Source organism: Python bivittatus, unplaced genomic scaffold (genome assembly GCF_059951505.1).
Source record: "Python bivittatus isolate LINGU-HERP-01145 unplaced genomic scaffold, Pbiv_v1 ctg000940_np1212, whole genome shotgun sequence".
Taxonomy (NCBI): domain Eukaryota; kingdom Metazoa; phylum Chordata; class Lepidosauria; order Squamata; family Pythonidae; genus Python; species Python bivittatus.
This window is the reverse complement of record NW_028277123.1, coordinates 625,363-908,776: the sequence shown is the minus strand read 5'-3', so window position 1 is coordinate 908,776 and position 283,414 is coordinate 625,363. Positions and strand designations below refer to the sequence as shown.

Here is a 283,414-nt window from a genome sequence, read left to right as displayed (position 1 = left end):
TGCCAACTTTGGCTAGCTGAAAGGAGAGAAAGAACAGCTTAGGGATAGATTGTCATGCAGAAAAGTCTATCTATGTGGTGGCTAAGAGTCGAAAACGACTGGATGGCACTTAATCAATCCATCAAAGTTTTCCCAAAGCAGCTGGGAGATATGCAATGGGCAAATCTGGGGTGGCCAAAAGATGCTTCCGGGCTGGCAAAGCCAACATCAGAAGTGTGGAGCTGGACACAGAAACCCACAACGTTCGAGGCTGGGAGGAAAGAGGAATTCCAGGAGCTGGAGAAGTGGGTGGCTTTGACGGCAAAAAACTCCAAAAGAGGTTTCAAAAGCACGAAAGAGCCACGTAAAGGCTCGGCTTCCCGGGATCGCAGCTCAAGCCAGAGGAAAAGGGGGCTTACCTTTTCGCACTCTTGGCAAAGCACAGCAGTGCGACCCCGAAACCCCAGGTCTTCCCCGGAGAGAAGGCATTCAGACAAACCGCTGCCCACAACAATCTCCAGCCGCTCGACCGGCACCTGCAACGCAGAGGCTCCGTCAGAACAGACTCCGATCCCCGGGCTCCTATCGTAGTGCTGCAGAACTAACAGAAACCTTCAAACCTCCCTGGCTTTTACGCCAGGATTGCAACGACCCGCCGTTGAGCGGCTCGGCAAGCTACGGAGGGAAACGCCTGTCTTGGTCTCAAGTCAGAAGGGCTTTCCAGGGCAGATGAAAATGGTGGAGAACCCCGAACGTAGAGGCAGGAAGGATGCCATCTGGGGCAAAAATACCTGGACTCAGAGTTTTATATTTTGAAGGGTGAACTCAAGATAGCCAACGAAAACCTTTCCTGTTGAAGATTTCCATGAGCTCTAAAGGCGTGGGGGGGAGGGATTTATTTCTGTATTTATTAATCAAATTTCTACGGCCGCCCATCTTACAAAAAGTGACTCTGGGCGGCGCACCGTTATTACATAAAGCCAAGATGTAATAATTATGAAAAACATGAAAAACTATAAAAACAGAACTAAAGCAGCAGGAGGAAATAATAGGCTGAGGGATGTTCATAATACAGCCACCTCACTAGTGACCTCATGTGGGCCGTGACATGGCAAAAAGGACACAAATGTGCATTATTCGCACTGTGAGGTCACCGTGAAAGGTCTTTGGGGTGTGCACGAGGGACCTACGATTGCAAGGCACAAAATGGAGCCGAGTAGACAACTTGGTCAACCACACCTGGGTTTGTGCATTATCCTCAGCTACGTTTGTCTGGAGTTTATTGGCTGGAGTTTACAGCTCACGGCACCTACTAAGCCAAAACCAGACCAATCCCATTTATGGCCTAGGCCATTGTTTCTCAGCCTTGGCAACTTTAAGATGGGTGGACGTCAACTCCCAGAATTCCCCAGCCAGCATTGAGATGGGGAAATTTGGGGAGTTGAAGTCCGCCCACCCTAAAGTTAGAGGTTGAGAAACACTGGTGTAGAGAGAGCAAGCCAACTATAGTGTGCGTCTATTACAGATATAGTGTGTCTACACACACGCACAAATATATCCACGTACTATCTCTGCATCTATTATTCGCTGCCCCTTTTCCTCTTCCTTTCTTAGATCAAAGCGGTTATAACAAACGCCATAAGCCCCTGGCTCCTAGACCCCGGTCCTTGAACCGGGCCCGGCCTTCAGGGGCCGACTCCCTGTTGCCCCGTCTCTTTCCCCTGCCCAGCTCCTTTTCTTGGGGGGGGTCGCCCTTTCATTTCCAAAGGATACTTACGGAAGGAGGAACAGAGGAGACGTAGAGGCTCTCCCTGCCTTGGGAGAGGGAGGGAGGGGGACGGGAGAAGGAAGAGGGGGAGAGGGAGAGAAAGACAGGACAGGACAGGACAGGACAGGGTTAGTCTTCGTGTTCGTGTTAATGTTAGGGTTACGGTTAGTGTTAGGTCAGGACAGGACAGGGTTACGGTTAGAAAGGAAAGGAGAGGAGAGGAAAGACAGGAGGGAGGGAGGAAGAAAAAAGGAAGGAAAGAAGGAAAGGAAGGAAAGGGAGGGAGGGAGGGAGGGAGGGAGGGAGGGAGGGGAGAGAAAGGAAGGAAGGTCAGGAAGGAAGGAGAGGAGGGAGAGAGGGACAGAGACATGAAGGAAAGGAGGAGGAGGAAGAGTGGAAGGAAGTACAAGGAAGAAGGAAGAACAGACATGAAGGAAGGAGGGAAGGAGGGGGGATAGGAAGGAAGGAAGGAAGGAAGGAAGGAAGGAAGGAAGGAAGGAAGGAAGGAAGGAAGGAAGGACAGGAAAGAAGGAAGGAAGAAAGGACAGACAGGAAGGAAGGAAGGACAGGAAAGAAGGAAGGAAGGACAGACAGGAAGGAAGGAAGGACAGGAAAGAAGGAAGGAAGGACAGACAGGAAGGAAGGAAGGAAGGACAGGAAAGAAGGAAGGAGGGGGAGGAAAGGAGGGGAGGAAATGGCAACTGGAGAGCCTTGATGGGTCCACTCCAACCTCCAGGCCTGGTCTGGCTCCCACCTTGGCTCAGTGTGATTGTGCCAGTTAGGAAACCATGGCAACCGGGACAGACAGACAGAGAGCCCCTGGGTTGCTATGGCGAGGCAGCAACCATTGGGCAGGAAGTTGCATTGACACGGGGCAGAGAGGGAGACATCTGTTATGAACAGGACCGAGTTTTGCTTTTCAAAGACTAACTTGTCAATCATGCCCTACGTTTGCATAGCCCACGGTCCAGTCCCTTAAACTCATGGAGCCTTCCCTGAACATCATCAGGCAGACAGTGATCATCATCTATCATGATCTATAGGCAGTGGCACAACATTCACAAAGCTCTGGTTGGACTGGAAAAATATATCCCGGTCTGCATAATAAGTGATGATCGCCTGCATAAGCCCCCCAACCCTCCAACCCTACGTGAAAATGCCGGGATTGTCACGGGGTGTCTTCTGTGTGCAAAACGGGGGCTTTACCGTCGCTTTTTCTTGGTGAAGCAGACTCTGTGTGAGAATGAGAAAGAGAGAAACGAGACGAGAAAAGCAGCAGCACAGGGGACTGGATAGAGCGGGGTTTCTCACCCTCGGGCATTTTAAGATGGGTGGAGTCCAACTCCCAGAATTCCCCAGCCAGCCGTGAAGTCCACCCATCTTAAAACGCTCAAGGTTGAGAAACACGGGGATAGAGGGTGGGGTTAGGGTTAGGGTTAACCCTAATTCAAACCACTGTGCATTTAACTTGAATTTTGCTGCCATAGGCTCCGTTCTTCTCTATGGCTGGTCCGTAAACCGGGCGCTATTAACCCGGGGACTCCCTTTAAATGCCCGTTTCCCCTCTGGGGTTTTGTGGCTAAATATCCTCTCCACAAGCCGGTTCTTGTCCCCAACCCAGTTACTTCATCAACAAGCCAAGGTCGAGGCTTCCGGCCTCTTCTGCTCAACTAGGCCTAACCCTGCCAGTTGCCACGGCAACCGTCTTCCCTCACGCGGTCCCGTCCCGCCGCTAGCGAGAGCGATGGAGACGGAGGCCGCTGACTCCTCTCGTCCTCCTCGGGTAACCTCCTCAAACATCTGGGGGGGAGAAGACTTTTTTTGCCCCTTTTGCAATCTAAGAGGAAGAATTTTCTCTTTTGGTGGGCTTTTCTCCACCAAATTACTTTATGATCTGGTGCATTTCCAAAGTATGAAAGAGAACTTGGTGGCCGAAGTTCAAATCTAACAATCGCTTTACTTTTGCCTTCTTTGTTTTTTCTGATTTTAGTCTCACAAATAGCACAGAATAGAATAAGTTTATTGTCATTGCACTATTCGCTATACACCAGGTTCATAATGAACTGATTTCTTGCATCAGGAAAGTCCTCCGATGCAGACCCACGAAAGAGGAGGCTTGCGAGGGACCCTGGAGGTCGTCCAGTCCCACCACCGGTCCAGGGCCGGTAGAGACTGTCACGACATCCCCGAGAGAGGGCCGGCCGGCCAGCCTCTATTTCGGTGACGGCGAACCTGCGACACGCGTGTCAAGGGTGACACGCCACCATGTTTTGGGGGATGTGCCAGCGTTCACCAACCCCTGACAACAACTATCTCCCTGCGTTACCACAGAAACTGAGTTTGTTTTACTCGTATTTCGTTTTGGTAATTATTTGACGCCTCTTTCTATAAGACAAAGCGCCAGATTTTATAAAAATGCGTGAATATGGAAAGAATTGTTTCTCTGTTGTTCCGGGGGAAGGTGTGACACTCCAGCAGAGTCAAGATAGGCATTTTCTGAATTTTTGACACGCCGAGCCCAAAAGCTTCGCCTTCCCTGGTCTATTTAAATACTTCCAAAGGAGATGCCACCAGCTTGTGGCTGAACTTATAAATCTGTTCCTGAATCCCACCAGCATAGGCACTCCTGAAATTTAAAACCTGACTCCATCCGCTCCGATTCACACAGACCCCGTGCCCTTTTTTCACCGCTTAACCTCTTTCCTCTGGCTGCATAAACAGGGGGGTGTTTCTGGCCAAGAAGGGGTACCAGGAAGAGGATCCCTCGATCAGAGTTCGGTGATCCCCAAGGCGAAGGGGGTCGCCTTCACCAGCGCCTCGGAGATGGGCAAGAGGATCTGGGACGTGGTGGACTACGTCATGCCCCCGCAGGTACCGGGTTCGGACTTCCCGTGGTCCGACCCTTTTGCTTTCAGAACTGGGTTCACGTCCTCTGCGTTGTCTCCTCCAAACCTCCCGAAACGGGTAGGCCCTAGAAGGCTTGGGCTTCAGGGCCCATCATCCCCAGCCAGGAACTCAATGCTGGAGATGGGGGGGTAGTGGCCCAATCCATTTAAAAGGCCCAGGTTTGGGGAAGGGTGGTGTCCTTTGGACTGGCAGAGGTCCTCTGATAGTTCAGGTAGAGGAGAACAATTTCCAGACATCTCATGAAATCTCACAGATGCCCTCAAGACCACTCCTGGGGACCACTTGGCCACGATAGAGAATTGGTTTGCAGTAACCTTCTTCTGTAATGTCAGCTTCTGAGTCTAGCCTACAACCCTGGGATCCCCTGGTGGTCTCCCATCCCGCTAAATCCAACCCTGCTTAGCTTTTATGGAATCAGCAATGACTAGCCAGGATGTATTAAAACCAACTACTGTATTCCTATTAAAATCCTCCCACCCTCCCACACTGGACATCAGATTTGGGAATATTGGGATTTCAAGGAAAGGGGTGGAGGGATAAACTATGCCCATGGTTTAAATAGAGCTATAATCTCCTTCCTTCCTTCCTTCCTTCCTTCCTTCCTTCCTTCCTTCCTTCCTTCCTTCCTTCCTTCCTTCCTTCCTTCCTTCCTTCCTTCCTTCCTTCCTTCCTTCCTTCCTTCCTTCCTTCCTTCCTTCCTTCCTTCCTTCCTTCCTTCCTTCCTTCCTTCCTTCCTTCCTTCCTTCCTTCCTTCCTTCCTTCCTTCCTTCCTTCCTTCCTTCCTTCGACCCTCCTGTCTCCACTAAATCTCTGTCCTTTGTGCTGTTATCTTCCTTCCTTCCCTGATTCACAAATTCTTACTAACAAAAGGCAACACTTATTTCATTATCTTTCATTCCCAGGTCTCCCCTTGGTGTGACCCTTTCCTTTTTGTAAAGACATTCAAATTCCAAGCGTGACCACGTTACCGTTAAGTATCAGAAAGCCTTGATAGCAGGACGTTTTGTTAAAAGGTAGTTTCTACTCCTTACACAATGGCTCCTCGCTGCGAATTAGGATATTTTTTCTGCAGCTGGCCAACCTTGGCTGAACCTGGAAAGCCAGTCAGGATCAATCCTGGTTAGTGCTTAGATGGGGGACCACTAAGAGTTCCCAGGTCTGCAGAGGTGACGTGGAAATGAAAACCTCACTCCAAATGGCAATGGTAAATTGTGGCTGCGTAATTACCCAGAGAATCACCCTGAGGTGTCTGTGAAATTCAAGGAGCCAGGGGGATTTTCTACCCTTCGCTTCGCTTTCTCGGAGCCCCACCACAACCCTGTGAGGTAGGCTGGCCGAGAGAAAGTGTGTGGCCCAAAGTCACCCAGCGAGTTTCCACGTCGGACACTGGACTCGAACCTGGATCTCATCCAATGTTTTCTGCACTGGGTGACACCAACACAACGCAGCACCGTTATGACCAGCAGCACCGTTCTTTGGGAGCTCTCAAGGGCCTCCAAAACTGTATTGGGCGGGGGGGCTCTCCAGCATGCTGCCTGGGGAATTCTGGGAGTTGAAGTCCACCCATCTTAGAGTCCCTCAGGGCCATTCGTGGTCTCTGCCGCCCTCTAGCGGGCACCTGAGGAACAGCAGCACAGGCGGAACCTTCTCTTCCCTCTCGCGACCTGCCTTCGCCAGCTACCGATGCCGAAATGCGGCACTGGGGCACAGGGATGTCCACGGGCATGGTCAGAAAAGTCAAGATGGTGGCCAGGGCGGTGCGAGGGAAGCGCCACACATGTTTCTCAGTGCTGGGGGTCCCTGGGGAATTCTGGGAGTTGAAGTCCACCCATCTTGAAGTTGCCAAGTTTGAAAAACACTGCTGTAGGCTGACCAAACCCAGAAGGGCATCGAGTGCGTGCAGAGACCCCCAAGTGAAGATGTTTACCCCTCTCCCCATTTCAGCTGTCACTGGATGGACCCTGGTGCTCTCTCTCTTTGGGAGGGGCACTCTGGCTGCTTGCCCTGCTTTTCCCCCACCCATGCCCGCTCAAACATCAAAAGTTTTCCTATTTCCTTTCAGTTCCTTCCCCGGAGTGCCGGATTTTGCCGAACTTTCACATAGATTTTGAGGCTTCTGAGGTCATCCATTCCATCCCTTTGTGGGTTTGGCTCTTCCTTTTTAGCCAGAGCAGGGCCATCTGGGCCGGGGCCGCCTGGGGGCTAATGTGATCGGTTATGACTTGGGAAGCCTCTGGGCAGAATTTGGGGCCCAGATCTGAAGCACCTGTTTGTTCAAAGGGACTTGAGCCCATGCAATCATAGCCTTGCAAAACAGGTGTATTGAGACAGGACTTGCTTGGACCCCAGGCTCTCAATCCAAGCTTGCTCTTCTGAAGCCGCTTGGGGTCCAGGGACTTATTCCCTCGAAGCCTGTCTGAAAATTCGCCCTGAACTTCAGGGCCACCTGCCTGAGGACTGTTCTTGTTTTAATTGTTTCTTTCTCTGTCCTGAACAGCGTTCTTCAGCAGCGCCAATCCACCTTCCAGGCTGGAGCAACCCCATTTGGAGAGGGGTGCGCATGGAAGGAAGGAAGGGTGTTTCCCCCACGTCTCTTCCCCCCGCCTGACCTCCCCAGCTGCAGCCCTGCCTCCCTGCCCAGAGGCAGCAAGCAAGGATGCAGCCAGGAACTGCAGCCGCAACGTGCTAGCAGAGGCTGGTGTTCCCCGCTGGGCACGGCGGGCTGGCTTTTCCCTCTGCACAGCGTTTTCCAGTCCTCCTTCACTGCAGCAGCCTCATGCGCCGCTGATGCTCAGGAACCTGGAAAGATGGGCCAGATCGCTTGGAAAGCCTTATGCTTGTCGCTCTTTGATTATAAAACCGAGAAATACGTCATTGCCAAGAACAAGAAAGTGGGGATTCTCTACCGGGTGGTCCAGCTCTCCATCCTGGGATACATCGTGGGGTAAGAGCATCCCTGTGCTTTATCCTTGCGTGGCAGAACAACTCAGCTTTCAGAAAGATCTTCTCTAGGCTGGGATGGTCGTATCTTTGCAGCTTTACAAAAGAGCTGCTAGAGGGGAAGGAAGGAAAGTGGTGAGAATTTAGGAAAGATCACTATTCATGGAGCCTGGAAAGAGGGAGATTTTTTTCACATCTCCATCGCTTCCTTAGGTGGACTCATCTGCACGCAAACCCTGCTTTGGAAGGTGGGGGCTCTGTCTAGTCGCCATAACGAATAGCTCTGGACCAAGTCTTCGGGCGGTACCTTTCCCCTTTTAATTCAGGACAAACTCAGCCTCAAAAATCTGCATTTTCTGGCCGTGTGAATTAAAGGCGGCTGCTCTTTCTGCCTTTTGCTGCTTTTTGCTCTTCTCTTCACATTCCTCTGTGAATCATCTGCATTTCTCCTCTCGGGAGCCATAGGGTAAGATTGCCCCCATCAGGTTCTTTTGGTGTGCCTAACGCTGAAAAAGCCTCGAGCGACCCTGGAAGAGCTGTAATTTCCTCCTGGAATTGAGATTGGGGTTGTATTGTAAGCAGAGCTCCATAGCTAGGGCGGTTGCTGTTCAGTCTCGGTTTGGAAGAAAGCGTAGAGGTGATCTGGAGGTATTCAGAGGCTGAGGTACTCTGTATCTGCTCAGAAACACTATCCTCTATCTTGGAAATATAGCATCCAGTATTGAGGGATTTCATTAAAGAAGGGAGTTATTAAAGTAGCTTCCTTCTGGAATTGCTTTGTACATCATGTTGTGGATTTGCACTGAATACTGAGTTCATCTAGATCAGTGTTTTTCAAACTTGGCAACTTTAAGATGTGTGGACTTCGACTCCCAGAATTCCCCAGCCAGCATGGCTAAATATTGCCACCGTGCTGCATTTTCAATCTTTTGTATGGTTTCAGTAGTTTTTGTGCGCGATTCTCAAGGTCATACCTCCAACCCTGCGGTGAAGTAAACCGCCTAAAATAGCTGAACAAAGTGAGAGGAAAACATCAACAAAGACTTTAATAAGCTTTGGAGATCTCAGAATCATCTGTAAGGTTGGAGTGTGTGTCACAATGACAAAAGCAGAGTTGTGTTGTTGGAATGTGAGGTTTCGTATATTTGTGCAACGCACGGTGTGTGACCCGGTGCATCATGCTGTCATCCCACAGCTTTTCTCCCCTTGCCCCCAGGGACACCCCCAGGATTTCTTCCACCTGCTTATTCACTCACCTCCTCTGATAAGAATTGCTCAGCTCTGCATGACATCATCTTCGTCATCATCATCAGATTTTTTCTTCCTCCCCTGCATTTTTAAGAAATGTATATTTTGATATGGTTTTAGCTTATTTGTCCTTTCATTATATTTTAATAGTTAAAACCGCTTGGAGGTTGACAATACAGGGAAATTGCTTAGCCTTCTATGGGATAATCGTAATGGTAGTAACGTTTAATTCGCTTTTTAATTCATTAGCTTTCGTTTTGGCCTTCCGTATTTCTGGGGTGTGCTGTTTTCACTCGTAAGCTGCCTTCTGTGTGTACCTGGAAAGTGAGTCCTGCAAACGAGCGGAGAGATGCTACCGGCTTTTAGCCCCCGTGTTCTTGGAACAGAGGACGGCATTATTGAAACATCGGATCAATGAACTGCAACCATAAATGGGACGGGAAGGATCAAAATAGAAAAGCTGGGGTCCCAGTATAATGCAAGCACTTAAGATCAAGGATTAATGAGAGGCTGTCCTGATGCCAAATGCACACAACCTCTTCTCCATTTCATCCCTGCAACAAGGCACAGCAGCACATCTTCCCTTCTCTGTCTCCAACCAGACGAAGAGTGCAGTTGAGCCGGAAAGGTTGCTCACTTGGGAGGCTCCCCATCATTGTTCCTAATAAAGATGCCAGTAATTTAATTTAATGAAAGGGTGTAAAGTTTGGAACAGTGTTTCTCCACCTTGGCAGCTTGAAGATGTGTGGACTTCAAGTCCCAGAATTCCGTCCCAGCTGGCTGGGGAATTCTGGGAGTGGAAGTCCACACGTCGTAAAGTTCTCAAGGTTGAGAAAGGCTGGTTTGGAAGGAGCCATGGAGATAACTGCCCAGTGCAAATATTCTCCACTGTGTACTAGATAGAGACAGCTTTGAAGAAGGAACGCCAGGAGAGTTGAGCAACTATCAACGTAGCTGGGGAAAGAAGAGGAAGTGAGAAAGAAGCTCAGGAAACGCCTGACTTGATGTTATTGGCTCAAGAGGGGCACAGAGAAACTCTGTCAGGCGGTCAGATTTCAGATTTTACCCTTCTTAGTTTTTCTTTTTTTTTAATATGGTACAGAACACAGACCCAAAGACTGCCCTTGTTTTTCCTACACAAAACTGTTTTATCGTGCTAAATGAAACTCCTATCTTATTCTCCTATCTTGCTAATGCTATGAGTTGCCCACCAGGTCTATTATTTAATCTATCCATTTCAATCTCTGTGTTCTATTTCTATGTTAGCACTATGTTTTCTTCTCTGAACTATTCCGTAGCTCCATGTTTCTCAACCTTGGCAACTTGTTAAAGTTGGCCAGTCTCCTTTCCCAAACATCCTTTCCACTCCTTTAGAGACTTGCAAATGGGTTTTTCTCTCCCCCCCACCCCGCCCCGCACTCCCAGTCCTCTGTTTCTGGAGCTGGTTTGGGGAGCTCTGCACTTGCACTGTGCCATCGCGGGCTTCGTTCAGTTTGCAAGTTTTTGCAGGTTTGCAGACTCTAGTCAGGTTCCTTTCCTCCCCATCTCTCAGCGCTCTTGCAGGTCCCAGAACTGAGAGTTTCTCCTGCTGTCAGAAGACTAGCGCGGGTTAGAGTTTCTCTTTCCCGCCGTCTTCCTGGCATAACTCCTTTCTTTGACGTGTCCATGCGCAGGCTTGCTTTCAGCTCCCTTTTTATAAAACGAACTCTCCCACAAAGGAGAGGAGGGGGCTGCTTTAACCCCCTTTTCCAGGGAGTACCAAAACCCTAGATCCCAGGAAGAAAAACGGGCTGCTCACTCCAGGTGGTGAGTTCGCTCTTCCACAAGCCTAGTGCAATAAATGATTCTGCCCTAGTGCAAAAATAAAAGTGAAGTTCCAGGAGTTCTCGCTCCCTAAGCTGGCCTACGTCAAAGGCATCCCCAACAGATCACCATCCAGTCTTGCTTGAAACAGCTGCAGAAAGAGAGTCCGACCCCTGTTGAGCTCTCTGTTCCACCCCTGAAGAGCTGTTGTGTCAGGAAAGTCCTCCGATGCAGAACCACGAAATATGAGGCTTGCGAGGGACCCTGGAGGTCGTCCAGTCCCACCACCGGTCCAGGGCCGGTAGAGACTGTCACGACATCCCCGAGAGAGGGCCGGCCGGCCAGCCCCTATTTCGGGGACGGCGAACATGCGACACGCGTGTCAAGGGTGACACGCCACAATGTTTTGGGGGATGTGCCAGCGTTCACCAACCCCTGACAAGAACTATCTACCGGGGTTACCACAGAAACTGAGTTTGTTTTACTCGTATTTCGTTTTGGTAATTATTTGACGCCTCTTTCTATAAGACAAAGCGCCAGATTTTTTAAAAATATGTGAATATGGAAAGAATTGTTTCTCTGTTGTTCCGGGGGTAGGTGTGACATGCCAGCAGAGTCAAGATAGGCATTTTCTGAATTTTTGACATGCCAAGCCCAAAAGCTTCGCCGTCCCTGGTCTATTTAAGTACTTCCAAAGGAGATGCCACCAGCTTGCGGCTGAACTTATAAATCTGTTCCTGAATCCCACCAAAATAGGCACTCCTGAAATTTAAAACCTGACTAAATCCACTCCGATTCACACTGACCCCGTGCCCTTTTTTCACCACTTAACCTCTTTCCTCTGGCTGCATAAACAGGTGGGTCTTTCTGGTCAAGAAGGGGTACCAGGAAGTGGATCCCTCGATCCAGAGTTCGGTGATCACCAAGGTGAAGGGGGTCGCCTTCACCAACACCTCGGAGATGGGCAAGAGGATCTGGGACGTGGTGGACTACGTCATGCCCCCGCAGGTACCGGGCTGACTTCCGTGGTCCGACCCTTTTGCTGCCAGAACCCGATTCACCTGCTCTGCATTGTCTCCTCCAAACCTCCCGAAACGGGTAGGCCCTAGAAGGCTTGGGGTTCAGGGCCCATCATCCCCAGCCAGGAACTCAGTGCTGGAGATGGGGTGGTAGGGGCCCAATCCATTTAAAAGGCCCAGGTTTGGGGAAGGGTGGTGTCCTTTGGACTGGCAGAGCTTCTCTGATAGTTCAGGTAGAGGAGAACAATTTCCAGACTTCTCATGAAATGTCAGAGATGCCCTCAAGACCACTCCTGGTGACTTCTTGGCCACGATAGAGAATTGGTTTGCAGTAACCTTCTTCTGTAATGTCAGCTTCTGAGTCTAGCCTACAACCCTGGGATCCCCTGGTGGTCTCCCATCCAGCTAAATCCAACCTGCTTAGCTTTTATGGAATCAGCAATGACTAGCCAGGATGTATTAAAACCAACTGCTATATACCTATTCAAATCCCCCCACCCTCCCACATCGGACATCAGCTTTGGGAATATTGTGATTTCAAGGAAAGATCTCAGGGTGGAAGGATTTTTTTCACACACTGCTCATGGTTTAAAAAGAGCTATAATCCTTCCTTCCTTCCTTCCTTCCTTCCTTCCTTCCTTCCTTCCTTCCTTCCTTCCTTCCTTCCTTCCTTCCTTCCTTCCTCCCTCCCTCCCTCCCTCCCTCCCTCTTTGTCTAGCAAAATTCTGAAACTGTCTTTTTCTAATTCTTTCCCCCATCTTAGGGCGAAAGTGTTTTTTTTATCATGACCAATTTGATCATCACCCCCAACCAGCGGCAAGATACCTGCGCTGAGGTATGACGGGATTAAAATGGACAAGGGCAGCATGTGTGTAAGGACTGTGTGCAAGTAAAGGAGTGAGTGTGCAAGCAATCTTAAAGAAGATTCTGATACTCTCGTGCAGAGTTTCTCAAACTTAGCGACTCTAAGATGTGGGACTTCAACTCCCAGAATTCCCCACCCAACATGCTTTAAGACGTGGAACTTCAATTCCCAGGATTCCCCCCATCTTAAAGCATGCAGGCTGGGGGATTCTGGGAGTTGAAGTCCACCCACCTTACAGTGGCCAAGCTTGAGAAACACTGGGCTAAACAAACCCCGTTCCTTTAATGGTTTTTCATGGGAAGAAGGCCACATGGAGCGTCATGCTTCGACCGCCTTCTCTCTTGCATCTCGGTCAGTTTAAAGATTCTTCTGAAAGAAAGCCGGTTGGCTTCCAGTCTTGAATTCAGTTTTTGGGATGAAGACTCCGTCCTTTCCTTCTCTTCCAGAACCCAGGCATTCCAGATGCTTTGTGTTACCGTGACCAAGACTGCACTCCAGGAGAATCAGTGATATCCGGCAATGGTATAATTGCTGTTATTACTGTTGTCGCCCTTTATGGAACTAATGTGTCACCCACTGCATTCAGTCATGGCGGCTTAGATGTGCAAGATTAAAACATCAGTGTAAGCAATGCCACGTTCATGATGATTAGAGACGATAAAACCTTTCTAACGAGATTAAAAACTCCAAAGAAATGTCTAATAAAATCGAGCAACATCTCTAAATAATGTAACGATTTAAAATCAATCCCTTGAGGGTCCCCCACGTTCATATTATAAGGTAGAAGGATAATTAACAGCCAAGGCTTGGAGACCCTCCGGAATTCAGTGGGGCTTAAAAGTTTGCGAACGCTTTTGAATTTTCAGTATACTTTTGCCACACACAAATCTGTAGCTTTGGACCACTTTCCTCCACCAATAAAGGAACAAGCATAATGTTTTTGACTCATTTGTTTAACTGGGTTCTCTCCATCTGCTAGTAGGACTTGTGTGGAGAACAGAAGACATTTTAGGTCAAATTTCGGCAGAAATGCTGATAATTTAAAAGGGTTCACAAACTTTTAAGCACCGCTGAAATTCAGTGTTTCGTGCAGCATTTCCCAACCTCACCAACTTTAAGATGGGTGGAGTTCAACTCCCAGAATTCCCCAGCCAGTATAGGTATCTGCTCTTTTCTTTTTTTTTTTGGTAAATCTTTTCAAGGAATTGATTTTGAATTTGTATGCTGGGGGTGGGCATTCTAGAGTTTATTTTACTTTTATGGACCCCCACCCAAAGGTGTTGGGAATTTTTCCTTCTCTTTTTAAATGCACCTTCATCAAAATGAATGAACACAGCCAAGAGATTCCGTGCAGGATAATTTTTAAGGTACTCTTTTCATGATAGCCTCCGCCATTACATAGTGGCATCTGAAGAGGAGTCAAAAAAGTCAAAATGGGGGTTACAACTGTGTGACTGAAACCCTACCTGTTTGCTATATGCATCATGTTTGGTTGTGACTGCCATCTTGACCTTTTTGACCTCACCTCATCCACAGTCATGCCTGTCATTATCACTCTTCCGAAACCCACCTGAAAATGATTCCAGCGAGCCACAAAATTACCGTCTGGCTGACATTTTTCTCATCATCTTGTTTGCTCCTACAGGGATCAAGACCGGGCTGTGTATAAAAATCGGGAACAACATCAGCGGGACGTGTGAAATACTAGCTTGGTGTCCGGTGGAGAAGAAAGACAGACCAGAGTTGGTTGCCCTGAATTTTTTACAAAAAAAAATTGGGTAGAAGCTGAGCATTTGAATCCCAGAATTGGGAGGCTCCCTCGAGGTCATCTAGTCAACCCCTTCCCCAGGGCAGGAACTCGAATGAAAGACCCCTAAGAAAGGGGTCCCCAGTCTCCGCTTGAACCCCTGCGTCCCTCATTCCACTGTCACTTGGAAACGATAGATCCATACCGGATTCCCCCTTTTGGCAGATGTACCTAAAATACAGTTTGGTTCTACTCAAGGACGAAAGAATTCAGTTAACCAATGTACTTATTTCCTTTTAAGATCAGCTCTTCTGGCCAATGCTGAGAATTTCACGGTTTACATCAAGAACACCATTCGCTTCCCCAGGTTTAATTTTTCCAAGTAAGTCTTTTTTTTCTTCTTTGCTTCTTTTTGTCGTTTCCACCCCATTAGAGGAGAGGTTCTGCCTTGGAGGAGAGTCTTGGGAGAAAAAGGAGGACGATGCTCAGCGATATGTGGACCAAGAGTTATGACAGAGGGGAATAAGGAAAGGAGAGGAAAAAGGATTTCAGCTTTTGCAGGACGCTCCATTTCAGCGCTGCTGGGAGTGGAGTGTGCTGACCCAGGACTGAAATTCTCAGGGGTGTGTTCCATGGTTCAACTTACTTTTTAGTTAGATTTAGAAGGCCGCCCAACTCCCTAAGACTCTGGGCAGCATGCAAGATTAACATTATAAAAACAGTGAAAAAGTGAAAAAGAACAACGTGCCCCAGGACAAACATTCTTACTGACAGTTGAAGTCCTGTACGTGACGCAGCCCCCACCTAACCCAACGTCTGGGAAACAGACCAGCTTTCAAGGACTTCTTAAACATCACCAGGATGGGAACCGGACGGATCCCGCTTCTTTCACAGCCACAAGCTACCTTATTTTTAATGCTCCTTTAAATACCTATTTTGAATAGTCCTTTAAATGGCTAAATATCCTCAGGGGCACAGCAGTGATGTGCAGACATCTCCACGGCGTGGTGCCAGCCAGCAACTTTGAGCTTTCTGGATGTATTGTGTGCACCGTGTGTGACTGGTATCCTAAATCCGTTGCAGAATCGGCACACAATTCCTTTTCACTTACCGTATAGACTGACAGATCAGCCAAGCATTTTAGGTGCCAAAATGCACCCCAAAAATCAGGTTCCAAAATCAGGGTAACCAAAATACCATAAAAATGCGCCTTTTGTTTTCATGATCTGGCTGAAAATTCGAGGGTCTGCTTCTAAAAATCTATACAGTATTACTCTTTTTAAAGTACCCGTATTTCCAGGATATACTGGCGGATAAGTTGATCCGTGTATAAGGAGACCCTTGGATTTTTAACCAAAACAGCAGGATGTAATTGACTCATGTGCCTGTGAGTAGGTGTTATAACGGGATGTGATACTGTGGTCAGTTACGACAGTGAGGGAGCCTACGTTGCTCTCGGACACTGCATTTTTGCATGACCAGGTTTCTGAACTTCTCACTTCCCTGCCTCTCTGACGCAGAACCAACGTTCTTGACACCAAAGACGATGCCTATCTGAAAACATGTCGCTATGGAGCAGAGCAACCTTACTGCCCCATCTTCTCGCTGGGGAAGCTGGTCAGCTGGGCCGGGAGCAGCTTTCAGGAGATGGCATCAGAGGTATGAAAGAACTAGGGCCACTCCTTCCTTCAGGTGGTGGTCCCTCCTACAGTGATGAAGGATGAAGAGGTGCAGCAGGGTCTCCCTTCCCAGTGGAGGAGCCTCATGGACTTCCATTTTCTGGGAAGGACTATCTCCCCACTGTGGAGCTTTAATGGGACCTTCAGACGTGGCTTGGAGGGAGCTGAGATGGCAGAGGTGGGGTTTGGTTGAGGAGACTTGTGGTCATCAAGTGAAACCCTGCAGCAATTCTGATTCGCACCCTCTTCTTTTTGAACCAGGACCCTGCTCTGATTATTTTATTAATTCATGTCAATTGAGATGGCCACCCTGCGCCCTCTCTCAAGGTGACACTAGGTGGCGAAGAAAACAATAAAAATAATCGTAGACACTTCTGCCACGTTACCCTCTCTTTCCACCCCTCCTGTCTCCCGCTGTTGACGGAGTGGAGTGATCTGTGATCTGTGACCAGCTCTGGACTCTGCTTGAGGGAGGGGTTGGAGTGGAGGAGGGGGCTGGTTTGGAAGGGTAGTGAATGATGTGGATGGAAATGGATGGTTGATAAGTCACAGCAGTGGCCTATCCCAAGTGCTGAATGCCATATGCAGGAGCAGCTGGAGAAGTGACTATGGTTGTGGAGGAACAAGGACACAGATGCATGTGGCTGGTTGCCATGACTTGGGAAGAGGAAGGTGTGAGTTGGGGGGAATTTGAGGGGGAAATGAGGGCAGGAAGTTCCATCAAGATTATGATGGGCAGAAGGAAATATGGCAAGAAGCCTAGAGTGGGCCATTTGCTGAGATGGTGGGACCGAGCTTAGACCTGTCCTGCTCTCCAGTCTTCAAAACACATCCCCAGAGTCAGGTTATTGGGTCTTTGATAGTGGAACCAGTGACCCCCAAAGGGGATGGATCCCCCTCTGAACACTGGATACATTTGAGCAAAAGCTGGACAGCTCTTGCCCAGCAATATTTAATCAGAAATTCTGCATTGGAGCTGGAGGTCGCACTCCTTTACCCCTATTAACTCTAGGACTCTTTATTTCTAGAAAGCAAAGTGGGAAGGACCTTGGCAATATTTTGCTCCTCAGAAGCAAGATTGGCATTACTTGGAAAATATGCACTGCTTTGAGTGAAAGCCACATGCCTCCTCAAAACTTTGCCCTGTCCAGTGGTGCCCTTTGGCACCAAAATATTTAGGATAGGCCCTGGACACAGTGTGCCAACTCTGGTTAGTCTCCCAGGGCTTTTGAGGGAAAAGAGCTTCTTGATCTTCTGCTGAAGCTGAAGAAAACCTTTGTCTGTTTCTTTTATTCAGGGTGGCGTGATCGGAATTCAGATCGAATGGGACTGCAATTTAGATCAAGCACCGTCGGAATGCAACCCTCACTATTCTTTCAGTCGGCTAGATAACAAGTTTGCGGAGAAGTCCATCTCCTCTGGATACAATTTCAGGTAATGGAGAAGGAAGTGTTTGGCCGAAGCGTTCTCAGCCTGCAACTTCTGCAGTTCAGTCTCTCAGTAATTCCTTCAGTGGCCGAGTCTGGACGGGGTGATTGACCAGGTCAGCTACTAACCAAGTCAATTCGCTAAACCTTGTGAGTCAGCTGGGCCCAGTCACAGATTTTCTCCAGGACAACCTGTCCCCAACCTGGTCCTTCAGGTCTTCCAGTGGTGCACCCATTGCTGCTTTCGCTGGTCATCCTTTCGTGTCCTGGCTTCAGCAGTGGGAGAAAATGCCCTTGCAACTGGCAGACAAAATGTGGGCACAGTGTGGGCACTTGGGGGTGAGGCTTGCAGAGGTCCTGGGCGAGAGAACACGCACTGTGGAGGGAGCTTGGTCAAAAGGCAGCGAGGAGGGGAAAATGGTGGGAATCATGAGCAGAGTTGGAACAGAGCGATTGGAGCAGAGCATTTGCAACGAGGCTTGTGAAGGTGTCCAGAAGCTTGTGTAATGGTATGTGGGAAGGACCCTGGGAGAGGGGCAAAGAGATGCTGCTTAGGGAATCGTCAGATAAGAGACAGCTTATCCCTCAGCTGCATAAAGGGCAGAGAAAGAGGCTCAGGAGGGACCCTCCCTGGTTTCTCAGGCTGTAAAGGAGACGGTGGGAGATTTGCACTTTAGACTTGCAAGATTCTCTTAACATAGCCTCACAATAAAGTAGAATTAGCTCATCTGGCCATGTTTCCTGTCTGGTCTACCTGGAAGGCTAACACTTGTCAGGAGAGGTGGCAGCAAACAGGTGGGGGAGGCAACAGAAGAGGAGTTGGGAAGCAGGCAGAAGAGTGTGTGTGCACACGGCCTCTTACTAGAGGCGGAGGAAAAGATGTAATCCGGGTCAGATGGTTCGTAGTCAAATACCACACAATGTCTTGAAAAGTACTGAGGGGAGAGCCAGAGACTTGGTCAGGAACATGCTGAAGTCGAAAACGTAGCAGGGGTCAAGAGCAGGAGTACACAAAGCACAAAGCCACACACCGAAGTTGCTTCCAGTCCCTGCACCGCTGAAATCCTCTCCCTGCTGAGCGTGCACAGCCGAGGCTTTCCTGGATCAGCGATTGCCAAGGAGGCACCCGGCTCGCTTGCAGAGTCAGCATCTTGCCGCTTGCTCGCGAGGCACTTATTGGACAGGTGCAGGATGCTCAGGTGCGGGGGGCGGGGCTGTTGGCTAAAGAAGGATCAGCACTGGCTGAGGAGGGAGCTGAGAGGGTGTCAGTGTTGGAATCTGTGGCTAGTGGAGCCTGATCCGCCCTCGTCCTGGAGCCTGGCTCTGAGGTCACGACACGCCCTCTTCTTCTCTTTCCTCCCATCTTTCCCAGCATTGCAGATTTCTCAAGCACGCTGGGTCTTTACAGAAAGTGTCCAGCATATGATATTTGGAGCCTGGTCACTGGTGCTTCGAGGGAGAACTCTGGGTTGATTTCTTTGATGATCCATTGATTCATTTTCTTGGCTGTCCATGGTTTTCTCAGGAGTCTTCTCCAACCCCAAAGTTCAAAAGTGTCAATTCTGTTCCTCTCCTGCTTCTTCAGAGTCCAACTTTCGCTTCCATAAAGTGTCATAGGGTATATCATTGCTTGTACTTCTCTGATCTTTGTAGGTATAGACCAATGTTTCTCAATCTTGACAAGTTTAAGATGTGTGGACTTCAACTCCCAGAATTCCCCAGCCAGCATGGGGAATTCTTAAAGTTCTACATCTTAAAGTTGCCAAGATTGAGAAACCTGCATAAAGTGATCCTCCACCTCCAGCATCTTCCTATATCACTGCTGCCCAACATAGGTGCCTGCTTGGGGGGAATTTGAACTTGGCACCATCATAAAAAGAAAATCCTACCATTAACCTTAACCCTGAATTTGGCAAATATAAATACTGACGATGCATCCATCTGTAAAGGTTCTAGAGTAGTTTATTTATTTATTTATTAAATTTATATGCTTTATTTGCATCTTTAACATTTCCAAAATTTTTAATAATGGAAATTTCATGCAAGAGTGGGGCTCCTTCCTTATTAGACATTGTTAGTCCTAAGGTAGTATTTATATATATATATAAAACCAATGAATTAATTATTAATTGATAAGAAACGGGAAGGAAAAGGAAAGGGGCATAGAATCAAAATGCAGGACCCAAAGCAAATAATCCAGACTCACAGGAGCCGTCTTCACCATACCAAATGTATTTTATTTATTTATATATAAAATATATATATATAGCTGTCTATCTCCCAAGAAGTGACTCTGGGCCGTGTACAACAAAGATATAAAACAAGAAAACAAATCTAAAAAAATCATTATTCGAAAGCATTCTTAAAATGCTTCTTCCATAATCTTGGCAGCAATTACAAGGATGTCCGCAGGGTGTGGTTAAAAAAAAAAATTAAAGGTGGTGAACACTGAAGTAGATGGATGTAAAGTCAAATCTTACAGAAGTCTTAATCGTTGCACGAAAGGCAAATCACCTTCATGGCTTCAGTCAGAGGGTAAGTCTGCAATGATTCTGCTTGGAAAAAGAAATCACGCCACATTTTCTGGTTTTCAGATTTGCCAAGTATTACCGAAGCGCAACAGATGTCGATTTCCGAACGTTGATCAAGGCCTACGGGATCCGCTTTGATATTATGGTGAATGGCAAGGTGATGTCCGGCACAGCTAGGGAAAACGCAGATCCTCTTCTTGGCCTGAGACCTCAGCTGACTGCTCAGTGCTGGGCGGGGAATGAGATGCCCTAACAGTCCCTGGGAGAAACATGGCCTTGAGGATATGGTCAAAAAGACGGGTATCCAGAGGGTCTGGGCAACAAAGTCAAGTTGGCAGCCGCAACAGTGCAGTCAGAGTGCTGTGCATCCTGGGTGTGATGCACATAAAAAGGAACAAAGCTTCAGTCACACTGTTGTGGCCGCCATCTTGTTGACTTTTTTGACCATACCCTCTGGATGCTCTTGCTTGTGAGTAAAATACAGCTCGCAGAAAGTCTCAGAATGACCACAGACCCTTTATGAACTTCTTACCCTTCTCTCCAGAGGCCCATCAAGTAAAGGGAATAACATTCTGATCTTTGATCAGTGGCTCAGAAATTAGAGCAAGATTTTCAAAGAGCATCTATAGGTTGTCCTCAGTTAACAACCACTCGTTCAGCAACCCTTCAAAATTATGATGGTGCTGAACAAGGGGGACTTATGACTGGTCCTCGAAGTTCCAGCCGTCCCAGTGTCCATCCAATTGCGATCTGAGTGCTTGGCAACTGGCTCACACGTGCAACGGTTGCAGTGTCCCACGGTCACAGGATCACCATTTGCAGCCTTGCCTGCCAGCTTCCTGCAAGCAGAGTCAGTGGAGAAGCTAGCAGGGAAGGTCGCAAGTTGCTCCTGCTGCTTTTTCTCGCCACACTACCCTCTCCCCAGCCTGCACATGCTCACACAGCACTGCACCACCACCCCTGCCTCACTCCACAATACTCACCTGCCCTCCGGCCTACTTGTGAGCCACCAGGCCTTGCAACTTCCAGCCGGCTTTGCTTGTGGGAAGCTGGCAGAAAGTTGCAAGTCACTATCATGTGGGGTCCTCACTTAACGACCTGCAAATTTTGCTTAGCAACAGCAACTGGGGACTGCCAGGATTGCTGTCACTAAGCGGCACGGTCACATGACGTCACATTTAAGACCGCACTACTTAGCGACTGAAATTCCAGTCCCAATTATCATCGTTAAGCGAGGAATACTGTACCTGTAATTTTGAGTGAAGGCTGGATCTCAAACTCAGCAATGAACCCCCAAGACCCAAACATGTCAGGATGACTTAAAACAGAGACCTGCATTTAAAGAGTTGGGTGCCACATGGGACCTTGAGTAGTGTGCTGGGGGCCAGGACAAATATTAGAGATGATTTAGCCTTTCATTGTAATGCCAGTTACAATAAATGCAGCAACTTTGATTCAGCTTAGGCTGGTTAGGTGTGGTAGCCTAAGTGTGACTACTATTAAATATTATTGAACTATTGAAAATAAGATAGTAAAATACTATTAAATATTACTTTACTGTTACTAAAGAGTTGGGGCCACTTTTCTAAGAGTTTTGGAATCATCACCGGCCACCTTGTTTTGGCTTAAAAGGAAAAGGGCTTCAAAATAACACAAAGCTTGAAACCCAGAGCCGTGTTCCTCTGACCAAATTCACTCTTTTTGCATTTCCTTTCAGGCGGGGAAATTTAACATCATTCCAACGGTAATCAACGTGGGATCCAGTCTTGCTCTGATGGGAGTGGTAGGTCAATCGCTGGGGATGGAAGCAGGCAATTGCTGGATTATTTCTGTATTTCCAACACGGGTCACCCTTCAGCCCCCTCCGGACTCTGAGCAGGGCGCTTCTCGGTCAGAGCAAAAGAGTCACAGAGAATTGCAGGGGGGCGATCAATGCAACAGAGTCAAAAAGCGGTTAGAGCAGTGTTTCCCAACCTTGGGAACTTTAAGATGTGTGGACTTCAACTCCCAGAATTCCCCAGCCAGCCTTGCTGGCTGGGGAATTCTGGGTGTTGAAGTCCACACATCTTAAAGTTCCCAAGGTTGGGAAACCCTAAATTAGAGGAAATAGGGATGTTTAACCGGTAGAAGATTGTGGGGAGATAGGATAGCAGCCATCAGATATCTCAAGGGTGGTCATGTAGGGGAGGGAAGGGGCTGGTTCTCGATTGCCCTAGAGGGCAGGATCACAACCCATGAGCTGAAACTACAGCGAAGTAGATTCAGGTTAGATATTAGGTGGAATTACATGACACTAAGAACAGTCAGCTACTGAAATAGGTTGCCCAGTGCTGAGAAGTGAGTCTTGAACTTGTCTTAAGCCATGCCCTTAAGACTCTAGTCCTCAAGAGACTTAGGGATGTGGAGCGTCAGCCACTACAGAAGGGATGGTTCCAGCCTCTGCTCAAAGGCCCCCAAGGAAGGGAAACCGACCCCTTCGTGAGGCAGCTGGAGCCGGGATCTTCAGACAGAGGCTAGCTAGTCACTGGACTGAAACACTTTAGCAAAATTCTGCGCTGAGCAGGGGTTGGACGAGTTGACCTTGGTGGTCCCTTCCAAGATCATGATTCCAAGGAGGGAAGAAAGGGAAGGCCAGACCCTGAAGAGACATGGAGATTCATATTGTTTTAAACTACATGTGGCTGATCTACACAGTTTTGGTCTGTCACCTCTGGAATGTCTTTCCCACCTAGGCTTGGTGAACTCCAACTGTTGTCTCCTTCTCCTTCTCCTTCTCCTTCTCCTCCTTCTCCCTTCCTCCTCCTCTTCTTCTCCCCCCTCTCCCCCTCCCTCCCTCCCTTTTCCTCCCTCCTTTCCTTCTCCTCTCTGGGTAAGTCCCCTCCCCCTTATTTTAAGTATTCAGTGGAAAAAACATGTGCATTTTTACTTGGAAGTAACTCATTAGAGCTTCTTCCTACCTCGGCCTCATGCAGCCCTCTGAATGTGCTGGGATTTCAATTCCCAGCCAGAAGAGTTTTTTCTTACCGTGACCTACAATCATACCTTATCTTAAACTGCTCTGAGAGTTTGGGGCTTTAAAAGTATGTCAAACAAAAACTAAACAGAATAAGCATGCAACTGCAAATAAGAAACCTTTTTTTAAAAGTTATTGTTAACATGTGGAATTCCACGGTGCTCATATGGAATTGTTTATACCACTCCACCCCATCCAGGGTGCATTTCTCTGCGACTTGGTGCTGCTGTACCTTCTCCAAAAGAGCAATTTTTACAGAGGGAAAAAATATGAGGAAGTGAGGTATGTTGCATGCAGCTGCAAAGCATTCTGTATTGACCGAGATTTATTATTAATAGCTTCCAGCCTTGCAGGAAATCTTTCCACCTGGACTTTTCTATAATGCGGCTTCTAAATCTGTCTTCCCCAAACTAGCGCCCTCTTAGCAGGCAATGACGCGCTGCTGGATGGGTTATTGGGTTGAGTTCTACCATATCTGACAACCAAGGGCCTCAACTAAGCTTCTGTGAGCTCCCTTGCCCTCCGTGAACCCAAGGGCTTCCTCAAACACAGCCCATTATCAGTATTCCCCAGAGCTCCATATTACTGATATTGGGGGAGAAATGTTTTTCTGGCTTATAAAAATCCATTGTAAATGTATTGGGTCACCAAAAAGACCCCACCCAAAGTCCCTGGCTTTATTCGGACAAAATAGGGTGTACAAACCTATCGATGTGGTTGCTAAGAGTCGACACTGACTTGATGGCATATCATCAATCAAAGTGTGTAAACCTTCCAGATGTTGTGGAAAGCAGAGAACAGGGAAGGAAGTCCTCAAATTACAGATCTTTCAGTCTTGTGGCCGGCCTCAAGGTGGAGATGTGTCTCTCAAAACGACGGGATCTAGATCACAGGAGCCTTGGGTAATCTAAAAAACCCTGGGACGCTTACTAGTTTTCATGACTTTCTTTTTCCTCATGTAGGTCAAACACCAGGAAATCTTTACCAGAAAGTACTATCAATGGGAACCAGAGCGGGAACCAAAGTGTAGACTCTTTGTCACAGTTGAACCAGCTTGGACAGCTACAGACGGTTGAGACCTAAAGCTGATACCTTTTCTGGAGACCACCCTCCACAAAGGCATCAGCTGGGAGGGAAACCACCGATTACAGAAGCTGGAGGAAGGGATTATTTTCAGCTTCTTATGGCCTTGTTTTTTTGATACCTGAGCCAAGGTTATCTACACATCGCAGGATTTTAACTTTTTTTAGATCAAACCAAATGCCAGAGAAGCGTAAGTACCGTAGTTGCATGGCGGAGATCAAGGTCTCTACGTGGCATCTGCATCACCATTTTGAACACAGCGGTTCTTCTTAGCCTGTCAAATTTATGATTTGAGAGCACAGCTTGTCTGTGTTTTCTATGGAAGGAATAACCACACTCCAGGCATCTTGTTTGAAGTTATGTCAGTATTTCTTGAGGAACCCAACGAATCGGTAAGATTTTAATCACCTGCTTCCCATTCCACTATTCTTTTCGGATCCCTTCCTGCAAATTGACAAGCCTGTGGGATTATGAATTCTGAATGAATTCTTGCAAGGTGGGTAAACAACTCTCCACCATCCGCCCAACTAATGAAGTCTAGCTCACGACGGACACGTCTAGCACTTCGGATTGGTCATCTGCATGCTTCAAATGTCCACTTCATGGAAAGAAGAGACTGGATTTTATCTTTCTGCCTATTGTACGAAATGTACACAGAACCCACATCTTGTTTTATGACCTGTATACAGATGGAAATTGCAGGAATTAAATCAGAATGTTACACAGAGAACCCTAAGTCATATTCCTGATGGCTGCTTCCCCAGGAATCTCTGTGCATTAAAAAAAAAAGAGGAGGGGTTGGGAAAAAAATTATGATTTATAGTTTTGATGATTAGGAAAGATAAATAATAGAAAAAAGAGAGGGTTTTTCTGTAACCATAGAGTAAGAAATAATTTTGTATTTGTACTTATAATTGCTGTAAAGACAATCGGAAGCTACTTCTTTCATTCTTTCTTTTTGCACTTTTGGCTTTTTCTTTTTTCCTGTCTTTGTTTTCTTTATATTAGTTCTTGCTAGTTTTTATCTTTTAAAATTTCTTAATAAAAATTACATGAAAAAATTGGTTTTTTAACTGATGTCTCACACTGCTAGGGATTAATTTCACTAGCCTGTGATTTAACACCCATAAATGGAAACAGATTAGTCAGGTATCTTGCTGACACTAATAGACTAGTGTCAAAATCCCTAGCAGTGTGAGGCACCAGTTAAATGGAACTGGGATTTCCAAAGAGAGGGCCGCTCCCATCCTGCTGAGTGAGTCATGCAAACACACCCAACAGTTGATCAGGACAAGCTAGATTTGGACTATTTCAAGAGAGGATGTGCTCTTGGTTCAACTGATTTCCCAAAGGCAGCCTTTCAAGTGAAGTTCTACCCCTTCTGTTTTACAAAAACCAAGAAACTGTGGACTTTGGGGTTTGTAAGAGCCCAACATCCTATCTAGGACGTTTAAATATTTTAAATTCAGAATGCTACCAAATATTTGATCCTGATTGCTCTTGTTTCCTTTCCCTGACAATCTCTGTGGGCGATCTCACTCCGCTCAAGCATCAGCTTGTGAATAAGATGACACCTTGATGCTACGTGCAATGGAAGGATGTCCACAGAATCTGGTATACAAAAATCCTAACCAGTTTGAGCCTGCTAAGTAATACCGCCGAAGACAACGTGAAACAAATTGCCAGCATTTTTGCTGTGCCAAACAGAATTCCTGAGAAAGGGAGTACATTTCAGCCCTGCTGAAAACATTTACCAAAAAAAAAAAAGGCATTTTTGCTTAGCACTAATTGCACAAGACACTGAGAATTACTGCAAAATGCTATATATATATGTGTGTGTGTGTGTGTGCATGTATGCGCGCGCACACACACACCTGACAGGATACATTATGAAAAGAAAAAGCAAAAGAAAGCTTTCAATCTGAAGCTATTACCAGGGAAAGCTAGAACTCCGTCAGGGCCAAAGCTGTGACTCAAAGTTTTTGTAAGCTTTACCAAAAAAAAAAAAAAAAGCTGTTCAGGGACTGCTATGCTTTGTAGGTATAATTAGAAAAACAAGGAGCACACCAAGAGAATAAAGTAGGCCTCCAAGATTCAGGGAGCGACTGCCAACGCCAAACTAAAAGGATGTAGACCAGTGTTTCTCAACCTCAGCCGCCTTAAGATGGGTGGACCTCAACTCCCAGAATTCCCCAGCCAGCCATGCTGGCTGGGGAATTCTGGGAGTTGAAGTCCACCCATCTTAAGGCGGCTGAGGTTGAGAAACATTGATGCAGACCAAAGCCTGCACTCTCTTTGCCAAGACACAGGAGCAATAAATGCAAACAGGAGATTGTGACAAAAGCGGATTTTACAGGGAGAGAATATCTTCCCTTGATTTATTTTACAAAGGTAGGGGTGAAGAAGCATTGGATCCAGCAGCTGCTTCTGCCCGAAAGACAGACTTTGATTTTTTAAAGATCACAGACGCTACCTCCGTTTGTCTCCAGAGTGGACTTTGTAAAACCGAGCACAAAAAAGCACTTGCTGTGTATTTAGGACAGCTGGACTACAGTATGTTGTCTTTGCCAATGTGAAGGACTGCTGTGATTCAAGACAAATGGCTTGGACGCAACTGACACTGATGCAACTTGAACACAGAACTATTGTGAAATAAAAGTGTCTGAAACGTTGTGGTTGTTTCTGTGTCACATTGCCGTCCCCTAAAAAGGAGCTTGATCTGTTGAAAGATCAGTTTAACAGCCTATTTGTCACCATGGCCAGCCAGAATCCTCCATTAAGCCTGGTGCAAGAATGCAACATCTTCGTCTGTTGTTTACCTGATTCTTCTGGACAAATAATCCTTAAGTCTGTTTCATGTCACTGTGGTGACTAGCAGCCATTCATTGAACTCGGGCTGCAAAGATTCATCTGCTCCTCTTTTAAGGGTAAAAAATCTGGAATCTGGTAGCACCTTTTCCAACTAACATTTTTAATTAAAAAGCGTAAGTTTTTGTTTAGGCCTTTTAATAAAATTCGTTAGGAAAAAAGCAAACAGACCAAAAAACCAAATAAAAACAAAAAAACCCCAACCCACTTCTCCATCCTGCTTTAGGTGCCCAGGAAAAACAGCTTTGCACTACACATTTTCCCCGCATGAGAGTCTGAACTCCGTGCATTTCCCACTGCCTTGGTACCTTCATCCAGAAATCCCCGCATGGAGGAGAAAGCTGCATACAGAGAAATAGATGGGGGTTAATTTAGAAGCCCTCCTCCCCAAATTTCAAAAAAAGAACAAAAAGAAACATTGTGACACATCAAGCATGACTGAGATGTAACTATAGCCAGAGGACTGCTGAGAAGCGAAAAAATCTGGAATGACTTTTTTTAGTTGAGACAGAACATGTAAATAGGGGAAGAGGGACTCATGGGACAAGTAAGAACACTTAACCAAGTTTGAGCTCTTCTGTGAGGGGGAAAAATGTAGGATGATAGTAAAGAACAACACACCTAAGAGCTGGTTTGTCTTTCTGGCCTCAGTTACAGGATATCTGTTACTGATCTAACCTAGCACCTTGTTTCCAACAGAAGACAGCATTTGAGGGGCTCACAAAGTCAATAAAGCAACTCTCTCACCCCCCAACGCCCAGTTTCAAGTCCAAGAAGAGGACCAGATGTTATAGTCTGCTTCCTGGGGCTTACCAAGACAGAGCAGCTGGAAGGGCAATTCAGCTCCTGCTTGAGTTCAGAGGAGAGACACTCAGAGCCATAACTTCAGAGCTATCATGGCATGAAGGTTAAAAGGGCAGGCCGTGAGCCGCCGTCTTTCAGAGCTCTTATTTCATTCCTGAATTTGCTAAGGCTGCAATCCTACATGTACTACCTTGAGCAGGGATGAGAAATCTGGGTCTCCACGGGCGTTAGGGTTAGGGTTCCCTTGGACTCACTGCAAATGTTTACTTGGAAATAAGTAACTTCAGGCCAAGCAGCCCTCCCCACCTTAAGCCTGTCTGCAACGAGGACGCGAATACTGTTTTTTCCTTCTGAAGTCTTTCAATGGGAGTGCATATGAAACTGTTCAAGCACTGAACATTTACCGAGAATCTTTCAAAATAGTACTTCTTGTTACATGGCAATCGAGGCCTCCAAAGGCCAGCTAAGGACATTGGAACAGAATTCTAGCCGCCTTGGGAAAGGCAGCAATCGCATAAAGATGAGGCCGAGGGATAAAACAGGAAGAAGGGAACGTCCTCTGGAGGGTGGGCTATTTACATGTCATTTTAAAGGCTCTTGGGGTTTCACATTCTGTTTAATTAGCAGGATTCTACAGGCTCGCTTTCTGACATAAGTTAGGGAGCGTGTGAGCAGCGCAAGCAGTGGGCCAGCATCCCCAGTTCTATGGCATCGGGGAGGAGGTGCCCGTGTGGGCCACCCTCCTCAGAACCGTTCTGGCTGGAGGTTCTCTTCCTCCTAGTAAACGTGCACCATGCCATAGAGGAAAGTCCAGAAGAGGATGTATGTGAATAACCCCCCAATCAGTCCCCCAGTAAAGAGAGGCCTTCGGGATTTAAAGTACTTGTTCCACCGCCGTCCAGCTTTTAACACCAAAAGCACCGAGAGTAAGATGGAGGCCAGGAAGTAGAAGATGAAGCCGTGCAGGCCGTTCAGGCCAAGAATGCCAGCGGTCGCTCCTGAGAGGGCAGAGACTGACGTCCTGCAATAATCCAGGATGGCCGCGTTCCCACGGACGGCTGCTTCGCTGATGAACTGGGGGCCTTCCCGTTTGGCCACCACTGCGGCCATGGCTCCAACCGTGGCTGGTGGGGCAGCTGTCCTTCAGCCCTGCGCTTTCTGGGAAGAGAACCAGGAATCATTCACTGATGCAGGTTTGCTTCTAGGAAACCCAAGAGACCGTCCTTCCACAGAGCCAGATAACAAATGAGAAACAGATTTATGCTAAACACAGCCCAGCAGCGATTAGCAAGCATCTTAAAAGAACTCACCCATAAAAGTAACACGTGCAGTTGTTTCTGAAGTAGAAGAGGCCCTCTTGTGTTTTTAAAGAAATGACAATTATAAATAAAACGGGGGGGGGGAGAAGTACGAAGTATGCAAGCTGCTTCAAGCTCAGTGAAAGACAAATTATAAATACAATCAACAAGCAGATTTAAATCTTGATTTCTTTCTTATCAAGAGACAAACATCTTTATAGGTTTCTAAGTCCCCTATTGTGGGGGAGATGGGCGGCAGAGAAATCCAATAAAATGAATGAATGAATGAATGAATGAATGAATGAATGAATGAATGAATCTGGATTTTTTTTTAATAGCATTGAACAGCTTGCAAAGTTCTGTCTCATGGCATCCTGAATAATTGTTTGGTGCCAGGTTTCTATCTGAAAGCCATTTTTAGAACTTCATGGCTGAACTATTCTTTACAGCTTAGAGTTGTTACAGGTAGTCTTCCCTTAATGACTGTTCATTTAATGACCGTTCAAAGTTACAACGGCGTGAAAAAGTGACTTATGACCAGTACTTGAAGTAATGACTATCACAATGCTCCTGCAGTCAATGATTGTGATCTGGGTGCTTAGCAACCAGATTGTATTTATGATGGTTGCAGAATCCCAGGGTCACATGATTGCCATTTTCAACCTTTCCAGCCAACTTCTGGCAAGCAAAATCAACAGGGAACTGCATGATTCACTTAATGACCACACAATACACTTAATGAGCACTTGATTCACTTAATGACTGCAGTGATTCACTTCGCGACTGCTGCAAAAAAGGTCGTAAAATCAGGTCCAGTCATGTGATGATTTACTTAATGTCCATATCACTTAGTGACCTAAATTCTGGTCCCCATTGTGGTCATTAAGTGAGGACTACCTGTATGTCTATTCTCTCTATTATACCTACCAAATCCTTTTCCTCTTAAAAAAAAAAAACTGCTATAGGAAACCAGGGCCTATTCACATATCTATGAACAGATTAGGCTGTGGACCAAGAAAAGAAAGTAGTTCTGTGAGGTAATGCTGAGAATTGTTCCCTCCTCTTCAAAGCAATATTCTACATGCAAACATTACAGAAACTCAATATCCTTTCCCCATACCACAGTGAAAATGCTACACGTTTTGTACAATTAAGTAACTCTGACACCTATACAAAGGAAACCATCCTGACATTGGGCAGTTAGTGAAAACATCATACAGTGGTACCTCGGGTCACGAACGCTTCTGTTCACAAACAATTCGGTTCACGAACAGCACCGTTCGCAAAATTTTGCTTCCATTTGCGAACTCCGCATTGGGTGACGAACAGGACCTGCGGCCATTTTCCCTGCTATGACACATGGTCGTGGCTTCCTGTAGGGAGGGGGACTCTCCCTCCAAACAATAACTGCCTCCCCACCCACCTTCCTGTCCTCCATGCCAGAAGTCGCCTCAAGCAAGGTTAGCGTTCTCTCTCTTCATACTGTATTGTACTGTACTTTGTTTCATATTTTTGTGGTTTAAAAAAAAAATACATACGGTTCAGAACGGATTAACCATATTTACATTGAACCTTATTGGGAAATTTGATTCGGGTCACGACCAATTCAGGTCGCGACCAGTCGTGGAACAAATTAAATTTGTGACCCGAGCTACCACTGTACTTCCAGCTGAAAAGTTATAGCTGCAATTGAAAAGCCACTGGTTCAATCTATGTCAGCTTCAGCTCCTGATATTAGGGTTCTGTTTGCTTCCTTAACAGCTCAATACCATGGCAGAAAAGATTGGTAGAGGCTGAAGCCACGTAAGGTGTCAGAGTGGGACTTTATGTCAACCTTTCACTACTGCAGAGAAGAGATGAAGCGACGTCTTCCACTTCCCTTAAGTCACCCATGTGGTGCAATATAATGGGGCATAACATCCAGTGAACCTGCAAACTTCTGCCTCCTTGCAATTCATGCAGTTGTCCTCTATTTTGACTTAGCTGCAAGACAGCCTCAAGATCTTCTAAGCCAGGGTTCTTCCACCTCAGCAACTTTAAGAGGGAATTCTGGGAGTTGAAGTCCACCCCTCTTAAAGTTGCTGAGGTGGAGGAACCCTGTTCTAAGCGACCATTACTTCCATTAACAAACGAAATGAAGACTGATAAATCCATAGATAACAAGGGGATGCTGACCAATTTATTAGGGCCTCTGGTTCCACAATGAGGAAGCTGTTCAGTCTTTGGGAGGCCACAAGACTCACCTTCAGGCTGGAACAGGGGGATGTGAAGGGGCGGCGCCTCCAACTTTACAGCAGCAACCTAGAAAAATGAAATGGTTTTTCAGATTAGCCATGCCCACTGAATAACCGGAGAATGCTGGGCGAACTGAATTCTCAAAAGCGGAGTCACTTTCAGCTGAGCAAATCCAAGGCTGCAGAGGCGATGGACAGACTGAAAACCAGTCGCAAAGCCGCGAGGGAGAAAAATGTCAAGAGGAGGAGAGGAACCCATGGAGAGGCAAGAAGGTCCCGGCTTGGGGCAGGGGAAGCTGGGCCTGACACACCGGAAAGACCCGATGGGGGGAAGGGCGCCTCCCCGACTGATTCCAGCAGCACTGTGGGCAGGCAGAAGTTCAACAGGGCTGCTTCACGTCAACTTAATGCCCGCTCTCAGGCCTTTCTTATAAAGCACCAGGAAACACGAAGGCTGCATTAAATATAATAAATTAATAAATAATAATAAATAATAATAAATATAATAAATAAAATACATTTCTTTATCCAGTATTTAAATAAAAGTATGGCACCATCACCTCAGTGTGACTGAGGGGCTGCACGTCAAACTATAAGTCACACTGTGACCAGCTGTGAGCTGAGGGCATATAATGGCCCAATATCTGATTTTTTTTATATAAATGATGCTGCGCTTCAATGGTTAGATGGCCCAGACGTTGGTATTTGAATTTAGATCTTTTTAATATTCATATTTTAAGGTGCTTTTAACTTAGGCTAAATGTTAGTATTTAGTATAAGTCCACGTATGAGATGCCATACGCTAAATATATAAATAAATATCCGGCTTTTAGCCCCCTGAAATGACGTCAGACCCGTGAGAAACTTCTCCGTAATGACGGCAACGGCCGCCACTCTTTTAAAAAAAAAAGACATTGAAAATCCAGGCAAGTTAGGCGACTATAAAGCTCCTCCTCCGCGTTAAACCAGGAATTCGTCTTACCTTTTTGTGTATTTTCTCCTGCCAGCTCCCGGCCAAGCAGCTCCCTCTCCCCCGGCCTTACCGGAAATAGGCAGCGGCCACCATCTTGAAACAGAAAGGATTCTGGGCGTGACGGCATCCCACGCTTGTGACGTAGCCGCCAGACCTTCCTCTTCGCATGTCTTCCATAGAGTCTCGCACCCTCCTAGACCACTTCCGCCCTCCGGGCAATCTTCCCTTTATTTTCAGCGAGGCTGTAGAGATGAGAGGCCTAGAGCGCCTAGCCACCGACCTGAGCGAGCCCGCCTCCCTCCGCACGCCGGATTTCCTTCCTTTGAAGTACTGACACGTCCTGAACGAAAGGGCTTAGCCCCGCCCACTCGGCACCCCCCTCAGCGGCGTCTGAAGGAGGACGCCAGGAGCTAAATGCTACGAAGGGGGCGTGGCGCCGGGGCCAGGGGAAGGCACGCGAGGGGGCGGGGTCTGACAGGGCGGGGGGCGGGGCCGCGAGGGCGGGGACCCGCCGCCCGCTCCCTCGGCTTTTGTTCCGCCTGAGGCGACGCGAGCGGAGCAGCGGCGGCGGCGGCGACGGAGACTCCCGGGTCCCGGTCGGCGCCATGTCCTACATACCGGGCCAGCCCGTCACGGCCGTGGTGGTGAGCCAGCCAGCCAGCCAGCCAACGAGCGAGCGCCCTTTCCCGCCCGGCCCCCGGAGCCCCGCGAGGGCGAGGCCCCCTCGCGGAAGGGCGACCCCGACCGCCCTGGAGCCCCCGTCGGGATACGAGGCCCATCCTCCGCGGCAGCCCTTCCTTCCCGGCGCGGCTGCGGGGACGATGGGCGTCGGAGTCCAAGCCCCTGCGGGGCGGGGCGGGCGAGACCCGGGCTGCGGAGAGGGGCGGCGCCCCTTCGGCCCCTTCCCAAGGCCCGCGGGCCAGCTCGGCCTCCGGGCGGGGTCCCGGGGCGCCTGGCGGGCCCCAGTCCTTGCGTTCGCCGTCGGGGCGGCTTCGGGGGCCCCCAGCCCGAGGAGGTGGGCCGGGGCTGGAAGGGGGAGCCCAGCCGGGATGGGGACCCCGCAGCCCGCGCGGATTGCCGGCGGGGCATCCTCCTCCCTCGAGGCGGCCGCAGCTTCCGCCCCTTCTCAGGGCCCCGCCGGCTGAGGAGGGGCGCTGGCCAGCCTGCCCCTCCGCGGACCGGAGCGGGTCCCTCGCCTCCCCGCGTCGTCGCTTCTCCCACCGAGCCCCTTAGCCTGTGCCCGCCCTCGAGACCCGGCGCCGCCTTTGCTCCTGCGCCCCCCACGCGACGCGCTCGGCCCCAGCGTCTTCTGCAGCTCCGGGTCCCCGGAACGGCGGGTGGGAAGGCACCCTCCGCCCCGGGCCGAAAAAGCAACTCAGCCGCCCCTACTCGAAAGCCCCCCATTTCTGCAGTCTGGCCGTCCCAGGGCTGCAGAGGTCGAGGGCTGCAGTTTGCTTCTGGCCAGTGTCCGCACTCGCTTCTTCTGTCCTCCTCTGTTCTGAAGTCTCTGGGGGGAAGCGGCGCTTTCTCCTCGCAAGTACGTGCAGGGGGAGTCCAAAAAGTCGAGGTGGTGGCCGCACAGTCACAGTCTGCCCCTTCTTTACATGCAGTTGCTTGCATGCTCATTTTTTTTTTTTTATTTTACACCACCACCACCACCACCCTGTTTCTTCGCAGGGAAAGAACATTGGCTCTTTCTTACATTAAGATTGTTCTGGTCTTTGGTGCCTCTCTTTGAGTTTTGCGTTTCACCTTGCAGATTCACTACATGTTTCTTCCCTTGGCCAGTGTTCCTGAAGTGGGAAGAGATTTCCATGTCTGCTCCTAAGTCCTACTTAGCATGACTACCCTTATGTTTTGTAGAGGGGTTGGTGGTATTCCTTCCTTGGCTTTGGCGGGGTAGGGGTGCGGCAGCTGTCCCCTCTTTTCCCTCTGAAATCTGCCTCCGTCCATATCTCCTCCTTTGCCTGCTTGATTTTGTTTTTAAATCCTGAGTTTTAATCTTGAGTTTGCCTGCCCCACAATCCAGTCATTAGCCTTATTCTATTCATCTCATGTGAATTAGATCACTTTGAACTCAACTCCCCTTTTAACCCCCTCTGGGGACGTCTGGTTTGCTTCATGTAGTAGCTCTGAGGAATGAAAATGCTTTTGCAATCATGGGACTGAGGGAGTTTATCATGTGTGAGTTATGTCTAGCGCAGGCAGAGTTGCTGGGGTTGCTTTTCTGCATGCAGCATATTAACATTTTTTTTTCCGTTCTGAAGGAGTGAATCATGCTCTGGGTTAGCTCACAGGTCTAATGTTGCTCCTTACTCCGAGTCCTTGTGCATGAATAGGCACTGATTTCTTACCACTGTGATTAAAACAAACAAAGATTATTTGGCAGGTGTACTTGAGAGAATAGGCATAAAAAATCCAGGCAGTAAAAACCAGCTTGGCTGCAAAGTTCAGGGAACAGCTGTTTGGGAGAGACTCAGCCCAAATTGGTTTCTTTGGTAGATGAGTGGTCATATACATTTGTTTAATAAATAAATACTTAGAATGCAAGGAGAGAACTCCTTTGCAGATTGCCCAAGACCATAAAAATCAGGGTTCATGAAAAAGTTTAAAAAACCCATCACCTCCAGGGAAGAAGGGAAGTGAAAGTTTTAAATTATCTGGTTAAAGATTTCCTTATGTGTCCCTTATCTTGCCACAAAAGTAGGGGAAACAGAAAGAAGGATCTTGACCCCACCACAAAGTGGAATCACTAGAGAGGAGTATTAAGGGCCTCACAGCCATGTTTTTCAGACTTGGCCACCTTAAGATGTGTGGACTTCGACTCGCAGAATTCCCCAGCCAGCATTCAATTCTGGGAGCTGAAGTCCACGCGTCTTAAAGTGGCCAAGTTTGAAAAACACCGCATTACAGGCAAGGGGAAGAGCTGGTTCACAGAGATCTAAACTTCTCCTTTGCTCGATTTAACCTTTTGCAGCTTCCCAATGTTTGATAATGGTTGCTATAGATAGAAAGGGATTATCTTATCCCACAGGGTGAACCACTGCAGTCCTAGACAGACCTTTGCTGCACAGATTTCTTTAGAACTGTGTTTTTCCCACAACATTCGATTGCATCTTAAGCCTTGTACCTTGGAACAAGGAGCTTTAGGGTTTTTTACATCCCCAGCTTCAGAGTTTCTTCATTCTTTAAGGCAGATTCCTCTACTCAAAGGCACACGTTGTATGGACTTCAACTCCACAAGCATTCTTATGGGTTCCAACACATCCAACTTTTTTCTTTCTTAAAAAAAGAAAGCGAATCTTTTCCAAAATGGCAGGAAAATTAGCATCCTGGAAGCTGTCATTTGCCAGGCCTTCTGGCAGCCATCTGCCTGCAGAACCCCGCAGGATTCCTCATCCTTTCAGATGCTTCCAATTTGCGAGGCAGCAGTCCACGCTGGCGAGAAGCTTGTTCTCCTCCTTGTCTCCTTTTATCTCTTTTTTATTTCCAGTGAGCTCATAATTCACTTGAGCCTTGGGTGGAAAATAAATACAAATGGCTCCTTGTTTACAAGAACCAAGGCCCCTGCTTCTTCTCACTAGAGACTGGGCCTCCATGACCTGGGGGAAAATGATCTTCTAAAGAGAAGACAGAAAAAAGGACATGCTTCAAAAAAAACCAACCAGTCCTGATCACTGGGATACCATACGCTGCCCACAGTCTTCGTAGCAGCCTGTTGCCTGACCCAGATGAACTTGGGACAAAGCATCTCTGTTAAGAGTAGCAGTTGGTCTGCCCCACTGTCCTGTAGAAGGCTCATCTGCTTGCAGCTGGATGCTTCTCCTCACTCCCACATCCTTTTGGAAGTCTGAGCTCAAGCGGAGCTGGTGGGAGCTGGACTTAGAGGCTCATAGAGTTGAGGGAGTTCATGTTGTCCAACTATCATATCTTCCCTTAGTCTTCTCTTCTGCAGACTTAAGTATACCCAGATCCTTCAACCTCCTCCCAGGCTTGGTTTCCAGACTCTTCACCGTTTCGGGAGGCCTCCTCTGAAATTGCTCCAATTTGTCATTCTCCTTTTTGAACTGTGGTACCCAGAACTGGACCCAGGGCTCTAAATGGGGACTGCCCAGTTACTTCTCATGAACTTCATAGTTCTGTTAATAAGTCCCCAGAGAGCAAGCTTAATGGTTCAAGTCTGCTTGTGGCATACAAGTCCCTAAAATGTGGGACCAGAATACCTGATAGCCTTCCACAGCTATCAGATAAAGTTCTGCTCACGCTGTAGCTTGCACTCTAGCCCCTTGAAGATCTTGGCAAGGCCTTCTCCTCTTCTTTGGTCCTACCGTCTGTCAGGCAGCCTTTCAGGACCCACCTCTTTCCACAGGCCTTCATTTGGGAACGTCATGGAAGATTTTTACAACATCTGACATTTCTCATAGTACGATTATATCATGTACCTCTTTGGAACGAGTATGTTTCATAGCAACTGCTTCCCGTTCTTTGAAATTACTACAAAGATTTTTAATTTAAAAAAAAAAAACTTCTGCTCTTTACACCACTTTCAAATGTTGACTCAGAAAGAGTTTTAAAATACGTTAAATATTTCTTGAGAACAGAGGGAGCAGCTTTCAAGAGCAGCTATTCCATGAGGCAAAGTCATGGTTGGTTGCCAAACTGACAAGGATTCACAAAACGGTTTTACTACCAGCCACCTGCAAATTCCTTTCTTATCACTGAAAAGACTCCCCTATTTTCAAAATGGCTGTACAAAGGAAATGAGAAAGACTCCACCAATTGTCCTTTGGGGATATATCAGCTGTCTGTCTGGAATTCCATTGCCAGAATTCTTGTAGCCTCGTCCTTCATAAAGGGTTTCCATGAGAACTGTGATTGGAAAATGGATTTGCTCTGGTTTTTAGGCAGGAGCCATGAGTCTGATGGGTGGATCAGGACAAGCTTGATTATATCTAGACCAGTGGTTCTCAACCCCTGGGGGCCCTAAGGTATTTCAAAGGGGCCACAGGTGAAAAACATATAATGGGTGGCCACGGCATGTGCCGAGGGGGGCACAGAAAAGCAAAGTCTATTATAGTACAAATGCTGTCTTTATTCTAAAACATATATTCTATTTACAAGCCAAGTGTGTAAGTGGCAATCTTTTTCACCAGTAATGGGATCTGGACAGAGGGCCCACAGGGGAAAAACAAGGTTGGAAGGTCAGAACAAACACAAGCGAAGAAAGGTTGAGAAACACTGGCCTAGGCTATCCCCAAATGAGCTTCCAGATGTTGGGATTACAATTCCAGCTGGAATACTGGGAGCTGTGGTCTCAGAGGTGACCAGCTTGGGTCAAGTTGTACAATTCTGTTGATCACTTCCTTGGTTGCTGAATCAGGCAGGATGTTACCGTTGGTGTAATTCAGTGTTTCTCAACCTCAGTAACTTTTAAGACGTGTGGACTTCAACTTCCAGAATTCCTCAGCCAGCATGCTGGCTGGGGAATTCTGGGAGTTGAAGTCCACACGTCTTAAAAGTTGCTGAGGTTGAGAAACACTGAATTATATGCTTGTGCCAGAAAGTTTATAGCACCCAAGATGATCTTGGTTGTGTTTTGAGCTGGGATGGGGCCAGACATGAGCGCTCAAGTTGGACTCTCCTTTCTCTTCTTAGCAAAGGGTTGAAATCCACAAACTCCGCCAAGGCGAGAACCTCATTCTGGGCTTCAGCATCGGAGGTGGCATCGACCAGGACCCTGCTCAGAATCCCTTCTCAGAGGACAAGACTGACAAGGTTTGCACAGAGGGGGCTTCAGTCTTCTGGAAAGAGATTCAGGCCTATTGATGGGTTTCTTAGATTTATATTCCAGCTTTCATTTAGGAGATCCAGGTGGTGTGCATAATATCTCCCCACAACAACAGCCCTGTGAAGTACGTTGGCGTGAGAGGGAGGGACTGCCCCAGGTTTCCCCAAGGAGCTTCTGTGGCTCAAGGAAGAACAGAACCTGGATCTCCCCACTCTCAGTCTAGCAACAACCTGAGTTAGTGTAGAAAGACAGGGAGGCGGCCTTGAAGCAAATGCTCAGAATCTGCTATGTCAACAAAGAAGACAGACTGATTCCCTAAGTCCTGGGAAGGGAGATAGTACTGAAAAGAGGCTGACTCCTGGGGGGTAGAAGAGGGAGGGGAGGGGAGGGGAAGCCCAGTCAGATTTGCAAGATTCTGTTATTACAGCCAATCTCAATAAAAGTAGTTTTTCGCCTTCCCATGGAGTTGATTTCCTAGTCCAGTCTAACCTCGTGGGGCTGGCAGTTGGGCTGTTTCTTTAAAAGGAGCAACAGTATTGTAACAACTGAATTCATTTTTGGCAAATTATTTCTAATATATGGATAGTGTTTGGGAGATTATATTTGCATGTTTGTAAGCCGCCGAGTCAAGAGGCAGAAGCGACATAACGGCATTTGTAATAAATAATTTTTTAACAATCCCACCCAGCTCATCCCTGATCTTCCCAGTGCCTTTATTCCTTCCCCCCCACAACCATCTATGCCCCAAACGACCTTGTATCTGCAACCAAACCGTTCTTTCATTCCATCTGCAGACCCAAACACCCAAAATGTGTTTTTGTTCAGGTGCAGACCACCAGAACCAGCTGTTCTGAGTGCAAAGAGTTTGGAGGTTGAGGTCCTTTCCAGCTGTAGGATTCCAGGATAAAGTCAGTGGGAGTTGGGTGGCATCAAAACCGAATAAATAGAATGAATAAGTGAGCTTTGGACGAAGCAGGCAGAAGCTGGCTAAAACAAAACCACCCACATCCCCCTCCTGTTTACATGGCTAACAACAGCTGGAGCAAGAGGACAACAGACTCTAAGTGAGTGACTCGGGCTTCACGAGAGCTCATCCGGGCAGATGACCCACCCCCTCCTGTTCTTTCTCCCCAGGGCATTTACGTCACTCGAGTGACAGAAGGCGGACCTGCAGAAATGGCTGGGCTTCAGGTTGGAGACAAAATCATGCAGGTAAACTCCCACGCTGTTTAAGGAGCAGCTGGACGGTTCGCCTTGCAGTCCCCGCCCTCTGTGCCTTTCGAGCCAAGCTGATGGAGATTTATTATTATTCCAAAGTAAGCTGTATAAAGTTCAAAGATCAGGAGAAGTCTGATATCACCTTTTCGAACTAACACATTTTATTAAAAGGCATTGACTTTTGTGTGCAGCAGCTCACTTCACCAGATGCAGTGAAGGGGCTAGGCTGATGCAGGATTTAAATTACATTTTGTTATTATATTTTGTTCATCTTATTGTCCTTTTGGAAGAAGTGTTCCTAATAGTTTTGCAAAAATCAGGAGGAGCCTGGTAGCTCCTTTTCTGACTCACACATTTTATTAAATATATCTGCTTTCATGAGCTGCAGTGTGGTGGCTAGACTAATGTTGGATTTAAATTATATTTTGTTATTACGTTTTGTTCACCTTACTGTCCTTTGGGAAGGAGGGTTCCTGATAGTCTTGCAAAAAATCAAAAATCAGAAAGGATCTGGTAGCCCCTTTTCCAACTAACACATTTTATTTGAAGGCATCAACTTTTGTGAGCTACTTAAAGTTTTTTTTAGAAAAGGCACCACCAGACTTCTCCTGATTTTCAGCTACTATAGACCAAACCAGTGTTTCTCAACCTTGGCCACTTTAAGATGTGTGGACTTCAACTCCCAGAATCCCCCAGCCAGAATGTTGAGTTGAAGTCCACACATCTTAAAGTGGCCAAAGTTGAGAAACACTGGACTAAACTAACATGACTCTTCTCCTACAATGTTCATAAAGCCCAGAGATACTTATTCCCCCCGATTTATCTATTAGGACTCCATGTCTTTTCCCACTTATGTGAAAGAAAATCCAGTGTTCTTAATGGATGTTGACGCTTACCATCCTTCTGTAAAATCACTCCAAACTGTTGCAGGTTAACGGATGGGATATGACCATGGTGACTCACGACCAAGCCCGCAAGAGGCTGACGAAGCGGAATGAGGAGGTGGTCCGGCTCCTGGTGACAAGACACTCTCTGCAGAAGGCTGTGCAGCAGTCAATGATGTCCCAGCCGTGCCACTGAGTTGGGGCCAATGATGGTCTTCAGAACAGGGTGGAGAGATGTTGAACGTGGACCGCAGATCTATCCTCTGGCGATCTGATGCAGAGAAGCTTTCAGCAAAGGACACCCCCACCCCACCACACCTATGCAAAGATGGCTCTGTCCCCACCGAATTCATGGAGGGCACCTCTAGGTGCAGTTTGATGCCCATCCGGATCAAAGACCTTGGGCATCAAACTGCAACTAGGGGATACAGAAACGTATGGGTAAGAGCCAGCTTCTGATCCACTGTGACCACCTTTTGCCTAAGAGCTTGTGGAGAGAGACCGGGCTCAGCTTTTGTCCCAGAGATGCTCCGGTGGATTCAGTTCTTAAATTCCTTTTTCATAAGAAAGCCACATCGAGTTTGCTAAAAAAGATGGCCCCGTAATTAACTGTTTCAGTCTTGTTACCCAGACCAAAGTTTTTATTGCTGGTATCTGGAACCCTGCACCAGGCTGTGTTCAGAGGTACCCAACCGTTGCCTTTCCGAGGGTTCCACAGAGGAAGACCAAGAAGCCATGACCGATGGGCATTTGAAATTGGCTCCCTTCTCCAGCAGCGTATAGCAAGCGAAGGTGAATGTAGCTTTGGTGGCCTTAAGTCTTCATTTGCCTGGGACTCTGCTCAGCCAGAATTCCTGTTAACCATAATCTGTCTGGAGGGAGAGAGGCCGATGTTAGGGACTTCTATTACACCAATAAGCGGTCTTAGACGTTCTCGAGTCACGTTCTGCCTGACGGCCACGGTTTTTGACTCTTGAGTTTGTGTCCTGACTTTCCAAAGTTAGCTTCTAATCACGACTTTTGTGCCAATTTCTCCAAATTCTTCCTGAAGATCTTTTATACGTCTTGTAAATAATACCCCCCTCCCAACCTTTGTATCACTAACTTATTTCAGTATATTACTGCTCTTTTACTTGTGCACTGATTTGGCTTCAGTGCCCTTAAATCTCAGCCTGTCGTGATGAAAGAAGGTTGCATTCAAACAGTTCTACCCGTTTCTCATGACTGTGGCTTGTCCTTCTGTCGCAGAAATTGCTGTGGGACAGTATCTTTTGACAAGATTGAAACTTCCAAAGCCTTGTGTTTTTGTAGTACCCAATCACATCAGATTAGTTGGGAGGTAAAGATACCAACTGCTGCTGCATATCATTTTACACAAAATAAACTTAGCTGGCCTTTGGATCTCAAGTGTCTGTTCCTTTTTTTATTTTAAACTAGAAGCCAGGAGCCGCTAGAAAAGTTAAGATTCAAGAGAGATGTCTTATTCTGTTATAGGCCAAGAATTGTCAACCTTTTTCAGGCTGCAGACCTTTTTTTAAACTTTAACTTAAAAAAAAAAAAAAATGCCCGGAAGCCCCTATCAAGAAGCAAAGTTCTAGTGATGGAAAATGGGCTGCATTCTTGTGAATTTTTTCCCCTCCTGCCTTTAGTCTCTCCAGACAGTTTGAAAAACCCTCATCTGGGCAACCAATACATTTGCAGTAGAGCTCAGGTTATTTTCTGTGTAGAGATGCCATATGACTACTTGACAGAACTGGATCCTCTATCGTTAAAGGTTCTTGAACCAGTCTGCTGTGGCTTTTTCCCCACTTGGAAAAAAGTTCCAAAAAACTTTGGAAAAGGTTCCAAAAAATTCCCTAATCCAGGGTTTCTCAACCTTGGCCGCTTTCAGATGGGTGGACAACGCTGGCTGGGGAATTCTGGGAGTTGAAGTCCACCCATCTGAAAGCAGCCAAGGTTGAGAAACACTGCACTAACCTATTCAGGAGAAGGTACATCTGCTATTCAAATCCAAGTGAAGTTTCCTTAGGAAGTTTACAGCTTTCAGGAGGCTGAATTTAGGAGCAAAGGAAGTGGTCCAGGAGGGGAACCACTCTTGTAGTCTTTCCAGCTGAATGTGACGTGGGCTGTGTCTGCACAGCTGGACAACCCATTTGAATGCTGAGCAGGCTGTAAGACCCAGCAGCTCTCCGAGAGGTTTCACGGAGGGGTTTCCAGAATCTACCCGCAAATACTCGACTTTGAGCTGAGGGTTCTGCAAACTGGGCACCCAGTCGAGCAGGGACCCACCGTGGCACTCTCAGCAATCCACACAGGAAGTGGTTTCCTTTGTCACTCTTGCAAGTGTGAAAAGCTCCCTTAAAGCGTCCTTTCCCCAGGAATACAGTTAACTGCTAGCACATATCGGATAAAAGCAACGTAGTCCTTGCCGCAGTAAGAGAAATGAGCAGGAAGACCAGCTTGGTCGGTTGGTTACGTGCTGTCAAGTTGTTGTCAACTCTTAGCAGCCACCTAGATAGATTTTTCTCCAGGATTTGCCCCCAACGTGGTCCTTCAGGTCTTCCAATGGTATGGAGACCAACTTAGCAGCAGAAGAAAAAGAAGTTGATATCCCCATGAGATCAAACACCTTCATTTTTGGTCTGTGGACCCACAGTGGGTAAATAACACCAAATCCCATCTGAAACCCTAGTCAGTCATGCCCTAGTCACCACCTGCTTGGACTACTGTGATGTGCTCTACATCCGGCTGCCCTTGAAGAGTATCCAGAAGCTTCAGCTGGTGCAGAATGCAGCAGATCAGGCTTGTGTGTCTCTAGTAGAACACGTTACAGCTCTGCTTCGAGAGCTGCATTGGTTACTGGTCTGTTTCTGGGTCCAATTCAAGGTGCCAGTTTTGACCTTTAAAGCCCTACCTGGCATGGGACCGGGTTATCTGAGGGACCATGTCTCCCTGATTACATCTGCCTGTCCCACCATATCCTGGAGAGAGGGCATGCTGAGGGTCCTGTTGGCTAGGGAGCTTCATTTGGCAGGTCTAGGTGGTGGGCCTTCTCTGCTGTGGCCCCCACTTTATGGAACATCCTTCCCCCAAAGTGAGGCTGGCCTCATTCCTTTTAACTTTCTGGAGGTCCCTCAAGACCTGGTTGTGTCAGCAGGCCTGGGGACCCCAGGGGACTGGCGAAATATTGAGGTGGCTCCCATGTAATTAACACCTGCTCTTCGCCTGATCTTTTTTATTCTGTTTTGTGCTTTTAATAATTTTTAAGTTTTTAATAATATTAATTTGTATATTTTGTTTTTAACTTTGTTGTACGCCGCCCAGAGTCACTTGACTGTGAGATGGGCAGCTATATAAATATGACAAATCAACCAACCAACCAACCCTGGAGACCCTTGGCAAGGGAGGCGCCTTCTATCCTTGCAGGACCAGGCATAGAATAACACACCCCACCCCTCCTTTACCTGGGGCTGCAGCCAGGTGGGTATTTGGTATGATCCGGGAAGAAAGATATGTAGTTTAATTGGCTTGAGATTCTAGCAAGAGGCAGACTGTTTTCTCCCCTTTTCACTTTATTTTTTGGTACAGAAGGTTCCACCCTAAACTGAAGGCCTTTCAAGTTGAAAGATCTTGAGTAGCATTTCACGCTAGAGAACGTTTGCTGGAAAATATTTAGTATTTGCGGAAAGCTGTATTTGTCTATAGCAGTGTTTCTCAACACTCTGCACTTCAGCTCCCAGAATTCCCCAGCCAGCATGCTGGCTAGGCAATTCTGGAAGTTGCAGTCCACATCTCTTAAAATGGCCAAGGTTGAGAAACACTGGTCTATAGTGGCAAAATATCAGGAGTCTGGTAGCACCTTTTCCAACAAACACATTAAGATGCAGCAGCATTCATGAGCCGTAGCTCATGGAAGCTTACGTCCTTGGATAAAAATTACGTCTTTGGATAAAAAATTGTGAGTTGGAAAAGACTCCTCTTGATTTTATCCCAAAGGAAGTCAACTAAGGCTTTATCCCAGCAACTCTGGGATTTATCCTGTACAAGCTCTTCCCCACAGCCTGTTAGGGCCCATCTGTCCTAGGATGGGCTTAGTGTCCCGGCTGACTTCCTGGAATGGGAAGAAAAAGAGTCCCCCCCCACCCCCACCCAGGCTGGGCTGCAATTGAGCCCAGATGGCTTTTCCATGTTCCCTCCTTCCTGATTAAATTGCAACACCTTACTTCCAAAAGCAGTCCCCCTCAGCTCAATTGACACGGGGAGCTGACTCCCAGCTTTTCAGTCCCCAGTGAGGTAAACGGGGTCTTACTGAAATCCAACAACAGGACTGGCAAGGTTGCAGGGACCTACAATCTTGCTCGTGCCCTGAGCCCTTCCAGCCTCTGGCACCCACAACAGGAACGCCTCTTCCTTCGAAAGGAGCCTTCATCAAGCAACCACAGTGCATCAACAACCTGTTACAGCAGCTTTAATAATACCGACCCCTGCATTCAGCAGTTTCACACAAAGGTTCTTACAGGAGCTTCTTCAGTACGTTTAGCTTATTCCTTGGTGCCAACGTAAAGCTTTTAGTGTTAGTCTGACATCCTCCATGCATTTCTCCCCTTGCTGCAAGAGGAAAGGTGACACCTGTGGCCCTGAAGTCACACGATCTGTCCTTCAGGTTTAACGGATTTATAGCAGAGCAGATCCTTCAATGATAACCATTTTTCCATTGCTTGTAACCAACCTTCTCCTAAAACAGGTTCTTGCCAGCAAAGCTGCATTAGATGTACGGGTCCCATCACAGCTCCGTTCTTTAGTGGTAAGAAATTGGAGGGCAAAGCACGAGCACCTTTTCTTCCTTTACGGAGGCTGATCTCTCCAGAAGCTTTTGAGAACTTCACATCTAAGAAGTTCAGGAGAGGATGACTTTGGCAAGGCTGCACTGCCGGATTGGAAGACGTTAAGGCACACGAGGGCAAAGGAGGTTTGGTGCAATTAAGGTGGAGCAGAAACCAGAGTTGCAGCAGTTCTGCCAGTCGTAGGTTCTCTGGAGTCAGCCTTCCCAATGCAACTGGCACATCTGGACAGGCGTCTACTCAAACTGCTCATATTCTCGAGGGCGATACAAGCAGTAATGTTGGATCATAAAGACAATATCAAAGAAGATAGAGAAGAGGCCAAGACCGAACTTGGTGGGGTCTCCAAATATCAGCTTCCATGCATCTGAAGAAGAAAAAGATGGGGTTTACAAGAACCTGTAGGGTTGACCAACAGCAGCTTACCAAGACTTGGAAAAGCATAAATCATTTTTTCCCATTTATAAATCACAATGCCATGAAAGTTGATTGACATTTTGCGGAACAGCCTGTACAGATTTCCGCTGCTTCCCTGAGGAATTTGCAAGCAAGATTAATCCACCACCACCTTTCCCCCACCAAAGGTACATGGTGGTTTAAGAACCAATAATCCAGCAATTCAACCTTCAAAGCAACGCAGGCAGAGAAAACTCTGCCTCAAACTGCAGCCTCACCCAACCTCATTCCCTCTACGTTATTGGCGGGGGCAGCAGGTCAAGCTGTCTTCAGAGAATGCCCTCAAAAAGATTCTCAGCGAAGTACAGAATTCATTGCTACGCCATACAGTGATACAGGTCTGATCTACACATGCAGAGTGTGGTGAGTGGTTAAAAGTAGATCGACTTATTTGGGACCGTAGACAGAAAATGCCCTAAACGGTTGCCCACTAGATAACTCAAATCCAGCCCATTCCGAAGCACGACTTGCTTTGCCAGTCTGGAAATACTGAATCACCGGCCCACGTCTTACTCTACTGTAATCTCTGTAAAGATACAGGCGTGGAGCTTTTAACACCTCTCATGAGGCCAATGCCCTGGACATCCAGTTGAATTTTATGTAAAATGACTTCTGGGAGATAAGGGCTCTAAAATAACACAAGCTGTTGGAAAGTCTTTGACAGAACCTGCGCGTTAGTAACAGCCATTCAGTTTGGAGCTATGGTATGTCCTTGGCTGGACTGTGAATAGTGCATAAAGCTGTAGAGCAGTGTTTCTCAACCTTGGCAACTCTAAGATGGGTGGACTGGGGGATTCTGGGAATTCTGGGAGTTGAAGTCCACCCATCTTAGAGTTGCCAAGGTTGAGAAACACTGCTGTAGAACATGATGGTTTAATCCCCGTTTATTATATAGTATTTTTTCTTTTATTTACCCTTGTCCCTATCTTATTTTATTGTCCAATAGAAGAGGATCTCTGTAGCTCAGGGTTGAACTGTGGAGCCCTTAGTGCTCTCTGAGCTGGGTTGCTTGCTTGCAGATTGCTGGAACCCCTATAAAGAATGCCCCTATAACTGCTGCACCCTGTTCTGAAGACCATCGCTCGCCCCAACTCAGAGGCATGGCTGGGACATCATTGATTGCTGCTTTATTAGACTCCTTGCAGTTGCCCTCTGCACTCGCAGGAATAAAGATCACTGGGCACTCTACTATCCCAGGGAATGAATTTGCTGGTGCAGCCTCCAAGTGCGCTGCTGTGGCAGGCCTTAAGGGACTGTTCGTTGTTTGGTTGGCGCCTCCCCGACATTTCAACAGCTCCTGGAGTTACCAGCAGGCAACCAGCCCACAGGAACGAGTGGGATGGACAAGAAATCGGTGTTTATGTACAGAAGATGGGCTATGGGTAGCCCGATGGGCACCCAGAAGCCCCTCCAAGTATTTTACCTTGTCTGACCCAGCGGGACACCCTTACCGTTGTTGTAGGACTGCAGAAACATCTGCATGAGACTGAAGGCACCTCCAGTGAAGTCAAGCAGGACGTTCCCGATGCTCCAACCCTCAGTACTCTTCCGGCGGAAATTCATGTAAGCCTAAGACCAGACAGGTGTGATGGAATGGAATTATGAAGGCCAGGCTCAGGGAGATAAGCATTTTCTTAGCTCGCCGGAGGAGCGTGGGAGCAACAAGAGGATGAGACTGGCACCTCCCTGAGGAATTCACACTGTTGTGGCTGGCTGGCTTGGGAGCTGGGGTTTCAGTCTGGGAAGATTCTTGCTAGAGGTTGTAGCTAATAAACATAGCTGAAGTGAATCTGCATGGTCTCTTGGAGTTCCTTGGGCTAGGCCTGACAACAGGGATGCCGGGCAATTGGAAAAGAGCATCTCTCCCACAACCAAGACCTCAAACAAGTTAACATTTGGTCCTCCCCAATGTCGCACGTGCTCTTTGCGCAATGGGTCCACAAAGAAAAGAGCCGCTGGATTGGCCCCGAACAATCACCTAAGAGAGACTAACTCACCCCAGGTGACGAGGCAAATGCAGCTTACAAGCCGAGCTAGCCACTTAAGAAAGCAGGTGAGAAATTGGGAAAATGGTATTATTCCAGATTTTAAGGAATGGCGGTTGGAAATGGGCGATCTATCTGTTTTGAAAAGGCAATATTGTCTACTAATCAAAGGATGCAGCGATAGGTGTTACTATGGCAGAGATGTTGTGATTTTTCCTAATAATATTTTGTATTGATTATATTATAGTAGTGTATTTATTAGTAAACCAGTGATTATTAATAAGTATTTTCCCCGTTTCTTAGTTTGTTTGCGATTCTTTGTTTCTATTGTTTTTTCTTTTCATTTGGTTTCTATTATTTAAGTTTAGATTGTTTTGTTAATTGTGTGTGTGTGTGTGTGTAAAAAATATAAATTAAAAGAAAAAAGAAAAAAGCAGGTTAGGCCCTGTAACACTAAGAGAAACGCAAATCTCCTTGGAATCGCAGTGGGTGGCCTGTGAAAATGGGGTGGCAATGGGGAGAGGGCTTCTCGGAAGCACCCGCAGCATCGCCTTGGCAGACGGGGCTTTTAGTCGGACTCCTGATTCTTTCACGAGTCTCACCCTCCCTTATGGACTTCCAATATTTCAGCAGCCCAAACTGGGCCAGAGAAAGAGAGAGAGAGAGAAAAAAATGAATGGGACATGCAGCTCAATGAGCCTTCAACAAATGTGCGGGTGCCCTGGAATACGGACCGTCTGTGGGCGACTCTGGCAAGGGAGAAAGTGGAAAGGGGAGGTGGCCATAGCCAGCTCTCTGTGTTAAGAGATGGGAAGGAGTCAAGCCTCCTTCGAATCAAGCTTGGCTCCTGGTCACATCATCTGTGGTGCCTTCTTGGTACCATATGAGAATGCTTTGCCATCGGTATGATTTTTCATCTTCCTAGCCTAATTTACCCCCTTTGGATCTCCTGGTGGTCTTCCATCCCAGCACTGTTTGAATCCACCCACTTAGGATTGTTGAACACAGCCCAGGTTGGACGAGTGCCACCGGACCCTGAAACTGGGTGGTTCTCCAAGAGGAGGCACCTTGATGGCTGTCAGAAGTAACACAGCATTAAAAAAGCTTTGCAACACGATGCCTTTGTGGTCCACGATCCAAGGCTCACTTCAGCGGATGTAAAAGCGCTACAGCCTTTGAAAATGCAGCTGCTTTTGTACAGCTGTCAGCAATGTGATTTCCCCCACCCCCCAGAAACGGTTCCTCTTTCAACCGGGTTTTCGGTGATGCCCCGTTTTATCACTTTTCTTCTTAGCTGCTGCTAAGAGTCAAATACCAATTAATTTTCAGAGCAATCCCAGGGGCTGCCAAGTGCTCTGAGTGATTTAAGGTTCACATGCGTGCGTGCGTGTGTGGGGGTGCATTTGTCTCCCTCGGGCGAGAAAAAAGTGTGGGTCCCGGGGTCCTTGGGGGAAGAGAGTCGAGCAACCCAGAACCCATTCCTACTTCACGCACCTGGGGAAAGTATTTGATGAGCGTGATTCCCAGCTTGATGTAGGAGAAATAAAACAAGAATTGGAGCCACGTGATTTCTCCGGCGATGGTCACACTCAAAGTGGCAAAGACAAACACCCACGCAGCGACCAGAAACCCGATGGCGACTATAGAAACCTTCTGGTTCCCTTTCTGCAGGGGAAGCAAAGAGACAAAGTTTTCCAGTGAGAATCTGGCACCCGAAATCACTAAGCTGGAGAGAAAAGAGTTCCCTGGGGGCTTGAATGGAAGGAATTCAGGGGTGAACTCGGGTGGCAAAGGAATTTGCCATTGGGGGGCCTGTAGGCAGAGGAATGTTTTCAGTCTGCAAACATTCCTGCTGAATTTGGATAACATCTTGCATAATCCAAAATCCTCAGTTTCCTTCTAAAAATCTCTAAGCAGTATATTTATTTATTAATCAAATTTATATCCCACTGCAATCACAGGGACTCTCAGTGGCTCACAGAAATATGCATGCATAAGAACATAATACAGTTAAAAACCCCAAAGGCTACAATTTTCCCTAGCAATTGGCTGACTGCCTCTGAAAATGAAGGTTTCGTCACAACCGGTGACGCTCCCTTGCTCATCAAGCTACTCTTGGTTTAATGCCATCTAATCAATAACAAGAAATGAAAAATAAAACCTGGGTGCAGCAAATCACACAAACTGATTGCAGAAAAGAGTTGGGAAGATATTACATGAGACTGGTCTAGTGGTTAAGGCTCCAGGCTAGAAAGCAGGAGACGGTGAGTTCTGGCCCGCCTTAGGCATGAAAGCCGGCTGGGGGACTTTGGGCCTCTCTCTCAGCCCACGACGTCAGGCTCGGGTGACAAGCCGGCCGGTCAATTCCTGTCGAAACCAATGGATCAACATTGGGTTGATCTGGAAAAAAAAAAGCAGACCCTGCACCTCTGGGAAAATGCTAGGAAGAAAAAAAAGTATGTAAAATGTATGCATTCAGAGTGAATTAGAATGATCAGAGAAACAAAATCAGAGATCAAGTCACTGAACACAACAGAGCAGAAACTGAATGGGATTTTTACGTTCAGATTGACAGACACCCAGAACATAACCAGAAGATTTGACTGTCATTGAAAAGGACCATGGTTGGTTTATTGATGTAGCCATTCCAAGAGACTGTAATGTTGAAGACAAGGACTTGGAGAAGATTACAAAACACTGAGATTTGCAAAGAGAGATTGCAAAAATCTGGAAGATCTTGATGGTAGTACCAATTATTAGGGCATCGGGTGCAGCACCACAAGGACTTAAACAGAATTTGGACTGCTTCAGTTTGGAACAACTTACAACAGCCCAGCTGCAAACAGCAGCACCATTAGGCTCTTTGTGCATCATTAGGCACGACCTTCACAATTCCCAAAACCTCATGTCGCGCTTGAATCACAGAGAAGGAAACCAGCCAGTCTTGGCTCTGACTCATGATTAGTGAAACTGAATAAATAAAACGACTGGGTACTACTAATTTTTTTTGTCGGGCTTTGAAGGAGGAGAGGTGTGTTAATCTACGGTAGCCAAAAATCAAGAGTCTGGTAGCACCTTTACCTCACTAAGATGATGCCTTTGAATAAAACATTAGTCGGAAAAGGTGCTCCCAGACTCCTCCTGATTTTTGCAAAAGCATTAGGCACCGTTGTTCCGAAAGGACAAAAACGCGAACAACATATAACAATAAAATCTAAATCCTACTTCAGTCTACCCACTTCACTGAAGGGAGCTGAAGTTCCCCAAAGCTGATACCTTTGAATAAAACGTGTTAGTCAGAAACGTTGCTACCAACTCCTCCTGATTTTAAGTCCTGAGGGCATCACTGGCTTTGTGGCAGCGATTCCCTAAACCCATTCTGTCCTGCATGAAGGAAAACCTTCAGTTTCTCTTCCCACTCAGCATCATTGGGAAGTCCCCACATTCTATTATGAGAAAGAAAAAAAAAATCCTACAGCTTCCTAAACATCATGTTCTCTTTGGGGTCTATCTCCAATGCTTGATCTTTAACACCGATCAGGAAAAATGGGCCCAATTCACAGACTCACAACATTGTTGGCTAACTCTTCCTCACTCTGCATTACGTTGGTTGACCTGGTTTGATCGTGAGGACTCAGCTGGCTGTCAGGCTATTTATCCCAAGCCCTTCACTGTCAAAGTCCCATTTCCTTAGGGACAGAAATGAAAGGAGGTGAGAGCGACCGTCTCTTTCACAAACATTTGGATAGGCTTCCCTTCTCCCTCATCCACACAGGGAGGGGAGAGATGCTTGTACTTCTTGCAGAGTCTTTATAAAACCAGGCTGCCCAGCCTTGCTGTGGAGGGTGCCACAAAACTAAAGGCCCTGATTATCAGTTTACAGTCTCAAAATCTAGCAATGATTTTAGCAACGTCTTAGAACCCAACTGGGGCTACCTCGTAGATTAAGCACTGGAAGATGATGAATAAAGTGAGGGCAACCGCATGGAGGCTGAAAAACACATCGTTGCTGTCTACGGGGTTCACACCTTCGGGATACCTGCGCAGGAACTGCTCCTGTGTAGGAAGACAAAGCAGTTAGGTCAAAACTGGTGGCTTAAGGTGGGAGATGACGCCCAGCAAGGGAAGACGGGACCTGGGTACCTTCACGGGGATGATCCAAAAGAGTCCGATGTTGAAGACGCTGTAGGCAATGAAGCCGGTGAGGTTCAAAGCAATGTAATCGAAACTGAGTCCCACAACACTGGCGAAGGAACCGGTAAGTGTTAGGATGAACAATTGGGGGAGCAACCTGGCTAGATTTCAGGAACTTTACAACTGCACTGAACTCAGAATCTTGCGATCTCAGTTGTCAGTTAACTAGAAAAATCCAGTTTCTAGACCAGTGTTTTCCCAACTTGGCAACTTGAAGAGGTGTGGACTTCAACTCCCAGAATTCTGGCTGGGGAATTCTGGGAGTTGAGATCCACACCTCTTCAAGTTGCCAAGTTGGGAAAACATTGGTCTAGACCTTTGTGATCATAAAGAAAAAATGAAAATTTGTAGGAATTATTTCTGGGTGATGCAGTTGAAGGATGACACTTAAACTGGACCACATCCAGGTGAGTGAGTGTAGTGAGAAGAGGGAATGGCCTTGAGTGATAGGAGGAAGAGCCGCTACCAAGACAACAGTCAGATAAAAGAGGGCTGAGTCCGGGGCAGGAATGTAACCCAAGTAAGCATCTCAGATTTGACTCTCCCCAGTTCTCACGAAGACAAAGCGGGGGGAGCACATTCAAACTTGCAAAATTCTGTTACTATATCTTTATAATAAAATTAGTATTAGATTGCATGTCTTTGGTTTCCTAGTCTGGTCTACTGTGAAGGACTGATAGTGAGGAGTCTGGAAATCAAGTCGTGGGAAGAACAGTTGACAGAACTGGTGAATCAAAACCTAGAGATCATGGAGGGAAGACGTGAGAGTCATCTTTAGCCTTCTCAAGGGATGTCAAGCAGAAGATGGGCTGTGTTGCTCTCTGCTCCTTCAGAGCAAAAGGGCTGCTCCAGAGGACAGGATCAGACCCGAAGGGCCCATTAGGGGAAACCTTTTACTATAGAAGAACATATTATATTGAGAGGGGTCAGGTTGGCTGCTGAATCAGCTGATCAGCCACCTCTCAGGATGTTACAGAGCTACATAATGCAGCCCTGGAGGGCAGATTCCTAAAACTCTGCAGTCACAAAGCTTATGCTCATGTGGTTCAGATCACAATGAATCAACAAAACACGTTTCTCTACGTTTTATTCCAGTCAGAGGCAAAGGGTTCTTCAGCTGCTTCTACAAAATTTGCTCTGTGGAACAGAGACATTTTATATTAATGACCTGAGAGCAGACAACAACCCCAAAGGGACAGTGTTTCTCTTTGCCATCTGACTGAGTCTGATAAAGCTTTTCTTGATATGTTGTTAGTGCCTGCACAGAGCTGGGCATTGGGTAAGATGACTTCCAAAATCCCGTTCAGCTCTTATGATTTAAAGGGTTTGGTGAGGAAACCGAAACACAGCAGAACTTGGGAAGGATAAGGGGAGACGTCCTAGCAGAAGACTTGCCGTCCAGCAGCTCTGTGGGCCTCTTTAAGTAGCTGCCAAGGAAACACAGGGAACTGCTGAATGCCTGGGACAGAAGACTTTAATCTAGCCATGACCTCTCTCCAGTGATGCCTGGGAGAAAAAATATTTCTACCTGGGGAAACAAAGGAGCAACACATTTCAATAGAAGGGAAACAGGAGCTGCCCAATTTTTACTCGGCTTCAGTGCAACTTCTGGGAGGAACCAAAGTGCTGATCTGGAGGGCCTTGCCAGCCGCTGCTGGGCCTCTCAATGCCATCTTACGGGCTAACGCTGGCAACTTCAAGAGGATGGCAGCTGAGGATCGCTGGGTCTTTACCTTTTGCGTCTCCAGTTCTCAAACACCTGAGGATAGAAGGAAACCGACCAGGCCAGGAAATAGATCCACCCAATCACCTGGTCCACAATCCTCACGGCCTTGCTGTGGATGACAAAGAACTGGATTCTGGGCCTGCAAAAGAAAGATTGTGCCTCAGAGGGTCCTCTCCAAGAAGATCCAGGCTCCTGGACCTCAGGACTGCAGCTTAGAGGGGGTGGGGAGGAGACCTCAGAAGGCAGGCGAAACACCAAGGAGCCGGAAGTGGTCCCTGGCAATGGAAGAGCTCGTGTCCACTTAAAAGAGTATACCCACTCCTATGAAGCTGGGCTTCTTCTGGACTCCACCACTGGCATCCACAGGTGCAAAGCAGCCTCAGTCTGAGGTGGCCAGTCAGGAAGGTTTTTGTTAGAGTGGGGAAATTTGAAGAATGGCCAGTGAGTGAAATTACGCCTCGATTAATGGAATTGCCAGCTGAACTGGGTCAGCGCTGACACTTACCCCGTTTTGCGGGAGGTGTTCGTCTGCAGATATACCGTCACCTGCCCGACATTTTTAGCTCTCACAGGGAAATGTGCCTCCCTTTGGCCTGCAGTTATTATTACCTGTCAGGTATGGAGACATAAAATATATGAACTGCCTACAAGACTCAAGGGGTGGCCTTATGGCTAGATGAATGTCAGTCCATCCTTTTCTGCTGATCCTGATGGACACTGACGCCACATTGTCTTAGGGCAGTGTTTTTCAAACTTGGTCACTCTAAGATGTGTGGGCTTCGACTCCCAGAATTCCTCAGCCAGCATGCTGGCTGGGGAATTCTGGGAGTCAAAGTCCACACATCTTAAAGTGGCCAAGTTTGAAAAACACTGCCTTAAAGGAATCATGCCATAGGAACAATAATTTGGCCAATCTTGAGGAGCGCCAAGACTTGTGTTGCTTTGCTGCAAATAAATAAATAAATAAACAAACAAACAAACGTTGCTTTTTTCTGGAGGATGTTTGCCCAAAGAAGAACTATAAAAACGGTGGAAGGGAAGGACTACTTAAAACAGTCTTCCCTCTCCAGCTGAGCTGGTCTACATCAATGGTTTACAAACGTGGCCACTTAAAGATGCGTGGACTTCAACTTCAAAGCATGCTGGCTGGGGAATTGTTGAGAAACACTGACTTAGGGTTTTCCCATCCCAACCTGGAGGTTCTAGAATTATACCAGAGATATACTGCAAAACATATATGATCTAACACACCTCTGACCTCATCCAATGCAACCAGGCTAAAATGTACATCTAAACTCTACTCTACAACCAGGCTAAAATCTACATCTAAAACTTACTTGGTCAGGCAATTCAACAATGGTGCCATTCTTCTTGGATGAATAGGTCACATGGAATATTACCACCAAAGTCTCATTGGGTGGGGCACTGCAGAGACAGCATAAAAAGAAAGCCACGCTGATCTGCAGTGAATTTCCAGCTGGCAGAAGAAGCCAGTCTGGCTTATCCCAGAATTCTCACCCTCATCTTACTCTGGTGCCATCTAGCTGTGCTGATGGGCATAGTCCTCTATCACGGGCCAGGATGACATCAAAATTATGATGCACGCATGACAATGTCATCGTGCAAATAACGTCCAGTCCATAAGTCATCTCAAGGTAACAAAGAAAACTGAATTATTGCCTCTGGGCAGGACTGCAGCACAAATGACTTCCCTGAGCAACACTTCCTGGTTTTTTCCCAGGTTTGTTTACCTCGAGATTGAAGGCCAAAAGCCTCAGAGGCGGCTCTCCTAAGCTTACCTGAAGGTCACTGGGATGCTTTGCTGGCTACCCTTTTCCAGGGAAACTTCTTCAGGAACAAAGAGAACAAGGGCTCTGTCTTCAAGTGGAAAAAACGGAGGGAGAGTTTGAAGTTCGCTTTTCATCCCACATTCCCGGCTTCAGACAAGCACATTCCGATTTGGAAGAGGGAACCCCCATCATCCAGTTTATTCAAGTAACTGGGACATGAGTCCCCCACCCCACCCCAGTTTTTACAAGCCCAAGGCCTGGGGCAGACTGCCCTCTGGACGTAACATCTCCCACTTTCCATGCCTTTTAAATAGGGACTCGAGCCCATCTGGACATAAAAGTTGAGTATCTCAACACATACATGCATAAATACGGGCACGGATTGGAAAGGGAAAAAGAGATGAACCGAGCCAGCTAGTTTATTTAAAGCAGTGTTTTTCAAACTTGGTAACTTTAAGATGTGGAGACTTCAACTCCCAGATTTCTCCATCCAGCAATGGGTGGACTTCAACTCCCAGAATTCCCCACCAGCATGGGTGGAGTTCAACTCTCAGAATGGCTAGGGAATTCTGGGAGTTGGTCCACCCATCTTAAAGTTGCCAAGTTTGAAAAACACTGCTCTAAAGTTTCTTTTTAAAAAATGGGAAGCAGAGAACGGATTCAAGAGGTAAACCGAAGTCTTGCCTGCCTCTGAAGGAGAAGAATCCTTCAACTGCCGGCAGAATCACTTACCACAGGCTGCAAACGAGGCAAAGGATAAAAACAGCAGATGGAAGAGGGTGAGTCTATTCGCCATCATGCCAAAACAGCTGACAGCTGCAAAGAAGAACATTAAAGAGGAAGCTCTTAGTTTTAGTTAGGAAAAAAAAGTCCAGTCTCAAAATACCAGACTCTTGTAGAGAATAAGATTCTTTCCAAGGCGACTCGTGATTATAGCTCAGGGACACTTCGCAGACTATCACAAGAGTTGCTGAAAAGCCTATCTGCTTCCCTAAGCTTTTTGTCGGAAGGGTGGTGCCACGCTGAAGAAACTGTTCTCTTGCCCTGCCTCAGATCAGTGGGGAAATTTTCCAACTCCCCAGGACAGATCAGTCCCTATCTGAAGACAGTCAACCCTGAGAAATGGGATCACAAATATCAAGGTGGTCCCAAAACTGCTCAACTAGAATTTGTCCTGCTGTTTTCCCCATCACACATCCAACTATATACGCTAACACAGTATTCCTCAACCTTGGCGACTTGAAGATGGGTGGACTTCAACTCCCAGAATTCCCCAGCCAGCATGCTGGCTGGGGAATTCTGGGAGTTGAAGTCCACCCATCTTCAAGTCGCCAAGGTTGAGGAACACTGTGCTAACAACTCATCAACATAAGGACATCAACATATGGCCATTATCTATGAGTCCTTCTTCCTGCCCCCCCAGCAGGCTCTTTGTATGTACACAGTAATGCTCTTTTTCCAGATTATATATTCCATCAATCTGATACACTCTTGTGATTCTCCAATGCCAGGGGCCACAAGCTGCTATTTGGGGGGGCAGCAAACAATCTCCCCTTTTAAAAATGCTTCCTTGCATGAAACAATTCTTTTACAAATCCAATATAACACCAACCTGATACCGTAAGAGCCAATGCCCCCTTTATGTCCAAAACAGGACTGTTTATCCATAAACCTCCGTGGCTAATGCCAAACATTTAAATTTACATTGCAATCCCATATCCCGGTTACAATCTTCACTTTTAAGATATTGAAAAGCAGGACATTCTACCTGGATGTGAATGTTTACCTTTTTAATGTGATTTATACCTCACCCGCCCAGCAAAAAGATATTCAAAACAGAAGTCCAACCAAATTCAAGCAGAACTGGCCCCCTTATATATCACACAGCCAGGCACTTGGAATATGGTTTTTGAAGGAAAAAGAGAACATGTTTGAAAATAATTAAAACGATCTAAACAGAAATGAGTAATAATTGTAGAAGTTTAAAGCATGGTATAAAAATTAGTGGTTGGGGGAAAAAAGAAAAGAGGGAGACTGCTTAAAATAGACAAGAACTAAACAAAAGAGGTTTCTTGCTATTTTTCTTAATCAGTAAATTAAATTTCATCTTCTGAATTCTGGCTTCAACCCTCATCTACTGTAAAGCTTCTACAACAGTAATAATATCTTTTTAAAAAAGGATAAATAACAACATAGATGAGTTAGGGATTATACCATTGTGTATCTACTTATATGCATCTATTCTATTCCTTTTCCCCTTTTTTCTTTGTTGTTTTTTTTCTGTTGCTTTTTATTTAAGTAATAAAAATAGGAATTGTTTTTAAAAATACCGTAAACAGAAACTAGATCGTCTGCCAAGCAGGAAACATGTTGCCCATTTATAAATAATTGCTTGGAAAGCATTTTCACTGTTATTGGTCCACCCTTACGCTAATGAACTATTCCTAGTTTTTTAAAAGAGGCATAGGAGATCATTTTTTATTTAATAAACAAACAAATAAATATAAATAAGAGATAAAGCATACAAAAGGGTTAAGCTTTGCTATTATCATCATCATCATCACCATCATCATTCGTTCTGGCAGAGGCTCCCCAGCTTGGTGCCCCGAGCTAACAATTCCCACCGTCCACACCAGAGGATGGGAACTGTAGTCCAAAAGCATATGGGTCGCTTTTAGGCTCCATTCCCTCAAACACACCCAGGAATCTGGGTCTCCCAGCGGCCAGGAACTCTGTCCATGGTCAGAGGCGTCACCGCCTCAGGAGGGGGAGGGGAACCCTGGTGGTTGGGGAGGGGCTTCCTAACAGTAAGGGGCACAAATATCATGTTCCCAATCTGCAATTAATGGGGGGGGGTCGTCATTTCTCGCCCTTGCTATCATCCTGGTGGGCTGGACTATAACTCCCATCGACCAGCACGCGCGTATAGGAGGGCGCCCAGTTGGAGAAGGTTGTAGTAGAAAGGGCCAAGGGGGCTACTCTCTCCCAAACCACAAGCCCCGTCATGCAACGCGGCGACCTAAGCCGCCGAAACCACTGCCACGCTCCGCGGAGCATGCTGGGAGCCGTAGTCCTCCTCACCCGTTCCGACCGGTCATTCCGTCTCGTTCAAATTAGGCCCCGGAGGCACGTCTCCTTCTCCGGTGCCACTAGAGCGGCGGCCACTTACCCGGAAAAGCAGCACCGCTGCCCATCCTGCGAGCATTACACTCCGCCCAACTCCCTTCACCCCGTTCCTGCCGTTCCTCATGAGACCGGCGCTATATAGTGACTTGCGGCGCCTCCCCTTCCCTTTCGCTTGCCGTAGCGGCCATCTTGAGAGTGTCAAAGGTGGGCTTTCCCGTAGCAACGCGCCCTGCCTGCACACCCGTGGAGGCGTTCAGGTCTTCCCAGGTTAACTGAACCTTTATTGTGTAAAACCCAGGCGGTGGTATGACTTTGAAAAGGACAATGAGGAAATTAAGAGGGGGAGGGGCGGGGAGGGGGAGGAGGCGGGGAGGACACGCCCAACGTGGCTACCGCGGCCTGGCCCGCCATATTGGGTGTGGCGCGCGAGCTTTATGCCGTCCCACCACGATTTGACCCCTTCAACATGGCTGTCGCGCCCAGGCAGCCTCCACATTGAGTGTGGCAGGTTTCCTCTGCTCCAAAGTTCATTTACGAGCGGATTTTCTGCCTTCGGACCTGCCTTACAAGTCTAGGCCTTCTCAGCGCTGCCCGCCCAACTCTACCCATCTCAAGGTGAAAGATCTGTTGGAGAACGAGGACCGAAACGTGTTTCGGATTGGCTGGTGTGGGTCTTCCGGGCTGTGTGGCCGTGTTCTTGAAGTTTTGTTTCCTAACGTTTCGCCAGCACCTGTGACCGGCATCTTCAGAGTGCAGGAGCACCGACAGGAGCAGTTCTCTGTTTTTTCGGATTGCTCCAGCTGCCTGCCCGCTTTCAATTTCATTCCTAGTCATTTTGGTTTCATCATGGTATTGCACGCAGCTGTGCAGCTGCACAGGAAGAAAAAGTCGTGGAACCTCCTTTCTTTGCTTATCTTTGAGGCTGCGTTCCTCTCCGCCAGCCTTTCCTGGCCCTTCCTTCTCCAGATGTGTGGGACTCTAGTACCCATCATGCATGGCTTGGGATGATGGAAATCTGGCACATCTGGAGAGCGATGCATTAGCCAAGCCTGCCTGCCTGCCTGCTTGCTTGCTTGCTTACCCAGGAGCAAGGCCCACCCAACCCTCCAAAGGCAGGCCGCACCGGAGCATAAATAAAATATACGATATATGGGCTGATTAAACCCTCGGCCCTGATCCGGCCTGCATTCCCCCAGAAGGACCAAACGCTGGATTTCGCCGCAGCAGCTGCTCCCACTCTGCAGTGCACCTGAAAGGCGGGCCTTCCGGAATGGCAGACTACAGCTCCCATCGTCCCCAACCTTTGCAGCTGGGAGGTTGGGCCTTGTAGTCCTTGGGAAGAGGCAAGACCGCTGAGCCCCCGGGCTGAGGGCTGCTCTGCACCGTCCCTCGGCAGCGGTGGGGTGGTTGCCCTCCTGTCGGCTGGGCAGGCACGGGACTAACCCTGTTTCTTCTCCCGCCAGCGGTCCAGGCAGCAAGGCAGGGAGCCCTGATGGCGCAGGAGGGATGGAAGCCCGCCCCGCTGCCCACGCCGTGCATCCTGGGCATCGATCTGGGCACCACCTCAGTGAAAGCCGTGCTGGTGGAGGAAACCAGCAAGGGACCGGCCGTGGTCGCCAGCTGCACCAAGGCGATGCAGGCCAACGTGCAGGCGAACGACGCTCATCTGCGGGTGAGGAGAATTCAGTCGCCTCGCACAGTGCTCTGTGCAGGGGATGCTCCAGATGGGATCTCTCCGTTCAGAGAGCGGCCGGTGGCTGGTGACACACTTTGCCCCCTCATCCTGGGAGGTTTCCCTGACCCACCTCAGTGGCTTTGGTCCGCTCCTGCCCAGCCCTCCTTTTCACCAATTCGTCAAGAGAAAATGTCTGCAGATTTTGATTTTTCAATTACAATTTCCGGAAAGTTTTAATAACCGATAGAAGAAGACACCCGGCCAGTAGAGACTCTTTCTGTTGTCTTTCTCATGAGTAAAACCAGATGACTGCTTTCGTGCCTCCGTCCTCCCTGCTAATTTACTTTCCCCCCACGTATTCTTTCTCTTGCAGGAGAATGAGCAAGACGTCCACAAAATCATTGCTGCCCTGAACAATTGTCTTGTGACCTTTTCTCCAGCTTCCGTTCAACGAGTTCGCTCCATTGGTGTTTCTGGGCAAATGCATGGGGTTATGTTTTGGGAAATTGGGAAAGGTAAGATTTAGTATTCAGGTCTCCCTTTGCCTTCCTTTCCTTAAGAATCACAGTAAGTATTTGAAAAGACACTTCCACTAATGACATTTTTTTAAATGATCTCTAACATCACTCTCTACACCAGTGTTTCCCAACCTGGGCAACTTTAAGATGGGTGGATTTCAACTCCCAGAATTCCCCAGCCAGCCATGCTGGCTGGGGAATTCTGGGAGTTGAAGTCCACCCATCTTAAAGGTGTCCAGGTTGAGAAACACTGCTGTACACACAAGGTGCCAGACTCACGATTGAAGGCCCCCCCCTTTTTTGTGTGCAGCATTTTGTACAGGCACAGTTACCACCTTTCTGTTTTACCCCCATCCCACCTCTGCAGATGCCTCTGACAATTTTGTCCTGTTTCCATGTACCACGGGCAACAATGTGGTAGTTTCTGGATTAGAGATCCTAAACTTGCACAGGATATTGTGAGCGGTACACTTGGGGTAAAAAATGCCAGATGTTGGAAGACACGGCTATAAAGTGCTTTTGCAGTCCTGCCTTGCTCTTAAATATAGTCTGGATGTACTAAAATTTAGACCAAAGGCAGATAAGCTTTCGGGGGGTCACCCTTAATGCTGGGGGAACACTGGAGGCTACAAAGCGGATTTTTCCCTGGTTTTCTACAGAACTTTGGGTGATGGAACAGGCCAAGAACACTATTTGTCTCCAGTGTGTTTTCAGGATCTAAGTAAACCCGCCGGGGATGGTCAGCAGGGGTTCGGGGCTGGGCCTCATCTGAATGGGACCCAGATTCCAACTCTGATAAGCTTTCAGGTTTTGATGCATAGCTGCTGCTGGAAAGTCCCATTTTCAGTTTTATGCGATGAATCCTGTAACGATGCTAAATGAGCATTAATTTGATAGGCCCTCTGCTTTGGCTTCCCATGAATAACCGGCAGCTGATTTTTTTAAAAAAAGAATGGCGTTCATTACGTGCATTCATTTTCAGCTAGAAGTTCCTAATTGTTGTATTTCTAAAGCCTTATCTTGATTCTTTCTATGTTGCTTATTGGCTGTCTTGATGAGTGGGTTTGCTAAAAATTAAAACCAGAACTCTAGCAATCTTCACATTTGAAGACTTTTATTTGTACTCTGAATGAGCTCTCTCTCTTTTTGCTTTTTGGCCTTTTAACGCCATTAATGTTCAATTTTGTGTTGCGCAGAGATAACAGGATGGTGGCAGAGTGGAAAGATAATTGAAAGCTTTATAGGGGAGAAGAAATCCACCTGGATTATTTATTCATTTGAAAAACCCTTTTCTATTTTTTGAAAAATGCATATTTACATTTTCAGAGCTATCTCTTCCCAAATTTGAGGCAATGAATTTTTTGCAATCTGTCAAAGAGAAGAAGTTGGTTCCTTTTTTTATTTTTTTGGAAGCCTTAATTGCTGAGATGGAACAGCTGGGCCTGCAAGGAGATTCACACAGCCAAGCTAAGCATAGTTTAGTGGTAACTGTGGACTGTAATTAAGGGACTCATCCAAACTGGGGCATCTGCGGGAGAGGGGTCAAAAAAGTCAAGACGGTGCTTGTGACTGCATGATTGAAACCATAACCCTTTTTGCACATAAAAAATGGGCCGGGTTTCACATTTGCAACCATTCTGACTCCCCCCCCCAGATGCCCCTACACTCAAGTGAATTATTTTCCAATAACACAGCAAACCACACTCAGCCATGGTCTATTACCCCCCTCCTTTGTGTTTAGTTTTCCAATAAATGTTTGTACTGGCCGACATTACAGGGAGGGTTAATAAAATAACCATGAAGAAAATCTTGCTAGGACCTGATTGGCATTGAAGCTCCTCTGTGTAGGAAGGTGAGTTCCTCCCCAGCTTCTAAATTTTCAAAAGAAGCCCCCGTGAAGGTGAAAATTAAAGCAGAGAGCTCAGAGTCAGCTACAGAAGAAACTTTATTATTTTATTAAGTGTATATGTTGCCCAACTCCGAGTAATTCTGGGTGGCTCACTTCACTCCGCACTCGGTCCTACTCCTAGTGGCATCTGCAGTATTGCCAGTGAAGTCAATTGCCGTAACTTAATTAAAAAAAAAAAATCCAAGCTGGTGGGTAGAGATGGGGGCAGAAGCAATAATAAAAACGGTGCTTTAATTATTTCTTGCTGGCAAAAAACGGGCCGGCAGCAGCAGGCTCTTGGCTGGTAGTTGGTGCTTACAGGCAGAAAAGAAGCCAGATGGGGTGACTGGCCCGTTTCTTGCCAGCAAGCAAGGAACAAGATATGTGTTTATGTCATCTGAGCATTGCAGTGCAAGCACGTAAAGGAGGGTGTTGCAGGGAAGTCCCTGCAGGGTGGGGCTCACCATATCTTGTCCCACTTTTCTTGCCTGCTTCTCAGATAACTGTCATTCTTCGTTGTCAGTTAACTATTCACCCAGCTTCAGAAACCCTCTGGATGCAGGTGAAATAACCTACCAATGGTTACGGTCTGTGACTCAAGAGAGTCCTTACTGTAATCACAGCCTGACTCGCAATGAGGTTGGACACCGTAGTAGGCCATAAAACAGGGTGACCCAGCATATCATGTAGACGTGCTCTGCCTTTTCCCCTCCTGTGATAAATTCAAGTACCTGTGTGGGTGTGTGTCTGTGTTTAGTTCTAAACTTGGCTTCGTTAACCATAGTGACTTTGATTTGATATATTTAACTTAACCTAAAAGGGCAATACTGATAGCACCAATAACTAGGTTAAGAAGCAAAGAGAAAAACCAAGGAGGATAACGCGAAAATGGTAATAATTGTTTTAGAATTAATAACAGTATCAAGGGCTTCATAACCCAGTGTAGGAATTATGGATTCAACTAACTGGACTTCCATGTGATTTCTACTACGCAAAATTTTGCTGTTTTCATAGGGATTTCTCTAGACTGGTTTCTTAATAGGAAAAGTACAATTTCTGATTGGGACCTGCCCGAGCATCTATTAATAATCAGGGAGATGATCAGCCCTACTGTTAGATGCAGAGCTCAGAAGAACGGGTGTGAGGGAGCCAAGCTCTGCATCTGAAAATATTCAGAGGCCTTCTTAATGAGGGACGTTGTGAAGTGTTGTCCATGACTTTTAAGGGAAGGACGTCAAGTCTTGCCAGAGTAAGTGCCCTTCTGTATGACCCTAACCTTGAGTGAACATCACAGGATTGCATTGTGACTTTATAGACTAGTCCAGTGTTTCTCAAGCTTGGCGACTTTCAGATGTGTGGACTTCAGTTCCCAGAATTCCCCAGCCAGCAAGGCTGGTTGGGGAATTCTGGGAGCTGAAGTCCACACATCTGAAAGTCGCCAAGCTTGAGAAACACTGGATTAGGCAATCAGCCTTTCTTAAGTCACTGGAAGTTTCTTGTAACAATATTTGTGGAATATTGCACGGCATTTACTTACTTTACTCTTTGGATGTGTGTATGTAGAAGAGGGCAGAGATAATCTTGAGGAAGGAACACAAGAATCGCTAAGCAAATGTCAACTTAGCCCTGGAAAGGAAGACAGGGTGAGAAAGGAACTCAAGAAAATCCCACCTTGATTCTCTTTGGTATAAGAGGGGGCATTTGTTACAATGTTACAATAAAGAAGCATTCCTGCAGTCTTTTGTAACGATCTGCCACCCGCTGATCCCAAATCCAGTAACTTTCCTTGCAACCAGTATTGATTCAGAAGAAAGTTCATTTATTGAGAACAAGTGTACAGTTCCAAAGCGTTGCTGAGACTGGGCCTGAGTGCGCCAAAAGCTGTTTTTCTTACTTTTCCCTGCTTCACCCCCCTTAGCTCCTGGTCTCCTGATTCCCTTGCTGGTACGACCTTGAGCATGCCAGCGCCTGTGATAAGGAGCCATCTGCTTCTAACGGTTTCCCATTCCTTCCCCCCCCCCTTTTACAATGGCAGAACCCCAACATGGAAAAAGCAATTGCTAAACTAGCCAACATAACAATCTACTATTAAATCTTGCGAGGATTCTGACATCTTTGCATTGTCTGTTTTCTGACCTGACCTACCTTGAAGGGCTGTCCAAGCTTCTCTTTGTAACCCTAGCAAAATCTAGGCGGAATTATCTTGAGTTTCTTTCTCACCCTCACTTCAATCTCTGGAGCCTGTAATCATTTCTCCAAGTCCCTTCTTAATGGCTCTTTCATTCTTCCCAAGCTCAGCTCTAAATTCCTTTCCAAGCATCGTTGAGACTGGGGAAGCTTTGTATCTCCCCAGGTAAGCCTGTGCTACTGGAATAGCACAGAGCTCATGAGTCTAACTTAGTATCTCAAGCTACAGGTCTGTTTTGTTTCATTTAAATAACATGGGTTATCCAGGAGCATTTGTGTGTCAAAGACAACAGATGCAACCGAAGGGCAGGGCTGTGATCACACTGCCATGGTGGTTCCTGGTGGTCCTCGACCTGAGCTGTAACATGCCTCTTCCAGGTTGCAAATGGACCAAGAGTGGAGGCAGGTGGACCTTTCAACCTGACAAAGTCAGTTGCCTGATCACCTGGCAAGATGGCCGCTGCAGCCAGGAATTCCTGTCTTCCCTCCCTCTGCCTCAGTCGCATCTCAGCGTGGCCTCCGGGTATGGCTGTGCCACCATCTTCTGGTTCTTAAAGAACAGGTACAGCAGCCCTTCGGGCATTGCTCTGATGTTCTTTTGATGGTTTTTTCCCCTGATTTTTGAATGGGCGTTAGGGCCATATTCAGAGTCCCTTCCCTTCCCTTCCCTTCCCTTCCCTTCCCTTCCCTTCCCTTCCCTTCCCTTCCCTTCCCTTCCCTTCCCTTCCCTTCCCTTCCCTTCCCATGATTAAAATGAATTAGAACTTCAAAAAAGAAAATAAAAGGAAGGATCCATACAGTGTTAATATAGTCCTAAGGTAGAAATAGCTCAACCCATTAATACAGTGTTTCTGAACCTTGGCCACTTTAAGATGGGTGGACTTCAACTCCCACAATTCCCCAGCCAACATTCATCTGGGTGATGATTGCTGGTGATTGGTTGCTGGTGAGGCGATCTTCTGGTCTTTTGTCTCTTTTGAATGGTATGTAGATGCTGTTTATCTCTATGTGTCTGTTAGTTGCTGCCTTGTCTGAATACGAGGCTTCCAAGAATTCTCTTGCATTTTTGGATTTGGCTTGGTCTAAAATGTGACAGTTTCCCAGTTGAAACAGACTCAACGATAGTTTTAACCCATATAAGCAAAGTTTACCACCAGGCACACAATCAAGCAGTCAACAGATGCTAATCAAGGAATTACCAGAGGAGCAAAGCAAAACCCCCACCAGCACTGGCCAAGCAGGCCACAGTATATAAATAGAGAGCAAACCCCGTCCCATTCTAGCACTGAAGATGTTACCTAGCCGGGTAATGAAACGTTTGCAAGAAAAGAACCAAGCTCAGAGAACCCCAAGGACTCCACAGTATTATTGAACCTTGAATCCAAGGCAAGATACAGGATAGGCGCCTGCAACATTCAGGACTGAGAAATGGGTGGCAAAGAGTCTTTTGCAGGCAAAGGAGATGTGGGTTTAAAGCCAGGATCTGATAGGGGAAGATAGCTTGATTCTTAGACTTGGCAGAAGCTGGTCTTCATTGTTCCAAGAGCTTTTCTTGCATCTGTAAGAAAGGCTACTGACCTGCCTGGGTCTCATCCCTGAGGTTCTCACTGCTAAGTTCAAGAGTGTGTGTTTGCATTCCGCAATGGAGATGTATTGTTCTACCCAGGGAGAAGCTCTGACATGGGGATCCCCAACTTTTTTGGGTCATGGACACACTTGGGATTTGGTTGTGGCCATGCCCATGAAATACCAACCTTGGGTAGGGTTGGGTGATCAGAGAGTGGCTTCTGCAACTGGGTTGCCATTCCCCCAATACCCATTTCTGGAAGGGCTAATAATGTCTAATTTCTCCATCGCTTGGTGCCCTCAGGCGCATTGCTGGAGAAGCAGGAAGAGCAATCTTCCCCTTGTTTAGGGACAGCTTCAGCATACCCCAAGAGCTCCTGGGTTTTTTCACTGGAAGTATATTAATTAAATTCATTCATTGATTCTGTCTCAACTGTTTTCTTGCTGCACAGGCCAGATTTCCTGAAGCCCTACAGCGCTGCTGGAACCATCCAGGACTACGTGGTGGCCATGCTGTGTGGCCAAGAGAAGCCACAGATGTCCGTGCAGAATGCCACTAGCTGGGGATACTTCAGTACCATAAGTAAATCCTGGAACACAGACATGTAAGTTTGAGCATGGGCTCAAGCGGAGCCTTCCCAGCCTGTAAACCATTTACACTACAGGTAATCCTCGACTTACAACCACAATTGGGACCAGAACTTCTATCACTAAGCAGTGCAGTCATTAAGTGAGTTGCGCCTGATTTTACGACTTTTTTGCCGCAGCTGTTAAGCAAATCACGCAGTCGTTAAACGAATCCTGCTTTACCCATTGACTTTGCTTATCGGAACCCCCTTGGGAAGATCACAAATGGTGATCATGTGACCCTGAGATGCTGCAACCATTGTAAAGATGTGGTTGCCAAGTGCCTGAATTTTGATCACGTGACCATGGGGACCCTGCAATGGTCATAAGTGTGAGGACTGATGATAAGTCACTTTTTTTCAGTGCTGTCTGAAAAATGCTGGAAGTGTGCAAAGCCTAAAGGTTTTAGTTAATGAGGTATAGAATAAGAAACAAATAATAAAATTCCAGGGAATTTGGGACTGGAAGCTCTGATTTCGTCTAGACATTCTCTCTTTTTTTCCCTCATTTGAACCAGTAACACGATGCAGCTGTCATGAAGTTGGCCTGAATGCATTTTTTCTTCCCTCCCTTCCCTCCCCACCTCAGATCTATATCAAGGAGCTAGTCCTTGTTGTTCAGCCTTGACAGACCCCTGTTGATTTCTGCTTCTCTTTTTAGCTTGAGCGCGGCTGGATTCCCTGTCGATTTGCTTCCTGAAGTGGTCGAATCCGGAGCCCTTGCTGGGGAAACCTGCCTCTCATGGCACCGGATACCCAAGGGCAGAAAAGTAGGGATAGCCCTGGGGGACTTCCAGTGTTCAGTATATTCTTGCATGACTGAACACAGCGATGCAGGTATGAGCCCCTGAAACCAAGAGTTTTATCGTGGCGCTGCCTGGAATGGAAATGTTGAACCTGACCAAGGGGAAATGGTCCTGCCTTGCAGATGCTAAAAACGTAACTTTAGGCTTGTAGAAAAACTTAGCTCTGGCCTCGAGAAGGAGCTGGGAGAGGGGAAACAGAAGGGACCCAGAATGGCCCCACCTTGACCTTGCGGTTCTTCGAAAGGGGCCATCAGGGTCTGAGAGGGGCCTTCAAGATTGATATCAGCCCTTTGAGGGAGGCCAACTCAAGAAACAGGCCCCACAGGGCTTCCAGGTATGCTGTCTTCTTGTTAGCAAAGAATAGTTAACAGAATCGTGAAAACCTCTCCAAAGCCTTGATGGACCCCTTCGAAGGGCCACAAGATCCAGGGGGGCTGATCTGAGTCTCTTTTTCACACTTTCCCGGGGCTCAGCAGCCTTTTCTCCTCTCCCGCCTCCTCTTCGAGGCCAGAGCTAACTTCCCCTACAAGGCTGTTGATTCCAGTCTTCTGAAATAGCCTTTGGGGCCAATCACTGTGTGGCCGCAGAGCTCCAGATGTTCTGTGCCTTACGGTTAAAATTCTGCACCAAGGCGACGCAGGTACGTCTACGAATTGCTCCACTTTGTATATAAACTGGAGGAGGCTTTTTTCTTCCAGCTCATGGGAAATTCCCATGTCTCAGGCAGTTCCCCGTTGTAACTGGAAAGACCAGAATTTGAAGCAAGAAATATCAGATGGGTTTGGCCATGGAATTCAGGACCAGAGCACTTTTGGCATGCGCTGTGCATTGAACTGAAAGCAAATTACATTTGAAAGCTACCTGACCAACAACTGGGAGAAATTAAAGGCACTTTCCAGCAGACACAAACGCGTGCCAGACATCTTCATAGAATAGGTTGCTTATTAGCAATACACTTTTTCACTTATCTTGTTGAGGAAGGGTGGGGAAAGCAGATGGGGGAAGTCTCATTTTTAAATGGAGTCTTGCTTTCCGTTAATTCTTCTCTCCCCCCCCCCCAGTTCTCAACATCAGTACTTCTGCTCAGTTGACCATCACCATGCCTCCTGAGTTTCAGCCTGTGGAGTCTCCACGTCCAAATTCACCTCTGGCATATTTCCCGTATTTTGACAACCAGTATCTGGCAGTGGCTGCCTCACTTAATGGCGGAAATGTGATGGCAACGTTCGTGAACATGCTCGTTGAATGGATGGCTGAACTGGGTAAAGTATTCCAAGAAAGTGACGGGCTTAGCATAGCTCAGGTCGTGCAATAAGGCGGTTTTTCCACAAGGAGCGTCACAAGCAATTGAGAATGACTTCGTTTTTCCAAAAGTGGTTGTACATCTGCAAATTTTAGGTATCAGATTCTTTGGCGCTTGCCAAAGTGAGACTTTTCCCAGCATGAAAATCACAGAGTTCTCTTCAGCAAGATTTATTGAGAAGAAAGGGATGCGATTACAAGAATTCCAGCAACTAAACAACTTCCTTCTAACAGCAATTCACAAGTAGTCCTTGTTTAACAACTGTCTTGGACATTGACCATTCGCAGTTACAACAATGATGAAAAAGTAACTTTGCGGACAATGCCCACATTTAAAACCTTCCTAGAATCTCTGTCTCAGTCACGTGTTCACCATTACTGTCAGGACATGCTGTCCTGCGCCTGACCAGTTTTTTTCTTCTTGCCCCCCTACCCCCCACCCCGAGCAGAGAGATTGCCTAAGCAAGTGATCTCTTCCTGAGCTGCTTTTCTGGGCAGCACAGGGTCCCTAAAAAGTGCTAACCCCCAGTTAACAAGCCCAGCTCTGTGATCTAATTAGTTAATCAGAAGCTGGGCCAGCTGCTATCTGAAACTGACAAGACCCTAATCAGTTTCACACTAAAGGCTTTTGTTTGCCACCTAAGCAGCCCCCAGGGGGCTAGGCAAATAGCTGGTGCTAGTGCATTCCCCATGGCGTGCCTGCTTACTCTCTTGTAATCCTTTCCTCTCCAACGAATGGAAATACAAACATTAATTCTCTTCTTGCTAATTATCCCAACGCCAAGGTGAGCATTCCCAAGGGCGGGGGAGTGGGGAAAAAGGGCTATAAGATTTGCCCTTTTACCCGACTTCCTCGTGAGTTGAGTTTGGGTTCACCCAGCTGTTTGGGGCCATATCCTTCTGATGCTGTAAAGCAAAGGAAAGCTGAAGTAAAATCGTATGCACAGTTGCAGTCACATGATTCTTCACTTAGAGACAGTTTCACTTAAGAACCAAGTTGCCGGTTCCAGGTGTGGTTGAATTATAGAATAATGGAGTTGGAAGGGACCTCAGAGGTCCCCAAGGCCAGCCCCCTGCACACTACGTGATCTGGCCTCTATTTGAAAATCTCCAGTGAAGAGGAAGGAACCACTCCATGCAGGCCTTCCTGTTTGAATGTATTATGCAGAACGATGGTATACTTGACCCTGTCACAGTCCGGTGTTCCCTCTCTAACCCCTTGGTAGAAACGTTCTCCTCTTGGGAAGCGATTGTAGATATTCTGTTTGGAAAATGTTGCTTCTCCATCAGCTGTAACAGCACATTCTCCTCCTTGTTGGAAGAGACATGTGGTACTGGAAACACACTGGCAATGCCAAGCCTCACCCAGTGGGCAGGTTTGAACAAAGTAGAGAAACTAAGAACCCAACATGCCCTGATAAGTAACTTTTATTTAAAAAAAGTTAGGGAGCCATCATGGAAGAATTCTATTCTGTGTATCTCTGGGGGAAGCCCTATATAGGAGCAATGACTCAAAGCCTTTCTCATCCCCTGTGATTAAACCATGGCTTCGCATGATTGTGAGGCTACTTGCTGGCTCTCTGCTCCCTTTTCTAGCCCGTGTACAGCAAACATGAGGACACCCCCCGCCCCCCCCCAAAAGGTCAGACTGCTCCCTGCCCTTCTGGTATTCATTAAGTCATTGAGGTTTGAAAAATGAGATTGTTTCTTCAGTTGATTATGGAATCTTCCATGGGAAGTTTTTTCCTTTTTGCTGGAAGAATTATTACTGTGGTTGTTCCTGTTATTACCTTGTTTGGTCTTTTTAATCCTGATCCCTGGATGAGCCACTTAGAGTCGCTGGCAATTAGAGTGATATCTAAACCTACGAAAGAAAGAAATACAGGTAGTCCTCACTTAACAACCACAATTGGGACCGAAATTTAGGTCGTTAAGCAAATCATCAGACCCAATTTTACGACCTTTTTTGCGGGGGTTGTTAAGCACATCGCACAGTTCCCCATTGATTTTGCTCCCAGAATTCCCCAGCATGCCTGGCTGGGGAATTCTGGGAGTTGAAGTCCATCCATCTTAAAGTGGCCAAGGTTGAAAAACACTGACTTGGAATAGGGCAGGAGGGGGCAGCTGGGAAGAGGCACCATTTTTGAGATATCACAGAAAGTTGGGGTACTGTTAAAAATTCCCCATTCTTCACCAAAGCCTTTCCCAGGGAATCGAATAGGAATGGGGAGAAAAATCCTTTCTGAGAGACGAAACTCTCTGAAGATCCTCCTGTACCGTCTCTAGCCTATGATTCAAGCCGCAGAAGAGCTTCTTAATGGGGATTTTGGTTTCATTTACATCCCTGCTTTCTCTGTTTTCTTAGGGTTTCAAGAGCTTAATAGCTCAAGTGCCATTAAGTCATTGGTTTAGTCTCTGCCCCCTCCCCCTCCCCCCACACTTAGCATGTTCTGGGCCATCTTCAGCCTGGAAAGGAAGAGGACGAAAGCCATTACCCTTCCCCACAGTTCATATTGGCATCCCATCCACAAGACGCTTCAGGCTATGGATAGAAGAGGCAAAGTTTGGGTTTATATCTCTGGTGGGACCCAGGACTTCCCTGCTTTCTTTGTCCAGCTGACATTCAGTATTCCCTGGATGGTGATTTATCAATCTGTGCCTCTGTGCGTCTCATGAGTCTGCGTGAGTTAAATTATTTGCGCAAACTGCAGGGTTCCTTCCCAAAGAACCCCCATCCTCTCCTCTCTGCATTTTCCCTTCCAATGGGACGGAAATACCCTTGTTCTGCGTCCCTCAGCACCTGACAGCCCCCCCCCCAGGTAGTCCAGACCGGGAAATCCACTCCACCAGAAGGCTAACTCCTTTGATGGAGACTGGCCCTAATAACAGACTCTTGCAAGTCGGATTCTGTTGGATCTCCTTCCCCTTCTTATACTCCTGCGAATCAGGGAGGTGTCTGTCTGAGCCACTTCCAAATGTTATCTGGATGTTCTGGACTTAAAAAACGTCTCAGCCCCTTTTCCTTAAGTGCAGTTCCTGCATATTTCCATCAAGGTTATCTTTCTCATTCTCTACAGCAGTGATTCTCAACCTTGGCCATTTGAAGATGGGTGGACTTCAACTCCCAGAATTCCCCAGCCAGCCATGCTGGCTGGGGAATTCTGGGAGTTGAAGTCCACCCATCTTCAAGTGGCCAAGGTTGGGAAACATTGCTCTACAGTCTTCAAGACTCTAGTTTTGAAGCCAGAATCTCTTCTTCCTTTGGATCCCTAATGCTTCCAAATGTTATCTGGATGTTCTGGACTTAAAAAATATTTCAGCCCCTTTTGCCTAGGTAGCGGATCCTGCGTAACCCCATCAAGGTTGTCTTCCTTACTCTCCACAGCACCCGAGTTTGCGGTTAGAGGCAGTGATTTTAAGAACCTGCTGCCTAAACTACACGTTGACTCCTGCTTCACTTTTTCCCCTTCTTTTGCAGGGCTCCAAGTCTCAGAATCGGATCTCTACTGGCCAATGATCCAGGCCGCGCTGGCCAAGACCGATACCCGCCTTCACATTTCCCCCACCATCTTCGGAGAAAGGCACGCGCCTACAGACTTGGCTTCGGTGACGGGAATCGCAGCCTCCGAACTTTCCTTGGGCCACGTGGTCCGAGCCTTGTGCCGTGGGGTGATCCAAAACCTGCACTCCTTGCTCTCCTCAGAGAGCTTGAAGGAGGCGGGTGCGGAGCGGATCGTGGCCAGTGGGAGTGGGCTCTGCCGGAACGAAGTGATGAGGCAGGAACTGGAAAAGGCTTTTGCGCTTCCGGTGGTCTACGGAAAAGTCGCCGATGCAGCCCTGGGGGTGGCTTCCCTGTTGCTGAAGAGGAAGTGAAGGCCTGCGATCCTCGTGGCCGTGGAGCGTGTGTTCCTCTGTCCAGACCTGCTGGGGGGAGACCCCAGTGGAAATGCTCTGGGGAGGGTGGGAAGGGACAGGAGAAGCCCCCTAACCTTTTAGAAGAAGATGACATCCGAGTTGACAAAGGGAACGGGCTGCCTCCTGCTGCAAGGGCAAAACATGGATTCTGCCAGTGGGGACGTGGGCATTTGGGAAGTCACTCCTTTAGGTCTCACCTGGGAGGAATTAAAGAAAAAAAAATGCTCTGGAGAAATTAGCAGCCCCCATCACTTTTTGCAGCGTTGCGAGGGACTCCAATTACCTGCTGAATGTCTGGATAAAGAAAGCAGCTTGCTCATATCTCCCACCCAAATGATTTCCCCATACAGGTAGTTCTTGCTTAATGATCACATTAGGGATCAAAAATTTTGTTATTAAGCAGGGCGGTTGTTAAGTGAGATGCGACCACACCCAATTTTATGACTTTTTTTGCAGCGGTTAAGCAAATCGTGGTTGTCAAGCAAATCACATGGTTCCCCATTGATTTTGCTTGCCAGAAGCTGGCTGGGAAGGTCACAAATGGCAATCACATGACCCTGGGATGCTGCAACCGGCGTAAATGTGAGCTGATTGCCAAGTGCCTGGATTGTGACTGCAGGGGTGCTGTGATGGTCATAAGTGTGAGGACCGGTCATAAGTAGCTTTTTAGTGCCATCATAACTTTGAATGGTTGCTAAATGAATGGTCATTAAGCGAGGACTACCTGTAATTCTACATGTTTGCAACTCAGAGGGATCAAAGATGTCTTCCTTATTCCCATGGTTGACTGTATTTGTTTCTGGGTCACTCTGAGCTGTTCACACAGACCAGGGGTTAGCAAAGCAATCCCTTTGGGAGACCCCAACCCTTCTGAGCAGCATTTGCAGACCCTGGATGGCAGGAAAGTGTTACAGAAACTCTTTGCTAACATCTATGGCCATCTGGCTTTTGGTAGCCCAAATCCTGTAAGCCTGCCCTAAATCAAAACAACAACAGTGGGCAAACTCTTGAGAGAAGTGGCCCACTTTCAGGGGTATAAGATGTCACAGGAAATGCGGTGAGATCTCTGGGTTCTCATGGAAATCTCATACAAACTGAGCCATGTTTAAAAAATCCTGGACCAACATGCCTTCTCACAGTCACCCACACCCCAATTGCCTCCCGTTTGGACTGTTGTAATGCGCTCTACGTGGGGCTGCCCTTGAGTATCTGGAAGCCCTTTATCCGGGGGGTTTACTGATTTTTGTATTACAGGTTTTAATTCTGTAAGCCGCCCAGAGTCACCGCGTGAGAGTTGGGCGCCCATATCAATTTGTTTAATAAATAAATAAATAAATAAATAAAATACCTTTGCTTCCAGGCCGTTGTGTGAGATTTCGATGAAAGCCACCACAAGGCTTGTGGACCTCTTCCGTCGGTTGTTTTCGTCCCTCTAGGGTGGCAGGGGTGCAGTCGCAATGGGGGAATCCTTAATGAGCAGCTCACGCCTGCCCCAAGCACCTTGCTCAGGGCTGGCTAGAGGAGTGTAGAGCCAAGGGCATCATGCCCTTGGCTCTCCTTAGGAGAAGAACCCAATTCAGGGTAAGAGGCAAGCCTGGAATGTGAATAGTTGATGAGACCAGACCCTGGACTTAGGCTGGGAGGTTTGAGGTGAAGAGTGCCCTGGATTCATTGGCCATTGGCAATTCAACCATCCAGGCCAGCCTGAGCACCTCCAGCCCTCCATCTTCCTCTCGCACACCTCTGCTTTAAAAGTTTCCTTCCTCTCTTGCTAGGGGAGGGTTTATAGGTAGTCCTTGCTTAACGACCGTTCATTTAATGATGGTTCGAAGTTGTGGCCTCAGAAAAAGTGCTTTGTGACCTGTACTTGTACTTACAACCATCTCAGACCATTCCACCACCCCCTGCAATCACGTGATCGCAATTTGTGCCTTTTTTACCATGGTCGTTAAGTGAATCGCTGCAGTTGTTAAGCCAATTCTGGCAATAAACATCCATTGGGGAAGCTGGATTCACTTAAGGACTGTTGTAAAAATGGTTGTCAAATCGGGTCCAGTCATGTGACTCACTTAACCACCGCCCACTTAACGACCAGTTTTCCAGTCCCTATTGTGGTTGCTAAGTGAGGACTACCTGTATTTATTGATTTTTTGGGTGGCATTCAAATGCATGGTTTAGGCTTCCCTGGCAAAACGAGACCGCGAAACGAGGTTCTGCTTCACATGCAGCAGCGCGTAGAGCCAGCTCTTTACGTTTGAACATGGCAGGAGATGCGTTTAATAAACAAGCCGATCGCTTCTGAAACTCAGCGTGCGAAGGTAGGAAGCAGAAAGGACGTGACTGACTTGGTGGCTCATCCATTTTCCAATAAACTTTGATGACTTAAGAAAAATTGCATGGCTTTTGAACCGCTCTGCGCAATTAGCCTGCTCACTGAAAGCTACTCATCTTCTTTCTCTGACTTATTATGGGAAATTTAGCGAACAAAAAACAATTTAAAAACAATTTCATTTAAGCCAGGAATTGATTGGCTTTTTGAGCCAATGGGCGTATTTGAAGCACTTTTGTGGGCAATTTCCCAAAATGGCTGCCATGGGGAAACCCGGGGAGGGTCAAAAAAGTCACAATGGCAGCTGCAACAGCATGATTAAAGCCCTGCTCCCTTTTAACTCCCCCTCCTGGGGGGGGTGCTTTCAGGCCAAAAAGCAGTAACTCTGTTAGAGGTGGTCAGCTCAAATGCACCCATTGCTCAGAAGGTAAAACTGATCAGGTCGCCATCACAAGCTGTCCGCTTGTCTGGGGGCATCCTTGGGGGAAAAGATGACACTTGGGAGCAAAAGAAGGTTGACGTCCTTTTTTTTTTTTTTCCAGAAGAAATTTAAAATAATTGGGGTCCTCTAGGAAGGTGGAAGCTCTCTTGCTAATCTGTCTGCATGCACCCAAACCTGAAGCAAAGCTAAATGAAGCTCGAGGAGTTCAACATAAATTTTAAAGGCTGCCTGTCCCTGAAAGAAGAGCCTTCAAATCAGGGTTTCTCAACCTTGGCCACTTGAAGACGGGTGGACTTCAACTCCCAGAATTCCCCAGCCAGCATGGCTGGCTGGGGAATTCTGGGAGTTGAAGTCCACCCGTCTTCAAGTGGCCAAGGTTGAGAAACACCGCTCCAAATGATGCGGCTGTTCCATCTTTGAGTCCTCCTTATTTCTGATTGCTTAAGCAGACTCCAAAGGCTGTGGCCCTGCTTGCTTTCTGAACCCTGCAGCTGGCCTTTGGCTCAGGGGGAAGGAGCATGGAATCGACTGACGTTGCGTCAATGCATTGTGCAATCTGGCCCAGGACTTTGGCACCACCTCTGAGTCGCAGCGCACGGGAGAGGGATTTTGGGAGATGAAGATCAGGCTCCCCTATTTTGCAATAATCTGCGCCTTGGGTTTTTTGGGCTTCCGTATGTGGGGGAACGTTCAAGGGCACAGAGGGTTGGGGAGAAGGGCGTGCATTTGGCGATGGCGACGTCTTACTCCGAGGATCCTTTGCTGCTCTAGGATTTCGGTCTCCAATCCAACATCTCTCGGTCCTATCCAGGAATGGAATGATTGAAAACAGATCAGAAAACACTGATTTGCCTCTTAGTTGGTCATGCCAGCTGGGGATTACAAGAGTTGTCCGCTGGGTCCGGAAGACATCTGTTGAGTGAAGGTTGCTCCCGTTCCAATCCAGATGGAAGATTTTGGAAAATCCCGTTTCAACTCCCAGCTTTAACCTCAAATCTCCCTGGATGATCTGGAGCCACTCTGGAGCAATTGGGAGCCCGTCTGCTTTGTGAGTGGTGGTGATTAACCCAGGAGAAACCCTAAGGGGCGTCCACAGGGTAGGGTCCCAAGCACCAAGATGGTGGCTGTGACAGTGTAGTTGAAACTCTGTCTGGTGTTTAGGTGCATCGCATCTGCGCACAGACCACACCATCCCAGTCACCATCTTGACATTTTCCACCACACCTGGTGGGCACCTGCCCTTTACCACCTTTGCTCCTCCAAGAAAGGCGAGGTTTTCATTTTAACTGCATTTAAATAACAACGACAACATCTGGAGCACCGCTTGAAGACCATCAGCTCTGACAAAAATCACCACCAGCCCATTGCAAAAGGCACCTTTACTCGGAACAGCTTCCATCCTGCGACGATATCTTTAACACCCTCGAACAACAACATCTGCCTTTCCCAAGTGCTTGGGAAGGACTCGATGGGGGGATAAAAAGGCCAGATCCAGTCTGAACATCTGGCTGACCGTGTGACCAGCTATAATAATAAAGATAATATACAGTTTTAAAAAGTAAGAACTACCTGGAATATGATACCCTGAAAGAGACTAATGAGAAAAGATGCCTACACAAGCAGACCAATCCAGAGCAACGTCAGGTTCTCTGGTGATATTTTCAGCTCATTTCTCAAATATAAGAAATGGATTTTCAGGATATTTGTCAGCGGTCCCATTAGCCCTAAACATATTTCGCGCTCCAATTTCCGATCAAAACTCATGCTGCTTTTCCACCATGTGTTCTGTTTTCAAAAGACATCTGTTTGTGTTGTCTTGTTCATTGTGGGATTGTGTGTGTGTGTGTGTGTGTTTTTTTGGAAAAACTTATTCCTTGGAGAGTTTTTATGGGTATGGTTTACTTTCGAGCAGCATTTTGGACCGAAATCTGAGGGCGGCAGCGAGGCCTCGCCTTTGCAGATATAGCAACTTCCTAGATAGGCTGTGTGAGCGGGAGGTGAGATCACCATCCAGAGAGGGCCCTGGTTTTCCCTACATAAAAAAACCCAAACTGTAAAACCAGCCAAGCTGAACAAAATTTTCTGGACATCTGGAAAGCAGTTGCCAGAAGCCAAATTGGCATTCATTATCATTCTCTTCCTGGAATTAAGTTCCAGGCTGCAAAGATCCAATTTTGAATTTCCTACTTAATGAGACTATGTCCACAAAAGAGCCTTGGAAAATGTGTCGCGTGCAAAAACTATTTCGGAATATAAACACTTCAGGGCTGGTGCAAAAAGGTTTATTTTCCACAGTTTCACCCAGCCTCCCTAGCCGACTCTGGGCATCTTATATCAAGGATCCGTAGTCCAACTACAACCTCACAGAAAAAGAAATAAAGCCTAAATTAAAAAATAGAAGCAGCTGCCTCTTGGGCACATAGCGCCCATCCCTCGAATGCTGAAGCTTATTCTTAATGGTGGGGAAGAAAAACGAGAGGAAAACCTGTGGATTGGGGATTCTTGGAGAGGAAAACAGCCAGCTGGCATTTCTGAGATTTATCTGCCAACAAACTCCAAGCGCTATACAGATAACTAATAAAACACAATAATGAGTACAAAAGTAATCCAGTTTGGTCTAGTGGTGAAGGCACCAGGCTAGAAAGCAGGAGACGGTGAGTTCTAGTCCTGCCTTAGGTATGGAAGCCGGCTGGGTGACTTTGGGATGGTCCCTCTCTCTCAGCCCGACCTGCCTCACAGGGTTGTTGTTGTGGGGAAAAGAGGAGGAGGAAGGCGTAGGTGTTTGGGGAGAGCCAATTTCTCCCAAAGGCTGTGAGTGTAGAGCAGTGTTTCTCAACCTTGGGAACTTTAAGAAGTGTGGACTTCCACTCCCAGAATTCCCCAGCCAGCCATGCTGGCTGGGGAATTCTGGGAGTGGAAGTCCACACTTCTTAAAGTTCCCAAGGTTGAGAAACACTGGTGTAGAGGTTCTCCTTGCCTTGGGGGAGGCTGTTCCATAGGCAAGGACCCCCACCCAAGAATGGTCGATGTCAGTCCCCGTCCCTCAGCCCCTCCTGAAAGATGGGGCCCCTTAGCAGGCATTCTCTGGCCATCCAGACTGGGCTGGGAGAATCCCTCTGGGAAAGGGGTCTCCTCTGGCCCCAGGCCCCAAGCCACTGGGGGCTTTAAAAGTGTTGACCCCCACCCTGAATTGCACCTGGAAGCAAACTGGGAATGAATGCAGGACCACAGCTGTAATGGTTGTGTGGGAAAGACCTTGAGAGATGGGGCGAAGGGGTGCAGATAAGAGGGAGCAGAGCCCTCAGCTGCATAATGGGCGGAGAAAGAGGCTCAGGAGGGACCCTCCCTAGTTTCTCAGGCTGTAAAGGGGACGGCGGGAGATTTGCACTTTCAGACTTGCAAGATTCTGTTAACGTAGCTTTACAGTAAAGTAAAATTAGTTCATCTTAGTTCCTGACTAGTCTACCTGGGGAGGCTGACAACAACTGAGCCCCCGAAGCACGTGGGCTGCTGACCCGCTGAAGTTTCCTGGTGGTCTCCAAGGGCAGTCCCATGCAGAGCAAGTTACAGGAATCTAGAGAGATGACAAGGGATCCAGGTGGTTGGCCCCTTCCAAGCCCACTGGGATGGCCCCCATCAGAAGCGTCTGCAGAATCTGAAGTTTTGGTCAAAATGACAAAATACCTGCAGCGACACAACAATACAGGGACCAGCCCTTGCCTGGGTGTACGCAACGTTGCAATGCACGCACCAAAGGGGCGGAGTCTGCATCAGCAGGTTGTGATGCAGGCTTTGTTATTTGCCTCTGCAGGCCCCATCCTGTGCCCCTCTGACCATCCACAGAGTGATCTTCCGCGCTGTTGCAAACCGTCTAGAATAACACAGGCAGCTGAGTTTTGGAGAGCACATGGTGCCAAGGGATACCTCCATGTTAAGGGGCAGTCTACCTTAGGACATCCACATTGCCAGGAACCCGCGGCACAGGAGGGCTTCACAGCCAGCTCCTATAAGAGAAGAACATCAACGTCAGTCATCCGATACGGCATGCCTGCAAGGCCTGGGGAGAATGGATGAGATAAGCCCCCATCAACTGCCACCCCCATCAATGATCAATAAAAGGTTGGTGTGGAATTGTGGGTATGTTTGCAAAACAGGCCTGGGGAGATTTAGGGGCAAAACCCACTTGACATGGAAGCTTCCTGGCTCTGCCACCTTCTCTGAGCTTAGCCCACCTCACAGGGCTGCTGTGAAGGGTGGGGAAGGTATGAATAACCATCCAGGCTGTCGTATCCAGTCACTGTAACAGCTGTCTGAACCCCCCAAACCCGCAGGCATTTCAGTGGATTTCCACCCTCGCCTCGGCAAAGAAATTCAGAATATCCGAAAAGATACGAAACTCCCAATGTTGCACTGTGGTTGTTTTTTTCCCTTTGCAAAAAGCTTTGCTGGACTCCTGGGAATATATATCCTTTCTGCAGTGAGGGTTTGCTTTCTCCATTATTGTATTAGTACTCAAATCCAGGGTTTCTTCGGCATTACCGCTTGCCAATCAACGCTCCCTCGACGTGGACCACTCCGGCGGTAAACGAGGCAGGAAGAGAAACAGACCGACTCTCCTCCAGCCAACGCCTCAGACAGGACCGTTTGGGCCGGCCGGACCTCACCGAAAATGTCCAAGGCCAGCTGGGATGAGGCGATGTGAGCAGAAGACGGGCCCTTGCCCTACCTGTAAGTCCTGGGGATTTTTTAACGCAAACTTTGGCTCGCCGTGCATGAAACGTTCAGCTGGGATTTGACTGCCGGCCGCTGATTCCCGTTGCTCCCTTGTCTGAGCGGTGCCGTTTGAGCCTATGTCATTCTGACCTATGGGGTAAAGCTCAAAGCTTTAAGGCTCCCCTTTAACAAGTCAGAAATGGAAATTAATCCAGCCAGGCTGAGGGCTCGCTTTTTAAAGAATTCGAATTGGAACCTGCTGTCGCTTGGCAGTAAGTTAGAGAAACATCCTGGAGTTCAGACGAGCCAAAGTCATCATCCGGCTGAAAGCCAGCGAGGCCGGCTGTTTGGGGAGCGGAGGGGAGTTTATCTTCCGAGATCAAAAAGGGACCTCAAAACCCCTGAATTTTGCTGGGCTCACCACATTCAGAAAAAGAAACCGCTTCGGTCATGAAACCAACCAGCCTCCTTTCTAGCTTAGCACCTCTAGAATCCCCAGTTTCATTGCATAAGAGTGGCTCAGGGTGACAGCAAAGCTGGATATCGGTTTTTTGGAAGGGGGGGAAATCTGACATTGATCAAAAGATGTTATTTACAAAGAGAACCAACACCCCACAGTTAGAGAAAAGCCATGGAGGATTATTTCAGTAGGTAATTACTGCGGTGAGATTGCTACATGCACAGAGGTGGAAGGATTCGACGCCACCCACTATGGAGGAATCGTTGGTGAAATTGATAGATTTTGCTGAAATGGATAAATGGACTTATCTGATTAGAGAAAAGACACCATTTATTGGTGACTGGAAGCCTCTTATGGACTTTTTGCATAACATTGAAAAAAATAAGCTTGTGATTGATGGTTTTGATGATTACAGGGAGTGGATTATAGAAAGAAGAGAGGGATGTTGTAACTTTAGAGAGGTTAAAATAGATTTGTACTTAGAACTGCTGTGAAGAATATTGGAAGCCACTTTTTAATGTTTTTCTTTCTTCTCTATTTTTCCCCAACTTTTTTTCTTTTCTTGCACTTGTTGCTTTTTCCTTGATTTCTTTCTTTTTCTTCTTCTTTCTTACTTTATATTAGTTTTTAGCTTCTTGCTTAAAAGCTTAAATCCAAATTATATTTTTAAAAAGCTCCCCCTCCACAAAAAAGAGAACTGGCACCCCAAAAGGCTAAGTTTTGCTTTTCTGGTGTACCCAAAAAGATGAGAGGCTGTGTAAGAATCTACCAGAAATTTCTCTTGGAGACTCACCATTTCCAGAGGAACAACGCAAATCTGTTGCAGCAAAGTGGGGGTGGTCAAAAAAGTCAAGAGGGTGGCTTCGATCCACAGTTGTAGCCACCCTCTTGACTTGTTTTTAACCCCTCCAACGGTTAACAAATCCACCAAGAAGTCTTGTGTCAGTATAAAGCAGGAATGAACAGGCAGCTCGTGGCTATAACCCCCTTCTTCCTTCCCTCCCTCCCTCCTCTGGTTGCCCCCCCCCGCCCCCAAATAGCTGGAATGCAGATTTTGGCCCAATGTTGGTGTCAAATCCTTGGACACCATCTCTTTGTGAAGACTATGGATGAGATAGTCTGATTTTTTTTTTTAGAAGCATGTTTTTGGCCCTTGCTGGAGCATATCTGATTTAATTATTCAGCAATTGGATTTACAGTATTCTTTTCTTGCATTTCTTTTTGGAGGGCTCACTTTTCCTGCCTTAGACTTTTGTGCTGCCAGATACCCCCTCCCGGCCGCATGTGGCTTTTCTCCAAGGGAGAGTCGCCCCTCCCTGGCTCTGACACAGCTTTCGGTCCTCAAGTTTCGGTCCTGGATTAGAGTCTATTCCTCAGATGTGGCCTTGCGCACGGACACGCACAGGTGCAGGGAGGAAAACGTGGTAGACCTTCCATTTCACTTCTCCTAGATCTGCTGGTGGGCCACGTTCTTCCTCACTCTCCCCACCCATCGCTCTCCGAGCACGCCCTACCCTGATTTCTGTTTTCAATCCACGAAACTGCCAGTGTTAAGAACTATGCAAAGACGGTAGCTCCGTACTGCATTCTTCAAAATTGGGGTGCTGTGGCCGGAGGCCATTTGTGGCCCCCTTGCCCCCACCCACAATAGAAACTTGGAGTCAGCACGCCTTGCGGTACTATGGCATCTCCGCCCAGGTTTTGAGTCACCCCTGGTCTTTCTGGGGAAAAAAATCGTTCAGAAGGATGTTTCATTTTTTTGCTTCCAGGCGGACGTTGATCCTTCTTGGTCAGCAGCCATGTCGGGCATCCTGGGGAAGATGAGGAAGCTCGGCAGCTCGGATCTGGAGGAATCCGAAACCACGGATGACCACACGGACGGAGAAGACTCTGCAGGGGGTACGCCCAACAGCACCTACAAGGCGACCAAGCATGGCATCTTTGCAAGACGGGCGCGGTTCGGGATTGGGGACTGCGACAAAGATATGGCTCCCATGGATTCCTTCTACCACATGGAGCACCTGGGCTCCAATCCCATCATCAAGTTCAGCCTGAGCTTGGAGAGAGGACGCTGCGAGGACCACTGCCCCAAGTAAGCAGACCCCGCTCGGGTGGGGCCGTGCTCACAGTCAGGAGGCGTGTTTTGAGTTTAAGGTGGAGGGGATCTTGGGCCACGGTAGGGAGAATGCTGCCTCTTGTTTATTATTCTGGGCAATTCCTTTCTCCAGGCTGGAACTAATTCCAGGGATACGATACCGGAAAAGAAGATTTGAGGCATTTTACAGTTTTATTTGCAAATAAGGGGATTGAGGCTAGCCCCCTGTGCTCTGCTAATTTTACTTTTCTAGGGAGAGAGCACCTTTAGTTGCCTGCACTTGCAATACAGGTAATCCTCACTTAACAACCGTTCATTTAACGATGGTTCAAAGTTACAACAGCCTCAGAAAAAGTGCTTTACAACCTGTACTCACACTTACGACTGCCGCAAACCATCAAACCACCCCCGCGGTCATGTGATCACAATTTGCAACCTTTTTTACGATGGTCATTAAGCAAGTCACCATGGTCGTTAAGCGAATCGCATGGTTGTTAAGTGAATTCCAGCAAAAAAATCCATTGCAGAAGCTGGATTTGTTTAACAACCATGTGATTCGCTTAATGACTGTCGTAAAAATGGTTGTAAAATCTGATCACTTGATGACTCGCTTAATGACCAATTTTCCAGTTCCTATTGTGGCTGTTAAGTAAGGACTATCTGTACATAATGGGGAAGGAGGAAAATCATTTGCTAAAATCATCTTGCATCAAGAAGCTTGTAGATTACCTACAAACAGATGTCCCTGTGAAGATTTTGACAGTTAGGTTTCTACTAATCCCTCATATATCCAGATAGATATATTGATATAGATACAATCCAGATATCATCATCATCATCCTGACTCCACCCACTGCAGGATGTCCTCTTAATTCAAGATTATGAGCCATACATTTCTGCACAGGTTCCAAGTTCCCAAGGAGCTTCTGTGGTTGAAGGGGGACTTATATATGGGCCTCACTGGGGGTGGCCAGAAGTGCCCAGAAGGAATTTTAAATTATTTGTACTGCTGTAAAATTCAGGGTTCTCCTGAATCTGTAACGATCCCATTTCTCTCTCCACGGTTCTTCTTGTCTTTGGTATTCAAGGGAAGGATGGATTTACGTCTGACACTTGCCATACCATCTTTAAATAATAAATTATGCCTCAGAGACAAATCTCCGATTGCAAGGACCAGCCTCCACAAGCAGGCTATGATACTGAAAGGCAGACTGAAAAATGATGTGCCCAATAAATGTGTCAGCCCCTCTGGGAGGACCAGAGCAGGAAATCAACCCCACCGGAAGCCTAAAACTCCTTTATTGAAGTTGGCTGTAATAACAGACTCTGGCAAGTCGGATTGTGCTGGACTTCCTCCCCCTTCTTATACTCCTGTGAATCAGGGAGGTCTCTGTCTGAGCCCCTTCTGAATGTTATCTGGATGCTCTGGACATGATCTGGGGAATTCTGGGCATTGAAGTCCACCCATCTTAAAGCAAGCTGGCTGGGGAATTCTGGGAGTTAACGGCCACCCATCTTAAAGGAGGCTGACTAGGGGATTCTGGGAGTTGAAATCCACCCATCTTAAAGTTGCCAAGTTTGAGAAACACTGCTCTAGCCACTCTATGCATCTGATGAAGCTTACATTTTAATAAAATAGATTAGTCTGAAAAGGGGCTACCACACTCCTGATTGTGGCAACCGTGAACTAACACGACCCCCCTCCTATGGGAGAGGTGGGGAAAAGGGGTTTCCAGCTACCGTTGTCACTCAGCAACCCCAGCCCCTTTCCTTCTCTCCGGCAGGCTTCTCTCCACGGCATCCATCGGGGTACGGGCTGGGAAGGCCTTCAAGATATACGACCGAAGGGCTCTCTTTGACGCCGTGGCCCAGGGGGATCCGAGCAAGCTGGATGATTTGCTGGTCTACCTTCTGGAGTCGGTGAAAAGCCTGACCGATGAGGAGTTTAAAGGTGAGCAAGAGAACCGTCGGTCCGCCCGTGTGACGACGTGCAAGGGGGTGCGCCATGGAGGGCACGTTGCCCAGAAAGACCCAGGCTGGAATCGGCAATGACGTTTTCAGCAAGAGGTTTTTTCCCCTTCCCAGATCGCTGCCCTGCTCTCTCGGGAGCCAGCCGAAGAAAAGCGGGCAGCTGGACAGGGGCTGTTGCTGTCATTTTAATCCGGCTGGCGGTTGGCTCATTTTGCAGAATCTTTTCACTGGCTTCGCACTGTTTGCTCCCATTTGCGCTCCCCGTTTTGCTCTCCCTGTTTATTTATTGAAAACATGTCTCTGCTGCCGCCGCCGTAAAAGACCTCAAAGGGCTTTCGCAACCAAATGTCAAAACAGTTGGAAAACAGCCGTGAGTGGAAAGCAGCGAAGATGAAACCTGTCCGTTGCAAACGGGAGGAAGCAAATCATAATATCCACAACCACAACATTTAAAAATCTTAAAACTGGGGCTCTTCACCCTGGAAATGAAGCTGTCGATTCAGTTTCCAGACGGCGAGCAAGGGCGAGGCCGCCGTCCCCCCAGGCAAGCCTTAGCGGTTCTTGCCGTCAGGAAACCCCGACCAAAATTCAGCCTGAAAGAGAACAAAATCTCGTCGTTTTTCACGGCAAGCCTTTTGTTCTCCCTCCATTTTAGCAGAGAACAAATTTGTCTCCTTCTGCACGTAGCAGCTGTTTAGGCATCTGTAGGCTGCGGTCATCTCTCGCCTGCGTTTTTGCTTCTGCAAGCTTGAGAGAGGATTGTGCAAAGCATGGCTTATCAAGGGACCTCGGGGGTCATCTAGCCCACCCCTGCTCAGGGCAGGAATCTTTTATTATGCCAGCCTCAACAGACGGCCCCCGGGCTCTCTTGCAACGCCTCCAGTGAAGGACAGCCTGAGGCTGTTTCATTGGTGGACAGTTCTTACCTTTAGGAAATTCTGGGTGATATCTGACGAACATCTGCTTCCTTGTGATTTAATTTCATTTAATAGTTTAATTTAATTTATCATAGTCTGTAAGGGTTGGAAGGACTTGGAGATCAGTGTTTCTCAACCTTGGCAACTTTAAGAGGTGTGGACCTCAACTCCCAGAATTCCCCAGCCAGCAAGCTGGCTGGGGAATTCTGGGGGTTGAAGTCCATACCTCTTAAAGTTGAGGTGTGGCATTCTGGGAGTTCAAGTGCACACCTCTCAAAGTGAGAATTCTGGGAGTTGAAGTCCATACCTCTTAAAGATTGGACTAGTCCAGCCCCTGCCCGGTGCAGGCATCCACCAGTACGGGGTCCCCACAGGTGGCCCTCCAGAGAAGAAGTCCATCCCGCAGTCTCCCGGGGCTTTGAGCCCAGTCCCCTTCTGTCCTGACAGTCTCCTCTGCGCCCGCCCCGGCCCTTCCGTGTCCCCTTGGAAGTGGTGCCCAGAATTGGGCGCGGTCTTCCAAGGGGAGACTCCCCAGGGCAAACTGCAGTCGTAAGGCAGAGCTTGCGGAAAACATCAGAAGCGACGGGGCCGTTCCAGTTGGCGCTCGTGACAGCGCAACGTATAAAGCACACTTCAAAACATAAAAAATGACATAGAGGCATAAAAACGCACGTCAAGGCATGGAAACGTACATAAAAGCTTGGAAATGCAGAGAGAAGCAGGACAACACAGAAGAAGCAGGAAAAAAGCACATAAAACCACACTCAGAAGCATAAAAATACATATCAAGGCATAAAAAATGCACCTAAAAGCTTAAAAGCTCACACAAATACACATAGAAGCATAAAGACTCGCCTAAAGGCAACACGTGCACATCGAAGCGTTAAAATCATACATAAAGGGACGAAAACTCACATAAAGGCATAAAATTGGCACATAGAAAACAGGGTGGAACCTGGATTGTACCGCCATGTCCGCCATCTTGACTTTTTTGACCTTAGCCCGTGGAACCTCCCTCGCCCCGTTGCTCCCATTCCATTTCTCGGTTTGCAGAACCAGATACCGGGAAGACCTGCTTGCTGAAGGCCATGCTCAACCTTCACAACGGCCGGAACGACACCATTCCCCTCTTGCTGGAGATCGCAGAGAAAACAAAGAACCTGAAGGAGTTTGTGAATGCTGGCTACACAGACAGCTATTACAAGGGTAAGGACGGGCAAAGAACAGCGGTTCCTCAAGGCCTCTGAAGCTCCAGGAGGCATGGAGAGGCAGGGTGGGAAGGGACCTCAAAGATCATCTAGTCCAACCCCGGATCGGTGCAGTTATCCACTACCGCAGTGGCCCCGACTGACCCATGGCCACCCAGACTCTACCTGACACATTTCCGTAGAGATCTCAAATCAGGAAGCAAGTTCTGAGAGGCCCCCAGATAAAGCAAGAGCCACCTTGGTGCCTCCCTTCCTTGATGCGCCTTCCCGAAGTGCCACCATCCCTGCTGGGTTTCCAAAACGGGCCTTAACAACGGGCCTTTTTGGACACCTTTTCCCCTGAAACCTCAGCTGGGGTGGGAACCTTAGCCTGCCCCCCCTCTGCCAAGGTGAAAGGAGAGGACAGAATCACAGACTGTAAGGGTGGTAGGGACCTCGGAGGTCATCTAGACCAGTGTTTCTCAACCTCAGCAACTTTAAGACGCGTGGACTTCAACTCCCAGAATGCCCCAGCCAGCATGGGTGGCTGGGGCATTCTGGGAGTTGAAGTCCACGCGTCTTAAAGCTGCTGAGGTTGAGAAACACTGGTCTAGACCAGCCCCATGCCCCCTCATAGTCCTTCCCTCTAAAGCCACACCACTCTCTTTTTTCTTAAATTTATATCCTGCCTTTCCTTCGGGGCTTGAGGCACTCTACACAGTGGTCTCTTCTATTTTTCCCCACAACAACCTGTAAGGTAGGTCTGGCTGGGAGAAAGGGACTGCTATAGAGTCCCTGGGGGAGCTTCCATGGGCGGGGCTGGACTTGAATGTGGGTCTCCCCACTGCCCATCCGGCCTCTTGACCACAACCCCACACCGGCTCTCCGTTTGGCCTCGTTGCCTCCCACCCCTTGCCCTCGGGCTGCCAGAAAATATGGAAGATGGCCACTGCAACCCCCAAGTTGCCCCGCTGGGTTCTTGCCCTCCCCTCAGAAATGTCTCGGTGGTGAGTTTTCCCCCGTCCTCGAACGGACGCCTCCGCAGGTCAGACGGCCCTCCACATCGCCATTGAGAGACGCAACATGTATCTGGTGAACCTCTTGGTCAAGAACGGGGCGGACGTCCACGTGAGAGCCCACGGGGAATTCTTCCAGAAGATCAAGGGGAAGACTGGATTCTATTTCGGTAAAATCGGGTGCCAACTTTGGAGTTCTTGTGCCCGTCCGAAAAAGCCCTCGTCTGCCGTGCTCTGTAAGAGGCTGTGATTGATCCCTCTGTTCTGGGATCAGCCTGTCCTTGATGGAGCGTGGTGAGCCCCATGCTGCTCCCCGAAACTCTTGGGGGGCACCCCTGAACTTTCCCCGAAGTTGCCCCAGAATTATCACTTTGAACATGTCGGAAAGGGAAATGGCTATAATTACCAGAGGTCCTCTGTTTATCCGCCTCGTATTGGGCATATTCGTTTTCACCCCACCTAAACCAAGCAAGAGGGGCGTTCGTGTTCTCCGCCCCTGCCCAGCCCTCAGCGGTGTCTTTCCCTGTGGGTTTCGGCCTGCAGGAGAGCTTCCTCTCTCTCTAGCCGCCTGCACCAACCAGCTCAACATTGTCAAGTACCTCCTGGAGAACGCCTACCACTCCGCCAACATCGCCGAGCAGGATTCGATGGGCAACACCATTCTCCACGCCCTGGTGGAGATTGCCGACAACACCGAGGATAACACCAAGTTTGTCACCAAGATGTACAACGAGGTGCTCATCCTGGGGGCCAGCATCAACCCCACGCTCAGGCTGGAAGAAATCGCCAACCGCAGAGGGCTGACCCCGCTCACCTTGGCCGCCAAGACGGGGAAGATACAGGTAAAGACAGCTAGCGGTGGGACCTGCTCTGCACCGAATCCTAGAAGGACAGGGTGGAAGGGGTTGGGGAGACCATCTAGTCCAACCCCCGAAATCCACATCTATTGGTCGCGCAAGGAAACTCAGGGTATACCTGTAATAATAGCCTGTCCTATGGTTTCCCCTCTGTGAGACTCCCTTGTACGCTCTCGCCATCTTTTAAAACCCCTCCGTCTTTCGATTGGCCTTCTCCAGCCCCTAATTAATTAATTCCTCCTCCATTTTTCCCCCCGTGGCTTGCTTTTAATGTCTCCGGACAGTATGAATTGGACTTGGAAACCACTTCAGGATTCATCGCCATGAGAAGTGGCATTCAAAATACTTTTAATAAATGAAAGGAATGCTGAAATTTGGAGCACGTGGGCCAGCTGTAGATCTAGATCAGTATTTCTCAACCTTGGGAACTTTAAGCTGTGTGGACTTCAACTCCCAGAATTCCCCAGCCAGCACAGCTGGCTGGGGAATTCTGGGAGTTGAAGTCCACACAGCTTAAAGTCCCCAAGGTTGAGAAACACTGATCTAAAATCATTTTTGTGATTGATTTGGGTCAACAGAGCACATCTTCAATCTCCTGCAGTTCAGCTCAGCGACTCTATTTTTCCAGCCTCATCTGCAGCCCTGCTCTGATCATCCTGTCCTGCCTGGTAGGGCTGGGGCTAGACCACCGCCCCCCATAGCAAGACACATGGGTTTCTGAAGGATCAGAGAAGGAATGTCTGGTTCTAGCAAGAGCTCCAGATGTAGCCGGGTGCTTTCTCTGCCTTGGGGTGAGGCCCCTGGCGTGCTTTGAAGAAGATGCTGAACGACAAGCCGAGCCAAAAATGGGATTTCCCCAGAGGGGGTGTGGGGGTGACTCACAAGAGGCTGGATAATTCCTGCACAACAGAGAGAACATCTGAATGACACATTGTTGATGCTGATGGGGAGGGCTGCAGCAAGACACGGATATGATGATGATGATGATGATGATGATGATGATGATGATGATGATGGTCAGTCATGCAGTCAGCCAGATGTTTAGCCTGGATTTGGGATTTTGATCCACCTATCGAGTCCTTCCCAAGGACCTGGGATACACTCCATAGGTGGATAAAATGCCAAATCCAGTCTAAACATTAAATTAAAATAAAATAAAATAAAATAAAATAAAAAAATAAAAAAATAAAATAAAATAAAATAAAATAAAATAAAATAAAATAAAATAAAATAAAATAAACAAAAAGTATCACTATTATTAATAGTCACACGCCCCAGAAGACTCTGAGAAAGGGCACCAAACAGGCCCGTTAGATTCGCAGGAAGCCTTGCTAAGGGGTTTCTCGATTAGGATCCTCCACAGGGGGTCATAAAAGTCAAGATGGCCACAACTGTGCAATCAAAGCCCCATCCCATTTTTATGTGCATCATCCCAGGGGAGGTCAAGACAGCCGCAACCACGCCATTGTGATGCACATAATGGGCCATGACTATTCTTAGGGTAGCAACCCAGAAAATTACCTTCCTGGGGGGGGCAATGCAGCCACCTGCAAATATCTTAAAGGGCGTGGCGTACAAAGAAGTCAAGCCCCCTCGTTGCAGACATCAAATAATTGTGATGGAATGGAATTATGAAGGCCAGGCTCAGGGAGATAAGCATTTCTTAGCTCACCGCAGGAGCGTGGGAGCTACAAGAGGATGAGACTGGCACCTCCCTGAGGAATTCACACTGTTGTGGCTGGCTGGCTTGGGAGCTGGGGTTTCAGTTGAGGAAGATTCTTGCTAGAGGTTGTAGCTAATAAACATAGCTGGACTGATTTTGCATTGTCTCTTGGAGTTCCTTGGGCTAGGCCTGACAATAATGGAATTAAGGGACAGCAAAGTCATTGAACTACCGGACTTTGAGGATGACCACCCACAATTTATTCCCTTTATCCTCCATTTTCGTTGGGGCGTCTTGTAAAAACTTCCTTGACTTCCAAGATGTTTTTGCAGAGGCATCTGCAACGGCTGGGGGTGGACGGACACGATGCGGTCAAAGTTCTGCCTCTTTCTAATGTGCGAGTCATGTGCAATGCATCCTGACTTTTTTGCCCCCTCCTTCATCCCACCGATGCCCCTGTCTTTTAGGGTTTTAAGGTTCCAGTTCATGATTTCAGATTCTTCTCAGTGGTGGGTTCTATCTTTGTCCTCTCTACAAAACGAAGTCTTTCCTGAGATCTTGGGGGGGATCAGCGCAAACTCTTCGGAACCAGTTAGGATAAGAGCCACTTCCAGTGAGCCTTGCAAGGTGTGAGGTTCTATCATGGCCAGGCCATCACAAAAAAGTCCCTGATCGTGGCAGATCTTCAAGGACATCCCTGCAGAAAGACTTCGGCTGGAGGTCTTCTCCTCTGAGAAGTTCCACGTTCTCTGCCCAGAGCTCCAACTCAGCTGCTTGTCCATCAAAGCATTGGCACCCCACATCTCTCCCTCTTGGCATCAGGTCTTCGCTTACATCCTCCGGCGGGAGATGAAGGAACCGGAATGTCGTCACCTGTCCCGCAAGTTCACCGAGTGGGCCTACGGACCCGTCCACTCGTCGCTCTATGACCTCTCCAGCATCGACACCTGCGAGAAGAACTCCGTCTTGGAGATCATCGCTTACAGCAGTGAGACACCGGTGGGTCTGGGCTGAGGCAGCCTTCCCCAATCCCAGAATTCTCCAGCCATGGAATTCTGGGAATTGCCGTTCCAGCTTCTGGGGAATGTCCAGTTGGAAAGCTTGGTTGGGGGATATCCTGATTAGTGGCTGATTCAGGATGTTAACCTTTTTCGTAACTCCCATGCACGATTTCTCTCTTTGTTCCTTCCTCATCTAGTTTCCTCCTCCCTTTATGCCATCACAATCTGGATTTATTATTAGATATTGATTTTGGTTCTGGTTCTGATTTTGATTTTGATTTTGATTTTGATTTTGATTTTTCTGCTGGAAGAAGGGAGAGGAACGCTTGGATTTAAAAATGCAAGTCTGGGTGCAAAAGAATAGCTGGTATTTGCAAATGGGGGAATTATTGATTTTAGTAGCGGGCCGCCTTATTCATCTATTTATTAAAGCTGTAGCCTGCTCTAATCTCAGCAGATGTATTTGATAAGGAGTTAACATGAATTATAGTAATACATTAATCTCTCTCTCTCTCTCTTTGTGCTATACAAACTTACACATATACATATTTGCACATACAAGTCAATCCATACAATTGTTTGTTTGTTTATTTATTTATTTATTTGTTAAATTTTTCAACCGCCCATCTCTCCCCAATGGGGAACTCTGGGCGATTTACAACAAACATTAGAACATAAAATATCTAAACACATAAAACCTTAAATTAAAGGTTTAGAGGTGGATAGAGAAGAAAATAAGTAGCCTTTGTTTAAGATGGATCCTGGCAGACTCTAGACTGACAAAGTGGGGATGCTAAGCATTGCTCAGGATTTGTGTGTGTGTGTGTGTGTGTGTATTTGTCTGTTTACTTTTTTGGTGGGGGGAGGGAAAATTGCTTTAAATTCAGGGTTGTCTTCCTTTCAGGTAAACATAACAGACTCCTGGGCGTGTTTCTATGCAATTGTTTATTTTCCGGTTTCCTTATTTATAAAAAGACAGCGTCCATCCGTCATCCTGATGAATTGCAGGGCACGGTAATAAAAGTACAATAAAAGGAAAGCCGTTCCGCACAGCCCACCAGCTTTCATGTAACACCGGCATTCAGAGGCAGCAAATTCATAACTCTTCCAGAGAGAGGAAGGGCAATAACAGTCAGGCTTAAAATTCTGGACAAACTAACATGTTTTGTCCTGGGGGCCAAAGAGATCCTGGTGTGATCTCTTGTCCAGTTTCCATGTTCCAAGTCAGGATTCCATCAAAGACAATCCTGGTGCTTTGCGTGGGTGGACGGCACCTCCCCAGCTGATCTTTTTTGGGGGAAATGGCATACTGTGTTTGCAGAGTGACAATCCTTTCTTGCCAGCTGGGGGAAGAAGACTTCAAACAGAAATTAAGAAGGAAAGGTATGATGGAATTGGAATGTATGGCTTGGGAGGGACTTGGAGATCATTTAATCCAGCGTTTCTCAACCTTGGCAACTTCAAGAGATGTGGACTTCAACTCCCAGAGTTGAAGTCCACATCTCTTGAAGTTGCCAAGGTTGAGAAACGCTGATCTAATCCAACCCTCTGCCCTGTACAGAAATCCACTTCTGCAACCTCCCACCAGATGGCCACCCAGCCTCTGTTTATACACCTCCCTTGAAGGAGAGTCCATCATCTTCTGAGAACATCTGTTCAGTTGCTGAGCAGCTGTTCTCATTAGGATGTCTTCCTGATGTCCAGCCAACATCTCCTTCCTGGTGACTTAAACCCTGTTTCTTGCCTTTGGCAACAACTCTGGACATTTCTGTCCCATCTTCCCCATGATGGCCCTCCAGATACTGGAAGGTGGCTGTCATGTCTTCTGTCCTCCAGCTTAAACGCACCCAACTGTTCCTCGTGAGCTTTTCCTTCCAGACAGTTTGGGTTGCTCTCCCCCCTGGATGCGTTCCAGTTTCTTGGCAGTTTGCATCGAGACCAAGAGTCATCTCGCCCAGCTTTTTGGCCCTACAATGGCCAACAGATGCCTCCAGGAAGCCCACCTACAAGGATATCCCTGTGCATCTCCCCCCAACCCTTCCATATAACTGTCCCGTTTTCCCCGCCAGTTTTCAAACTATGTAATCCATGGGAAAATTCACCAGATTTGGACCTTGGGATAGCGACTCGGGGTTTTCTCAACTTGAAGTATGCTTGAGGGTTTTCTCTGTCTCTAAGCTCTTCCGTGACCCCAGCAGATGCTGCACTTCATGAGCACGAGTGACTTCTTACATGGCCCTTCTTGGAAGAGCCACGTCACTTGGAGCGCCCCATGAATTTGCCTGGTCCCCCTTAAAGCTCACCAGGGTTTGTTCAAAAAAAGAGCCAGCTGGGTCTAGCGGTGGAGGCACCAGGCTAGAGACCAGGAGACGGTCAATGCTAGACCCGTCTTAGGCATGGGTGACTTTGTGCCAGTCCCTCTCTCTCAGCCCAACTCACCTCACAGGGTTGTTGTTGCGGGCAAATAGGAGGAGGAAGGAGTATGAGGTATGTTCACCACCTTGAGTTATTTATAAAAAAATCTAAAACCTAAATCTAAAAAAAGGCCAGCTTCAATCACACTGTCTCAGCTGCCATCTTGACTTTTTTGATCACACCCAGCAGACACCCCTGAAGCCCCGATAAGCTGGCGAGCATCGCCACGTCTTGTGGCAGTGAGTTCCGCTAGGTGTGCGTGGAAAGGCCCTTCCTCGCTCTGGGACCTCAACCTGCCCCTGCCAGCTTCGCCAAGTTTGAGCCAACTGCTGAAGCTCCTCGGCTCCCAACTCACCCTCGGGGCCTTTTTTTCCTAGAACCGCCACGAAATGCTGCTGGTGGAGCCGCTCAACCAGCTCCTCCAGGACAAGTGGGACCGGTTCGTCAAGCACCTCTTCTACTTCAACTTCTTCATCTACACGGTGCACATTCTCATCCTCACCGTAGCTGCCTACTACAGGCCCACCAAGAAACAAGGAAAGGTGATCCCCTCTCTCATCCTGGGGTGTTGTTTTTTTCCCTCCCCCCCTTCTTGCTTCCAACATTTTTTTTTTAAGCCAAGCCAAGGACGATGAGGAAAGAAAATGACAATGGCACTTTAATTGTTCGTGGCTGGCAAAAAAAGGAAAAGCCTGCTGAGCGGGTGGCCTGTTTTTTGCCGGCAAACAAGGAACTAGATCTACTTTCAGGGTTCCTGAACGTGGGCCAGGATGTCACTAGGGGAGCCCAGCCCACTTTGCTGCAGATACCCCAGATTGTAAACTATAGGTAATCCTTGCTTAATGACCACAATAGGGACCAGAAACTTGGTTGTTAAATAGGGTGGTTGTTAAGCGAATTGGACCCAATGTTATGACTTTTTTGCAGTGGTTGTTAAGTGAATCATGTGGTCATTAAGTGAATCCAGCTTCCCCCATTGATTTTGCTTGTCAGAAGCCCCCGGGAAGGTTGCAAGTGATGATCATGTGACCCCAGGGTGCTGCAATCGTTGTAAATGTGAGGACTGGTCATAAGTCGCTTTTTTTTTTAGCACCATTGTAACTGTGAATGGTCACTAAAAAAATGGTTATTAAGCAAGGACTATCTCTAGTTGCTCAGAGTTCCTATTGTGCCCTTGCAAGGCGTCCCATGCAGGGCTCCTACCAACCAAATGCAAACCACCACCCAGAATCCTTTGGGCGTCAGATGGTGCCAAAATCAAGTGAAATCAAATGAATAAAATAATACGGTAAAGTCAGAGCTCAGCTGCTAGGGATTGCATGGAGACAGCCACATAGTTTTCTCCGCAGGAATTCAGAGATGGGTTGCCCTTCCCTTCTCCCAAGATATTTCGCCACCCTCCCTAGTCTGGCCATCGCCTGGGATCGTCTGTGGGTCTCCCATCCAAGTTCTTTCTCCCCTGACCTGCTTAGCTGCTTGGAGGTCAGACAAGGACAGCTGCTCCCTGCTGCAACAGATGATTCAAAAATAAATTGTGCTTGTTTAAAAACATCTTCAGAATTTAAGCTTTTAGGAAAAGCATACCTGGGTGGGGATGGTGTGGAAAAGAGAGAAAGAAAAAAATGCAGCTTGACAACAAACATTGTCCGTCTTGGTAGAGCGCTGGTGTGCCTTTCTTCCAGATGGGGCCTCCATGGGGAAGGGGTCAAAAAAGTCAAGATGGCTGCAGCAACTGCATAATTGAAGCTCTGCCTGTCAAGGCACATTAAAAAGGGGTGAGCCTTTTATCACCCTATTGTGGTGGCCATCTTGACTTTTTTGACCTCCCTGCAGTTGCCCCTATTTCCAGGATATTCTCTTCTCATCCTTCAAAATACATTTTTCCCTTTAAAACGATCTATGGCCGATTAAGCCTTGGGGAGGAGAAGTGGCCCGCTTAATTTCCCTTTTGGTTTTGTTTTATTTGTTCGACTTCTGCTGTCCTGCTGATTTTTGATTCTATAAGGACCAGTCCTCAAAAAATAACAGAGTTTGACTCAATCTGCTGGCTACATGCACAAGTACCCTCCTTTCTGAGGTTCTGTTTGTTTTCTTTTTAATTTCTTCAAGCGGGGTGCAATTCATTTTAGCTTTGCTTTCCTCTCGAAACTTTTGAGGGCCACAGAGAGACTATTTGAAAATAATAATACGAAGAACAACAACAGTAATTCATCAGGGCTTATTTCCAGCTAAGCAAACGTAGCGATCATATCTTTACTTTCGATGCTCCTGATGCGCTTGAGTTTTCCTGATGCAACTCTGTGTGCTTCCCGTTCACAGCCCCCGTTTACCTTTCATTACACGAGCAGTGAGTATTTGCGAGTCACCGGGGAAATCCTGAGCGTGATGGGAGGTGCCTATTTCTTCTTCAGAGGGGTAAGAGTTTGGACTCAATAAGGCCCAAAGACCCCTCCCCACCCCACCCCACCCCCCCAAAAAAATGGGAGCAAGAAAGTGCAAAAGGAGCTCAAATTCCTGGGACCAGCTCTGGAGCTCATCCATTCATGCCTATGGGAGCAAAAGCTTGCAAGTAACTGCAAGCCCTGGACTGCTTCATCTGCGGCTCTGACCCCCCCCCCCCCGTAGCAGTCAAGGCCAGCAGCAGGGGTGGCCAAGTCTAAAGGGGGTGGGGAGACCCTCTTTTCTTCTCTCTAGCCGTTTTCCCTTCCCCTCGTCTTCTTTCCAACCCGCCCCCTTCTCGCTTCCCCGGCTGCTGGCCAAAAGATCTGAATGAACCCCTTGTAGGTCTGGACCATGGGGATGGGCACAGCAAGTGGCCTACCCCATCGACAGGCGTGGGCATCCATGGGGGCGGGTAAGCGGGGGCAAATGACGAAACCAGCGGAGTGGGGTTGTCATGCAAGCTCAGTGCCAGGATGTGGCCCGCAGGTACAGTGGCCGTGACGTCCCATGCACAGGCACACACAAGGGGCCAAGCCTGCGGTGCAACATTGCAACGCTCCTTCTTGTACTTTTCCCCAAACAGACAGATCCCACCCACCCCTCTGCCTACAAGGATGCGGGGTATTTTCTGCCAGAATCCAGGGTCACTGGAGGGGAAGGACGTGGCTGCGGTCCAGGGGTTGGCAACGACAACAGCGGATAATACTCTCCTTGCCTACTGAACGCAGCCGGGGGTTTCGGGCTGAGCATGCTTTCCCTCCATTCTAGCAGGAGGGACCCCCAACCTCTGGGAAGGCTTTTCATCCCACCTTCCTTCCGTATCTCCTTCTTTTGCAGATCAAGTATTTCCAGCAGCGGCGTCCGTCTTTGAAAGCCATCTTTACCAACAGCTACAGCGAGCTGCTTTTGTACGCAAGTCAGAGATGTACTTTGCTTTTTTGCGGGGGGGGGGAGGACTCTTAATTTAGCTAGTGTTTTCATTTGGTTCTGTGGCATCCTTGGTGCTCTCTGAGCTTGGCGGTTGGCTTGCAGACGTTTCATGACCCTGCTAGGGAACATCATCAGTGCTGGTGAGTCTGGGGTCTGCTCCCTGTTTATATACAGTAGCTTGCCCTGCCAGTGTTGTGGGAGGGGGGGATTGATACCTTGACTAGAGTAGCCAATGTGGGTGGGGGTGGTTTTCTCCTTGGTAGTGCCTTGATCAGAGTATTGTTCTCTGCTTGATTGTTTGTCTGGTGTTAATCCCTGCTTATCTATGTGTTGGCTGCTGGAGAGGATGTGTTCTGGTCTTTTTGTTTCTTTCTTAGCCTTTTTATTGTCTCTTGAATGGTGTGTAAATGTGGTTTATCTCTGTGTGCCTATTGATGGCTGACTTGTCTGAGTGCCAAGCTTCCAGGAACTCCCTCGTGTTTTTGGATTTAGCTTGGTCTAGGATGTTCAGTTTCCCAGCTGCAACTGTGGTTGAGTCTTCCATGTGTTGTGAGATTAAGGAGTTTTCATCGTGTCTTCTGACTGCTAGTTGGTGCTCATGAATGCGCTCTGCCAGCCTTCTGCCTGTCTGTCCTACTTAGTCACTGTGACAGACCTTACACTGTATGTTGTAGATGACCCCTGTTTTTTCTTCTTGGGCTATTGGGTCTTTTGTTTAGTTGATGTTTAGGAGGGTTCCCTGAGTTTATTAACACCTAATTAACATCAGCCTCTTGGAAGTATTATATAAGAAGTTTGTTATTGTAGTATATTTAATTAATTAATTAATATTTATCTATTTTAATTAATGTTTATTCTGTTTTTGCTGTAAACTGCCCAGAGTCACTCTGTAATGAGATGGGCAGTGACAAATTTGAAATAGAAATTATTACTACTACTACTACTACTACTACTACTATTATTATTATTATTATTATTACTATTACTATTACTATTTTATTATTATTTCATTCTCAAGTTTGGCCAATGGAGCTTGATGCATGTGCAAAAATGGCACCAAGATTTCAGGGCTGCCTCCTTCAAATAGAGTAGACCCATCTGTTGTGAACAACTTGGGAACAATTGCTATTAATTCCCAGGGTTGTGAAATCAGAAGACTAGAAGGCTGGAAGGAAGTCCCTTTCTGTTGTAGTTTCTGTTGTGGAATAGTTATCCACGGAAAGTTTAAGACGTGCCTTCTCCTGTTGGCTTCCCAATAGCAGGTTAAAACGGTGCTTTTCGGAAGGGCTTTTTTACTGTGATTAGTTAGGATAGAGCATTAGGAATTGCTCCTACAGCACTCCGGTTTTAAATTAATGATGAGTGTTGCTTTTGTGGCTAAACTGTCAGATTCTGGGTGTTCTCTGTGCTTGGTTCTGTTTTAAATATTTCATCTGCCACATCACCGGTGCTTTGATGTGTGGAAGCAAGGTTTCTTGGCTGTTGATGTATCACAGTTTGTCCTACTAGCCCTGGATAAGTTCGGACAGGACGAAACATCTGCTAGAAGAAAACCAGGCTCACAGCAAACCAAGAACCCCACCCTTTGCACTGCGTTGTGTAGTGTCTTCTGCGTATGATCGTGTTTTCATTGGGGGAAGCAGCCCAGAATCATTTGGGGGTGGCCAGCCTAGCAATGGGGCTAATAAATAATAAACGAATAAATAAAATCAACCCTGACCCACATAAATTACCCATGAGGGTCTTAACTAAATGATTGGTCCCAGGAAGGTGTGACTGCTGGGTAAGTGTGATGGAGGACTTGGATGAGGAGGTTCAAGGCCATGGGGAGAAGCATCTCCTCAGCCCACAGACTGAGCGTGTGAAAGCAAAGAGGATGAGACTGGCACCACCCTAAGGAATTCGTAGTGTTTAGTTGCAGACTTTGGGAGTTAGAGTTAGTCTGGCGAGATTCTGTCTAGCAGGTACAAGCTAATAAAGTAACTGAGCAATCCCAGAACCGTCTCATGGAGTTTCTTGGGCTGAACCTGACAGTAAGCCCCTGAGATCTTGGCAACTGAGGATCGCAGGGGGTCTCAAATGCCAAGCGATCGATCAGAGAGCCGAGACTTTCGCCCATGGAGAAAAACGAGGTTTGATCTCCCTCCTCGCCCCATTGGATTGAAGCTGCACAAGATGCAGTCTGTGACTCTAACTCGTTCTCCCCGGTTCTTTTCTTAGTTTCATCCATTCAGTCCTCCTGCTGGGCTCCGCTGTGCTTTATATCAGCAAGCAGGAACACTACGTGGTGCTCATGGTTTTCGCCCTGGCGCTGGGGTGGTCCAACTTGTTATATTACACCCGTGGTTTTCAGCAAATGGGCATTTATTCTGTCATGCTCGAAAAGGTGGGTCTGGACCTGAAAGGGCTGTGCAAGGGGTGGGGGTGTGCAGTGCTTCAGATTAGAAGGGCAGAAAGGGCGTTGGAAGGACCCGCACACCCGGGGATTAGAGGGACCCGTGTGCCCGGCCGCAGCACCCGTCTGCAGCTCCTTAAACCAAATGCAAATGCGTTTGGTTTAAGGAGCTGCAGACCGGTGCTACGGCTGGGCACGTGGGTCTTTCCACCCCCCTTTCTGCCCGCATATCTGTCACACCTAAAAGAGACCCAGGACCCTTTCTTCCTCTCCTCACAGATGATGCTACGAGACCTGGGTCGCTTCATCGTGGTTTACCTGCTCTTCCACTTCGGCTTTTCAACCGGTAAGGCTCTGCCTGACACGGTGGGGGGGAGGGGGGAGAGAAGAGGAAGGAGGAAGATGCTAAAGCCATGCCACGGCTGTGCGGGGTATCGGTTGTGGTGTTGGAGCGTTCCTGCAGCTGGGGGGGAACTCTGTCCATGTTTTTCCCAGTGGAGAAAGGAAGGAAGCCAAGGTGAAATGCTGATGCTTGCGGTCAAGTGGGTGGGAGCAGAGCCTGTGGATGTCAAGAGGAACGTCAAGTGGCTGTGTGGATCCTTAACCAAGGGAACAGGCCTTGAAGGGGTGAGGTCACTGAAGGAGTTCAAAGAGGGCTTGGATGGTTATTGGTCAGAGGGGCTGTAGTAGAGAGACAGGGGGGTGCAGTGGTTAATGGGTAAGGCTAAATGCGGGGAGACTCGGGTTCTAATTCCCCCACATGGCTGTGGAAACTCCGTAGGGGACACTGAGTCAGTCCCTCCCTCTCCATCCAGCCTCCTCTCAGGTTTGTTGGGAAGAAAAAAAATCCAAGGAGAGAGACCTTTGTGAGCTGCCTTGGGTAGACTGGATAAAAATAAGCTATTAATCAAATAATAAAGCAGAGGGCTGACCTAGATGACCTCAAGGTCCCTCCCAATTCCCCCTTGCACAGCTGTTGTGGAAGCACCCTCTTTTCCACCCCAACAATGCTTCCGTTCATGACAGCTGTGGTGACCCTCATCGAGGAGGACAACGAGGGGAGGCCAGAGATCAGCCAGGTGCACGACATGTGCCCCTGTCCCGTGAAGCCCCGCCCGTCCTACAACAACCTCTACACCACCTGTCTGGAGCTCTTCAAGTTCACCATTGGGATGGGTGACTTGGAGTTCACAGAGAACTACCACTTCAAGTCCATCTTCATCATCCTCTTGTTGACCTACGTTGTCCTCACCTACATCCTGCTGCTGAACATGCTCATCGCCCTCATGGGCGAAACGGTCAACAAGATTGCGCAGGAGAGCAAAAGCATCTGGAAACTCCAGGTGGGTTACCCCAGGGCTCGGTTTCAGGTTTTGGGGTGCAGTTGTGGGTCAAGGGTTTTCAGTGAGGGGGAGGATGACTCAAGGATGTTCTTGCTTTGAACATAGTCACGCACATCTCCAGTGTCTGGGGATTTCTAGGAAGACTGGAAAACACTCCTTTTGGACACTGGTGCCAACCAGTGGAGGCCTGGTGAGATAGATGGGTGGGTGGCCCAGCCTGGCAGCCTCCTAATTCTATTTCATGTTCCTTTACAAGCAGGAGGACTAGAATCTTTATTTTTAAGGCAAGAATCATCACTTAGGGTATACAATAGTGTCTGTCTAGTTTGCATCAGATTCCAGGATCAGCCACTGGCTTTCCAGGGAGAGTTAGAAATCTTTTGGATCCAGTTTCTTCCACAAGGTTGGCACCTTGCCCCCTCCCAGATTCCAAGGGCCCCAATCTTGGTACATGGTCCCCTCCATGCCGAAGGGTCATAGTGGAACAGAACCTTCTGCAAAGCATTTTGTTCTTGTCTTCTTTTAACTCTTGGCGATAGTGCCTTCTTTTTGATCCTGATGTAGAATGGCTTTGAGGGACAGGAGGAAGAGCTGCTACTGAGACAATGGTCAGATAAGAGAAATCTGAGTCCAGGGCAGGAATGTAACCTGAGAAAGCATCTCAGACTTGATCCTCCCTAGTTCTCACAAAGACAAAGGAAGGGGGGAAGAGCATTCAGACATGCAAAATTCTGTTACTGGAACCTTATAATAAAAGTAGCACTAGCCTGCATGACTTTGGTTTCCAAGTTTGGCCTACCTCGAAGGGCTGACCTCTTGCCTCTTGTTTCTGCACACAGCGAGCCATCACCATTTTAAACATTGAGAACAGCTACTGGAACTGCGTTGTCAACTCTTTCCGGTCTGGGAAGCGGGTTTTGGTGGGGACAACCCCAGACGGCAAGGATGATTACCGCTGGTGCTTCCGGTAATTGCAGTTCTAATTTTTGGAGGTGGGCATCCTTGGGGGAGAACTTCAAGTGGGTGCCACGACCTCACCATCTAAGCCCTGCACATTTGGTATGCCTGTTGAGGGTGCCCATGGGTAAAAAAAGAGGTGGGGCTGAAATTACATGGTGACAGCCACCGTCTTGACTTTTTGCCCCCCTTGTGGAGGCCCCTAATAAGGCCAAGTTAAAATCAGTCCCCCTCAATTGGTGGTTCTGTCCGTACATCATAAAATGGAAGAGTGGTATTTTGGGGGATTCTCATGAATTCTGGAAGTACAGGTAGTCCTCGCTTAACAACCATTCATTTAGTGACTGTTTGAAGTTACAACAGTGCTAAAAAAGGTGACTTATGACTGGTGCCTGAAGTTACAACTGTCCCAGCACCCCCGTAGTCATGTGTTCGCAATCCAGGTGCTTGGCAACCAACTCGCATTTATGATGGTTGCAGCATCCTGGGGTCATGTGATTGCCATTTGTGACCTTCCCAGCTGGCTTCCAGCAAGAAAAATCAGTGGGGAACCGTGTTTTTCACTTAACGACCTCCGCAAAAAAGGTCATAAAATCGGGTCCGAATCACTTAACAAGCACCCCGTTTAACAACCAACTTTCCAGTCCCTATTGTGGTCATTAAGCAAGGACTACCTGTAACATTTCAGAGATAAGATGTGATATTTTTATCTTATGATTATTATTTATTTAAAATTGTTGGCCGCCCAGCTCCAATGAGCCCTAAACGGAAATTGTAATCTTTCCATTGATGCTTCTGGCGTGGCTGAACAGAGTGGACGAGGTGAATTGGTCCACCTGGAATACCAACCTGAGCATCATCAACGAAGACCCGGGAGGATCCGCAGAAGAGCTGAAGCGAAACCTCAGCTTTTCTTTCAAATCTGGCAGAGGTGAGGAGGGGACTAGTTCGCATTGGCCTCACGGCAGGTGGGGATTCCTGTCTGAGCAAGGGGCTGCGATAAAGGCTAGTCAGCATAAAGACTAGCCTTCCAGAAGACCCTTCCGGGAAGCGGTCTGAGGCTGACGGCGACCACGATTTTTATATTTTTATATTGCTCTGTTACTTTCTCAAGTTGGTTCAAACCAGAAGCACCTGCGGGGGGTCCAAAGAGTCAGGAGGGCAGCCATGCCTGCAGGATCAGGGCCCTGCCCCTGTTCTACCTGCGCGGTAAAAGAGCTGAGCCTTCAATTGCACATTTGCAGCCACCGCCTTGACTTTTCGGACCCCCCAGCAGATGTCCTGGCTTCGAGCAATACCATGATAATCGAATCAGTTGATAATTGTTTTCTTTTCAAGACACCAACCAAACTCTTTAATGTATTGTGTTTTGATTCTCTTTGCCGCCCAGAATTCCTTCTGGCAGACGGGCAGCTATATAAGTTTGTTTAAAAATAATATAGTAAGAATAATGTTGCATACTGTAAAATAAAGGAATCAGTGTGAGAGCTTCCAAAACCAAAGTGAAAAATATAAGTGGTAACAGCAACAGCAGCAATAAAATATAAAGAGATATAAATATATTTATGTACTCATTAGATCTGAGGCCAGCTGACTCCAGAGTAACTCTAGGAGGCTAATATTTTAAAAAAGCAAATAAAAAAGGAGACGAAAAGATCATGTGCGTCTGGAAAAAGACACTTGAAGTGACTTCCAATTTTCTTTTACAGCAGTTATAAGCAGAAATGTAAATTAATCTCTTACTCTATGATTACAGCATTACTTACATTTTTTCTATAATCTATTTTTTTCTAATCATCAGAACCACATACTGTAATTTCCATTTTTTCTGTTTCATGCAAAAAGTCAGTAAGGGGCTTCCAGTCATCTTAGACCAGTGTTGTCCAAACTTGGTCACTTTAAGATGAGTGGACTTCAACTCCCAGAATTCCCCAGCCAGCATGGCTGGCTGGGGAATTCTGGGAGTTGAAGTCCACTCATCTGAAAGTGGCCAAGTTTGGACAACACTGCCTTAGACCATGTCTTTCCCCCCCCCCCCCGCACTTTCAGCTTTGTCTTTTTCTTATCTATTTCTTCTCTCTAAATATTAGTTGTTGTTAGTTTTTCTCTTTTGGCTTAAAAACTTGAATAAAGTTATATATAAAGAAAAAGACCCTTGACAGGGACTCAACATCTACCCTGTTCCATGATCTGGGAGAACAGTCAATTTTTCCGGGACTTTCTAAACATCAGCAGGGTGGGAGCCATCTGGATTTCGGGGGGGGGGCAGGGAGGGAGATCATTCCAGAGGGCAGGGTCTCCATGACAGGGAATGCATCCTCGTGGGGTCCTGATAGATGACCCTATTTAATTGAAGAACCCAAAGATTTGCCTGATCTTGGTGGACAGGCAGAAACTGTTGGAGACAGGAGGTCCCTCAGATACCAACGCCATGCAGGTCTTTATAGGTGATCACCAGCACCTTGAGTTGGACCCAGAAGCCAACTGGTAACCAGTGCAGCTCACAGAGCAGTGGCGTCACATGGCACACTAAGGCAGGCCCACCGCTGCCAATGCCATTACATTTGGGTCCTGCTAGGTCTTCTGAGTGATCTTCATGGGCCGCCCCAGGAAGAGCACATTGTAGTACTAAATGAATCCATCGAATCATTTTCCTTGGGCCACCACCAAAAGACCACCTCCAAAGGAGATTGCCTCTCATGGATGGTTTAATGCACTTTCCTGCACACCACAGAGGGTTGGACTACATGGCCCTTGGGGACCCTTCCAACTGAATAATTTCATGGTTCCCCTTCTTGAAATGATGAGTCTGAAGAATTGTGTGGGATGACAGTAGCCCAGGTTCGTTGTGCGTCCTTTCAGTTGGGATTGTCCAGCTTCAGGAGATCAACCCCCAAGGAGAGATCAAGATTTTTGCAGACTTTTGTCTGGGGGTTGATCTCCTGAAGCTGGACAATCCCAACTAAAGGATGGATGAAGGGTCTTGCTGAGCCTCACTGGGGAAACAGGCTTGGGGACAAAGGAACAGAAATGGGACACAACATTAAATCTTAATTATTGTGTCAGTTTCTGGAAAGAACTGGAAGACCTTGGTCCCGATTCTGAGAGACGGAAAACGAGAAGGATCGCTTAAACCCATTTCGGAGGACTATGCTGATTCGGAGGAACAAGATGCCCGGAAAAAGTCCCTCCCCAAGTTGGTCTGATTTTGGGTTTTTTTCTCTGTCTGTCTCTCTTCTGTGGTCCTGATTTAGTCATTACTTATGTCCCATTAAAGTGTGGGGAGAGGAAGGGCCCGTTAACTAGAACAAGATTCACACAGACTTTCTCAGGGGTGGTAAAAAAAGTCAAGAGGGTAGCCTCAATAATCTGATTGAAGCTCTGCTTTTTTTTTATGTAAATCATTACATAATGATTTAATATTGGCCAGAGAGAAGAAAGGAAAAGATATTTTAGAGCTATTCAGCTACAGGTAGTCCTCAACTTACAACCACAATTGGGACTGGAACAACTTTTGTCACCGAGCAATGTGGTTGTTAAGTGAGTCGCGCCCAATTTTGTGACCTTTTTTGTTGCAGTTATTAAGCAAGTCTGGCTTCCCCCATTGACTTTGTTTGTCAGAAGCCCCCTGGGAAGATTGCCAATGGAGATCACGTGACCCCAGGATGTTGCAACCGTCATAAATACATGGCCGTTGCTAAGTGCCCAAACGTTGATCACATGACTGCGGGGATGCTGCAATGGTCGTAAGCGTGAAGACCGGTCATAAATCACTTTTTCCAGCACAGTTGTAACTTTGAATGGTCACTAAATGAATGGTCGTAAGTTGAGGACTACCTGTATGGAGCAGAGGTTTTTGAAAGATGGTGGGCTGTCCTTTGCAGGAGATAGAGACTAGATGGCCATCAGTTGGGGAAGCAGTAGTAGTGGATTCCTGCCCCAGCAGGGGGTTGTTGTAGATGATCTCCAAGTTCCCTTTCCAACTTTCCATTCTGCGACTCTGTGATACAAATCTAATTATGGATTTATTTGTCATTGTTTACTTGCAGCTCTGCCTTATGATCGTTGGTGGAAGACGGGTGGTGCAATGCACACGAGCAGGAGGTCTCTCTTCTTCCTGCAGGGTCTGGTCCCCTCCCTATCCAATGCCTCGATGATCAAGCTCCTAGCATCTTGTCCAAAGGCCACAGTGTGTTTCTTGAGTTCATTTCAGTTCCTTCCAAGGACACGGAGGGAGGTGGATGAGTTGCATGGAGCCATAAACAAGCAGTATGAAGAAACATCCCTTCCACACGAATCATAATAATTGTCGAAAACGATTATTGGTTGAGAACATCACACCGTGCATGCTTAGAGCCACAAGCCCCTTTGCGCTGAGTGGAGCTTACTAGGGCTTTCCTCAGGGATAAGCAGGGGAAAAGAGAAGGTCAAAGGCGTGTTAGTTTCATACCTATATCAGCTGCTTTCAGAGGCTGCGAGGGGACCGAGAGGCATTTCTTATTTTCATTCAAACGTAACGCCATCCTGGAACGCCTTCGGTGGCATGGGGGTGTCACAGGTTCTTTTTTCAACTGTCCCCAGTGAGATTGACCCAGACTCAAGAGAGACGCAAAAGCACTGGACCCGGGACCGGTGGTTTCTTTATAAAGGCTGGGGGGATGTTTTCTTTTGCACAAACAAATGTGTAAAAGTGATATGTGAGGGCTTCCTCCTGTTCCTATCCTATCTGATCCGATCCTATCCTATCACTATGATAATTACTATTACAATATACTATGACAATGTTTATACTATACTCTATTCCAGTGTTTCTCAACCTTGGCAACTTTAAGACCTGTGGACTTCAACTCCCAGAATTCCCCAGCCAGCAAGGGTGGCTGGGGAATTCTGGGAGTTGAAGTCCACAGGTCTTAAAGTTGCCAAGGTTGAGAAACACTGGGATGGATGGATGGATGGATGGATGGATGGATGGATGGATGGATGGATAGATAGATAGATAGATAGATAGATAGATAGATAGATAGATAGATAGATAGATAGATAGATAGATAGATAGATGAGATAGATAATAGATAGATAGAAGATATATGTATGTATGATTTAGAGGCTATGCGACTCCAGGCATTCCCACACAGCCTATCCTTTAAAAGCCAGACACAGTAAACATTAAGATACAGATCTTGGATGTCCAGAAGAGAAAATCATAGATACGACCATTTAGGAAAGCTTTTCTAAACATCCGTTTCACAGAATCCTGGAGTCAGTTTCGTCTTATTTATTTACCTAATATTTGCGGAGTCTGGGCAGCCTTCCAAAAATCAAAACCAAAATGACAAAATGCAATTGGGGGGGGGGGTATTTTTTTGTACCTGTTACATCTCACAGTCCATCAGTTATCCTTACACCATCCATTGAGGCACACCTAACCCTGATATGCTATGATGGGGAATGGCATGGCCGTCTTGAGATTGCTGGCGATGGGTAGCGCTCAGGAGCCCGTGCAAGGAACACCCTCACACCCCCTGCAGCGAGGTAGTGACACTTCTGCGATCGTGGATGAGCTGGAGACCCGCCCTAGATGACCCCCAGCAATCCAGGATTCTATGAAACGGATGCTTAGAAAAGCTTTCCTAAACGATTGTATCTATGATCTTCTCTTCTGGACATCCAAGATCTGTATCTTAATGTTTATTGTGTCTGGCTTTTAAAGGTTAGGCTGTTTGGGAATGCTTGGAGTCGCATAGCCTCTAAATCATACATCTATCTATCTATCTATCTATCTATCTATCTATCTATCTATCTATCTATCTATCTATCAATCTATCAATCAATCTATCAATCTATCAATCTATCAATCTATCAATCTATCAATCTATCTATCTATCTATCTATCAATCTATCAATCTATCTATCTATCTATTTATCTATCTATTATTTATCTCATATATACATCTATCTATTTTTTGTTCCCCTCCGAGCTTTCTCGGCTGCACGGGAGCACGGCTTGGCTTAAGCATGCACGCGCACCCCTTTCCTTTTCACGTGCTCAGCAAACTCTGCCAAAGTAACCGATCAAGAAACCGGAAGTGTCAGGATCTGCGCAAGCTAGAACCTTCGATTGCTTTTAATTTAGTTTTCACAATGAATATTAAATGGTTAATAGTAAAATGCTAATTGCAACCCGCCGCTTGCTTGACCTGCCATTGAAGTTAGAAGGAAGGGGGGGAGAGAATGCCAGGTGCTGTTATCTTTACACGGGCATCTCCAAGGCCAAGCGCTGTGAGAACCGGAGCAAGGCGGGAAGAATTTCAAGCGGGAAAAGAGAAGAACAAGGGGGGGAGTTTGGGCTTAAAAAGGAAGGGTTTTGCTTTGTAGAATTAGACTCAACAAACTATAGCTGCTGTGCATTTCTCCCAATAAAGAAATCTTTGACGGAACTGTTTGGTCTCCAGAGGATTTACTGAACTTTGGGAATGAGTGTGCAGACTCTGACAGGAGGGGAGGGGAGAAGACGGGTCCCGATCCAGATGGTTGCATGTACAAGGGGTGTCTTCCAACCAAGCCCCTGCCCGGCTCCCCTTTCGATATCCGCCTTTTCCTCTGCCCCAGCCATGCCCTCTGGTTGCTGCTGCGGCTGAGCTGGGCAGTTTCCACGGTGTGCCCACCTTCCGGTCTGGTTTAGTTCCAGCTGGTCACTCTCTGATCTCCTCACGTCCAAGGCCCTGTTCCTTGGATTGCTTCCTTTGCCCTTTTTCTCAAGCCGTTGCTTATGCGCCATGCTGCTAAATCCAGAGGGAGCCCATGCATTTTACTCTCCCCCTTGCCAAAGCAAAGTAACTAACATGATCCGCTTCACCCTTTCATTCCCGCCCATGGGGCTTCATAATCATGTGGACGTTCTTTTTTTCTCGTTTAATCTTTTCTCGTATCATTTTAAGACGCAGGCAGTACGTTATCACTTTAGTACCGTTGTGTTTGTACAGTATTGTCTAGAGATGATGAATGTTTGGATAGCTGAAGGCTTTAAAGATAAAGAAGACATTTATATCAGTGTGAACTCTGATTTTTGAGATGTCAGTTTTAATCATGCAAGGCCTACGGAAGTTCTTTACACACGCGGTGATACTCCCATAAGGCCAATCATCTTGTAAGAAGGGAAACAGAATAAGAAAGTGAAGCGTGCACACTAATCAAAATCGCTCCACGATAATACAGAACTGAACAAAAGATCAGTTGGAGAGCCACGCGGTCACCCTGTGGCGAGAATAATTTTATTGCCCAGCACCAACTTGTTGCGTGAAAAACTCTGGCTTTTTTAATTTGCTTCCCTCCTATTATGATCTCTTTGACCGTGTTCGTGAAGCTGAAAGCAACAAGAAGAATCAACTAACAGACGCTTTCCCCCTTGAGAGGCAAACAGCAGATCTAACGCTAAATGGTTTTGATAATTTTTCCCAACTGTTCCACTTTGCTCTGTAGCAGCTTCGTACAGAGGCTGTCGAACCCAGAGAGCTTTCTGTATAGGTAGATTTGTGTGCCAGATAATAACCGCTTCAGGATGGAGGGTGAGCGAGCGGTTCACACTCAGGGCCAAGGCAGTGCAAAGAATTGGTTGTGAACCGTCTTGTTTGATTGATTACAATCTAATAAGGTTTTGCTCAAGGATACATACACATCCGTTTCTAGTGATCTGTCTGGGTGGATCTCACTTAAACATTACCATAGACCAGGATTTCTCAACCTGGGCAACTTTAAGATGTGTGGACTTCAACTCCCAGAATTCCCCAGCCAGCATGTCTCCAGATGCTGAGAGAGGACCTCCAAAGCATCCCTTGGTCAGCCCAGGGCAGAGGTGTAGATCTGGGCATCGTTGGTATGGCATCAAATGACGATGCTCAGCCCTTCATGGAGATGTTGAACAAGAGTGGAGAGAGCTTGGAGCCCTGAGGAACCCCACAAAACAGGGGCTGTGGGCTGGACCTCTCCCCCTCAACACTGACTAGAACCAACCCCGGAAGCAGGGAGAGAACCTCTGCCAGTCTATGTCCCCCACTCCCAACCCTTGACTGATGTTTCCATGACCAGGGAGAACAAGGATGGATCCACCAGCTCCATCCCACTCCCACCAGAGGTCATCCACAAGCATGACTGACGCTCTTACTGTCCCATCCTAGGCCTGACACCACACCAGAAGGGGTTCCTCCTTGGTTCCGTGACCAGGTCTTCTCTCCCACTGGTTTCCTTTGCTGTGAGCTCTGATTCCAGTCCCACGAGAAAGCAAAAAAAAGTCCTGGCGGGTTTCCACCGGACCTGTATCATTTTATAAACCTCCATCCTGGCCCACCTCGGATTCCTGACGGCTTAGGCAACTGCCAGAGAAGGCTGCTGACACCACTCCACCACAGCCATTGTCCAGCTGCTGCTCCTTCCCTGACGTTCACAGGAAAGAAAACATGAGATGTGAAAAGACCGGAAGGTTGCAAGGGGAAGATCTCCCCCTGACCCCACGTAAAATTTCTTGACTGAGAGAGATTGCCCCGTCAAAAAGCCGACTGGATTTGGGCTGCAAAATCTATGACCACTAGATGGGAATAAAAGCTTAGAAGTAGGTCTCCCTTTGCTGACATCTAGTGACACTGGGATATTTCTAAGGCAGACATGGATTGCCTACAGAACAGGTTTGCTTCATCGGTCTCCTCCTTCTGCACAACCTGCCTTCTGCTCTAGTTCCACCATGTAAGGACGGCACGTGCGCTTCCCGCATCTAAGGCTGGCTTAACGTTAGCAGGAGAGGGCAGCTCTGGGCGTGTGACCACGTAGGTGTGTGCAATGATGCTCAGGCAAAAGCACCGAGCAAAACTTAGCTCAGTGCTCCCGCTCTGTATAGCCAAATGATTTGCTACACAGGATTCACACTTCAGAGATGCATTTTTTTTCTTGCAGAAGAGAAGAAGAAAACCACCCACATTTTTAAGTCAAAGAAATACATCTAGGAAAGCGAATCCCATAAGGTTACATTCGGCACATCTTCAAGCTCTTTTTAAGGCAGCTGCTTCAACAGAAGATACGGGGAGTCCCCGGGTTAAGAACGCCCAGTTTAAGGACGACCCCTAGTTAAGAACGGAGGCCATTGTAGCAAAATTGGAGTTAAATACACAATGGTTTGAGTTCATTATGCAATACTACTGATACAGTATTACACAATAATCCTGTTGTGGCTTATACACAAATTCGACTTAAGGACAGACCGTGGAAACAGAACTCGTTCTTAAACTGAGGACTTCCTGCATTGTAGATTTGCTGCAATGTAAACTCTTTGCTGGTACACCTGTAAACTTCAGCCTGCAAATGTGTGTGCTTTTTTAAATTGCCTACCTGTTGATCATTTGTATCATGCAATGCAGGGGGGTCCAAGGGGGGTCAAAACAGCAAGAGGGCAGCCACCACTGGGCAATCAAACCCCCACCCCCTTTTTTTTAATGTGCAGGCCTTCAGTGGCAGAGTTTCGGCTGTCCTCTTGACCATTTTTGACTCTTGCCCCGGCGACCCCTTTGTGCAATGGTATCAAGGCATAAAAAAAAAAACACCACATCTTAAAGCATGCTGGCTGGGGAATTCTGGGAGTTTATTTATTCATTTACATACACAATTCAATAGCTGCCCATCTCACTTTTTCCCAGCAACTCTGGGTGGTGTCCAACAGGGCTAAAAACGATCCATAATTGTTGAAGTCTACCCATCTTAAGGTGCTAAGGCTGAGTAACACTGCTCTAAGACACTGAAAAGAGTTAACGCCTCATCAAGATTAGCCACCCTTAATACCCTCACCCTCCATGAATTTCTCCAGTCCTCCTTTTAAAACCAGCTAAATTCATGCCCATCATGATATCTGGTGGCAAAGAGTTCCACAGGGCAGCCCTGGGTCACCAAGAGGTCCTTTCTTTAGCGGCCCCTAAATCTCCCCGTATTAAATTCCCACGGAAGGCCCTTTGGAGTCCACCAGCAGCTTTTGCTCAACTAAAACATGAAAAAAGCATTGGCCCCTAGTCCTCACATGGCGATTTTTATCTAAGGTAGGCGATGAGGTTATTGAACAGGCTCTCCTAAAGGATCAGACCCTCCCCCAACTTGTAGTGCAGGAATTTAACTTTTTGAAAGACGGGCATGCAGGTTTCCAGGGGGAGTCAAGAAATAGCCGGCGTGCAAAGCATGTGGCCCGAAATGTGGAACCGTGGGAGGCAGCCTCCATTGGTCAAGAAAAGTGGGGAGGAGAGCTTCCCCAGCCTAGCCCAGCGACATTTAAGCCTGGCTCTGGGATGACCCCGGAAAAAAGCGAGGATGGACTTGTCGCGGTGTGGCATGTTGTGCATTAACCCTGTCGCACACACTTCTGCATTCTGATCTGTGGAAGAGGATCTTTCCACCCGTCTTTTCCAAGCCGTCTTCTCCTGCAGACGGACTGGAACATACGGCTGGCAGACTGGTGCTGTACAAGTGCCAGCGACCACCAGAGGGAGCAAAGAGGCGCTGAAAATGCCCACCCGTTGATGCCACCTAGGGCTTGTCTCCGTTTCTGCAGCTTGGAGCCAGTCCCCCAGCCTCAAAGGCAGCTGTATCGCGCACGCTGTGCTCTAGGGCAGGGTTCCTCAACCTCAGCAACTTGAAGATGGGTGGACTTCAACTCCCAGAATTCCCCAGCCAGCCTGGGGTGACCGGAAGCCTCTTATGGACTTCTTGCGTAAAAATGAAAAAAGTGATTTATGGTTTTGAGGATCAGATAGGATAGATTATAGAAAGAAGAGAGGTAGGGTGTAACTCGAGAGAGAGAGGTTAAAATATATTTGTACTTATACCTGCTGTGAAGAATATCTGAAGCCGCTGCTTTATATCTTTTTTCTTTCTTTTCTATTTTTCTCCAACTTTTGTTCTTTTCTTGCACTTTTTGCTTTCTCTTTGCTTTCTTTCTTTTTCCTTTCCTTATTTTGTATTAGTTTGTGTTAGTTTTTATCTTCTTGTTTAAAAGCTTCAATAAAAATTATATATTAAAAAAAAGAAAGGAGGAATCAGAAAGCAGTCCTGTTCCACATTTTCTAGTCTGCATTTAACCTCACCTGAAACACAAATATTTCTTCTCCATCTTACTTCTCTATTGTGTCTGTCTTCTTCTTCTTCTTCTTCTTCTTCTTCTTCTTCTTCTTCTTCTTCTTCTTCTTCTTCTTCTTCTTCTTCTTCTTCTTCTTCTTCTTCTTCTTCCTCCTCCTCCTCCTCCTCCTCCTCCTCCTCCTCCTCCTCCTCTTCTTCTTCTTCTTCTTCTTCTTCTTCTTCTTCTGCTTCTTCTTCTTCTTCTTCTTCTTCTCCTCCTCCTCCTCCTCCTCCTCTTCTTCTTCTTCTTCTTCTTCTTCTTCTTCTTCTTCTTCTTCTTCTTCTTCTTCGTCCTCCTCCTCCTCCTCCCCCCTTCCCCTTCTTCCCCTTCTTCCCCTCCTCCTCCTCCTTCTTCTACCAATAACAAGAACAACAAGAACTTATTAAACCTCATTTTGCAATTCTGCTAATAACCCAAACCATGGAATTCCTTGTGACTTGTTTCTCTTGCAACGTTTGGGGTTTAAGAGACATGCCCCATTTTCTCAACATTGAGTTTGGCTAGATTAATATTAGGAACCTTGAAAACTGCCTTATTGCAAGGAAAAGACTTGGTCCCAAGTATTTTCTGGCCTCATTAGAGCTGCCTGTCCAGGATCCGACGCTGAGAGAATAGCTTCCCCGTCTTATAGAAACACAGATTCCTAGAATCGTGGAAGAAACTGCCATAAAGATCATCTGCTCTAACCTTCCACCGAGTGCAGGAAAACCAGCTCAACCATTCTCAAGAAGCAGCCCTTGAGTCTCGTCTTTAAAAACCTCCAGAGAGGTTACTTTCTCACTTCCCCAAGTCATACCAGCTCCCCCAAATCTTTCTAAAAGATTTTTTAAAAATTGCAGGATTTTTTCAAAATAAATTAAAACTCCAGGGGTCAAAAAAGAGGTCATAGATGAACAGGGCCAAAGATTCTGTCTTCATGGTGGGGTTAAAATGCCACCAAAATGTAAGCGCAGAGTAGATCCTCTTGGGATGGGGGGGTTCCAGAGTCTAGGCATAATTATAGGAAAAACCTCTCTTAGATCAACAGGAGATAAAAATACTCTCCCATTGATGAGAATGGGCAGGTTATTGTTTCTAGACACTCTTATCTATCAAATGTACACTCTGTTGTTTTGTGAAATGCCCGTTTCGTTGGGTTCCACCTTCTCGGCCAGTTTCACTTCCTTCCAGTCTGCAGTGAGGGTTGTGAGCAGATTTTAGGGGGCGTGGGGGAAATCGCAGGCACAAAGCTGGATTGCTCTCCAAACTCGCTCCCGCTCTGCCTGGACAAGCTGACAGTAAAATCAGAGCAGATGCTGCGAAGAGCAAATATTAATGCAAGTTAAATGTGGAGTGAGATATAGGAGTGGCTGTCTTGAAAATGACAGCCACATTTTGGGAATTTCATAAAACTGACCAGCTCATCCTTCCTTTAAAAAGAAAATGACTTTGTGATTGTGAAAACAATTTGTGATTGTTTATTTCCAATGAAAGGGTTTTATGATAGAACCTTGCAACTTATAAAATAAAAAGTCACAATGTTCTATTAAGGGTTTTATTTGATAGGTAGATTAAGATGTCATCCTTAAAAGCAAGTAGTGCCCTTATTTCTTGCCCACCCCTAACCCTAAGCAAATCATTCAATTTATTCAGGAAGGGAGTTTCACTCAAATTCATTTATCTTTTTAGCAAGGCCCAAGCACTGCTAAGTTTGAGAACTCCTGTCCTTTGATGATAACGATATGGTTCTACCTTACAGGGCTATTGTAAAGACAAGCAAGTTAGCATACAGGTAGTCCTCGGGTTACAATGGCAGTTGGGGCTGGAATTGCCATTGCTAAGCAATGTTGTGATGGAATGGAATTATGAAGGCCAGGCTCAGGGAGATAAGCATTTCTTAGCTCACCGCAGGAGCGTGGGAGCTACAAGAGGATGAGACTGGCACCTCCCTGAGGAATTCACGCTGTTGTGGCTGGCTGGCTTGGGAGCTGGGGTTTCAGTCGAGGAAGATTCTTGCTAGAGGTTGTAGCTAATAAACATAGCTGGACTGATTTTGCATTGTTTCTTGGAGTTCCTTGGGCTAGGCCTGACAATGTGGTCGTAAAGCACGATGTCACGTGACTGCATCACTTAGTGACAGCAATTCTGGTAATCCCAGCTGCCGTTGTTAGGCGAGGACCACATGGGCTGTTAAGTGAGGTTCTCACATGACTGCAACTTCCAACTTCCTCCCGTCTTCCCCATTGACTTTGCTTATGAGAAGCCAGCAGGGAAGGTTGGAAATCATGATCACATGACAGGGATGCTGTGACGGTCAGAACTTCAAGGACCGGTCATAAGTCCCCCTTGTTCAGTGCTGTCACAAGTCTGAATGGTCACTGAATGAGTGCTCGTGTCCCGAGGACCATCCGTACATGAAACACATCCACGCCATGCTATTATTCAGACAGAAAATGAATTGACCCTTGCTTCTGACAAACGCAACCAGCAGTTAAACAAGGACTTTTTAAAAAAATTGTAATTGTCCTCATCTGCCAATTAAAAAGCAAAAAGAAATCAGAATGATGAACGCTTTTGCTGGAGTGACACTCGTGGATCCTGAACTGATCACTCCCATGACTCAGCCTCATTTCCACGCCTAATTGTCGGCGGAAACATCTTCCCGGCTGTGAGTGGCTCAGAAATTTGTGGTCTAACAAGTTTGCTTCTCCGCCTTGTGGATCAGGTGAAGTCGAAAGCCTCGCAAAGCTATACTTAGCTAGGGAAACTGCACCCAGGTCGGCCGAGGAACACCGGCTCCCCACATTTCAGGGAACCCTTTGCCTGGCAAGATCTCCGCTGGAGAGGTTCGCCCCTTTGCTCAAGTCAGCCCCGGATCAGCCGGGCGAGGGATTTTCTCCTTCTCCCGGGATCACCTTCTCGGCAGATGGAGATTCCATAAGGAAGGTAAATTGGCCTCCATCTCTTTTCCTTCTGGGCTTTGGGGATTTGTAGAGGCTGGGTTTTTCCCCCTTTTCTCCCTCTTTTTTTAACCTCCCCTCTTTGTCTTCTGCTCTTCATTTTTAAATTTGGGGGAACGCAAAGGGGTTAGTCATGTACTCCTTGTTTTTTTCACTTTATATTAGCAATGGTTGGAGTATGGTTTGAATATTTTTCAACCTGTTGTACCTGACTGGGTGTCAACAGCTCAGCAGTTTGCGTTTAGATGAGAGGTTCTCAAACAGGTAGCCAAGCTCAGAAATAGAAATAGAAGTAGAGGTGTATGTGTGTATATCTGGGTGTACCTGCATGGATGCCTGCAGGGAGGGGGTCAAAAAAGTCAAGATGGCAGCCACAGCCTTGTGATCAAAGCTCCAAATCTTTCTGACATGTGTTGTGACATGCTACAACCGCCATCTTGACTTTTTTGACCCCTGTGAATACAGGTGTGTGTGTGTGTGTGTGTGTGTGTGTGTATTTCTCCAAAACATTGTGTGTGTGTGTGTGTATTTGGAGGACAGGAAATGGACATTAGGTCTTGGAAGAATATTAGCTCAACTTCCCCAACCGGGAATCTTCCAGGTATTGGGACTCCAATACCCATAGTCCTCAACCTTTGGTCCTGATGGTTGGGACATTGGTGACTAGAAGGCTAAAAGGATCACCATCAAAGCTGTGTCAGATTCCAAAGAGGAAGCGGTGAAAAATTTGGAAATTAATGATGAAATCCTTTGTGATCTGTGTAAGAGCGCTTGATTGGGATGTAAACTCAGGATGTGCATTAGAGGATGTCTCTTTTCCTATTTTAATTGCATCCTCTCCCAAAATAAAGCGCGTTTGTCGGCCACAGACAGGGATAAAATAGCTTTGTCCATTTTGTGGTACGGCTGAGGTTATTATAATGCTCCGTGGTTGTTTATTTTAAGCTGCCCTGTAGAATTCTTAGGGTAGGTAAATCTGATTTTAAACATCAACTAATAAATGCATAAATATTATACAGTAAACCCCTGGTTTAATGAACTATTTGGAGGGGAGGGGAGGTATAGTAATCCCAAAGGTCTGTTAAACCCACATTTACATCATTTGCGAAATCATGTCATTGTTGCAGAAACGACACGTTTGAGTCATTTCGCTGTTACACAAGTGACATACATCAATACCAATGCCGTCATTTATGAGACTCATCCGGACACCTTGGATACAATGGGCTTTGTTCTTTAGGAGGGTGTTCAGAAAATGCATTTTTTCCTATTTTAGACACATCGTGTCTTGTGTGAATGCAGCCAGTTTGGCTTGTAAACCCCAGTTTATGGTACAAATAGGCACCGTTGGTGCCCTGCTGATATTCTGGTTTTCACTTCCCACAATCTCTTATCATTGCCCATCCTGGCTGAGGATGTTGGGAACTAAAACGCATTCCATGGTTTAGGGTTTAGGGTTATGTGCAAACCTGCCCATGATGGCTTATTCAGCAAATCATAGTGAAGCAAAGAGCAGCTAACCCTAACCCTGCTTGAACCCAGCCGCTGTGATGCAATGCTGGGAACTCTGCTCCAAGAACAAGCTGGGGAGGGTGTCAAGAAAGGCCACGCAAGTGATCTGAGGTTCAGGCAATTCACGTGGGAGGCAACAGGGATCAGGGCAGCCGTGCCCTTGGTGATCTTCTGAAGGTGTGGAAACTGAATCGGGAGTGGAGGCAACCTTTTCATTTTCTTTCCATGGTCCCAGACGTTAAGACAGAGCTGAAGAAAAATTAGGAGGACAAGTCAGACAGGTAGAAAGATTTCTTGATTTATTTCATAATTAGAATCACCCAGTCACAGAGCCCTGGATCTGGAAGAGATTTCAGAAGGCATCTAGTCCAACCCTGTTCAGTTCAAGATTCATTACAGTCTACAGGATATGGTCAAGCGAGTCAAGATGGCAGCCCTAATGCTGTGATCAAAGTTCTGCCTGCTTTTTATGTGTGCCACATCTGCACACAGGACGCATCTCGGACACATGGCCACCCAGCCTCTGGTTGAAGCCCTCCTACGAAGGAGAGCTCACCACTTCATGTGGCAGACTGTTCCGCAGGCTGACAGCTCGTCCAGCCAGGAAGTTCTTCCTTATGTCTAGCCCGAAGTTCCTTTCTTAAAGTTTTTACCCACTGAATCCAGTCCTTGAGGGCCATGGAGAATAACTCCTCTCCCTCTTCTGTGTAACAACTCTTCAGACATTTGAGGCTGAAGAGGCTCAAGGCTATCATATCACCCCTGTAAGTGAAGCGTACCCTGATCATTTAACCCTTCCTCGCGGAAAGAAGTTGAGCGTGGTTTTAAAATTGGAGGAAGAAACATCAATGCCCTGTGCTATGCTGATGATAGCTGAACATGCAACGGATCTGCAAGCCCCAGTGCTAAAAGTCAAAGAGCACAGTGAAAAAATGGCACTAAAATTAAATATAAAGAAGACCACACTAATGACAACAGGTAGAGCAACCAGTCTTAGAATGACAATGAAGATACCGAAGTGGTGGACGGCTTCTGCCTTTTAGGATCAACCATCAACAGCAAAGGGACCAGCAGTCAAGAAATACGCTGCAGACCAGCATTTGGTAGAGCAGCCATGAAGGCCTTGGAGAAGAGATTCAGATGCTGGGATGTGTCTCTGCCTACAAAGATCAGAAGGGTATTTCCTGTGTCACGCTATGAAATGAAAGTTGGACCTTGAAGAAGCAGAATAGGGAGAGTATTGTCATTTTTGAACTCCGGTGTTGGAGAAGACTCCTGAGAAGGCCGTGGACAGCCAAGAAAACAAAGTGATGGATCATCGAACAAATCAATTCAGAGTTCTCATGCAAGGCCCAAAGGACCAGGCTCCAGAGATCCTACTTTGGACACATTATGGGAAGACCCAGCTCTCTGGAGAAGGCCGTGATGCTGGGAAAGGTGGAAGGGAAGAGAAGAGGATGACCAGCAGCAAGGGTATGGACTCAGTTACAGTGGTGACGAGGACACCATTGCAAAACCTGAAGGACCAGGCTGGGGACAGATCATCATGGAGAAAATCTATCTGTGTGGCCACTAAGAGTTGACAATGTCTTGATGGCATGTAATCAATCAATCAATCAATCAATCAATCAATCAATCAATCAATCAATCATTGGGCTTGGTTTCCAGACCCTTCTCCGTCTTGGTAGTGTTCATATGAAACATACACCAATTTGTCATGATCCTTTTGGAACTGGGATGCCCAGGCCTGGACCCAGGACCCCAAATGGGGACTGACCGGGGCAAAGTTGAGGGGAACAGTTACTTGTTACTTCCTGTGACTTGGACTCTGTGCTCCTGTTCACGCATCCTGAGATAGCATCGGCCCTTTTAGCAGCCGCATCACACTGCTGGCTCATGGTTAACTTGGGGTCAACAAGGACGCCCAGATCCCTTTCACATTTCTCCCCAACCCTACAACTGTGCTTTTCATGTTTCTTCTCAAGATACAGAACCTGACATTTCTCCTTGTTCAGTTCATCCTATTCATTTCAGTCCACTGCTCAAGCCTGTCTCTCTCTCTCTCCTCTAAAGAATTAGCTTTTTTTTTTTTTTTAAATTACTTTAAACAAAATCACTGTACTCCTGGTTTTGATTGCATGGAATGTTCAGTTGCATGGATGGGTTTTTTTTCCCCAAGGTTTAGATCACTTTATGGAGAAGGAAGAGCCAGTCATGAGCTTAGGAATAAGAGCGAGATGGAATTTCCATGTTCAGAAATTGTTTATCCTAAGCACCAAATGCTGAAGATACATGGCAGAAACAGACATGCCCACATGCTGAGTTTGTAAGCCGCCAGATGCTCGCAGTCAGAGGTGGGTGAGCTTGGCCAGAACTCATGAAGCCCAACCCCCGGGATCCTGCCCAGGGAGGTAACAAGGGGATCCAGCAAAGCAATTTTTTTCTGCTCAGAGATCTGCTCATGCAAAAGACTTCACTAACCTGAGTGTTAGGAAGTCTAGTCTGGATGGGATCCCCCTTTGGTCAAAGAGAATGAGGAGACCCATTGAGTCACCTTTCCTTTCCTTTCCTTTCCTTTCCTTTCCTTTCCTTTCCTTTCCTTTCCTTTCCTTTCCTTTCCTTTCCTTTCCTTTCCTTTCCTTTCCTTTCCTTTCCTTTCCCTTATAATTTCAAGAAAAAAGAAAAAGAAATAACACTGATACAAATACATTCGTAAAAGAGTATAGAAAATACAGTAAGGGAGGAAACTTGGCCAGGCTTCAGGGCATCCGCAGGACAGATCAAAAGTCAAGATGGTGGTAGTGACTCTGTGATCAAAGAGTAGTAGTAATAATGATAGCCAGCTGCAGAGTCCACCAGGAGGCATCTACAGAGAAGGTCAAAAAAGTCAAGATGGCAGCACACCCATGAGATCAAAAACCCCTCCTTTTACCTTCAATTATCTTCAATAGTGCAGCTGTGAATGTCATCTTGACTTTAACTTGCCTTTAACCTGCTTGAAGCAAATTGAGCAACTGACAAAGAATTCTCTTTGCAAAACTCTTACTAACTTTTTTCTTGCAGTATTCCATTTATCCATCCCAGGGGCTCTCCCACCCAGCAGCACTAAAGCGTTGGGATCCAGTGTCCCAGTCAGGAGGAAAGAAGGCCAACTTAAGAAAAGTTGCTGACTTCACTTTCCGCCCCTTCTCTGGGCCAGCAACAAAGCAGAATGGGGGGTTGTCCCAGAATTGGGGGTAGGAGAGGGGCGAGGTGGGTGCCCAGGGGCCTTCTGCAGTCAGTGACCACTGCATGGAATCACAGGACTGGCACCAAAGGAGATGTTCTCCCGTCTTCTCTCTCCACCCATTTCTTTGCTGGAGGGGGAAGGGGGAAGGGGGAAGGGGGTCTGCTGCTGGCAATTCTCCAGCTGGCAGCAGGGAGAGATGTGCCACAGAAGACCTGCTTCCTGCTGCGGGTAGGCATTTTTAACATGGGTCCAAAGGTCTTCTGGAAGCCCACGGGCATGCACCAAAGTGACACAAGTCTTCTGGGAGAACCCTAGTACATGTATTGACTGCTCTTCCAGGCTTCAGCACTGGAGGGCCAAAACCACGGAGGGCCTCTTAAACACATCTAGTGGTCTTCCAAAGACCACTGGACACATCCCACTTTGATGTACATCGGTGGTCTTCTGGAAGACAGCCTGGCAAGGATTTCAAACGCCTGCCTGTGGTGGGGAACGGCCTTTCCGTGGAACCACTGCCCCTCCCACTGCCAAAGCTGCAGGAGTGGGTTTGTGACACATGACTAGTGGTCTTCCAGAAGACTGCTGGGCACCCATATAAGATACTCCTTGAAGTTTAGATGTTGAAGCACCCAAGATGCAGACTGGGGTGAGCCATTTCCCCCTGGGCATGCCAGCTGCTGAGCTGATTCCACCCCATGGTGGGGGCACTGTGAGGCTGCCACTTCTGCAGTAAAGCTCCACAGCCTCTACACTGGGATGGAGATTGCAGGAAATCAAGCAGGCTCTTCTTTCTGGGCAAAGGGCTCCCCCAAAGGCCCTCTTCCCCTCCTTTTTGTCCGCTTCCATCATCCCTTGCACGGCAAGGGGTGTGTCAGAGAGAGCTTTCAGCCCACTGGGAGAGTCCTGATGCTCCTGCAATCAAACCCTAAATAGCTCTGAAAATCAGCGATGGGAGGCTGGGGGGCTTGCCCTCAGGAACATCAGGGAGCTAGGAGGGAAACAGCAAACTTATTTTGGAATACGTTCATTGCCAACTGATCCCTCTGCACACCTTATACTATCAGACATGGGAAAACATGACTTATGAAGGAGAGATGGGCAAAGGCTGCCTTCGCATTGGGCTGGGGCAGGTGTGTTGAGGACAATGGGGTGTATTCGTGTTCTCAAAAGATTAGCAGTGGGGTCCCTTCTTGCTGGAACCAGCAGGTCATGCAGATGAACCCCAAGTCTTCCTGTAGTTCCCAGTTCCTCTATTTCTCCAACTTTTGCATTCCAATCACCCACCGCTAGTTCTCCATCCTTTCTAGAAGTTGCATTTAGCACCTCTTGTAACTGGCCATCAACATCCTCACAGTCTTCCAAGAGGGGCCTAGACTTGCATAAAGATTCCAGCCCCCCTGGATTCCCTTCTTCCTAAATTATTCAGCTCTGTGAGCTACAATTTGAAGCTGACCATTTCAGGTTCTTCTTGGTTTGAGTTTCTCCCATGCGACATTGGACTTGTCGGTGTCCTTGTAAAATGAGGAGCCCCTCTTTTTGACCTGGCACCACCAATGGCCATCCTTCCGTCATATCTCCAGATCTATTTGTGAAAACTTTGATGCTGTTCTCCAGGAAATAGGGGAGCTTCTTCTGGCTCAGAGGCCCCTAATCTACCGCCTAAATGTTTCAGTCAAGACAGGTCTCTTGAAGCAGCACAGAAATGTTTGCCACTGTTTTTTTTTTTGGGGGGGGGGGCGGCATTGATTTTAGCATACTTCCTTGGTGGGCATTGGTGGAGAAGTCTCTTGAGAATACCATGGATCGCCAAGAAAACAAATGGATCATTGAACCTATCAACCCAGAGTTCTCCCTCGAGGCACAAATGACCAGGCTCAAATGACCTCTCCTGCTGCAAACGCTTAACCCCATTTCCCTCTGCCATTTCTTGCTTCCCCCATCCCCACTTGCACCTGTGAAACAGGACCAGACCCAGGTTAGGGCATGACCCAAGAATGACCATGCTTCTGCTGCTGAAATAGCCCTCTTAACGCGTCATGCTAAAACAGTGAAAGGGCCATCTCCTGTCTACTTAAGCAGGGTTTCCCAACCTTGGCCACTTGAAGACGGTTGGACTTCAACTCCCAGAATTCCCCAGCCAGCATGGCTGGCTGGGGAATTCTGGGAGTTGAAGTCCACCCGTCTTCAAGTGGCCAAGGTTGAGAAACACTCTGTTAGATAACCTTGTTCATTTGTTTCTCTTTTAAATGGGTTTAATAGGTTTATTAGGTTTAATTGTTGTTAGCCTGGATGGTACATATGCATCAGGCAGGACGAAATATAAATGTTTATATAAAGTAATGCATGCATAGCTTTTATTAAAGACAAATTCTTTCTGCCTCGATATGAGGTTGTGTGAACTGAGGTCAGCTTACTGTAAAAATAAATAAATGGCATGAAATTTCATCTAATTTCTCTGGATCGGCCAAATCCCTGTTCCCAGCTGAGGATGTAATTTGCATCAGTCAAGAAAATGGATTTCATGGCCTCTCTTGCGGCCGTACATTCACCCAGCCCTCAGATCCCTGGGGGGGAAATGGAGGATAATTCTGGAAAAATGAGACGATGGGAAGGGCTTGAGAGGTAACTGAATTTGTAGAGGAAGTACAACCTGAAATTTGCAGGTGTATTGAGACAGAAAGGTACAGCGCGGTGCAGTGGTTACAGTGAGGGATAAATGCTATAGAGAACTTAATTCAAATCCTCATTTAGCTTATCCATGGCTCGTGCTGGATGACTTTGGTCCTGATGCTGCTGCTCAGCATCACCTACCTCACAGGGTTGTTGTGAAAATAACAAGGGAGGAGAGAAATTTAAAAGAAACACCACTATTCTGACTTCATTCTGTGCCTGATGTCTCCTGCCCGTTAAGGTCGCCAGCACAGGCCTGTATTCAGGGACTTCTCTCAGAAGCATCCTTGGGAGGGTCAAAAAAGTCAAGATGGTGGCCATGACCATGCAATCGAAACCCTGCTCTTTTGCACACATTGCACATTAAAACAGACCATTGCCCACCATCTTGACTTTTCTTCCATGGATGCCCCGCTTCTCAGTTGTCCCAGAGTTGTGGAACATTGTCTCTGGGGTTGCTCCTTAGAGAAGGCCTTTGAGAGAGCCTCAGAGGCCCATGATTTTTAACCTGGCTTTTGATAATGAATCGTTTGTTTTGATTTTTAGTCATTTTATTTTAAGTAAAATAAATAAATAAATGTGATTATTGTCCCCAGGAGCTGCATGTTGCTTCTAACTTTTATTGGTTCCTTTGCTCTAATGCACCAAAAAGGTATTTATTTTAATGCAATTAAATGATTTCAATTTTAATAGAAAGGGCCCTGAGCCATTTAGGAAGGGCAGGGTAGACATGGAATAGAATCAGTGACGACTGGCATAATAAATCAGGGTGGCTGCTTTTCCCTACCTATTGAGTTTCTTTATTTTGGTTCAGTCATGTTATTGGGGGGTCTGTCCACACAGTATGGTCAAAAAAGTCAAGATGGTGTCCATGGTGAGGCAACTGAAGTTTCGCCTGCTTTTTATGTGCATTTTATGTGCATTATTATTATGTGCATTTTAATGAGCATTTATGGCAAGTTACAATGGGCAGAGCTTCGCTTGCAGCACCGTGGGTCCCATCTTGACTTTTTTGACCATGCTCTGAGAACAGATCATGCAATAAGGTGGGTGAATTTTATTTGTGGGAGCCTGAGGGTAGGAATGAGCAGAAGACCTAAAGACAACGGGGACTGACGGAGTTTGATTCCACCTAGGACGATGATCAAAGACATCAAGGAGATGGTCCCTCTGATGGGGAACAAGAAGCCGGGTCCTCGGGAGACTCCGCCAGCGGCCGACCAGGACAAGAGGGCTGCTGAAGGTGCCCCCGCCAAGAAGAGGTGGGTTGTCCATTTCCTTGCACAGACCTGGAGGGAAAGTTGGCAGGTGGACCTGGCCCACCTCAAAGCTGCCAAGAGACGCTGGGGACTCCCAAAACCATCTTGGTTGAAGACAGCACTGGACAATCCTTGCTGATCCCTGGGACCCGTTTCCCGTGTCACTGGCTCAGTGAAGGGGTTCCTGGGTGGTGGGGACATCCAACACATTTCATGGGCTGAGTCGGTGTGGTCTACAATGGCAAAAGCCCATGTCTATCTTAGTTTATGGTGGCAAACAAATCAGGAGTCTGGTAGACCCTTTTCCAACGAACCAGTTTTATTGGGGGGTTTTGCTACCAGGCTCCTGGTTTTTCAACCTGGTCAGCTAGCGATAGAGATTTCACTGGAGCGGTTTTGCATCAAGTTAATCTAATTCCACCCCCCAAGTCAGTCTTGTCAGAGGGATACCAAAAACTTATCCATTGACTAGTTTTGCTTTCCTGCCTCCAGGAAAAAGAGATGGAGAGAAGGAGAGGCTATATAAAAAAAAGGGAGCCGCTCCATCAGTGTTTCTCAACCTTGGCCGCTTGAAGATGTGTGGACTTCATCTCCCAGAATTCCCCAGCCAGCATGGCTGGCTGGGGAATTCTGGGAGTTGAAGTCCACACATTTTCAAGCGGCCAAGGTTGAGAAACATTGCTGTACATTAAAGAGCTGCCAAGGCTTAGCAACCCAGGAACTCTGCCCAGTCATCGATTAGTCCATTTCTGGGTAGGATCCACTAATCATCTGAGATCTGGTTTCATTGTTTGGGATTCAGGGGGCCAGAATAAAAATGACCATCCCACTGGGGGCAGAGAGGTGGGATAGCAGCAGCAGAATAATGACATGAATGATAATAATAATACCCCTGGAAGACCTTCGGCATTGACAAAATCACCACCAGCCCATTGCCAAAGGCAGCTTTGCTTGGAACAGCTGTGACGACACCTCGAACACCATCAGACCACCACATCTGCCTATCCCAGGTCCTTGGGAAGGGCTCGATGGGGGGATAAAAAGGCCAGATCCAGTCTGAACATCTGGCTGACTGTGCGACCAGCCGTCACCGTCGCCATCATCAAGCTGAGCTGCGTGACCACAATACGGTTAGAGTTTTCTGTAGCCCTAATCAGGAGGATCTTCCTGGGGGAAACCTATCTAGGTGGTTGCTAAAATTCGACACCAACTTGATGGCACATCAACCAATATCAAAAGAAGGAGGAAGAAAAGGCGGGGGAATCCTCAGCATCAGCATCATCGTTGTTGCTGTCGTCAACATCATCAAAATCCTAGAGAATTATCACACAGTCTAGCCTGCTTACAATCAAATAACCTTTATTTCTGAAACGTGCATCTGGAAAACTTTTTTTTAAAGGGATGCTTGTCGTGTACAAAGCAAAAGGCATCGAGAGGAAATGCTACAGTTAGAATCTTCTGGCGTTTTCTTTCCAACCCCCTCTTTCACTCTGTTTTTTTTAAATTGTTTTTAATATATTTTGGTTAACATCCAGCCCCATCCAGCCAGGCTACTTTGCCAGTAAGCTTCCAGCATTGGCACAGACGTCGAGTCGCCGGGGGCACGCTTCCCATCTTGGGTGTGTCGTCCAACATTCCTTCAGCGTAAGCAGCACCGAGCCCATTAAATTGCAAAAATGCTCCATGGCCTGAATTGCTGCTGATGCTTCAACGTCTCCAGAAGAATTCTGAAATGGGAATTTGCTTCCGTTTTGCTGTTTAAAGAACTATTAAGATTGCTCACCTGCCCCCATCGCTTTGAAATGTGCAATGCCCAGAAGCAGAAAACCCCATTTTTCAAAGGCGGGAGAGACCCGGGTGTGTCGTCAGAAGGTGACGAGGCAGGGATTCGTTGCCAGACACGGGCTGATGGCACGCCAGAGGTTGCCCGTTCCGTCATTCCTCATGTGCCCGGACCACGCTGAGTCAGTTCAGAAGCCAGCCTGGGTGAAAACGCTGAATGTCCCTCTCTCTGGCTGTAGAGAAAAGAAACGTATTGCTAGCAAGGCCATGCGACTTCTCAAAAAAATAACATCATGATTTAGAATATGATTTTATCGCATTTTTTCAACCCCACACAAATCAATCCATCAATCAATATTTAGAATTAATATGAATCGCTCTAGCTCACGTCCCCCAATTTCAGATGTATTGGGGTTCGCTCTCTTCTCCGTTGAGTTAATCCTGTAGCTTCTATAACCATATAGAAAACTATACGGTTATATCCATGTAGTTTTCTTAGAAATAAAATAGAAGGGACTTTGCTCAGCTTTTCACCGTAACCAAGATTGTCCAGGTATTGTCTTTTAGGTAGACTTAACGGTCTGTGGTGTAGATCAGTGTTTTCCAACCTCAGCAACTTTAAGATGGGTGGACTTCAACTTCAATTCTGGGAGTTGAAGTCCACCCATCTTAAAGCAGGCTGGCTGGGGAATTCTGGGAATTGAAGGCTACCCAGCTTAAAATTGCTGAGGTTGAGAAACATTGGTGTAGAGAGTTGAAGAGATGACCTCGGAGAAGGATTGCGATGGTCAGCAAAACATGATTTCAGCTTGGGAAAGGAAGAAGACATGAGCAAGAAACTTAAACCGATTCTCCACGGTGTAAGAGGGAGGGAAGAGAAAACGCAATCAGATTTCCAAGACTCTGCTATGATATCCTAGATCAGCAAAGTCAGGCTCCCGCATTTCTTGTGAAGTCTCGTTCCTGACCTAGCCTACCTCGAAGGGCTGACATGTAAAAGGAAATAAAAACTCTGGGGCCAAGCTCAACCCCTCTTGGGAATTTATTTCCCTGTTGTTTTTCTGGCAGAAATACGGAACTGGTTTGTCAGGGTCTTCTTGTATTATTTTTGCCTGCCAGCCTGGATATCCTGGTGGTGCCCCATCTACCAGGCACTAACTAGCCCTAACCCTGATTAGCTTTTGAAGATCAGCCGAGGCCAGCCTGCCGCTGCCAGCTGCGGCAATGAAGAGGGTGCCAACTCCTGCTTTGCGGTTCCTCCCACCAGCCTCCACCTCCTTCCAGCTCTCAGGTTCTCCTACTCAGCAAACTACACATACATTTGTACGACTCGGTTATATAATTTACCTAGTTATTTTTTACACAACTGGAGAAGGTCCTGTCAGAGCATGAGTCACTTTGGAGCATTGCTCCATTGAATAATTAAGCATCCCTCCCAGGAATACACGAATACCGCCTTCTCCCCACCCAGTGGCCTCCAGGTGCCCTGGACTGCAGTTCCCATAATCCTTATGCTGACTGGCGATGATGGGTTGGTCGTCACCTCAGCCTGGACTGGACTTTTCCCCCCCCAGCATTCTCCATCCTCAACTGTCTCCACCTTGAGGACTAGAAACCCGACAAGTGTGATTTTAAAAGAAGCTGATGCGGTGGATCCTGGATTTCGTTGTCTGTTCCATACTCCTGATGGGCTTTGAGAGAAAAGTCTGCTCTGTTTCCGTGATCAGGTTGGCCTCTGGCTCTCCCGGAGGCTTCGTGCCTTTTAAGAGCAGAGCCAGCAAAACCCAAGGACCTTTTTGCTGCTAAAAGCTTCCGCTGCGCATATCGCTTTCGTTCCTGGTGCGGCAACATGGGACCGGGCAGGCTTTTCTTTCGGCTTTGGCCCCATCTGCATGCTTGAAAGAGCTGAACTTCTGCCTTGGTGGCCCAAGCTGAGAGAAATGCCTGCGAGATTGATTTATTTTATTAGGGCTTTTACAGGCTGCTCCGGTGATGTGGCTCTGAGCGGCAGGCAAGCAATCGTTCAGCGGAAATACAAGATCAAAATGCACGTTGCATTAAAACCAGCGGAAGCCATGAAAAGGACGTCTGGACTAGCATAGGCTGTGCGCCCCCGATGGGGAATGCTACCCGTCCTCACTCAAGCGCCTGTGGAATGGGTACATGGAGGCCTGGAGCATACCTAAAGAAGGCAGCATGAGCCACCCTCCTGTGGCCGGGTCTGGGCCAAAGAAAGGAGGAAAAGCATTCCCATTTCACCCATCCTTTCGGTTCACCCTTTTTTAAATTCTTAAATTTAAATTTTATTTTCTTAATTTGTTAATTTTATTTTAGTTTTTTGTCCTTTGGCCCCTGTGAAATGAGCCTCCGGGCACCCACAAGAGAACAGAACTCAGATCATTTGAAGCTTCGGGTAACGTAGCCCTCCCTGGCAAGCTCTGCACTGCGCAGATTGATTTCTTCTGGCTGATAAACCATTATTGATTCCGTTTCATCTCCCCCGTTGTCGCCGCTGTGCTTTTTAGTGGAACGTGCAGTTTCGTGGTGGTGGCTGCCCTGTCGTTGATGCCATCAACAGCCCTTAAGTATCCTCAGAAAATGCAATGGGGTATAATTCTTAAGGATTTCTTGGGAGAAGGCTTGAGGATGGATAGATAGATAGATAGATAGATGATAGACAAACAGACAGACAGAGTAACCTGGAGCTCAAATCAACATGTTTACCATTCCCTCCTGTCCTGTTTACCCACACAACAACCCTGCGAGGTCGTTTAGGCTAAGAAAGAACAATTGGCACAAGGTGTCCCAGCAGGGTTGATCTTGGTATGTGTAATTACCATGATAGCCCGAATACTATCATTATGCTATCTTGTGCCAGTAACCACAGAATAATCCCTCTCTGCCATGTCATTCAGACTCTCTTGCGTGAGTTCAGACAACAAGTATCCAGGCTGTGTTTGCACCACCTTAAAGAGCAAACGGCTGCATTCACACAACCCGCTAACCCTGGTTTGTTTTAATCTAGGTCTGTTTTTTGTGGCTTGGTTGGAAGGGTGAACCTCACCCGACTGGGATGAGGTATGATTCAATGTATTAGGTGCCACCAGAAAATGGATTAATTCAAAGCCAGCATGTTGTGAGAAGGAGACCACTATGAGTGTGTTCGCATTTAACCTAGTCAGCAGCTAACTCCAAAATGGGTTGCTCCGGCAGCACAGAATCGCCTAACCAGGTCAAAAAATCACCACTGGTGAGCACTGAGACCCCCACCCACTTTCTTAAGCAAGGGCCCAAGAGGCCCTATTAGCAAGACTTCAGGACATTGCTAGGCCGTTCCTCATTGGCCAGACAGGTGGCAGGGGGTGTGGCTTGGTTGCTACAGCCAATCAGGGTTTGGGAAGTGGACTCTGCATGGCCAGCTGATCCCAGAGAGTTCTATAATAGAGAGGCTTGCAGCTGGGCTGGGCTGTCTCTTCAACTCTGTTGCGTGGAGGACCTGGTAGGCAGAAGGGGACAGCTGGCCGGGTTTACATGTTCACATGATACAAGCAATGGGGGAAAGGGGTTTAATCCTTAATGGGATTGGGTCTGTTTGGGAGCTGAATTTAACACTCTGTCCGGGTGTGAGCTTGCTGGTCATGGAGCTCTTTTTGGAACTGGCAAACTCACTGGCCCCTTTTGCTGACCCAGTTAATTTTGGGGGGAATGGAGTATTTTGGGGTTCTTTATGACTGCCTGGTTAGTCCAGGGCTGTAAAATGGACTAGGACGGTGTTTCTCAACCTTGGCCACCTGAAGATGGATGGACTTCAACTCCCAGAATTCCCTGGCTGGGAAGTCCACCCATCTTCAGGTGGCCAAGGTTGGGAAACACTGGACTAGGAACTTGAGAAGGCAAATCCAAAGAATGCAATCTGTCCCTGGTGTCACCAGGAATTTTGCTCTGCTTGGAGCGTTTCGTTTACTTTTAACTGAAAGATGGGCAGGAGGAGGGCCAGAAAAGTCAAGATGGTGGCCCGGACTGCACAAGCCCCCCCTTTGTGGCTGCCATCTTGACTTTCTTGACTCCCTGCAGCGAGGGGCGAGCAGGAAGCCTCCTGCTCCCCTGTTGAAGCCCCTTGCTGCCCCTGGCTGCGGAGTGCTTGATATTTAGACGTGTTTTTCCTTTGCAACCAGGCTCAATCCTGCTTCTCTTCTTTTTCCCTCCACCCTCTCCTGGCGCGTCCAACACAGGCAGATCCCAAATGTCACACCCCACCTGGGCAGGTAAGTGACCCGCTGCAGCATGACTGGACTTCCCTCGTGTTTACTCGGTCATGATGCTCTTTCCTCCCTGCTCCTTTTGGGGCGTTTTATCTGCAGGCTTATTTCCTAGGATCCTCGGATTCCAAGGGGTCCTGGAGGTCTTTTTCCACCTGGGTGGACTTCAACTCCCAGAATTCCCCAGCCAGTATGGCCACTCCCACTGCTGAGAATTCTGGGAGTTGGGGGCCACACAATTGAAGTGGCCCCGGTTGGGAAGTGTTATTCTAGTCCAGAGTTTTTCAACTTCAGCAATTTTAAGTTGTGTGGACTTCAACTCCCAGAATTCCCCAGCCAGCATGGGGAATTCTGGGAGCTGAAGTCCACATACCATAAAGTGGCCAAGATTGAGAAACACTGTTCTAGTCCAACCCAGGGGTGGCTGTGAAGGGAGAGTCAAAAAGGTCAAGATGATGGCCGTGACCACACAATTGTTCTGCCTCTTTTTAATGTGTGACATGTAGTTGTGGTCTCCATCTTGACTTTTTTGACCCCTTTGGCACAACCCCATCCCAACTTCTGCCCTCTTTCAACAGGCAGACTAAACAGGCAGTGAGTTTATTATCACGATTACACAGCCTTCCCTCCCACCTTCCCTGGGGCGCATTAAACTACATTTCCCATCGTTTTCCACCAGTAGCTTGGGGGAATGGGGACTAGAGTCCAGCAGATTTGGAGGGAAGGTAGGCAGATTCACAGACAGACAGTGCTAAGTCCTTGAAAAGAGAATCCTGGCCCCAAATCCTACCCTGAGAAGATAGGATATTTCTGGGCAGTGCAGCGGCAGGATTCCATGTTGATGTCCTCAAGAAGTCCTAGTGACAGATAAACTGTGCTTGTCCAGGGAGGCTCTACAGATATATATATCTTGCTTCTTGTTCCACAAATCCCGCTAATCCAGCTTTTTATCAAATGTATTCAACAGTTCGCACTTTTTTCTTGAGATCGAAGCATTTGAGAGCAACGTATCACCAAGCCGGACGTCTCCCCCCATCTTCTCCAAGCCGATGGACTCCAACATCCGCCCGTGGTGGGTACTGTGTAGTGATGTGTTTATCGGATTGGTGAACCGCCCGATCACCAAAGCGACGTGGGAGGAATACAGGGAGGGTTAAAAGAGCAGGTATCTCACGTGCGTCCAGAAGTTATCCTGCTCCAGATTTGGTGATTAGAGAAAAACAGTTTATAGAAAAATTGAGTTATGTTGTAATCCTAGAGTAAGAGGTAAATTTATACTTACAACTGCTGTAAAGAAAATTGGAAGCTGCTTTTTTATATTTTCTTTTTTCTGCACTTTCGGCTTTATCTTTTCTTTTTTTCTCTTTCTTTATTCTATATTCGTTTCTATATTAAAAAAAAACATTAAATTAAATTATACAAAAAAAAAAAAGAAATCCTGTTTCAGGGAGGGATGGAAAAGCCAAGAGTCTGCTGGAGGGCAGGGGCAAAAAAGTCAAGAAGGTGGCCACAACCATGTGATGAAAGCTGTTTTTTAACCTCTGTTGCCATCTTGACTTTTTTGACCCCCCTCCCACGCACATCCTAGAATTCCACACAAATGAACTACACCCTGTCTGTCTCTCGCAACGGGGACCCAAGGCATGTCCAGGGTTCGTCCTATCATGACCATAAACAAAAAGTTTCTTCCCCTTCCTCAAACTTTGAAATCTCCCAGCATTCCCTCAAGAGCTTTGAATCGCAGGACTCTAGCATTGGATGGGTCCCGCGAGGCCATCTAGTCCAGCCCTCTCTCTGGGCAGGAATCCGAGTGAAAGCGCCGCCGACAGCAAAGGGCGGCTGACTTCCCCTGCGGGTCATGGATCCCCCCTCCAACTGCCCTTGCTCTTTCAGACGTTGCTTTTGCCATTCAGTTGGAATCTGCATTCGGGTCGCTTTAATCCAGTGTTTCTCGACCTTGGCAACTTTAAGCAGGGTGGACTTCAACTCCCAGAATTCCCCAGCCAGCATGGCTGGCTGGGGAATTCTGGGAGTTGAAGTCCACCCTGCTTAAAGTTGCCAAGGTCGAGAAACACTGCTCTAACTAATGCAGAATATCGTGGAAGAATGACTTACAGGTAATGGAAACTCTTCGTCTATTTACTGGGGCATCCACGAGGGAAGTGTCCACCCTTCGGGATGTCAGTGCACGTCGAAAAGAGCTGGGGCTCTTAGCTTTGGTTAGGGGCATCAGATTTAACCACACCAGGATTTTAGAACTGTTCCTATTATTTATTTTATTCATTGATAGGTCACATTTACATAGCCGCCCACCTCCCACAAAGTGACTCTGGGCGCCGTACCATAATTAAATAAAGTAATAAAATAATGACAGAATAACATGCTTATAGTTACTCCTTTGCTGCTGAGAATTCCCGAAGGAAATTGCACTTGCCAAGGGTCGGTTTCTGGCATTTAGCTTTTGCACAGCCCTTGGGAATGGTCGGAAAGTTGCATCTTAATTCGCGGTCCCGGGAAGGAGGAAGGACTAACCCGGTAACGGGTTCAGATGTTCTCCTGACCTCTGCATTTATTTTTCGTTCCTTTTTCGCGCAGCGCCTCTGCCAATTGTGAAGATATGGATTCTCCGCAGTCAATCCAGGATGATATGACTGAATATACCCCCAATGCGGAGAGTTCTTGGTAAGGCAGGGCACGGGGTGGGGGGGCCAAGTTCTGCGTGGTGGGGGCCTATTGATTAACCGCTAGGCCAGATTAGAGTTATTGATTGTGTCTTTTCCCCCTGACATAGCCTGAGCGGATGGTTTTCAAAAATTGATCGGAAAGCATCTTGAGGAAGCGTTGCCAATGCGCGGCGTTTGCAGAACATGCATGTCAGGCAACTTTGTAGAAAATTTAAATTGTGTTGTGTGCCCAGCCAAGGTTATTGCTTAACCCTGGTTATGGTCGCAGCGGGGAAGGGGGCATGTCATGGTAAGCCTTGGTTTGTTGAATAAGCCATAATCGTGATTTTCTAAATCACAGAGGCGCCCTGTGCCATTCACACATTGCACTAAACCACAGTTTGCTGCCCAACCGGCAGTCCTACTCAACTATGGGTGTGCATTAACCATGATTTGTTGAATAAGCCACAGTTCTGGGGGTTCATGTGTCACAACGAAACCAAACCGACCGCATTGTGGCTTAGCATAACGGGTCAGCCCATTCATCAAAACTCGGGTTGAGCTTCCTCAATGAAGCCCTGGTCACAGTCATCTGCCATTGTTGCAGAGAGCTGGTGTCAGCAGAGAGGGTCAAAGAGTCAGGATGGCACCTGTGACAGTGTCACTGAAGCTCCGCCCTTTTTCACACATGCCATATGTGCAAAGCATGTGAAAAGGAGCCGAGTTCCAATTACGCAATCGCAGACATCGTCTGGATTCCTCCTGCCGACGCTGCTGAGTTCAGCGCGAACGGTGGAACCCGCAGCCGGAACACAGAGCCAGGGCCACTGAGGGGGATCATTTTAAACCTGGGATTCTGTGCATGAACAGAATTACTTCTTTTCTATTGTTATTTATATTTTTAAAGAATTTTTCGTAGAGTAAAAGACAAAAAGAAAAAAAGAGAAAAGGGCAAGAAACGAAAAAAGAGAAGGAAAAAAACCTGAAGTTAAGAAATATAATGACTCCCAACCTTCTCCTCAGCAGAGAATTACCGGCTTATTGTCCCCCCTCCCTCTTAGGTCTCATGCAAGTCCCTTCAGCCCCTGGGAGCAGAAGGATTTCTGATAGTGGAGGCAGAGGGTCTTAAGTACGGGCTGCAAGAGGGCATCAACTAGAAGAATTGATTAGGATCGCGCCCTGCTTGTTTGCCTCAGCAGACCTGACTTTTGCTCTAGTTGGATGGGAGACCAACAGGAGTTCCCGGAGCTGTAGGGCAGGCTGGGAAGTAAAAAGGAAAGGCCAGCTATTTCTGTAGGGTCACAAGCCCTCCAGGGCTGTGTTCACAAAGTCAGCGAGACTTCAGATCTTCTTGAAGGAGACGTGAGCTGCTTGTGGGTTGACCGTGGGGACATCTCCTTGGCCATTCTGAGAATAGGATGCAGGACGAATGCAACGGATCAGTTGGGTTCCTATGTATATGTGTGATTATCAAGAGATCCTTTCCTGCCAGAAAAGTCAAGAGGGTGGCTGTGACAGTGCAACCGAAGCCCTGTCCCTTTTACATGCGTTGCGTTCCCTCATGTTTGCGGGTTATTGTCAGGGGCAGCCTTGGCTTTTTTTACCACACCCTGGAGACACCCCTGCACAGCTGCCATCTTGATTTTTTTTACCCCCCTGTTACAGATACCTCCGGTTGCCAATCTGAGTACTAAAATGTGTCCAGTTTTAAAATATGTATACAGGTAGTCCTTGACTTATGACCATTCGTTTAATGACTGTTTGAAGTTACGATGGGGCTGGAAAAAGTGACTTATGACTGGCCCTTGCACTTATGACTGTTGCAGCATCCCCACGGTCCTCTGATCAAAATTTGGGCACTTGGCAACCAGCATGCATCTATGATAGTTGCAGTGTCCCAGGGTCACATGATTGCCATTTGTGACCTTCCCAGATGGCTTCCGACAAGCAAAGTCAATGGGGGATGCCAGCTTCGCTTAACAACCATGGCAAAAAAGGTTGTAAAATCGGCACGACTCACTTAATGACCGTATCACTTAGCAATGGAAGTTCCGGTCCCAATTGTGGTTATAAGTCGAGGACTACCGGTATATATATATTTAATGATAGCCTCTCCCAAGCTTCTTAGCGTTTGTACAGGGCCTTCTGAGCACTTTTGCTGTTCGTTTCACAACATGCTGCTTAGGTAGGCCAGTCTGATAAGCTCCTCTTGCCAAAAGAGGGTTGCCTTCCCCAAAAGGAAAGAGATTTGCCTTGGCCCCTGCTTGTCTTAGCCCTGAACAACCTCCTCATGTTTTCCCTTTCGTGCAGCACCAATTCAACGCACAATGCTCAGCAGAACAATTATCGCAAGAAGCTGAAAAAATACCTCTTCCGGGCGGTTTCGGAAGGAAACCTGGAGGACCTTCAGAGGCTCCTGGTGGAAATGAAGGATCGGTCCCAGAGGTGCCAAAACCTGACAGTCCAAGGTTGGTGGCAGTTTGCCCTCTCTCTGCAGGGAGGAAAAGGTGAATTCTGTGGCTGGAATCAATTTAGGCAGCTTGGATGCCAAGCACCGAAGGAGGCACCCCCTTCCTGGAGGCCACAAGGGTTGCACTCAGGGATGTCCCCGGGAGGGTGTCAAAAATATCAAGAGGGTGCCCCCCTGTGCCATGGAAGCCCTACCCCACTTTTACCTGGGCCAGAGGGGATGTTAAAAAGGGTCAGGTCTTCAACTGCACAACCTGTAGGGAGTAAGGAAGAAGACCTTGATGGAGTTACGCAGGAACTGTTATCTACCCAAAAGGGGCTGAAACATTCTTTAAGTCCAGAACATCCAGATAACATCTGGAAGCATCAGGGATCCAAGGGAACAAGAGATTCTGGCTTCAAAACCAGAGTCTGGAAGACTGTAGAGCAGTGTTTCTCAACCTTGGCCACTTGAAGATGGGTGGACTTCAACTCCCAGAATTCCCCAGCCAGGAAGCTGGCTGGGGAATTCTGGGAGTTGAAGTCCACCCATCTTCAAGTGGCCGAGGTTGAGAAACACTGCTGTGGAGAGTAAGAAAGATAACCTTGATGGAAATATGCAGGAACTGCACTTAAGGAAAAGGGGCTGAAACATTTTTTGAGTCCAGAACGTGCAGATAACATTTGGAAGGGGCTCAGACAGACCCCTCCCTGATTCTCATAAGTATAAGAAGGGGGAGGAAGTCCAGTACAATCCGACTTGCAAGAGCCTGTTATTAGAGACAATCTCAATGAAAGTAGTTCTAGCCTTCCGGTGGAGTGGATTTCCTGCTCTGGACTACCTGGTGGGGCTGACAAAAGTACATTTGCCCCCTTGATTTTTTTTTTTTTACCCTCCCCACCAGGACCCTGGCGCAATATGGTTCATGGGGTCACGAAGAGTCGGACACGACTTAACGACTAAACAACAACAACAACCAGGACCCTGCTAAGTAGGGTCAAAAGCAGACAAGGCTAAGGCAAAAACTCAAATGGATTCTCATCTTTTTTTTAACTTTAAAGCTCATTCAATGATGCACGTAGGATTATTCCCCAAGGAACTAATTGTTTTCCCTCTCAATGTCACCCTTGGAAAAGTTCTGGCGCCATCGCCAAAACTTTGGGCCAAAGATATGCATCCCTATAGGGAGAATGGGTTTCAATTTAATTTAGGGGGTTGGCTTTCTCGCTTTGGCGTGGCTTTTGAAAGCAAGAAGACTAACATTAGCAATGAGAAAAGGCAAACTGGGTATTGAGTTACATATTAAGAAAGGGGTGGGGAAAATGAAATAATAATATTAATAACTGTCCAATTTGCTTAAAAAAAACTGAATTTCAGGTCTGATTGGGGACGTAGTAGGAACGTGCCCATGTAGACATTCTGGGAGGGGATCCGGTAGTTTTTGGAAGTAAGTCTTTGAAAGCAGGAAAGGGTTTCTGGTGGTCTAAGATGTGGTGAATGGACACATTCCAGAAGAAGAAACAGAACGGTCCAGGATTCCCCAGAATGTTCCAGAGTTCTCTGGAATATTCTGGAATTCTCCAGAATGTTCTGGCTTTCTCCAGAACATTCCAGGATTCTGTGAATGCTCTGTCCCCAGAATGGCAAGTTTTATCCATCCCTAGGAAAAAGAATGAACTTTTTGCGCCCTGCCCTATGAACAACAGCTTGGATCCAGATCACTGCATCACTGAATACCTGTAATTGCTTTATTCGTTTCTTTAAACAGGCCTTTGGTACAATTGTGGATTCTTATTTGCCTCTGAGTAATTTTCTCCTAGTTTACGTGGTAGCATTCCCTATCAGCCCTAATTAACCTGGTGGAACGTCAGGGATAATTTATTATTATTTTCCAGAATATCTGATGAATAAAATGACCTCTTCAGACACCGGGAAGACCTGTCTAATGAAAGCCTTGTTAAACATCAACCAGCATACGAAAGAAATTGTGAATATGCTTCTCTCGTTCGCAGAAGAGAACCAAATCCTTGAAAAGCTTATTAATGCATCCTACACAGAGGAAGCCTATAGAGGTATCTGAGCCTGTCCCAGGTTTGAAAATTTACGTAAAGTGTCACGGGACTCCTTCACTAGTGAGCCCTGGGAAGTTGCTGAGAGACTTACTCCAGCTTGGAAGAGGAGGAAAAAATTCCATAGGTAGCATTCGCACAACACCCTCAATCTAGTTAGAGGTTTAACCCAGAATATAAATTGAAAAATATATTTTTCATTATATATTGAAGAAGAGGATCTTGAATCATCAAGTAACTGCATGGGAGAACGTATTGGATAATATACTGAATACATTGGAGCAACATTCTCAACCTCAGCGATGTTAAGATGGGTGGGCTTCAGCTGGGGCCTTCTGGGAGTTGAAGTCCACCCATGTTAACATCGCTGAGGTTGAGAAACACTGCGTTGGAGAATATATTAAGTCATAGACCAGTGTTTCTCAACCTTGGCAATTCTGAGATGGGTGGACTTCAACTCCCAGAATTCCCCAGCCAGCCAGCCATGGTTGTCATTGTTACTTAAGGCACAACTTCCCAGGCCAAGATCTGTTATTAATGCCCTTTGGAAGGGGACTGTCTTCACTAGGGGCATCCGTGGGAGGGGTCAGAACAGCCAAGATGGCAGCCACGATTGTGCAGTGACTTCATTGCATGATCACGGCCATCATCTTGACTGTTTTGACCCCCTCCAGCCCCATGGACATTCCTGGCCTTCATCATTTTTCTAAAGGAGGGGAGGCACATCTGACCTCCGAGGATAGGTGGGTCCAGAGAAGGGGCTGCTCCTGAGTTTTCCTGGGTCCTCAGTCCCCCCATCTCTTGTAGACACTCCTGAAGGTGCCAAGGACCAAAGTTGGATGGGTGGACCATGTTTGTATAAAAGGTTAACCATGTTTAGGAACACCCACAGTGTGTCATAGCCACAACATTAAATGTCATGGGGCAGATCTCCAGGGTAGACAGGCAACAATATACTGCAGGTGACCCAAAGGAAGTGAATTATAAGCATAAACGCCTTTCATGAAAGGTAATTTTGAACGAGAAGCTTGTTGAAAGTTTGAAGTGGAAGGAACCATGATTAGGTGAGTGACCCTGCCTGTTGCTCACAGGGTGTCCAAAAGCAAAGGAGGTTGATCATCTAAATTAATTTTTTTCTTTTTTTCATATGGAAACCCGCAGACAAACGCGGTGATTCTCGTTTTGTTTTTCAATCCCAGGACAGACAGCCCTAAATATTGCGATCGAGAGACGGCAGTACGACATCACTCAGACCTTGATTGAGAAAGGGGCGGACGTCAACGCCCGGGCGCAGGGCGTGTTCTTTAATCCCAAACGCAAGCATGAAGGGTTTTATTTTGGTAAGGGTCTGGCAGATGCTGAGGCACGTTGGAAAGGGGCAGTTGAACAGGTCGGGCCAGGGTGGTCAACAACCACAGGTGTTCCCCCAGCGTCCCCATTTGTCACACTCCAGCATCCTCACAGGGCAACATCTGGATAGCGATGACCCAAAATTGCATAACAGTCTTTGCTGCTCTTTTTAAAAAATGTTGGCAGCCTTCACCTGGTGGTTCAAGGTGTGTTGAGTTCATACCTTCCCCAGCCAGGTAGGTGGATGGAGAAATGGTCGCCCTCTACCTGAGTGGTATGGCTGTGAGAGAAACCCACCTGAGTTGGAAACCACCAGGTAGGATCTGCAGTAAAATGTGCAATATAATATTCAGAACCCTAGTTCATCCTTTCCTTCAAAGAGAGCATTTTCATCCCCAACTTTCCTGTTTCTCTTTCTCAACTAACAGCTCCTTTTCCCTAACTTCCAAGACCAAAGAGTGGGTCATTTGTGAGTTTCTATTTTCCTTTGCTCCAGTAAGGATTTTGCAAAGGTTGGGATATGTGTTGATTTCTTCTCCTCTTCTTTCCTCAGCTGGTCTGAATTTTTTTCAACACGCTCTGTCTCTGTTCTCTGGGGCTTTCTGATGGAGGAGACCACAGTGTGGCTGTGGTGTCCCTCCGTTGTCTCATGCTCAATAATTGTGATGTTCTCCTGGGAGGTGTTCTCAGTTTTTCCCTCCGGCCCCTGATCTGGGAGAGATTTTGGAGAGGCTGGGAGAGAAATGGAAAGAAGGCTAGACATAAACAGTGAAGAGACGGGAGAGGAATCTGTTGGGGGCTTATCTCACCAACACAGCCCAGGTGCTGAGAAACCTGGGGAGAAGCATTTCAAGGAGACCACCTGAATGAATTCCCTCATCCAGGAAGGTTGGAAATTCCTCTTGGGGTTTCCAAGATTCTGTGTTTACCCTTCTTGAGATCTGCTGTGATTCTTCCTTCCTTGACCTTGCACAGCTGGACAGGATCTCAGTCCAAAAAACCCCCAAACAAACACCAGTGCCATTTAGGCTATTATGAACCTTCCATGTTTCTCTCACATTCAAATTTTTAAAAGTTTCGGATGATGTAGTATTTTAGTAATCACGTTTTTATCTTTCGTAATGATGGCTTTTAATCGATTTGTTATTTGATTGAATTGTTGTAGGCCACCCAGTCTCGCTTTCTGTGAGAGGGGCGGTTGTATACATGTGATATATACATTAAATAAAGAAAGAATCAGGACATAAGAGGGCCACAGCCCAGTTTAAACCACTAGTTCTTGTCTACTAGGTGGCCTCTAGTGACCAGCCCCCCAAGACCTACTGGTTCTCTAGATTACACTGAATCTTCTTTCCTTTCCTTGTTCCAGAGGTTGGGATCTCTGGTCACCAAGCTTTTAGAGACCTTCCACAACTCTGGAGTCAGCTCTCTTTTGCCCTTCCACGTAGTTGAAAAGGGGTTTAAAGAACATTTTTGTTCTCTTCTCTGAGTAGGCATTGCTTTGGGCAGACCGTTCACAGACCTTTCGGCTCGGTCCTAAAATGTTTGCAAGCAGAAAAGCCGGCTTGGAGAACCTCAAGAACCCAACCATTCAACCCTATGCAGATTCTTCATTACAGAACTTTTTATTAGACTACTGTAGTACAGTAGGTTAGGGTAAGGCAGTGTTTCTCAACCTTGGGAACTTTAAGATGCGTGGACTTCAACTCCCAGAATTCCCCAGCCAGCATGGCTGGCTGGGGAATTCTGGGAGTTGAAGTCCACGCATCTTAAAGTTCCCAAGGTTGAGAAACACTGGTGTAAGGTCTCCCCTCACCCTCCAGGGGCATCCATGGAGGGGAGGGGGAGGGCAAGATGGCGGGCGCATCGTTGTGATCCAAACCTCGTCCCTTTTTAAGGCATGTGCCAACCTGTTTTAAAGTATTACACCTGTATATTGCCTCGGCCCTATTCCAGGGCATTGTTTTCAATGTATAGTTATTGTGTCGGTTGTTTTAATGTTAGTATTGATTTACTGGGTCCTGAGTTATTGGATTGAATTCCAATGAGTTGTGTTCTCTTTGTTTTGCTTTGTTGGTGCCACAGAGGCACATATTATTGTGCCAAAGGCATAATAATAATATAATAATAAATAACCCACAGTTCAATCAGAATGGTTGCTTATGTGCCTTTATCAAGGTGTGGAGCAAACAAAACAAGATGAAGAAATTATTATTTTAGCAGTCGGCCCTCCATCTTAGCTCTGCCATCTCTGGTGAAATAAATGTGTGATTCTTGGCTTCATATCATCTATCTATCTATCTATCTATCTATCTGTCTGTCTGTCTGTCTGTCTGTCTGTCTGTCTGTCTGTCTACCTACCTACCTACCTACCTACCTACCTACCCAGTGTTTCTCAACCTTGCCAGCCTGAAGATATGTGAACCTCAACTCCCAGAATTCCCCAGCCAGCATGAATTGAATTCTGGGAGTTGAAGTCCACACTTCTCCAAGTTGTCAAGGTTGAGAAACACTGATCTATTCTATTCTATTCTATTCTATTCTATTCTATTCTATTCTATTCTATTCTATTCTATTCTATTCTATTCTATTCTATTCTATTCTATTCTATTCTATTCTATTCTATTCTAGCCTAGCCTAGCCTAGCCTAGCCTAGCCTAGCCTAGCCTAGCCTAGCCTAGCCTAGCCTAGCGAATTACTGTATCTATTTTTATTTTTAGGGTTAGGGTAATATTCTTGCAAGTTCCTTTGAATCTTGTGACATTTTTGGAGTTCTTGCTGAAACTTTTCTGAAACTTCCAGTGAGAACACTCCTCTTTGAAGAGTTTAAGCAAGAAGGCTGACATCTCCTGAGTTTTCAAGGATGTGCACAAAAAAAGGAAAAGAAATTAGAAAGATTTCGGCCCCTCAACTTTTTTTTTTTTTTTTGAATTGGTGGCCTAGAAGCTACAAATTGTGAATGTTTGCTCTCCCCCTCCTGCAATTTGGCCCTCTTTTTCCAGGTGAAACACCCTTGGCATTAGCAGCGTGCACCAACCAGCCAGATATAGTGCAGCTCTTGATGGAGAACAGCAAGACGGACATCATGTCCCAGGATGCGCGCGGGAACAATATCCTCCATGCGTTGGTGACTGTGGCGGAAGACTTTAAGACGCAAAATGACTTTGTTCGGCGGATGTACGACACCATCCTTTTGAAAAGTAGAAGCCGGGATTTGGAGACAATGAAGAACAAAGCTGGTTTAACGCCTCTGCAGCTAGCAGCAAAAACCGGGAAGTTGGAGGTACGCCCAACTCAATTGAAATCTTTGTGCCTTATATGAAATTTTTAAAAAGTAGAGAAGGTTTAGGGTTAGACTGAGGGTTCCATGTGCTATGTCCTTTGCAAGTAGGAAGAAGTCAAAGAATAATCTTCAGTACTAACTGAAGCCTCGTTGTGCAAAGAACAATTCCAGTAAATGTTTGATAGTCGCTGCAGATCTTGAGATCCAGGATACCGCAAGGATCAGACAGAGGTTAACAGCTGGGCCAGATATGGGTGTAAGGGTGCAAATTCCACAACCTACCTCATACACATTCCCAATTTCCTGAAACCCAAAAGTCTACTTTGGTGACCCTGAGGGTGACTGATTTTGAAAAGGTAACGTAAGACGTTAAACAAGGAGCTATCAAAAAGATCCTTATTGATTCATTGCCCAAAGGCAATGATGTAATCATGACAAAACGTGATCAGTTTAACAGATTAAAGTTTTATATATTAGCTTCCTGGCCAGGGAAGGGGGGATGAAAAAGTCAAGATGGTGGCCAGAACTTTCATCGCATCGTTGTGGCCCCCATCTTGACTCTTCTGACCCCTTCCCTGGGAAACCCCTGGCCCTTAACATAACCTCCTAGTGCTTTTCTTTGGAGAAGGGGGCTGAAGTTTTTGAGCAGTGCTGATGGCTGGGAGGCCCCATTTTAACTTCCCCAGGGCCTATGTGTAACCCTAAATGGTGACTTGGCCGGTGTGCAAAATTGGAACGGGTGCAAGGCTCCGCTCTCAGTGTTGTTCAGAGCAGCAGGTGAGATGCCTTCTAAGGAGCAGGGTGGCCAGGACGGTGGTCCTGGCCAGCTCACCGGGGCTTCACGACTCCCTGTTCCTTGTCTTTGTCCAGTCTGGACTCTCAACTGGTTCGCTTCTTGACTTGGGTCGTTCTAGATTCTGAAGTACATTCTCAGCCGAGAGATCAAGGAGAAACCCATCCGGAGTCTCTCCAGAAAGTTCACCGACTGGGCTTACGGCCCCGTCCAGTCGTCCCTTTATGACCTCACAGAATTGGACACCACTTCAGAGAACTCACTCCTGGACATCATTGTCTATAATACAAATATCGGGGTAAGTCCTTGTGGGTCAGAGCATTCCCAAAGCAGCTGGACTTCAATTTTTCAAGTTCTTTGTTTTTCTCCTTTTTTTGGATTGGGGGCTCTGGAGGGTTGAAATGGATACTTTTGGCACAGGAAAAGCTGTTTACTCAGTGCTTATTGTTAGTGGCAAAATTAATTGCTGAATTCATTGACTAACGAAATAACAATTAGTGGAGGACTACTTGAATGTCAACCCTTAATTAGGACCCCCCCCCAAAATCTTTAAAAATAAATTTTCCTTATGTAATGCATAAACTCTGGCTCTAAGCCCCCCTTAATCATAAAGTTTACTGGCTGACCTTGTGCCAAAAAAACTATTTTCAGCCTAGCCTACCTCCCAGGGGTGTTGGGAACAAAGTAAAAGTAAGGTCTCAAGTCGAGCTTGGTTACTTTAGGAACATACAGGTAGTCCCCAAGTTACAAACATTCGTTTAGTGACTGTTTGAAGTTCCAACAGTGCTGAAGAAAGTGACTTACGACCAGTCCTCATATATACAACAGTCGCAGGGTCCCTATGGTCACAAATTCAGGTACTTGGCAACCAGCATGTATTTACAATGGTTGCAGTGTCCCAGGATCATGTGATCGCCGTTGGCAACCTTCCCAGGGGGCTTCCGACAAGCAAAGTCAATGGGGGAAGCCAGATTCACTTAACAACTGTAGTAAAACAAGGTTGTAAAATCGGTTGAGATTCACTTAACAACTACATCGCTTAGCGATGGAAGTTCCGGTCCCTATTGTGGTCATAAGTCGAGGACTACCTGTACTAATGTGATTTTTTTGACAACAGCATTTAGTTTTGCCACTGCCTCCTTTCAGGAAGATTTTTTTGGCTGCTCAGAATAGCCTCGTGGTCTCCCATCCAAGAATTAACCTCTTTGGGCCTTGCTTAGCTTTCTGTGATTAGCCAAGGTCAAGTTAGGAGCGACATCTGCTGTAGTTAAGCTATAAATGAAATGGCTAAGGCACTCTTTCTCACCCTCAGCAACTTTAAGTTGTGTGGACCAACTCCCAGAATCCCCCAGCTGGCTGGGGAATTCTGGGAATTGAAGTCCATACAACTTAAAGTTGCTGAGGATGAGAAAGACAGGGCTAAGGAGATTGAAATACTGTGCAGTCCTCACTGCTTATTCACCAGCTGGACTATTGGTTGATTAATTGATCCATTCAAGCTTGGGGCCCCGCTTAATTAACCTATCATTTCGCCTGGATTAACCTCTGCTACAAACGCCCTCTCCTCCTTTTCATGCCCGAAGAGACAGATCCCTTTTTTCCCCCCCTTTCCCAATGCAGAATCGGCATGAAATGCTGGCTCTGGAACCTCTTCACTCCTTGCTCCGGATGAAGTGGAAACGATTCGCCCGGCACGTCTTCTTCCTGTCATGCTGCCTTTACTTCTTCTACAACCTGATATTGACATTGATCTCCTATTACAGGCCTCACACGACGCAGGTAGGGAGGGCACCATCATTCCCCCTTCTTCTTGTCGCGGGCAGGGTCGACCGCTTCCACGGCACCTTTGATGAATGATCTTTCTCTTTTCCGCTGCAAAGTTTCCCAACGGCGTTCGCCTTCCTCTCTCTGGCGCTTGCAAACCGTTTGCCACCTCGGGAATTCCTCCAGATGTTTTAAGCTCCTCTTCCTTGGGGCGTGACCCGGTGGATTCATTCCTCTACTCCCAAACAGCATTTCTTCTCCTTCCCATGACCACAATCCGCTTAACCTGATTTTTATGTATTTATTTATTCAATTTATATAGCCGCCCATCTCAGACCAGTGACTCTGGGCAGCTAAGAACAACAAAAACAGTCCACACTTAAAACAGTACCGAAAATTAAATATAAATACAGCCAAGAGATCTTTAAAAGCCGTCAGTATTAGCACAACCATGACACGGGGCCCTTCACACGCTCGGGGCCCCAAGCCTGGGCATAAGGCCAGATCTTTAAAGGGTCGGGGCCACCCTAATATCGGGAGGGAGGATGTTCCAGAGGGCAGGGGCCACAGCAGAAAAGGCATGTCTCCGATATTCCTTGGCTGACAGGACCCAGAGCGTGCCCGTCCTGCCGGACCGGATTGGACAAGTAGAAACAACTGGGAGAAGACAGCCCCTCGGGTAACCCGGTCCCAAGCCATGCAGGGCTTTAAAGGTGCCAACCAGCACCTTGAATTGCACCCGGAAGCACACTGGCAACCGGTGCAGCTCCAGAAGCAGGGTTTTTTTGCCTTGACTTGAGTCCCCCACGGGTGGCATCCACGGGGGGCAGCTGAGCTGGCGACCCTGACATGCAACCCACAGGCCAGAGATGGCAAAAAAGTAAAGATGGTGGCCGCCGTCATGTCAGCCAGCCCCTGCCCTTTTTTATTGCCACGCATAAAATAGGACAGGGCTCCAGTTGCATAGTCACGGGCACCATTTTGACTTTTTGGACCAGCCCTGCACAGGGGTGGGAGCATCCTCAGTCCATACTCTCTATGACCTTCGCTGCTTTTAAACAGGAGGTCTCAGAGAGGCTCCCTCTAGCCCAAAGTGCAAAACAAATAACCCACCCCTGGGGGCTGGCGAAGCAAAAGCCGAGCCTTCATTTCGAACCCTCGGTTTGGACGCTGTTTTGACTTCGCTGTTCATCTTGCTTGAATGCGGCGTGACCTCATGCCCCGGGCAGGGCTGCAGTGATGAGACACAGCCTTGAAATGCTTTGCAATGAACGAATGACTGAACGGCTTGAAAAGTAAGGTGTTAATAAAACCGGGCTCCCGATTAAGAAATAAAGCGTCCTTCCAATCAGGCGGATTTCTTGGTGATGATCTGCACTGCTCCATCGTTACCACTTTCTTACTGACAATGAGGACGTGATTTATCACTGTATCTTATCTCCAGAAGCTTTTTTAGCCCCCCAGTTTGGCTTCCCGCGCAGAGTGGCCTCTCCTGGTGGTCTCCAATCCTTGCCTAGCTCTGCCAGCCAGATTTGCCTAGAGGCTGCCAGCTGCTCTGGGGAACTTATTCTTATTTTCTTCTTCTTCTTTTTCGTCTTCAGCCCCCACCATACCCTTTAGCACTGATTGGAGACCTGAACTGGTTGCAGTTGGCAGGACAAGCCGCCGTCATTTTGGGAGCTGTGTTCATTGCCATTAAAGAAGTAAGTGCTGCTGGAAATATTCCCGGTATAGAACGGGGACTTTGGGGCATGGAGGAGAATTTCTGCCTTTCCTTGTCCCCTTGCCTGAACGGATCACTGCTCTTAAGATGTCCAAGTTGGGCTCACACAACCCTAGAAACCTGATGTCGGAATAAACCCTTTCCTAGACTGGCCCCACCCAAACTAGCCAGCTTTAGCCTTTCCAGCACTAATAGCTAAAATGACGACAGTAATCTTCTTCCCAAAAGTGGTTTTTTTCCTTTAAAAACGGTTTTTCTTACAAGTCTACCCAGGGGTGTCCTTGGGGGAGGCAGGGTCCAGAAAGGCGAAGAGGCCGCCCCCCACCTCTTTTCGATCTGTATTGCAATGCAGGTAAAAAGAAACAGGGCTTCCATTGCGCAACTGCACTGCCTTCTTGACTTTTTCAGCCTCTTCCCCCCACCCCTCCCAGGGCACCCCTGGTTTATTCGTAGTTGTCGAGAGCAAGAATTGTGTTCTTTTTCAAAGCGAAGCTGGACTGAGGCCGATGAGTTTTGTTCCAGTCCTGGCACAGAATCCCAGACACGATGCAGTGGGTGATTAGGACGGGCTGGCATTTGCTTAATGCGTCTGTTGAATCTGTTCTCTCCCGTGTGTATTTCCGCCTGCAGAGCGTCGCCCTCTTCTTGCTACGGCCTTCTGACCTGCAGACGATTCTGTCGGACGCCTGGTTCCATTTTGCCTTGTAAGTGACGCCGCCGTAGCCGGGTGGTTGAACGGCTCGGAAGCCACCCCGGTTCTTCCGCACACTCACTTCCAAAAACGCTTTTCTGCAGTGCTCTTCTCACACCTGGCGCTCACGCTCAGTCATCTGCAGGCTTTCCCGGGGAAGTAGATGTAATTTATAGCCAGGTAGGATTCTAACCTAGAGAGCCAGTTTGGGATAGGGGTGAAGGCACCAGGCTAGAAAGCGGGAGGCCACGAGTTCTAATCCTGCCTTGGGCATGAAGCCAGCTGGGGCACCTCGGGCCAGTCGCTCTCTCTCAGCCCCAGGAAGGAGGCAAGGGCAAACCCACTTCTGAAAAACCTTGCCCAGAAAACTGCAGGGACTGGTCCAGGCGGTCTCCGAGAATCGGACACGACTGAACGGATTAAAAAAAAGAAAAGATGCTTACCTACCTCCGAAAAAGCGAGAAAGAGGTTCTAAGAGCCAGCTTTGCCTCCCGAGCACTTTCCAGGAGCCAGGTTGGTTGGGGATGATGGGAGTTGTAGTCCAGGCCTTCTGGAAGGTGGCCTAGTGGAGAACGGTTGCTGTAAAGGATATACGCATGCTCCTTTGGGGATATTTCATGGGCCTTTTTTTTTAAACCGCTATAATCACTATTAGTATCCTTGCTATCCATTTTTCTATATTCTTTTAGTTACCATATTCATTCAATTATTTACCATATTCATTCCATTTATTTACCATATTTGTTCAATGTATTATTTACTATTTATAGCTTTTCTTCCTTCTGCTATTGATTTTAATTGGGTTAACTGGATATTTTTACAGTTCAATAGAGGCATCTCTTGACCAGAAATTAGGTATGAATTGTCTTACAAGGGTGGGCCTTTGATCACACAGTTGTGGCCCCCATCTTGACTTTTTTGACCTTCCTTGCAGTCCACCCTGCCATGTCAAGAAAGCCCAACTTCCCTCCGAGAAATCTAATTTTGTTACTGTGGAAGGGGGCCTGAATGTCCGCAAATATTGCAAATTAGCAAATGTATAAAAAAGGGGGAGTCAGAAACCAGTAGTTTTTTTTTTTATTATTAGCCTTTTGCTTTTGTTTTTTTCTTTTTTTTTTACTTTTTAGGCATTTTAACTTTTGTTAAATTTGCTTTGTCAATCTTTTTTTTTCCTTTTATTTATCTAGTAACAATACAATGGAGATTTTAATATTGTAATTACCTTAAGAGCAAAACCATTATCATATAATCAGTACTTTGGTGTGAGTTGCAGTGGTTCTTTTTCTAATGTTATATTTAACTTTGGATGAAGAAGCCAAATAATTTTATGCTTGTAGTAGTGACACCTAAATTGTAATCAATACTGACAGAATTTTTTCTTTCCTTTCTCTATTTTTAATACTTTAAACTATCTAAATAATAGAACGTTACTAATATCTATTCATGTGATATAAATATCACTGTATTGAAGCAATACGATGTAAAAGATTTATAACATTATAATAAAAAGGCAGAATAGAAATTTAAAAAAAATAATGTTGTTATTGTGGCCTTTCAGTTTCATTCAAGCTGTGCTGGTGATCTTCTCGGTCTTCCTGTACCTTTTCTCCTACAAAGGGCACCTCCCCTGCCTCGTCCTGGCGATGTCCTTAGGCTGGGCCAACATGCTGTACTTCACGCGGGGGTTGCAGTCCATGGGGATCTACAGCGTCATGATTCAGCAGGTAAGGCAACCGTTGCATACACTGTTTGATATTCGCACGCAGCTTTGTGTCTCTCAGACCAGGTGCAGCAATTCAGTTCTCTTAAGAGGGCAGTTGCATGTAGCCAGATCTATCTATCTATCTATCTATCTATCTATCTATCTATCTATCTATCTATCTATCTATCTACCTACCTACCTACCTACTATCCATCCATCCATCCATCCATATTATCTTCTATCTATCTATCTATCTATCTATCTATCTATCTATCTATCTATCTACCTACCTACCTACCTACCTACCTACTATCCATCCATCCATCCATCCATCCATCCACCCAGCCATCCACCCAGCCATATCTATCTATCTATCTATCTATCTATCTATCTATCTATCTATCTATCTATCTATCTATCTTCTATCTATTCATCTCTATCCACCTCTACCGTCTGCCCACCCATCCCTATCAACCTTTCTATCCATCCTTAGCTGTAGAATCATACAATGAGGCCAGAAGCCACCCATCGCTTCATCTTCCACAAACTTGTCCAATCCCCTTTTAAAACGGTCTAAAACGGACGGCTGTCACCACATCTCGTAGCAAGATGTGCAGTCCAGATGTATCCGGAAGACCTAGACCACTGCCAGTTTTTCCCCCCTGTGCTTTAAATTCATCATTAACTGTTTGGTTTTGCCTTTTAGGTCATCTTGCATGACGTGATCAAGTTTATAGTCGTGTATCTCGTGTTTTTGTTTGGATTTGGCGTAGGTAAACAGAACTTGATGCTTATTTGCAGGGGCATCCATGGGGGGGGCGGTCCAAAAAAGGCACAATGGCCCTGCCCCTTTCTATGCGCATCACACATGCAAGGCTTTGCTTGCTCTGCTGTGGCCATCATTTTGACTTTTTTGACCCCTTTCCTGGGGATACCCTTGATTATTTGGGAGGGAATCAGTTGCAATTCAACTAAAATGCAATTGGGTAGTTTGTAGTTCAGTGTCCTATGTGAGCACACTAGTCCAGTGTTTCTCAACCTTGGCAGCTTGAAGGCGTGTGGACTTCAACTCCCAGAATTCCCCAGCCTTGTCCACACGCCTTCAAGCTGCCAAGGTTGAGAAACACTGGACTAGGCTCATTCACTTGTGAATTTCAGCAGCAGAAGGGGGATTTGAACGGACATGTTCTCACATTCTACCCCAAAATCTCCACCACCCACGGTGTCCACCGCACCAGCTCTTTATGGTGGGATCCACAAACCTCCTTGAAGGACAGGCCCTTTTCAGCCACAGAATTAAAACTCAATCCTCGGCAGAGAGCTAATGCCATCAAAGTCAACAGATCAGAGAGCCTGTTTAAGATGGAAGTACTGAAGGAAAATATAGTATTCTTTTTCCTCCGAAAAGCTCATAGCAATAAACTTCTCCACCTTTCCATAACCTTCTTCCAATATTCTTTCTGGGGCTGGTTCAGGAGTCAAGACAGACTCACAGGCACAAATATTGGGGATGGTTCACAGAACCTGTTAAGCCGGACATCCTGCTTGTTTCTGCCTTAACAGCTTGGGTGAACACCCAGGCTCCATTATGGTTTGCACAATAAACCGTGTGCTATCCTATCCTAGCTTAATGAGCTACATGAATGAAGCCTGGCAAAGGGTGTCTGCTATAATTTATATCTTGGAGCAGGGGTGTCTGCAGGGAGGGGATCGAAAAATCAAGATGTGCACATCAAAATTGCACAGTCGACGTTTTTGACCCCCTTCCTGCGGATGCCCTGCTTTGGACTTCTGATGCATTTGGGGGGAGCGCTGGGTCATCGGGAGGATATTCTCATCTTAGATAGGAAAGACTCTAATCTTATCCCCCTTTCTGTTTCCAACCCAGCTCTTGCGGCCTTGGTCGACTCCTGCCCCGAAGACAGCAAGTGCAACGAGTACAGCGTCTTGGGGAGCATCGAGATTGACCTGTTCATGCTCACCTTAGGTCTTGGTGAGCTGGATGTCCCCAAGAACGCCAAATACCCCATCCTCTTCCTGCTGCTTCTCATCTCCTTCGTGATCCTGACCTTCGTCTTGCTCCTCAACATGCTCATTGCGCTGATGGGAGAAACGGTGGAAGACATCTCCAAAGAGAGCGAGCACATCTGGCGGCTGCAGGTTGGCTCGGGGCGGGCGGGTGGTTCATTCCTTGCAGGAAAACGGGGTTGAATTAAGTGCAGATTTTCAGGGGATGGAAACGTTTGGAAATCTCTTTGTAACGTCACCTGTTGGTTATCACTGTGGCCCCCAGAGAGCGAGGACAATCGTGGAAATCGAAAAACTTCTCCCCCAATTCCTGAGGAGGAGATTCCAGCTCGGGGAATGGTGCAAAGTGGCCGACAGTGACAGCCGGTTATGTTTAAGGTAATTTGTATGCAAAGTGTGAGGAAGTTTGCTCCGGATGGGTGAAGAGCGGAAAACCGAATGCAATGACAGATGCATTCAACTGTTGTCCCCCAGTCCCCAAATCATCTCATTTGTGTGACTCTGAAATATCAAGACGAAGCAATACCTCCTGTGGAGGGGAAGGGGGTCAAAAAAGTCAACATGGCAGCTGTGACCACTTGATTAAAGCTCTGCCCCTTTTTTACAGGCATTGATTGCATGGCCACCGCCTCTTTGACTTCTGTGAACCCCATGGACTCTCCCCAAACTCCTCTTATAAAGCCAATTTCCATTTCCAAACATGCTCCTTCTTGAACTTCCTTTTATGCACATTAAAGTAAAATCAACGGGCAACGTTTTGCATCAAGGCTTCATTTGCAGGGGAAAAAAACTCAGATCTTTCCATCTCTAAAATGTGACGGTCAGGATGCTTGAGACAGGTGGCCCTTGACCCTAATAAATCGTTGTGCTTCTACTGAAAGCGCTGAGCAGAATCACAGCTAAGATCAGAGGATATCATGAATTGTGTTTGGACATGGCCTCAGCAGTGCCTCCATGCAATCTTTGGCCTGCTAAAAGGGTATGATTTTAATAAGGCCCATTGACTTAGTAGCAACAAGATCAAAGAACCTCAGATTTCAGTAAAGGATCTTTAACACTCATCTTAGGATAAATACAGGATCTTAGAAACTGCATTTCCCAGCCTTGTTTTCGTGAGTTCGTTAAAACAGAGTTGCTTTGAATGATCTGAAACGCTCCTTCCAGGGTTTCTCCCCACCTGAGCTGAGCTGCTGTTTGTGAGATAAGCGACCCACAGACCCCCCTTCTTTCTCTCAATTATGTATGTCAGCTTTCCTTTCCCTTCCCTTCCTTTCCAGGCACCCCATAATTTCTCACTTCTATCCTCTTTCATTCAGGTTTACTTCAGTTTATTTTAAAACATGTCTTAGGTCAAACTAAATTTATGGCTGTATGTTCAAAAACGTAAAGATAGTGCTGTATCGGTAATGCCATACGATTACTTTAAAATATACTGGGCTTTTGGGCAAAGACCTCAAAATCGCTTTTTAACAGGTCCAAATCATTTTTGATGGAGGCCAGTTGCTCAAACACTGAAATAACAGTTTGCGCTGTAAGCAAACGTGGCTTTGCCGTGAATTCGATCGAGCCATCTCGCGTCAGCAGCTTTTCCCAGTCCTTGCTCTGTTCAATCTTCTCCTCAGAGGAAACTGGAGAGCTAGTGAAATGGATGGGGAAGGGCTGACACAGAGTCCGACCTGTCTATTAAATCATCTCTAAGAGATGCAGAAAGCTCCAATAATTGCTCTCCTTCTATTTCTTTGGTAAATCCCATTCAAGAGCCTCAGATTTATTAGAGATGGGAGTTGGGGAATGTTGACTTACTGTTTCTTTTTGCAGAAAAAGTTGGTCAATTTTCGGCTGTCTTGGAAGAGTGTTGGGAGCCAGGACTGGCTCCAGGACACATCAGAAACCTTTTCTCTTCTCTTTCTCTTTCCTTCTTGCTGCCTGACTTCTCTCTCTTCCTCCCTGTGAGTTAAGATAATAAGATAATAAATAAGATAATAATATAAAATAATAAGAGATAAGAGAGACTTTAATAGGTCTTGACCGGCTCTAACTTGAAGGGCAGGAACGTAAACCAGGAGCTCGCAAAAGACATCCTCTCCCATCAGGCACCCATCATCCCCCAACCTCTAAAATATTCTGGAGTATTGCATAATGCTATATCCAAATGATATTTTTAAGGGACAAGGTCATTTAGTCAATGTCAGTGGTGAAAGAGTGTGGCTTCTCCATGAAAGAATGAACGGTCCATCCCCTTTCAGTGTGCTGATAAATCATGGATTGATTAATCCATGAACTCTGAGATATGGGAAGTGCTTCTGTAATAATGAGGATGAAGCAGAAGAATTAATTGATTTGTGTGCTCTGTAACTAGGATCAATGAAGTCAAATGGACAGAATGGAAAACCCACGTGGCCTTTATCAATGAAGATCCCGGCTCGACAGGTAACTGAACACAGCCACGCAAGGAATGGTCTATTTTTGAAAACGAAGCCTAGATATTTTTTCCTTAGAAATGTTTGCAGATAATACAGGTGCATATAATCAGTCCCAGGCAATAGGAATACATATATGAATTTTTATTTTGGGCTGGGTATGTGATTTGCAGAGAGACGCAACCTGAAATAAATAGAGTTCCGCACAAATTAAGCGCCTCCCTATCCAGTGTGGAAGATGATCAGAAAGTATTCTTACATCTCTACATAAATGTGAAGGGGAGACTGTCTATAAACTTCGTCCATAAAAAAACCCACATTGCTGTCTATGTTGTTATTATTATTATTATTATTACTGAAATCTGTATGCTGCCTAATCACTTAAATTCTTGGCAGCTTGCAACAAAATCAAATACAAAAGCAATTGACAGTAAGAAGCCAGAAACATATACAGATAGCCTTTGCTTAACAACCGTTTGAAGTTATGAAGGTGCTGAAAAAAGTGACTTGCGACCGGTCCTCACACTTACAACCATTGCAGCATCCCCACAGTCGCGTGAACAAAATTCGGACTCTTGGCAACCGGCATGCATCTACGATGGTTGCAGCGTCCCGGGGTCACGTGATCGCCATGGCTGTATGTTTAACCTTCCCAACCAGCTTCCGACATGTGAAATCAATGGGGAACCATGTGATTTGCTTAACGACCACTGCAAAAAAGGTTGTAAAATCAGGTCCAGTCATGTGATGATTCACTTAATGACCTAGTCGCTTAGTGACCTAAATTCCAGTCCCAACTGTGGTCGTTAAGTGAGGACTACCAGTAATAAAACTTCTGTGATAAGAAAAGGGGGGAAACTTAATAAACAATTACAGTTTTTTTCCGCAACCTTCATAACCTCAGAGCCCAAAACCACTAAACCGCCCCCCCAGAACCAACATTGCAAGTAACAATAAAACCGTTTAAAAATGTTATGTAAGTTTCCATAGTGAAGAATGATGATAGCTGTGAGAGGAACAAAACGATGAACCATTCAAAAGGAGGGGAAGGCCCATGGCTTAGTAATTTCATCTTTTAAAGGTGTGTCTTTATATAGTGCATAGTCAAATTAGAGAATTTATTGCCATTAGAAGTGGTAATGGGCCAACAGCTCGTTTATTTATTTATTTTTTTAAAGGCATGAGTCAGTTTTACGGAATGATTGGACAATGACTGGCTGGTATTCTTGAATTCTTGTGCATCTGTCAAATTCAGTTCATACAACTGGAGATCTTTTTACAGCTTACATTAGGAATGTGTGTGTGTGTGTGTATGTGTATGTATGTATGTATGTGTATGTGTGTGTGTGTGTGTGTGTATATGTGTATGTATGTGTGTGTGTGTGTATGTGTATGTATGTGTGTGTGTGTGTGTGTGTGTGTATATATATCAGTGTTTCTCAACTTTGGCAACTTGAAGACGTGTGGCAACGTCTTCAAGTTGCCAAAGTTGAGAAACACTGATAAAGAGAGAGAGAGATTTTTTCAAAGTTTACATTAGGAATACACACACACACACACACACACACACACGTTTCTTCAAGCATCTATTTGTTTGTGATGTTGCTTACTGTACAACATTTACAAACATTTCCCCTTAAAGTACTGCATTTGGAACATTTTGTCCCTGAATCTGGGCATTTCCCCTATTTTTTTAGCTGGGGGAGTGAATTTCAACCATCGGAAAAGCGGAAATTTCAGACGATACATGCTCATGTGTAATAAGGAACAGATTCACTTATAATGGGATAAGGTGTCATTTGAATATGAAGTACATTAGTTCGTCCCTAACCCTAAGGAGGTTAAATAGTGATTGCTGGGGGACCCTAGCAGAAGATGGTTATTACTCTTCCTTTCACTGGCATAGCTGTTGTATGACTGAGCAGCTAAACCTTTGGTATGATCCAGCCCCAAGTCTTTCATGCATCTTGAGTGCTTTCTGTGTAGAAGGTCCAACATTTTTGACAACTCTGGGGGGGCATGGATGGGAAATATCTGAAGAGATTCTATCATTGAGTGCCAGAGCGACTCTTGATTTTCCCCAGTGTGTGACAGTTCCTATTTCTTCTGCCACACACCTTACAGATGGGCAATCAATAGGTGAGGTGCCTATGAAATCACTGTATTTAGAAAATACAGGACTGCTGGTAGAGTGTGGTCAAAAAAGTCAAGATGGTAACCATGGTGGGGCAATCGAAGTCCACCTGTTTTTTGTGTATCACAAAAATGGGCAGAGCTTCAATCACACTATTGGGGCGACCATCTTGACATTTTTGACCATACTCTATGGATACCTGTCAGGCCCAGCCCAAGAACCACAGGGAACTGGTCCAGCTGAGTTCAGTTCCTTGATTGCCTACACCATATAGACAAAATCTTGCCAGACTCAATCTGTACTATTGCAACTAGTGGATGTACCCTGGGGGATTCTAGGGAGCGGCTATTCTGAACCTCTTACACTTCCTGTGCTGCTGCTCCGGACTGTGTTGTCTCTTGTCTCTCTGCCCTTCCTGGAATGCACCTCCTCCTTCCTGAGAACCTCTTCTGCAGTCCACCGCCTCTTTGTAGATACATTCCATCACAAAACCCCTGAAAAACCCATGACATGTTGTGCAATCTTCTCCATGCATCTGTCGAAGTATATTCCATTCCTTACCCCAAGGTGAATGGGGATGACCATCTTAATCAACTGTTTCCTGTTTTCCATTTTAGATTGCAGCAGGATGCAGGACACATCAAGGAGTAACAGCAAAACCACCCTGAATGCATTCGAAGAAATTTATGACTTGCCAGAGACTACCGTTTAGCTGCGCATGGGGCAATGTTAGAATGTGAAGACTTGGCTTCAGGAAAGCCGCGCGAGAGGCAGGATCCGCCCCAGCACTGTTCCTGAGCACGGACAGACTAGCATTCAGATGAAGAGGTGTGACACTGCGACACTACAAAAGGGTTGAGAAAGAGATGTCAGGAGGGAGAACAAGGGTCATAACCCATTTTCTCAACTTCGTGGGAAGCTGTTGACTTCTGTATTAGGGAATGAGGACATCACCCAAAGGGAATACATTTCAGATTTCAAGTGAAACCACAGTAGAAAATCTCCAGCCCTGACCATGTTGGGAATGATTTTTCCTCCTGCATTGGGCCTCTTTGCTCTGGCAGATGTGCCCAGACTAGAGGAAGCGAAGGAGCCATGGCAGGCATTAATAGGAGAGGGCTCTGCCTGGAGGCGACATCAAGCCAATTTTGGCTGATCTTGAAAACCAAGTGAGCTAGGGCTGGTTAGTCCTTGGATGGAAGGAAACCTCATAGAAAAACATCTGGAAGGCAGACCTTTTCTACATCATTGCTAAGAACAACACCTGGATGTGTGTACCAGGAATTCGTATTTGATTTGAAAGAAACATCACCTTTTCATGGGATATTTGTGGAGGTAGCACCCAATTTGGGGCATTTTTGTACATTGTGTGTGTGTATGTGTGTGTGTGTGTGTGATGTATAGATCTCCAAAGAAAGTTCTTGCCTTCCAAGTATGTACAGTATTTATTCAAATATTTGTGCCTTGATCCTCATGATCTTGATTGAATGGATTTTTTTTTAATGAAGTTTTGGAATGATGGTATGTTGGAGAGTTGCCAGAACAAATCTCTGCTTTTGGATCAGCACTTTAGAGCCAGATGGCTATTTGGGAAACGTCTTCCTGCAGAAAAGCTAGAGAAATGGCAATATGCAGTCATCATTTTTCTGAACTTTATGACTTTGTCCAGGGATTTATCAGACCTGTAACTGTGTTTTTAAAAAAATATTTATTGCAAATAAGAGAAATAAAGTCAATTGTTTTATAAACATGTATATCTCACTAGTGTGCAGTTCTGTGACTTCAGAAAAGCACCATCATTCTCACTCTGAAAAGATATTTTAACTCTTCCCTTATACCTGGTTTTCTGATCTAAAAATGTCCTCTTGACTCAGCTGTTAGTGCTTTGAGTGAAACTAGAATTGCTTACAAGTTAAAAGTTCAGAAATGTTGGGAGATTTGGCCATAAAACTCCCTTATCACAGCTCTTCTTCCAGACGTGCCTCCCTTGTTTTCCCCAAATAGTTGCTCTTCTCTTAATTAATCCCCCACATTAATTCTGAATTACTCCAGTTCCCGATAAAGATGTTCTTGAGAACTCATTTATCCTGTGACTCAGAGTGCTATCTTAATAGTTGGCCACACTTCATTAAGTTAACTACAGGAATGTAATACCCTTTCACAGCACTGTTCTTGCAAATTAACGTGACAGTATTTTCTGTCAGGGGCATGTGCTAGGAGCATGATAGAGGCCCTCATTGGTCCAAAACTATGTTGTGATAACACCTTCATAGGTTTCATGAGATGCTCTCTCTTCTCCCTCTTCCAGCATCTCATTTTTCACCACTTTTCTTCAGGGCACATGAAACATGAAATAGACTTGCTCTCTGATTTAAAGAATAACTTCATGCTGATGGGTGTCTCCAGGGTAGGGTCAGAAAAGTCAAGAGGGTGACCACGACACACATAAAAACTGGTGGATTGTCCATTGCGCTATTGCAGTCACGATCTGGACTTTTTTGACCATAGCCTCAAGACCACCCCTAAAAAAGCATTTATAAAAACAGCAACTGGAAAGCACATATTAATCCGTTTATAATTGTTTGCAGGGCACATTGTTTTCCAAGTGCTCTATTTCTTACAATAAAAAAATTGACTTTTGGTCTAGGATCTACAATGCCTTCAGGCCATCTTGCATGAGAAATGCCAACTATACGTAGGCACTTAAGAGGAACTGAAGAAGGAAATCCAGGTTTAAGAGACTTTGAGCCCTTTTGCGCTCAATTTTTCTTTCACGGTTGTGACAAAAGCTTGCTGCTTTTCGTAATACGCGGCCTCGTTCACAAAGGTTGGGTAGACTGTGGTTTCTCCTTCGTATGGAATCGTCTTCCCTTCCAAAGTCAAGAACATGGGATCACCCGGATTGAGTGGCTGCCAGTCTCGATCCTATGGGACAGGAACAAGATAATCTTGCAGACAAATGTACAACGGATTGGATAAAGCTGTTTAAAGGAAGTCTAGACCAGGGTTGACAACCTTTTGGGCTCCGCGTGTCAAAAATTCGGAAAGTGCCTAATTTGACTCTGCTGGTGTGTCCCCCCCCAACAAAAGAGAAACAGTTCTTTACATATTCATTTATTTAAAAAAATAATGCAGTCCTGTCATGTGTGATGCTATGTATTATATAAAGAAACGTCAAGTAATTACAAAAATGAAATATGAGTAAAACAAACTCAGTTTCTTTGGTAACTCAAACAGGGAGAATTGTGGTTGGGTGTTGGTGAACACTAGCAGGTCACCCAAAACGTCGTGGCGTATCACCTTTGGCACGCGCGTCATAGGTTCGCCATCCCTGATCTAGACTCAAGTTCGTCTCAAGGGCTATCATTTAAACATAATAAACAGCCCCATTATAACAAGCGAAGCTAAGATGACTTTGGACTGGTCAAAGCTGAACTGCACCTTTTTTAGGGAGCCCGGTTTGATTCAAGGATGGGAACAGCACACCAGCTTTGGCGGGTTCCCCTGGATTTAACGTGTTGGAAATTAATTTAGGATGGTCCTTGGTCCTGTGCTAGCTAGCACTGTCTCTCATCTGGAGGAGATCTGGGCATGGTTTAATTTGACTCCCTTCTTGCTGCCTTTAGCACTTTTCTGAATTAAGACAACCCTATTTATCTGCTTGTAAGCCCATGTTTTTATTACCGCCTATCTGGATAATGTTATATACACAATTCTTTATTACATTAGTACAGTGTTTCTCAACCTTGGCCATGTTAAGACGGGTGGACTTCAACTCCCAGAATTCCCCAGCCAGCATGTTGGGGAGTTGAAGTCCACCCGTCTTAACGTGGCCAAGGTTGAGAAACACTGCATTGGTATATCCACAGGAGAAGAATTTGCAGTGGGGATTAAAGGATGTGGTACTAGAACTCTTATAAGGGTTTCAAGAATTATATTCAGAAGAAGCAACGTCTTGAATATAGGCAAGAAACAATTTCTGTTAGAAAGCAAATTTGGAGAAGCCCTTTCAAAATAGGAACATTTTCTAGATCCCCCACCACTGCTGTTAAAAAGAGAAGGGAAACCACATGTGTTTACCTGTAAATTAGGGTGAATGACAGCCGTAATCTCATTTTTTTTGTCCCTGGGATAATCCACTTTCTCCATTATTTTATAAATCTCAATGGTACATGGAGGGAATTCTTGTCCTACAGAGAAAACAATGCAGATCTTCAACTGTTCAGGTCAAGCAACTGACATTGTGGATAATGTTTGAAGTCACTGAGATGGATTATTTGTGAAACAAACTGTAGTTGTAAATTACAATTAGATCTTCTGACTGGAACATTCTCAATCAACTGCCCTTCTAAAGGTTGGGTTGTTCAAAGGTGAACTTTTCATGCCACCCCTTATAAAATATAATTGATATTGTGGATACAATAGAATTTATTAAAAACCTCTTCCTTGTATCCACATCTTCTGAACTTTAGGAATTGTATTTTAAGTTCTCATCTAGTCATATAGGACAAGGTTAGAAGTTATTGTCAAGAAGCTAAAAAGCCATAAGAAGTATTTATCTTTAATAATAGTTGTAAACACATTTTCCAGAAAGAAACATCTTAGATTGTGTGAGACAATTCAACTGATATTTAATGGGTAGATTAAAAACCCTGCAAAAATGCGTATCAATTCATTTATACCCTGACCCAAATATGCAGAGAAGAAAGCATGGAGTTTATTCTTTAATAATCTAGAGATTCTCTCTCTTTAAAAAAAAAATCACCCTTTAGTAGCAAAGTCTGACAGTGGTATTGACAAAATTGCAAGAAAAATTTAAAAAATGAAATATTAAGAAACAAGAGGTGAACATCAGCACAGAGGAGAGGACCTCAAACTTTGCAGAAGGAGAAGACACATTTTGTAACTAAAGAAAAAACAACTAGAGTTGAAAATCCACCTTAAAATTTAGCCGAGGAAGAAGTGAACAGGTAACTCTGATACCCATTAAAGTTGGGAAGATGTTGAGAATATCCTACAAAATGGTTTGCTTGGATCCCAAACTGGAAAACTGCAGTTAAGAGATGGGGATTCAGAGCAAAATTCGGTTGTGTTTAGGATTACATCTCCACCAGCAGATGGTATGACCATCAACTACCTTATAATGCTGTACCTGCATTGAACTTTTGCACAAAATCCAGGCCATGTTGGACGATCTTCCTCATTTTACCCAAAATGTCAGCCCTCAGAACTCCTTGGGGCTGAGGACCAACTTCAATGCCTGGAGAAGAAACAAAGGAAGTATCACGTCTTCTTCCTTGGGGACACCAAAGAAGACACTGTCCTCCTCTGTGTGACGGCCCTTGAGGGACTTGTTCAGTGTCCACTTCCACCCTCCAGACCATTCTAGCCTTCTTTTCTTACTTATACCCAGTTTCTTCCCCACTTCCTTCCAGGACATGTTTTCAAACTCTTCACCACCTTCATTGGTGGTGATGCCCAGAACTGGCAACATTGAATTTTGGTCCTCAACAGGGGGATCGATGGGGTGGAAAGCAGTTCATTCCATCACTAATACTGGATGATGGAAAAGGATCTAGAAACCCAAGCACATTTGCTAAAAGTGGAACGGTGCTAATCCTAGAGTCATATTTACCCACTGGATGTTTTGCTACAGACCGGGTCGTGGCATATTTCAGGCTGGGATGTTCAAGGAGGAAGACAGGACAGCTGTCTGGCCACAGAGCATCCTGTGAAAAATATTGGTTTAACGTTCTTGTAATACAAACATTGATGCTGAGCTGGCAAAGACTGGATACAAAGACGGTGTTACTGTATGGTGACTGCCTTGTATTCAGATAAATAGGACACTGTTGGAAAATGTGCAAGGCTACATTGGCTAATGTTCTATCTGTTAGATCACAAAAGCAAAGCCCGCTCCAATTAACTTTCCTGCGTGCCAGGATTAATGAACGCTGTAGCAGTGCTAATTCATCAACCCGAGAAAATTATAGCTGCCACGTTCTCTTTTAAATAAACTGTAAATGTTGCGAACGAGTTGAGCAAAAGTCACACAATGTCAATTATTTTCAGGGGCATCTGCCGAGGGGGTCAAAATCTTCAGAAGGGCAAGTGCAACGTTGCAATCAAAACCTCACCCTTTTGCACATGCATTTTGCACACACATAAAAAGGGGGGGAATCTGATGTGAGCACACAACTGCCATCTTGTGAGTTTGCACCCCCCCCCCTCCATCCCCGCTGCGGACACCTCTGGCTTTTAAAATCAGATTTATAGGAGCTTTTTCGTTTTTATTACTTCTTCTTATTTACAACCTATTTTTTCCCACTTGGTTGCCCATTTGTCTTACGAGTTTCTAATTAATGCTCTTATAGATTAGATCGGCTCGCTACAAAAGGCTGCACGGTCCTCCTTCAGAGGCTGAACCCACTTTGGAGAATCTTCTCTGATCCTAAGCTACCCGCTGTGCCATCCCGATGAGCAAACGCCCTAACAAAATACACACACTGAACAGGCAGAATCTTTTCCCAGCCGCGTTTATACAACGCCCTCCACCTAGATAGTGAACCAACTGATTTTCTGGCTTTGCACAATACACTGAACCACAAGCTAATCAAACTGGCTGAGTTCCTGCAAGAGATGAACAAATCAAGGTTAGCATGATGTGAGGATTGAGACCCCGGATCGTTCACGGACCTGATGCCGGATATTGCGTGAACAGAGGCTCTTGGTTTAAGGTTCACAATAGCTGGATCCAAGACTTTTTCTACCTGGGCAAAATGTGCAGGTTAAGATACCTGAGGCAAGTCAAGAGACAGGAATAAAACTTCCTCATTGCACTTGCACTTAACAAGATGAGTCTCCTGGGTAATCCGATGGAGCAGTCCCAGGATTAGTTGGAGCAGAAACCATGGCTGATTCCGGGTGTCTGCAAGGTGGGGGGTTGTGATGCCCATAAAGTGGGCAAAGCTTGGATTGCAAGGTTGCCCTGCCATCTCAACCTCCTTTACACACGCCCACACCCGCAGACTTCCCTAGACCCGCATGATGGCACTGAGCTGAAGTGGGTCTTCCGCTACAGGTAGCAGCAATAAAATTCAAGCAGGCACATCAAGATTGATTTTGAGGGGGAACCTTTGGCAGCCAATTTAAAATGCTGGCTTTTGTGCACACAGAGATTTACATTTTTGGTAATTCGCCGTGAAGATTCCCAAAGGAAGCCAAGCCAACAATATTAAAATGCATTGGCCGGTTTTAAAAGGCATTATTCCTAGCCTGTAAATCCTGCCTGTTCAACTAGCGAGCTTGCAACCAAACATTAAAACAATTGTTTGTTCAAAACAATAGCAAGGCTTAATGTGCTTTTCTGCTCTGATGGCTATCCTGCGTTTCGCCACGTAAGCCAGTGGCCCAGTCATAGCCCGAGATGGTAAAGTGCATCATGAAAGTTTTAGGACAGTGTTTCTCAAACTTGGTAACTTTAAGATGGGTGGACCTCGACTCCCAGAATCCCCCAGCCACCAAGTCCACCCATCCTAAAATTGCCAAGTTTGAGAAACATTGCTTTTGGAGATGGAACATATAATGCCAAATAGTATCAGATTAAGAGAATTATCTTGAATATTAAAGAGGAACCATGCAAGAGGGCTAAAAAATACTGACGTGCCAAGTGGGAGTGTTGGGGGGCGAGGGGAGAGTTTTTAAAACTTCATTTTGATTGTAAATTACGGTGACCATACACCCTTTATTATAAAGGACCATCCTTTATTTCAGAAAGTTGTCCTTTAGATTTATTTATTTTTCAAAAACTCACTTTTCTCCTTTAATTTGGTCATTTGACTTTTACTGTACAAATGTACTTTTACTGTACTGCTTCGTACACCGTCTTTCACATTCAGGTGGAAAATACGGAAATTGAATGGTCTTTTTAAAAGAAATCAACATATACCATTTGATTTTAGATCTTTTTATTAGGATATGCATTTTTGTAAGGTTTTTCTTGGTTTTGCTCTTGAATTTTCCTTTCTAAACCAAAGTTGCAAACATAAAGAATTAATTTTTTTTAATCTTTATGAACCTCTTTCAGATTTGCCCCTTTTTCAGGCTGGTCCTTTACTTTTCAAGAAAATATGGTCACCATATATATATAAAACACATGTAAACACAAGGGTTGTGGCTGACATCTTGATTTTTTGCTTCAGATTTTGCTCCAGATTTGGAGATGATGATGATGATGATTTATTAAACTTGCATGCTTCCCAACTCCTCTTCAGATGCCTTAAAGAGAACCTCAAAGAGGCTTTTTTTTCCAGCCTGGCTTTTAATACTTAGCCACTTGTTTTGATTTTTAGTAATCTGATTACTTTAATACGAGCTGCATGTTGCTTCTAACATTTATTCGTGTCTTTGCTTTCGTGTTTCAAAAATGCACTTTCGTGCCCTTAAACCGTGCAATCAAAGCCCCGCCCCCTTTTTATGGGCATCACCCGCACCACCACCTTAAAAAGGGGGCGGGGCTTGGATCACACGGTCGAGGCTGCCATCTTGACTTTTTTGACCCTCCACCATGGAACTGCTGTGACCAAACAACGGTCATGATTGCTTTGGTTCAGGGGATGGAAACAGGACCGCATTTGGCTCATGGGAGAACATTAATTTTTGCCAACCCCAGGAATACACCGTTGATTTTATAAAACCCCTCTTTGGCGCCACACCAAATAAGGTTTTCAACTATTTTTACCTGTATATAATGGCACATCTGAAGGGTAAAGCAGTCCCTGGAGGTTTCGAGGATAAGGGTACCACCCATGTTAGCGGTGGTGTTGTGGAGGTCCAAAATAAGGTCGTAAGCCTCAGGCTGGCCTTTGGGGCCAAACAAGCTGTTTATTTCTTGGGCCCTTCTTACTTCATAGGGGACGTGGCCCGTCAGTTCCTTGCTGTGGGTTAGAAAAACCAAAGAAATATTACTTATCTGCAGCATTAAAAAAAAAAAGGACACAAACTGATCCTTCTCCCTTTGCAATGGCAAGACGTAGGTTTATTACACTCAACCAGGATGTTCAGCATACTATCTCCCTCTCTGTGCTTAGTATTTGATCTTTAACTGACAAACAGATCATTTGCAAGGCTCGACAAGGCGACACATTTCCCCTCTGCCCTGTCTCCCTAACTGCCCATCGTTCTCAGCCATTAGGACAGTCTTGCTCAGTTCTTAGGGACGGGGAACGCTCCTCCCTTCACGCAGGGCTTAAGTTTCTTCAGACTTGCCTTTGGACGTTGACGTTCTCGCCCACTTCAGAAGGTCCTGCTGAGGGTTGGAGTTGCAATTACTCCTTTCGTCCGAGTTGCTCCTCAAGCTCAGTCTTGATCAGTTTATAGCAGTGTTTCTCAACCTCAGCAACTTTAAGATGGGTGGACTTCGACTCCCAGAATTCCCCAGCCAGCCATGTTGAAGTCCACCCATCTTGAAGTTGATGAGGTTGAGAAACACTGGCTTATAGGGCTGGGGGGCAGTGGCAGGGGACAACTATTAGCTGCTGGCTGACTGTAATTGGTTTGTATCTTTGGAGAGCTTGTGAGTCTGCCGTGGTTCAGCTTCGGAGCCTCCACCAAACTGTTGATGTTCAGCTGCACCTCCTCTGCGCACAACCGGCTCCAGGGCTCCAACTCAGCTTCCACCGACACCCATCCTGTGCCTTCAGCCATTCTCTTTTATCTCTCTGCTGGGGTCCTCTACTGGCTTAAAATCCCAGGGGACACCAAACCATCAGGAAGGAAAAGTCACATGGGCCACTTCAAGTTTTCTTTCCACAATCCCATAAACTTCCATAGCACAGTCTACTTTTCCTGGTGCACAGGTGTCAAGAAAAGGTATTTCAGCTTGTCCTTGTTTAGTGACTGCTTCATTTAATGACCATTCACAGTTACGACAGCGATGAAAAAGTCACTTTGCAACCGATCCTCACCCTTGCAGGTCTGTAAAGCCAAGCCAAGCTCAAGTAAGATCATAAAAACAGTCATGGGTTCACTTAGCCACCGCTTTGCTTAATGACTGCATTGCTGGTCCCAATTGTGGTCACTGAATGAGGACGACCTGGTTATATACTCAAACTGTTCTTTGGGAGGGAAGGGGGAGTAAAACAAGAGGTGAGAGAAGTGAGAATTATTTTAGCGACAAATTTAAATTTACTCAAAGCGGTCATTAGTGATACAGACCTTTCTGCGCTGAATTTCTAGTTAACATACATACTGAGAAGAAAACTTGCCTTTGATCTATCAGAAAATGCCATTAAAATGGACTCTAGCTTTGTTGTTGAGCAAATCTTGCAGATCTTTTTCTCAAGGTCAGTGACAAGAGAATTGTGGAGAACGGAAATGTTTCCCCATAGATTTCTGGATATTCCTGTTTCTGGGAGCAGATTTGCGCCCATTGATTAGTTGGCTTTGATACTAGACGGTTTGTCCGTAGAAGTGAGCCGCTGGCAGGTGGCCACATCTCGGATCTGTGACTGAACCAGATCTGATCCCCGGAGATTGCAAGTGACTTGAGGTCCTTTAATAACGTTGTCAACACAGTAACACGACAACATCTATCAGCTACCAAGATCAGTTATTCTAAGACAGTGTTTCTCAACCTCAGCAGCTTTAAGATGAGTGGACTTCAACTCCCAGAATTCCCCAGCCAGCCATGCTGGCTGGGGAATTCTGGGAGTTGAAATCCACTCATCTTAAAGCTGCTGAGGTTGCAAAATGCTGCTCTAAGAGTTTATGCTTTGTGTACATGAAGCATGTGGAAAGGATTAACAATCTGGAAAGGTTTAGTATGGTCTTAAATTGTAACCCAAAAACATTTCAAAGAAAAACATGTCTTTATTGGGGCATCATTCTTTCCCTGGCTGGAATACTGAACAACCTGGCTATCATAACACGCTTGAAGAAAGTTGTTTGTTTTTGCGAGGCGGAGGAAACCAAGATGAACTAAGATTAAATAGGCTGATTAAAGGAAAAGATTCCAAGAAGGTTTCACTCCTTAACATTAATTAAGAGGAGATGGCATTCCTGGCCAACTGCTGGTAAGGAATAGGTTTGGGGTTCATTTTTTCTTCAGTTAGGCGGAAAATCGTTTTCCCCAGTTATAATTTGCAGAAAGATACAGAGCCAAACTATACACAAGTGGATTTTTCTCCCCCTTTTTGATGTGCTTTTTTTTTTTTTTAACGAAAAGCAGCTGCTGGAAGCTGAAATGGGATACTGAAGGCTTTTCAGCTCATGGTGTGGGAAGCAGAGGATGTGACCAGCAACGGCCGTTAAAGGAATTCCGTAAAACGAATTGATTTCAAAGTTTCTTCTGTTACCGCGCTTCGGCTTGCGGAAGACGTTAAGAAAAGCAGTTTTTTGGCTCTCAGTCCATACCTTACGTGCTGATCAGCAAGAGATCCCATTAAACAGCTGTTTGGGGGTCGGGGAAGAACATTCAACCAACTTCTCTTCCCAACTATAGCAGAGCAATTTTTATTTTGGAGAACAGCTTGTCCTCTTATGCGACTTCTGCCACCCCCTTTCTGATTCCTCACCCATTTCTCTTATTTCTTCATAATTTTTCATACCTTTTTTCCAGAATACGGACACTGGTGGACCTGCTAATGCCTCTCTGTGCCACCTGACTTGATTTTATTATTATTTTTAGATGCTTTCCATTAAAAAATAAATAAAATAAGAAGAAGCTGGCATGGAGCAAAGTGCCAGGAAGACATCTCACTACTCAGAGGATTGGGGTAACAAAATACTTTTAGAGCAAGTCAAGCAGTAAGATATCTGCCGTAACTATAAATTGTTGATTTTATCGTTTTTTTTAAAGCTATAGGCCTACTTATTTATTAGGTTCCCGTTGAATGTGGCTGGAGGTACGGTTTATTTATTTTTTATTTTAATGTATTTCTATCCCACCACAATCAAGAAGACCTGTGGGATCTTACATAGGATATTTTAAAAAAAATAAATAAAACATCCAGGGTACAGATGTCACAATAGGAACAATACAAGCCACACACCCCAATGTAAGAATGAAAACTGGCTGGGGAATTCTGGGAGTGGAAGTCCACCCATCTTCAAGCATGCTGGCTGGGGAATTCTGGGAGTGGAAGTCCACCCATCTTCAAGCATGCTGGCTGGGGAATTCTGGGAGTGGAAGTCCACCCATCTTCAAGCATGCTGGCTGGGGAATTCTGGGAGTGGAAGTCCACCCAACTTCAAGCATGCTGGCTGGGGAATTCTGGGAGTGGAAGTCCACCCATCTTCAAGCATGCTGGCTGGGGAATTCTGGGAGTGGAAGTCCACCCATCTTCAAGCATGCTGGCTGGGGAATTCTGGGAGTGGAAGTCCACCCATCTTCAAGTTGCTGAGATTGATGAACCCTGTACTAGTAGGATATGCAAGAAAATGATGGCGTGCCAGGACTTCTCCTACCAAGACCTCAGCAATTCTCCAATCTACCTGGTTCCTTTTTTTACCTGTATAAGTGGCACTAAACAATTGCACAGCCAAAGAAAACAGATTTCATGGGGTCTGTTCCTGTTTGGGCAGCGAAAGGATTCATGGCCTCAGAATAAGTTTGCTGTCCGTATCACAGCTGCTCAATATTTATCAAGTATTTTTTTGGGAAGAGATATCTGATTTAGTGATTTATTGATCCAACATAGATGGTTACTCAAGTCTCCAAAGCCACTTAGGGGAGCTTCCATAAAATGGCAACAATAAAAACAGCAATAATAGCAAGGACCAAGTAAAAAATACATTCAGAATCATTCCTTCCGACAAGCACCATCCAAGAGGGGAACATCTCACAATCTGGCCCAAATGCCTAGAGGGAAAGCCAAGTTTTTAATGCTTTCCGAAAGACTAACCTGGTTTTGGCCAGTCGAATCTCGGGGTGGGAGGAGATCATTCCAGAGAGTGGGAGCTGCCACAGAGAAGACGGGCTTCCCTGGTCCCACCAAACGGCACTGGAAGGACACGTGAGACGGGTAGAGATCGTTGGAGACAGGAGGTCCCACAAGTAGCCTGACTGTACCATGTAGGGCTTTATAGGTGATACCCAGCATCTTGAATTGCACCTGGAAGCCTGCTGGGAACCAGCCCAGCGTGCAAAGTGTTACATGGACCTGATATGCCCGTATCACGTGTGATATGACCATATCTACCTGTGCTGCTGCATTCTGGACCAACGGCAGCTTCTGGACTCAGCCCAAGTCCCATCTTATTGTGCCAGGGCTGAGAATATTTCGGGGGGGGAGAGCCCCAGACACCCCCATATTGGATCAGAAGAAATATCTTGCACCTTATCGATCTAGGATTGTCCTGGATGAGGGCGCCTATGTGAAATAATAAGATACCAAGAAAGAAAAATATCTTAAGATGTAACTGGAGATGTTTTTCATTATCTTTTGCACCGAGCAAAGCCAGTGACTGCTGGCTGTCCCAGTCAGTATATCAAAGCTACTTGTTCTTATACCGAAGTCCAAATTAATAGTTGACTACCTGGAAGTTCAACTGCTTGTTTTATGCATTAACAGCACATTCCTAAGCATTATCAGTGGTTCCCCCTTCATTACAAGTACATCAATGAAACTTATAAATTAGTCGGTTGTTTTGCATGTCGCATTACACCATACACTCTTTCTTAAAAACTTTCATAAAATCGACTGGTAATACCTATTTAAAATCCTCCTATTTATATTTTAATAGATTGATCTTCCTATATTTGAGAGTTTGCTGCTGCTAATGCTGTCCGCGCATACCATTCTCAATGTCCCACAACGCTAAATGCCTCTTCGAGTTCATTTCAGGACGCAGGTGAAAAATGACACCGAGATCTCAGATTAATCACAGGAGTTTAATTTTATACACAAACTGCAGAACAGTATTGATTCCCATTCAACTTTCAGGCTGGCAAGCAGTTCATTTCCTATGCATTTTTAAAGGAATGAGAAATCTAATTGCACCCGTTGAATTTGGTGTGCGTGCGTTTATTTCCTGTGATGTATTGTGCTATGAACTACAAGGATCCCTTTTCGTGTGTTTGTTCTGCTTGCAATGGAGTGAAATAGACAACTTTTGCTATAAGATCTATGTTAGGCGTTCAAGGGCAATGAAATGCAACTAGCAAGCTGTTTTGGAAAAATCTTCTTTTTAAAAACTAATCTAACGTATATCTTGGCATGCATTCCAAATCCAAATAATCCTCAGTTGCACGGAATTGGTTGCTCCCATTCTTGGAATTTAACAGGAGGCTGCAAGCCAAGGAAAGCATTTTCAAGGGCTGTAAAAACAGGATTTTCCCCTCCAAGGGTTATGACTTTGGAGGAGGAAATTCAGTGCTGGAATCCTCACATTGCCGTCCCTACCAGCTCCGAGAGTGCATATTTCTAATGCTGGAAACATCGATCAGGATAAAGAGGAAAACAGAGCATGTCAGGGGTTAAAGAAGAGTAGCTTTGATTCCCAATTTTTCCCAATCCTTTGGAGCATGCAACAGTGGCAGGAAAGATTGCACAGCCTGTATGACATTCTTGCAGGCATACACATTTACTGGAACAGAAGACTATGTTTCTCCCCACCTAGACTAGCATTAAATGGCCGAGTTGGTTCCAGTTCCCTGGGAATGCAGTAATGGAGCATTTGGTGAGAATGCTGAAATGGAGGAGGATTCATTCTTCTGCCTAGGATTCAGGATTGCCCCCTTTGGGGTGAATTGCAATTTAATCGGGAGAACTCCGTATGTGCAAACAAATGTTCACACCCTTTTCCTTCTGCACTGCAGTTCTGCCACACCCATCCATCTGAAAGCACATATGGGAATTCTGGAGCTTAATCTAAAACTCCCCGAGACCCGTGCGCCACTGCTCTGAGTTTCAGCTAGATCAGGGCAAGACTTAGAGAACGAAGAGGTGCCCCGTTGGCTACGCTCACCCAAATGCACCATAGAGCTCTGCCCGCGTGCACTCACGCACCAGCACGGTTCGGCTTACCCAAGATTTTCAGAATCGAAAACCCGGTTCAGGTCACAGTCTACGTATCTGCAGCATTTTTCCACCGCTCTTGGGTTGGCGAGGAAAGGCCGTGCCTCCAACCCGGGTCTTTGGATCTCGGCTCCATCTTCCTGCCAGTGCTTGACCAGGAACACCCCCGACAGCTCATTCCCATGGGTGCCTCCAAAGAGGGCAACTTTTCGGACGGGGGCGTCTCGCAGAACTTGGCAGGAATTCATTCTGCAGATCAGCCGCGGGCGGATGCCAGGAGCCCGAGCCAAAGACGGGAGAAATTACCAAGCCAAATAAAGTTTAATGCCCACAGTACTTTGGTCTGCCTGGAATGGCTGAGAAGAGGAAACTAACCCTGCTCTAACAAGTCTTTTCAGTTTACATGGGTGTTCCTCACTCAATTCTCCTCCTCCTCCTCCAGGTCCACTCCTTCCTTCTTGCTATATTTGGAGAGTTATATGTTGAAGTAAACTTGAAGAGAAGTTCAAGTTGTAACTCCAGCACCTAAGCAACAGGAGGTTTCTTCCCTTAGATTCTGGGAGGAAAAATATCTGCTCTATTTTATTTCAGGAGATCAGGACAAATAACATCAGAGATATTAAGAATGCTGCCCGGCTCAAAGAATAGTTTAAAAGAGTCAGTGTTCTGAAATAGGCTTTCCCGTAGCCCTCCTTCTGCACCTCAGTTATTAAGGATAATATGTATAGCATCCCCTTTCACCGATATGTTTCTGCTCATCACCCATAAACGTAATTTTTTTAATTCTGCAATAAATAGCAGTAGAGTAAAGGCCCTGAAGACGGGGCTCTGCGCTCAAGCCTGGGTGTGGGACAAAGCCCGTTTCTTCGTTATATTGAAAGTTTGATGGTGGCTTTATCATTGTTTTTCCCGGCTGCTATGGGTTTTATATTCTTTGTTTCTTTTAATCGTTTTTAATATCGTTAGCCGCCCAGAGTCACGTATTTGAGGGGGGCGGCAATATAAATCCACTAAATAAATAAATAAAAATAAAACCCAGACATGCTTCCATGAGAAGAAACTCATGGAAGTGGCCCCAACTTAGTTTTTTTTTTTTCTGCCTTTGGAGAAAATCTGTTCCTTGTAATTCCAGACAATATGCCAAGTTAATTTCCTCCCTGTTTGCTTGGCCTTCTTTAAGAATGCAAATTGCATAATGTGATTAATAAGGAATGGGCCAATTAACACATAGCACAGCCTTCCTAGCATTGGCTCCCTCCCTAACTTTATCAGCCAGGCAAGGATGTCTGCAGAGCATGGTCAAAAAAGTCAAGATGGTGACTGTGGCAGTGCCGTTCCGGCTGCCACAGGAGGCGAGAAAGGGTCTGTGCAGAATCTCTCCATCCTCGACTTAATTTCGTTTCCTTTGTTCCAATTTCCACTGAAAGCGTTCGCCATCATGCAGCAGGTCCAAAAAGCAAAGAAGTGAGAAATGAAATAAAGGGACAAAACGTTCAATAAACAAGCACCAGAAGTGGAGTTGCAGGTCACTGTCAACGGCTTGAATGTATTTGCCTTAATGACAAGAGCGATATCGTTCATCGACGCACAGTTTGACCCAAGCAGCTGGAAACAGCTGGAACCTGGATCGGTGACCTGGCTTTGAGGTTTGCATAAAGATTTAATCCTGGGGGGTGGGGGAGAGGAAAAGAGAGGATATTCTGAAGTTTGCAAGGGAGAAACATGCTGCAAAGACATTAAAACCAAGTAGGTAGGTTGGAACGAGACGTTCAACAACGTAGGGTGCCTTGATATCGACTTAGAGAATGTTTCCAACCTGGCTGTATGGAGAAAGAGGGAAATGTATAGTCAAAAGGGAGGGAAGGTAATAAAAAACACCGTCCAGATGTGTGGATAGTATTAAAACACACATTTAAAAAAGGACAGGCCATGATTACAGCAACCATCTTGACTTTTTTGACCCCCCGGAGCGACCCTGCTCACCTCTTTCTCTACAGTCCATTTTTCAAAGATCAAAACTGTTCTTTCTCCCTTCTGACTGAGATTTGCCCTACCAGAGACTAAAATGTTGGGGGGGGCGGGGTGGCACCAAAAATTGGACATTATCTGTTTAGGGTTTTTTTTTTTAATGTAATAAAAAGTAAGGAGGAGAGACCACTAACATTTCCCTGGCTGCAGGCCTGTGAGGAGGAGAAGACCTTTAATTATCCTCCTCCTCCTCATTGTTCTCATTATCATTACCATTATTAAGAGATTACTTATTATTCCTTTTATTTATTTTATTTATTTTATAACATGCACAGCCCATCCTAATCCTAACAGGCTGTGGGCAGGGTACAACCAAGCCCAAAAATGCATTAGAACAGTGTTTCTCAACCTTAGCACCTTCAAGATATGTGGACTTCAACTCCCAGAATTCCCCAGCCAGCCATGCTGGCTGGGGAATTCTGGGAGTTGAAGTCCACATATCTTAAAGGTGCTAAGGTTGAGAAGTGCTGCATTAGAAACAGAAACAGATATCTGTCATCTCTCTCTCTCTCTCTCTCTCTCTCTCTCTCTCTCTCACAAGTGCCTCACCGCGAAAAGCAGCAAAAGAGGGCCACCGGATAAGTAAAAGAGAAACCGTGGGCTTCTTTGCCCACACCCATTATTAGGGCCAAGCGTGCCAGTGGTGGCGAAGATGAGCAAGAAACAGTTTTCGCTCGCTTTGCAATTTTGCTTTGCACAATCACGCGTGAGCTGATTGGGTCCAGAGGTCTGGAGAAATATGTGACCAGCACTAACAAAGAGATGTGTGTGGAAGGCAAGGGAGGGGGGAGACTGAAGACTGTGTGCCAAAGCCACCCTCTTCAAAATGAAGCCGGACAGCACCAGCACAAGCTTCCAGGTAATGGCTTCCCCCCTCCGGCTTTGGGGATGGAAACCAAGCCCCCCAACCCTAAACCTTGGGCGAAAGATTCCTGCTGTTCTCCCCAAACGAATGCAGATTGCTAGGAGGAATGGGCCCGATTGTAAAGCTCACTTTTTGTGCCGGAGTCAGACTCCGTTGCTTCCCGTGCCCTCTGGCGCCAAGGGCAAGAAACACACAGCCCAGCCAAAGGAGAGCGGAAACACTTCCTTCTTTGTTTGCCCGATCGCCCGGAGATCGTGCAAATAACTTGCATATTTTCAGGGCTGGTGGAAGAGTGACTCTTTGAAAGTTTTGCTTCCCCCCTTTTCGGAGCATGGAGGGGTGACTTTAAAAAAATGAGCATGCTCTGTGTGGCGCTGAATGTGCTGGAATGCATAAAACAAAAAAGCTCGGCCAAGCATTGCCCCCCTCCCGAAATCTCTTTTAGAAAGATAAAAAGTCCCTTCATTTGAGCTTGACCACTGGTGGCTTCAAGGTCACAAGCCCGTGGTTTCCTTGGCAAAGTTTTAGAAGTCGGTTGTTCTTGCTTTCCTCCAGGAATGTAAAACATTGCAGGTTTTAAAAGATCTTAAATCTTACAGGATTTAAAAATCTAGCCTATAGCTTGCCGCTTGCCTTCTGCTCTCCCACGCCATTCAGGGAATAACCAGGCCTAAGCCTTAGATTTTTACAAACCTGAAATTCCTGTAAACGGAACAGTGAAAGACAAGAGCAAGGATGTGCTGAACCTGCCAGCTGATTACCCAAGATAGATGCTGTTTATTCCAGGTACATTCCCTCTCTTTTTAAGTTTGTAGAAAACCTCCTCAATAATTTATGAAACAAGACAGGAGTAGCTGTGTTTGATGCTCAGGAACTGTTGCTGCCTTCTTTTGACCTCGTTTCCCAAGGCTATTAATTAACAAGCCCCCAGCAGCAGTGAATCAGAGCAGCTGTAAAGAGCTGGAATAATGCAGTGCCTCTGGAATTATAGCACATTTTATACGAGCTGAGAGTGTTCATATGGTGCCATAAATATACCCACCATTTTCCACTTTTCTCCCTAAATCCTCCTCCCCAAAAGACTGAGATTATTTTTTCCAAAAGCTGGACAAATTGTTTCGATTCCTTATTTCGTTCAAAGCCAGCAGCTTTGTCTCAAGAAAAGAGCAACTCTAAACAGATTAAAACCATGGAAACTTCTTTTCACTTTTAAAATGGGTTGGCTGCTTCCAAAGGATGTTTAATTCCCACTAGTGCAGCCAATCCAGCGGAAGAGAGAAGGCTCCATAAAGACCTGGAGTTGGCTAAGAATTAGACAAACAATGCCCAATTAATTAGGAAAATGACCTAGTTTTAAGTTACCAACAATTCTCTTCAGTATGGAATTTGTGTAAGGTTCTTTTTTCCTAGTGTGTCCACTTCTGGTCTACTTTACATGGGTTCTGTTCCTTTTAATTTCTGAATCTGCAACTTAAAAGGAAAAAAACACAGTTTGAAAGTTGACATTTGGGACGTCCTCAGTTCGCTGAGTATATGCATTAATATGCCTATCAAACACTAAAATGCAGATTTTTAATGCACCCGGGTTATGTTTTTGAACTGAATCCCAACATTCGGATTCGTGTGAAACAGCCGGAACAACAAAGTGCATTCCAATTCACGCTTTAAATCAAGATATATGGATCAAGGCAGTTTGTCTTGAAATGCGGAGAAAAATTGTCTGCTTCAACTCCTGGCTTCTGCTCGAAGAACAGGGGGCAGCCGTGGATAAGAGGGCCTTTGCACAGGTTCACCTTGTGTGCCAGTTGCACCCGTTTCTGGACCAGGAAGAGTACTCGTGCCAACTCATGCCATATTTGCTTTCCATTTGGATTACTGTAATGTGCTTTACGAGGGGCTGTCTTGGAAGAGCATTGAGAACAGTGTTTCTGAACCTTGGCAACTTGAAGACGGGTGGACTTCAACTCCCAGAATTCCCCAGCCAGCCATGCTGGCTGGGGAATTCTGGGAGTTGAAGTCCACCCGTCTTCAAGTTGCCAAGGTTCAGAAACACTGATTTAGAAGGAGCAACTGGTCCACAATGCAGTGGTGGATGTTCCACATCACGCACACATAACACCTCTGCTCTGTGAGCTACTGTGGCTCAAAGTGCTGGTTATCACATATACATAGCATAGAACCAGGGTACTTGTGGGACCGCCCGTCTCCAATGGTTTCTGCTCGCCCCACCAGAACCGACAGAGAAGGCATGATCCAGGTCCCTTCCATCAAGCCATGGCAGCTTGCGGGACCCAGCGCTGCACCTTCTCTGTTGCAGTGCCTGCCCAGTGGAACAGTACCCCCCAAATCTGTTTGCCTTCTGTGGGGCATTAAAGACATGTGTGCATTTGGGCCAGGAACTTAGGTGAGCCCTGGTGGTTAGTTTTTTAATGGTTGTGGGGGTTTTTTAGGGTTAGGGTTAGGGTAAGATGGAATGATTTGCTAAGACGGAATGATCTGGACCTCTGGCCCATGATATATTGATTGATTGTGGTTGTAATTTCTTTTTTTAATAAGTCCAGTTGTTCTGTTTTGTTTTTCTGGTTTCAAGTCCTTGTGTGGGGCCCAAAGTCACAGTAGTACAAGGGGTGGCCGTATCAATTCTTCAAACAAACAGATAATTAAAGATTCCCCAGCATTGCTGCTGGAAGTTGAGTTGACCTATAACGATGCTATCCTTGAGTGTGGACTTCAGACAATAAAGACAATTTTGGTTAGAGGCCTGTTTTGTTTAGCGGTATCAACAGGCATGGAGCTTTGGAAAATACCAGAAGCCAGATCTCTGCCCCCAGAAGGTTACAATCTAAAATGCAATAACATAAGAAGGCTCACGGTAAAAAGCAAGGGTAGAAAGGTAGCCTTTCTCACAGATGTTTTGGCGTACTGAAAAATTGTGCTAGGCAGCTTTCCTCAACCAGGCCCCCTCCAGATGTGGCTTGGAACTAAAATCCTCATAATTTCCATCCAGAGGAGCTGTTGCTGGCTGGGAGCGACAGGCAGTTGGAGAGTACTGGGTTGGGGACTTCACCAGCCCCTAGGAACTGAGTGAGGGTCTATTTTTCAAAATAGCTTTGTTCATATAACACATCTGATTATCAGTTAAAAGCTTAGCAACTGCGCAGGCATAACTTGCCAAGTTTGGTTAGCGCTCATCTTTTCTGATTTTTTGGACCGTCGTTAAGTTGCACAAACCAGTCCTGACAGTTTCAGGTTCCCTGGATGGCACAGATCCAGAAAGCGGATTAATTCAATAGACAAGCTGGGCATAACTGCATGAATGCAGCAATTGTTTCAGACTTCCCACAACCTGCTTTGCATTTTAAGGGGGGGGAAAGGGAGAACAAGGCAATAAGGAGAGTAATACAAATAATCAGCAAGGTTTGCGTGCAAAATGCCAGGTTCTCTCCTAATAACCTTTGCAGGGTGATGGTGAGGATAAAAAGCAGCGGGAGGGAGGGAGGGAAGGAGGGAGAGAAGCATCTGTTCCGGTCCAGAATGCTTAAAGAAAAGAGCTAAAATGAACCAAGAAGGAAGTGTAGGTTTTACGGCCTGCCTCCTAAAGATGCACAGTGGGGTATATTTAGGGCTGTCTCAAAAAATAAAATAAAATAAAATCCAGATTGTATGGACTGGAGTCCAGTCAGCACTTACCAGATTTTCAAACAAACCAGTGTTTCTTAACCTTGGCAAATTTAAGCATGCTGGCTGGAGAATTCTGAGTTCCACCCATCTTAAAGCACACTGGCTAGGGAATTCTGGGAGTTGAAGTCCACACGACTTAAAGTTGCTAAGGCTATGAAACACTGAAATAAACAGATCACAGAGACATCCTTCCCCAAAGATGCTGGAACTACAACTCCCAGCCTGCCTTTGGAGCTCCAGCTCCAGGAAAAGCTGCAGTATTGTACAGGAAAGGGATTTTGGCTCCTGGTTTGTTTGGTTTTTTTTGCCCAACCCTGGAGATAAAATCTCACATCCAAAAAGCTTTTGCCCGATGGGGGATAAATTCAGACAGACAGGTCTTGCAAACTTTTAGGAGTTGACAGCTCAGCTGCCAAATATTGCAGAGATGCATCATGCAGAATGAGCTCAAAGATATCCTTGGCGTTGTTGCAGAACTCATTGGCGGGCAAAAATGTTAGGTGGGCAAAAAAGGCACAAGAGCCGTGTTTTGTTCTGTTTTTTAGCACTTGTAGAAAAATTCTTCGCATCTCGTGTTGAGGTATGGTTTGTTTAATGCTACCCGAGAGAGCAAATGACATCACCCGCACCGTCACATCATTGGGCGCCTGACACGAATTAACTGCAGAGCAAAGTGAACGTGAGATGAATCACTAGAGAGCAGATGACGTCACCTGCATTGTGACATCACTGGGCACCGGCGTGAGCTGTGCAGTTTGACACACAAACCACGCCACTCATGAGGTGTGCTATGACCTCGCCCACATGACATCATCATGGCTTGTCACCAGGCTTCAACCAGCTTGTCAAGCATAAGCCACGGTTTGCAAACCACAATGCCTGGATTCAAACCCAAATAAGCACCTTCTGGACAGTCCCCACCATCTTCCTTGGCAAATCCTCTCTGGGGGCATAAAGCAAACAAGCTGACATTATGGTGCCACCTTTGGCCCACATTGACACCATTTTTTTCTCCCTTTGCAGTTTCTCCTTCCTTCCTTCCTTCCTTCCTCTCCTCTCCTCTCCTCTCCTCCTCCTGCCATTTTGCTCCTCAGCAGCTTCTTCCTCCCAGAGGGAGCCATGTGAGGAAAGGAGAGCCCTTTCTCCTCCTCCTCCTCCTCCTCACCAATCTGGCCATTCCTGCCTTGAGGCCCTTTGTGTCCCCAGCCCCATTTTATCATTACTATTATCATCGTCATCAACATCATCATCATTTATTTGTTTAAATTTATTGGCCACCCCACTCCAGTGGACTCCGGGGGGTGCACAAACCTAAAAAAGACCTAAAACCCGCCAGAGATATTTGCGCGTCTTTCCCCTCAGCCAGAGAGGCCCTTTTCCCGCCTCCCCGACGTCCATTTTGGCTCCGTCCCTCCCGGACGGCCTTCGCCTTCCTCCGGTGGACGCGCATCGAGGCTTTCTTCTCAGAAAGGGGAGCGAAGCCGGAGTCCTGCTCAAACGTTTCTCTCTTCGGCCCCAAAGACGCAAGGCAGAAAGATTATTGGGATTATTTTATACAAGCCCGTGTGAGGAGAGCTCGGCAGGGTCTGAAGCAGCAGACGGGCCGTCAAGAAAGCTAAATTTGCCATTAAATTGATCAAGGGCCAGGTTTTTCTTGGCATCCCCCCTCCAAACTCTAAGCCGTGATGATTTGTAGCTCTTTCCCCCGTTTTTACACATAGTCACAGAACCGAGAGCTTCCATCGCTCTGAGCCACGGTGTTTAACTATGGTTGGAAAAGGAAACCAGAATTGTGTTTGGGCTGCAAAGCCATAAATCATGGCTTGCAAATAATCATGTCCAGGTTTACAGCTTTGCTAGGCTGAAGCCAAAAAAAACGTGTTAGGTCTTTGTTGGGCTGTTTATAAAATACAGTTGTGTGTGTGTGTGTCTATCTACAGCATCTATCTATCATATCTCAATCTATCATCTATCAATGATCTATATCTATCTGTCTTTCTTTCTGTCTGTCTGTCTATCTATCTTTCTATCATTATCAATCTCTCACCTCTCATTTCTCGTCTCTCAATCATTATCTTGATCATTATCTATCATCTATCATTATCAATTATCTTGATCATTGTCTATCATCTATCATTATCTTTTATCTATATATCATCTACCATTATTTTTATCTATATATTTCTATCAATCATTATCTTTTATTTTTCATCTATCAATTATCTATTCGTCATTACTATCATCTATCTATCATTATTATCTATCCTTATCATCTATCTAACATCTATCTGTGTAACTTTAGTTTCTTCTGAGTAGCTCGCACAGTCATGTATGTGAGATGGGCAGCTATAAAAATTTACCAAATAAATAAATAAATGCATAAATTGCAATATAAAATTAAAGTATTCAAAAATTATATGAAATATAACTTCGTTCTGTAATAACAACTCTTTAAAATAAATAGGTAATAGCTTAATCCCACGTCCTTCAGCACTGTTTAAGGTGGTAACACCACTCATTTAAAGAAATGTTTTAATTTTAAAGTCTCTAAATAGAAACTGTCTGGCCTCTTCCCAGAAGAGCATCTACTGTATAGTATTTTAGGCTCTAGAGATCTGCAGATTACTTTATTCCCCCTCCCATTTCTTTTAAGAGGAGAAAACTTTAATATTGAAGTTATTGATCACATAAAATCCCCACTACTATTATGAAAATATCATTTTGTTAAAAAAGCATTATGCTTAAGTTATGAGTAGACAAAAATGTAGCTATGTACAACAGTATTAACAAAACTATAATATAACCACTAAATTATTAATGAAGCTAACAAAAAGGCAAAACAACTAAAAGTCAAGGCATTTATGGGGTGTGAGCTTTTCTTATGCTGAAGATGGTGTACAGCTGAATATTTTCACGTCCTTGGCGCTCCAAAAGTTGACAAGTTGGTGCAGATTGGAAGAAATCAAAAGAAACAAATCCAAAACACCTATTTTGGTGGCAGCTGGCATTAGTTTCCCGCTGAAATATCTAGAATCAGCTTTTTTTCAGTACTTTCTAGAGGAGAATAGGATTGCAGGGTTAAATAATCACAGATTATGTATTTATAGACAATGGTAGCTCAACTTTTTCCTGTTTATGTGTGGGTGTGGGTGTCTGTAGCAGGAACTTAAAATGCTTTGCTGATCTATTGCAACTATCTTCCAACCTATTTCCTCTAGAAGAACAGGATACTAAGTAAATTATTTTTTTTTTCAGGTGCAGTTATCTAGAAATAAAGAGATGAAGAGGAATTTCACTGACAGTTCTTTGATGCGTAGTACAGCAGGTATCCATCTCAACTGGCGTGGAATCGGGGGGGAGCTATTACAATTTCCGACCCGATGACCAGCAAGATGAGTGGAGTGAGCAATATTATTTAGGGCGTTAGGTTGCAGTCCGTGCAAAAGGTGATCAAACATCTCCCATGTTACCTCCTATTAAGTCAGGGGGCATTTCTGTAATTTTCTTCCCATTCTTCCCTTCCCAGACTTTATTTTCCTTTTTATGAGAAGACTGCAACCATCCAGAAAGATGGGAGAAGAAGTCCTAATTAAGACATTGCACATGTTTTTTTAATTGTGTGAACCCATCATTAAAGTCAAGATGGTGGCTGTCATTGAAGCCCTGCCTCTTTTTACAAGTTTGCAACACACATAAAGGGGGGGGGGGCTTCAATCACCATCTTACCTTTTTTGAGACACACACACCTCTCAGTGGATGCCCCTGCCAGAATTCACTCCCCTTCGATGGGTGACTCTGTAATTCAGAAAAGTGATGTGCTCATTTATTTTATCCTATTTTTTATTGGTGGAATAACAAGTGTTCGCTGAGTAGATTTCCTGCATTAATCAATATTAGCTACAAACTGCAAACAATCATAATTCCTTGGCTATTAAAATATGCTGGAAAGCAGGAGGGAAGGTCCTAAAAAATGGAGAGCCTTAACTATTATAAACCTTTATGAAAAATTCACAGGGAAATCTGTTCTGTCTCTTCCAACCCTCCACTCAATTTTCTCTTGTACAATGTTGTTGTTGTTCAGTCGTTAAGTCGTGTCTGACTCTTCGTGACCCCATGAGCCATATCACGCCAGGCCTTCCTGTCCTTCGCTGCTTCCCTGAGTTTGCTCAGTTTCATGCTCATTGCTTCAGTGATGCCATCTAACCATCTTATCCTCTGCCGTCCCCTTCTCCTTCTGCCTTCCATCTTTCCCAGCATCAGGGTCTTCTCCAAAGAGTCCTCTCTTCTCATTAGGTGGCCAGAGTATCTGAGCTTGAGCTTCAGGATCAATCCTTCCAGTCAGCAGTCAGGGTTGATTTCCTTTAGGATTGACTGGTTTGATGACTGTTAGACAAACATGCAGGCAGGGATCACGCTCTTGTTTATTCTTTGTGCAATCCCTAAAAAACTCACTTCGTATTGGTTGATTGATGGAAGAAGGGAATTTTCAGCATGACGTCCCAGGATAACTTGAAGGGAATAACAACAACAACAAGAAAAACAATATCAGCAATAAAACAATGTAATAAACAGGAATGGCTAATTAACCAATAAAACCAAACCATAAATCAGCAGTGAGAGTAATGATGTAGGGTGTTGAAAATGCCTGGACAGATAAGAGATTTTTGCCTGGTGCCAAAAGAGATACCAGAACGGGTACCTTCTCAATAAACATTAATAATACTGATAATATTGGGTTGGTAGTATGGGAGGGCTAGAATTCTAGTGAGCAGGGATGCGTTAGCCATTGCTGGTCAAGGTCGGACAGAAATGATAGCTTGGGCAGATACATGCAAGCAAATTAACTTGTTCTGATACCAAAGGTATTAATGAGACCAGAGTCACTTGGACTGAGATGGGCAGCTATAGAAATTGCATAAATAAATAAAATAGAGCTATTAATGAGATACTGTGGAGAGCTCTGTTTGGATCCTTCGCATCTCCTGCCTGGAGAAGGTTCCAGAGATGGAGCGATGCTCTGTGCAGGGATGCAAACCTTTCCGACGAGTGAGCTCCAGTGAGTCACACCACTGCCACATTAAAGCAAATCACTTATTAGGATGAAGGGGTGTGCATTTCTGGATGTATATATTATTGCACCAAAGGAGTTCACAATTTCTTAATTGTACCTTATATTGCAACTTCAAATGTTAGGCTGTCTTCCGGTCCCACTCTTCAATCAGAAAAAAAGGACCAAACAGCCACTCACATCAAACCCGCTTCAAAATGAGCCAACTGGTAACAATTCAGCTGATAATTTCAATTTCTCTGCCATGCTAGCAGGTGAGTGGTAGACCACACATTTTAGGAAATGCATTTTCATAGCAAAGAAATATTTTTCTAGCCTAGGGTTGAAATTTCTGGGCATAGCAAAAAACTCCTTTATCCTTATGAATTACATAGAAGATTGGCATTTAAATGATAGCTCTTGTAACCGCCTTTTTTTTTTTAATGGTTAAGATTCCAGGTCCATGTGTTACAGGAAGGAATATTCTTTAATGTGCTTTTGTATTAATGCAAAAAGAGATATTTATCATCTTCTCTATACCTGAAAAGCTGTCTATGCACATTTCTGCCAGAATTAATTATTGGAATAATAATTAGTCGTATTCTTGTTGATATGAAGGGAACGGGAAAAGTGAAAAGCTTCCAGCTTGCATTTGCCTTGTGCCTCTACAAAGGCATATTTGAAAAATGAAAATGTATAATAGGACAACCATAAATATGACTGCTTACCCAGCTTTTTCAAACAGTACATTCACTCATACCACATCCATGCCTTGTATAAAAATAGGAACTCAGAGATTATACTGGTAACATTTTATAAAACTGATTATTAAGAGTGTTGGGTCTATCATGAGCTATTAGCCATGTTTACAGGCAGTTTTTTTTTCCAATTTCCAGAAGCTGGGGGTAAGCAATATGAAATGATCGGCATTGTATTATTGTTGTGATATAGAACTGAACTGAATGGCCAGCACTGGAGAGTACTGAATTATCTAGATCTTTAAATTTGATCCAGTGAAACATTTCAGTATGGTGTCCTGTCGTATCCAACTCCATAGGCAGCCTTTAAAAGTTAGACCATCCTTCCCAGATGCCCTCCAGATGGCTTATCTCTTTGGGCTGGGAATTCTCACAGTCAGAGTCCCACCTCCACTGGATCTCATCAGATTGGAGACGGCTGTATTAAAGGAGGCACTTATGAATAAATCTGCCAAAACATGGATGGCAGATAAGCCTTTCTTGGGATAGAATCACAAATCAGAGGCACCACCAGGGAAAAGGTCCATTAGTACCCAATTTTTATGTTGGCTGAGGAATTCTGGGAGTTGAAGTCCACTCATCTTAAAGTTGATGAGGTTGAGAAACACTGGCTTAAAGGTTAGGGGATTAGGAATTCTGGAATGGAGCATTCTAAAATGAGAGCAAATAGCCCCAGTGAGGAAGTTAACAATATACATATAACACAGTTCACATTTTCTTTCTTAATATCACAAATTGATGTTACCAAGATCAGGAACTTGATTCAAATCAATCATTCCGTGTCTTTTGATTTTTTAAAGATTTTGGATGGGAAACTGAGAAGCCAGAACCAATTCAACTGCAGAAAACAGTAGGCACTGAGTATGTGGTTCCAATATCTTTTATAGCTTTATATTCCTGAAATCAAATTTATTTCAGGGTTATGGAAATCAATACTATATGACTGTACTGTATCTAAGGTTTTAATCTTCATTGTTCATGGTAATGACTAAACCTTTTCTCTGAAGCCCAGCAGAGCTTCCTATTCCATCTTCTTTGTTAAGGCAGCAACACACATCAAAACCTACAATGCCTCATGCAGGAAGCAACTTGAATAACCGGAGGTGGGTGACATTCTCCAGAATGAATGTTGATGCATGGTTGAGGTCATAATTTGTTAGTTCTCGGAACTGGATCCTTTTACGTCCGATCTGCCTGCATAGCTCTTCGTGTTGCTTGTAATTCTCAGGTCAACCCTTTTGCCAGAAGTGATGGGGAGAAAAATCCTCCCCCCAAAAGTGGGGGAGTAGGGGAGCTGTCGGTATAGACAGAGTGCATTTGAACAACAGTGCAAATATCGCCATCCTACCCTGAACAATTCTACCCTACTGCCTCTTTGATTCTATTTCCACGCCAAGTTGTCCACTGTGCTACCACTAGCTCCCCCAGCCCTCCCCCCATTTTAATAAAGACAGAGGATTGTAATATAGTTGGGGATTCAGCAAAGACAGAGGGAATATCCACAGAATCCCTGGAGCCCTTTTGCAAACCTGTAGTATAATGTTTATATTGAGCGTCTTTGACAGTGAGTATTTAAGGAAGCTCCTGCTGTTGGGTGGGCAGGGCAAACAGTCATCAAAACATTCTATCATTCAAGCCTATTCACTTTGTTGTGGGCTTTCTCTGAACCAACACATGTACAGAAAGCTTTCTCACATCCATATGTTTCTCAGTGACCTGCAGCAGAGCAGAAATCTGGTCCAGATATCTCCTGACAGGACCTCCCTGCACTTTCCAAATTGTGCTGGTTGTCACCTCTGGTGCATTATCAATCAGAATCCTACTGAAAACTTCCCTAGACACTTAACAAACTAATACCCTATAAATAGATCCTTTATTATGGTCAGTGGCCAGTCCATAAAACACATTGCATACATAATATGGATATTGATTGATTAATTAATTAGGTAAGCTTGTCCATCAAACTCCTGTACATAAAACTGATATTGATCAATTAATTAGGTAAGCATGAGCATCAAGCTGCTTGCATCTTACACGACAGAATTTGGCCGCACTCAAAGAAGTAGAGTCTCTTGAGTCTGAAATAAGAGTTGTAAACAAAACTGATCAGAATTCTTCTAAGTGTCAGGGCCAGAAATACAAAAATATGCACTGTAAGCCCCTGGCTGAAAGCCCGTTTGGTGTAGTGTTTTAGGCACCAGGCTAGGAACTGGAAGACTCTGAGTTCTAGTCTCACCTTGGGCACAAAGCCAGCTGGGTGACCTTGGGCCAGCCCCTCTCTCTCAGGCAAACCGCTTCTGAACAGCCTTGCCAAGAAAACTGCAGGGACTTGTCCAGGCAGTCGCCAGGAGTCAACGCTGACTTGAAGGCGCACACACACAAAAGCCCTGGCAGGTCTTCTCATGGCTCAGAAGTTAAGCAGGATTGGCCCAGGTTAATCCTTGGATGATAGGCCACCAAGAAACCCTGGGGTTATAAACCAGATTGGGAAACGGGGGGAAAAAAACTCCCAGAAAGTGGCAATGGCAAAACCCTTCCATATTATTCGATGAAAATGACATGGCTGTCCCAATGAAGTCACAAAGAGACAAGCTTGACTAAAACAGACTTTTCTTTTACCTTGATCGAGAGAAACAGGATGGCAGCTTGAGGAAAGGCTTAATGCACTTTTGCATTAAGCATGAACGCAGAGAACACTGTTATCAGCCATTTCTTTTGAAGTCCTCAACAACTGTCCAGTCTCCCACCTCCCCTTTTTAGGGAAGGTGGTAGAAAAGGTGGTCGCGCGGCAGCTTCAGAGGATCCTGGAGGAAACGGATTATCTGGACCCCTATCAGTCAGGATTCAGGCCTGGTTATGGGACAGAAACAGCATTGGTCGCACTTTTAGATGATCTCTGGCGAGAGCGGGATGGGGGTAGTGCATCCATCCTTGCTCTTCTTGACCTCTCGGCGGCTTTCGATACCATCGACCATGGTATCCTTTTGGGTCGGCTGCAGCAGTTGGGGTTGGATGGCACAATGTTGTGCTGGTTCAGCTCCTTTCTCCAAGGCCGAACCCAATCGGTGTTGATAGGGAGCGAGAGGTCCAGCCCCCGGCCCCTACTGTGTGGGGTGCCACAGGGGTCAGTGCTTTCACCGCTATTTAATATCTACATGAAGCCGCTGGGTGAGATCATCTGGCACCATGGAGTGAGGTATCATCAGTATGCTGATGATACCCAACTATACATCTCCATCCCAGGTGCCTTAAGTGATGCTGTGACTACCCTTTCGCGGTGCCTGGAGGCTGTGGGGGCCTGGATGGGGGACAACAGGCTTCAGCTGAACCCTGGTAAGACGGAGTGGCTGTGGATACGGGGAGCCTCAAGATCTGGGACTTTGTCATCTTTGGTTCTTGACGGGGTTGCACTGCCCCAGACAGACCCGGTGCGTAATTTGGGGGTTCTCCTGGACTCACGACTCCTGCTCGAAGAGCAGGTGGCAGTCATGGCCAGGAGGGCCTTTGCATGACTTCGTGTCGTGCGGCAGTTACGCCCCTTCCTGGATCAGGGGGACCTCCGCACGGTCACTCATGCCCTGGTCACCTCTGGGTTGGACTACTGTAATGCGCTCTACATGGGGCTACCCTTGAAGAGTATCCAGAAGCTACAGCTGGTGCAGAATGCGGCGGCGCGGACAGTTCTTAATGCCCCTAGGAGGGCACATATAACACCGTGGTTGCGTGAGCTGCATTGGTTACCAGCTTGTTTCCGGGTCCAATTCAAGGTGTTGGTCATCACCTTTAAAGCCCTTCATGGCACGGGACCAGGCTATCTGAGGAACTGCCTCGCCCTGGTCACTTCAGCCCGTCCCACTCGGTCCAGCAGAGGGGGCAGGTTGCAGACCCCACCGGTCAGGGAATTTCGATTGGTGGGGTCTAGGCAGAGGGCCTTTTCTGCTGCAGCGCCCGCCCTATGGAACATCCTGCCTCCTGAGGTCCGGTGTGCCCCCTCCCTCGTGGCCTTCAGGAAAGGGATCAAATCCTGGCTCTGCCAGAAGGCCTGGGGGGCAGAGGGGGGCCCGCACCTGTGGAGATGGCTGGGGGGGTGATGGGTTGCCCCCCCCCCAGCATCTTACAGGTTTTTATAGGGCCAAAATTAGAGGAGGTTTTTAAGGGTATTTTTAATATGTTTTTTGATTATTTATAGTTTTTAGCCATCTTGGAGAGAATTGTATTTCTTCTTTTTTATTGTGAGCCGCCCAGAGTCACCCGTGGGGGAGATGGGCGGCATACAAGCCGAATAAATAAATAAATAAATAAATAAATAAATAAATAAATAAATAAATTGCCTAAAATGGAGTACTATGGCCATTGATATAATGGAATGAGTGGGAAGAGGAGAAAGGGGCTTAGAATACAAGCTGCTGTGTATATTTTAAATATGTGTAGATAGCTGGGCGGATGAACGGGTAGGTAGGTAGGTAGGTAGGTAGGTAGGTAGACAAATAGATAATAATGCTTAATTTCACTCCAGGCCAGAGGAAAGAAACACCTGCACTAATGTTTGGAAAAGAAATGACTTTCCAGCTTCCGGCAGTAGAACAGGGCACAGAAAGCTTTCACAGCCTGGAGACAGTCCTGACTGTTTGATGAACCCTGGATCCGTGTACCAGAAATCAGCTGGCCTGCCAAAGGTGTCAGAGAGAAGCCAAAAAGAAGCAGAGGACGAATGGGATTCGGCTGTTTCCCAGTGGCCTGCAGTACCAACTGCCATGTTGAGAAATCCGCAGTCTCAGGGTACCTCATATACATTTAAACACAGCCTTTGCCCACAAGACATGAACAAGGAAAAAACTGACCATTTCCAAAGCAACAGAATGATTCAGGTAAGATATACATGCGTGCATATATTTGCCTCTTAATAGGATGTTTTTGAATCTCCTTCCAAACCTACTTACTTACTTTCCAGACTGAAAATATTTCTTGAAGTGCCCGGTGACTTATAAGGAGTAGAGAATGTTCTCACCTAAACTCAAACATTATGTTTATCTTTCTTTTTTTCGTCCCTGTGTCAAAGAAAAAGCCAGCATACCACTCTAAAGTGAAGGAAAAAGAGAATTCTCTCAGAATTTTATCTGCTGTCATTGAAAGCATGAAGCACTGGAGTCAGTATACTAATAAAACTGCTCTCTTATTTGAGGTACTGGGTGAGTACATTAAGATGCTTGTGGCAGTTTTCCTTACAGGAATATTGGTCTTATCATCCCAAAGGAATCAATTACTTTTAAAACATTTCAGCCAACCTCTTCAGCTCTTTGAATAAAAGGCATTTCCAAGTAATTTGGGTTGTCCTTTCCCATATCAGCACACCCGCTCGGAAACAATCCGAAATGTTGAATTTTCTAGAGTCAAAATGGAGGTGGGGGGGGGGGACTGAGAATGTGTGGAAAAGATAGATTATTCCCAATGCTTCTTCAGTTAGATCAATCCACAACTATTGGAAGATAAGCTGGCCCCCTGCCTGTCCCAGTTTCCATTGTTACAAACCCTAGTGAAATAAATGTAGAACCCCACTTTACAATGCTGGATTGTAAGATGCAAAATCTTTTGCCACCAATTGTGAGTTACGCACGATGATTCAAGAGTGTAAAAGTATATAATCAATCTCTGCTCAACGGCCAAATGATTTAGGTGTTCTTTCATCAACCATTTTGATGAAAGTCCCCCACGTTATTAACATCACCTCTTGAGCTCTTTTGAGTTATTAACATCACCTCTTGCACCCAAAAATTCTTCTCCATTCCCTGCGTTATTAGTGTTCGCCCATCCCCACACTTCTTTCTTCAATATTCTTTAAAATGTGTATCTTTTCTGCGGAAGTGTTTCTGAGTCTTCTGTGTTCTCTGAAAGCTTTGTGCCTTCACAAAGACAGAGGTATAAGATCATGCTGGCAAAGAGTAATTAGTAGTTTTGTGCCTTGCCCAAAATAAAATGTGATTGACACACAAGGAAAATAATGTGATCTATAGTCATATGGTTGAAAAATTCACTAAATAGAAAGAATTATCCTTGGAATTGTCCCTTAGGATTTTTGGGAGGGGGGATTGGGGAATAGTAAGTCACTGTCCTTACTCCCAGCTGCTTGCTTACAGAGAGTAACTAAGCAAACAGCAGCAGCACATCTTTCACATCCCCACTTCTGTCAACATTTGTTCATCTCTCCTGGACCACAAGATAGGAGACAGTCAGCTGCACTAAAGCTGAGCGGCTCTTTGTACAGGGCTCAGTCGGCATGTTGACCTGGGCAGGTCCTCGTCTGTGCTAAACCTGGACATTTATCCTGGCTAACATTACTAGATGAGCACGTCTTTTCTTACAAAAGCAACAGAATAACATTTGTCTTAGCTCTGAAAAGCTTTAGGACAAATAATTATGCTGCATTATTTAGGTGTTCTGGATTCTGCTGTTACCCCTGGATCGTTTGGGGCAAAGACCTTCCTTTTGAGAGATGGAAAAGAGTGTGTGTCATGTGTATTCTATGAGATTGTAAGTATATATACACACATATATATATATGTGATCTTTAATCAAGGATGTGCTATGTATGCTGGAGACGTAACAACCTACACTGTAATCAAATTCACAAATATAATCAATACATCCTGGTTCTGGCAGGTTCTCTTGAACAAGTCAACCTTCTTAAAGAAGCAATTATTTCTATAGAACCTTATTTTAGGAGGCTGCGAATAATATCTTAACTCTGCAATTTGTGAATTTTATCATTGCAATAAAAACTATCCATAAATCTCTTAAGATGTATATTAAAAGTGATGGAATACATTATAAATTGGCAATAGACATTTGGTGGTGCTATTTCTACAGGGAAAGGGTAAGGAAAAAAGGAAGTCATCTTTTATTCTTCTTTGAAAAAAGGATCGGGAGCTACCGAGATTAATCAGAGGCCGAGTCCACAGATGCATGGGAAATTACGATGCAAAACAGAAGGTCTTTAAGTGTGTTTCGGTGAGGCCTGCAACGGCTGCTGAACAGAAAACTTTCCAGGATTTTGTCAAAGCCGCTGATGCGGAGATGTGCAGATATGTGAACATAAGCAGTGAAGTTTAAATATTTTTGATGCAGCTCAAAATCTTTGAAGAAGCATGTAATTTTTGTGTGCGTGAGCTGGACGTTGTAACACATAAGGGAAGTAATTCTAGAACTCACATCTTCATTGCTTGGGTGAAAACACTGTCAGCAACGTCAGCTGCAACTGTTGTCTAAAAATAAACTAATTTTAGTTTGTTTCTAATACTTTAATATGGGTGGCTTATGTTTTTTTTCCCTACCAATTTAATAATTTAAATTACAAGAACCATACTCAGTTGGTAGAAATCTCCTCCTTGCAAGGCCCCAGGGAAGAACAGGCCATCTGCAGAAGTATTTTCAAAAATTGGACAGAGACCAGTTATTTACCTCATGTGTCCAAACCAAGTAAACATCACAGAACAGAAGAACTTGTAGTCATACATCCAGCTAGCTTCCCTCCGATACTTCATCCAGACTTTGCTTTAGCCCACCAGAAAAGACACCTTTCTGTGGCCCCTGATGACACTCAGGCATCCCTGGGCTGTTTAAGGGGTCCCATCCACCTCTCCAGATGTTGAAAGGTTCATTCAATGTTGGGGATTGCGCTAACCCCTGAACCCTGGAGATGAACAGGATTATGATTTATAAGAATATCATGCCTTTGTTCTTTTTAGCTGTGGTGCAACTGTAAATAAATGCTTAGTGGCTTATTGGCAGACAGAATTAGCAAATGCATTATATGGTATCATAGAAGGGAATGCAGTAAAGACGTTGCGCAAGGTTCAGGTTCTTTTTTTTTTTTCCTTCCTTTTTGAAGTTACAAATTTCAAGCGCTTGCTTGGGGACTACAGATCACAGTTCCTCTCATATTATTTAGGATTTGTGTACCATCTGCTAGTACTGACCTTATTTTAGTGTTAGAATCCATCCTTATCTACACAGATGCTGGGCTCTTATCGTCAGGTGGGAAAACAAGGGTGGGAGGTGGAGATATTAATAAATCTGTACATTATAAAATCTCCCGTAAAACCATTAACAGTACCGTGACCATATTTTCTTTGAAAAATAAAGGGCAAAACTGAAAAACGGGCAAATCTGAAAGAGGGTTATAAGGATAAAACATTTTAATTATGTTTCTAACTTTGCTTTACAAAGGAAAATTCAAGAGCAAAACCAAGAAAAACTTTACAAAAATGCATAACCTAATAAAAATATCTAAAATCAAACGGTATATGTCAATTTATTTTAAAAAGACCACTCAATTTCCATGTTTTTCACATGAATGTGAAAGACGGTGCATGAAGCGGTACCATTTGTACGGTAAAATTTAAATGACCAAAATAAAGAACAAGTGAGTTTTTGAAAAATAAATAAATCTAAAGGTTCTGAAATAAAGAACTGTCCTTTATAATAAAGGACATATGGTCACTGTAATTAACAGTCAAAATGAAGTTTTAAAATCACTTCAGTTTACTGACCACCTACTGCAATTTTACTACTGGAAACAGCTGAAGCGCTGGCAGTATCAAGAAAGGCACAAATTTTTGAGAGCGCAAAAGTTTTGCTATCCCCAAAGATAGCACCAAGGGTTGTTAAGAGAATGACAGCATCTACTGGAACCATATATAGGATATCATAGAACAGTTTCATATCTTCATTCTTTTTTATAGTCTTTTATAAAATAAAACTGCTAGGTTGGTCCCCAAATCAGCTCTACCAGAACCCAATTTAATATAAATGTGCTGCCTTTAGAATCTGTATGGTTGCTTATTTGAAAGCAGTCGTAACAAAAAGAATCCTGCTGTTCTCTTGAATGAATTAAGTACTACTAAAATCAATATTAATTCAATATTATTAGCCATTCTCTTTCTTCTTGTAGAACCTGAATATGAGACTTTGCTGGAATAATGGAAAAATGAAAGCATGCTTTGCTGACAATTACTTGCTTTATTATAATACAGTGTTGGCAAATCAGAAAATTCAAATTTCAAGCCATCAGAAATAGTTGTTCAACGAGTCAAACACAAGGGAGGGGAGAGTGGTTAATATTCTAAAAAGAGGAGGCACTGTGACAAAAATACAGAAACCACAGTAATGGAAAATACAACTTTTTGTTACACATAAAATTATTTACATATATTTATATTTATACACATATTTAGAAGACTTGAACCTGAACCAGTAATTTTTGCTTTTTTAAAAAAGAGGAAAAAAATTATATTATGCACATTTTAATTTGCAGATTTCTTAAATTCCTCAGTATGAGCAATTATACGATCAAGTTTATGTGCAACGTTTACAATCTAAATCTCCAAGGATGCCTTGTATCTCCCTAAATCAAAGATCCCCGTTTCGTCAAGATTGGGTGGGCTTAGATCTCACAGAAGCATTTGTTTTTCTCACAACCCCAGTAGCTGCCATCATACCACTTGGGAATTACTAAAGGGGATCAGTTGAGTGAGGTATGTGCAGGCGCGGCTCTGCGCATGGCTTTGAACATCTGGAGAGGCAGGAAGTACACGAGGCAGCTGTATTTCCTGACCCTGACTTATTTTTCTAAACATCTAGGCTGTTTTGGTGACTATCACGAGAACAAAGGGTTGGATGCAAAGATTCTCCTCCTCCATTCTTTCAGAGAACTGGATTTCTACGCCCAAAATACACTTTCTGTGGAAAAAACATCGGCAGACAACTGATTTCGTGCATCTTTTTACAGGGGATGAAAATGCGTATCCGGTTTTTAATCTATCCAAGGAGCAAAGACCTGCAGAAACCACTTTAACATGACAGTTCCTTAGGTGTTGACTTGTTTTAACAAACTGCCCTTGCTTTTTTAAAAAAAGGGTTTTAAAATAATATAAAAAATACAAAATGGAAGCATTGTTCTATATTTTCCAATATATATTTTCAAGTGCGGGGAAGAGGGAAGCACTTTTGACATCAGGATTACGTCTGAGTTCTAGAAACCGCTATAAACATGAAAGGGGGCTGTTGCCGCGGAACCTTATGTGAATTCTTAAAAACAAACCACAAACCGCTCTGATTATGTGCGTTCGGAAGAAACATCATGTACGGCACCAAAATCCACTCACCTAACTTGATTTCCAATTTCTGAAAAAAAAAGGACTTATCTCATGCATACCAACAATCACTTTTCTAGTGAAACACTAAAGTGAACAATTGTAAACATTACAGAAACTGGGTTTTTTTTTTAGAAACATACACAGAGAGAGAGAGAAATACAAATACATCTTTACAACACTGTACATTTTCACTGGCTGATGAAGATTTTGACTTAATGTTCACTATTGATCCCACTGGGTATACGTGTTTATTGTTAAAAGGCACAGGTTGGTTAAGAAAGAAAGCATTCTGCAACTATCCATTTATTTCATCTTCTACTATCTCCCTCTGTTCCTCCTCTTCATCATTAACAGTTTGCTTTTCCAATATTCCTTGCCTTCTGAAAGAGGTTTTAGGAAATTTCCAAAATGCTGCAATCGTTCACAGTATGGTCAGCACTGGTCATCTACATCAGCTCTAGGGACCACCTGCCTGCACGGAGCTTAAGAAGCAAACGAGCCTGCAAATTCTGCTTCTCAAGGAAGTCACACTTTTCCAAGTTTCACGAGCAATAAGGATGAATGAGAAGCTTCCACAATTTTCCCACCCTGGAAATGAACTCCATTTAAGACCCATGTCCCATAATATCTCCTGGATCGAATGGGCGGGAGATTTAGATGTTCGGTTTGTGGAAGCTGAATCCACCAGGATTGATCGGCTGGTCCTTGAACAACAAGGAAGCCGCTTGCCTGCTACGTCTCACGGGAGATATTGTTTGGAGCAGGACTGTGCGCTGCGCTGATTGGTTCACTTCTATGAAAACCAACTTTTATGAAAATATTTTTCCACCCTTCTTGAAGGACTACGTACAGGGATGACTGGCTGCATCTGATAACAATAATGAAGGTTCCCCACTACCAGTTCAAACAAGTCCTTGGCACATAATATGAAAGGGCACACCAAGCACATTTCTGAACATCTGTTCCAGGACAGTCCCATATCTGGGGTGGGGGTTGATAACAATTTCAAGACTGTCCACAGGGCTCATTTTAAAAAACTCAAAATCACAGCCGTGTGATCATAAAAAACAGCCAGAGCCTTGACCGCACCATCCGGGCCAACACCTTGACTTTTTCAACCATGCCCTGAAGACGCCCGTGTGCAATTTTAAACGATGTGATTTTTTTTTAATCTAGTTGAGCCACTGAAGTTGCATGTTATTTCTAACAGAAACAACACAGCGTCACACGCACACAGGGCCATGATCGTAGAAGGGTAACACTGACAGTGAATTGCCAATAAATGTTAATAAGCAAGCAACTAACCGCCGATAGTTGTCCAACTCCTATGTTTCTGTCCTTCCCTTCACCAAACTGCAAGCCAAAACATTTCACGAAAGAGTCTTAATCTTTGTACAACTGACGCAGATCAACCACCATCTTCTGTGAATTCATAAACCAGGGATATTTGGCTTAGTTACTGACAAATGATACACACCAGAAGCGTTATAAATAGAGAAGGGAATCCAGATAGGGACCCTGTTCATTTAAGGCAAAGGGTATGTTTTTACAGTAGTTGCCCAGGCAGGAAATGGTATTCTTGCAGTTCTAAAAGACTTTTCTTCCCAAGGTCAGACCTAGATTTGGCACAACACCCTTAATGCAGAAACTCCCATTTGCCGATCATGCTAAGCTTTACCTCGTGGGGCCAACACAACCTCAATGAAGCTTTCCTGGATCAACCCCACTGGAAGGCTCCTTTGATTGAGATGGGCGATAGTAAGAGACTCTGGCAAGTCGGATTGTGCTGGACTTCCTCCCCCTTCTTATACTCCTGTGAATCAGGGAGGGGTCTGCCTGAGCCCCTTCCAGATGTTATCTGGATGTTCTGGACTTAAATGTTCCAGCCCCTGTTGCCTGGATCATTGTTCCTGCATATTTCCATCAAGGTCATCTTCCTGACTCTACACCAGTGTTTCTCAACCTCAGCTACCTGAAGACGTGTGGACTTCAACTCCCAGAATTCCCCAGCCAGCATAGCATAGCTGGCTGGGGAATTCTGGGAGCTGAAGTCCACACGTCTTCAAGCTGCCAAGGTTGAGAAACACTGCTCTACAGTCTTCAAGACGCTGGTTTTGAAGCCAGAATTTCTTGTTCTCTTGGATCCCTAATGCTTCAAAATGTGATCTGGATGTTCTGGACTCAAACAATGCTTCAGCCCCTTTTGCCTAGGTAATAGTTCCTATATAACTCCATCAAGGTCATCTTCCTTCTCCCTACAGGTTGTGTACGTATGGGTAATTTAGCACACTTTGTGAAGCCAACCTATTTGATTAGTTTAAAGATGGGTGTCTTGTGCCTATGTACAAAGGGGGTTAATTCAGTAACCAAGGTCAGTGCATTTTGGAATGATAAACACCAAACCTTGGGTACCCCTACAAAATGTGATCCTATTCTTACCTGAATTGCAAAAGGCTGGACAGTGCTTGTACTGGATACTGACTGTGCTTGTACAATTCTCTACAAAGACAGTTTGCCCTAGTCCAGTGTTTCTCAGCCTTGGATAGATATGTGGACCTCAACTCCCAGAATTCCCCAGCCAGTCTGCTGACTGGGAATTCTGGGAGTTGAAGTCCACATTTCTCAGGGTCACCAAGGTTAAGAAACACTGCCCTATATTCTCCCTTTCAGATTGACATCCTTGTGATCTCCAGACAGCTTCTGGCATTTCCACATGGATTTTTAACTTCTTTAGTCCTGAAACATGTATGTCCTAAGACAGAGACGGAACAGTCTTAACTCCAGTATGCAGAAGGCCAAGAGCAAGTCCAAATTTTCTTTATTATAAATAAATAAAAGTGAATAACGACTGCTTAAAGAAAGCCAAAGAAGATTGCACTGTTTTGTTTTTAGAGGCTCCGATGCCTGTATTCATCAGCTAAATGAATTTTCTTCTTTAAAGTAAAATAAAATCATACATACTCTGGCCTTCCTCAACCTGTTGCCTTCTCCAAATGTGTTGGATTAAGATGGCAATATAGCAAAGCTTTTTCGCTGAAAGACGATCCAGTGTTACAGTTGTTCTGGCCGCTCTACGGTGCTGCAAACACAGAAGTCCATTATTCCAATACAGCATTCTCCAGTCCAATTCCCTCTAGATGTGTTGGGACCACGATTCCCAGAATTCCCAGCTAGCCGTCCTACTATCATGCTGTTTAGGGAACTCTGGCAGTGGTGGTTCCAATTCACCCAGGTGGCCTCAGGGTGGGGAAAGAGAAACCTGCCCCAAAATTGTTATAATAAAAACTATAAGGACAGCCTGCATGGATCAGACCAATGGCCTCTACAGTCCACACTTCTTTTTAAGAAAATGCCCACCCAGATGTTGCCAACAGCTGCAATTTCTGACACTCTCCCAGATGCCGAGGCAAAATGGAGAGGGCAGTAGTCCATGAACAGAATGTAAAGGAAGCAGCTTTCTCACGATGCTCAAAGAAAGACTAGAGAAGCTAGTCTTTTAAAGCTAGAGAAGGCTAGCGGTCTTTTAAAAGTCATAAAGAAGAGGGACATTTGGCTATTGTCCCCTGAAACCTTACGAAAGCCCCATCCTCTTTCCCCCCTAGCCATCTCAGGAACAGCCATGCAGTGTCATCTGACATGAAAAAATGTGGCCTTTGACCGCAGTCTAAACTGTTCCAACATATTAGGACCACAATTTCTTTCTCTGTCTGTCTCTCTGATTTATCCTGAAAATGACCTAAAGCGGGGCTTTAAATCAGCCTTACTCCACGGGTCCTGCCAAAGGCGTTGGGATGGCACCTTCAGAATGCTTGCCACAGGGAAATGCCATAGATTACTGCAAGGCACTCCATGTGGGGCAACTCTCAGTATTAGCCTGGCAGCCACAATTAGCACTGCATCTTTATTTATGTATTTATTTACTAGAGGTATAAGGTTGCCCAACTCCAACAATGTAACTCAGGCTGCTACGTGGGTGCAACCAGATCTGCACCGGTGGTCCATCTGATTCTACATCCAATTCAAAATACTGCCATTTGCATTTAAAACTCGTAACAATTCAAGACCAGAGTTCTCTAAAAGCGCAACTTTAAAGCTCGGCTCTGGGTTGTGGCTGGCAGGGCCTTTGCTGGGGTAGCCCCTGACTTGTGAAATGACCTCTTTTTCTGTGATTCACCAGCTTTCGACACAACTGTGTTGACACATCACTTAAACACCCCCTTTTCATTTTAACCTTCCCCAGTCTTTAATTGTGCCTAATGCTTGCCTTTGTATGGATTGTTTTTATAACTACTCTAAACCCCTTTGAGATTTTTGAAAGAAGAGGTATATAAATACCCTAAAAACAGAGTAAGACACAGACCCACATTCAGTAGCCCAGACTGAGGAAGAATGCTTTCAAGTAGTGTTTTTCAAATTTGGCAACTTTAAGATGGGTGGATTTCAACTCCCAGAATTCCCCAGCCAGCATGCTGGCTGGGGAATTCTGGGAGTTGGAAATCCACCCATCTTAAAGTTGCCAAGTTTGAAAAAACACTGGTTTAAACCCTACTGCGAATCTTGCCAACTTCTCCTGAAACTCCTGAATACTAGCCATGTGTTTTTCAATAGACAATCTGTAAAAGATCTAAAATTAAAATTTAAAAAATTACTTTGGACTATTGAAAAAGAATGCCCTTTTCAGTCCTGGCATGCACTGATTTAGCCAAGAAAAAAGTGGGTGGGGGGTGATCTTTTATTTGCAGCAGAATTGACTCTTACATCTATAGGTAGCCCATGAACTGGATTCACACAACAGACAAGGCAAAACTGAGCTGGTCATCTGCAGTTTTGTACTGTGGGAGGACCCAGCCTTTGTCTGACCCTGTTGTCTGGATGAGGCCGTCACACTATTCCAGAAGGTGGTTTCTTAGACTGAGCACTGCAAATAAGCAGAGCCAGCAATGTGCTGTATTAATTTGGGCAACTCAACCCACAGAATGGGACTCTTGGGTTTAAAACAAGCTGGTTCAAAAAGAAGAAGTTCAGATATTGAACATTAAGATATAAAAATCAGAGTTGAAGCCTTAAAAAAAAGATTATTTGAGATGCAAAAGAAACAGGGAGGTAGATATTGAGGATAAAACCGGATTTCTTTCTTTCGGAAGCATTCAGCCATGATAAATGTTCGAGGCAACGGATCCAGAGCTTGACAATCTTATTGCAGAATCAGAGAGCTGATCATCAACGCACTTTGGGTCTACTTGGAGTGATTCTAGCCGTCGTCTTCTTTTCTTCTTTGCTCAAAGCTAAAAGGAAGCGCTCGGATACTTTGCTGTCCACTGATTTCCAACAAGAACATCTGATTGTTAAAATATGGGTGAAACACTACAAAATCGTGGGTATCGGGGTGGGGTAAGGATGCTCTTTCGGTGCGTATTTTGCAAAAAAGGGCAAAAAAACGGACAGCATGACCCCAACTATTGCCAACATGTAGCCCCACCCCAGTTGGCAACTCCCTGCATAGTAAATGCTTGAATCCTCGCAGTGTCTCCTGACGGCGGAAGAGCCGAGTCCGAATGGATACACCAGCAGGCCGAACCCCATGATGAACACTAGGCAAAGAAGAAGAAGAAGAGGAGAAAGAGTTAACATTTCAAAGCGTTCCTTCGGGGAAGTTCCAGGGGGACATCCGTATTCTGCTAAAAGGAGTGGGCCATCCGATCCTGTGCAAGAGGGCACCTGGGCAGACACTTCCGGCAAGAAATCATCGTGACAGGGAGGGTCATGGTTTTTAGAAGACCCCATTCTGTTCCTGCTCCAGGTTCTCCATTTCACCCACCACAACCATGAGTTATACTGGTTTTGGAATGAGGGCTTCTCCTTATAAATTTTTTTACAGAACTTTGGCAAACCTTGGGATTCCCCATTGCAGGCCGATATGCCCCCAAGTGGATTCAGACTAATACTACAGGTAGACCTTGCTTAGAGACTGCCTTGGACAGTGACCGTTCAAAGTTACAACAGTGATGAAAAAGTAACTGTGCAACTGATGCCCGCATTTACAACCTTTGCAATGTCTCTCCCTCATTCATGTGTTCACCATTACAGCCAATATGTGCTGTCCTGTGCCTGACCCTTTTTTTTCCACCCCTCGCAGAGCGGAGAGATTGCCTAAACAAGTGGTCTTTTCCTGAGCTGCTTTTCTCCGCAGTGTAGTAAATCCCTAAAAAATGCTAGGCAAGTTAACAAGCTCGGCTGTGACCATAATTAGCCCACTTGCAGATGCTGCCTGTAACTGACAAGACTTTAATCACTTTCACACCTTCAGCTTTTGTCTGTCTCCTAAGTGGCTGGGGACTGGGAACTACAAGCACCCGAGGCAAACAGCCAGCACTAGTGCATTCCTTTTGATGCGTATTCCCCATTTGTGTGCCTGCTTACTCTCTTGTAATCCTGTCCTCTCCAATGAATGTAAATACAAACATTAATTCCCTTCTTGCTAATTATCCCAGCGCCATAATAAGCATTCCCAAGGGTGGGGGAGTGGGGAAAAGGGAAAGCCGAAGTAAAATTGTAAGCACAGATATGGTCACCTGATTTTCTGCTTAGTGACCAAGTTGCTGGTCCCAGTTGTGGTCACTAAACGAGGACTACCTGAATTAAGATAAGAGTTTTGTAGAGACACGGACAGAGATCACATGCCTTATAATGCCATGTTTTCTGTGTGGGCTGGATTTACACAAGATGTATAATGGGCTGTGAGAATAACCTTGAGGAACAGGAGGAAGAGCCACAACCAAGACACAATCAGATAAACAAAATTTGAATCCAAGGCAGGAACGTAACCTGAGAAAGCATTTCAGACTTGACCCTCCCTAGTTCTCACAAAGGGAAGGAAGGGGAAGCGCATTCAGACTTGCAGGATTCTGTTACTGTAACCTTATAATCAAGTAGTATTAGCGTGCTTGACTTTGGTTTCCTAATCTGGTCTACCTCAAAGGGCTGACAGGACACCACTAAGCTGCAAAACATGGCTTTCTATTACAGTGGTAATCCAGGGTGTGCACACATGCCCAGTACGCAATTTGTGCCCCTCAAGAGACTGTACTGCTGAAATCTGGAAGCCACAGGGCTGAATTTGGGTGGTGGGGTATTGCAATGGTCCCAAACACGTTTCCATTCTTAACAACCCCCCAAAACACAAAGAAAAGGCAAACAGTTTTACTGCATCCCTTCCAACTCCAGCCACCCTCTTGCAGGCATCTGGATGGTCAGGAAGGGGTCATGAACCTCACATATCCCTATCCCAGAAATATCCCTCCAGTTTATAACTGACATTATTTTGTGTCTTCAGTATATAGGGGTGTCTGCAGGACAGGGGTCAAAAAAGGCAAGATGAAGGCCACAACCAAGCAATCCAAGCCCCGCCCCCTTCGCATGGCCATGGCAACACACTTTGATCAGTAACTTGCTACTGGCCAACCTGACTTTCTTGACGCTCCCCTCTGGACACCCCTGCCCTTTATAAAAAGGAAACCGTGAGAATGGCGGAATTAGATCTGTCCAGACTTGAAATAAGCAAATACGGGTAGTCCTCGCTTAACGACCACTTGTTCAGTGACTGTTCGAAGTTACGACGGAGAAGCCAGGCCAGGGAGAAGAGCCAGAAGGAAACTGCAAAACGAGCCAGCGGAAAGGAAAACGCAGCCCTAGTCCAAGTCCTTTGGGGGCACAACAGTGAAGACAAGTGATTGGCATTCCTAAGTCTGTGCGGAAGATAAGTATGTGCGGGAGGAGGCAGGAACTGGCAGCGAAGCATTTTGTGTTATAAGCAAAATAGCTGAGGTGTAAGTCATTTAGTTAAGTTCTAAATATTAAGCTAAGTAGGTATGTGAATACATATTGACGCTCGGTCACAGTAGATAGATGTACCTTTGCATAAACACTCATACACATAAAGCAGTGTTTCTCAACCCTGGCCACTTGAAGATGAGTGGACTTCAACTCCCAGAATTCCCCAGCCAGCATGGCTGGCTGGGGAATTCTGGGAGTTGAAGTCCACCCATCTTCAAGTGGCCAGGGTTAAGAAACACTCACATAAAGTCTTGTAAATACACTTAGATAACAATAAACAGCAAACATGTAGCTGAGTGTGTGTGTCTGGTTTCTATCCTATTCATTCCCAACCTCTGACGCCGTTTTAATATGACCTCCAGCAATTCGGAGGTCTTATCAAACTCCACTGAATCACTCTTAGCTTAGGGTAGTCAATTATTAAGGGTGAAAAGAGATGTTTTAGACACGCTGCTAACAAAAATTTAATAGGCTTCCATCAATACAGCTGTTAGCTGGGTAACGGCACTGAAAAAAAAACCAGCTGGAGAATCCTGTGTTGCTCGCTTCAATGGCTCCTTTGCCTTCCATGTGATAAAAATGTTCCCCCACATTTTTTTGGGGGGGAATCAAAATTCTATTACTGGCAAAATGTTGCCCTGTGTTTCTGGCGGACTGTTAGAGAACCAATTTCCAGGGAAGTCGTAAGTGACAATGTTCTTTCTAGGGATTGCACGTTGCTATTCTACTAGAATGCAGAAGTGAGGAATGAAATGAAATCCGAGGAACATCTTGGAACAGCCCTTCAAGGAAAAGGGGGCAGCCCCTGGACCAGAAGGGGTGTTGACACCCTTCTGCCACTAGGACTCCATCAAGTAGGTCAAACACCAGTTCCCAAAACTGGTGTTATAGCATGGCTATAAGCTATCCCTGGGTTAAGAATGCCCAGGTTACGGACGATCCACAGTTAAGAACAGAGCCTACTGTAGCAAAATTTGAGTTAAATACACAGTGTTTTGAGTCAAATACCCAATGGTTTGCATCTATTACACAATACCACTGATACAGTATTACACAATAATACTGTTCTGGCTTATGTACAGATTCGATGTACATAATACTGTTCTGGCTTAAGGACAGATCTTGGGAACAGAACTTGTTCTTAAACTGGGGGCTACCTGTTCTGCTAAGGAGTCATGGGATTTGAAGTGTAACTCCCAAGGAACATGCCAGTTGGGGAAAAAGTCATCTAAGAATGGAAACTAGTGAAGTAGAAGTAGGAAACAGAAGCAAAGTTATTCTCGGCCACAAGGATTTGATTTCTGCCTCAAAGGCTTTGCGGAAAAGGCTGGGTTTGAGGAAGCATTCCAGGAGGCAAAGAGGTGACACCCTCTGTCGTTAGCAAATCGTTTGCAATTTACTCCCTCCCTGTTTTCCACCAGGCCCTCTCTCCCTGGGGTCACATTCCCCTTGCCCCAGGATGAGCTCCCCACATCCCTTTGGATCTCTCTTAGGGCGCTGTTCCAGGGCTGAGTAATGTCAGGAAACAGGACATGTTTTGAGTGGCAGAACTGGGCAGAAACGGTTGAGTGAAAGACGATAGCTAAGGAGGCGTTGAGAAATAGAGCGCGCGGACGAGGTTGCAGGCCATAGCTCCCACCTTCTATATATATCCTCCATGCATTTGGCTAGACATCTCCCACCTTCTGTTTAAATGCTTTTCTGAAAAGGTCTGGCTGCGAGACAGCCGAGTAAATGATGGCGTTTGCCTTTGCTGGGACGGCGGTGACCCCCATCCCTCCTCCACTCGTCCGTTTGTTTCGGCAGCCCCAGTCCTTCCAACGCTTCATTCTCCCCCCACCCCCCACGTCCCAGCCGTTATAAATCCCTTCCTGGAGTCCTTCACCAGGAAAGTCACTGTCAGCTGCAAGATGGTTTATAGCCAAGACCATAAGCATCAATTTAAGAGAAGGTCACCTTTTATTTCTGCTTTCTAATCTTCCAGACTTCAGGGGAAGCAAAAGTGTCACTTCCCTTGGCGGTACTTGACTGGCTCCTGAGGAGCTGTACAAGCTGTAGAGGAACTTGCGGAGCCCACGACATACAACCTTCTTTGGGGAAGATTTATGTCCTGGCCATTAAGTCTCCTTTCCCAGTGGGAATCAGACAGTGGAAACAGTTCCAGCAGAAGACTGGTGTTCTGCGGAACCAGAGAAGGATGGAGGTGAGCAACGTGCTATGGAAGAGGCTGAACTACAGGTAGTCCTCGCTTAACGACCACTATAGGACCAGAAAATTCGTTAAGTGGGGCAAGTCATGCCCGATTTTACAACTTTTTTTGCAGTGGTCATTAAGCGAGTCACGCGGTTCCTCATTGATTTTGCTTGCCGGAAGCCGGCTGGGACGGTTGCAAATGACGATCACGTGACCCCAGGACGCTGCAACGGTCGTAAGTGTGAGCTGGTTGCCAAGCACCCGGGTCACAATCAGGTGACTGCAAGCGTGCTGCAACAGGTGTAAGTGTGAGGACCGGTTGTAAGTCCCTTTGTTCAGCACCGTTGTAACTTCAAACGGTCGCTAAACGAATGGTTGTTAAGTGAGGACTACCTATATTTCTCTTGGCCTGCTTGGGCCAGTGCAAAGCCAGTGCTTACCTGGAGCTTTTTAAACTGCATATTTTTATTTATTTATTTACTCAATTTATTAGCTGCCCATCTTCCTTTATCCAAGCGACTCTAGGCGGCATGCAAGGTTAAAAAGCAATCAACAACTACATTAAAAAGTATTAAAAAGTATTTAAAAAAAAACAAGTGAAACAGACAAAGGGACATTAAAAATATTGGAGCCACCTCACTAGATCACCCGTCCCCAGGAGTTAAGACATGAATCTCCCTTCTTCCCCTTCCCAAGACCAGAGATCCAGGGCTGCAAATGTCCTTGGGACCAAAATCGTTACATCCCAAATTGGGGTCACACTGAAAAATTTGGGGAGAGAGGACTGCAAGGGAAGTGGTTCTGCATTATGTCTGTACGTGGGCCCAAGAATTGGAGGGTGGGGCTGGAGAGGGCTCTGCTAATTTTTTAAACAGTCACAGACCTATTTTAGGGCTTACACTACAATTTTCGAAAGATTTCCCACTTCCAAACGGCAAGAAACTCTTTTCAGTCATTGCATTTGGAGGGCTGACGAAGAGAACCTCAGGGGTCCAGGTCACTCTTAGCAATGACTAATCCTTGATCGCTTTGTGACTCTGAGTGCGCTCGGGCTAGGACAATAACCATAACATTAATAGTAATAATCATTTAGAGCAGAACAATCACAACAATAGCGATAATAATACTTTTGAACTGGAGGGAACTTGTGATCTCATGAATCTGTTCCTGAGATCCAGGAAAAGAACAGCACAAAAGGGGTAAATTCAGGATTCTGAACATAGCCACAGGAGCACATTTTCACAACGTATGTTATTTATAACTGAATTCTTTTCCATCTTATACTGTATTTGCTAGGAAAAAAATTACAGATCCACCATGCATTTCAATTTATGAATCAGCCACACTGCTAAATTAAATGTACCGAAGACGACAATATTAAAAGCCCAAAGCGAGGTGCTGCCAAACTCCTGATTTTAAGCCAAAACCAAGTTATGCATATTATAGTTTTAAATTCCTATATTCATTGATTTGGGGAACATCAATTAATGTGTATAACTATGTATAACTGTGATGCTACAAATGAATTTTACTTTATTCAAACATGCTGGGGGGGGGGGAGAATCCTGCTTTTTCTCTTGTGGCTTCCAACGTTTTTGGACTCCACTACAGGTCTAATGCACAGAACAGGAATATATTTGTGTTGTTGTTGTGCTAGCATCACACTTTCTTGGCCAGCCTCTGCCCTGCCCAGCTACACTTCAGCCCAAATCAATTGAGAACTTTTTGTCATTTTGGTAACAAGACAGCAAACCCAAAATCGTCTATATTGCCCTTCATTCATCATAACTCCTCTGTTTACCCTTCTGAACTTTTGCAAGGATCTTGCATAGAGGCAAGTGGGATCCAAGTGAACTCTGTACAAAATGGCAGAGAGAACAGGGCAGTTCAGACGGAGGGAGGGAGGGAAGGAAGAAAGAAGGAAGGAAAAGAGGAAGGAAAGAAAAGAGGGAGGGAGGGAGGGAGGGAGGGAGATGAGAAAGGGAAAAAAGGAGAAGGAAGGGAGGAGGGGAGGGAGAGGGAGGGAGGGAGAGGGAGGGAGGGGAGGAGGGGAGGGAGAGGGAGGGAGGGAGAGGGAGACGAAGGGAGGAAAGGAAAGGAAAGGAAAGGAAAGGAAAGGAAAGGAAAGGAAAGGAAAGGAAAGGAAAGGAAAGGAAAGGAAAGGAAAGGAAAGGAAAGAGGGAGGCAGGGAGGCAGGCAGGCAGGCAGGCAGGCAGGCAGGCAGGCAGGCAGGCAGGCAGGCAGGAAGGAAGGAAGGAAGGAAGGAAGGAAGGAAGGAAGGAAGGAAGGAAGGAAGGAAGGAAGATGAGAAAGCGAAAAAAGGAGAAGGGAGGGAGGGAGGGTGCAGATTTTAAGGGATCCTTGCCTCAGTCTCCTTCCTCCTGTAATTCACACTTGAGTTTTCTAGATGGCAGTAGAATCCCAAACCCCGTAATCTCCATGATTTAGAAATAATTTATTACTCTTTCATTCTTTCCTAAGTACCTCTGCCAAGGAAACATAATACAGTGAGAATTGCCTTCTCCTTCACGAAGCAGGGGAAAAGGCAGGGCGCTGGTGGAGGGGGAACGTGGGAGCTCAGCTTTATCCTGGGGCTCTAAGGAAAACAGGGGAGCTCAGATTGAACTCCCTGAGAGCCAAATGTCCAAGGAAGATTTATTTCAGCAAAGAGCCTCCCGTTAAGATGCAGAATGTGTACATCGGGGTTTCTCAACCTTGACAACTTTAAGATGGGTGGCCTTCAACTCCCAGAATTCCCCAGTCAGCATGCTGGCTGGGGAATTCTGGGAGTTGAAGGCCACTCATCTTCTGGGAGTTGAAAGCCACCCATCTTCTGGGAGTTGAAGGCTACCCATCTTAAAGTTGCCGAGACTGGGAAACCCTGGTCTTGATATGGATGTACGAAAGATACCCCAGGGGATTTATAAAAAAGAAAAACACAGCACGGGCAATTAAATTTAGACCTGCCTTTTGTTACTAGCATCAAAAACACAGGCTTGCTTGCAACCATATGCACACCGTCCATTTTCAGCCCTGCCAAGCTGCCTTGGGAAAAAAAGGTTTCTGGACACAGAAATTGCCCTCTTGAACTGGGGACTGGCCAACCACGGGACAAGCAAAGGACTGAATTCTTCAGGAGAATGACCTGACATCGGGAACCAGGGTGACACCAATAGGCAGTTTTCAGTCCCAGGACCACAGGGACATCCCCAGGAGAATATAAACCAGTGTTTCTCAACTTTGGCGACTTGAAGATGGGTGGACTTCAACTCTCAGAATTCCCCAGCCAGCCAAGCTGGCTGGGGAATTCTGGGAGTTGAAGTCCACCCATCTTCAAGTCGCCAAAGTTGAGAAACACTGATATAAACAGTCAAGATGGCAGACGTGACTGTACAATGCAGTTGCCCAGAGTTACATATATGAGATGGGTGACTATTTACATTGAATGAATGAATGAATGAATGAATGAATGAATGAATGAATGAATGAATGGCCTGCCCTTTTACTCGGCAGGAAACACATGCTCGAAAACTTAAAACAAGTTGACCGTGCTGCTGAAACACAACAACACAAGCTTATTCTAAAGCCAACATAACCCTCTTCCCCCCACCACCACAAATGCCAGCCCCAGTGACAGATCTGAGCCTGCTCTACCCACTAGGCTTTACTGCCACACTCGCTGCCCTTTCTCAACCCCCCCCCCACGTTGCCCACTTTCCAGCAAGAGACCCTCTTCACTTTCTAAGGTGCTCCACGATGGCTCCTCAGGGGGTCCTTGAACAAGGAGGAAAACCTCAGCCTGGATCTGGGTCCCCAAGTTTGTTTCGGCATCGTGGGGTCTCAGTTGAAATGATGGGATTTTATCTGACAGCAGGGCTTAACGGGTCGGCCAATTATGAGACCCCCAGGTCGCTATCCATGCTGCTTTGGGAAGGGACGCCGAAGCGGCCTTAGGCCTGAGCACGACAGCTTGCACGTTGCACGTAATATCCCCACTGACCACGCTAATCCCAGCATTTCCCAGCCCTCGACGGTGCTCACAGCCAAATGAATGTGCAGCCGTCGACGTCGGGTCCCACGTCATGCATCGTTCGCTCGAGAGAGCGTCCGCGATAAATCAAGGCAGGCGCCTTCGAGAGGCTGCCAGTCTGCTTCTCTTGCGAGAGGCCAACAGCTCAGTCCTTCGAAATTATAAATGTGCTGAACTTTTAATTCAACGCACTGCTGCTATATTTAAACAACGCCTTGACTCAGACAGCAGCATAAGGGAATGGAGAGGTGAGACTCTCCGGAAGGGGAGTTAAAATCCCCGTTGTGGAGTTCTGGGCACCAAGATTGGTTGCTGGCTGGCAGATGTTTCATTGCCCAACTTGCAGCGATGATGCTCCCTAGTCGGGTAATGAAACATCTGCCAGCCAACAGCCAATCTCAGCGACTACAACTCCACAGTTCAACCCTGAGTACAGATATGGGGAGTCCCCGAGTTAAGAATGCCCGGGTTAAGACAATCCATAGTTAAGAACAGAGCCTACTGTAGCAAAACTCAAGTTAAATACACAATGATTCAAATTAATGGTCTGAGTTCATGGCACAATACTACTGATACAGTATTATACAATAATGCTGTTCTAGCTTACGTACAAATTCGACTTAAGGGCAGACCTTGGGGATGGAACTCGTTCTTAGACTGGGGACTCCCTGTATTCTCTTCTACTGAAAATCCCCATTCCCGTTTTCCTCCTCCTCCCATGCATGGCTGAGCCAAAATGTCAAGCTACAGCATGCCTGGAATTTGGAGAAGGTCCCAACCTTAAAATCTGCAAGGCAGGAGAGCTTTCAATCCCAGAGATTCTCTCCCTCTGCCAGAGCCTGGAGCGATGCTCTCAGAAGAGAGGTTGGCCCCCAATCATCTTCCTGCCATGCCAAAGCCCCCCCACCCAACGTGACTGGTGCCAAGGCAGGAAACACATGACTATGACAACTCAAACTGTAAAAAAAACCTTGACGCCAAGAAACTCCATCCAAATTCTCAAAGATTAGAACCTCCTCCCCGAAAATCCCTCCCATCCCTGCCCAGCTGGGAGGCTCAGCCAGTTTGGGCATCAACCCTATCAGGGGCGTCTGAAGGGGAGGCCAAGAGTCAAAATGGCAGCCGTGGGGTCCTTCTTTTGGTTTTCTTTCTTGTTTAACAACCAAAGCACATTTGCTAATTCAGGAGTATCCTTAAAGGATCTATTGGTTTTGCCGCCATCCCCAAATCCATTCCTGGTTTGGAAATCCTTTCATTTTTCTCTTTATATCTCTGGTATAACATGGCTCGGTGGAAAGCGGAGAAGATACAGAACAGCAGTTGCTTTGTGGACGTCTGAACAAGGACACAAGGGAACTTCTGTTAAATAACAGAAAAAGAGTTTTAAATAGGTTCCCTTAACCTTCAAGCCTTGGCCTGGCACCCGGATACTTGCAGGACTGCCTTGTCCAGCCAGTTATGCCCCAACTGATTAGATCTACCAGGAGAACTGCTGCAAGTCCCACCGGGGGAGGTTTGGGTGGGTGGGGGCAAAGGGAGGATATGCTGCTTTTCCACTGCAGCACCAACATTTTAGAACAGCCTCCTGGGGAGATCAGATGGGCTCCCTCTTTGCTGATCTTTCAGAGGAGACCAAGCTGTTTTGGAGACCTTCCCCTGGTTTGATGGGAAGTGGCCATCTTTCTTCATTCTGCGGAGTCCTTGGTGCTCTCTGAGCTCGGCTGTTTGCTTGCAGACGTTTCGCTACCCAACTAGGGAACATCATCAGGGCGAGGGAGGGTGGGGTTTACTCCCTTGGCCAAGGCAACAACACAAAGAAGAAAGAATGAAGAAATAGAAGAGAAAATCCGTAGCTCAGGGTTGAACTGTGGCTGGCTGGGGGATTCTGGGAGCTGAAGTCCACCCATCTTCAAGTGGGCAAGGTTGAGAAACACTGATGTAAAGTGTGGATGCCAAAACATGGGTTTATGGAGGAAGCAGTCAGCTCTGGGCATGCTAAAATGCAAAATAAATGTGTCTTGATTGTGCCTGAAAGCCTGAGTCAGAATTCAAGGGATAGCAGAGCAGGTGGGACGCAAGATGGTTACGCGATCCTTCTATCAAAAGCCATCCAAACGATGGGCAATTCACACATATCCATTTCACACATCACAGCTTAGCAAGAAGGGGGGGGGGAATGACAACCCACCATCGCCAGGAAGGCTTTGCACAACTGTGCTGTTCTCCTCCTCTTCACAGCTTCATTCTTTTGGCATTTCCTCCCCAGCGAACGCGGCATCTCTTTCTGTGGGCTTCTCTTTCCTTCCTTCCTGAGACTTCTTGCAAAGCAGTGGTGTGCACCAGCACCAGCGCAGCTGTGCAGGGGACTGATGGCTTCTGTGGTCATCTGGGATCCCAGGGCTATTTCTAAGATGCATCTTTGCAAACAGCTCACTCCATGGCATGCAATTCTTTATTCGTTAGATTTCTATTCCGTGTTTCTTCCAGGAGCAAAGGAGCTTCCGTCCCTTCGTTTCATCTCCACAACCACCCTGCAAGGGAGCTAGGCTCAGAGAGAGAGAGAGAGCGATGAGCCTCAAGGCAACCTGAGAGTTTCCATGGCCAAGGACGGCCTCTTAGTCCATTACCTTCACCGCTACCCCATACTACCTCCAACCTGCTCGTCGGCAACAAAATCCCATTGGCAATTCCAGGCACTTCCAGGAAGCTTTTACAGCACACCCGGAGCTGCATCCAAGATAATATTTCTGCAGAAAGAGGTTCACCATTGCGCCTCTGCATGTGCCTACAATTCTTTCTTGATTATCTTTGGTATAAGAGGAAGGGAAGGAGAAACACGGTCAGGCTTTCAAGATTCTGTTCTTGGAGCCCCTATCAATAAAATTGTATTCTAGTATTTCTTGTGGTATCTGTTTCCTAACCTGGCCTACCTCGAAGGGCTGGCATCGCCCAGGTTAACCAACCACAGTTATTGTGTTCACATAACAGGCAAGAAAGCATATTCAAATCCTGTGAAGCTTGGCTTCGTGCCACAGGCTCAGCCAGAAGCTACCCAGACCCGTTTCAGCCGATCTGGCATGGAAGCTAGCTGCAGAACATCCTGGGGCCTTTCAGATGTTGAGCTTTTCTAACCCCTGGGCTAAATCACCCGTTGGGAGAGATGGGTGATTACAAATTTAATAAATAAATAAACAAACAAACAAATAAATCAGAAGCCAATCTTTCAATCTGGCAGGAGGACTCCATTAGCGTTTTAATGTTGGCCCAATGAGGCAAGGCGGGAGGCTGTAAGAGGCAGCGCTTTCTTCACCGCTGACATCCCATCTCTGGATGCCCTCCCTAGAGAGGCCCTTTTGCTGGCTTGATGAGGGTTTGTTCAACATCAGTAAAATAAAACTACTGTAGTCTCCTTTGTGTCGAGCTGCGGACTTCACGGACACATCCACATTGTTCCGTTGGCAGTATTACAGAAGTGGTTTGCCAGTTCTTCCTTCTGAGGATTTTGGGTTGCTTTGGGACTTCCCTGACATTTCCTGGTGGTCTCCCATCCAAATAAGACCAATCCTACCGTAACATTTTGGAGGCCAGTCCAACCCGCAGGTGCTGCCACCTGTTCTAACATAACAGGTAAAGCCTCCTTCAAGTTGGCCGCAGCACCAGGATCTTTCAGTACAGACGTGGTTTCCCACTGCCTTTTTCTGAGACATTCTCCCGGTGCCCCAGTCCAGCCTACAGCCCTGGAATGATCCCCCATCCAATTCTCAACCAGACCCAACCCTGCTCAGCCCTTCTCAGCATCTATCCGTCTAGCCAGAACTCCCACCTGCTGTGACAACATTTCCCTTCTCCCAGGCGCAAGCTAGCATGATTACCACCACCACCTTTTGTTCCTCCTCACTGTTGGGCATTTATGCTGTTCTGTCAAAGCCTTCTGCTGTTCTCTATGTTGGATTTTTATCTCGCCATCTTCATCTTCCAACTTATTTTCTTAGAGCAGTGTTCCTCAACCTTAGCAACTCTAAGATGCGCGGACTTCAACGCCCAGAATTCCCCAGCCAGCATAACCAAGAGACATTTAGGTGTGTCGGGGGGTCAGAAAGGTCAAGACGGTGGTGGTGATTGTATGGCCAAAACCCCGCCTCTGCATTACAGAGCTGTTATGGGAATACAGTGAGGCAAGACTACTGTGAGCATCGCTTCACGTTCCCAGAGGAAGGGCAGAACATATGCATAAGAAGCACAGCAATGTCCTTCTTCACTAATCTCTAAGGCAGAGATAATTTCCCCGTACTGCAAAAAGAAAGGGTAGGAGATTCTCCAGGAGCACTTCTCCAGGATTACAGACTTACAGAATCCAGGTTTTGACCCTGTTGACAGCTCAGGATCAAAAGTGTCTCCTTTGCACCACATCTCAGCAATTTACGGATGATGCGCCCGAGGAAATGCCCCCCCGCCCCCGTACATACGCACAAGCACGCTGCACGTTCTGTAAGGAAATGCAAAATTCAGCACCACGGCCAGCTCACAGGAAAAGCCAACGGGCCCATCGACGCAAGACTTTCCCCGTCACTCTGCAGCCACAGGGCCCAAAAGGGCATCCTCTTGGAGTCTATTTGGGAAGCAACTGAAGAGCGAGGTGAAGCCCTCAGAAGCACACTGGGGACCTGCAGCTCTGACAGAAGCTCTGGATCTCAGCCAGATGACTATGGGAGGGAGGGAGGGAGGGCTATGCGCTAAGATGCAGCCAACCGGCTCTCGTCGGATTCCTGTGAGCCTCTCCTGAACCATGAAAACCTTAGAGAAGGACAGAAAGCAGGGCAGAGTGATAAGGTTGAAGCGTGAGCGTGCCATTAAAGGTGTCTTCTGCAGCCAGGGGCCCTCCACATGTGCTGGAATGGCAACTTCCAGGATGTCCTGCCAAAATGGCCGGATAACAGGCATTGCAGCCCAGCCCTGTTGGAGGACATCAAGTTGGAGAAGGCTGGGTGAAAGTGTGGGACTGCCAGCTGCAAGACTCTAGTCCTCAGTCAAGCTCAAACAGCCAAGCGTGTCATTATTTCTCGGCCTGTCCCTCCTCACAGGGTTGTTGTGCAGATAACATAGTTGGGAGACCCAGTCCTGCAGAGTGAGGCTCCTTGCTAGAAGGGCGAGGCACATTAGCAACATGAACTTGTCCTTCACGTTTGTATTAAGATTCAAAACAGGCTTGTCAACTCCTTGCTGTTCCTCCCATCATGATCTCTCACACTGCTTCCTCCAATCGAAGGGGGAAAGAAAATCAGGCACCCCGAACCACATCCCTGCCACAAAGGACGTCGCTTCCACAAAGCCAGATCTTTTTCGAGCCCTCTGCGTGTCGTCTTCAGCAAAGCACAGGGCTTCGGTGCATTCTTTCGCACGGCCCAGGAAAATCCATGGAGACCACATAATGCCCGCCTGGATCTGCAAGACACAGTGTCGGACTTGCCTCTTGACCTGGCCGACATGCCCATTCAACCGCCCGACATCTGTTGAATCCTAAACAGCCGAGGAAGGAAGGGCTGCATTGCTACACCAGCAGCGTTGTGAAGCCTGAATCTCAATTGAGCAGAGAAGGGTGTGCAGCTCAGACGATGGGAATTTGGGGGGGGGGGGGCTCAGAGCTGCCTCTGAACAATCTTCTTTTGTGTCGCCTGCTTTCTAAAAAAGGAGGTGCAAAATGCATTGGTTTCTGAAGGAGGCTGGCTTGCTCTGGGGTGGAAGCAGGCAGTCAAGAGGAAGGGAAAAAAAGATTCTATGAGAGGTCCCACCAGCAAGTCGATTCTCTGCCCTAATTAGCAACCGTTCACGAGGACTTCAGGCAAGGTGTTTCTCCAGACTTCATTGGCGAGGTCAGAAAATGAACTGGGAGCTTTTCCCATGCGAGCAGCGCCCCACCCTCCACCATGGGCCTTTCCCCCCATAGTAAAGACTCTAGTCCTCACCGTTCTGAAGAGACATTGTAGGGGGAGAACTGGGTTAGTTTACAGTAGCCAAAAACCAGGGGTCTGGGAGCACTTTTCCCAACTAGTCATTTTTATTAAAAGGCAGGAGCTTTGGGGAGTTACAGCTCACTTCATCAGATGCAATGAAGTGGCTCAGCCGACGCAGGATTTAAATTATATTTTCTTGTAGTTTGTTATATTTTTTTCACCTTATTGTCCTTTGAAACAAGGGTTCCTAATGGTTTTTCAACTGCAGCTCACAAAAGCATCTGCCTTTTAATAAAATGTGAGTCGGAAAAGGGGCAACCAGACTCCTGATTTATTTTTTTTACTGCTCTGAATAAAGAGCAGATCTCATCAGAAACACAGGCCACCGTCTCGTTATTCCCTGGCCATTTTTCCAGTTAAAGTTATCACAACTGACCGGCCCTTTTCCCAAACATTCCTGCAGATGCTGAGAACTTAAAACTTTCTGGGTGCAAAGCAGACCCTCTTCAACTCTTTCCCATCTCTCCCAGATAATCTCAACCCTAGTTACTCCAGGAAAGAAGAAAAATATATGTATAAAACTGAAGCATTCAAATCTAATTTTTACAGGTGGTCCTCACTTAACAACCATTTGTTTAGTGACCATTCAAAGTTACAGCAGTGCTGAACAAAGGGACTTACAACAGGTCCTTACACTTACAACTGTCGCAGCACCCCTGCAATCATGTGATCACGATCTGGGCGCTTGGCAACCAGCTCGCACTTACGATGGTTGCAGCATCCCAGGGTCACGTGATTGCCATTTGTGACTTTCCCAGCTGGCTTCCGGCACGCAAAATCAATGGGGAATTACGTGATTTGCTTAACAACCGTGTGATTCACTTAATGGCCACAGTAATTAACTTAATGACCGCTGCAAAAAAAGTCATAAAAATCAGGTGTGACTTGCTTAACAACCGCCCTGCTCAACAATGAAGTTTCTGGTCACTATTGTGGTTGTTAAGCGAGGACTACCTGTATTCTGTACCAGTGTTTCTCAATGTTATCAATTTTAAGATGTGTGGACTTCGATTCCCAGAATTCCTCAGCCAGCATGCTGTTCTATATCCATTAACAATGAGGGGGGGACTTGTTAACTCCTAGAAAATTCATAGATAAGTTCAAATATTTTTCTTGGCAACATCGAAAATTTTGAAGGTACATAAACATTTTACATTACCCATGCAATGTAAAGCAGTATGTGCATATATGAATACCTGAGTTATGAAAAAAAAACTAGGTTTTGCAAAGTTTTCTGGACTGATGCAGAATGCTTATATAAGTTGGGGAGTGCCAAAGGTAAACATCATGCAGAATGGCATCACAGTAAGGAAAACTCTTGGCCCTTCCTGTAAATCCTACAGATCAGCAAAACGGCTTATCAAATGCATACAGTGATGCATTTATTAAGAAAAACTGCAAAACAATGATGGGGTTTTTTGTATGTTTGTTTGAGTGCTGAAGCAGAAATGAAATGGAATGAATTTAAGACTAGCCAAATGAGGAACTGACGGAAGCATCTGATGAGTTCAAAAGCCGGTATCTTTTTCGGTTACTACCACTTTGTTTTCTTTTGAATCTTTTGGAATCTCCTAAGACTGTCAAATCTTCTAACAAATATATTCCATGTAAGATGCACATGTATTCCATGTGTTCTGGTGCAAAAACATCATGTGAGAATGCTGAAACATCACGACGTTTGCAACATTTTGGAAATGTCTTTACGTTTTCAAACATCAAAATGTGCATTCCGCTTGTCACTGAATAACAATCATTGCCTTTCGTTATCCCAAATCCATTATTCCACAGCCTGCACTCTAGCACCGTGCTTCTCAACCTTAGCAACTTTAAGATGGGTGGACTTCAACCCCCGGAATCCCCCAGCCAGCACGCTTTAAGATGTGTGGACCAACTCCCAGATGGATGGACCAATTGTGAATCGAAATCCACCCATCTTAAAGTTGCCAAGGTTGAGAAACATTGCTGAAGATGAAGAAAAGCATGGCCTGTGATAGAAGAGCCTTTTGAGATTTGAAGAGAGTTGTCACTTCCCTGCTCAATGATGCTTTCTCACTGGGCTTTTAAAAAAATTAAGCATTTTAAAGAAAGGATATATACAAGAAATAAAGGATGCGTAAAAGGAATAAAACAGTAGGAGACCATGGAATGCAAAGAAGCAAACCAAGGATCTAAATTGTCGTCCAAGTTACAATTTTCAATATAACATGAAATTGTAAAACATGTCATATCATTTTGGGAAGGAGAAACAGAATCCTCATTAATGTTTAAGCTATATAAGGTAGTATAAGGGCCACAAACGATAATAAATTAGGTCAGGACAAGAAATCTAATTTTCCACAAAGCTCGGTTACAGACTCTATTCGTAGAAAAACCCAAATTTTGGATGCAGTCCAAATCCATGTATTAAACCGTAATCTAGGAATAGTTTCCAATTAGAATTGAATTCTGCATCAGATTTATCATTGAGATATGCAGTTATTCTGGGCACTGAAGCACGTTCCCACAAATGAGTAATCTTTTCTCAGGGCTAAACATCCCAATCGTTTTCACAGGACTTAATTTCTAATCCCTACTCATATCTGCTCCCTTCTCCAAACCTGTTTCAGCTTTCCTGAATCTTTCTTTAAGGGTAATGCCCAGAAAAGGAGACAGTCGTTTTGAAGTCTGACCAAAGTAGAAGAGAATGAAATGACTACTTCCCATGATCTGGAAATTATGCTTTGTTACTGTAGCCCAAAATTGCATTTGCTTTTTTCTCCCCTTTACAGCCACATCACACCACTGGCTCATATTCAGGTTACAATCAACAGCTATTCCAAGATCTTTTTCACAAGCCAGGGACCTCCACCCACCAACCTATCTATACTGTGAATCTGATTTCTGTCTCCTAAATGAAGAATGTTGAATTTGCCTTTCTCACATTTCATTCTGGTACTTCTACCGCCTTTCTCCAATCTATCAAGACAAAGTTTATTTTGGCCTTTTTCAGTATTTCATGGGTTGGATCTCACATCAGTAAGAAGTTAGCCACTTCCAAAACCACCTTCACTGCAATCCCCACCTTCTCAAAAGAGAAAGGTCTCCTCCTCCTTATTCAAAAAAGTTCAAGAACGAAAACCACAATCCAACTGCTCTGATTTGCATAGATATGAATTTCTCATTTTGAAAATAACGTACTTGCTGGAATTCTTGGGCTAATAAACTTACTCATCAAGACTCAGAATGACTTGTTCTTTAGATTAACCGTTTCCTCTCCAGGTAGTTTAACAGCATCTGAGGAATATTAGCTACTGCACCCTATTTTGTATCGCCTTCAAATCCGGTAAGCATCTTGTCTACCTCTTCATTCAAATCATTAATGAAAATACTAAAGACTACATGACCCAGGACTGATCCTTGTGGCACCCCACTTGATATTTCTCAGTGATTTCACTGTTGAGGATTCTGTGAATATACAATTTTTGAGCCAACTATGTATCTATTTAATTGTCATGACATCCGACCCACCCTTGACCAGTCTGCAGCAATGTCATGGGGTACTATGTCAAATGCTTTGCTGAAGTCGAGATATATTATGTCTACAGCGTACCCACAGTCTATTAAGGAAGTCACCCACTGGGAAAAAAAAAAGATAAAATTTATCTGGCAAGACTTGTTCTTAACAAATTGAGGCTAACTTCTGGCGATTAACCACTTCTGAACTTCCAGTGTGGGAAATGTATCCTGAATGAAACAGGGCTTTGGTTGAATCCTTCAAAGTTATTTCACTCTTAAGACATTCTAAGCTATTTGTATATTTGTAGGCTTTTATATCTGCCACAGGAACAACAACCCCTGGGAATCATCATCATCTTCATCATCTCTTTTGCCTCCTCCTCCTCCACCGCCCTGCCCTTCCTAGAATAAGGAGGAAAGATGCCCCCCCCCCACAATGTTCTTGGTTGCTAGGAACTTCATAGAACCAATAGTGTCAGTTACTGGGAGGTATGATATCACCAAAAGAGGCAGTTACATCTTGGTTGCTAAGAGACAGGCATTGTTTGGTTGGCCAGCGTGTCCTTTGTTCTACTGATGGAGCTCAGTCCTTGGGACCTTTGGATGGTTGCTAAAGACGCTGCCTCTTGCTTTTTCTTTGGAGAACCTCTGCTCCCAACCATTTGGGTCATCTGCTTCTCATCCCCACCCGCTTCTCTCTGGTGGAGCAATCCGTTCTGAGAGTATAGCTCCTCTCCTTCTCCCACTGGTTCTTCTCCAATACTGCCCATCCCTTCCTCTCCCCAGGAGCTGCACTAGACGCCCCCAAGTAGGGGAAGCTAAGAGTTGGGAGATCCAACCTCCACCATGAGCAAGAAGGAGACTGAAGACTCCCCGCACCGCACTCTGCGCCGCTTCAAGAAAAATAAGACAAAGCCAAAAGAAGAACTGGAGGAACTGAAAAAAGAGGTGACCCTTGATGATCACAAGCTGTCTCTTGAGGAACTCCGCCATAAATATAAGGTGGACCTCTCCAAAGGTCTGACCAAGGAACAGGCTGCCCGTATCTTAGAAAAGAATGGACCAAATGCCTTGACCCCTCCCCGAACCACGCCAGAGTGGGTCAAGTTTTGCAAGCAACTCTTTGGTGGATTTTCCATCCTGTTGTGGATTGGGTCCATACTTTGCTTTCTGGCTTACTGGGTCCAGACCCTCATGGGTGGAAAAGCAGAGAAAGACAACCTCTATCTGGGCATTGTGTTAGCAGCCGTTGTTATCGTGACCGGATGTTTCTCCTATTATCAGGAAGCAAAAAGTTCCAGAATTATGGAATCCTTCAAGAATATGGTCCCTCAACAAGCCCTTGTGATCCGGGACGGTGAAAAGCTGCAAATCAACGCTGAGTACGTGGTCTTGGGAGATCTGGTGGAGGTGAAAGGAGGAGACCGGATTCCTGCGGACTTAAGGGTCATCTCTGCCACTGGCTGCAAAGTGGACAATTCCTCCCTGACTGGTGAGTCAGAGCCACAATCCCGATCCGCAGATTTTACCAATGAGAACCCCCTGGAGACCCAAAACATCTGTTTCTTCTCTACCAACTGTGTTGAAGGTACAGCTCGGGGCATTGTCATCTTGACGGGGGACTACACTGTGATGGGCCGGATTGCCTCATTGGCTTCCGGCTTATCTGAGGGCCTCACCCCTATTGCCCGAGAAATAGGACATTTTATCCACATCATCACTGGAGTCGCCGTCTTCCTAGGGGTGACATTCTTCATCCTGGCCTTGGGCCTTGGCTATAACTGGCTGGAAGCTGTTATCTTCCTGATTGGCATCATTGTGGCTAACGTGCCAGAAGGGCTCCTAGCCACGGTCACCGTCTGCTTGACTCTCACGGCCAAACGGATGGCTCGCAAGAACTGCCTGGTGAAAAACCTCGAGGCGGTGGAGACCCTGGGGTCCACCTCCACTATCTGCTCGGACAAGACAGGAACTCTCACTCAGAACCGCATGACCGTTGCCCACATGTGGTTTGACAAGGAGATCCATCAAGCCAACACCACTGAGACCTATGCAGGGGCCATATTTAACACACGTTCCCCCACATGGATAGCACTGGCCCATATTGCAGGCTTGTGCAACAGAGCAGATTTTAAAGCAGAACAGGAGCACGTCCCCACTGCTAAGAAGGAGACGACCGGCGATGCCTCTGAGTCTGCACTCCTAAAATGCATTGAGCTGTCCTGTGGGTCGGTCAGGCAGATGCGCCAGAAGAATCCCAAAGTGGCCGAGATCCCCTTCAATTCCACCAACAAGTACCAGCTCTCCATCCACGAAGCTGAAGACAGGTCCAAAGGTCACCTCCTGGTGATGAAGGGGGCTCCGGAGAGGATCATGGAACAATGCTCCACCATCCTGTTGCAAGGGAAGGAGGTGAGCTTGGACAAGAAGATACAGGAGGCTTTTCAAAACACCTACGACTACCTCGGGGGGTTGGGCGAGCGGGTCCTGGGATTCTGCCATTGCTACCTCCCTGAGCGACAGTTTCCCCGTGGCTTCAAGTTTGATGTGGACAAGCCTAATTTCCCCACCACCAAGCTCTGCTTCGTGGGGCTTATCTCCATGATCGACCCACCTCGCGCTGCCGTGCCAGATGCCGTTGGAAAGTGCCGCAGTGCTGGGATTAAAGTGATCATGGTCACTGGAGACCACCCGATCACTGCCAAAGCCATCGCCAAGGGGGTAGGGATCATCTCTGAGGAGAGCGAGACTGTAGAAGACATTGCGGCGCGGCGGGGGATCCCGGTCAGCCAGGTCAATCCCCAGGAAGCCCGGGCCTGCGTCATCCATGGCTCCGACCTCAAGGACATGACCTCTGAGCAACTGGACGAGATCCTCTTGAGACACTCTGAGATAGTCTTTGCTCGCACCTCCCCACAGCAGAAGCTGATCATTGTGGAAGGATGTCAGAGGCAGGGGGCCATTGTAGCTGTGACTGGAGATGGGGTGAATGACTCCCCAGCTCTCAAGAAGGCCGACATTGGCATTGCCATGGGCATCACAGGCTCCGATGTGTCCAAGCAAGCCGCTGACATGATCCTCCTTGACGACAACTTTGCCTCCATTGTGACGGGCGTGGAAGAAGGCCGTCTGATCTTTGACAACCTGAAGAAGTCTATCGCCTACACTTTGACCAGCAACATCCCGGAGATCTCCCCTTTCCTCTTATTTATCATCTTTAACATCCCGCTGCCCCTGGGCACCATCACCATCTTGTGCATTGACCTGGGGACCGACATGGTGCCTGCCATTTCCCTGGCCTACGAGAAAGCAGAGAGCGACATTATGAAGAGGAAGCCACGGAATTCCAAGACGGACAAGCTGGTGAACCAACGCCTCATCAGCATGGCGTACGGACAGATCGGCATGATACAGGCTCTCGCTGGATTCTTCACCTACTTCGTGATCATGGCCGAAAATGGGTTCCTGCCTTTAACCTTGCCAGGGATCCGCCTGCACTGGGACGACCACTCTGTGAACGACCTGGAGGACAGCTACGGCCAGCAGTGGACCTACCATCAGCGCAAAGTGATAGAATTCACTTGCCACACCGCCTTCTTCATCAGCATCGTGATTGTGCAGTGGACTGACCTCATCATCTGCAAGACCAGGAAACTGTCGTTCTTCCAGCAGGGCATGAGGAACACCGTTATGGTCTTCGGCCTGATTGAAGAAACCACCTTGGCTATGCTTCTCTCCTACTGTCCAGGAATGGAGGTGGCTCTGCGCATGTACCCGCTCCGATGGACATGGTGGCTGTGTGCCGTACCGTTTTCTATACTCATCTTCATCTATGATGAAGTCCGGAAGTTTATTCTACGCCACAATCCGGGCGGCTGGGTAGAGCAGGAAACTTACTACTGAATGGGCCACCCCAGGCAGGACATCCCGGTTCTTGGGATGAAATCTTCCCGAGCAGATCTCTGTCACTCACCCTGCATAACCTTGATGCCAACTGGCCCAAACATTTATTTTAAATTGAAGGGCACTCTATAAACCTTCAAACAAATACACATATTATTTTCAGAATCAATAATAAAATTTAACACCCCAAGCCAAAAAACTAGCCCAGATTCTTTATTCCTGCTCAATCCTCCGCTTCCTTTTATCAAACTTTCCCAAGAAAATACAGAAAGGAGATGAATGCAAAACCACAAACTCTTACAGACCCAATCCTCGTTGTCCACGCATTCTGTTTCCATGGATTCGCTTATAAAAGTGTAACCCATTTTTTGTCAAACAGATATATTTTTGCTATACGCAGCCACGCGCAGTAGGAAAAAAGTCTCAGAGCCTTAACACACAGCATCAACACGAGCTACTTAAAGGGAAAGGGCATTCCTGTTCTTGCCGTGTTTGTTGTGTTAACAAGTCTCCACGTCCTTCTGATAACAGTTCACGTGTTCTCACTAGGATCAATGCTTCAATAACTGTGGTTTCCGTGGAGGTTTTCAAGAACATAACCACCACGGATAACGAGGACTGAGTGTACGTTAACCAAAGAAATCTCCCCTGGTTTGGGAACACGAAGAGAGACCTGTTAAAAGATCAGGAAGAAGAAGTGGAAAACTGAAAAGAATAAACAGACAGACTTTACCTGGTCTAGGAATATCGTGCCTACGTGACCGATGAACTACAGACAGTCCCCTACTTATGAACGGGTTACGTTCCGAGAGGCTGTTCGTAAGTCTGTTTTGTCTGTAAGTCCAACAAGCAAAAAAAAAAAAAAAATTAAAAATGTCTTACGTATGTATGCCTATGTAAGTTCGCACCTTACATAAGCGGCAGTCCCCTTCCAGACTCTTGCGCTTAATTGCAGACATTTGCAGGCTGCAATTTGCAGTCACCACACACCAAACACAACCGACCATGTGTGAAGTCAGGATTGGAAGTTGGAATCGGAAGTCAGGAGATGGTGGGAAAGGGTAAGTTCGCGGTGCACTTTTTCCCAACTTCCGGCCTGACTTCTGACCGATTCCAACTTCTGGGTCCATCTTGTATCGGCAGAAGTTTGCCACTTGAAAGTTCATATCTAGGGGACTTTCTGTATATGTTTCTCTATTTAATTTCCTTCTTAAATTACCTAACTCTGAAGCCATGGGGATAACATCTGGCTAAGTATTCCCTGACAGAAATCCGTACTGTTCGGAGAGGTTCTGCTTAAGTTCAGAAGCTCCTGGAAATCAGTCAAGCCAAAATGGTGGGTGAAGCGGGAGAAGGTCAGCAAAAACATCCTTGAAAAAGGAACACATTTTCCAAAATGCATTAGGCCAAATAAAAACCATTTCACTGGCATTTGGGATTCCTCTCTCTCTCCAGGACCAGAACCAGAACCCCCACGCCCCAATCTCTACCATGTACAATACATCATTTTTATAACTCTACATCAGATGTGTGAAGTTTGAGGGCCTTCCAGAAACCTTCGCCAGCCATTCTAGCCCACTGCAGGGCACTATAATCACCAACATGGGTGTTTTTCTGTATCATCTCTTCTGCCATCAACAGCCACTAATTTTGTGAACTAAAAACTGAGATGCAGATGATTCTTGGAGGAAAGATGGTCCAACTCGTGGTCCATTCTTGGCTGGTGTCTCCTCTTACACTGTTGAGAAACTTAAAGCCCATTTAAAAGTTGAGGGAGCAAAGGGAACTTATGTGGTTCTTTTAAGACAATTTCTAGTTACCAATCTTGATTATAAAAAATGTAGCGTGTTCAAATTCCCTACCTGCTTATTCCTTCAGCCTACTGGCCTACTGAGCAATATAATAATTAGAGGTGTACAAAATCTTGAGTTCAAAAAGTCTTTTTAACTCCCAAACTTTAAAAAGAAACAAACAAAAATTATGTTCTGGAGTTTTGTCCCAAGCTAGGAATAAAATGAGTGCTGCATTTTATATGGCTCATTTATTTATTTAGAACATTTATACGGCTGCTCATCTTCAATGCATACTTCTGGATACCTCACGACCAATTAAAAAAATTACCCCCATAATCAAACAAAAGAATCCAATACAAAAGAAAATGGAGGCACCATATAACAATTCACAAACGGACACACATACAAACATCCCGGTCCTTTAACACCTGGGAAAAATGCCAGGTTTTAATGGCCTTTTGGAAGAGCCAGAGGATCAGGGCCCTTCAAATCTCAGGAAGTTGTGTGTGTACTACAACAGGATTTAAAAACTATCTAGGGTCACAAAAGGAGGATGGCAGATGGCTGTCCATGCTGAGTACTTCCTACCACCCACTTACAAAATAATTAACCAAGAGGATTATTTAAAAAAAAAAATTCCCATAGCTAATATTGAAAGTGGCAGTTAAACGAAAGAATGGCTTTTCAGCCTGTCTGTACAATTTTGAAGCATACCATTGGACAACTGCTGTTCCTGATAAAACACTGGTATTTACAGGAGGGGTGATAGCGTGCCCAAGCTAGATGGCAAGAGTTTTGAGGGTCTCAATAGTAAAATCCTGGAGGAAAAGATCCCTGATTCTCCGTGTGTGTGTGTGTTTTCCTGTTGTCTGCAACTCAAAAATGCAGAACCACAACCTAGGGTGCATTTACCAGGCTGTGATTCCACATTTCGAGGTTAAGATGACCACGGGTGCATTGCTAAAGTACAGTCCTAAAGAACTGCCAAGGAGGCACAGAGACTCCAGGCTCCCCTCGAAAAGATCCAGACGTGTGAAAGCATTTTGTCCTTTACAACAGAGGCAGCCAGCCATGCTCAGAATTATGCGCAACGCCCAGAGGCCCATTCTTTTGGCGGGTAACTGATTGGCTCAGCAGATTTGGGTCTTGGTGTGTGTGTGTGTGTATGTGTGTGTGTGTGACTGTGGCTAAACCTTCACCTTTGCTGAGTATTTTTCCTCATGCCCCAGGGTTGCATTATTGATCGACTTACTTTAAAAAGTAATATTAGACAGGACTCCACAGTGAATTTGAAACAAAGCCAAGAGACCCATTTAGTCAATAAGGCGTCCCTGCAGATGGACGGGTGCGGCTCCAGTAAGAAATGGAAACGGAAACTCTGGCTATATAAAGAAAGCGCACACACGCACACACACACACTTCCCCAGGACTGAGGAACTATTTCACCTCTCCCACTTCCTCCTCCAGAGAAGGCCTAAATTCCTCTACATCTAGCCTTTTATCAGTCTGAGATGTTCTTGAAAAGCTAAGCAAGGTCAGGCTGGAGAGTTCTTGGATGGGAGACCACCAGGAAATCCCAACTTAGAGTGAGAACTCACAAGAGTGTCCCAGGAGAGGGCGGAGCTGGCGTCGCGGCGATACGGCGGGCGATCCTGGGCTCCCAGGATGGCAGCCGATATCTCCTCGCCCGGACGGTCCCGATGGACCTAAGCCGTCCCGTAGAGATGGCGAACGCAAAGGGCGCGTCCCGCGGATCTCAGGGACGCCGCAAGTCCCAGATTGATCCGGGGAGAAGCTCTTGAAGCCGGTGGAGGAGAGGCAGCCAAAAATGGCTGCGAAAGCCGGGACAGCTCCAAAGGAAGATGGAAGAGAAGGGTGTCAACTGGGTGAGATGGACTTTTACTATTCAACTATTCTTAGAGAACACCTTAAGTAACTTAAAGAGATTTTTAAAAGTGAAGAAAAGTGGATTAAGCGGCGAGATTGAACCCTATTAAAAAAAAGAAGGGGGAGAAAATTTTTCTTTTCAACTTTCCCTTTTTAGTGGAATTGACAAGATGTTTTTCTTTTAAAAAAATATATTTTTAACTGGATTGGCTTTCTCTTTTTAATACTCAATAACTTTATATTTTAAGCCTTTTTTTTACTAAGATTTTTTTATTGTTATAAGAAATTTATATCTTTTTGACTTTGAAATGGGGAAAGTGGAGTTAAGAGAAAGTAAATGAAAGAAAGTTGCACTGCCATTTAGAGGCGCGAATTAGTGCTTTTTTTTTCATTGTGACGCACGCTCAAAGACCCTGTGCTTTCTAAAAAGATAGTGGGATGTGCATGTTTATACAGGTGCCATCCGTAACTATAAACAAGAAAGTGGAGTTGAAAGCGACTTTGAAAACATTAAGATGGAAAGTTTGAGCCAGTCACAAGAGCCTTGATTAGTGGCAGTAGCTCTTTTTCTGCTAGAAGCTCTGCTTTGCTTTCTATTCCCCCCAGATGGATTTTTTTTTTTAAAGAGGCTTAGCCTTTTCCTTCTTTTCCTTTTCTTTTTATTTTTCCTTCTTTTTTTTTTTTATCTCCTTTTGCTTATTTTTTTATATTATTTTTGGCAAGAACAAAGATAAAGAATCCTTTGACTCAATGAAGGTTTATCAAGATAATAGACTATACGAGAAACACAATGCAGAAAAAGATCTTTAAACTATTGAGGATGACTATAAAAAATTGGAAGAAGAGCTGCAGAAACTCTCAAAAAAAAAAAAAAAGATATTAAAGCTAAAATGGACTTAATTAAACATAAAACGGGATCATTGGAAAAGGAAGAAATAGTACAAGAAATCAGAAACATTAAACGGAATTATTGTGAGGCCTATAAACTGAGAATTAAAAGGGTTAATCAACTGATAAATGAAGAGAGACAGATTTGTTCTTGGCACTGAGGGTGAGAAAAAGATTATACAAGATTATAATGGAAAATCGTACTAAGAGAATGTACAAAAAGAAGAAGTAAAACAATATTGAAAGAAACTATTGCAGATGTTTAAAGAGAAAATCAGGGGAATACAACAATGATGGAACTGACAGAAGCTTCCAAAAGCAGAATGTTCAAAAGGACACTTATTATTGCTTTCTCTTATCCAATAATATAGAAAAAAGGAATGAACAGCCAGATATTTTGGGACATTGAATGAAAAGGGTGAACTCAAAATTATGCAAGCGCTGGAATAAAGTATAAATCTGAGATATATAGTTAAAAATTGTATAACATGTAGTGAAATCTGGTTAGAACTGTAACTTGGTTAGAATTGTAATGATACTGTAACTGATATTGGTTAGAATTGTAACTCTTAAGAATTGGAAAAATTAAAAAGTACTTATGCAGGAGGAAGTTATTCAAAATTATGGAATGTGCAGAGATGAGTTAAATTGAGATTTGAAATTAGAGTAAGAAGATAAGCAATTTTATATGACACGGGATTTGTTTTTATTAATGATTAGATGAGAAAATATAGTAATGTAATAGATTAGGAAATTTTATAATAGAAATTTGATATTAATTATTATATATATACACATATAATAGATAGATGGAGATGTATTACTAATCCTATTGAAAGTTAAAATTTTTTGTAATATATGATTTTATAGATTAGCTATGAATGATTAATAATTGTTAATTGATAAGTATACAAGTATATTTTTGAATAGATGATATGAGAATTTAAGATTATGAAAGGGGCACCAACGAGTTTAACTGGTTGACACACGGTATAAAATGGAAGATGCTTTTTTATGCCTTTTTATGTTTTTGTTTGTTCATGTTTGTTTTGTGTTTGTTGTAAAAATAAAAAAAACATTATAAAAAAAAAAAAAAAAGAGTGTCCCAGGAAGCAGTACAGAGAAACCACTTTTGTCCTGTTGCCAAGCAAACCGCAAGGAGTCCCCAAGAGCCCAACTCTGCTGGGAGATTTCGTTTTTTCATCACAGAAGCTTTGATGACTCTGGGCCACTCTGAACATTTCTGGCGAGGGGATGTGGGCTATGAAGCCTGCGGCTTTGTCCGTGGGTTGGGGAAGGATTTTTTGAAGAATTCTTTTCAACTCAACGGGGGGAAAGAAATTATATTAAGGGGGCTGGGATTCTGCCTGCTTGCCTGCCTGATGCTCTGAAAAAAGCTGGTGCTGGGGGAGAAGCTGGCAAAAGGAAGAGGCCGCTTGGAAATGGGTCGAGTCTGGCCCAGGGCAGCGGAGTGCGCCCACATGCCCAGATGCCACCTGATGACGCAGACGCCTCCCACGGCTGTGGCTGGTAAACGGGGCTGGAAGAATTCCAGAAGGCGAGCTCCGCGCTCTTCCCCTTCCCTTCCTTGGGATTCTCTCCAACCCAACAGCGCTGTGGACAGAAGCCGGGCTTGGGACCCCGTCCGTCTCTCTGTCCACCCGTCCGTCAGCGGGGCAAGGCCGGAAACTAAGCAGGTCGAGTTTGAAAAGGAACCAGATCCAGCCAGGGGCTGCAGAGAGAATCATCTTGGAAACAGTACCGTAATGCGTCCCCGCGGGAGGGGCTGCGGCTCAGGATGCTGCTGCCCCCTCCATTCTGAGCCCCCTCCCTCCCTCCCTCCCTCCCTCCGGTCAGGTGACCCGGAGCCGAGCGTAGGCACCCGCCCTGGGCTTCTCAGCACACGCGTGTGCACCACCACAGGTCCACCAACGCGAGAAAGCAAACACAGAGACGAATTAGCATTAATTAATTTCGTACTTAAAAAGCACCAACTCCTCTTATGACCACAGTGAAGGGATCAGAATGAATTCCAGAAGCCGAGAAATCACGGCTATAAAGAAGGGCCGGGGGTGATGGCGCTGCTGTGGCCACCCTCTTGACCCCCCCCCAGTGGAGGGCCCCTGGGCAAAAGGGCTGGAACATTTTTTAAGTCCAGAATGGCCAGATAACATCTGGAAGCGGCTCAGACAGACCCCTCCCTGATTCACTTAAGACGGGGAAGGAGGTCCAGCACAATCCGACTTGCAGGATTCTGTTATTAGAGCCAAACTTAAAAAAAAAAAAGTTTTAGCCTTCCAGTGGAGGGGATTTTCTGACCTGGTTGCCCATGTGGGGCTGAGAGAAAGGCAGAGGAGAAGCCCATATTCCAAATGGCTCATCCGTCCGTCCGTCTGTCCTCCCTCCCTCCCTCCCTCCAATTTGTCACCGCCCACTGCAGAGCGACTCTGGGCAGTTTACAATAAAAAGAGTAAATATGAGTTTATTTATTTATTTATTTATTTATTTATTTTTATTTATTTATTTAATAGACTTGTCCCCACCCATCTCCCCACAATGGGGGACTCTGGGCGGCCCGTTAGGGAGAGTTAAAACAGAATAAATATACCCAACATAATACACCCATATTCGGCGAGATCCTGTGAATCCCTGCGTATCATCCCCATTGACTGTCTCTTTTTGCTCTGAATTGCCCACGACCCACATCAGGCTTTCGAACTCACAACTTGCTCCCGATTCAAAACTGGTTACAAAGCACCAGGAAGCAGATGCTGGCAAACAAACCTCTGCATTTCCTCTCCATCTCCCTGGCACATCCAAACCGTCTTTGCTCCTGATGCCTTCCGCTCGGACTTCAGTTCACACTGAAAACAGGAAACAGTTTTATGGGCCGTAGGCAAAAGGGGCTTGTACAATACTTGGGCTGAGTTGTACAAAAGGGTTTAGAGCAGGGCTTTTCAACCTTGGCAACTTTAAGGTGGGTGGATTTCAACTCCCAGAATTCCCCAGCCAGCATGCTGGCTGAGGAACTCTGGGGATTGAAGTCCCATGCATTAAAGCATGCTGGCTGGGGAATTCTGGGAGCTGAAGGCCACCCATCTTCAAGGTGCCGAGTTTGAAAAGAAACGGTTTAGAGCTTGCTTGCCTTTGGACACTGGCGTGTGACCCAACGCTGGGCCGAATGGCCCGATCCAGCCTGCAGGACCCGCTCTTTCCCTTCCACTTTCTCCTCCGCGGCCTGACTATTGACCTGAAGGTCAGCGGGCTGCTTCGCGCTCTCCCCAGCACCGACGGCAGCCGGGCGCTCCCCTCCCAAGCTGCTCCAAGCAGCAGCCGCTTAGCAACAACCGACTGCAATCTGTTCGTTCTGCTTGCTCTCCCTCTGAAAAAGGAAATTAATAAACCCATACAAGAACATTTCTGCACTACTCTCCCCGCTCCCTGAAAAACATCTTCTTTTATGGGAGCTAAATTAGATCTTTCCACACTTGCTGGGGGGGGGCGGGGGGGGGAAGAAGGGAGGATCAGGGCTTGTTTGCAGCCTCCCCATAAATTTTCATCCTCCCTCCTCCCATCTGGATGAAAGCTGTCCACTCATCAAAGGCTCCTCCTCGTTATAGATAGCTTATTATTGTCAAAATGCAACGTACCAGAAGGATCAAATCGCCCCTCCTGGGCTTATTTATTTCAGTGTAGCTTCCCCAACCCTTTCACAACCAGAGGAGACGCCCAAACTGGGTTTTCGAAGACCCCCGCGACCACGTTGGGCAAGCAAGCTGACGTAAAGGCGAACCACGGAGGCCCACAGGGGCCCACCCCTCAGAGATCTTAGCAAGCTGGATTGCGCCCGAGGGATAGAGAGAGCAGCCCAGTTATTAACCGGCTACGGGCCCTCATGCTCCTATCTGGGATTCATGGTTGAACCATCACGTAACCTTCGCTATTTTAAGCACACAGGCGCTGGCCTAGGAAGGACAAAGTGCCATCGCCAAGTCCAAGTGAGCTGGGCCAGTTCGGAGGAACAGCCGTGAGGCATCGCTTTGCGTTCCAGGGCAGTAAAGAAATCCCTGCAGGTAGAAAAGCAGTGTGGCCGGGAGCCAGCCTCAGATCGTTCTTCTTGCTTTCTGCTTGCGAGGGCTCGATGAGCTGTTTCTAACACCCTAACGAAGAAGGCCAGGATTTATTTCAGAGAGATGCACCTTTGGGTTAAAGTCAAAGGAGGGCAGATTTTGGTTGATTATCAGGCGACACCTCTTGCCGGAAAAATGCAACAAGAACCGACAACGGAGACGTTTCCCTTTGTTGGAAATTCATGGAGAGGTGTTTGCTGCGGGGGCTTCCGCTCTGAGATTTCCTGCAACCTGGGCAGGGGGCTCATGTATTTAATGGATGTGTGAGCAAATCAATCTGTCAATCAATCAATCAATCAGTCAATCAATCAGTCAATCAATCAACCTTCCCATCCCATCCCATCCCATCTCAAAGCAGGCTACAATACAAATAATAAAAACGTAACCGTAAAAGTCCCTCTCTCTCAGCCCGGCCCACCTCACAGGGATGTTGTGGCGGGGAAAATCAGAGGAGGAAGGAGCATGATTCACCGCCTTGAGTTATTCATAAAAATAATAAAGGCGGGATAAAAAATCTAAACACGGGGAAAGGGATCTCATCGGAGCTTAGCTGGTAAAGAGAGAAGAGCTGGAGTGACATATAATGCATGAAGGACACCAAAAAAAATCTAAAAACAAAAAAAGCAATGTGTTAAAAATATTTTGCAACCATTATTCATTAAAAAAAAGGGGGGGGGCAACAGGAAAACAAAACCAGAACAAGTTCAATGGTTCAAGGAGCCGTAGGAGCTCAAAAACAGATCAGCTGCAGGGGAGGAAAAGGCACCCCCGATTTATGATCACTGTGGCTGGTATTGCTTGATTTCACTGTACCGTTTTTCAACCTTCAGGACGGGTGCTTCGTTGTGCTTTTACTGTGCAGCTGATGCCCACGTGGCTACCGTTAACGACTTTCTATGCACAGAGGTGGGGGTAAGATAATATGTATATATATATGCATGCATTAAAGCAACGCTCATTAAAAATGGGGAGCGGGGAGGAAGCCAGAGGCAGAAGAACCACCCTTCCGCAGAGGCAGCCTGGGGGTCCGGAGAGGCCTTCAAGAGGCGCTCGAAGACGTTTTATGAGAAGCCTCCTGCTCTTCGGGGAGACTCAGAGCACGGCGGAGTTCAGGGGTCAGCACAGAGATAGCCGCAGGGAGCAAGAAGGCATCTCCTCGTGCTTCTTGAACGGGGTGGGGGGCCCGCAGCAAAGGAGGAAATGTTATCACCGGCCCTGCCTAGCAAGGACGTCACTCTGCAAATTTCCCTTTAAGGGGCCTGCCTTGCGAGGCCAGGCCAGGGCAGGGCAGGGCTGGCTGGATAACATCATTGCACACACTCGGACGCTGCAAAAGGCCCTTTTGTCCCCCGCTTGCTGGCCAAAAACAGGCCAGCCAGAGGCATATTGGCCATTCCTGGCCTGTTTTTTGCTGGCAAGGAATCATCAAAGCACCTTCCCCCCCGCCCCCATCTTTTGCTTGGATTTAAAAAAATAAATAAATCCTGGGAATTAAGTTATGTCAGTTGACTTCCTAGGGCGAGCGCCCCCACAGCAGACACTCCTGCTATTCCAAGGCAGTTCTTTGGGGATCGTGACACCTAAGGGTCTTGGGGGACCGGAGACATTCTTAGATGGCTCCATGATGATTAATATTCTTTCTCCGTGGGGTTTGTATATTTTACAATATTAAACTTTAAAACTTTTTGATGATGTTGTATTTTAATAATAATGTTTTTATGTTTTATAATGATGGTTTTTACCCATTTGTTATTTTATTTAAAGTGACCTTTGTGTGAGATGGGTGGCTATATAAATGTGTGTGAGAGAGAGAGAGAGAGAGAGAGAGACAGACAGACAGACAGACAGACAGACAGACATAAAATGATGCCTAGCTAGTTAGGGTCAGTTTGGGGTAGCAGTTAAGGCACCAGGCTAGAAACCAGGAGGCCGTGAGTTCTAGTCCTGCCTTGGGCACAGAGCCAGCTGGGTGACTTTGGGCCAGTCCCTCTCTCTCAGCCCCAGGAAAGAGGCAATGGCAACCCCCTTCTGAAAAACCTTGCCAAGAAAACTGCAGGGACCAGTCCAGGCAATCTCTGAGAATCGGACACGACTGAACAGGTTAAAACACACACACACACCCCAAAAGCAGATTCTTGGCATCCAGCAGTTGCTCCAGCGGAAGAGGAAGGCATACCCAATGCCGACTTCAGCCACTGGCTCTCACGCGCTACACCAGCTGCAATGTGCCGATTAGGCACAAGGGCAGCCTCACACACAACACACTGCAGTAGTCTATTTGCGAAGCTAGCAGGGAGTGGACAACCGCGGCTGTTCAGGAAAACAGCGCCTTCAGCGGGTCTACTAGCCAAAGCCGGAAAACAGGGTTTCAGCGATGTGCACAGTGTTTTGAAATCAAAGAGTTTGGAGCTTGCCAGGCCTGTTTTGAGCTTGTAATATTTATTCATTTATCATTATTTATTGCAATATTTAGACATCACCATATTCCAGACCAGAAAAGCTGTTCTGAGTTTGAAGCTGGTGGTTCTGACTTGGCTGCAAGTTTCTGGTTGCTCCGGAAGTGTTTTGAGGTCCAACTGACTCAAATTAGACATGTTTTTGCACACACCCAGGTATCCAGCCCCCAATGACAGCGATGCCTGCAGGACGGCCCCTAAACCACCTACCTGTCCTTTCTGAAGGCAACCCCATCGAGAACAGGCAAGCACCCCAATTCCTACACACTTAACCAACCCACAATTCAATCCTGCCCCAATTTAATTTCAATTTTGTGGCTCTTATCCGTTCCATCTCTATCTTGGTTCAGAATATAAATGACATCGTGGGCGAGCAGTTGTTTTGGACTAGGAGTGGGGAGACCTGGGTTCAAATCCCCCTCAGCCACGGAAGCTCCTTGGGGGAACACTGGGCCAGTCATTCTCAGCCCTACCTACCTCTCAGAGTTGTTGTTGTGGGGAAAAGATAGGAGGGAGGGCCACTAGGTACACCATTTTGAACTCCTGGAGGAAAGGCATGAGATCAGTCTGAGAAATAAGTAACAACTCTCCTGATTCAGACGTCATAGAGAGGTAGAGTCATTAGCATATTTTGACACCTAGCCCCCCCCCGCGGCAACTCCTAATGACCACCCTCAGGGGCTCCATTCAGTAGCACAGGAGACCGAAGAGTTCCTCGTGGCACGCCACAGCAGAGGTATGGTCACCTCCTACTGTTCTCCAAGACCATGTTGAAAGTTGGTGTGGAACCATTCTAGGACTCTACTTCTACAGATGCTTCATGAGGCCATTATGGTTAATGGTGTCAAGAGCCACCAAGGGATCAAGCAGGTTCAACAAAGTCATACTTTCTCCCACAGGTCATCCACCAGGGCACCCATCCCTGGTTCTGTCCCAAACCCGGGCTGAATCCAGATGAAACAGACCAAGAGCAAGAACATCAATCTCCTCCAAGAACGTCTGCAGCTGCACTGGCATCAACCTCTCCAATCCCTTGTCCTGAAAAGATATATCTATGACTGATGGTCTTAAGTGCCACGGTCCTGTCTTTTAGGTAGGTTCGTAGAGGAGGTATCCTAAGAACCAAATGAAGGCTTCCAAGTCCCAACAATGATGCCACCAAACAACAGATTCCACCATCTCCCTGCATCTGCCAGATTGTGGCCCAAGACAGGAGTCTCTGCCACCCAGCCTTCAAGAATGGTGGTGCCTGAAGGTAGAACATCAGAAGCTGGAGAGAAGTAGGCCTGCTTCGTTCTGCTAAGCAATAATGGAGCCTGGTAGGCCTACTCAGGAGTAGCCAAGCTTGACCTGGGCCAGTTGTGCTCTGGCAGGGTCAGAAACCCGTGGTATAGCAACCTAGGCATGGCAAAGTTCCAGATCAATGTTAATCTATAAGGAGCAGCCTTGACTTCCATCAAACTCCACGTTACAGAGAAGTTTCTTGGATCTCAATGCATCTCATTTCTGGACTTCCCCTATTCTATATTATTATATGTTACCCATACTTTGGTGTTCTGGTTTTATTTATTTGATTTATATTCCACCTTTCATACAGGAGTTCAAGACAATGTACATAGCACTCCCTCTTCCCATCTTCCCCAAACAACCCAAGGAAGTAAGTTGGCTTGAACGTGGACTGCATTTCCAGGTGGAAGATTAGTTCAACAGATGTAGTGCCATAATGAACCAGATTATGAGTCAACGCTTGTGAGCCCGGGACAAAGGACTTCTCCACGAATGGCCAGACCACCATCTTCTCCATGGTTACCCATTTCACTTCATCACGCACAGACGCATTCACCACCCAGTGTGGTCAGCCATTCAACCACTTTAACCTCTTTGGCAGAAGCCCAGAGAACATTTGTGAGTCGCCTTAAAACCAAAGTGATTCGTTCCCCACCACAATTCTCTCAGAGTTCTCTTTAGCAAGACTCATTGAGATGGAAAGGATGAGGTTACAAGAATTCCATAACTGAATTACTTCCCATTTAGAATCAGTGCATCCTCGCCTGCATTAAGGTAGAGGCTTTCTGATTTTCTAACAGACTCTCTGTGGTTTGGTGTTTTTTTCACTGATAACAAGACAGCTTGCAGCTGGCTGTTTATAAAAAGATTGGGGAGTCAGGAAAGTCAAGAAGGTGCTGCAATCATATGGCCTTGGCTACCATCTTAACTCTTCTGATGGACACTCCCCTTGGAGATGCTCCTGCAGAAAGGTCTCCAGAACCTTCATCAGTCTGGGGGCCACCTCTTACAGCTAGAGAGCCACAATAATTTTATCTTTGTTCTTAAGTTTCAGAAACTGTAAATGAGACTATACATTTAGACAGGAGCAGGGTCATCCAACCACGTAGTATTTCAAAAGCATCATTCTAGTTGGCATGAAGACAAGCAACTGTATTCTTAGAAGGCCTTCCAGATCTCTCACAGCAAGGTTGGACTAGACGGTCCCCAACCAGCATTCTCCAAAATTTGCTTGGTATTCCAGAAAGACAGCAAAAGGAGGGTCTTATTCTTTCTATCTTCTTCTGCAACCTTCACTGACTATCTGATCCAAACATGCATGGGATCAAGAGGAGGCGGGCTTTCATAAAGGAATTCAAGGGTGCCCTGTAGAATTTTTTTAGTGGCCACCAGACTTCTTGCTGGGCTCAAACTCCACACAGGAGTAAGATGTCTTCCAGGCCACCTTCAAAGTCAGTGGGCAACTTTTACATTCTGCAGATCTCTTTGTTGGGCAAGAGGCTGTCAGCGGTCACTCCGCGGCAGGGTAGGGATGGGGCTGAGATCTCTAATCATTTGGTCATTTCCCCTCTGCTCTGGTCACTTTGATCATTTCAAGCTTTGTGCTAAATCAGATCTGGGGGCATCTAATGAAAAGGCTGGCTGAAAATAACCACACACGGAAAAGAGAAAAATAATTGCACAGAGAATAGAAGGAGGCATTCGTATGTATTAAAAAGAATGGTAGATTGTGCTCAGTCACTTCAGCAAAATCTCAGTAGAGATATTCCTCCCTCCCTCCATTTCTCCTTCTTCCCTTCCTCCTCCTTCCCTTTCTCCTTCCTTCCCTCTCCTTCCTTCCTTCCTTTTCCTTCCCTCTCCTTCCTTCCTTCCCTCCTTCCTTCCTTCCTTCCTTCCTTCCTTCCTTCCTTCCTTCCTTCCTTCCTTCCTTCCTTCCTCCCTCCCTTCCCTCCCTCCCTCCCTCCTTTTTTTCTTCCTCCCTCCCTCCCTCCCTCTCTGGTTTGAGAAGAAGTAACCCCAGAAATACAGTTTGGTCCAGTGGTCAAAGCATCAGGCTAGAGACCAGGAGATGGTGAGTTCTAATCCTGTCTTAGGCCTGAAAGCCGGCTGGGTGACTTTAGGCCAGTTCCTCCCTCTCAGCCCAACCCACCTCACAGGGCTGTTGCTGTGGGGAAAATAGGAGGAGGAAGGAGGATGAGGTATGTTTGCTGCCTTGAGTTATTTATAAAAATAAGAAAGGCGGGATAAAACATCTAAAAAAAACAAAAAAAACCACGGGAAAGGGTTCTCATCTGAGCTTAGCTGGTAGAGAGAGAAGAGAAGGAGTGACGCATAATGCATAAAGTCCGTACAGTGCTGGACGCTAATTTCAATGGTCGTCACACCAGAAGCGGCATTCCTCAGCATTCAGGTGCAATCCAGCCTGCCTGCTGAAGTTTTCAAGCAAAGATTGGTCAGCCGTTGGCCTGGGATGGTCTGGGAATTCCCGCGTTGGGCGGCTGGAGGTCTTCTTCAAGGTTCAAGGTCTCTTCCGGCCCTGGGACTCTACGATTCCAGAAGAAGATGCCCAGGAAGAAAACTGGGACGCCTCTCGGAGACCCAGAACTGGGTCAAAAATTCTACCCCAAGTCTGTTCCCCGTGATGCTCCCAGCCCCATCCCCTCTGGATGCGTTTCCAGGTGCGTGCGCTTTGTTTAGAGAGAGGAGGAAGGAATGGCATGCCATGAAAGCTGGATAAACCCTTAATTAATGTCCGAACAAAAGACAATTAGACCCCGGCCATTCAGCCCGAAAGCTCATCACGGTTTCACTGATGTCAGCCGCGAAAGCCCTCCCCCGTACAAATTCTTAACTAATTCTTGGGGAGAGAAAGAGACAGTGCCAACCATGGAGAAAGGCCTGGGAAAATGGACATACTTCTTGGGGGGGGGGGGGCGGGAGATTACAGTTCACCAGATGGCTTTGAACATTTCTCCAAAGCAAAATATTAAAAAAAAAAAAAAAAGTTGACATGTTCTTCTCTGGGTTCTTTTTTTGCTCCTTCATCTAAACCCTGCATCTTCTGGCTAGGCAACTTTCCTGCGTTTCTGTAGGCCTGATCCACTTTAAACCGGAGATGCTAAGACTTGAACCTGGATCCTTTGGCAGGCCAAGCAGACAACGGAGGGTCTCTGCAGAGGGGGGGAACCTCCACCTCACCCTGCTTTCTGGCACCAGCCTCTGGGCCCCATGGAGGAGCTGTCAAGAGGCGAACTTCCTTTCAGCTAAGGGCCACGTTTAACCACGGAAAGCCAGGTGGGGGGCCCTGCTCCCTACGGGGGGTTGGGCCACTCCAAAGCCTGAATTGCCCTGCAGCTAATGTCACAGTCACTCATGCCTTAGACCCTTCCCTTTTGGGTTACTGCAGTGCACTTTACATGGGGCTGCCCTTGAAGACTACTTGGAAGTTACAACTGGTCCAGAATGCAGCGGTGCGCACAGTATTGGGTGTTCATAGGTTTGACCGCGTTACACCTCTGTTGCATGAGCTGCACCGGCTCCCGGTTTCCTTCCAGGTGCAACTCAAGGTGCTGGTTATTACCTTTAAAGCCCTACGTGGCACGGGACCTGGCCATCTGAGGGACTGCCTCTCTGTGAAAATACAGGTAGTCCTCGCATAACGACCACAACAGGGACCGGAAAATTGGTTTTCCATTAAGCGAGGTGGTGGTTAAGCAAAGCATCAGGTGACTGCACCTGATTTCACCACTTTTTGCAGCAGTCATTAAGTGAATCATACAGTTGTTAAGTGAATCACATGATTTCCCACTGACTTTGCTTGCTGGAAGCCGGCCGGGAAGGTCGCAAATGGCGATTGCGTGATCCCAGGACACTGCAACCATCATAAGTGTGAGCTGGCTGCCTAGTGCCCGGATCGTGATCACGCGACTGCGGGGGTGTTACAACAGTCGTAACTTTGGGCACCGGCCATAACTTTTGTAGCGCTGTCATATGGCCGCTAAATGAATGGTCATTAAGCAAGGACTACCTGCATCTGCCCACCCCACTAGATCAGATAGGGTGGGCACACTCTGGACCCCTTCCCTGAAATCCTGCCACCTAGTGGGACCTCGGAAGTGTGCCTTTTCTGTGGCTGCCCCTACCTTAGGGAACACCCTCCCCCTGGCGATTCAACAGGCCCCCACTTTTTTAGTCTTCCGGACACCCATCGAGACCTGGCTTTTTACCCAGGTGCTGGGGTGGCATGGCACGGCACGGCATGGCACAGCACGGGACAGGACAGGATAGGAAGAATGGAAGGAGGGTAACGAGTTTGCCATGGGGCATCCTAAGGGGATGATTTAAGATGCAGGGTTTTTAGTTTCATTTGATCGTTTTATTGTTTCACGGTTGTTTTAGGGTTACTGGTTTTACTGTTGTTGCAAGCCGCCCAGAGTTGTTTAGGCGGGGCGGCCGTATAAATCTTTTAAATAAAAATTCAAAGGTGGAAGTCTGAGCACACAGCTTTTTTCAAAGGACAACGATGGGCATCTTCTTCCAGGGGAGAGGACTTCTGCACACCGCTCTTAGCGTTTCTCAGCCTCGGCAACTTTAAGAGGGGTGGACTTCAACTCCCAGAATTCCCCAGCTGGCTGGGGAATTCTGGGAGTTGAAGTCCACCCCTCTTAAAGTTGCCGAGGCTGAGAAACACTGCTCTTAGCCCACCGCTGACCCAGAAATCGAATCCTCTCATCATCTTTGCATCAGAGCTACTCGATTAATATCCCACCCTACGGGCAAATTCACTTCCAGCTTTGCGGCCTCCCCGAAGCCTTATTAGCTAATGGCCTCCTGCAGAGATGATGAAAGCAAAGTCTCCAGGGCACATCCTCGAAATAACAGCCATTGCTGAGGATGTGATTTGCAAAACAGGGCAATGGTTGGCGGGGGGGGGGGGGGAGAAACACCTGTGCTTCCTTCTCTCCTTCCAACCACCCGGCTGTTTCTTTCCAAACAGGGTGGGGGATGGCAGAATAAGGGGGGGGGCTGTGTTTATTCCTCCCCCCATCTCTAGAGACAGAGAGAGAGAGACAGGTGGGAGGACCTGATATTAATTCCCCCCTGAAAACCTTTCCGATTTGCTCAGACGGAATCCGAATTTTGCACTTAAAAAAAAAAACATAACTCAAAATTCTGCAACGAATCTTAATTCTGAGCACGCTGGAAAAGTGCTCAGAGACATAAAGGACAAAAGACCGGTCCTTTATCGATAACTTTCCTCTGATTTGAAATAGAGACGATGCAACATGGCTTTTGCGGGGTGGGGAAGAGAGACAATGGCCTTGGGCACCTTACCTGGAAGGAACCCCATCCCGTGGGTCTGTGGGGGTGTCCCCAAAAAAAAAAAAAATCAAATTGGTAGTTGCACGGGTGATGCGCAGAAAAAGGGTCTGGGGCTTCAATCATGAGGTTGTGCTTGCCATCTTGACCCCCGAGGGTGCCCCCTGTCCCTGCCTGCCTTTGCCCATGAACCACCCCTGATCTTCTCAGCAGCTTCTCCCCCCGCCAAGTGCAGCCCCCTTGGAATTCAAGCTCAGCCTATCCATCTGCCCCCCCTCCAGATATCTGAAAATGCCCCTCGCCTTCCCTGCAAATTTTCTCTTCGCCAGCCTAAAGGTACCCGCACCCACAGTCCTCAGATGGGATGGGGACGATGGCAGAATGATGCAATCCCCCAGTTTGGAAATGACACTATTGAGGAAGCCCAACATTTAATAGAGACCAATGCCAAATGATTCCCAGAGGGAAAAGAAACTGAAATTCAAAGGGAGCAGAAGAGCAAGACTTGGAATGACAAGATCTGAAGGGACCCCAGACTCAGTGTAAATTATGCTAAAGCAGTGTTTCTCAACCTTGGCCACTTTAAGATGAGTGGACTTCAACTCCCAGAATTCCCCAGCCAGCCATGCTGGCTGGGGAATTCTGGGAGTTGAAGTCCACTCATCTTAAAGTGGCCAAGGTTGAGAAACACTGTGGTAAAGGGACATGAAAAGACCCTGGCTATCAATCTAGGCCCTTAGAAATATTTGTATTTCTGGCTAACCTAACCCTAATCCTAACGTGATGCTTTCCAGAAATACTGGATACGCTCTCTCCTAGTCTTTTAATAATACTGATCTCTTTTTTCATTGTGGAATTTTTCTAACGTTGTCCATTTTATGACTTGTTTTTTATCGTACACCACCCAGAGTCACGCTGGTGAGACGGGCACCCATCTAAATATGAGGAATAAATAAAAATAAAATAAACACCCTGAACCTCCCACACTTCAGGGATGCTGGCTAGAAATTTGGAGCCGTCGCATTTCAAGCATCCAGAGGACACCAGGTTGGGGAAGACGCCTGTCTCTTTAACAGGAACTGGATCTATGCTCCGCATGGCGAGACAAAAATCCTTTTATTCTCCCCCAAAAGGTGGGAGTCATTCCCATCCTGCTGCTGGAGTGAAGTGCTGGTTTGGCTTGGTTTCGAAAAAGCAATTCCTTCTTTGGAATAACAGATGCACGGGGACAAAAAAAAAAAAAATCAAGACGAGAAGGCTGTTTCGCTCTGTAGAAGGGGGGCATTGTTCTCAGCAGAAGGCCCTTGTTTCAAAGCACAAGGTTGTGTTGGGGAAGATGGGCAGAGGTTGGAGCAGTGGCTCTTCTGGCCAGCTAAAAACAGTAGGAAGGAAACGGGACCGTTGCAAAATCAAAAGAAGACGGGAACCAGCTTCCAGTGCAGAAAGGAGGGTGGGCAGTCCATAATATCAGGCAGGAACGAGAAGGAGACCCCAAGGATTTGTCTAGGGTTTCAACATCTACAGTAGGCTTCTCAACCTGAAGATGGGTGGACTTCAACTCCCAGACTTCCCTAGCCAGCCCGCTGGATGGGGACTACCCGTATGAAATAAACGGAACAGGAATTCGGGAGATCCTCTTTTCCTGCACCTGAATATTTTGCATTTCGGGAATGTGGAGCAGAAAGCGCTAACGTTCCCACCCAAATCTGAGCTGCTCCGTCTTCCCGGCCTTCGCCATTTCCACCCACAGAGACCAGCAGGGTTGCAACGGCTGCAACCGATCGCAAATATTTTACATCGACCACATCCGGGCCAGTTTCAATAGGCTGACCCGGGAGCAGCGGGTGAGAGAAGATTCAGGTTGGGGTTAGTTTTATTTTAAATATTGGGGCTCTTTCTTCAGATATCGGAAGTGCATTGTCCCTGCTTACATCTCGCTCTCATTTCCCAACGTCCCCATTTTGTCTCCCCGAATCCCCCCCCAACTTTATTAGCAGAAGGCTGCTGTCAAGAGAGTAAGAATCACGAATGGGGGGGGGGGTCTTACTCTCCACTTCCAGAGGGGCGGAAATCCCGGACGGGAGTGTTGCGGAAGCAGAGCGGGGAAGCGGCAGACGTCCGGCAGTGCGGCAGACCCACGCCGCGTGGCGAGTCCACCTTTCCCCCAAACGCCACAACGCCCCTCCCGCACGGCTGTAAACTCAAACCAAGCCACCTGGGGCAGGGAGGCAACGGGGGACGTGGGATATGCACCCAGCACGGTGGCAAGGCGACCCTCTGACGGGCAGTATTTCAACCTATTAAACGCCTGGCCACCGCCAGCCATCTGCTACCTCTCTTTGCAGAATACCTCTGGATAATTCAATAAAACAAAAACAGAGGGAGGGGTGGGGGGACAGAGGAGAGAGAGGAGGAAGGCCCCACTTCCAACGACTCATAACTCATTGCTGAAGTAATTATAGTTTTTATATCCCTATCAGAAGGCAACAGAGTTTGTCGGTTTTATTGGCTTCCCAGCCATTCCGCCAAGGTCACAGGCAAAGAAGCGCGCCGATTTGTCATTTGCATCCACAGAGGGAAGCCGGTTGGGGAATATCCGAACCAGCCTTTTGAAAATGGATATTGGAGGAAGCCATCGGAAGGGGGGGGCGGGCTCTGAGCTTTCCACCAGCAGCCCCGCTCTCTGCAAAGACTGCTTTCGCACCAAGCAAAGATGTGCCCATGTCTGCTGCACGGTTAGGGTGTGCACGATGGGTCAATCCCCAGGAAGACGTCACACGGGTTAAAAGAGGGGTGGCAGCCATCTTGACTTTTTTGACCCTCCTTCATAGATGGCCCTGGGAGAAAGGGCATTTCTCCCATCTCCTGAATGCCCAGATTGGATTTTACCAGCCCAAATCTACAGATGGATTCAGGGTACACGCTCAGTTGTGGTTCGGCACACCCCATTTTGCAGCCAATAACACAACTATTGGCTTTGCACCACAAAAATGCTACCGGCGAGTTCACACAACCACAAAGTGTGCCAAATCGCATGCTAATCTGTGCCTAGCATTGCTCTAGTTATGCAAACCGATGCCAGACACCCCTCCTGGGGTGCCCCGATGGGGGTTTTTCGAACTCTGAGAGCCCCCCAACTGGTGGTCTATCTGCATTCCCTTTTTTATCACAGCTCCAAAACGGTGCAGACGCAGAGCACAAAGAGGTGCGGAGCCCTACCTGCAAATGGAGATACAGGTAGTCCTCACTCAACAACCATTCATTTAGTGACTGTTTGAAGTTATAACGGTGCTGAACGAAAGGATGTACAACTGGTCCTCGTGCTTACAACAGTTGCAGCACCCCAATGGTCCCATGATTGCGATGCAGGCGCTTGGCAACCAGCTCGCATTTATGATGGTTGCAGCACCCTCGGGTCACACGCTCGCTATTTGTGACCTCCCCAAGCAAAATCAATGGGGAACTGCGTGATTCACTTAACAACCATGTGATTCGCTTAACGGCCATTATTCACTTAATGACTGCTGCAAAAAAAAAGGTCATAAAATTGGGTGCGACTTGCTTAACAACTGCCCTGCTTAACAACAAATTTTCCAGTCCCTATTACGGTTGTTAAGTGAGGACTACCTGTACTGAATCTCATGGAACGGGTAGGCAAATGTTTACAGGCCCCTGTTTGCCACATCTGGGATGATCATGAGGGGTGTGAGCTGGGTAACTCTAAGCAACGGTTCCCTGAATCCTCCATTTGCGCCTTTGTTGCTGGCACAATCCTCCAACTGCACTCATTTCTGGAGGAGGAGGAAGCATTTTTCCGTTCGGGTACCAGCTGAGCATTCATTGCGAAGGATCAAATCATCGCGCTGGCCGGGACCTCAGAGGTCAACTAGTCCAACCCCCTGCTGAGGGCAGGATCAATGAGCTGGGACTCATCTCCTCCCCCAGCTGGGACCAGAGAGGGCTTTGTATCCCTTCTTCGCTAGCTATTGAAGGCCACGAGTGACGACAAACATGAAATTGGATTTCGGCATGCCAGCTAGGACAGCTCTCCTCACTCCTCCAGGGACCCAGGGCCAAATCTCACCAGATCTGCTGGGCTGTTTCACAGAGGCGCCCCCCCCAGCCCAACGCCAGAGGTCAAGTTCAGATTACAGCACCCATAGACAGAACGGGAAGCAGCAGGTGAGAGGAGATTAAAGTTAGGGTCAGTTTTATTTTAGCTATTGTGGCACGCTTCTCCACACCTCAGAAGGCCACCAAGCCTCCCCTGGTCCCCCTCTGGTGTCCCCATGCCCCTGTCCTGGATCTGTTCTAACGCAAGGGAGAACCACCATTTGTCACTCGGCACCACTCACCACAAAAGGCCAGCTGCATCAAGGGTGGACCTCCAGATGTGCTGGGATGGGCAACGGCCCAGAAGTCAATCCAGACACATCTGGAGTGGGACCAGCCCAAGAGAGGCTGAAGTCTGCACATCTGTCTCATTGGCAAAAATTAACTGAGCACACAGCAGTTGCAGAGGTTGGGCGGGGAGGAGAAGAATGAGAAGGTAAGAGCCTTTCTGGTATGAATCAGGGCCCTCCCTCACCTATTCATCTGAGGTCCCTTTTCCAGGCTCCACACCCTTCCCTCAATTCCATAGATGAAGTGGAGGTAGTCCTCACTTAACAACCATTCGTTTAGTGACCATTTGAAGTTTCAGTGATGCTGAACGAAGGGACTTACAACCGATCTTCACACTTACAATAGTTGTAGCACCCTGCAGTCACGTGATCGCAATCTGGGCACTTACAACGGTTGCAATGTCCCGGGGTCATGTGACCACCATTTGCAACCTTCCCAGCCGGCTTCCAGCAAGCAAAATCAGTGGGGAACCATGTGATTTGCTTAACAACCATTGCAAAAAAGGTCATAAAATCAGGTGCAACGTGCTTAACTGCCCGGCTTAACAATGAATTTTCCAGTCCCTATTGTGGTTGTTAAGCGAGGACTACCTGTAAGGGACTTTATTTAAATGAGTTTTTTTCAAACTTGGCAACTTTAAGATGCCTGGACTTCAGCTCCCAGAATTCCCCAGCTAGCATGTCTGCATATCTTAAACTTGCCAAATTTGGAAAAAAAAACTCATTTAAAGTAATCTTAAAAAAGGAAAAAGGAAGAGGAGGCTTTGCAGTTAGGAAACAAGATGCCTTTTTCAGACGCAGGCACGGTTCCCCCTCACTTCAATCTAATCTTAGCCTGTTTGCATTTTTGGAATGAAGCCTGCAAGAGAACTGTTTTGGCAAGAAAACAAGAGGAAGATGGCTCTTTTGCCTCCCCCGCCCCCCCCAGGTGCCCAGGGAAAGAAAAGGGAGGAAAATCCCCCCCACTCCCTTTGAAGAGCCCCAATGCATTGTGCACACACTCGCATAGAAGCCCATCTGCAAATAAGCAGAGCCTTGAATTTTTAACCAAGTAACATGAAAAATGCAGGTCAGCTTATCTGCAGATGGCACATTTTTCACGGTATTTTGGTTAAAAAAAATCGAGGGTTGCATTATCTGTGGATGGGCTTATATGCAAGTATATACGGTAAGCAAATAAAATATTGAGATACTAGATTTCTACATCCAGGGAAATGAATCCATCTGTGCCTCCAGTTTAGAGGCAAGAGGACAACTTGATAGAGAATGAGATTCAGAATATTTATTCTAAGGTACAGCCAAATGCTGTTTTGTTCCACAAACATCTCAGTTAATGCTAGAAGAAAAATAGGCCACTGAGCATGTACAGATTTTATTTCTCTTAGCATAATGTCAGTTGTGGCCTGTCTCTATCTCTGATCAGAAAAGAGGAAAGGAAGACAAAAGAGTGCTCTAGAGGAGCTAGAACAGGTTCCCCCAATCTCAAATGGGTGGATTTAAACTCCCAGAATTCTCCAGCCAGCAGGGCCACTGCTGAGAATTCTGGGAGTTGAGGTCCAATCGTATAGGTAGTCCTTGACTTACGACCACAATAGGGACTGGAACATTCTTTGTTATGCAGTATGGTTGTTAAGCAAGGCATCACATGACCTGATTTTACATTTTTTGTGGCGGTCGTTAAGTGAATCACGCAGTTCCCCATTGACTTTGCTTGTCGGAAGCCAGCTGGGAAGGTCGCAAATGGCAATCACTCATAAATCCTCATAAATACATGCCAGTTACCAAGCACCCGGATCACAATCACGTGACTGCGGGGACACTGCGATGGTCATAAGTGCGATGACCGGCCATAAATCACTTTTTAGCGCTGTCGTAACTTCGAACAGTCACTAAACGAATGGTCTTAAGTCGAGGACTACCTGTATGAAGGGCACCCCAGTTGGGGAAGGTTCAGCTAGAAGAAACTGGACGTGCGTTTGGAGAAACTCTGCCTGGGATCAGTTTTTCTGGCAGAGGAAAAGCAAAAAGCCTGCGGGAGGACTTTTTACATGCCCCAAAGCAACAGCCTGGCTTTATTTCCTGCCTATTGCCTTTCTCCTTCCCACTTTCTGAAAGGTTCCCTCTTCCTTACAAGCACCGCTCTCAGCCGTTGTAAAACACACACGCACAGATACAAAACGGGGCTCAAGCAGATTGGATTCATCTTTTCAAAACCCCTTCGATTAAGTGGAAAGTCCTCCGCGTGGATTATACCAGGCAACAGACTTGTTCTTTTTTAATGCATCTCTAAAAACTGCTAAAACGGAAACAATTCAGAATTTTTCCGATTCAAAGCAAATCTCCTGTCATCCACGGGGCGCTTCCTGGGGATTGCCCCTCCTTCTAAAACCTACTCCATCCTGGGTAAACGCTCCTAACACCACCCATGACTTACGGACGTTCCCTTTAACCAGAGATTAGCCACTGAGATCCATTGCTAGCAGGGTAAGGAGAGGGAAACCAGAAGAAATAGTCTCCAACATCTGTCCAATTTGGCCACATGCTGTTCGTAGGGCAGCCCTTGAAGATACTCTGGACCAGGGTATCTCAACCTTGGCAACTTTAAGACGTGGGGACTTCAACTCCCAGAATTCCCCAGCCAGCATGGCTGGCTGGGGAATTCTGGGAGTTGAAGTCCCCACGTCTTAAAGTTGCCAAGGTTGAGAAACCCTGCTCTGGACCCTGCAGGTGATTTGGGCAATTCAAGGGCTCCCTTTGCTGTACAACCCAAAGGTATATGGCCTGTCTGTAGTCTTCAATGGAGGATCTCTTCCAGATCCCACCACAAGTCTATCAACAAACATCAGGAGTAAATTCTGTTTTCTCCATTGCAAAGTCCCTCAAGGTTGAATAAGATGTGGTTGGAACTGGTGCTTCCCCCTTAAATTCCAGTTTAGCAGGGGGTGTAAAACTATTTTTATTATATATTCATTTGCAGGGCTCATACACCACTCTTGGTCTTTGAAGAACCAGGATAGGAAGAGTATTGACACTTTTGAACTTTGGGGTTGGAGAAGACGACTGAGAAGACCGTGGACACCCAAGAAAACAATCAAATGGATCGCTGAACAAATCCAAGTTCCTACTTGAAGAGCCAATGACCAGGCTCAAATTATCCTACTTTGGAGATATTATGTGAAGATCTACAGTAACTCTCTGGAGAAGTCCATAATGCTGGGAAAAGTGGAAGGAAAGAGAAGAAGAGGACAACCAGCAGCAAGGTGGAGGGACTCAGTTAAAGCAGTGATGGGGGCACCATTGGAAGAGCTGAAGAACCTGGTTGGGGGACCGATCCTCCTGTGAAGGTCTATATATGTGGTCACTAAGTGTCAACACCAACTTGATGGCAATCAACATGAAGACCCAGGTGCCTGGAGAAGGCTTTAATGCTGAGAAAGGTAGAAGGAAAGAGAAGAAGAGGATGACCAGCAGCCAGATGGAAGGACTCAGTTAAAGCGGTGATGGGGGCACCTTTGGAAGAGCTGAAGGACCAGGTCGGGACAGATCCTCCTGGAGAAGGAGGTTGCTATCTAGGTGGTTGCTAAGAGCCAATAACAACTTGATGGCACGATCAATCAATCAATCAACCACTTTAATCAAACCCATTCTGAAAAGCACACAGTTCCCCAGATCTGTGACTTGGATTGACAAAAAGACAAAGAAAAATCTGACATCTTCAGTAAAGTAATTAAAATTGACAAGGTTGGTCTCATCATTGTTGAGCTTCTGGTGGTCCCTTAAGATTTGGTTATGCCAGCAGGCTTGGGGACCCCAGGGACAGGGGAATTAGTGAGGTGGCTCCTTTATTTTTAGCACTCTTTTATTCTTTGTTTTATTTTTATATTTTTAATGTATTTATTGACTGTTTTTAGCTTTGTTGTGCGCCGCCCAGAGTCGCCTGCGGTGAGATGGGCGGCTATATAAATGGGTTTAATAAATAATAAATAAATAAATAAATAAAATCAGAAGTACAGCCAAAAATCACAACATGACTATACATAAAGTGGGAATCTAAATCTTTACAATCCAAAGCAGTGTGGCTGGGTTTTTTTAAAAGGAGCTTTAGCATTGGATTTTAATACCTCTTTAGAATTGTAAACAAGTTTAGAATTTTATCTTTATTTATGCATTCTTGGAATCCACCCCAAGGGAACGGGTGGAAGAAAAATATGTAAATAAACAAAAAGAAATAACAACTTTTCAGCAACAAGAGCCTTGCCCATCTCAGGGGGGAGAAGTTAAAATTTCTTTTCTTTCTGCTTCTCTGCCTGAGATGCGGCGTGCCTCTGTTTCTAATCACCCAGTGCCAGCCCTTTGAGGTAGGCCAGGTCAGGAAACAGGCACCAGAAGAAATACTAGAATTCTACTTTATTGACATGAGCTCCAAGAACAGAATCTGGAAAGCCTGCCCTGTTTCTCCTTCCCTTCCTCTTATACCAAAGAGAGTCAAGGTGGGACAATCTTGAGTTTCTTTCTCACACTTTCCCGTTTCCTGGGCTAAATTCATTTTCATAACGGCTGCCACGTATTTTCTCCAAGGCTGTTCCATATTCCTTTTTGCGGCCTTGGATATTGTCCCTAAACTGCTTTAAAAGTGGATGACAGATGGTAATATTTAATCTGAAACAAGGAGGAGCCTATGGCAGACACAGGGAATAATCCTAAATCCTAAAAGTGGTTTTAATTAATTAAACGAGAATGAAGTTTAAATATACCGAACTTTGCTGTGTTCTTACCAACATCTGGGAAACTAACCTCCCAAAGTGCTGCTCGAAGGCTAAACATCAGGTGTGTCCATGGAGGGGGGGCTATCGAAACAGGGCCCAGACATTTTTTTCCCCTTTTGAGAAATGTACTTCTTTTAAAACTTTTAAGGACTAAAATAAACAACTACATAAAAGGGAAGAAAGGAGAAAATGAGAAAGGACAAAGTGGATGGAAAATAAACGGTCGCTAAATAAACAGAGAAGTTACAATTGTCATAAAATTTAAAATTCATGATTTTATCCTTTCATTGAGTAAATAATTTCGAAACCAGACTCCTAATATCATCTTAATTATTCAAGGCCAAAGTCCTTAGCGTGATGCTGTATGGATCCCAGATGTGCACGTACAAAAACTTCTCAATCCTCGAACGAATGCAAACCACATTCTTAAAATCAACAGCGCAGTTAATTTTAAAGTAAAATCAACAGTAAAATTCCTCGCTCGGCTTCTAATGCCATCACCAGATTAGAGCTAGGATGCACCGCCTTTGAGACCCGGGCAACGGGACGTCGACTAAGATTCTGGGCCAAACCCATCATTTGGGGAACCTCATTGCTTCATTATATCTCATTCCATACGATATACATCAGTCTACTAGTCTGGGCTGTCAATACCAGCCCGGCGTGCTTTAGGCCTAGAAAAAACTGTGGGGGAACTTAAGCAGGGGGTCCGGGACTCAGACACCGACTTGATGGCGCATAATCAATCAATCAATCAATCAATCAATCAAACAGCAGGCTTGTTATACTGTTACACTGCATTTTGCATTAATATTTATCTTTTCTGCAAACTGCCCAGTCGCTTTTTAACGAGACGGGCAGTGACAAATTTGATATATATATATATATATATAAATAAATAAATGCAACGTGCAGATGTCGTTTCTAGCCGAAAAGTCAGGTTGTAGCAGCCTAAAGACAGAGGGGGAGCAAACCTGTTTTTCTGTCCCCCCTCCAAGGGTCTCATCTCTACAAACTGCAAATACATCTGTTCAACACCTTTTGCAGACTGCGTGGTTGCTAAGCCCCGCCCATTTGGCCCCATTGCTCCGCCCACAGTGGCTCACTCACCAAGCAATATGCTTCAGCTCCGGCTGTGACAATTTGGCCCGCTCTGCTCTAATGGAAATAAATTCTAGAGCAGTGTTTCTCAACCTTGGGAACTTGAAGAAGGGTGGACTTCAACTCCCAGAATTCCCCAGCCAGCCTTGCTGGCTGGGGAATTCTGGGAGTTGAAGTCCACCCATCTTCAAGTTCCCAAGGTTGAGAAACACTGCTCTAGAAGAATGTTTTCAGGATCTCTTTCACACATGTTATCAGAATCAATTAATTTATTGAAGTTATGGGGCCACAGGTTTGCATGAGGGAGGAGTCAAGCTCCAAAATGGCATCTAAAGAGGCGGAGCCAAATTTATTTTTCATTTTGTCTCAATTGATATGGAGGCCCATCTCGAATTCATGACTCTGGGCAACTAACAATAGTTAAAACAGCACCAAAAACATGAAACAACAGAGGCAACCAGACACGCTGTTGCAATATTCATAGGGGCAGCTGCAAGCGGAGTTTAAAGAGTCAACATGGCGCCCTCAACCTTGCAAGAGAAACCCCGCCCCTTTTAAAAGTGCATTGTCCAAGGGGCCACCCTCTCGACTTTTTTAACTCCTGGCAGATTTCCCTGATCGGTCATATAGATCTAGCTTGCTACAGGTGAAACAGAACCTTTGGTTGAGAAAAATACTCTGCACGTGCTTAGATGCACTGTCATTTTATGTGCTATTCCCAGGCAACAGGACGGACTCCCCTGAGGGTTTTCCTTGCTCCCTTCCTCTTGCAGAGTCTAGGAAACCTGAAGATGCTTCCTTTGTCGCTATTGGATGCCTTCAGTCTTCTGTTGCTAAATTTAATGTGCATTTCATTTTCCTAGGTTTTGTTTTTAAATTTTGCTAGCCACGGAGGGCTGCCAGCGCAGGAGGCATAACGTCCTGCAAAGGGCACGTCTGAGATGGATGGATGGTGGTTTCGTTCAGTCCAGCCATCGAGGCTCAGCGTCACAAAACAGGAAGTGCCTTAAGCCAAGTTTGTTTTACAGTATTTATTTCAGAGATCTGTACGGCCTCCCATCTTAAAACACAACTCACAACAAGAAGAAGCTGATCTACAGACGATTCAGCCCTACCACCTTTGCCGCCATACAGGTCCTGCAAGTAATTAAAAAATTGCCCGACTGCCATCAGTTTTCATTAGGCTTTCGGAAAGCTCTAAATTGGGCAAAAAGCCTTGATTTTGTCTTCTGGAGGAGAAACTCATCTATATTACTTACAAGACATTGAGCGCTTTCTTGAATTTTCCTGCACTTGGTTAAACTACAGGCATGACCCTGAAGCATTTAAAGCAGTGTTTCTCAGCCCTGGGAACTTTAAAAAGTTTTAAAAACTTTAAAAAGCGTGGACTTCAACTCCCAGAATTCCCCAGCCAGCATGGCTGGCTGGAGAATTCTGGGAGCTAAAGTCCACAAATCTTAAAGTGGCCAAGACTGAGAAACAGTGATTTAAACATTCTTAATCTATAGCATCTCTACTTTGAGCTGTGCATTAGACTGTTGGGTTTTAATTTTGATTATAGGACCATGGCATATAGCTTACGCCTTTTGCTGGAGCATCTATTCACCCAGTCCCAAAACAGGCACTGAGAAGCTAAAACTTGCTAAAAACAAAAAACCCTCTCGGCTGAGCTTTTCAGGGTCTTCCTGTGAACAGATGTTCCTCTGCATAGTTGCTTCAAGGCAACAGGATTGTTCAGGGTACATCTGCAAGGAGCGGGATGAAAAAGTCACAGTGGTGTCACAACTGCGCGATCAAAGCCAAATTCACAATGGCAGCCACACCCATTGCATTCAATTGCACAGCTGGGGCCACCGTCTTGACTTTTTTGACCCCATCCCCTTGTGGACACTCCTGCCATTATTGGCTAAAGATTTCCTGGGAAAAAATTGAAGCCCAACTCAGTGCATTGGATCGCAATCCAGACATCTCCATCCAAGGTAGCTGGTTTTTTATTTATTTCTATCCTACCTTTCATTCAGGAGCGCTGCCTCCTCCCACTTCCCCAACAACAACAACCCTGCATAGTAGGGTGGGCTGAGACAGTAGAAGCCCAGAGGATCCAACCCTTTTAATAGTTGAAAAAGCAGAGTTCAAAATGAGGAATTCAAGACATTTCTGCCAGGCTCCACCTATCCGCAACCATATTCAGGAATGGACAATGACCCAGCCAGCAGCATACAGGGAGTCCTCAACTTACAACCACAATAGGGACCTGAACCTCTGTAGCTAAACGATGTGGTTGTTAAGTGAGTCGTGCCCGATTTTATGACCTTTTTTTCACAATTGTTAAACAAATCTGGCTTCCCTCATTGACTTTACTTGTTAGGAGCCTCCTGGGCAGTTGGCAAATGGCAATCACAAGACCCCAGGATGCTGCAACCATCGTAAATACATGCCAGTTGCCAACCACATGAATTTTGATCATGTGACCGTGGGGACACTGCGACGGTCGTAAGTGCGAGGACTGGTTGTAAGTCACTTTTTTCAGCACTGTCGTAACTTCGAATGGTTTTTAAACAAATGGTCATAAGGCAAGGACGACCTGTAAATCCAGATTTTTGTCTCCTTCAACCAACTGCCTTTGCAGCCCCACCCCACAAGGAAGTGGGGATACATATGGCAGCTGTTGGTCACCAGCCTTCAAGGCTCATTAAAGCAAGCGTTTCATAGCAGCCGGTAACCACTGACGCAAACAAAGCCCAGAGTTATCGAGCTACACAATAGTGACAGGCGCTGACAGCTGTGGCCTGCTCCTACGCACGGCGCTTCAGAGCACAGGAAATGCAACAATAAAACGGTGTCTTATTGGAATTCTTGCAGTTCAGCCACAAAGGCATACATCAAACCTTTGCTAAAGACTGTGCTGAACGAGATGAGTAAGACGTATTAGGAATCCAATCCCCCCCCCAAAAAAACTTCAAGGAGGGATATACTAGCTAACAATGGCATATCAAGGATGGCTTAATGGCTTTTCCTGGGCACTGCAAAGGGTTGGTCTAGATGACCTTTGTGGTCCCTTTCAACTTTCCAGCTCTGTTTCTACGTCGCAAATGTTCACGATAACATCCACTTCAACCCTGTGAAATAAACCCATCGATCAAAAAAGCAGAAACAGCTCAAAACAGGCCCTCTGGGAAGACTCAAAGAAATGCTTCCAAAGGCGCATGTGAGAAACGACTAAGCACATTCACAGAAGAGAAACCGCGTGTGCTAGTGAAAAAAGCGAGACGTGTGAACGAGCCCACGAGTCGCTCGTGCTTCTCGGTGTGGAGAACTGGGTTAACGGAGTAAACCAGGATTAAGCTAGCCCCAGAAGTCTGTCATCCAAATCTTGGCAGTAAACAGCACCAGAAAGACCATGATATAAATAAAAACAAGAGAATAGGTAGTTAAATTTTAAAAAATTATAAAAACTGTACAACAATTTAAAAAATTAATGACTAATAATGCAGTGTTTCTCAACCTCGGCAACTTGAAGATGGGTGGATTTCAACTCCCAGAATTCCCCAGCCAGCCTTGCTGGCTGGGGAATTCTGGGAGTTGAAGTCCACCCATCTTCAAGTTGCCGAGGTTGAGAAACACTGGGCTAATGCATCACAAGAGATGGAAGGACTTTATTCAAAAGAAAATTTATTCAAGGACTTTATTCAAAAGAAAAGAAAAATATGGGGTACGAGGTGCTTGCAGGGGGTGTCAAAGAAGATGACAGAACCAAAGATGGAAGCTCCGCCACTTTCTTACACGCACTGAGGCCATCTTGACTTTTTTGACCCCCCCCACCGCCAGATGCCCCCAACATCGTATCAGAACAGGCTGCTCCGGGGTCCACAGATATTTCAACCACGGAAGGTCCTTCAGAGCAAAAGGCGCTTTGATTTTTGCCAGAGTTTTGTGAGGTAGAGAGAAAGAGAAGAAACATTTTTCTTGGGCGGGCGGGGAGGGAATGTGCTTGCGTTGAAAACCCTTCCCTAAGTTTTTAAACCATCAAAGTAAAAAAAAAAAAAAAAGATGTTTAGTTTCTAGCACTTAAGCAAAATGACAAAATTTGTATTGATCGGAAACTGCCCGATTTCTAAATCCCTTTCAAGCTCCCAGTTCAGAACAGAGCTGATGCCAGCTTGCAAGAGTTCTGGGGCCAGGAAGTCCCCCAACCCTATTTTCCCAAAACGGAACCACGGCCTCCCCGCCCCCAAAGTGTGTTGCACGGGCTCGGTCAAACCGACTCCTATTCAATGTTCAAGGAAAATAACATTTCAGACAATGAACTGGGGCAGGGCGCATGACAGATGCCAGCTCGCCTTGCCGTAAACCTTGCCAAGTGCCAAAAACTGTTCTTGAGTCCGGCCGTTCTTTTTACTCAGGCCAGCAAAATTGCCCCGGTCCTTTTGAGAAGAAGCCGATTAGAGAAAATCAGCCCAGACGATGAAATGAATAAAAACGAGACTCTCCGGACTGGGATCAGGAGGGGAAATAGATGAGCCACTGCCAGAGGTATTGATACAAGAGAATGGATTGGATGTGTCTGATTGAGTTAATGAGCTCTTCGAAGCCTCCCCCACCCACCCACAGGGCCCAATATTTTTGCATTTCAGTTTGTCATGGATTAATTCTTATTTGCCTCTTTAAATCAACCCTAGTAACCTAAAATTCCACTTGAAGGTAGACCACAAAGCTCTGAAACTGACAATATTATTGTCAATATCATCGGGAGCCCCTGCAAGGGGGTCAGAAAAGTCAAGATGGTGCATCGGTTCAGGGGCATGGGTGTGAAAAACTTTTTTGACATAGCCACACCCACCGATGCCCCTGAACCGATGCACCATCTTGACTTTTTTGACCCCTCTGCAGATGCTCTTGACACCCAGGCTTCAACCACGCAGTTGTGTTCATCATCTTGACTTTTTTGACACCCCCACCCCCACCGACGCCCCTGAATATCATCCACTCTTCCCCAGCCTTTTCCTTGAAGTAATCATTTATTTAAACAGCAGCCAACTTAATAGCCTCTTGGAGAAAATCTATCCATCTATGTGGTCATTAGGAGTCAAACACGACTTGATGACACGTAATCAATCACTCAATCAATTTAATAGCTAGATAGTAAAGCAGCTCCCAAAAATCATGCTTTGAGGAAAAGTTGGTGGCATTTTATGGACAGAATTTTATTCCATCCATATGCCACCTCCCTATTATGTAATGAAGACACCCTTCAGCTGGAAGATTGAAAGCTCTCCCAATTTAAAAAAAATGCAAATTGCAATATGCTGCAAATTTTCCATTTTTTCCCCTTCCCTAGCAGATTACTTTTTGGGAAGGGGGTGTGGGGGGGGGGGATGGAAGATCATAGCATAGGTACAAGTGGAAGACAATGATGCTTGATCTTCTTGGAGAAAAAAATCTAAAATAAACTCCAACGAGAGAAGTCTTGCTTGAAATGATCTGACGTTTCTAGTCCTCATGGAAATGGAAATCAAAACAGGAAGGTGGTATTAACAGGAATGTTGTCAGCTCTTCATATAAGAATATGGAACAAACAGATATTCCTTCGGACGTCTGAGCATACTCTGCAATCGTGTTATGGTGATTTTAACTTAAAATACTGAACAATATACATTTAACTTCATGAATGCAGCAGGCCAGGTATGACACACACACACACAGCATTTCTAGTTCATTTGCTAAAGGAAGGAAGGCATTAACAGCAGGCAAGATTAAATGCAGACAGTAGACCAGTGTTTTTCAAACTTGGCAACTTTAAGAAGGGTGGCCAGGGAATTCTGGGAGTTGAAGTCCACCCTTCTTAAAGTTGCCAAGTTTGAAAAACGCTGATGTAGATCTTTTTCAAAAAACAGGAAGGGTTATTTCTGCGGAATGAAAGAAGCATGCACAGATTTGTTTTTTTAAGTCTAATAAAGCCACAAGAAGCAACCGACTTGGTTAAAATCAGGGCTAGTTACGGATCGCCCGGTCAAACCAGGGTTCTAGTCCACTTACCCGCTGCTGTCTGAATGTACCCAGCCAGGGTGCAGATCCGTCTCTCGCACTGCCCGCCGGGAAGAAAGAGGACGATGACCGCGAGCAGGGAGCTAAAGGCCAGGAGAGCGCAGCCCCCCGCGCACAGCACCGCACTCGTCTGGAAACGAAACACACAGAGTTTTCGTTAGAACCGGACTGTCCTTTGGATGCCAAACCCCAAGGAGACCCCGGCGTCCCCAGCCCCGCGGACGTTCGCCGGGAGCTAAGGAGTTAAGCTGACGGCCCCCACCCTTTAAAGAAGAGGTGCTACCGCAAAGTGAACTTGGGGGCAATTCCTGGATTTATGGCCGAGCTGTTCCCCACTGGAGGCGAGGTTTGTCCGAGCGTCTTTAGGAGCCAACATATCACAAAGAGCAAACAGGAGCTGAGTTGGTCTGAAGTGCCTGACGTCGGCACGGCCAGATTCCAAGACGAAATATGGGAGAGGAAAACCACAACTGAAAACTAGAGTCAGTTTCTCCACGTGGGGTGCCCTGATCCATCCTTGCCCTCCATCTCTCCCTGTCCCACAGACTCATATGATCATGCTGGAGTTACATCACCGTCATCAATTGTACCTTCTACTATCAAACACGATGCTCACGGGCCAATCCGTTGGCAACACGGTTGGACTAACTTTTGTAAGTCTAAAGAGCTGAAATCTAAGGAACTTTCTGAGAATACAGGTAGTCCTCGCTTAACGACTGCCTTGTTTAGCGACCATTCGAAGTTACAGCGGCGCTGAAAAAGTAACTTTACACCGGTCCTCACACATATGACGGTGGGAGCATCCCCACAGTCACACGATCATGATTTGAGTGTTTGGCCACCAGCTCACGATTATGATGTTGCAGCGTCCTGTGATCACTTGATCGTTGTTTGCACCCTTCACAGCCAGCTTCCAACAAGCAAAGCCAATGGAGAAGCAGGCAATAAAATCACAAGTTGTGGTCACGTGACATCGTGCTTAACAACCATGGCGGAAGTGAGGTCGTAAACCTGTCATGTTCACAAGATGTTTCACTTAGCGACTGCGTTGCTTAGTGGCAGAATTGCCATCCCCAACTATGGTCGCTACCTGTACAGTAATCCCCGAAAGTCAAATGTTCTGGGGAGGAACATACAGCATGAGTCTTCAGACCCCAGACTTTCCAAAACAAACCCCCATTGGTTGCCTTTTCCCAAACATTATTCCCCCCAAGAATTACCAGCACAGCAACCAGAATATCCTGAATCTGCCTTGGTTCTCCCCTTAAAAAGAACTGCTAAAATGCTGACTGCATGTTCTTCGGAGAAACCGAATGTGGGTGCAACGGGGCAGCCCCCAACTCCATCCAGGAATAGCTCCTCCCACAGATTAACTTTGCAGGGCTGAAGCTTCGTGTGAAATCTATTGCCCACGGTTCATCCGTCGCTCGTCCCCGGGAGTAATTAAGATGGCGAGGCAGAGTGATAATAGGAAATGTATTACATGCATGGTGGGACTAAGGATTGAACATGAGCGCCCATTAAACCCTAGCGATGCATTTCGCTGCCTTTGCTGATTGCCGAAACGAGCTGTTACCAGCGCCACCAGCCACATCCAAATGTTTCTTAATTAAAAAACACACGCTTCGGCGGAGATGCGCAGCAGCTGACGACCGGGGTCCCGCTGCCAAAGAACGGCAGCTGTAGGTGAGTGCGCTGCCTAATGAACGCCTTTTGTAAAATTGGTTCCCTGGGCCAAGGATACCGAAATGTCAGGAAATGAAGGTCACAGGAGCTCTTCCGGCAGCGCAAGGTGTACTTTCAGCCTGTTTTCAGGGGGAAGATGGGGGTTTAACTGCTAAACATTGGGGCGCTGATCACCAACTCTTGGAAATGCAAATTTGAGTTGCACGTACCAAGATAGTGCTGGCCCTGCGAGGTAGTCCAGACAAGAAGCACACCCAGGAGTACCAGCCCTATCTTGATTGTAAGGATGCATTAACAGGATCTTGCAAGCCTGAAAGTATTTCTCCCCTCCTCTCCTTTCACTCTCCAGAAAACTAGGGAGCTCCCCCCCTTCCCACGCCCCTTTTTTTTCCGTGGGCTGAGACACCTTTTACACGCCAGTTGTCCAGTCTGTGGCTCTTCCTCCTGTCTCCCAAGGTCATTCCCACACACCATTACAGATAGCACGGTTGCATGTGGTAGCTCTGGACCAGCTGGCAGATGTGTCCGCAGGTGTGTGTGTTAAAAAAAAAAGTCAAGATGGCAACTACAACTCCACAACTGAACGACTGATGTTCAGCCCCTTTGTCACACGAATGCTTTGTTATCAACGAATAAAAATGGCCCAAATCTTGGAAAATGGTGATAAATGGCAAAATTCAGCCAATTTCATCAGGACACTTAAAATCTCTTAATATTCAGGAGGTCTTGCTCTCTACGGTTTAGGAAGTTGATGGGTCAGCCTCCCAGGGATATCTGGAGAGAAAGGCCACCCAAACATTTCTCAAATCAGCATAAGACAGTTGGACCAACTCCATTAGTCTTTCCTTCCCCAGAGGGACAAGTTCCTTGTGCAACGTCACAACGGTAGGCAGGGTTCTCCTGGTGGGAGGAAAGAAAAGTTAAAAAAAAAACAGAAAAAAACCCAGTAAAAGTTGCTGGGTAGAAATCTCAAAGCAAACTCAAACTGGGCTCCATGAACAACCTGGTCCTAAAGTCCAAGGGAAGAGGCAGGTTTTTAAGGCCTTCTGAAAGGCGTGCAAAGTCGGGGCCGTCTGAACTTCAGGGGGGAGGCTGTTCACAGGGACAGATTAGCCTGTTCCCAAAATGGTGGCCATTAATTAATTCCCCGTGGCATCTTGGCGGGAGCAAGAACCCTTTCTGTAAATATCTTTCTTTCTTTCTTTCTTTCTTTCTTTCTTTCTTTCTTTCTTTCTTTCTTTCTTTCTTTCCTTCCTTCCTTCCTTCCTTCCTTCCTTCCTTCCTTCCTTCCTTCCTTCCTTCCTTCCTTCCTTCCTTCCTTCCTTCCTTCCTTCCTTCCTTCCTTCCTTCCTTCCTTCCTTCCTTCCTTCCTTCCTTCCTTCCTTCCTTCCTTTCTTTCTTTCTTGGGCGGTTGAACAAAGGCATGTCTGGAGCTTGTATGGTTACCAAAGCCAATTCTGCATTTCTGCAAAACTGCAGAGGACCACAGGATGGCAGTCAAGAGATACAGAAAAACCTCTAGCCCTTTGCTGCCCCCTGCTGACCGTGCAGATGCCTGCAGTGCACACTTGGTTGCAGCCAAGCAGCAGTGGGGGTTCTGGAGAATGCAGTTGGACCACCGCAGCCGTCATGTTGGTGTCTGAACCCCTATTTTTGTCATGGATGTTCAATGATTAGGTGTTTGTAGGTGCTGGAGAAGCTCAGCTCTTATGCCAGTGTTGTCCAAACTTGGCCACTTTAAGATGAGTGGACTTCAACTCCCAGAATTCCCCACCCAGCCAGCCATTTACAGAAAGGGTTCTTGCTCCCGCCAAGATGCCACGGGGAATTAATTAATGGCCACCTTTTTGGGAACAGGCTAATCTGTCCCTGTGAACAGCCTCCCCCCTGAAGTTCAGACGGCCCCGACTTTGCACGCCTTTCAGAAGGCCTTAAAAACCTGCCTCTTCCCTTGGACTTTAGGACCAGGTTGTTCATGGAGCCCAGTTTGAGTTTGCTTTGAGATTTCTACCCAGCAACTTTTACTGGGTTTTTTTCTGTTTTTTTTTAACTTTTCTTTCCTCCCACCAGGAGAACCCTGCCTACCGTTGTGACGTTGCACAAGGAACTTGTCCCTCTGGGGAAGGAAAGACTCAAAGCTGCCGACCTGAGTTTTTCTTGCTTATGGACTGTGCCCCTGGATCTTCAAGAGAGCAAAGGATCAGACTGTATTGCCCGGAATTACAAGAGGAACGCTGAAGGCACGGGGGTGGGTGTCGGCGGAAGACAGAAAGGAGGTTGGAGAGCTACAGCTGCCAGTCGTGCATGGAGATGAGGCCAAAACAGCTGGTGGCGGGAGCAAAGAGACTCGGAAGCTACTACAGATAGTTCTCGACTTATGACCACAGTTGAGACCGGAACTTCCACTGCTAAGTGATGTGGTCATTAAGTGAGTAGTACCTGATTTTATGACCTTTTTTGCCACGGTTGTTAAGCGAATCATGCGGTCATTAAGTGCATCCAGCTTCCCCCATTGACTTTGCTCATCAGAAGCCCCCTGGGAAGGTCACCAATTGCAATCACGTGACCCCGGACTCATGGACTCGTCATAAGTGCAAGGACCAGTCATAAATCACTTTTTCCAGCATAACTTCAAACGGTCGTTAAACAAATGGTCATAAGTTGAGGACTAGCTGTATAGCTGAGGAAGGAGCAGCAGAGTTTTACAGCCTCACCAGCCTTCCAAAGATGCAGACCAGCTACAGCAACAAGAAATTGTTTTCTCCTTCCAACAAACTGATAAAGACCAAGTGATGGAGAAGCAACTCTGTCAAAGGGACCAATGATCAGGCTACTTCAAATTTCAGCAGCACCTACGGATGCATATGGGCTGGAAGTTAAAGGATAATATAGGGGGAAGTGTAAAGTAAAAGGACATTTATTTATTTATTCAATTTATATAGCTGCGCATCTCATTAAGCTCTGACTAAAAGGAACCAAACTGCCGGTCCTTAAAGGTGAAGGCTAGGAAAGAACAGTGGTAATACTACTTTTCTTGCTGTAAAACAGTGTTTTCAACCTTGGCAACTTTAAGCATGCTGGCTGGGGAATTCTGGGACTTGAAGTCCACATATATTAAAGGCAATGATATTGAGAAACGCTGAGCTAGTCCAACCCTCTACAGTGTGAGGGAAAAAAACATATTAAACCATGTTCGAGAAGTGTGTAGAGGAGTTCAGAGATGATCTTGGAGAAAATATGCAGCAACCTTAAGAAAAGAGGAGCATAGCCCGGGAAAACAGGAAGCGTGAGAAAGAAACTCAGGACGACCCTCCTTGATTCTCCTTGATATGAGAGAGAAGGAAAAGGAAATGCTTCAGGCTTTCAAGCGTCTGCTGTTGTACCCTACAACAATCAAGTGGGTTCCAGTCAAGCTTGTGGAATATAAATAAAGCCATGTTCTGGTCCTTCGTATGGTGCCTGTTTCCTAACCTGGCCCACCTCTTTAAGTGTAAATAAAATAAAACCCTGTTCATGGATGCTTGACCTGGGGGAGGGCTGCATAACCCAAGAGAGAACCATTCCAAGAAGAACGTTTCATTGCAAGATAATGGATGTAGTTTGTCTTCTCGCTTCACAACAACCCTGCTGAGTGGGTGAGTCTGGCCTCAAGTTCCTCATTACTGAGGGAATCTTCCCCGTCCATGCTAAATGCTGTCCCCATCTCCCACCAACCCAGATCCTTTGCAGGGACTAAACCCCATTATCCCTCTTCTGGCTGGAGAAGATGGGAACTGTAGTTCCCACATGCCCAGATGGTGCTAATGGGAGGGAGGTCTTTGGGCTGGCATCTCTCTGGAGAAATATTATCCGTCTAAACTCACAGATGGTCGCTTGGTAGCCACACTTGAATGAACTGATTAATTTGATGAATTAATCAAGAGGAGATGGCGGGGAAAATCTTCCCAGAATCGCAGAGGCGGATGAAGCTCAAAGAGTACCTCCTCTGGCTCCACCCACCACTTACTTCAGCCCCGCCCACTGAATACATTGAGTGAAAGTGGCCCTGGGTGCAAAAAAAAAAAAAAAGGATGAGCCAGGCTTGCCTGAGTTGCAGACGGATAAATCTGGGATTCTCACAGAGAATCAGAGACCCACAAGTCTCATCAGAGTGAGAATCCATCAGTCTTCCCCTGTGGAATCCCTCCCATTTTGCTGTTTGCTTGGGGACCCAACAAGAGCAAGAAGTGAGTGGAAAAACACTTCATTTCCATGTCAGAGCTCTGGCCAGAGCAGATGATGCGGCCCCAACACTTCAGTACCACTTGGGCAGGTCCGAGCATCACCAGGATTATGTTGTCACCACTCAGCCAAATTATGTCCACCACCTGGGGCAGACACCCTGCTCTCATCTACATAATTACCAGTAGTTCTCACTTAACAACCATTTGTTTAGTGACCGTTCGAAGTCACAACTGTGCTGAACAAAGGAACTTACAACTGGTCCTCACACTTACAACCATTGCAGCACCCTTGCAGTCATGTGATCGCAATCTGGGCGCTAGGCAACCAGCTTGTGCTTATGACAGTTGCAGGGTCCTGGGGTCATGTGATTGCCATTTGCAACCTTCCCAGCCGGCTTCTGGCAAGCAAAATCAATGGGGAGCTGTGTGATTTGCTGAATGACCACGTGATTTGCTTAACGGCCATGGTGATTCACTTAATGAAGCTGCAAAAAAGGTAATAAAATCAGGTGCAACTCGCTTAACAACTGCCCCCCTTAACAATGAATTTTCAGGACCTTATTGTGGTCATTAAGCAAGGACTGCCTGTAATCCAGTGGAAATAAAAGTAAATTTTTGTTACAATATTCACAGTAGTTACATTCTATAAAATTGCCACGAACACTGAATTAGTGAATATTGAATGCTTGCTCCTAGGGAAATACAGGGTTGGGTTTCTATGAGCCTCTGGTCACAACATTTTCGTCAACCGATCAATACGTAACCTAATTTAATGTTTATATGTTTCTTACAAATAACAAAAGTCCTGAAAAAAAAATAAAGAGTAAGCATTTAAACTTTTATTTTAAAAAAATCTTATTTTTGATGGTCCTTTTAACCCGCGAGATCCCTGAGAGAAGGCAGGCAGGCACAGAGGGTAAACTCAAAATGTTCACACTCTGCGCATGTCCATGAATAACCGGGCAGGTGTTGCGGGTATCGATTTGGGGGTTACTCATAAATTTTAGCAAATAAGCTAATTTGCAAGTAGAGAACCCGCGAATACTTGCACACATGAGGTACGAAGGTACCCGCACACGTGAACACACGAATACACGCACGCACACAGAGGCATCCGTTCCTAACCTTGAGGATATGAAAATGACAAAAAGAACAAGGGAGGAATTTGCACTGCGACATGCGTTTTATCCCTTGCCCCTTCTCTGCACTCAGCCACCCCCCCACGTGCATGAACAACGTATTCTTCATGCTCTTAGTAGCTGGCTCTGAAAATAATTTCTGCTTGGATCTGTCAACCCCGATGTATTATTTATGGGAAAAGAATAAGATGGGAGCCTCGCCCCGTCTCTTTGCTCCCTGAGAGAAGGGTGGGACTTCCATTTAAAACGGGGAGGAAGCTTCTCTAAAGATGCAGGGAGTCAAACCAGGTTTGCATGGCAACTTCCAACCAATTCTGATGGCAGGTTGGCGAAAGAGGAACCCGGCATTCTTTGGCTTTGAGAAATCTTAGCGGAGTTTAAGATGCAGAAAATGTCCAGCGTTCTGGAAGTCTCTTAAATGTCTCAATCAATGACTGTCCTTTACAATCCTCCCAGGACAAGAGCTGGGGGGCAGGGGGGAGGTAGGAATTCATTCGGCATGCATTTAATGCCAGCTGATCTTAACCGCGGACTTTCGATTCAAAACACGCTCCACTGTGTCATTATCTATTAAAAGAAAGGTTTTCTGCCAAATTTTTGCATTCAGACGATCTGGAACTGCATCACCAAAAAGAATGTTTTTCTTCTTTAAAGGATCCTTATGAGCATTGCTTGCAAATGCATGCACCTAGGAGAAGAAGCATACCAAATAAAAGAATTTGGACGTGTCTGTTTGGAAAATCAAGCCGATCTGGAAATGGGAGAAACAGAAGACTTAAAAAGAGGAACCACCTGAAAGCCTTGTCCAAAGGTATTTTTTTGCTGTTCTGGCATTCCAGAAATGTTCTGAGCTGAAGACAGCCCTATTTCCAGTTTGAAACACCTGCTTTGCATGTGAACCCGGTCATTCCAAGATCAAAACTCTTTGGGAGAAGTTGAAAATCTGTTTCAAGCATGGAACAACGGTTTCAGGTTGCAAAGGTCTGCATCCTGCTTCAGAAGATCCCTCCTTTGGCCTTCATTCAATTGAAAAAAGAAAACTTGGAAAAAAGCTAGGTTTGTTCAGGACAACGCCTATGGGACCCATCTTCACAAACGTCTCCAGGAATTTTGGCTTTCTGCATATTCCAAAGAACTCCACAGCCAAAAGTACATTGTTTCTAAATACGGATGTTCTATTTATTGCAAAAGCTCACTGCCGGGGGAAGCTGGTGCATGAACATCAGTTTGCAAATAACTGTTTCCACATCCTGTACTTAACTAGGCGTTTCTTTCTGAGTTGGGGGTGGGTTGTTGGCTACGTTCGATGCTACACGTTGACCAACCTTTGTAGCACAAGTGATTGTGTGAACGGGGAAATTTGGGTTCATTCAGCTAGGTACGTTTCCTGAAACCAGCCCCAATCCGTCATGGAAAGACACAGAGAGGAGGGAAAGAAAAGATCCAAAAAGGACGGATTCCTACTCTTTTAACAATGGAAGAACCGAAAAACACACCCCGCTCCTCTGAACCGGAAAGCCAACTTTCTATTATCAGCTGCTAGAGCAAATGTTAAAAACGCTGACCTTTGGGGGAATCCTAGACTGTTGATTTTAGTCCTTTATTACAGACAAAGGGAGAAAAGATTTGCAGGAAAAGCGGAAAGGGAGGGTGGGGAGATCGGGAAGCAAAGGGAAGGGCAGATTACCAAAAATAATTCAGTGGGAAAGGGTGGGCGGGGGGGGAATGAGATGAAAAAGCACACAAACAAAATCTGTTCAATATACTATTAAAAAAACAAACAAACCCAAAGCCCACCGACCCACAAAATGGAAAAAGAAAAATCAGCTGGGTTTAAAAAAGCACCAGAAGAGGATTCTAATCACAGACGTGCAGCTGCTTGGAGCAAGCACTGATTGTCCCTGCACAATGCCATCAGAAATGAAGGTGGCTTGCTTGGTTTGGCCTTCACACGTTGGGCAAACCCAGTTAATTTATGGTTTAGTAAAGCCTAGTTAAACAAAGAGGGGCTTGGCACGATTTGCACATCAAATCAACTTGGCGCTTTGGGGTCTGTCTCCGCACGGGGCCGATGGAGAAATCTGTGTTGGTGCAGAACTGCTGAAATCAACCTCCCAGCACCTCTCATCGCTTGTCAGGCTGGCACAGGCTGCTGGGCATTGTGGTCCAGACTTCCTGGAGAGCACCCAAGGAAAGTTGGTTGGTTAAAGGACCTGACCTTGATCTGGCTTTTGAAAAACACTGATTGAAAATGTTTGGGTTTCATTTATGGTTAATGCCTACTGCCATGATACTGCACCACCTAGCTGGCCTTGACTGATTCAGGTCAACCTGGTTACTTCTTGGATGGGATACCACCAGGAAGCCCTAACATTGTAGGCTAGACTGGGAAGAAAAAAAAAAATCCGGAATAAGTCATCGGCAGACTTCTTTCTGCTGGTGCCCAGAAAACCATATGAAAAGTCCAAACGAATTAATCTCAACTTGACAGAAGTGTTACCTTTACCTTTCTGAATTCTTACAGTTTCAAACCAAGGTGTGTGTGCCTGCATTTCAAGTTTTTTAAAAAAAACCCACCAAGTTTTAAGTTAACATAATGACTGCTGTTCATGCTACTAAAAAAGTAATAAAGCCCTTGATATCACTTGTCACTGATTGGGATTTATTAAGCCACATAAAGGCAAATTTATGGGCCTGCGCCAAGAGGTTTGTAATTTGTTTGGGGATAAACAATTAATCACCCCCAGGAGAATGTGGAAAAAAGTAGGAGACAATGAAGGTTTTACAGCCCTTAGCAGCCTTTCAGTGGCAGGGAAATAATTCAAAACCCAGATTCTAAGCCTAGGATCAGAAGAGATCAATGGCAACCAAGCGACAGAAAGAAAACAGCAGCACATCTGTCCTCAACAGAGCACTTTCCCCATCTGGAGGGCATCAAGTTGGAGAAAGCTGTTGCTTTTGCCCAGGAGCAGCATTCTGGACCTGCACAGCGAGGCTCTTTTGAGGAAGAGAAGAGGCTAGATTTCTCGGTGCAGGGATCGTCAACCTTAGAGGCTAGATTGTCCAGTGCATGGATAGCTCTTTCCTTAATACCTGTGGAGCTCCTTGTCCCGTTTAATTTTTAAAGATTAATGTACCCTTTATACTATTTATGTATTGTGGCCATTCTCCTCATGTTATATATTTATTGTTTTAATGATTATTTATTGCTTTTATTGTTTTAAAATGATGGTTGCGCTGCTTAATGCGGAAAAACTCACAGGCTGTTGGCCAGGGGCACCTGAGTACAATTTGATAATGAATCCAAGTATCCAGCCATTGGCCAAGCTTCTGTGACGTCACAGAATACTCACAAATGTCTCAACAGCTCAGGTTGAGGAAAGAGGATGAAGAGAAACACAAACTTCCCCTAAAGTGCTCTATTATTCTGGTTTCTTCCACTACCTGGAAAAAAAGGTTCAAGGCTTAAGACCCTTAAAAAAACTTTTTTTTTAATTCTGTTTTAGGACCAAAAGATGCTGAAAGGACACTGAGAATCAGCTCTTACCTCTCAAGGGTAACGTGACTGCTCTCTGATATACGGCTAGTTCATCCTATGCTTAAATAGCATCTGTCTGAATATTGGGCAGTGGTCGTAAAGAAATGCTGTGGCATCGAACTCTGCACGTGCTCAACAAGCTTTTTCTTCCTTAAAGGCCATTCCTCCTCACCCTCCAGAAAGTCAGCGGCAAAACCATCTGAAGCTTCTTCTCAGCGCGCCTGTTTCCCCACTTGCAAATATTAACACGTTTCAGAGAGGCATTTGGCAAAGCAATGAAAGCATTTTCAACTCCCAAGCGCTAACCTCTTGGTTTAAAAAAAATAAAATAATAAAACAAAACTATTAACTGCAGAGGCCAGAAGTCAAGACTGCTAATTAATCTGCTGACATTGTTCACAAGGATGCAGGCGCGGCTTTCTACAGCCAGGAAGATGATGAATTTGTCCCTGTGCTAACCAGCAGCAGTAGCACTGACTTTATTCAAGGAATGTCTGTTGAATAAACCACCATTGGCTGTCTTGGTCCAAGAGGCTCAGCCATAAGCTATGATTTACTGACCACAATGCTGAACTCTCCCAACAAGCGAAGTAAAATTCAACTCAACCATGTGATGACGCAGTGTGTGGTCTCACCCAAGGCACCTACAGGGGAGCAAACGATGCCAGCATTATGCTGTATGCTCCGCCTCTTGTCTGTGTGTGGGAGGGTCCTGACATCACATGCGTGTACAAAACCTTCACGACAGCACAACGTTGAAACAACATCAAAATAACGACAGTACCTAAACGTGCAAATGGTTTTTCCCACTACCGCACCACCTATTATACTCTCCCTGTTAGTAGGGCTGAACTCCAATCTATCTGGCTTTCAAAGTCCCATTTCATTCACTGCATTCCTAAGAAACAAAGCATTCATCGTTTGTATGTCTCTTGCCCTAAATTGCAGTGTTATTCATGTAAATTTCCTAAGAGACCCCTCATTTTTGTACAGGGCACTCAGTAATGTTCTGATGCATGCTTTTTTTTTAATGGAATTTGCTCCTGGGTAAGCGGCTTCTTTTTTCATTTCACCTCCCTTCTGGAACACAGCTTTCCAAATCACATACACGTATTCACGTGCCACTTTTACAAAGGAATGCAGATCTTGTACCTCAGCAGACTTTCACTTGATGGACGTGCTCCCACAGAAATCTTGGGTGCGGAGGGTGTCCATAGAGAAAAGGGGGGGGGGGATCAAGATGGCAGCTACAACCATGGGATCAAAACCCTGCGCCCTTTTTACAGAATTTTTACAAGGAAAAATTGGCTTGCAGAATTCGTGGCCACAAAATGTGGTGACAGCTAGCGATAAATTTGGAGTCCTTGGTGGCTTGCTTGCAGACGTCTCATTACCCAACTAAGTAACATCATCAGTGCTGCTGAGAGTGGGGTTTGCTCCCTGTATATATACAATAGCTTGCCCTGCCAGTGTGGGTGGGGTGTGGTTTTCTCCTTGGTAGTTCCTTGATTAATCAAGGATTAATTAATCAAGATTAATCAATCAAGATTAATCAAGGAGCTTTGTTGTTCAGTCGTTAAGTCGTGTCCGACTCTTCGTGACCCCATGAACCATATTGCGCCAGGCCTTCCTGTCCTTCACTGCCTCCCCGAGTTTGCTCAGTTTCATGCTCATTGCTTCAGTGATGCTATCTAACCATCTCATCCTCTGCCGTCCTCTTCTCCTTTTGCCTTCAATCTTTCCCAGCATCAGGGTCTTCTCCAAAGAGATCTCTCTTCGCATTAGGTGACCAAAATATCTGGGCTTGAGCTTCATTATCGATCCTTCCAATGAGCAATCAGGGTTGATTTCCTTTAAGATTGACTGGTTTGACCTCCTAGCAGTCCAGGGGACTCTCAAGAGTCTTCTCCAGCACCACAGTTCAAAGGCATCAATTCTTCGGCGCTCGGCCTTTTTTATGGTCCAGCTCTCACAGCCATACATTACTACTGGAAAAACCATAGCTTTGACTATGCGGATCTTTGTCGGCAAGGTGACGTCTCTGCTTTTTAATATGCTATCTAGGCTTGCCATGGCCTTCCTCCCAAGGAGCAAGCGTCTTTTAATTTCATGGCTGCAGTCTCCGTCTGCGGTGATCTTGGAGCCCAAATAAATGAAGTCTGTTACTGCTTCCATTTCTACCCCTTCTATTTGCCAGGAATTGATGGGTCCAGATGCCATGATCTTAGTTTTTTTAATGTTGAGTTTCAAACCAGCTTTCGCACTCTCCTCTTTCACCCTCATCAAGAGGCTCTTTAGTTCTTCTTCACTTTCTGCCATTAGGGTGGTATCGTCCGCATATCTGAGGTTGTTGGTGATTCTCCCTGCAATCTTAATTCCGGCTTGTGATTCTTCCAGCCTGGCATTTCTCATGATGTACTCTGCATATAGGTTAAATAAGCAGGGCGACAGTATACAGCCTTGTCGTACTCCTTTCCCTATTTTGAACCAATCGGTTGTTCCATGACCGGTTCTGACTGTTGCTTCTTGGCCGGCATACAGATTTCTCAGGAGACAGGTAAGGTGGTCTGGTACTCCCATCTCTTTAAGAATTTGCCACAGTTTGTTGTGATCCACACAATCGAAGGCTTTTGCATAGTCAATGAAGCAGAAGTAGATATTTTTCTGGAACTCTCGTGCTTTCTCCATGATCCAGCAAATGTTGGCGATTTGATCTCTAGTTCCTCTGCCTCTTCGAAACCCAGCTTGTACATCTGGTAGTTCTCGGTTCATGTATTGCTGAAGCCTAGCTGGTAGGATTTTGAGCATAACCTTGCTAGCATGTGAAATGAGTGCAATTGTGCGATAGTTTGAGCATTCTTTGGCGTTGCCCTTCTTTGGAATTGGAACGTAAACTGACCTTTTCCAATCCCGTGGCCACTGTTGCGTTTTCCAAACTTGCTGGCATATTGAGTGCAGCACTTTAACACCATCGTCTTTTAGTATTTTAAATAACTCAGCTGGAATCCTGTCATCTCCACTAGCTTTGTTGTTAGCAATGCTTCCTAAGGCCCACTTGACTTCACTCTCTAGGATGTCTGGCTCAAGGTCAGCGATCACACCAGCGTGGACATCAGGGACATTAAGATCTTTCTTGTATAGTTCTTCTGTGTATTCTTGCCACCTCTTCTTAATCTCTTCTGCTTCTGTTAGGTCCCTGCCTTTTTTGTCCTTTATCATGCCCATCTTTGCACTAAACGTTCCTTTCATATCTCCAATTTTCTTGAAGAGATCTCTAGTCTTCCCCATTCTATTGTTTTCCTCAATTTCTTTGCATTGTTCATTTAAGAAGGCCTTCTTATCTCTCCTGGCTATTCTCTGGAAATCTGCATTCAGTTGCTTATATCTTTCCCTTTCACCCTTGCTTTTCGCATTCCTTCTTTCCACAGCTATTTGTAAAGCCTCATCAGACAGCCATTTTGCTTTCTTGCATTTCTTTTTCTTTGGGATGGTTTTAGTTGCTGCCTCCTGTACAATGTTACGGACCTCCGTCCATAGTTCTTCAGGCACTCTGTCTACCAAATCTAATCCTCTAAATCTATTCATCACCTTCACTGTGTACTCACAAGGAATATGATCTAAGTCATACCTGAGTGGTCTAGTGGTTTTCCCTACATTCTTCAATTTAAGCCTAAATTTTGCAGTAAGAAGCTCATGATCTGAGCCACAGTCAGCTCCTGGTCTTGTTTTTGCTGTCTGTATAGAGCTTCTCCATCTTTGGCTGCAAAGTATGTAATCAATCTGGTTTCGGTATTGACCATCTGGTGATGTCCATGTGTAGAGTCGTCTCTTGTGTTGTTGGAAAAGAGTGTTTGCTATGACTAGCTTGTTCTCTTGACAGAACTCTATTAGCCTTTGCCCTGCTTCTTTTTGTACTCCAAGGCCAAACTTGCCTGTTATTCCGATTACTTCTTGACTTCCTACTTTAGCATTCCAATCCCCTATGATGAAAAGGACATCTTTTTGGTGCTAGTTCTAGAAGGTGTTGTAGGTCTTCATAGAAGCGGTCAACTTCAGCTTCTTCAGCATCAGTGGTTGGGGCATAGACTTGCATGACTGTGATATTGAATGGTTTGCCTTGGATACGCACTGAGATCATTCTGTCGTTTTTGAGGTTGTACCCCATTACTGCCTTTCCCACTCTCTTATTCACTATGAGTGCAACTCCATTTCTTCTAAGGGTTTCTTGCCCACAGTAGTAGATATAATGGTCACCCGAATTAAATTCACCCATTCCCGTCCATTTCAGTTCGCTGATTCCCAAGATGTCGATGTTCAATCTTGTCATCTCATGTTTGACCACATCCAGCTTGCCTTGGTTCATAGATCTTACATTCCAGGTACCTATACAATATTGTTCTTTGCAGCATCGCTTCCAGATACATCCACAGCTGAACGTCCTTTCGGCTTTGGCCCAGCCGCTTCACTCTTTCTGGAGCTACTTGGAATTGCCCTCCGCTCTTCCCCAGTAGCATATTGGACACCTTCCGACCTGAGGGGCTCATCTTCCGGCGTCATATCTTTTAGCCTTTTAACATTGTCCATGGGGTTTTCTTGGCAAGGATACTGGAGTGGGTTGCCATTTCCTTCTGCAGTGGACCACATTTTGTCAGAACTCTCTGTCATGACCTGTCCGTCTTGGGTGGCCCTGCACGGTATAGCTCATGGCTTCACTGAGTTACGCAAGCCCCTTCGCCACGACAAGGCAGTGATCCATGAAGGGGAATCAAGGAGCTACCAAGGAGAAAACCACAACTCCACCAATGGTGCAGGGCAAGCTACTGTATATAAACAGAGAAAACCCTAAATACTGTATATAAACATATATAAATTGTATATAACTGTAGTTACACTGTTTATATGCAGTATAACTTTTATATACAAAAGTTGTACTGCATATAAACAGGGAGCAAACCCCACACTCACTCACCTTGATGATGTTACCTGGTTGGGTAACAAAATATCTGCAATCAAACCACCAAGCTCAGAGAGCGCCAAGGACTCTACAGTTCAGCCCTGAGCTACAGAGATTCTCTTCCACTGGAGTGATAAATTTCCAACGGGGTCTGGATAGATTTATGGAGGATGGGTTTATTGAGGGTATTATGTCTTGAAGATTCAGTGTTATCTTATGCTTCAAATATCAGTTGCTGCAGAGCCCTGGTCTGATCTAGGAAGGCTATTCCGTACCACTAACCTTTCAAAAAAGTATTTTAGGACCTTAAGTAATTTTTTAAAATGTCCTTGAAGGTGCTTCCATGAAAATCCTATTGTGTAATCTCAAGGAGTCCTTTGTAACTCTACCAATACAGGTAGTCCTTGACTTATGACCATTAATTTAACAACCGTTTGAAGTTACAACAGTGCTGAAAAAAGTAACTTACGACCAGTCCTTGCACTTATGACCATCGCAGCATCCCTGTGGTCACATGATCAAAATTCAGGCACTTGGCAACTGACATGTCTTTATGATGGTTGCAGCATCCCAAGGTCATGTGATCGCCATTTGCAACCTTCCTGGGGGGCTTCCAACAAGCAAAGACAATAGGGGAAGCTGGATTCACTTAATGACTTCAGCAAAAACGGTCATAAAATTGGGCATGGCTCACTTAATGACCGCATCACTTAGTGACAGACACTCCAGTCCCAACTGTGGTCATAAGTTGAGGAACTGTGATGGAATGGACTTATGAAGGCCAGGCTCAGGGAGATAAGCATGTTCTTAGCCCCCAACAGGAACGTGGGAAGTTCAAGAAGATGGCACCTCCCTAAGGAATTCACAGTGTTGTGGCTGGCTGGCTTGGGAACTTGGGTTCAATCTGGTGAGATTTTCTGTCTTGAGGTTGAAGCTAATAAACGCAACAGAACTGTATCTGCATTGTCTCTTGGAGTTCTTTGGGCTGAACCTGACAGGAACACCTGTATTTTCTCACTCATTTTTCTGATTTTCATTTCATGTCACTCATACCAGATGCAGATGAACAATAGGAGGAAAGGGATGTTTCCACCTCTTCTTTCTGAGCGCTCCAGAGGCATCAGGTTGGCCACTATCAGAAACAAATTCTGGACCAGGATGAATCTTGACCTGAGCCAGCAGAACTCTTCCTATTTACGAAAGATAATCATAGGATCCTAGGGTTGGAAGTGACCTTGAAGGTCTTTTAATCCAACCTCTAGCCCCAGCAGGATTCCTCAATCCGTCCCAGGTCAATGGCTGTCCAATCTTTGCTTTAAAACTCCCAGTGATGGAGGCTGTTTCACAGCTTAATAGCTCCCACAGAAGTTCCTCCTTATTTCAGGTTTGGTTCTCTGTGTTAATTTTCTACCCATTGGTTCTGGCCCTACCCTCAGACACTACAGAGAATAAATCCACACCCTCTTCTCTTTGACAGCCCTTCAGTTATTACAGGATTGTTATTATACCTCAGACTAAGTTCCAGAAACCAGGTATTTTGGTGCCAGACAGGGCATCCTGTGGTGGTCCTAATATTATTGGACTTTAATCAATACAGGCAATGGGCAAAAATGATCAATGATGGAGTGAAGACCTAGGGTTTGGAACCCGTGGCTTCTGTAGGAGTGCCCAACTTGAGGCTGCAGGGCTGAAGCATACTTTTTAAAATAGCAGAAAGGGGAAACAAAATAAACACCTGGGATGTGATCACATTAAGTGCATGTAATATATTTTTAGTTACATGACATCAATGTTCACTTTTGTCTTGGCCGCACCTACTTCTTTTAACTTTGAGTAAATTGAAGGAAGAGCAAATATAGGTTTGGTCTTGACCCCACCCACTGGGGGAAGTGGGGTGTTGACTTGGGACGACAGCAGTTCTGGAGGGTATCAGACTGGGAGACCGTATGACAACATATCAACCTACTACAGACGCTGGAGGACAAAAGAGGAAGGAAAAACAGTCCATGGGTTGTATATTGTCTATTACAACCTGTTATTCTCCCTGTGTGCACAAAATGATGGACAGGGAGGAAAAGACAAAAGCAGCAATTAAATTAGCACATCAATGGGGTGACCCTGGGACCTCCATCAAGGCAAGGAAAAAGGCTTAATGAAATGTTAATTAGGCAACACCTCGGGTGCCAGCGTTGGCTGACTGCCCAATCACCCCCCCCAACCTGGCTCTTTTTCCCCAGCCATTACTGGTGCTCCAAAGGGGAGAGACCCTTCTCCTCTCTGAATGCCAACTCTGGAGCCACCATTAGGGGCAACAGACCTCTGTGCCCGGATCATGCCACCTGACAGATCTCCAGCAGGGATGTCAGCAGCCACATAAACAAAGGATGTGCTGGTTTGACACAACCAACTGTAGTCTCAGAGCACAGTGCCATGAATTCTTGGAATAGACTAGCAGAAGAAAAAGGCAATAGGGGTTGTTACAAAGGTACATGCGTATGTCTATAGAAGTAGGGAGGCCCAGTAGCTTCCCTCCACTTGCCTCTGTTCATTGCCATTATTTTTCAGGATGGCCCCATTCATTTGTCTCCAGGACCTAGAACCAGCTGGCTCCAAAGTAAGAGCAAGGGGAAATAAATGGCAGCAATCCTGAAGGGAGTGCAGATCCAGCCCCTGGACCTTTCAGAAAGCAGCCGTCCTTCTAGGACAGAGAACTGCTGCTGTCCTCAGATCCCATGGAATAAATTTTGAACAGTCACTATAAAGAGCATCCTTCACTGAAATCCCCTAAAGTGCAGTATGCTTTTAAAAGGCAAACTGTTTTTTTTGGGGGGGGGGGAGGGGGAAGGGGTTGTCACAAGATCAACATTCTCCAAGTAGATCCCTATCAGATGTGCTGGAACTACAACACCCAGAGGTCCCAGCCAGCATTGGGAACAGCTGTTTTAAAAGAATTCTTGCTATTTCAGGCCAAATCGCGAGATTGCGTAATGCCGCCACGTCCGCTCTCCATGGTGCTGAACGCGCGGCGCGGCTGTTTGGTCCAAAGGGAGCTGTCCGAGGTCCTGAACCTAGGCCTCACAGACACTCCAGCTGAGTTCTCACCACTCCTTCGCCCAGTGTTTCTCAAGCTTGGGAATTTTAAGATGTGTGGACTTCAACTCCCAGAACTCCCCAGCCATCCATGATGGCTGAGAAAGGTTCCCAAGGTTGAGAAACACTGCCTTAAACCCTAAACTTGATCAACAACACACAATCCCTCTGTTCACATAACCATGCCCAAATCAGTAAAGCAGTATGGTTCCCCACTGGTTTCCACAATAGATGACAACACTCCAAATCACAAAGTACCCAACACTACGTTAACCAAATCTAGTGTGTTTGTTGAACCTGGCCACTGACATGAGCTATCCCTCTTCACAAGAAACCACCTGGGCAAGGGAACAATTTTGGCAAGAGACAGAGCAGAGAGGTGTTTCAGAAAGATAAAGGGGCACAGTTTATGTTTAATATTTGAAGGCCAACCCTGGATAAATGTGCACTGCTTTAAATCTGAAAGGAAAAAGAGCACACAGGAAGCACCCCCATCAGCATGATTACCAGTTGTTAGCTTCCTTTTTATTACTTTACTTGGCTTTTATACGTCCTGTATCAAAAATTGGGCAGCGGTATGTTAAGCCTCGGATAAACTTTAACATATCCAGGTAACTTTACCCAAAAAAGGAGGTAGAAAAGGGCTCAAATCTCTGACCTATGGCGACTTTGTGACATCACTGCTTTGCCCAGGGTGTTTCCTAGGTACCAGAAAAATCAAAATTAACTTGAAAAATAATAATTAAAAAGTGCAGCCCCGATGCTTAAACTATTGTCTGTCTTTGGCTTAAAACATTTAAAATTTCCCAGATCTGCATAATATTCAGACCTAAATGCAACAATATTAAAACAAGCATAGTAGAATGGCTGCTTGGCACTTTCTGAATACCAGGAAGGAAGTGGTGGTGCTACACCGGAGAAGACACATTTTCATGAGAAAGCCTTTTCCAAAGATCTTAGCATTTGCTCAGGAAATACGTGCCCAAATTCTTCAGGGCTTCAGTGCCAAGAGCCAAACGCTGAACTTGGCTACACAGCAGATTGGCAGCAAGAATTGCTGCACTCCTTATAGCTTCCAGTCTGAGTTCAACAAAAGCCCCATGTAAAGCATATTAGAATAATCCATCTGTAAGATTTTCAGTGCAGATAATCCATGCCCCAATACCAAATTTGCTGGCAACAGGCCCTCCCACCAGGATGAGTTCATGTATCATACTAAGCGTGATTTGCTTAACGGGTTGCTCTCTTAGGAACAGCAGGCTGAGTTTACAATAGATCACTTCCCAGAAAAGCTGTCCTTACGACTAACAATTATGAACCTCGTCTTGCGAATGGGGTCACCCCACCACCTGTTTCCAACAATGGGGGTGCCAGAATACCCTTTTCTCTCTGTGCACATTGGAACAGCTGTGAGAGGTAGACCTTTGTGGAGACATAAGGGAGCTTAACCAGAATGGCCATGCGGCCTATTAATAGAAGCATTTATTTATGAAAAGTACAGACTGTGCCAATCTATCATGCCTGGGGGGGTGGGGAGGTGTTACATCAGAAAATTATCCTTAACAAGAATATGTGCATTGCCTTCAAGTCAGTGTTGACTCCTGGCGACTGCCTGGACAAGTCCCTGCAGTTTTCTTGCAAGGGTGTTCAGAAGTGGGTTGGGCTAAGAGAGAGGGACTGGCCAAGGTCACCCAGCTGGCTTTGTGCCTAAGGTGGGACTAGAATTCACGGTCTCCAGGATCCCAGCCTGGTGCCTTAATCACTACACCAAACTGTCTCTCAACAAGAATATACCTAACCTAAAAAAGAAAGTCCAGATAAATAAACACAGTCTAATGAACCAACTGCCCCATGGGGGTGGCCCTGCTTGAGCCCAAGGCCTGGGGGAAGAGCCAGGTTTTAAGGGCCAAATAAGGTCAGGGTGGGACCTGTTGAATCTCAGAGACAACGTTGCTCCAGAGGGTAGGGGCCATGACAGAGAAGGCCACCTCTTCCTGGGTCCCACTAGGTGACACTTTAATCAATGGGACCCAAAGTATGCGAACTCTGTCTGAACACCTGGGATGGACGGTCCCAGGTAGAGTGTATTGCAACGGTCCACATGTGAGGTGACCAGAGCAGGAGAAAGGCTAGGTGACCATCCCTTAAGTGCCAAGCTGCCAAGCCATGCTACCCTTCTCCTGATTAGCTAGGAATAGCCAAACACAGCTTGCTCCTCCCCATATTTAAGGGAGGTTTGACCCCTGGATTTGAACCAGAGGCTTTCCAGGGCACAAAATATAAATTATTCCTGCAAACCAGAATCCCAGTCCTTGTATTCTTGGTATCCATAGCCTGGAGAGAGGAGGACCAGGGTGATGTAGGGATTAAGGTTTTGGGCTAGAAGGGGAGAGACCCAGGTTCTAGTCCATCCTCCACCACAAAAGGCCACTGGGTAGCTCTGGGTCAGTCGCTCTCTCTGCCAGTCCTTCCAGGTAGGCCAGGTCAAGAAAGAGACAGCACAAGAAATACTAGAACTCCACTTTATTGATAAGGGCTCCAATAACGGAACGTTGAAAGCCTTGACCCTTCCCTTTTCCCTTTGAGGCAATCTTGAGTTTCCTTCTCACCCTACCTGTGTTCCTCGGTTCAGCTTACTTTTTCCTAATGGTCTCTGCAGACCTTCTACAAGGTCATCTCTCTGCTCCTCTACACTCAGACCAGTCTCACTTGTAGGGTTGTTGTCATGGGGAGAACAGTTCTTGCCCTGAACTGCAATATAAGCATATACAATATTGCATTCCATGCTGGCTGGGGAAATTCTGGGAGTGGAAGTCCACCCATCTTAAAGTTGCTAAGGTTGAGGAACCCTGCAATATACAATCACGAAATACTAGCCCCACCTCACAGCACATTCAATATCCACCCCTTGCTGTCCATTCTTAGCCCCTAAAACTGCTTCACTTCAGATGCACAAGGCAAAATCTCTTCCATTTGGCAATGAAAAAGGACATGGGAAACACGTGACAGGAAGGGTCTGCTGACATTAGCCAACGGCCATAGTTGCCAAGAAAGTTAAAAGGGCATCCTATTGCCGGCAAGCGGAAAGGGTAGAGCTTTCAGTTAAATTCTTTGAGGCCAGAAAAGAATCAGCCATCCCTTGCTCTCCCTCGGATCAAGGCTAAGGAGCTAAGATAAAAAAGCTCCCATTTTCTAAGGGAGCTCCAGATTCAGTAAGACAGACCTGAGCCACCTTGAACTTGGGTTGGGGATGATGGTAATTACAGTCCAAGGCATCTGGAAGACACCAGAGAAGAAAAGACTGCAATTGGACTTTCTTCAACCTAACTAACATCACTTTTAAACACACATCAAGCCATGTTAACCACAGTTGACTAAACCATTACTGGCTGACTTTGCCATCCCACCAAGGCTCCCTCCAAACCAGGTGGCTGGATTCACACAATTGAAAATCAGAACCAGTGCAGTGCAAGAATGATCACGGGATAACTAGGGAATTATTCTAGACCATGATGCCGTGTGTCTTTTAACTCGGATGGGCAAATTTTGGTTTGCTTCTTTTTAAAAGGAAAAACAAACAAACCCACAGCATTAATTTTTAACAAATAAGCAAACCGATTAAAAGCAAAACCCAAAGGAAAGGAAGGCAGACATCAAAAAGCAAGGAGAAAATGAAATCCCAAATGGTAGTGAAGAAAACGTTTTTATCCATGGATAATAAATGCAGATTTTAATATAATTTTCTTCGCTGGCCCTTTAAACTCCGTTCCTCCCTTTCTCCTTCCCCAAAGGCAGACCACATCTCTCCCTTCCTGTCAGCTCTGCTAGGTAGACCAAACTAGAAAATCAACCCCACCAGAAGGCTAAACTCCTTAAACTGAGATTGGATCTAATAACACAGTCTTTCAAGTCGGATTCTGCTGGACCTCCTCCCCCTTCTTATACTCCAGTGAATCAGGAGCTGCTTACAACTATTACCTTGTTTCCTTGGGCTTAAGAAATGTTTCAGCCTCCTGCATAGTTCCACCAAGGTCATCTCCCTTACTCTCCACACCTTCTCTCCGGTTGCTAATTTTTTGATCCAAGCGGATGGCTCTTTCTGAAACTTCGCACAGTCCCTGTGAGGAAGGGGCTTTCTGAGCTGATTTCCCAGCAGGACTGTCTGTAGGGCACGGTCAAAAAAGTCAAGATGGCAGCCACGACAGGGCACTTGAAGCTCCGCCTCTACCACGAATAAACAATAGGCGGAAGTTTGATCACACCATAGTGGCACCACCTTGACTTTTCTGACCATTCTTGCAGACCCTCCTGAAGACCAGTGAAGCTTCTCAAGAAACATTTCCTCTGACCCTCCCCACCTCCCCTGCATTCCACCCAGCACAGCAAACCCAAGACCCAAAAGAGCTGCTATTCCCATTTCACTGCCCGAAGAAGCATTGCTAGTGGGGGAATCAAGCAGCCCACGAAATGGGCTTGCCTCCTGACGGACCCCAGACTCTTTTGTCCTTTCTGCGTCACCACAAAGCACCTTCCAACAAAAGGCGGCAGGGAGAAAATAAAGTGATCCGTTCACACCAATTCAGGGAAGCTCAGAAAAATGCGCCTGCGTTTCTGCCTAGAGACCTGTTGAAGCCAATACTGCTAATCTTGACACGAGTGCTCTTCTTAGGGTTAATCACCCATTCCCAGCCATTTCTCTTTTTAAATTTACACTCCATTATGTTAAAAAAAAAAAAAAATCAGAATCCATACCAGAGATCCAGATTTTTTTTTTAAAGCCGCTGTAAACCAGACTGGAACGGGATGAACTTTAATTCCTATTTGAAGCTGCGGGGATTCTATTTCTGGCTTCACCAAGAAGCGATGTCTCTTCTGCTCTGCAGCAGTTGTGCCCACCCCAAGGCAAAGAAGCAAGATTCGGCCGTCTTATCCTCCTCTTCCCGCACCGACGCCCTTCCCGCGGGCTGCGCCGCAACTCACGCAGAGCGGGGGCGTAAGGAGCGCCGGAGACCGGGCTTGGGGGGTCCCCGGTCGGGAGCCCAAGCGGGGGGCAGCCCGTTTAAAAAACGAAACTAGCGCCCAACCACTTCGCCTGCGGCAAGCGGATTCCGCGGGTCACCTCCGCGCGGCTGATCTCTTATTCTTTATTCTTATTTCTTATTATAGTTTCGAGGGCTGATTTCTCGGGACAGGACCCTGGCGCCGCGAGGCTACGGCGATAACCCCGGCCCTGCAAAGGCGAGGGAGCCGGCGACGAAGAAAACTCGCTCTCCGGGGAGCCCCGCGTGCCCCAGCCTGGGCGGCGGCAAAAGGCACCGCGGTCGGCTTTCCGCCACGCGCCGGCCCCGCGAGCGCCGGCCTCGGCGCTGAGCCCGGAGCCCGGCCGCTGCAGTTGCGAAGCCCGGCTCGGGGCCGGGCCGGGCCGGGCCGGGCCAGGCCAGCCCAGCCCAGCCCAGCCCAGCCCGTCGCGGCCGAGTCCGTCAGTCGGGCCTTCGCGCGCGGCGCAACTTGCAACGGGGGCCAAACCGCGCCCGCCCCACCCCAGCCGCGCTCTATTCTTGTCGCGGCCGGGGAGAGGCGGGGGCTTGCAACGCCCCCCGGCCGCGAGCACCCCCGCCGCCCTCCCCAGAGCGCGGGGCAACTTCCCCGCCGCCGCCGCCGCCCGCGCTCACCTGCCAGGAGGCGGAGGGGATCTCGCCGAAGCCGCCCAGGGCGTAGCAGTCGTCCACGTGCCGCGTGGCTTCCGAGCAGTGCCAGAGCAAGCCGAAGCTCACCTCGCCGCCGCCGCCGCCGCCGCCTTCCAGGGCGGCGGGCGCGGTGCCCCCCCAGCGCCGGCCGCCCCCGCGCTCGCGGACGATCCACGCCGGCGAGAGGAAGCTGAAGCTGCAGACGGCCACCAGGCAGGAGGACAGGAGGACCCAGAAGCAGCCCACTCCGCTGAACATCCTGGGCAGAGCCGCGGCGGGAGGCGCCCGGCCCGCCGAGCCCGCCGCCGATGCCGCCGCCGCCGCCGCCGCCGGGCGCTCGGGCAGCAGCGCCGCCTCCCCGCGCCCGCCGGCCGCCTTCTTCTGCCGACGCGCCGGCATGGAGGGGGCCGGGCCAGGCGGCGCCCCCCTCCGGGCTCACAGCAGCCGCGGGCGGGCCATGAGCGCGGCGGCGCCCGGGAGCCGCCGCCTGCAGGTGCCGCCGCCGCCGCCGCCGCCGCCTCGCTGCCGCCCGGCCGCCCGGCGCTTGGCCTCGCCTTCCCGGTGGGCGTCTCCCTGGAGCCGGCTCCCCATCACGTGCGGGCCGGGAGGCACGGCCGGCCCCACCCGCCTGCGCGGCTGCCGGGGGCTCGCCGGGCCCCTTCTGCGGAGGGGAGGCAGGGCGGGGGGCCTCTCCCCCTCCTCGGACGGGGAGGGGAGGGGGAGCAGGAAAGCCAGCTCGCAAAGGGGCGGCGGCGGGGGATTCCCGGGGGGCGCGGAGCCTTTGAACGAGACCCCGCAGCCTTTCCCACGACTCGAGGCTCCGCGTTCGGGCTGAAGCAGGCGAGTCCGCCCGCCTTTCAGCTGCACCGAGTCCCCAGGCTGGCGGCTCGCTGGAAGAACGTGGGAGATGCCGCGGCGCAACACGCGGAGAGCTCCCCCGCTTAGGGTCGGCTGAGCCCGGGGCGTGAACCCAGCCCGGCGGGTTACTCGAGAACCGGGTCCGGCCGCCGAGGGACACGGGGGTCCTAAGGCGTTGCTGCCCTCTAGCGGCGGGCCTGCGCTGCGCAGCCTTGATCGGGCGGCTCCGGCGTCGGATGGATTATCACCGTACAGTACTGCAATCCGGGTCGGTCCACGGCCCTTTGGGGAACAGATTTCCCCGTGGGGAGCGTGGGGTCCCGGCGAGCTCTGTGGATGAGTCTTGCGACGCCGCGCCCTTCAAAACTGGGTGTCTCAGGCTAAAAAAATAATGCAACTGGCTGAGCAGACTGAAATATGAGCGGGGGATCACTTGTGCTTGATTTCTGGCAACGGTGAAGATAAATTTATTCTCATGCGCTGGAATGAATAGTTCAATGCCATTCTGACGGGAACGTCCCTATTCAAGAGAGAAACGAAAAATTAAAAAATCTGGCGGCCACAGTTTTCTCACGGTGGTGGTATCTTGGGTGCTTCTTAAGATAATAGGTGGCTGTGCAGAGAGACACAAGATCCCAGGCAGAAAAGTAGGATACACATTCAATAAATTGCCACCACCATTTCTCTGCTCCCCTGCTGCACAATTTTTTCTTATTCATTTACAAATGTATATGGCTAGCCATCCAGACCACTGTTTTTCAAACTTGGCACCTTTAACATGCATGGACTTCTACTCCCAGAATTCCCCAGCCAGCAGGCTGGCTAGGGAATTCTGGGAGTGGAAGCCCACCCATCTTAAAGCAGGCTGGCTGGGGAATTCTGGGAATGGAAGTCCACTCATCTTAAGGTTGCCGAGTTCAAGAAACACTGATCTAGACAGTGGAACTCGGGGCAGCAAAGAAAGATAAAAAGGTAATGCATAGTTCCTGTCAATTAAGAGAATCAAGTCGAGGCCCCTGTGAAAAAAAAATTGCATCGCCAACACATTGCACACCCCTGAGCTCCAGCAACATTACCAACTCCCATTAAATTTCTAAAATTCTCCTCAAGAACTCTTTACCCCTTCTAAATGAAAGAAAAAAAAACTGGGAATGTGGAAAGGAAGAAATGTTATGCTCCCCTTAGCTGGATGACGCTCCCTGAGTGATTGCCAATTATTCTGGGATCTATTTTTTTTCTATCTATTATTTTAATTTTGTAATTTTAATTGATCTTAACTGTTTTGTAAACTGCTCAGAGTCGTTCACCAAGAGGGGCGGTGACAAATTTGATACACACATACAAGCAAAGGCTGGATAACCATTTGTTGAAGGTGCTTTAATTTGAATTTCTGCGCCGAACTGGGGCTTGACTAGATGGCCTCAAGGTTCATTCTGACGGCAGGATCCTATGATCCTTTGAGTAGGGAACAGTGCTAGGCCTGTGTAAAAGGGACTAGAGTTCCTGGGTCAGGGTGTTGTGGGAACTCAGCCCTGGTCCTCCATGCCGTGTGAATCAGCACATTATCTTAAATCAGCACTTCCTGAACTGCAGGTTCCAATCCCCTGTTTTGTGAATGTACTTGTGGGGAGGAATTTGGGAGGAACTGCGGATGCAAAGCCAGATTACTCTCAGAATTCACTGCCTGGACTAGCCAACAGTACCGTAAAGTCAGAGCAGATGCTGTGAAAAGAAAATATCGATGCAAAATTAATATGTAGTGAGAAATGAGACTCTTGAAAAGGAAACCTGGATTTCAGGAATTTCTTTAAACCAACCAGCTCATCCCTTTTACACACAAGATTTTCAACCTGGTTTTTTTTTTTTATTGCTTATTTCCATAGGAAAGATTTAGACGTTGTAAGAGTCTATCATTGTTCACAGCTCAACATTTCACAGTTCTTAAAAGTGGTACATTTACCTCTTGGCCAACTCTGCCAAGACTGGAACTATTAATCTGGGGCCGGGGGGGGCGGGGGGAGTCACGTCACTGCAACGTTTGAGAATCCCTGCCTTAATCCATAAAGTGGTCCGTTCATTTGGAAAAATGATCTCCTGAGGTTTTATTTCCAAATCAGAATAAGTTCCAAAGATTTGGGAGGTTGTAGAATGGAACTATGTTGCGGCAAAAGTTACAGATTAGGAATACCAAAAAAAGGAAGAAAATAAAAGGGAGAAATGCTAACAATCATTCTTGCAAGGGGTGTGTGTGTGTTTGTGTGGTTGCATGCACCCAACTGAACTCACTATTAACTCTTCATGTTTGAGGTGAATGTCTCTAAGTTGTAAAACTGAGCAGGTGAAACTTCATTTTGGTTGCAGAAAGCAAGTCCCCCAGCACCCCTTGTGTTTTTGGAGAGAGCCACCTGGGATACCAAGCAGTGCCAACATCTTTCCAGGCTCCAGGTGTTTTGTAGCACACTAGCTACAAAACAAATTCACTTCTAAAAAGAAAAAAAAATCTTTGGGTCCCACCCAAATGAACCAATCTTTTTTGCCATGCCAGAAAAAGTTAGCTGTCTAGACTGTTTAGTGGGGTCTTGATAGAGGATTGTGGTTTTGAAGGTAATCCTAGAAGTTGGAGTTGGAAAGGACCTCAAGAATCATCTACTCCAGTGTTTCTCAATCTTGACAAGTTTAAGATGCGTGGATTTCAACTCCCAGAATTCCCTAGCCAGCATGCTGGCTAGGGAATTCTGGGAGTTGAAGTCCTCACATCTTAAAGTTGTCAAGTTTGAAAAAAATTGGTTGAATGTGAAAAACAAATCCTGTCAACTCTTAGTGACCACATAGATGGTTTTTCTCCACGAGGATCTGTCCTTAACCTGGTCCTTCAGGTCCTCCAACGATGCCCCCACCACTGCTTTAACTGAGTCCCTCCACCTGGCTGCTGGTCGTCCTCTTCTTCTCTTTCCTTCCACTTTCCCAGCACCCTCCATAGATCTGGGTCTTCATGTCATGTGTCCAAGGTAGGATAATTTGAGCCTGGGTTGGTTGGTTTGATGATCCATTTGATTGATTTCTTGGCTGTGCATGGTCTTCTCAGGAGCCTTCTCCGACCCCAAAGCTCAAAAGCGTCAATACTCTTCCTTCCTGCTTCTTCAAAGTCCAACTTTTGCCTCCATAGAGGGTCACAGGGAAAACCGTGGCTTGCACGATTCTGGTCTCTGTAGGCAGAGACGCCTCCCAGCACCTGAGTATCTTCCCCAAGGCCTTCATGGCTGCTCCACTGAGGGCTAGTTTCTTGACTGCTGGTCCCTTTACTGCTGATGGTTGCTCCAAAAAGCAGAATTTGCCCACCACTTGGATACCTGCACGGCCAGTTATGGGCCCCACACAGCGTATTTTCATCGCTGGTCTTTCACCTGACAGCGCTTTGTCAGCTCTGAGAGCAACTCATAAAAACAAGTTTGTCTGCGCAAAAGGCCTTGGACCCTTATT

General features: G+C 46.2%; 11 protein-coding genes across 22 annotated transcripts; 7 read left to right on the top strand and 4 right to left on the bottom strand.

The window, feature by feature from the left end:
* The first annotated feature begins 7,461 nt into the window (after window positions 1-7,461).
* On the top strand, window positions 7,462-24,462 carry P2RX5 (purinergic receptor P2X 5). Of its 2 annotated transcripts, none has more exons than XM_088131289.1 (12): window positions 7,462-7,598; window positions 11,503-11,653; window positions 12,428-12,499; window positions 12,976-13,051; window positions 14,175-14,271; window positions 14,578-14,658; window positions 15,797-15,935; window positions 17,253-17,389; window positions 19,977-20,070; window positions 21,631-21,696; window positions 23,126-23,208; window positions 23,901-24,462. In XM_088131289.1, the coding sequence occupies exons 1-12, from the start codon at window positions 7,462-7,464 to the stop codon at window positions 24,007-24,009; spliced, it is 1,242 nt and encodes a 413-aa protein (XP_087987415.1). In that variant the 3' UTR covers window positions 24,010-24,462. The 2 variants fall into 2 exon arrangements, with proteins under 2 accessions (XP_087987415.1, XP_087987414.1); XM_088131288.1 differs by having other exon boundaries at window positions 23,889-24,462.
* Window positions 24,463-26,963: 2,501 nt separating this feature from the next.
* Window positions 26,964-32,694, bottom strand: EMC6 (ER membrane protein complex subunit 6). 2 transcript variants are annotated; one of them, XM_088131302.1, is made up of 3 exons: window positions 32,196-32,694; window positions 31,155-31,280; window positions 26,964-28,839 (listed from the first exon to the last, which is right to left on the bottom strand). In XM_088131302.1, the coding sequence occupies exon 3, from the start codon at window positions 28,789-28,791 to the stop codon at window positions 28,459-28,461; it is 333 nt and encodes a 110-aa protein (XP_087987428.1). In that variant the 5' UTR covers window positions 28,792-28,839; window positions 31,155-31,280; window positions 32,196-32,694; the 3' UTR covers window positions 26,964-28,458. The 2 variants fall into 2 exon arrangements, with proteins under 2 accessions (XP_087987428.1, XP_007443081.1); XM_007443019.4 differs by having other exon boundaries at window positions 31,223-31,280.
* Window positions 32,678-41,477, top strand: TAX1BP3 (Tax1 binding protein 3). Its single transcript, XM_088131301.1, has 4 exons — window positions 32,678-32,830; window positions 37,842-37,961; window positions 39,109-39,186; window positions 40,123-41,477. Exons 1-4 carry the CDS (start codon window positions 32,792-32,794, stop codon window positions 40,270-40,272), a joined length of 387 nt encoding a protein of 128 aa, XP_087987427.1. The 5' UTR covers window positions 32,678-32,791; the 3' UTR covers window positions 40,273-41,477.
* A 3,051-nt stretch (window positions 41,478-44,528) lies between these two features.
* CTNS (cystinosin, lysosomal cystine transporter) lies at window positions 44,529-58,395 on the bottom strand. Of its 3 annotated transcripts, none has more exons than XM_088131298.1 (11): window positions 58,238-58,394; window positions 55,801-55,884; window positions 55,078-55,156; window positions 54,616-54,703; window positions 53,784-53,887; window positions 53,286-53,417; window positions 51,502-51,601; window positions 51,295-51,414; window positions 48,853-49,023; window positions 46,825-46,942; window positions 44,529-45,284 (listed from the first exon to the last, which is right to left on the bottom strand). In XM_088131298.1, exons 1-11 carry the CDS (start codon window positions 58,260-58,262, stop codon window positions 45,154-45,156), a joined length of 1,152 nt encoding a protein of 383 aa, XP_087987424.1. In that variant the 5' UTR covers window positions 58,263-58,394; the 3' UTR covers window positions 44,529-45,153. The 3 variants fall into 3 exon arrangements, with proteins under 3 accessions (XP_087987424.1, XP_087987425.1, XP_087987426.1); XM_088131299.1 differs by having other exon boundaries at window positions 58,150-58,301; XM_088131300.1 differs by lacking the exons at window positions 53,784-53,887; window positions 54,616-54,703 and having other exon boundaries at window positions 58,238-58,395.
* Window positions 58,306-75,076, top strand: SHPK (sedoheptulokinase). 2 transcript variants are annotated; one of them, XM_088131297.1, is made up of 8 exons: window positions 58,306-58,461; window positions 59,658-59,866; window positions 60,243-60,384; window positions 64,841-65,024; window positions 66,481-66,633; window positions 67,316-67,491; window positions 68,522-68,722; window positions 72,241-75,076. In XM_088131297.1, the coding sequence occupies exons 1-8, from the start codon at window positions 58,317-58,319 to the stop codon at window positions 72,633-72,635; spliced, it is 1,605 nt and encodes a 534-aa protein (XP_087987423.1). In that variant the 5' UTR covers window positions 58,306-58,316; the 3' UTR covers window positions 72,636-75,076. The 2 variants fall into 2 exon arrangements, with proteins under 2 accessions (XP_087987423.1, XP_007444205.2); XM_007444143.4 differs by lacking the exon at window positions 58,306-58,461 and adding an exon at window positions 58,646-58,809 and having other exon boundaries at window positions 72,241-75,075.
* A 4,931-nt stretch (window positions 75,077-80,007) lies between these two features.
* Window positions 80,008-104,776, top strand: TRPV1 (transient receptor potential cation channel subfamily V member 1). Its single transcript, XM_088131303.1, has 16 exons — window positions 80,008-80,176; window positions 82,391-82,713; window positions 84,501-84,667; window positions 86,658-86,810; window positions 87,837-87,977; window positions 88,351-88,649; window positions 91,150-91,326; window positions 94,121-94,285; window positions 96,063-96,158; window positions 97,023-97,093; window positions 99,336-99,501; window positions 99,790-99,856; window positions 100,537-100,853; window positions 101,693-101,820; window positions 102,623-102,741; window positions 104,673-104,776. Exons 2-16 carry the CDS (start codon window positions 82,421-82,423, stop codon window positions 104,774-104,776), a joined length of 2,463 nt encoding a protein of 820 aa, XP_087987429.1. The 5' UTR covers window positions 80,008-80,176; window positions 82,391-82,420.
* Window positions 104,777-124,443: 19,667 nt separating this feature from the next.
* On the top strand, window positions 124,444-156,384 carry TRPV3 (transient receptor potential cation channel subfamily V member 3). The gene is made up of 18 exons (XM_088131280.1): window positions 124,444-124,565; window positions 130,520-130,609; window positions 131,571-131,675; window positions 133,199-133,285; window positions 135,577-135,734; window positions 137,611-137,787; window positions 138,984-139,124; window positions 142,137-142,417; window positions 143,332-143,508; window positions 144,831-144,989; window positions 146,576-146,677; window positions 147,328-147,401; window positions 148,947-149,112; window positions 149,797-149,863; window positions 150,979-151,250; window positions 151,384-151,496; window positions 153,478-153,548; window positions 156,290-156,384. Exons 1-18 carry the CDS (start codon window positions 124,444-124,446, stop codon window positions 156,382-156,384), a joined length of 2,457 nt encoding a protein of 818 aa, XP_087987406.1.
* A 959-nt stretch (window positions 156,385-157,343) lies between these two features.
* On the bottom strand, window positions 157,344-171,069 carry ASPA (aspartoacylase). Its single transcript, XM_007438891.4, has 6 exons — window positions 170,699-171,069; window positions 164,413-164,608; window positions 161,308-161,401; window positions 160,825-160,932; window positions 159,753-159,862; window positions 157,344-158,597 (listed from the first exon to the last, which is right to left on the bottom strand). The coding sequence occupies exons 1-6, from the start codon at window positions 170,935-170,937 to the stop codon at window positions 158,406-158,408; spliced, it is 939 nt and encodes a 312-aa protein (XP_007438953.1). The 5' UTR covers window positions 170,938-171,069; the 3' UTR covers window positions 157,344-158,405.
* A 2,232-nt stretch (window positions 171,070-173,301) lies between these two features.
* On the top strand, window positions 173,302-190,315 carry SPATA22 (spermatogenesis associated 22). Of its 4 annotated transcripts, none has more exons than XM_025173601.2 (9): window positions 173,302-173,576; window positions 180,519-180,588; window positions 182,457-182,585; window positions 183,869-183,929; window positions 184,076-184,171; window positions 187,585-187,936; window positions 188,128-188,257; window positions 189,499-189,596; window positions 189,933-190,095. In XM_025173601.2, exons 1-9 carry the CDS (start codon window positions 173,544-173,546, stop codon window positions 189,975-189,977), a joined length of 1,014 nt encoding a protein of 337 aa, XP_025029369.2. In that variant the 5' UTR covers window positions 173,302-173,543; the 3' UTR covers window positions 189,978-190,095. The 4 variants fall into 4 exon arrangements, with proteins under 4 accessions (XP_025029369.2, XP_025029367.2, XP_025029368.2 ...); XM_025173599.2 differs by having other exon boundaries at window positions 173,308-173,576; window positions 189,984-190,315; XM_088131290.1 differs by lacking the exon at window positions 173,302-173,576 and adding an exon at window positions 174,199-174,368 and having other exon boundaries at window positions 189,984-190,315.
* LOC148213643 (LHFPL tetraspan subfamily member 7 protein-like) lies at window positions 181,609-279,944 on the bottom strand. Of its 3 annotated transcripts, XR_015794206.1 has the most exons (4): window positions 279,062-279,933; window positions 254,751-254,889; window positions 197,978-198,810; window positions 196,158-196,298 (listed from the first exon to the last, which is right to left on the bottom strand). XR_015794206.1 is itself a non-coding variant. In XM_088131292.1 (3 exons), exons 1-3 carry the CDS (start codon window positions 279,473-279,475, stop codon window positions 181,650-181,652), a joined length of 675 nt encoding a protein of 224 aa, XP_087987418.1. In that variant the 5' UTR covers window positions 279,476-279,944; the 3' UTR covers window positions 181,609-181,649. The 3 variants fall into 3 exon arrangements, 2 of the variants coding, with proteins under 2 accessions (XP_087987418.1, XP_087987417.1); XM_088131292.1 differs by lacking the exons at window positions 196,158-196,298; window positions 197,978-198,810 and adding an exon at window positions 181,609-181,771 and having other exon boundaries at window positions 279,062-279,944; XM_088131291.1 differs by having other exon boundaries at window positions 196,158-198,810.
* Window positions 213,036-220,684, top strand: LOC103063371 (sodium/potassium-transporting ATPase subunit alpha-2-like). 2 transcript variants are annotated; one of them, XM_025173596.1, is made up of 2 exons: window positions 213,036-213,057; window positions 217,707-220,684. In XM_025173596.1, the coding sequence occupies exons 1-2, from the start codon at window positions 213,051-213,053 to the stop codon at window positions 220,682-220,684; spliced, it is 2,985 nt and encodes a 994-aa protein (XP_025029364.1). In that variant the 5' UTR covers window positions 213,036-213,050. The 2 variants fall into 2 exon arrangements, with proteins under 2 accessions (XP_025029364.1, XP_025029363.1); XM_025173595.2 differs by lacking the exon at window positions 213,036-213,057 and having other exon boundaries at window positions 217,673-220,684.
* Window positions 279,945-283,414: the final 3,470 nt, after the last annotated feature.

Bases quoted from the DNA above. Each gene is read 5' to 3' on its own strand.
- SPATA22 (XM_025173599.2), top strand. From the start codon at position 173,544: ATGAAGCCGGACAGCACCAGCACAAGCTTCCAG. The intron at 180,589-182,456 runs GTATCCATCTCA...TTCAAATGTTAG, and splicing joins TTTGATGCGTAGTACAGCAG to GCTGTCTTCCGGTCCCACTC. The intron at 183,930-184,075 runs GTATGTGGTTCC...TTTTCTCTGAAG, and splicing joins CAGAAAACAGTAGGCACTGA to CCCAGCAGAGCTTCCTATTC.
- TRPV3 (XM_088131280.1), top strand. From the start codon at position 124,444: ATGATCAAAGACATCAAGGAGATGGTCCCTCTGATGGGGAACAAGAAG. The intron at 130,610-131,570 runs GTAAGTGACCCG...TGTATTCAACAG, and splicing joins GTCACACCCCACCTGGGCAG to TTCGCACTTTTTTCTTGAGA. The intron at 133,286-135,576 runs GTAAGGCAGGGC...CCTTTCGTGCAG, and splicing joins CCCAATGCGGAGAGTTCTTG to CACCAATTCAACGCACAATG.
- P2RX5 (XM_088131288.1), top strand. From the start codon at position 7,462: ATGGGCCAGATCGCTTGGAAAGCCTTATGCTTGTCGCTCTTTGATTAT. The intron at 14,272-14,577 runs GTTGGTTGCCCT...TTTCCTTTTAAG, and splicing joins GAGAAGAAAGACAGACCAGA to ATCAGCTCTTCTGGCCAATG. The intron at 15,936-17,252 runs GTATGAAAGAAC...TCTTTTATTCAG, and splicing joins TTCAGGAGATGGCATCAGAG to GGTGGCGTGATCGGAATTCA.
- CTNS (XM_088131298.1), bottom strand. From the start codon at position 58,262: ATGGGCAGCGGTGCTGCTTTTCCGG. The intron at 55,885-58,237 runs GTAAGTGGCCGC...TCTTCTTTGCAG, and splicing joins CAGCGGTGCTGCTTTTCCGG to CTGTCAGCTGTTTTGGCATG. The intron at 49,024-51,294 runs GTAGCCCCAGTT...CTTCCCCTGCAG, and splicing joins TCCAGTGCTTAATCTACGAG to AAAGGGAACCAGAAGGTTTC.
- ASPA (XM_007438891.4), bottom strand. From the start codon at position 170,937: ATGAATTCCTGCCAAGTTCTGCGAGACGCCCCCGTCCGAAAAGTTGCC. The intron at 164,609-170,698 runs GTAAGCCGAACC...TCTAACCCACAG, and splicing joins TTCGATTCTGAAAATCTTGG to CAAGGAACTGACGGGCCACG. The intron at 159,863-160,824 runs GTACAGCATTAT...TTTTCTCTGTAG, and splicing joins TGTGCAAAAGTTCAATGCAG to GACAAGAATTCCCTCCATGT.
- TAX1BP3 (XM_088131301.1), top strand. From the start codon at position 32,792: ATGTCCTACATACCGGGCCAGCCCGTCACGGCCGTGGTG. The intron at 32,831-37,841 runs GTGAGCCAGCCA...TTCTCTTCTTAG, and splicing joins AGCCCGTCACGGCCGTGGTG to CAAAGGGTTGAAATCCACAA. The intron at 37,962-39,108 runs GTTTGCACAGAG...CTTTCTCCCCAG, and splicing joins CAGAGGACAAGACTGACAAG to GGCATTTACGTCACTCGAGT.
- EMC6 (XM_088131302.1), bottom strand. From the start codon at position 28,791: ATGGCCGCAGTGGTGGCCAAACGGGAAGGCCCCCAGTTCATCAGCGAA.
- TRPV1 (XM_088131303.1), top strand. From the start codon at position 82,421: ATGTCGGGCATCCTGGGGAAGATGAGGAAGCTCGGCAGCTCGGATCTG. The intron at 84,668-86,657 runs GTGAGCAAGAGA...CTCGGTTTGCAG, and splicing joins GACCGATGAGGAGTTTAAAG to AACCAGATACCGGGAAGACC. The intron at 94,286-96,062 runs GTGATCCCCTCT...TCCCGTTCACAG, and splicing joins CCACCAAGAAACAAGGAAAG to CCCCCGTTTACCTTTCATTA.
- LOC148213643 (XM_088131291.1), bottom strand. From the start codon at position 279,475: ATGCCGGCGCGTCGGCAGAAGAAGGCGGCCGGCGGGCGCGGGGAGGCG. The intron at 254,890-279,061 runs GTGAGCGCGGGC...TTTCGTTTCCAG, and splicing joins TCCCCTCCGCCTCCTGGCAG to ACGAGTGCGGTGCTGTGCGC. The intron at 198,811-254,750 runs GTAAGTGGACTA...TTCTTTGCCTAG, and splicing joins GTACATTCAGACAGCAGCGG to TGTTCATCATGGGGTTCGGC.
- SHPK (XM_088131297.1), top strand. From the start codon at position 58,317: ATGAGACCGGCGCTATATAGTGACTTGCGGCGCCTCCCCTTCCCTTTC. The intron at 65,025-66,480 runs GTACAGCAGCCC...CTTGCTGCACAG, and splicing joins TTCTGGTTCTTAAAGAACAG to GCCAGATTTCCTGAAGCCCT. The intron at 68,723-72,240 runs GTAAAGTATTCC...CTTCTTTTGCAG, and splicing joins TGAATGGATGGCTGAACTGG to GGCTCCAAGTCTCAGAATCG.